The 232352-nt window shown below is 40.7% G+C and overlaps 15 protein-coding genes across 16 annotated transcripts; 6 read left to right on the top strand and 9 right to left on the bottom strand.

The window, feature by feature from the left end:
* Window positions 1-16615: 16615 nt before the first annotated feature.
* nsun3 (NOP2/Sun RNA methyltransferase 3) lies at window positions 16616-21405 on the bottom strand. Its single transcript, XM_080501192.1, has 6 exons — window positions 21220-21405; window positions 19657-19760; window positions 19057-19565; window positions 18639-18793; window positions 17844-17965; window positions 16616-17418 (listed from the first exon to the last, which is right to left on the bottom strand). The coding sequence occupies exons 1-6, from the start codon at window positions 21358-21360 to the stop codon at window positions 17085-17087; spliced, it is 1365 nt and encodes a 454-aa protein (XP_080357318.1). The 5' UTR covers window positions 21361-21405; the 3' UTR covers window positions 16616-17084.
* A 1182-nt stretch (window positions 21406-22587) lies between these two features.
* LOC308130841 (ATP synthase F(0) complex subunit C3, mitochondrial-like) lies at window positions 22588-25358 on the bottom strand. The gene is made up of 5 exons (XM_080497334.1): window positions 25293-25358; window positions 24896-24988; window positions 23733-23804; window positions 23332-23531; window positions 22588-22960 (listed from the first exon to the last, which is right to left on the bottom strand). Exons 2-5 carry the CDS (start codon window positions 24932-24934, stop codon window positions 22846-22848), a joined length of 426 nt encoding a protein of 141 aa, XP_080353460.1. The 5' UTR covers window positions 24935-24988; window positions 25293-25358; the 3' UTR covers window positions 22588-22845.
* A 1946-nt stretch (window positions 25359-27304) lies between these two features.
* Window positions 27305-30552, top strand: rrad (Ras-related associated with diabetes). The gene is made up of 5 exons (XM_080502123.1): window positions 27305-27381; window positions 27626-28016; window positions 28696-28769; window positions 28894-29098; window positions 29473-30552. The coding sequence occupies exons 2-5, from the start codon at window positions 27644-27646 to the stop codon at window positions 29748-29750; spliced, it is 930 nt and encodes a 309-aa protein (XP_080358249.1). The 5' UTR covers window positions 27305-27381; window positions 27626-27643; the 3' UTR covers window positions 29751-30552.
* Window positions 30553-31365: 813 nt separating this feature from the next.
* Window positions 31366-55545, top strand: cdh16 (cadherin 16, KSP-cadherin; the record flags this gene model as incomplete). The annotated part of the gene is made up of 17 exons (XM_080497871.1): window positions 31366-31386; window positions 31500-31598; window positions 33229-33363; window positions 33574-33703; window positions 34226-34384; window positions 36062-36258; window positions 41421-41546; window positions 43029-43179; window positions 43771-43983; window positions 44488-44564; window positions 47066-47257; window positions 50696-50937; window positions 51029-51159; window positions 51302-51541; window positions 54433-54549; window positions 55190-55306; window positions 55445-55545. The coding sequence occupies 17 exons, from the start codon at window positions 31366-31368 to the stop codon at window positions 55543-55545; spliced, it is 2448 nt and encodes an 815-aa protein (XP_080353997.1).
* Window positions 55546-71162: 15617 nt separating this feature from the next.
* Window positions 71163-76887, bottom strand: ca7 (carbonic anhydrase VII; the record flags this gene model as incomplete). The annotated part of the gene is made up of 7 exons (XM_080496392.1): window positions 71163-71282; window positions 73488-73643; window positions 73727-73789; window positions 73962-74057; window positions 74232-74350; window positions 76095-76292; window positions 76851-76887. The coding sequence occupies 7 exons, from the start codon at window positions 76885-76887 to the stop codon at window positions 71163-71165; spliced, it is 789 nt and encodes a 262-aa protein (XP_080352518.1).
* Window positions 76888-77746: 859 nt separating this feature from the next.
* Window positions 77747-84636, top strand: nae1 (nedd8 activating enzyme E1 subunit 1). Its single transcript, XM_080521181.1, has 20 exons — window positions 77747-77832; window positions 78788-78891; window positions 78974-79034; window positions 79133-79163; window positions 79765-79836; window positions 80009-80088; window positions 80544-80653; window positions 80783-80892; window positions 80980-81042; window positions 81142-81205; window positions 81324-81415; window positions 81521-81580; window positions 81687-81820; window positions 81901-81976; window positions 82455-82494; window positions 82923-83009; window positions 83142-83234; window positions 83667-83781; window positions 83858-83907; window positions 83999-84636. Exons 1-20 carry the CDS (start codon window positions 77783-77785, stop codon window positions 84106-84108), a joined length of 1602 nt encoding a protein of 533 aa, XP_080377307.1. The 5' UTR covers window positions 77747-77782; the 3' UTR covers window positions 84109-84636.
* Window positions 84637-107254: 22618 nt separating this feature from the next.
* LOC308134612 (uncharacterized protein) lies at window positions 107255-112315 on the bottom strand. Its single transcript, XM_080502384.1, has 2 exons — window positions 112179-112315; window positions 107255-109827 (listed from the first exon to the last, which is right to left on the bottom strand). Exon 2 carries the CDS (start codon window positions 109817-109819, stop codon window positions 108011-108013), a length of 1809 nt encoding a protein of 602 aa, XP_080358510.1. The 5' UTR covers window positions 109820-109827; window positions 112179-112315; the 3' UTR covers window positions 107255-108010.
* Window positions 112316-115808: 3493 nt separating this feature from the next.
* dync1li2 (dynein, cytoplasmic 1, light intermediate chain 2) lies at window positions 115809-129071 on the top strand. Of its 2 annotated transcripts, none has more exons than XM_080495066.1 (13): window positions 115809-115945; window positions 116663-116736; window positions 117062-117178; window positions 117309-117539; window positions 120505-120668; window positions 122201-122294; window positions 122440-122575; window positions 122738-122849; window positions 122952-123011; window positions 123531-123575; window positions 123667-123784; window positions 124729-124866; window positions 125699-129071. In XM_080495066.1, exons 1-13 carry the CDS (start codon window positions 115860-115862, stop codon window positions 125713-125715), a joined length of 1392 nt encoding a protein of 463 aa, XP_080351192.1. In that variant the 5' UTR covers window positions 115809-115859; the 3' UTR covers window positions 125716-129071. The 2 variants fall into 2 exon arrangements, with proteins under 2 accessions (XP_080351192.1, XP_080351191.1); XM_080495065.1 differs by having other exon boundaries at window positions 125694-129071.
* Window positions 129072-130434: 1363 nt separating this feature from the next.
* On the top strand, window positions 130435-147707 carry cmtm4 (CKLF-like MARVEL transmembrane domain containing 4). The gene is made up of 4 exons (XM_080500487.1): window positions 130435-131117; window positions 136646-136822; window positions 144571-144669; window positions 145211-147707. The coding sequence occupies exons 1-4, from the start codon at window positions 130932-130934 to the stop codon at window positions 145370-145372; spliced, it is 624 nt and encodes a 207-aa protein (XP_080356613.1). The 5' UTR covers window positions 130435-130931; the 3' UTR covers window positions 145373-147707.
* A 584-nt stretch (window positions 147708-148291) lies between these two features.
* On the bottom strand, window positions 148292-154643 carry LOC308132419 (CKLF-like MARVEL transmembrane domain-containing protein 3). The gene is made up of 5 exons (XM_080499513.1): window positions 154471-154643; window positions 151074-151229; window positions 150886-150981; window positions 150632-150749; window positions 148292-149318 (listed from the first exon to the last, which is right to left on the bottom strand). Exons 1-5 carry the CDS (start codon window positions 154591-154593, stop codon window positions 149290-149292), a joined length of 522 nt encoding a protein of 173 aa, XP_080355639.1. The 5' UTR covers window positions 154594-154643; the 3' UTR covers window positions 148292-149289.
* Window positions 154644-155390: 747 nt separating this feature from the next.
* cklf (chemokine like factor) lies at window positions 155391-157140 on the bottom strand (the record flags this gene model as incomplete). The annotated part of the gene is made up of 4 exons (XM_080497858.1): window positions 156960-157140; window positions 156324-156479; window positions 156110-156205; window positions 155391-155501 (listed from the first exon to the last, which is right to left on the bottom strand). Exons 1-4 carry the CDS (start codon window positions 157047-157049, stop codon window positions 155391-155393), a joined length of 453 nt encoding a protein of 150 aa, XP_080353984.1. The 5' UTR covers window positions 157050-157140.
* Window positions 157141-157626: 486 nt separating this feature from the next.
* galns (galactosamine (N-acetyl)-6-sulfatase) lies at window positions 157627-178105 on the bottom strand. The gene is made up of 14 exons (XM_080502112.1): window positions 177983-178105; window positions 176244-176367; window positions 175146-175220; window positions 174963-175065; window positions 174283-174426; window positions 173453-173519; window positions 172534-172661; window positions 172276-172412; window positions 172055-172158; window positions 168705-168847; window positions 166941-167043; window positions 162548-162669; window positions 158771-158888; window positions 157627-157984 (listed from the first exon to the last, which is right to left on the bottom strand). Exons 1-14 carry the CDS (start codon window positions 178088-178090, stop codon window positions 157898-157900), a joined length of 1563 nt encoding a protein of 520 aa, XP_080358238.1. The 5' UTR covers window positions 178091-178105; the 3' UTR covers window positions 157627-157897.
* Window positions 178106-178447: 342 nt separating this feature from the next.
* On the top strand, window positions 178448-180208 carry trappc2l (trafficking protein particle complex subunit 2L). Its single transcript, XM_080496417.1, has 5 exons — window positions 178448-178590; window positions 178872-179044; window positions 179307-179394; window positions 179944-180023; window positions 180099-180208. The coding sequence occupies exons 1-5, from the start codon at window positions 178558-178560 to the stop codon at window positions 180142-180144; spliced, it is 420 nt and encodes a 139-aa protein (XP_080352543.1). The 5' UTR covers window positions 178448-178557; the 3' UTR covers window positions 180145-180208.
* Window positions 180209-180319: 111 nt separating this feature from the next.
* Window positions 180320-184370, bottom strand: pabpn1l (PABPN1 like, cytoplasmic). Its single transcript, XM_080501846.1, has 6 exons — window positions 184232-184370; window positions 182221-182341; window positions 181700-181767; window positions 181517-181623; window positions 181336-181423; window positions 180320-180924 (listed from the first exon to the last, which is right to left on the bottom strand). The coding sequence occupies exons 1-6, from the start codon at window positions 184301-184303 to the stop codon at window positions 180595-180597; spliced, it is 786 nt and encodes a 261-aa protein (XP_080357972.1). The 5' UTR covers window positions 184304-184370; the 3' UTR covers window positions 180320-180594.
* A 6573-nt stretch (window positions 184371-190943) lies between these two features.
* On the bottom strand, window positions 190944-227505 carry cbfa2t3 (CBFA2/RUNX1 partner transcriptional co-repressor 3; the record flags this gene model as incomplete). The annotated part of the gene is made up of 12 exons (XM_080497155.1): window positions 227399-227505; window positions 203722-203877; window positions 201475-201716; window positions 200961-201050; window positions 200107-200288; window positions 197309-197592; window positions 196456-196541; window positions 195140-195431; window positions 194576-194644; window positions 193816-193869; window positions 191863-192053; window positions 190944-191324 (listed from the first exon to the last, which is right to left on the bottom strand). The coding sequence occupies exons 2-12, from the start codon at window positions 203849-203851 to the stop codon at window positions 190944-190946; spliced, it is 2001 nt and encodes a 666-aa protein (XP_080353281.1). The 5' UTR covers window positions 203852-203877; window positions 227399-227505.
* Window positions 227506-232352: the final 4847 nt, after the last annotated feature.

The following is a 232352-nucleotide window of genomic DNA, read 5'->3' as shown; positions in this document are numbered from 1 at the left end:
ATTTTACTTCCTGAAAGCTATTTCATCTGCACTAGATCTTACACCTTTCAGTTAACATGTTTAACCTCACGTCTTCAATTTGTCTGGAACACCTGTCAAACCTGCTGTCATGCTTGAAAGAATATGAATAAGACATTCAATTTTAGTCACTTTGTTCATTTGGCCATCACCTGTGAATGTGTATTTAATGTGTGTATATGTACATTCACTGAAATTACACAAAGAAGATACAAAACCCACTCTAACTCTCTTGTATAGAGTCTTTGACACACTCTTGTGTAGGCTAATATCTGTCATGCTTTTTCTGTAGAATGTGTAAAAAGGTTCATGTCAGACTATAATGTATGTTTCTCCATTTGATGCATTGCATTCAGCGAATCAGTGTATTTGTGAAAACAGAAAAGTAATAGATACTGATTCAACTGTATCCGTGATGAAAAGAATATATTTTGATATCAGTAATTTTCCAGTTTCTCTTTGTTCGTCTCTGTTCCTCTTTGTTTGAGCAGGTGCACGCTGGCAGTTTCTCAAATGAAGTGGTTGTAGTAGTGACACCATGTGAATTTAGCTGAAGCTATAAAAATGTGTTGGAAAGTGGGCCCTTCCACCCGATGGATTGTGGAAATGGCTCCTTCCCTGGTAGATAAGTCAAGAAGTAGGTGATTTGCACAACTGGTGTAGGGTCAGTGGTGAGCACTCAGCAAGAACATCCAGGTTTCTTTGTCCAGGGGTCTTTCTGTGTGGAGTTGGCATGTTCTCACTGTGCCTATGTCAATCTGTTATGAGGCGCTGTGGACTTCTCACACAATCGAAAGAATTTGGGTTAATTGGTAACTCTATGCTGTCTGTTGAAGTGAATAGAGGATTTTATGTCTCTGAGCTCAGCATTAGTCTGTCCACCTGTCTGACACACTGTTCTCTGTTGTGAAACCCGGTTGAACCCTCTGGGGTTGAACCCTCTGGCCCACAAGAGGATTCAATCAGCCTGCAGGATGACCTTTAAAACTGTAATAATAATTGTTTTTTTCCTCATTCAATTTTTTTTTTTTTTTAATGGATGGTACTGTTGTATCTGATTTATTTGACTGGGAACTGTATTGTTTCAAAAATAGGAGAGGACATAACACTGTGAAGCTAAATTGAGCAACAGAAAGAAGCAATACGAGGAGCTGAAAGAGCAGTAAACACTCCATCTTATTGCTAACATGATCTGATTCCAATTTATCTCTTTAGAACATTAAAAAATTCCATTAAAAGTGCAGTACATGTGAACATTTGTAGGATGCATGTATATGTTTTTGCACTGAAACAGTCAAGATTTTGGAGTTATAGTTATTTATCGTTATTTCTTAACATTATAGATCAGATTGTGTTGCGTGTGGCCCTGAAACTGAAACGAGCTTGACAGCTGACAATTGTAGCTCTATCATGATATCATATCTCCCATGTATTCATATCTGTGTTACAGCCTTCTTAATTTCACAGCAGAAGGGCTGAAAAGTGAACAAATTAAGCCAGAAAAAGAAAGTAGGTAAAGCAGTGGAAGAAGACAGAAGTTTGGTGAGATAATTTATATGGAAGCAGAACAGCTGGGAAAAGATCATTTTACAAATGGAAAGCAGATTTCTGTTTCCAGTTTGCTTCAGAGATGCAGATGACTCAATTTGTTCACAGTTTGGTAACATTTGGTTCCTGAGCTCATTTAAGCTAATTGAGATGCATCAGTTACCTTGAACAAGCATCATTTTTCTTGCTGCACAAAACGTGAAAAGGATGTCTCACATGTCTGAGTTTCTCCCTCCCTGAGAAGAGATGCTTCTCAGGGAGGTTGGTCATGTCCGCAAAGAGCAAATCAGACACACAAGTCTGGCAAAGTGATAATAAACCTGCACAATGTGTGACTAAAATCTCCAAGCACCTTTTAATAATAAATTTATTATTCATGATGATAATTGAACTACTTCTGTAGAACCATTTAGTCACCTGCATTATTCATTTAAACCAGTTGTGCATAATGAATGTGGCAGAGCAGCCACAAAACAAAAGGCTGTCAGCATCTGTTTATGTTTTCACACTTACGGTAGTCCCATGTCGTTTCCCACAAGGCTTTCCCAGTCAGATTTCTTGTTGCTTTCTGATGCATTGCTGCTTCATCGTTTACTTTATTAGGTATGAATTTGTGAGATGATCCCAGCAAGTAACAACTGACTGGTCATTGTTCGTGCATTTGATCATGGGTAATCACATATGCTCACTTTCATGTAATGTGTGTTTTCAGAGGTCTGCAGCAGTTCTTGTGTGTGGGTGTGTGCATGTGTGTGAGCTCTCCCTAACTCTAATTAACTTAATGGTTAAGGTGTTCTTTCATGGCTGGGTTATGATTAAGTTAATGTAATGATTGGGGTTAGGCTGGATCAACAGTGAGATGACACCCATAAAGATAATGAACCTGTGTGGTGTGGTGTGGTATGAGTGTGAGATGTACGAAATTACAACAGTTCAAAGAAAAGAAAAAAAAAAACCTTCTGAGATGAGAGAAAATTATACATTAATTCCAGGTCCATGGTCTGTAGTTTAGTTATTGTTCAGCAATGATTGCCTGCCCCCTCTCAAGCAGTGAAATACTCCTGGTGTTGGTTAATAATGAAAAAAACAAAACCCACAATCAGTAAATGGACAAATCAGACAGATTTGTTTTTTTTTGTTTGTTTTTTTACAATCCCTCATTATTTACAATTTTATGTACATCGAAATATCACGCAAGTCTCAAAGAAACATTTCAAGTTGCTTCATTTCAAGATATATTGAATATAACTCCCTTGTATTGACTTCCTGAAGCCATATTCCCCAAATATAGTGCTTATTGATTTTACTTGGGCTAAAAAGGCCCCATTCAGTCCAGCGTTGATATTCTGGCCAGCATCCACCTGTCACATCGATTTGATCCACCCCCAGGAAAGAAAAATATGAAGACCCAAACACCGCCAATCTGTTGTTGTCAGCAAGTACACTGCAGGCTTCATATGGGCTTCAAAAAAACAAAGATGTGCTTGAACAGGATGGAGAAAAGCAACATTTTTGAGACTGATATGTGTAAGCTTGAGAGATACTATTACCTGTGTTGAAACACGCTGATATGAGACCAGCCTCCAGTAATTCATTTATTACAGGTCAAGTCTTAAGAGTTAACAAAATATATTTTGCCATTGATTTAATGCTACTGTTCTGTCACACTTGGTTTTAGTGATGCAGAAAATCTTGCTAATGCTGTCGCTCTGACAACCAACAGCGAAAAAAGAGGTGAAAGAGATTATCTGTGGGAAACTACTACTAATTTTTATAATCACAGCCCTAGTTTAAAGGATGGGTTCAATCACATACCACATAGTCCTTTGGTCTTTTGTATGAAGTTTCTTTTACCCTTTATTTTAATTCATGAAGCACCATTATTTCTCATTAGAGCTACACTGTAATGAATGATGTGATGTACCATATAACCTTTTAATTTAATCTAGTGACCTAAACATTACCTTTTATTGAACATAACTTTTAGATTGATTTAATATTTATTAGTAACTGTTAATACTGACTTCTGAAATCTATTGCTATCAGGGTCTAAACCAGAGGCTCTCAAAGGTAGAAAGTCTCTTGCTGCACATTGTCTCACACTGTGAAATATTTTTTCAGACTAAACATGAAGCATCAACAGCTGCTTGATGGATAGGATATGGACGCTGAATTCCCCTAATGCTACTTTCAAATTGATAATCTGGTGGGACTATATATAATCTGTACCCGCTGTAGCTATTACGCTTTTGTTTTGCTCTAAATCTTGTTTTATAATTTCAATTTCTCTCCATTACACATTACTCTGTCTTGCTTTTACAAGAATTTATTGATTCTGATTATTTATGCTTCTTCTTATGATGATTATTAATATTTTTTTGTTGCTGTTTGATCATTCCTTGTGGTGCATCGGGTTAACTCTTCACGTGTGTGACACAGTGTTGAATCCCAGTTGCGACAGCAAGTACAGTGCATGCAGTGTAAAAAAAAAATGGTGTAAGTCACAATATGACTTTTGTGGAAAAGGGAGCAGTTAAATAGACATTATGTGATTTGTAGTTTCTCATTTTTTGGAGCATTTTATTGACAACTTGTATCCTGGAGCCTTTAGAACACACGTGTCGAACTCCAGTCCTCGAGGGCCGCAGCCCTGCATGATATAGACGTGTCCCTGCTTCCAGACAGCTGATTGCAATGAGCAGCTCGTTCTCTGGCTTTGTGCTGAACTTGGTGATGAAGCATCGGGACATTCAGTGGAGGGAGACGTGGAAAACGTGCAGGGCTTCAGCCCTCGAGGATCTGAGTTTGACACCCCTGCTGTAGAACAAGGAAAGTGTTACTGACATGATGTTCAAGTGACATAAAGGAAAAATCCACTTAACTGATTTCAATACTTGATACTGAGTTTTCAAGTATTGTTGATATATACTGTAAAACATGCTTCAGGCTATTGGAGGCTATTCTAAAAAGGGCCAAATACATTGTGAATACATGTATGGATAATGGTCTCTTGCGTTAGCTTTGTGACATACTGTACCTTTCACCTGCATATGCAACAGTCACACCATTGTGGAAAGAAAACCAGGTAAATGAGGGAGAAATATATACTCCCATTACTAATTACACAGTGAAAACATTGGTATTCTTGTTAATGTGCAACTTAAAAAAAAAAAAAAAATGTTATGTGTATATTCAGTGTGTACAGTGGAACAGTCGTTAGTACTCTTGCCTCACAGTGGGAGCTGGGCCTTTCTGTGTAGAGTTATGTTCTCCCTGTGTGGGCCTGGATTTTCTCCAGTTTACGCTCACAGTCCAAAAACTTGCATTTGAGATTAATTGGTGAACCTAAATTGAGCCTTGGTGTGAATGTAAATGTGTGAATGTAAATGTGTGTGGTTGTCTGTCTCTGTGTGTTTGCTAAAAGCTGTGTTTGCTAAAAGCTGTCTGGAAGATGGATGGATGTGTTCAACTTCTTCTTTTTTTGTTTTTTTTTTCAAATCTTGAATGCAAATGCTTCTGTGCTGTGAGTCAAATCACCAACTCGTCACAAATGTTGTAAAAAAAAAAAAAAAAGAAGAAGAAGAAGCAGCTTCAGTAGTAAGCTACAGTGAACAGACCGCACATATTCCAGTTTTGTTTGCTTTGACTATAAATACAAAATGATACAAGGAGCCAACAATCAATGTCGACATACAGGATGTTTTCACATATTGTCATTCATCCAGGTATAGGAAGTATCTCAAAGCAAATTATACAGCAAGTTTTTCTCTCTCTCCAATGTATATGGATTTGTGTTTATTTATCCAACAGCGCGTGTTCATAGTGTGCTGACAACGGTAATAGTAAATACTCCTTTTCCCTCCATCTCTCTTCCTCTGGGTGAATGGTCTTGAAAATGTATGTTGTAGGTCCTGAGTGCTGAGTGCACTTGTAGGTTTCACAAGAACATCAAAACACAATCAAGTCGTGCGGATCCCTGAGGCTCAGAGGCTGGGAGCTAGCACTTAGGGAAGGAGAGGATTAGGGGGGGGGGGGGGGGTGACGAGAGAAAGTGGGAGATGACGGTATGAAAGCAGTGGAAAATAGATGAATGGAAAGCTTGAGAGAAATTCCTTTGCACCATTTCTTACCGCTGAGTCCAGAAGATATTTGACGATAAGTTTTAATGCAAATGCTGGCACAGACGTCACATTGTTCCTATTAGAGTTTCATAGTGAGTCCAGTTTCTGTCTAATTGATTCCGTCATACATTCATTCAAAAGTTTTTACCCTCCTCTGTTGTACTGAGTGCTGAGTTCACTGAATTGATCTGAAGCCCAGCCTCAACTCAGTAACCGCTTAAATTCCTGGTGTCACAATTCACTTTACTGAGCTGAATGAACTCTGGACAGCCCCAGAAAGGGAGAGAGGTAAAAATTAAGTCTTTTTTTTTTTCCCCTTCTCATTTTTTGTTTCATGGTCCAAAAATTCAACTCTATTTTGTTCATATTTGAAGCCTGAGTGTGAGGAATGGTAATTGAGCCATCACTCGAGGAAAGAGAAAAAGATGAATAGACAGCAGAGGGAGAGGAGGAGGAGGAGAAGGAGGAGGAGGAGGAGGAGGAGGAGGAGGAGGAGGAGGAGGAGGAGGAGGACTGACGTAAGACTGGCTCATTTCGGATGTGATGAAAGCCAGGCAAACTTATCTCATCTGAATTTTGTTCATTTGGACAGAGGATTAAAAAAAAAAACAACCTACAGACAGTTTTTAATTGCTTTTGAATTTATTTTATCTGTATCTTGGAAACAAGATAAAAGTATGGAAAAAATAGTCACTTGGTAAAGCTTGTTGAAGAGAAAAGAAAATGGCTGTTTGGATTCAATAATATCCAAAGTGTGGGTAACTCTCTTGAGAATGTGAAATTAATGCTGGAGCTTATGTTGTAGACAAGGTTTAACAGCATATGTACTTGATGTAATATATGTGTTTATATAATTATAATTTATCATCATATTTCAAAATATGATGACAACAACAACAACAAAACTTGCACCTGCTCCTCATGTCAGAAACAAATAACCAAACATCCCGGTCGCTCTGAGTGAATCAAATTTGAATTGGAAATTGGAATATGTGACCGATAAAGAATGTATAGGAGTGCCAAATCAGTGGAGCAGTTTGCAACATGATTCAAATGGTTTATCATTATCAAACTCTGGAGGAGTTAAAAATGTTATATGCCAAAAAAACTGCCACAACTAAACATCAAATATACCTGCAATGGCACTGATTTCTACTGATATCGTCCACATTTGGTGTGATTATTCATCTCCACACTCTTACAAGTTTAATGCCTGCACAATGCAAGTGCAGCACAGTATCAAGGAAAAATTGATCAAGGACACGAACCTGAGAGGCTCCACAGTGCTGCCGTGCTCTCTTCTCAGGCTCAGTTCAGGCTTGGGGGGCTTTCTGTGTGGAGTTTCTGTGCGTGGGTTTAGAGATAAATATTCAGGCCAATTCTAATTAATATTCAAACCCTGGTTACAAGTTTTAGTCACTAGTTCAGAATCAAACCACCTTTATTGCCATTACAGAGTAGAAAAATACCACATAATTTGTCCGTCACAACCCAAGCCCCCGCAGGAAATTTACAGTCGTTTTCTATCCATCCATCTTCGATGCTGCTTTATCAGATTCAGGACCACTGGGGGCTGGAGGGAATACAGGTAACAGTGAGTGAAGCCAGGTTGCATTCAGGATGGGTCATCACTCCATAACAGGGCAAACAGAGAGACGGACAACGACACACGTATGAGCAATTTAGAAGCACCAGTTAACTTCAAGCACACACTTGAAGAACATTCAAACCCCACACAGATGGCCCCGAGCCCAATCCAGACTCCAACCAGAGACATTCTCACTATGAAGCCAGAATACACACAACTATGTTGCGTGATCGATATCTCTCTCATTAGAATTCTTCATTTCAGATCATACCTATTCATGTGAGCTGTGTACATTCTGTGGGGGGACAATACAACAACAACTGCAGGTTACAGTTGTGTAAACACTGATATGGAGAATTGCTGCTGCCACAAAGTTTATTGAGGCATAAATGAGAATCCTGACTGATTTTCTCACTAATTTGAGTGTCCCTTAACACTCACACATGCAAAGACAGGCAGGATAGAAGTAATTAAGGATGTCCAGAAACTGTCATTTGGCAGCATGGTGCTGGAAAAATGATGTCTCAGTAGACCCCCTGTACAAGGCATAGCAAGAGTTAAGACATTAATAGGCAGAGAAAAGCCATACAGCATCACTGTCTACCTGTGTGCTAGGACTCAGGAGATCAAAGGCTGACTCTGAGAGAGCGGGAGGGAGAGAAGGAGAGAGAGAGAGAGAGAGAGAGAGAGAGAGAGAGAGAGAGAGAGAGAGAGAGAGAGAGAGAGAGAGAGAGAGAGAGAGAGAGAGAGAGAGAGAGCCAGATACACAGACAGAGCGGGAGAAGAAAAAGTCATCCAGCGACAAGGAGACAGAGAGAATAGCAAGTTCTGAAAGCACAGAAGGGACAGGGAGGCAGGTGAAGAAAAAATCGACAGGGAGGATAAATAGAAGACATTTCCCTTCTGCCACCTGCCTTATTGCTGACTTCAGTTTATGTGCTGCATTGGCCTCTGTGTCACCTTCTGTATGTCTTATGGAACTCTTGAAACAAGGCAGGCATTCAACTTGTCTGGTCAGCACACTGGACACTTCAGTCATACTAACTGTGTGTGCGTGTATGTGTGTGTGCGTGCGTGCGTTGGATATGATGCAGTTTCTATGTTGCCACAATGAGTCATTGTTTAGCTCTGACATACCTCTGAGGGTGGCAGTGTCAATTTGTTCATCGCTGGTAAAACAGTACAATGTCAAAACAACTTCACAAAAGAGTCTGATTCTGTTCTAATGTCTGAATGTTGATTAGTTTAATGTCTCCACCATATCTGGTAAATAAATAAATAAAAAAAAGGAAACAATAAAATATAGCAGGGGATGTGTTGTGCTAATTATTTAGGTGTTAATTTTTTTGTAGAATTAGTGCAGTGCTAATCATCAACATCAGTAATTGCTCATTTTGCTTCCTATTCTGAGTGTGTACACCAGATTCAGGCATTTTTATTAAAATTATGAGAAAAGGGGGAAAAAAAGTACTTCAACATCAGCACTGTACACAAACAACTGCTGCAAGTGACAGCATCCGTTTTTAAAAATACACTGATAGAAATCTAGTGAGTCATATTTACTGTAGTTTTATGTAAACAACAAATTGGATTCCAGGATAGAAGTATTCAATAATTCATGGGCAATCTTTAAAGATGGCTCGAGCCCATATAGAGATTGCTTTAATTACAGATCTGCCAATATTTTGGAGTTTTGGTTAGTTTCACAGCGCTTTGCAAGAGATTTCATTGTGGAGTTTGAAAGCCATGGGGTTCATTTCTTTTGACTTTAAACTCTTCACATATATAAATATTTGTCAACACTTCAGGGTTTTTTGCTTTTTTTTTTTTATTTACACATTTTATTCAGTGCCCTATAAAGGGTTAAGGAGTCACTAGGCATAAAGCTTTTTAGGTGCCCACAGAATCCTCCGAAACGGTTTGGTGACACAGATTAAACTGTATGATCACAAGCATAAGTAATTTACATGAATTTGTAGTAATATGAATAAGGTTGACACTTTATTCCCCCAAAATGTGTCCACATCAGGGCCGCGTGTCTCCAATAAGCAAATAACACTTTGACTTACAACAGATTGCCAAAAGCGTCATTTTGCATGAAAAGTGCAGTGTCGATAAATTCGACCAGCCCAGTCAGTAGTACAATCAGTTTATCACCGCCGCACCAGGAGCTGATTGTAGTTTCATCAGCACCAGAATTTAAAAGGTCGTGTGAAAAAAACGGAAGTGTGAGAGGAGGCGAATACTGCAACACTTTATAGCCACACACATTGCACTACAACTGGCTGAGTATGAATAATAAATATATAATGTGTAAGTGCTTAAGTGCTAACATAAAATGTGATGAATAGAGTATTGAATATCCAATCTGAGCATTATAAAGGTAGGACTCCAGAGGGGCTCCGTTATTTTTGATTTACTTGCAGCCCTGTTGTGCTCCTGATTTCAGGAAGTGCCGTGTGGTTTTATCTGTTGAATAATGTCTCCCACTTCTATTTTTATCAAATTCTAAACTAAAGATGTAAGTATAAAAATCTATCAGTTATCATCAGGCACTTCATACCTCTCCCCTCTGACTTCCGTTCTCCTTTTTCCCCCCTTTGGGTGAAGAATCTATTATTCATGCTTTTCCTTCACTCAGGTTGTGTCCACTTCAGCAAGGTTTGAAGTTTGGGAGAAGTGAAGTAAAATTGAGATGAGGCAACTCAGTCTGGGGACACCATTGCAAGGCTGAACATTTTATTCTTGAGTATGTGTACCGCGGGAAGCCATGCAGAGGTCAAAAAAGTGTTACCTTTGGGCTGCCCGGCATGTGTTCACTCTGGTAAAATCAAATAATCCCAACTGAAGCCGATAAACATGAGAAGTTCAAAAAGTACAGAAAGGTTTTGGGATAACTTACTCTGATAATGAAGCTGTCTGTTGAAACAACAGCGGTGCATACACAGAAAGGGTTTACAATTACAATATAACAATATAGTAGACAAAGAAAATCAATTCAGACCAAGTCACAAAGCAAAAATTTGCACACCCACAATATAACAATTTTTTGTTTGTTTTCTTTCAATCATGGTGAACAAATAAAGCTATACACAGTTGCTATTGAAGAAGTGCAGGTAAAGTTGTCCTTACAAGGCAATGATCATCATATTAGCTATTTGTTTTTAAATACTTTATTTGTTCTGTCATGCTTGAGAGCAAGTCAATGTGACTATGTTGAAGTATTAAAACTGCATAGATGTTGATTAGTTTATTGTCTCTCAATATGCCTAACGTTACTTTAAAGTATCCTGCATAATACAGGATTTATGCAGCCTTCAACATGCATGTTTTCACAAATTCACCCTGACAACGTGGGTCTCTGCTGGCATTAAGGCTTTTACTGCTGCGTCACCAATCTCTCAGTTGAGGATCATGTTTTTTGGGCGACATTTCTACACTTTGTAAACTTTTTCTGCAGGCCAGAATCGAACCCTTTGCAGGGTTTGACAAAATGGGTTCTAATTTATCCACTGCAAATGTTAGAACAGCTTTTTTTTTTTTTTTTAGGTTAGTTGTGAGGTAGCTTATGACATAGAGGAAAGATGTACCATGCTCCCCTATAGGGTACAGTTATTTTAATTATGCATGCCTTTAAATATTTTATAAGTATAGCTATTTTTTTATTTCTTTATTTGCGGTCTCTGTTTAGTTTAGACGGACACTGTGGCCACAAGTTAAAAAGACTGGTAGACACTGTTCGAAAAGTTACCATTTAAGACGTCACTGTTGTAAATTCACAGTCTGAAATGGCATAAATTTAGGTCTGGTTTGACTGATCTGCTTTTCCAATTTGCATTTAATTTGTTGAGGAATGATGACTCAATACTCAAAACTGAAAAGACCTGGTAGTTTTCTTTCAAATCCCATTTTGCTGGAAGACTGTCCGAGGCTTTAGTTTTATATCTGCAGATCAATTCTGTCTTTTCTTCAAAGGATGAATGAATGTCTGGGCCAGAGTAATCTGTCCTGCCTTCAGTCTGTTAAGCCTGTGCTTTGTCTTCCTGTGCCGCTGTTATGGATGTCTCTTTCCTCACAGCAGCTGAGGCTCACAAAGGTCTATGGGAGGAACAACCAACAAAACACATCTTTTGTTAGTATACAGTAGTTTGTCAAGGGGCCACACTGCAGTCTGTCTTCAAGTATTCTTGATTTTCTTTTCTCCCTTTACCCTAGGATACAATAGGATATTTGGAGAAATGCTAGGCACTTTTTCTTTAAATATTTCCAAGTAGAATTTAACTCATAAGCAATTGTGATATAAGGTCTCACCCAAGTACATCGATGCATGGAGGTGATCCCAGCTGACAAGGGGAAGGCAGGTTACACCATTGCAGACACACAGGTACATTTGCTCCTCGGGGCAAGCTAGAGTGACGAAGTCTACGCAAACGTCTGTTCCTGGACTGTGGGATAAAACATTGAAACTCAACACAGAAAGGCCCCCTGGCCTCAGCCAAGACCTTCTCACTATGTGGCTAGAGTGCTTAACACTACACCACTGCACGCCCCCATCCAAGTGTACCTTTTAGTAATATGCTGCAATCCTCTAAAAAAGGAAAACCGCTGCCCACAACAATAAGAGGCTTTTACATCTCTTTTCTTCACAGTTTCTTCTGCCTTTGGAGTCCATATGTGTGACAGACAAAGAGCAGATAAAAGGGTAGAGACGTCTGCACTCCCTCCTTTTATCTTGAAGTTGTTTCAGTTACCTTTTCACTTTTACTTCTGTCCCATTAATTCCCCTCCGGCGTTGTTTGTCTCTTCTGACATTGATGGAACCCAAAGCTTCTCCAGGCCATGAAACACACGAGAGAAAATCGTCAGTCTTCAAATGAAATTTGTTTTCCTCCAATGATACCTTCTACATTTGTGTTTCATACATAAAAAAAACTTGGTGATACATGATGACTTGCATCGACTTTTTTTAATGATTGTATTGATGTACGCTTGGTAGATCCTAACTGATAATACCAATGCAGAGGACTGCTGGGGTCTTCCTTTTTAATAATACTGTATGATTATTCTAATGATAATGGCTATGTTTTTGCTTACAAATGGTCAGGACCACAGTGCAACTGACCTTAGTGATTATTCATTCTTTCATGCACTTTTCCTCAGAGGTTAGTGGTGGAACAATCAATCAAGAGCAGCAGTCCTGCTCTCCCTTCCACTGATGGAATATTGACAAATGACAACATTTCAAATGAATGATGGATGCCCCAAAAGGCACTAAATCTATAGGCCCACTTGTTAGCTATCCAGCACAGTCAGTGTCAAATGCTTTAAGTTACATATTTCTTACGGGCAGAAAAGTATCAAATAGACATTGGGTTTACTGTTACAAAAACCGTAAAGAATTTTTGTTGAAAATATGATTTTAAATAGAAAAGACAAAAAAACTTTTCTCTTTGTTGGAGTTGTTTATACATGATCTGGAGTCAAAGTAACACATTAGATAAAATTATTAGAAGTTAAGAACATTCCTGCATCATGCCTAGTTTTAATTCCAATTAAAATAAAGTTTGCTGGTTTTAGATATGTGCATTGAATACTACAATGTCTTCTATTGACTATGCAATAAATGCAGTTAAGAGGTAGCTCATAGGACTATTTTAAGAGTATCACTTTCACTGGTTGAGCACAATTGAAGCAGTGTAACAGACATTGTGTAAATTCTATATACCCTATCCAGCTCTGTACACAGTATAATTTCCCATAAACTTATCGTAATGTCTGTAATATGTACCCATTTCATTTCTGCTGGAGTATGCTGCATTTAATTTGATCTATAGTCAATACAGCTTGATGTTGCCGGAAACAGGGTGAACAGCAGCAGCTAGACTGAACCATAAAGTGCATTTACACCCTCTCAGAGTAGCTTTAAAGGCTAAACATAGTCCTGAAAAGCTTTCGGTTTGATTGGCATGTAGTTTTCTAAATTTCAAGTTGTTCTTCATCATGTTTTCCCATCATATTGTACACGGCTAAAGCCGTGGCATCCGTACTGAGTAGAATGCTAAGGAAAGCAACATCAACTTCATACCAGCATGTCCAAACACAGAGTGACAGAACTGTGAATGTTACCAGACTGAAAAAATGGCATTCAGGCTTAACAGAGCTCAGGCGAGATTAGTCTGCTTTGCTGTAGTGTCCTCTGGCATTTAGGACAATCCTATGCTTCACATCTCTCTCTCATTCTGTGTCTACTGTTCTACAATTCCTCCTCTAATTTCCTCTCCTCCTCTTCCCTTATTGTCAATGACTAGGGTTTTAATGATTACATCTGGCGGTGCCACATATTAATTCCTGCCTCTCTGGCAAAAAGCTGTTCCCCACCTGATTATGCAAATCAGGCCTACATTCTCTCCCTTTGAAGTGGAGGAAAAGCTGCTTAGAGATTCTCCCCGAGAGGAAACACTGCAATATGGGGAACATCAACAAACCAGAGTTCATGCAAAGGTCAACAATATGGTTAACCCCAATTCATCTCCACATCTCACCACTTTTACATTTGTGTTGATGTTGTGGTGGTGTAATGATGGGCTCATATCAGAGTGTGGAGCCTTTTTTTTTTTTCAAAGAAATGCAGAAGTGGGGTAAAAGTAGGACACAAAATAAAAATAGCCATAGAAATACACACAATATTGCTTGTGCCTGTAGCAGCACAGAATAGAGGGATGAAAACAGAGCAAGGCACTAGCAGCTTTCGTATTATAGCTATCATATCTTTGACCATGTCTCATAGTCTTGCAAACCCAAAAACCATATGGATCTTGGAAGAAAAAACGGTTTCCATGCATAACAGCCATTGCAGTAACACATTTTGTCTCTGTTATGTTCAAAAGCTGGAAAAATGTATCAATTTTTGTGTATTTTTGTCTACGTTTACTCTCAACGCGTCTTTTCTGTCTGATTCGAGCAATCACAGCCTGATGAAAAGCTCCAACACGGCGAGGAAACCACTTCTGGTTTTCGCTCAAGCATGACACAGGAACAGTCCTGCCAAGTAATGAGCCACCATAAGATATGATACGGTCATCTCAGTCCAATTCAACAGACGTATGATGACAGTGGAGAGAAAATTACCTCTGGTGTGTTAATTCGTGTCAGGACAAAGCGGTAAAAAAATACATCAGGAATGAGGAGAGAAGCTGCGTTAGTTATTCTTATTATCAAAGTCAGCTCTCAGAAAACTTTATTCTCCTGCTAAGTTAAAAAAAAAAAAGTGTTTCAACAGTTTGCATCCGAAGTGAATATTGGCTGAAATACAGTTTTTGATGTTATAAAATGATTTTTACTACGTACACATTATCCAATACACAGTATCATTTGTGTAAAACAGGAGCGATATGTTGACTCAATAACAGATCGAGTATCTGCAGACATTTCAAAGAGAGAAAGTACAGAAGCAGTATTTTGATATACATGCACATCAACAGTTTCTGCAGTACATGTGGACAAAATGGTTGGTGCCACTATGTTAATGAAAGAAAAACCCACAAGACACAGGAATCACTTGAATCTGTCAAAAGTAATAATAAATCAAAATTCTAAGAAAATAAAGCAAAGAAAATCAGACATTGGTTTTGAATTGTGGTTGAAAAGAATTATTTAAAAAACAACAACTCATGAAACAGGCCTGCACAAAAATGATGGTACCACCAGAAAAGATTAAAAATAATTTCACTATATGGACATGTTCAACCAAGGTGTGTCTTCAAATTAGCATTGCAGGTGTCTACAAGCTTCTTATCAGTCTGTCGGCCTATTTAAAGAGTGACAAGTAGTCACTGTGCTGTTTAGTGACATGGTGTGTACCACGCTAAACATGGACCAGAGGAAGCGAGGGAGAGAGTTGTCTCAGAGGATTAGAAAGGAAATGTGTGTTAACTTTAAAGGCTATAAGACCATCTCCAAGCAGCTTGATGTTCCTGTGACTACAGCTGCACATATTATTCAGAACTTTAAGATCCATGGGACTGTAGCCAACCTCCCTAGATGTGGCTGCAGGAGGAAAATTGATGACAAAGTGAAGAGACGGATAATACGTATGGCGACAAAAGAGCCCAGAACAACAAGGTCAAGGTGCATCAGTGTCAAATCATTGTTTGAGCCAAAGTGGACTTCATGAGAGATGACCAAGGAGGACACCACTGTTCAAAACAAATCATAAAACTGGAAGACTGGGATTTGTCAAACTGCATGTTGACAAGCCACAAAGCTTCTGGGAGAACGTCCTGTGGACAGACGAGACAAATAGTGGAACTTCGTGGCAAGACACATCTGCTCCATGTTCACAGACGCATACATGAAGCATACCAAGAAAAGAACGCTGTCCCTACTGTGAAACATGAAGGAGCCTCTGTTATGTTCTGTGGCTGAGACGTGGCTGAGACAACCTGAGACAACAGCAGTTGCTCATGAGGAGTGGGTCAAAATACCTGCTGAGAGGTGCAGGATTATACAGATACAGAAATTGTTGGATTGCAGTGATTGCCTCAAAAGGTTGTGCAACAAAATATTAGGATTAGGGAACCATCATTTTGGTCCAGGCCTGTTTCATGAGTTTGTTTTTTTTAAGTAATTATGTTGAACCACAATTCAAAAGCAATATCTGATTTTCATTGCTTAATTTTCATAAATGTTTTGTTTATTATAACCTTTGTAAGATTCAAGATCTTACTGTGACCATTGTGGGTTTGTCTTTTATTAACAGAGGGTTACCAACAATTTTGTTCATGCGTGTATATTTTCTTCTTGTCGCCGATATCTACAGTAAGAATTTTATAACATGCTGTTGAGGATTGTTTTTATTGGACAGTTGCAATGATTGATATTTTTCTTCTCAATACTGAAACAGTACAGCGCTCTCAGTTATGCAGTGCCACAGTGTCTATCTGCTGCAAGATGCTCTTCCTGGTTATTTTCAGGAAGTAAAGGCAGGAGCTAAGGTGAGATACAATTTCTGTTTGCTAATATTTAAAAAAAGACCATAAATAAGGGGAGAGTGGTTTGCAGATGCTTATCCTGACAATATCATTACTTGTTACTGCCTTTATCAATACTTAAAATGCTGCTAATTGGTTTGTGCAATGTGCTTCTTTATTAATGAAATATACCGTACCTAGTCCTTTCTTTAAATCTGTGTGGCTCTTCCATTGCATGGAGAATATCTGGTTCTGAAGCTGCTAAATGGTCCACGTTGATGTTTGTGCTGAAATCAGCTTCTCCCATCAAATCAGTTCGACGGAACTAAACCTGTGAGCTCAAATCATCACAATGAGACAAAACTCAAAATAAAGCTTTATAAAGTTGAGTGTACCTGCAGATTTGTGTGATACTCTTATAGATTCACTGCTTAACTGTAACGTCTCCTTCATTCTGTCAATATAGGTGCAGCTTTATGATAAAAATATTGATTTTATGTAACAATTAGAAGCAGGCTGGCACAGGGCTGCCTTCGGAGCAAATTGTTGAAGGTAAGTATGACTGATGTGAGCGTGTGCTATTTTTATTTACTTTTTCACACAACACACCCACATACACAAAGCAGCCAGCAGCTACGAGATACAAACACTGCAGATGCAACACTGACAGTCAATGATTGGCATTAAATCTTCGACATTGCTTTATAAACCTGTATGCAGTGGACGAAAACATGCCTCCAAAGATTATCTGTAAAATCTGCAGACTGCATGTGGTTTGCATCATTGCAAAGTTTAAGTTCAACATATTCATTTTGGTAATCTCTTCTGCATACGTTGACGCTATTTCCTCCTTCTAATCCGACACAAAAACATGGGTCCCCAGGTCTTGCCCGGCTGAGGCACCACTAGAATACCGAGTCTGCGGTGATAAGAAGACCCGGTGCTGTTTTGTGGCTGCAGGGAAGGCTCATGAGTTGTCTGCCCATGACCAGGGTGAGAACTAAATGCAAAGTACCGAGATAAACGAACAGCAACCTCATCCCACAAGTCTTCAAGCTCAGCCCCGGGAAAGTCATTCAGCACAGACTCGACCACAGCAAAGTTCTCAAAACTGGACAGCGTGCACGTTGAATACACCACGATCCCCCCTGGACGCACCGCCGACAGAGCAGACCTGGAAAAGGAGACAAATACGGCACTTTATATCAAGATGCTTTAAAATTGATTCGCACACACTTTAAACGTGTGTTTTGTTTCTAAGTGGGTAATGAAGCCACAGCTGGGAAACAAGTGCAGAAAATTATGTTTGCGACATAGACGTCACAATTCTACCTCACGAACTCTGCAAATGAATGTACTGCTTTTAACTGATCTGATGATGTTATAACCTGTCAGAGATTTGCAGCTGTGTCACATATTGAAGGCAAAAATCATCCATTTATGTCCAAACGTTCACCATCTTCTAATGCTTAATAACCCAACCTATGTTATAATAGTGTGGTAGAAATGTAAAGAGAAATTTCAAATTAGTACCTAAGGACTAACTCTAAGCCGTGTTTCTTTTTTTTTTTTTTTTATAATCTCAGCCATTATACTTACTTAAGCAGCTGAGCCTGGAGTGCAGGCAGTTTGGCTCTTTCCTTCAACCTCTGTTCCCCCTGCTGGCTGTTGTGAGAATAAAGCCAACTCCTGTCATTGGAACATGGAGCATCGACTAAAACCTGGGACATGAGGAGGGGAGAGAAATGTGAGCTGTCCAGACAACTAAACATTGTGAAAGTAATGATCTACAGAAAAAGTTAAAGAACAAAAGTTAGAGAAGAGGACAATTTATACTAATAATCACAGTAAAACGAGAGCAAATGAACGTTGGTATAATTTTCTAATTAGGAAACTTTTTATATTTGTGCCAAGGCTCCTTGAATCATCTAGAGACAAATTAAAGTAATTTGAGTTGGAATAAGAATTTCTGCCAAAATAGCGTGAATGCAGCTGCTCATACTTCAGACAGGAGGTACAAAATCTACTAACAACCCCGGTTCATCATTACAAAAGCACAAGTCCTGTACTGTTTGTTTACATGATTTATTTGCGATGCAGTCTTTGTTCACACTGTGCCTTACTCCTAAGCATTACACTCTCCTCTTTTTATATTTATTTCTATTATCAACCCCATGGAGTCCTTTGATTCCTCTGAGCCATTTGTCCTCTACTTCTGAGTTGTAATTTGAATAAAGTGTTTTCCCATTTCCTGCTGGTTTTATAAACCTCTGTTCAAAGTCTTTCTGTTCTCATTGATTTAAAACCATGTCTTTGAAAAGGCAGCGTGTCACCTCAATCTGTTGGCAGAATTCAATCGCTTGCCACCACAAACATTCCTAGGACAGTGCGCACCTTGTCATAGAAACCAGCTTCACTTTGGCCAAAAGCCCGTCCATCCCGAGCAGACACAATCACACTGCTGGGAAGTGCTTGAGGCAGAAAAGACTCCAATGTTTTGGCAAGCCAATCCCGTCTGTGAGGATCTGGTTCATTACAGCAGAGAAGTGCTGGAACAGAGCATGAAAATCCATTAAGAATATCAAGCATTCAATGCAAATAGGTCCATCATAACAGCAACTACCATTATTTGCGTGTTATTCATAAATAGCCTATAAAACAGTTTTGCATGAATTTATACCAAACACCTCTATCGCAGAGAAAGCCGTTTAATGTGATGGCAACATGAGTTTTATTACACATAGTCAGTACTTATAGTCAGTTAAAAGAAAAACTCAAGCAAAAATAATTTGTAGGGAAATGTGTGTTTTACCTGGGTTTGCACTCTGCAATATGGCTAAAGCTTTGCCTCCAGGGGCGGAGCAAAGATCCAAAACCTTCTCTCCGTCTTTGACTTGTAAAGCCAGCACTGGAAGCAGGGAGGCAGCATTCAGGAGATAGTACTGCTTCAGCTGGCCAGGCCTGTGTGCCTGAGAGGGAAACCGCAGTGGACAGGAGTGGACGAAACACCGTAATGAAGGAATGGACAAACTGGGTGTCAGCTCTGATTGAAGGTCCTGACCGAGAGCAGGAGAGCTGCTGTGAGACTGGAGAGCGGTTTCACTAAGGGCGTCACAAGATGACAAAGCAATGTCTTCTCCTTCTTGATATTTACAATTTGAGACCACGGAGGAACCACGCTGAAGTGGCACCGAGACATCTGTTTGCAGCAATAATGTGGAAAAGCCTTGGGACCGAAGGATCTGTGTGATGTCTGTCACGGCACTGAAGCGGTTGAGCATGACGCCATACTGCCAGGAGTGAGGGTCCAGAAGCACCGCTCTGCAAGAGAAATGTGACAACAGCGAAGCAGAGTTGAAGATAATGTCTGTGCGTAAATACAACAGGAGTAATTGTCCCAGACAAAATGCACCTTGCAGATGGCCATAGATCTCCAAGTTCCTCACTGTACTGCCGGTCAAATAAATCCAGCACTGCTGGACATGATGATCTTTCTTTTTTTTGTTTCCTTGTCACCTGTTACAAAGGAACAATGTGAAAATGTTGCCTTGACAAGAACATACAAGTGAATTGTTGCTACTTCAGTTACTTTCACAGACGTTTATGTAGAGTGTGTTTACAACTAAACGTCAAAGGTTTCAAACATTCCAACTTGCTTATAAGAACAACTGAGGAATTTAAATGTGACCTGCAACTTTACACCTCGGCGTATTTTCCATTGAAGAAAAGTGGGAAACTGAGTTAAAGGTTGAAAGAAATGAAGAAGAATGGTAACAAATGTGTGATATGCAATGTCCATCCACACGTTCAACAACTTGGATAGAATTCAGTTGGAATAATTTGACTATACTTTTTTTTAGAACACCAAAAATAAAAAAAATAAAAAGAGCCTTGTCCTCAGCAATGATGGAGGAAGTGTGGATTTGCAGATGTGGAGAATTCACATGTGTACAATTTCGAAAAAACTTATTATAAAACAATAATATAATAATAATATAATATAAACAATATTATAAAAACTATTTTAGGACATAAAATACATACATAAAATACATAAAAGACCTCCTTCCCTGTTGTTTACCTGGGAAAAATTAAAGACATATTCATGAGAGAAGACACAAATTTTGGCTTGCAGCAAGGTAGAAAATCATGACCAGGAATTGGCTTAATGCAAATGCCCAAAAGTTGCTGGATAATGTGAAAGATATTTATTTGATGGAGGAATCGACCTACATTTTAAGGATAAAAGATAATCCATTATATAAAAGGTTTGGATAATTGGACGACTACATGACAAACCACAGTAGTTAGATAAAGCATAATAATACTCAGAAAGCTATTTTTAAAAGTTTCCAGACAAGAATCTGTTTGGAGAAAAATCGTTTTGTGGGTGTGTAATGTATATTATGTCATGTTGAAAATCAATAAAAAAAATTAAGTGAAAAAACAAAAAACAAAATCTGCAATCTAAAGTCGATAAGGCTTGATTGATCTGGGCTAAATGAACGACGATTTTGTATATTAGACACTAGCTACCCCTGGTGGACGAGAGGTGTTAACTCAGTCTTTGAAGGAACGTCGGCAGCTTCAGATTTTAGATATTAAACTTAATTGTGTTCGACCAGTGTGAATCATTTCAGCAGAAGAGTTTCAACGGTACATAGTTTTATACAAAGTTGAAAAAACAAGGATGCTGTGTGTGCACTTTATGGAATTGGTAAAGTAAAATACTTAGGTTTAAAAAGACATGCTGTGCGGATTACTGTAGCGCTTTCTCTGTAATGAACTGACACATGATGACTGACATGAACACGATCAAGCCTATGATTTCATTCACGAGTTTGGAAAAACTATACATTTCACCTGTCTGAAGTGGAAGGAACTCTTATAGAAGGAGTGGGGCTGTCAGTGTTTTCCCAGGGACCATAAACATGCAAAGCCTTTTCTAAAGAAGCACATATCACTGCGTGTTTACCTGGGAATTCCGTCCGTCTTTTTTCTGAATGGATTGTAAAACAACTCGTGGACCCGTGTGACAACAACATTGACACAACCTCTCCGAAGGCGTTTTAGTCTTAAAGCGAATTTTCCACAAAAACTGACAGAGGTGGTACATTGGACACGTTAAAACATGAAGTCTTCTATTTTGCCCCAAAGCCGACGTGTCAAACTTTAAATAAAAAAGAAATAAACGCCAAATTGCGGTCCGAAAAACACCAGTAAGAATGAGCTACTGTTAGGTACGTTTTTCAAATATGCCCGTGTCGCAGTATGAACCGAACTTCAGTTCCGCCTGAGAAACGAAACCAATTTACGCAGAATAATTTTCAATTACTTTAACTGAGGGTTCAAAATTGATCTTAGAATTTAAGTTGTTACATTCATTTATTGAAATGTTCTTGGTAAAGTAAATATCATGCAATACTTACCTGTGCAGTACCATGGATATTATGGCTGTCTATTTGTGATAGATACATAGATAAGAGACTTTCCATTTGGAATGAAGACTGAATAACTGGTATGCAGGAAAGCAGGCAGCCTTATAGTAAATTTCATAATTACTATATAGTAATAAAGTATACTGAATGATTAATTATAAGGTTGGACTGCTATTACAGGAGACTCAACTATATAACTACCAAGTCCCAGGAGAATCTGGACTGGGAGTCATGTCACTCTGGAGGTCACCATTGTTGTTTTTGTCCATTTACTTGCACATATGTAGAAGAACTATTTACTTCGGCCATAAGGCACATGTGCCTTTCAGAAAAAACTGTTTCCCCATGTTTACATGGAGTTGGAGCATTTTCAAAACGCTACATTTTTACTTGAAAACTTTGTGTAAACAGGGCATCAAACTGTTTTTATATATACAGTATATACATACACATGGAGCAGGTTACAATAAATAAGTTCCTTCTGAAACTTAATCTATATATGTAATCTTATTTTCAAATGTACTATTGAAACTACCTTCTTGCTGCTTTACTTTAATGTTTAGTATAAACAGGCAAATTAAAACCTGGTGACAACTTGACTGTCAGGTGACTTGACTTTTTTCAACAAACCGATTCTTAACTGAGTGAAAAGAAAAACCAGGACAGCTACTCACAGTATATTTTAGTCTCCCTCATCTAAAACCAGTTCCTACAAAACTGAAAAAAAAAGTATCACAACTGTTAAAGATATCATACATTACAATCTCTATGGGAGACACATGAAAGGCTTTTTATTTCACCCACCTCTGTAAGGAAACCATTATCCAGGTTTTTGAGGTTCACTATTATGCGCGCCGTATCAACACACACACACACATTCCCATAAAAATATGCACAGACACACATTGAGGAATTAAAAGTTTTACTGATGTTAATGGTTGCCCGTTTGTTGTTAAGAAAAACTTTAGAGTAAATATACAATATTTTGACAAACCCTCATTAAAGTGATCTGGGTTCATAACAGTTTCGTACATGGTGGATTCACAATCGATGACAAACCACTAAATGGACGAGAATAAGCAACAAAGGAGGCTGAGATTAACCCCCGGGCTAATTCTCGTTAACATCGCGGTGTATTCTGTCACAGCAGGCGCTCAACCAGGTTACATGGCGAACAGGATGAGGAATGCAACCATCAGACAGAAGAGACCCATGGCTTCAGAAAGAGCAAATCCCAAAATGGCATAAGAGAAGAGCTGCTGCTTCAGGGAGGGGTTTCTGTAGAGAAAGAGAGGAGCGTATGAGCCACAGTTGAGGTCAGAAGTAAACTTAAAACACTTCAGTCCCACTGTCCTCCAAAGTTTCCTGTCAAGGGTGTAATACTTGTAACAAAGACTTAAGATGTAGATGAGTGAACTGTGTGATTCACTGTGAAATGTCTGGTTGCCTTTATGTGTAATTGCCGCTACAATGCACATGCCTCTAACAAATGGCTCTCCAAAGCATTGGATGTCGTGGCACATACACATATGAGGTGGTGCAACACCTCGACCAGGATTCAGAGCCATCGTATTGCAGTCAGGAAGCAGGGGAGGAAATAATCAATATATGTGTCCTTATAATCAGAAGTACTGTGTTTTTAAATTCACCTGGCATATCCGATAATAAGACTGCCGAACACGGTTCCAATTCCGGCTCCAGATCCAGCCACTCCCACTGTGGCTGCTCCAGCGCCGATGAACTTCGCAGCGGTGTCGATGTCACGGCTCACAGCGCTGGTTTGAAATCCTCGTACCGCCAGCTGCTGCTGAGAGGCGACGCTGCTCTGTGGTGCCAGGAGGGAAGCGGTCTGAAAAGAAAAACAACAACAAATTTTTTTTTTAACAATTACAAAGAAAGACCGTCTTAAACTGGATGCGGAACGAGTGATTCAGTGTGTTTAGAAAGCAAAGAAGACTGTTGGACATGTGATCACTTTAGAGTGCTCCTCCTCTTCGGGGAGCAATTGTAACAGCATTATGATCACGCTTTTCCATTGATGGCTACTCACGTCTGATTTCCTGCCATCTGACACTGCGGCTGCAGAGAGAGGTCTGTACAGAGCCCGAGATCCAGCACGGACCTGTATAGAACACAAAACAACAACAACATATTTGGTTGAGACAGAGATGCTTTGGTCTGAATTGAATTGGTGAAAACAGCAGTCACATTTTAACTAATTATCTGAGGGTAGAAACAGTACTAACATTTTGTACATATTCTGTTATATTGCTCGAATTGCAGTCAAAACAGTACGTTTCTCAGAAGCTACTCTGGGCCGTTGTTGCTCAGTCGGTGGAACAGGCAGGTTGAACACCAGTTTGAAGTTTTAATTCTCTTTCTCGTGTCCAGGTGTGGAAGTGTTCCTGAGCAAGGAGCTGAATTATACTGCTCCCTACGTTGTGTGTGTGCCTTGCATGGCAGCCATCACCACCATGTTTATGTATGGTAAATCAGGTGAAGATGGTGGATACCAAAAGCAGTCAAATGTGCAGCACAAGCTAATTTATTTACTGAAAGCATGAATTACTTTTTAAAACCACATTCACTTGGATCATCAGTGGCAGACATTCATTCAGTTTGTGCTCAGAAAAAACAAGAAGTATAGGAGCTTGTGTTGTGAAGAAATGTATAAAGCCAGAATTTTACATCAAGAATAAGTTTGGGGGTTTTTTTGTCCACAAAATAGCTAATAGGTCTTTGAATATTAATTCAAATTGAGAGCACACATTGTAGTAGCTTGTAAATTTATAAGTAGCAAAGTAGATTATACAGTGTAAATTATATAATACGTGTGCATAAATTGACATTGCATGGAAAAGCAAGTGGAGAGTTGTAATCGTTTATTTCCACAAATGGTAATTGTGATGCTGTAACTCGTGTGAAAGAGCATTTCATTACACCGTACAATTGGGTTTAATTTAAGTTTTTCTACTTTAGGATGGCTTATTCTTCTCAGCTGGGAACATTTTAAGCAACATGTTGCAGGGGGGCTTTAACATGGGATTGGGGTCGAGTTTTTCCCTGGTAAAACCAGGACGTCCTTGCAGGTGGGGGCACTAGCTGACTTTGACTTTAGCAGAGGGGAAAGGGAGGCTGCACAGCTCAGTATGGTCGCGGATTGCTCTGAAAACATGCCGGCTGACGAGAGATCTTTCATTCATAGTGACTCACCAGAGAGGGCGTGGAGACGAACTTAGCACAGGCGTACATTACGAGGAGACGTCTTGGTCAGGTCAACCGAAGCAGCTGGTGTTTGCCCGAAGCCTGTGGGGGGAAAATAAATAAATAAATAAATAAACGGGACGCAACAAAGTGCGGCTGATCTTCGTTGCTGCTGCAGATCGTCTGCTACAGAATAAAAGTACAGAGTGTGCAAAGTTGGACGGACGCACAAGTAAGGTCACGGCAAAAGCGCACAATGCTGCTAATAATCGACAAACCGGAAAACCGAACAGCCGAGCGACCGTGCGGTTGGTAGAAGCACAAAGACACGGAGCAAGAGAGAAGCGTCACGGTGTTATATTAACGTGAAAGACAGTTTGTGACAGAGGAGGCTAGCAGTTCTCACCGGTTTGGAGTAGAGGTCGAACACACGGGAGGAAAGAGCATGCGCAGTGACGCGTCTGAAAGGAGCGACTTCCGGCGTCCAGCAGAGGGTGCTGCAGTCCTCCGAACGAATTGAATGAGATCACCTTTTTACAAACAAACTGCTCAACACTGATCAGCACCCCTGCAGGACACTTTGATATTTCACAAGAGAGCATATTATCAGTAATATGTAGAACATATGTGACAAACGAGGACAATTGGGCATGGTGAAGGTTTAGACCGTTTATAAAATGGATGTGATAACATTTGATTAAAAAATGAAAGTGTGATTTCATTCACTTTGATATTGATAATATGTGTACCTTTTTTGGGGACAATGTGTGTTCGGACTATTTGATACTTGCATGATCAAAAGCTATAATTTATCATTTGCTACTGTCCAAAAAATGAATAGTTTTGCACACTGCCAAGACTATTTCACTGTGTGATTTCCCATCAATGTGTGTGCCTCTGGTCAAAACCGTTGTTTAAAAAAAAAATATTAAAAGTGTCCGCTTTTTGCATTACAATCGCGTATAGTAATGTGCTCTCGAGTTTGTTTGTTTTTAAACCTTAAGAACATTAAAAGTAATAGCATACATGTGTCTCCAAAGTTTAAATGCTACTTTGATTCATAATGATTCTATACATAAAGAAAAGGAGGGAGAGAGTTTTGCTCCATGAAGGACAACAAACCAATGTAGGTTTGGGTGATTCTGATTCAAATATGAGTCAAATATAAGCTGAAGAGTTAGGAAAAATGTAAATATTACTAACATCTATACATAGGCTACAGTATACATCACATAATGTAGCCCATGTGATATATACTGAACTGTAATGTCACACTAAAAGCCACAAGGGGACAGCAGCACATCATGCAACATTTATTCAAATCCGTTCATAAAATGAATTCTGACCGTGCAGCTTGTGCGATATTCAAAATTCTGAATAGTTATGTACTGTTTCACACACAGCAATACAGCAGGTGGCAACATCGTGGCAGTAAAAATCGTGCAAGTATAAATAGCACGACTGACATGTCACATTTTATAAAAGAAAATCTACACACAATGTTGGATCAAAGATTGCCACATGCAAAGATGCAATTAGAGAAATTCACTTAAACAAAAGCATTCGGTCTACGATAGATTTTTTTCCAGACCCTCTACATTTGAAAATCATTTTCTTAAATTATTAAATTAATAAAAAATAAAAAAAACTGCCATCATTACCATACAGCTTTGGGTCAGTCCTTTCAGCTGGTTGCAGGGTGGTTTTGTGGATGCAGTGTGTCTGTCAGTTGTGAGGATGGGGAGCTGGGAAAGAATGGTGATTAAATGCATCGTGTGTGATTTTTATGTCACACATAATTCGTTAAATCATGTGTATTTGATAAACGACGTGTTTTCTGTTTTAATATGAAAAAATATATATGAAACATATTCATGTAATGTAAATCAGAGAATAAGGCACACCTTTTGCACGTTTGTGAGTCGTTATTTTACGTCTATGTGACATTTTTTAAGATATACTTTATAGTATGTCAAACGCATTGCACAGGCTTATTGCTTTGACCTGCACCTTGCAGATCACATGAACCTCAAAGCTGGCCATCAGCTTCAGCAAAATGTCGAGAGTCTCTCTCTCGATGAAACACCTCAACATCTTGCATCGTGCATCGTGATGTGGATATTCCACCATGCCTAAATGTGTCTGTTGAATTATTATAAAATATTCATGCCCCAGCTTCAAGTGGGCTTCCCCTCTTCAAAGATTCATCTCTGGCCGCCCCCACACAAAGAAAGCTCCATTTGGTGAGGCGGAAGGGAGATTCCTCAGCTCTTCCAGTCATACTCCCCCTCCTGTGTGATGTTGCTATTACGCACCACTATAATAAACGGAGACGTGATTCTCCGGGGCGAATCCCTGCAGACGTCACTCCAGCCCTGTATAAATACGCTCAGCAGAGACTCTGCTCAGACTCAAGCAAAGCTGTCCTTTCGATCACAACTTTTTGAAATAAGGATTACTGGATTTCCTTCGTTGGATTTATTTGCCAGCGCCGAGTAAGTGTTTCTTTTTTTTTAACTGTCAGATTTGAAGATATAGTTTTGTTTCATGTTGAGCTTCATAGCACGTGGTAATACCATGTTCCGTAAAATTGTGTATACATTTCTTTATTGTGACACACTTAACCTTTGACTTCCAGTGATTAAAAAAAATGGTGTTAAAAGCCTCGTCGGTCCGCTGAAATGGCTATTTCACTGTGATTGGGTCGCGTATTTACGCACGGCTCTTCTCTCCTTACAGATCCTCAGTTTCAGCACAATGACTTTGAACAAAGGCGACAAATTGCGGAATATGGACAAAAGGAGAGGCAGCATGCCGTTCCCCATGAATCTGCCTAATCTGCACAGGAGGAGCATGCCCGTGGACGACCGGGACCTGCGCGCCACGATGCCACAGACGGGACAAACCGACGAGTTGTCCAACCTGCTGCGCTGCACGTCCTACTCCCCGAGCGAGCAGCACCGGGGGAGCTGCGCGTCTGACTCCTCCGACTCCGTCATCTCCACCGGCAGCGAAGCGGAATCCCAGGTGTACAAGGTGGTTCTCCTCGGGGAGCACGGAGTCGGCAAGACCAGCCTGGCGCGCGTCTTTGGAGGGGATGAAGATGCTGGTCACGACTGCGATGAAGCAGGTAAATGGTGATGCTGAAGATGAGTCATCACGCGTACCAATGTAGACACACTCAGGCAGAAGTCCATTGCCTTTAAAGATAATCTGATGACTGGGCCCGTGGAAGGTTAATTTAGTGTGCATAACACTGAACAATGCAGAGTTAATTATATGAATATATACTATTGAAATTTAAGTAAAAAAGAAAATGATGTGCTGCTCTGAGAAGGTATATCATTTCAGTTTTTTGTTGTGTTAATCATATAACACAACAACCATGTTTACCAAAAATATATATATATATTTAAACTATTTATAAACTGCTTACTGAAAAGTTGTCTGAACACAAATAATATTATAAGATTATCGATGGAGATTACAGATTTTGTTCATAGAAAAAGCAGGTCCTTATCACCGCACGCAAGAGTGTCCAGGCATTGATTATTGCTATTTCCATCTACAGTGAGGCTCCAGGCCTCTGTAGTACAGCTGACAGAGATGCATTAAATAGCATACGGTGAAAGGGAAACACAACTGTAGTGATAAAATATTATATTAGCTCTAATTTTCACCCTAAAAATGGAAAACATTGCCATTATCAGAGTATGAAAAGGCGATAACACGTCTCTACTAAAAAGGATTGCATGAGCACGAGTCTCTTCTTTCTGCTAATGTGTAACACAATTCTCTCCCCCCCTCAGGAAACACTTATGACAGATCTATTATGGTGGACGAAGAAGAAGCATCCATTTTGTTGTACGACATCTGGGAACAGGTGAGGATTGAATATTATATATGAGATGCCCGTCCATTCACATTGTTCAATAGACATTTGTGAAAAGATGAGATTGATCACATACGATACTAAATCTGGTATCTTTTTTATTTCTTTCCTGAAGGACAACAGTCAGTGGCTGAAGGATCAGTGCATGAGGATGGGAGACGCCTACATCATTGTGTATTCTGTGACAGACAAGTCGAGCTTTGAGAAGGCGTCTGAGCTCCGTATTCAGCTGCGTCGGGCCAGACAGTCAGAGAACATTCCCATAATCCTCGTGGGCAACAAGAGTGACCTGGTGCGATCCAGAGAGGTGTCTGTAGATGGTAGGTTTGCAAAAATATCCATATTACTGTGTCTAATTTGTGCAACTGTCTGGTGAAGTGGAATTTGAAATGTCAAGTAATTACCATCTAAACTTAATTCTTGTGACCTCTGATAGTCGAATCATGAGGAACTGTTAGTTGTTCTGAACTCTTAAGTCAGGACACATGGTCAGGACACATTTTATATTTATAAATTGGACTTTTCATGATGCAATTAGGCGTATTTTCAAACAGCACACTTCATTTTAAAAATTTAACAAGATTATCCACTATTGTCACTGACAGCAAAATTATATCAATGTGTCAATGTATTGTCTTAAATGTGCAAATTTCAGAGTTCTGATTTCCATTATTTCTTCTTGTTTGGATGACAGAGGGAAGTGCCTGTGCCGTGGTATTCGACTGTAAGTTCATCGAGACGTCTGCATCGCTTCACCACAACGTGCACGACTTGTTTGAGGGTATTGTCAGACAGATCCGCTTGAGGAAAGACAGCAAGGAGGAGAACGCTCGACGCATGGCCAACTGCAGGCGCAGAGAGAGCATTGGCAAGAAGGCTAAACGGTTCCTGGGCCGCATGGTTGCACGCAAGAACAAGAAAATGGCTTTCAGGCAGAAGTCAAAATCCTGCCATGACCTGACGGTTCTCTGAGGAACAGATGGGATGAAGAGACATTTTTTTCTTTGGCCTCTGAAGACCAGATGCTGTGTGTGTTTTAACACTAACCCAAAAGGACTAATAGAGCTGTACAGAAATATATTTTTGGGTTTTTTTTAGACACCAAAACTAAAGCAGACAATGGTGTGATGAATAAAAATGACATTTTTGGCATTATAAAGTCATATCATGGTAATGATAATAATCTGCATGGGGGTTTGGAAGCATTTATTTTATTTTATTTTATTTTATTTTATTTTATTTTATTTTATTTTATTTTATTTTATTTTATTTTATTTTATTTTATTTTATTTTATTTTATTTTATTTTATTTTATTTTATTTTACGGTCTGCCATAAACATATTGCTGTCATAATATGATCAGTTTGAATGAGAAATCTACAATGGCTTGTATTTTCGTTTGAGTTGCAAAAATCGCCTCGCTGCTGGGTTATCGTTGTGCTACTTTATTATAAGCGATTCATGTATATATTATACCATGAATGATGCTGACATGCAACATACATCTCATTGCTCTGTTGGGTAAGGTAAATGATCACATTGCTAAGTTGTCTGAAGTCATGTTTACTTGAAATGTGGTACGCAGGTTCGTGCCCCTGCCAAGTTACTGAGGATTGGTGGAAGCTTCGAGAAAACCTCTGCTATTCTATGTTGTTCCAAAACATTGAATTCAGGTTGTGAATGTACGAGTAAAGCAATAAGTTATATTAGTCTCGTGAACCTTGATGAGATTTGAAAACTCTTTGTTTACGTCGATTTCCTTTTTCTTTTCTAAATAAAATCTAAAATCTAATCATGGAATCTGCCCTCTCTTGAAGTTGTGTGTTCATGCACAGTGCACTAGAAAACAAGTGGCTTACACCTCATCATGAATATTCATTTGATGGATTCAGTGGAATGGAACCTCACTGGCCATTGGTTTTAAAGGAAGGAAACATGGTAGTTAAGCATGTTTTTCTGAAGGTGTTAACCATTAATCCACTGAAGGGGTACAAGTATGCAATTTTTCCATCCAATTTACACTCATCCAACTCTTCTCAGACAGAGCACATACACCACTAAGCTGGAAGGTAAGTTAGAACTGCTTTGATGAAATTAGTATTGATAGTTAGGGTCATTTCACTAATTTCACAGCATCATTTTTAACCTATATGTTTGTCAACTCTGATTGTGTCATGGATGTGATTTTCTGCAGGCTGGAATTAAAAAGTAATTCCTGTATCTTGATTTTCAGAGAGAACTAGCCAGTGATTTGATATTTCTATTGGCTTTATTTATAGAGTCTTATCTTACGGACCTCAATTGAATATAACTTGCTTTATTTATTATTTTTAGAAGACACTAACTTTACTGTAAATCACAACTTGATAGATATCTGTGCTAGTAGTTCACTGGAATATGTTTGTTTTTTTTGTATGTGGTACACGTTTCAATGTGTACTGTTTAATATGTGAAAACTTTGAGATTCTTGAGCGTGAAAGAATTTCAGGACAGTGAATCAGTAACAAGACTGTGTTTTGTGTTGATTCCAAGTTAGTTTGACATGCTGTGAATACACTATTCTTCCAGAGGCAAAGGTCCCACAGCAATGCGCTTCACGGCATTCATAGTAAGATGTTTTTTTTAGAATATTTTAACGCATTTTTATAATCTATTAAACAGAAATGACCGCATTAACATATCATCAAAACACAATAAGACACTTAATATCTTCCTTCACAGTTGGCAGTGCTTTATACAACGGCACCCTGCTCTGGGGCAAATGTTAAAATTGGTGTTCCTGAAAACTACGATGGCATTTTCCCATGGTATCTGGCCAAGGTAAGGCACTTCAGTTCATTTAAAGTCAGTATCATATTTTATTGAATATAACAACAATAATAACAAAACTGCATAGGCATCTAATTTGAAATGTTTTATGAATTTTTAGAATATATTCAGTTTGAGGGTTAATCAATTCTAAGTTTAAATCACAAACAAGTATTGAAAGATTGAAGTTTTTTTTGTTGTTACAAAACTGTTACAAAATCCAGTATCCAGTAACCAGTGTAGAAATAACTATAAAACATCTTGTTTTAGAGCAACTGTAATTTGTCCATCCACCTTCAATACCCACATCCTCTATATTCAGGACATTGAGATGGAGCCTGTATAAAATAGCCTATCCAATTTTTAATTATCCATCCATCTATCCTTCTTCTATACTGCTTCATCCAACTCAGGAGTGTGTAGCTGTTTAATCAAGTTGAATGGAATGTCTATTCAAAACTTCCCATGAATGAAGACAAACTTAAAATAAATCCATCTTACTGACATGCAGCTTTTTGAGTCTGTTGTAAATCTGGTGATCATCTGCATTTGTTTACTGATTTTTGCTTGTCTATGCGTTGACGCTTAGGTAGGAGGCAAGCCAGAATTGCATCTTTTTTTTTCTCTCCTCCCATTATTTCTGCACTCAAGGTTGAAAATGTACTGTATGAGCACGCTGCCGTCATCACTGCACTATAATTGGCTCGCTCATAATGCTTTTCAGCCGTCAGACCCAGCCTCTGCATTTGGTCCAAATGGGTAGCAGGCGGGTTGTTTTTTTCATACGTGTCACTCAGACGTTCTCTGGATTGTGCAACAGCACAAGTGTCTGGCACTTTAATTGGCCATATTGTGACGTCATCCCATCTCAAATGAGGCACAATTATATAGAAGCTATTCAAACTTCAACCGAGTTTCATTAACACTTCACTCACTCACCAATAGTGCGTTAATGGACAGAATGAGTGATAATCGCCTCACTTTGTCTTGTAAATGGAATGCACACAATTACTGCCTCAGATTTATTCAAGGTAGAACCTTTCTGCAAAGCTCTGTTCAACAAAGATGTCTCTTCTATTAATCTAATTTCTTAAATGACAAATCTTGAGAAGCTTACCAGGCACTAAAGCGCTACAGACATACTGCAGAGCCACTATTGGGACTGGGGACTGCCACTGACTCCAAATGTAGATCTTTGGGTTCTGGAATATTTTTGCCGCAATAAGACTTTCATTTTGGAGATTCAGAAGATGTAATAAATAAGGTTGCTCATTCTGGCTAAACTTTGATTAATAGTCTTGCCTATTTATATGACCATCTTGTCATCTACACAAGTCGAAAGGCAGGGTACTGACAAAAACATGAAAGTCAGGGCGAAATGGACATTTTATTGTCAAAACACTGCTTAAAAAAACAAAACTAACATGGTTTTATGATAGTTACCTTTTGGTCTTCAGCCACCGAACTCATTGATTTCTAATGGGGTGTCCTGATTGACTATAGGTTAAAGTTGAATCGGTGATGACTGTAGTAATAGTTCCTTACACATTATGCATTCGTACATGGCTTGGATACAAACAGGAATGCAAACAAATTGTTTTCTTTTTTTTTGGTTTGTTTGTTTTTGTTTCCATTTCTTCAGCTCCACAGCTTGCCAAGTAATTACAGTGACCTGGTTGTAACAGGAGATGATGAAGGAATCTTTGGAATTGATTCTCAGTTCCTGTATGCTCTAAAACCACTGGACAGAGAGAAACAGCCATCTTACTCTCTACAGGTAGCATACCATGTTGCTTCATATAATGTCACTTGTATACCTGTCTCTGATGAGTCATAGCCAGCTCAAATAAATGTCTGGATATGTATCAAATTGACATTGTAAATTTAATATGTTTAATGCACTTGGCTCAATATATGAAGAATTAAACGCTTATGGCAAACAATGTGTGTGTGCGTGTGTGTGTGTGTGTGTGTGTGTGTGGTGCAGGTGTCCTTCAGAACGTCAGTGCATCGTCAGAGCTTCACGGTTGAAGTGTGTGTCATCGACAAGAACGACAATGTGCCTGCCTTCATCGAGGAGAGCATGAGAGGCAGTGTTCAGCTCGGGCTTCTTAAAGGTATGGGAACCTTGAGCTACAATGCAACTGTGTTATATATATTTCAGTCATTTTTTTTTCATTCCGTCACTGTTGACATCTTAATATTTGAAATACCTGTAACATAATCATTAATTCCATATTATTCCATATTCTGCATTGGGATAATTAATGATAATGGTTTAGTAAACTGAATCAGTTCATTGTTGATCATACTGAAATTACCTTTTAGCTCCCGTGTGCAAGGTTCAGATATCACACCAGCCTTGACTCAATGATCAAATGTATTTTCTTTGAAATGTTTGTGATCAATTTCAATTTAACTGCCATTTTGAACATTGCAGACAGTAGGATTGCATCATAGTATGTGAAATTTGGGGATTTTCATTTGCCACAATATCTCACCTTGTGCGTTCCATATGGGAAGAATATGGATCTTATTATCTGAATTGATAACATTTTCTGGACACATTTACTATTTTGTGACTCCTTTTGTTTTCCCATTCCCATGGGGTTTTTTTCCGCATCACTCATCACTCTCAGGGATCCCATTCATGCAAGTGGAGGCGTTAGATCGTGATGACCGCAACACTGCCCATGCTGAACTGCGGTTCAGCCTGATGGAACAAACTCCCAGGATTCCCTCCAGCCAAATGTTCTTCATTAACTCCATCACTGGAGAGGTTTCTCTCACGGAGGAAGGTAAATCTGGTTCAATGGCTGCTAGGTTTTTCTTCCACAAATAATGCAGATATGGCACAGCACTCATCATGTTTTAATTTACTGTAGCTGTCTTCTCTACAACTTGAAAGGCCTGTTATTTTCATACACTCACTATTTCTGTCGTATATGCCATAGAAATAGAACCACATACCAGTGGTTTTTATGTAATTTGTTACTTTGCTATAAATTGCTTCTTATATCATGTTGCAAATATATCAGTGTCAGCAGAAACTGCATGTTGGCATGTTAAAGTTTTTTTTTTTAAATGCTCATGTTACATTTCTGAAAGTATAGAATCAGTATAGCCATTACATAATGTCTAGACCTGAAGTATTTAGACATGTCCTTCAGACTCAGCCTAAGACTGTGCCTAAGAGCATGCAGTCTGAATTAAAGTGATGGACACTGTATTAGTGCCAAGTCTCAGCTTTGATGTCAGTAGGAATATACCAGCTTTTTTAAAAAATGGGCGTGTATTTCTGCCACGCTTATGGCACATTAGGGACTCCTTTCAGAAAGTCTTGTGAGGTTATGGTGTTGAAGCCTGGTCTTGATATTTTAACAAGGATACATATTGAACATGGAGCGATAAAAGGCATTCGTCTTTACTGTAAACATTTCTCTGTCATGTTCCCCTCGCTCCATCTGTCTGTTTGCCAATTTCAGGTTTTCCATTCAAACACCTGCTGAAATATTGATTATGGCAAACCAACAACCTTTGTTATCTTTCAGATTGATTCTATCTATTTTGAGCCTCATTTAGGTGTTATCATCTTCTCTCGCTTGCACATTGCACTCTAACACTAACACCAAATGTTAACCTCAGAGGCAGCTCAGAGCTCCAGGTGTGGGTTGTTTGGCACATGAGTAAGACACAGCTGTCTAAGACACGTTTAGCAGGTAATTGTCTCATTACATGTGAACGCTTTCAATTTTGGTACTTTAGGTAAAAGACTGTAATTCACATCCACTGCCCCCAGTGAGCCTACATAAATTGAAGTCAGGATGACGCAGAGAGATACAAGAATAAAACTAATCTGAATATCCAGATAGATATGGACTGAAAGGAAGCCTAACTACCAGATAGAATGACATACTTCTTTAAATGACAAATTTTAGCAACCTATTCCTGTGCAATTATGCAAAAGTAAAGAAAGAAACAATTGAACAAAAAAAAAAAAGAACTCGTATACACACAATGTAGTGGATGTATTCTGGAGACCTTTGGTGAAGTTTAATAAGAGGTCTCTGACACTATTGCTGATTTCTACTCGGCAATTCACCACGGATATTTGCTACTTGGTTTTCAATGTCATCATTTATCTAAGGGTATGGTTATGATGTGCTGTTTATGTTTTACAGCTTACATTTAGACGAAAAAATACAAAACATTAAAAATATAAAGTAATGAAAAATATACAGAATTGTTTTGAATTGTTTTTTGTGATTCCTTAGGACAGATTAAAGGATAGGGAGTAAACTTGGTACTGCTATGAATCTCATTCATGCTGTGAGTCCCTGAAAGAGGCTCTCAAAACCCAGTTGCTCTGGTTGTATCAAGAAAGGCATCAAGTGTAAAAAAAAAAAAAATCTTGTTTCAGAAGATTCCAGAATACAGCAGGTGAAAGTCTTTCTCATTGTCTGTTGGACCACCAGGTGCCTCTACTCTGGACCCGGAGATGTGTGGACGATACAAGCTCTCAGTGATGGTGAAGGACATGGCTGGAAAGGTGAACGCCTTCTTCACGACTGGCATAGTTACTGTTGAGGTGACCGGAAATACCTGGGCGTCTCCTGACCCTGTGCGACTTCAGGAGAACCTCCCAGGCCCTTACCCCATCCCCATCTCACAGGTGAGAAGTTAAAGCTTTTGCGTATTAGTGATTTGACCCACCTGCAATAAAAAGCACTCCTTTGATTTTCACTATGGATTATGGAAACAGCTTTAGCTTAATGCAGTTGCCACTATGATATCATGTTACTATAAAACAAACATTGTCGATAGCGCAGACTGAGTGAAGCGGCATCGCGTTGCTTGTTGCTGTTTTTAGTGCCTCACTGGACCTCCTAAGTGACCAGATACTAAATTATTGATGGTGTTCAAATGCCATGGATCCTTTCAGGCTAGCTCCTGACTGAGTCACTTAGGCCCTCAGAATCAGTCATTGGTTCCCTCTCCCACCCACCACCACTCTGCGGGACATTATTCTAATGCTATCGCTTAACATCCCCACTCAATACATCCAACATATGACATCATTTTTAAATATATTGAACAGTTCTCTATAAATACATCAGTATGTTATGTCATCTTTATTGACTTGCATGTTTAAACACGTATTCGGGGAGTATTTGGCTTAATAGAGTCTCAGATTTTGTTGGAACCAGTGTGTTTAGCAATTTCACTAATTAATGCAGTGACAAAAACTAACAGTACTTAAAAAAGAAAAAAAAACCTGAGTCATTTCACTCAAAGCCCTCAGCTGAGTGTTACATTGTCTCTTTTCTGTCACTGTAAAGTGACTGTCTTTCAAACATGAGTTGTGAACTATTACAAAAAGCTATTTTCTCAATAATAATAATTCAGATTTTCAGATTTTGACATTTATAGATGTACACCTAACACACTATATTTCAGTTTCTTTTGAAAATAATCTGCCAATATCTTTTAAATGACATTTCCTGCCCATTCCCAAAATTATTAAAGTTTATGCACATTTGTGGAGGCGTTGACTCTCTTGTTCTACATTATCACTCTACTGTGATGTAAATAATCTAAAATGACCTTATCGCATATTACTAAGTTTCATTGGGTCCATGGTAATAACCTATTTTCTTTATTATATATTATCCATATCAGCTTTATGTCTATTAATAATTTAAAGGTCCTTGGTGGTTTTGAAACTTTTGAATAAGGTTAGATGTCAGTGGAATTATTCATATTTTATGCAATGTTTTATTTTTGCAGCTGCATACAGACTGTATTGTTCTTTCAGCTTCATGCTGTGCTACCGAAAGGACAGAATAGCACTTTAAAAAGTTGAATTAAATGCCCAGTGTAGCTTTTCAGAGTCACTGTGACCACAAGGTACATAGCGATACCTCCCTCCCCTCTTGTTTTCTCCCACCTCCCCCACACTCGCCCTCAGCCTCTCTTCTCTTCTGTTCTACCACCCCCTGCCTCCCACTGAAAATGTGTGGATTCACAAGCGTAGGCACATTTTTGCCTTATTTTAAAAGACTAATTCAATTTTACAATAACGTTTGTGTTGCATTTCTATAACATAACAGCGAATGATATCAACCACAGCTTACTGCATCTTAAAGAACAATTCATTTTCAGTCTTTAATGCCAACAGATCTGTGTCCCTGTATACAAATGAGACAGTCGAGAAACATTTCAATGAGCTGATTCTCGACATGTGTGTCTTAATCCATCATGAAAAATGTGTTAACAGAATGGAAAATGAAGTCTTTGTTGTTCCATTACAGAAGCATCAACTCGAAAGCCATTTAGTTACAGTATCCCATTCACGCTCACAAATCACACCAAACTGGATTAGGTTAATGTGGTCCTTATCCAGGGGAAGCCTCATCTCGCCCACATTGCTGATTGTACTGCTGTGCGAAGCGGTAGGTGGTGGGACTAACCGCTGATATGACACATACAAAACTGATCGTGTTCAGGGACTCAGTCTATGTTTCTCACCTCCTCGACTGACTCCTCACGTAAATGGAGCAGTCACGTCCACATCCAATCAACAAATATCTTTTACGTGCTGACATCATTCACGGTGTGACCAATGCTGAAGTCATACTGCTGGTTTACAGATTTCATGTATCTCTTCCTGAAAGTCTGTTACGAAAGTAAGTCACTGTCATTGTTCTGATTCTGCAGAATAAAATACGCTTTGGGTTGTCATTTTGATATATGTCATCCAAGCTTGTTTTCAACATTTTTCTGTTTTCACAGTTCTAAAAGTTCACTTCAATCTGTCATCTGTTGCTTATGTTTTTGATTGCATGAAAATCTTGATAATGTAATGCACTCTGTAGAACTACGTGAATAGTAATGCAATTTATTGAGACTTTGAAGTGGACCTGGGCCTGTGAATGAATGAGTCAGAGCTCTAAGTGGCATTGAATTGTCAGTTTCCACAGGGGGATGTAATTTGATTACTTTTTGTGGAATTAGTTTGAGCTTCACTGGACCTTCGTCACTTCCTCCTAATCAGTGTTTAGTATTGCAGATGATGGTGGATGTAACACCTCAACTTACATCATTCACCCAAAGTGATCTCATGTTGTGAATAGCTGAAACATTTAAGCATCTACGTACAATAGAGATGCTCATGTAATCAGTTCTCTCGAAGTATATTCCAGGGAAGGAGTAGCCCACAGGTACAAGTTCATGTTGTGATATCTAAGCAGACTGAAAGAACATTGGTAAACATAGACTTGTGTCAATATTGATAGGAAATAAGAAAGAGTGGTAGTGAGGCTAAGAAACAAGGTACATATGTCAGGAAAAGAAAGAAAAAAACACAGGTGGTGTATATACACATGTACAAATTTATATAGACAATTCCGACAAGTGACATTTCACGAGTGCTGATATTTGGGTCTCTATATTTGATATTGGGATCTCTCCACCGCGCAGGATTTTCAATGTTGTTAATGATCCCAACAACAGGGTTGCAAGAATAATACTGGTTATATTATATTTGCTTCTGTGATTGCCAATAAGGTAGGAATGCCAAATACACATGAAGGAATCTACTGTAATATAGAACACAGTAACAAAGAAACGTGCTGCAAAACCTTTGTGTTGTTGGCAACAATTTATTTTCCTACACTATTTGTGTTGGCATAGACCAAACCAATTAAAATAATACAGTCTTATATGGTAAATAGATATTTAATGGACATTATTTAGCACACATTTAACAGTGTCAACAAACTTGGTTTGACAGATCCACCCATTTGCTCTGACAATCTTTCAAAAAACTTGAAGGTGAAGATGCAATGGTGGTCACCAAATATTGGGGTTTGATGTCTTGCTCAAGGCACCTGAAATGCATTAAAAATACAAGGAGGTGGATCAAACCACCAACATTGGAAATGGAAGAAAAACCTGATACTGACACATACTGGGCCACAGCTGCCCCAAAGCAATATTGCACTCAAGGTCTTGCTGTGGTACTGAATCACCCTGACTGTGATTATGTTCAGCGCTCCTCTGCCTCATGCATGCAGCTACAAGTACTATGACCAAAGGAAGTGAAGTTCACAGAAACATGACAAGATGCTTGTGCTAAAAATAAGCCAGGAAACACAGGGGACTTGAGACAAGAACATCAGATGACTAGGAACAGAGAACAATGTGCGAATCAAACACTGGGAAAGCCTAAGCCAAAGGAAGACTTCAGGAGGACACAGAAAGCCTATTCACTGTTAGTTTGATTTCTTTCACCTCCTCGGTTCAACTCCAACATCTGTACTATTCTGTGGCTCACTCGTTATCACTGTGATCAATTTATGTTCAGCAACCAATATCACACAGACAGTTATCAAAGTGTAACGTCATAACTCAAGGGTTTGTGAAACGCAAACAGAGCATCAAAAGGAACACAGTTTGATAAATAATGGAGTAATGGCCAGATGGTCATCTCTACTTTATGAGGAGATAGTGGGAGTGTTGTGTTTAAAGATTGATTCCACAATGAGAATAAAAACAAGGTTTGATTTTTAAACAAGACAGCCCTCTCATATCTCCTGCTTTAATATGTGTTGCTCATCTGAATTACACGCAATAATATTTCTTTCTGTTATCTCACACTATCTTTTAAATGGTGTGTAGATAGTCTTACAAAGATATTATGGTAAATATTCAGTGTTTGTCATGTCAGTATCATGTCTAATATTCATCCATTTGTTTCTAATACCCACTAGTAGGAATATCATGCTGCATCTTATTTTACTAGAGACTGAATGAAAGGCAGGGTACACCCCAAATCAGCACAAGTATTCAGTTAAGTGATTAACTGTGATTAAAATCACAATTAACTGCTTGGATCTCAGTATGATCTGCTTGAAAATGGACTGAAATATGCACGTGGAAATCAAAATTGCTACAGTCGACTGCCTGCGAAGCATTTTAATTCATAATCAACAACCTCTTCAGCATCTTTGATGTTTTTGGCCTCGCCTGATTTTTTAATTTAATGCAGAGCATTGTATCACGCTTTGAAAGTCAGCTTTTGATTACCCTCCAGACTGCCTTGAGAACTATGTAGAAACATACACAAGCCTCTTTGACACAGCTCAAACACAAGCGTCAGAGGAGCCAGAACATGCTCTGCAAACTCAAACACCGATGGAGGCAAAACCGATTATTTCATATGAGTTTTGTATAAAAGATTTTTGTTTATTTTATTTTTTTTAAGAACAGGCACTCATAATTTATCAAATATCTTTAAAGTCCTAAGGTCCGGGAGCACACCATAACACTGGAAAGACGCCAGCTGTGTGAAGGGGCGCTCTGTATACAGACTTTCTGGGTTTGGGCAGCCATATCCAAAACAAGGGAGGAGAGTGTGACAGTGAGTTGAGGAGATACACATGCCCTGGGTGTGCATCAGCTGTGCTCTGACTGGGCTCCTGTCCTTGTTGGGTGCTGTTTGATGACTACTTGGGTTGTTTCAGCCCCTCTGCACAGCCCTCTGTCAAGGGTTGTAAAGCAGAGTGGAAAATCCCCTCCAGCCTGCATAGTTAGTTTTGGCTATGCTTTCTGTTCTCCATCTTTGTCAGAGGATTTGTTTGGCTTCTTATCGTGTAAACAAATGGAAGTTCAGCTTTGGACTTGAACAGCTCGTTCGTTTGGTCGCAAAGCTGTTTATGTTTGAGCTGCATTACTTTTACTCTACAGTTATGTTTTATTTACTTTTGCAACACTTTGATATATTTGATTTTGTATTCATACAAAACTATTCTCCGGTCATGTGTGTTAATGTAGGTCAAATGGAGTGGAAGTCAGGCCGAGTACAGTCTGGAGGGGGAGTTTCCAGAGATGCTCTTCACCATCAGCAGAGAAGGAGTCATTTATCTTAACGCCCCCCTGGACAGAGAGACACAAGACCAGGTCTGTACATTCACTGCAAAATACTGTATAAATAAACCCTCTACGTTCAAATAACTAAAACTGAGAAGCTACTTCAAGAGTGTTGCCAAATAAAGGTGTACTTGTGAAAAATGTCCTGAATATATGAGTAATAATCATGACATTTGCACTGACCACAATTTTCTGGAAAATTACAGCGACAAATTGGTCCTAGCAGGTTACCAAGTGCCTGCAGACAGCACATTTACTACCCCTGGTCTAAACAGTAGCGATGTAGGTACAGCATTGATCATTTCTCATAGACTGAATTCTTAACTTTGGGATAGTGGATTGGGGTTTGATGATAGAAACAGGTGACAGTGTAACCATTTTTCAGACTTAATATAGCGTTCAATCTGACTCCAATATCCATCCATGCATCTTCTGACCCTGCATTATCCATACGAGGGTCTTAAGGGGCTGAAGCCAGATTTTAATATCCTTTGCAATTAAATCCGCACCGTTCCATGTGGTTCGTTCAATTGAATTTTCTGCAGGTGACAACAACAAAAAACAGAAAGACTAAGTGGCAGATATGCACTGCACTCATCAGGCTTCCATGCTGTTCTCTGAAAGGGGACTTTAATTAAATCTTGTCACATTACTTCCACCTTAATAGTCTTTTGACTGAAAGAACCTTAATCCACTCCATCAAAGCAAATTACTCATTACAGTGCACTGCAACAAGGTAATCAATAAAACAACCTAAAAAACAGAAAGCTTCTCTGGTGTTCTTTAAACACATTCATATTCACTTGAAAGGCTCAAGCGCCACAAAAGACGGAGCTATAACACAGACTGCAAGCACGTTGCCGTTTCTATCCTCTACAGTGATTTATTGCAAGACAGACAATATTTCATTTAAGTTATTTCTTGTTGGTGGAGCTTTGTCTATAGTTGGAAGAATTGCCAAACCAGCTTCTAATTAGTGTTTCAACATAGGTCACGATTTTCAAATTCATTTTTTAAAGGTTTCTTCATGATATAAACATGAAATGAATCGCTGGATATGTTTAAAGACCTTCAAATCCCAGAAGTTTTCCCAGAGTCCCAGAGTTGAGTTCCCAACCTGGTGTGAACTCAACTCAACTCATTTTACACTCATACTGGCAAATCTATTGGAAAAACATTTTTTAATAAAAACTTTGGCATTTTAACCAGCTAAAAACTCAACAACAGCTTTTCAAAAATATAATTGCATATATAAAGCAACATTACAACAAAAATGACTCAGTTGTGGAAGGATGTTGATCTGCACCAGGGTGTTAACAGCGGCTCCCACACCAGTGATTTTATTTAATCCGTCCACACTTGAAAATTGTGAACTTCCACTAAATAACAGTAACACATCCCTGATGATGAAGTGACCACAATTACTTGGTACTTTGTTGCATAACCGATTCTCTTTCTTTGTGGCTTTACCTCCATTGTGACTAACATTAATGTCCTCTTTGGCTTTTTCAGTTCCAAATCAGTATTGTGGTTGAGCGCCCAGATGGTAGACAGATTGCCAAGCCTGTGGAGTTGAGGGTGATGGTGGGCGATGCCAATGATAACAGACCCACCTTTCCACAAGCACAGTACCATACTGTGGTTAAGGAGCTGGCCGCTCGAGGTAGCTAATCTTTTTATTGAAAATAAATTATGATGTTATGTCATTAATAGTGAACATGCTTGACATCATTACTTTCAAAAATGTGTTATTGCTAGTAAAGTTTGGGATTTTTCTATAGCAGTAATATCAATCATAATTGACCTGTATTATTTACACTTACGCTATGATGACAATATGGCATTACAGACAGGCAGTATTGACATTGTCTTGTATTGACGATGTGTGCTGGATATAGAAAGCAGTTTGGGAGGACAGGGAGCGCCCCATTATTCTCCCACATGATCATAAAATGATAATGTGCTGTGACACATTAGGTAGTTGCTTGCAAGCTCTATTTTGTAAATGCTTTGAGCAATTTGATCCACAGAAATGAATTAGATGTCACAATCTGTTCATCTAAATGGAATTCCTGAATGAAGACTAAATGCCATAACCTTTCTCCCCCATTCGCATTCATGTTGTTACGTGGCCATCTAATATAGTAGTCTAAGATCATTTTCATTGGCTGTAGTAAACATAACTGTGCAACTTTATTCAAGTGTAAGCTACAAATTCCACTTTCACTGTTCTTTATATGTGTATTTTTCCCAGGGACAGAAATCCTGACAGTGCAGGCAGCCGATAACGATGATCCAAAGACTGACAATGTGCGGATCTTCTATCGTCTAATTGGACAAATTCCAGAGAGTCCTCGCGCCCTCTTCAGAGTGGACCGTGACTCAGGGGTCATCTCAGTCCAGGCAGACAGTATGGAGGGCACAGCGCCACAGTACACTCTGACCATCACTGCTGAGGATGCTAAAGGTGATTCTGTACAGATGCAGAACACAGCCTTTCTCGGAAGGTTTCTCTGATATGTGATATTTAACTGACTGTGGTTGGTGTCATACTTTCTCTTGTTTGACAGGCAGAAAAACACTATGCTGCAAGAAAATGATAAAGGAACATAAATCATATGTAGTGCAAGTGAGAACATTACAACATAAAAATCATGAATGGATTTTCTTTGCTACGTTTTTGTACATTGCTAGTTATGTGTTATGGGAAATGTTTTAGGCTCCATCGTGACTCCCACATGCGAAGATGCATTAGCTATATGAGCGTGTGCGTCAGTAGCTTTGTCAATTTGTTAGCATCCAGTGTATATATGCTTGCCACTGGGGTGACAGATGATGTGTTCTGTATGACTCATGGACTCAGGGTGTGATGGAGGCAGGATGAGGTACTTGCTGTTCCTTAAGCATATTTTATTCGTGTGATGGACTGACCCTGAGTCACTAACCAAAGCCACGACGATATCCCTGGCAGGTCTGAACAGCTCCTGCACTGTGGTTGTGACCGTTCAGGATGAAAACAACAACCCACCAGTCTTCTCCCAGCATGAGGTACGAGAGCACAACATCATCCACACAGATATCAAGACACACCTCTGACGCAATGTTTGGCCTGTGGCATCACAGCATTAGCATTGCAAAAAATACAGACTACAGTATATAAAGAGGCTACTAGATTGTAGGCTGTGGATGCACCCTGCAGGACACTGATCTAATTTCCCTGATGGGGAATTAGATATGCCCCTTAATGTTAAGCTTATAGTGATGGCACATTGTTATTGGAGGAGTTTTTTTCAGTGTTTTGTACTCTAAGTGGACAGTGTTTTTAGAGTTTAATCTGATAAAGCTTTCTTTGGAGACTTGTTTCCACTCATTTATTTATAGCGAAATCAACATCGCGATTGCAGAACGCCCTCCAGTACCATTAAAATGTTACAGATTTTTCCAGATTATGTAAGGACCTGTGTTGTGTCAGCTATTACTGTGTCCCAAGAATGTTTGTATTACCCAATTCTTTATTTCAGCATCTTACATTAGCGCTCCTCATTCGTAATGTCATTTCTGACATCTTAAACTGAATTATTCTTATGTTCTTACCTGACCGTCATCTGCATCACATTTAGAATATCTGAAAATATTTAATTGTTACTTTCAACACCTGTCTTATGGTTTAGAGGTCCAGATGAGGCCACGTCATTAACGCCGCAGTTGCAGGCACAGCATGAAACAATGCAGTGGTTTCCCTCATTCTGGCGTAGGTGGTGATATGAAAGAAATGAACTAAAGATAGGCAGTTTCAGAAAATCCCCTCACTTCCACCCACAGCATGTGCTGTATAATGGGAGAGATTTAAAAAGAAAAAAGTCCTGCGGGTTGGGAACGAAGTGGGAGAATTATCCTGCTGTGATAATGAGTATACAGTCTTCTCTGTTCACTGTTTTCGTTCCCAGACCATCACAGATTTGACTGACTACACAGACATAATGATCTGTGAAGGAACGCTTTATTTGGATCAAGGAAGGAAGTCAGTCCCTGGAAACAGCAATTGGAAACAAGAGACAGAAGCATTGAATACACACTTAATAAAGTATATTTGTCATAATGGTATTGCTCAACGAGATGCTTTCCATAAAAGACGCAAAGATATAAACCACATGTTCTTCAAACAGTGAAGAATTTCAATTCAAGCTGTCATAAACAAAAGTACACTTACTCAGATAAACACTATGAGATACACACACACACACACACACACACACACACACACACACACACACACACACACACACACACACACACACACACACACACACACACACACACACACACACACACACACACACACACACACACACACACACACAGAGAGAGAGGTGGAAAATGCTCTTGAGCAGGTCACGCCTGAGCAGAGCAGCTTTTTCCATGGCAATGTGAAGGCAGCACTATGGGGGGGTTGATGTGGGAGGTGAGTGGTGACAGGAATGGGTTCAGCAGCCCTGCGGATGGGGCAGCAGGATCACAGGCATGACTGCTTCACTAGAGGACATCTGTGAGTGGCAGATTAAACGGCTGTCTAAACACACTGAGGTTTGTGAATAAAGGTCAGCTCACACCAGGAAGGCAAGAGGGGGCAAACATACACTGCCCATGCAGTCGCATTATCGTCTCGTTTGAAAATTGGATGGTCGGTCACCCGTGACTGTGATTGGAGGCCACAAACCTGCCACATCAATGCTTTTTGAGCAAGAGTAGAAAATATTTGGTATGGAACCGGATGAATTCTTGTTCTTTAAATATCATGTGTAGTGCAGTCAGATTGTAATATATTTGTTACACTAAAACCTCTACAACGTTTTTTTTTCTCTGTGTATGATTGCATGTATTCCTTAAAGCCTTTGACACCTCCACTTGCAAGATAATTTTTAGATATGAAAATTCAATAATTGTTCAATTTCCATATTATAACATCACTGTCCTGCACAGGGCTAGGGTTAGGGTTAGGGTTATGAATTTCACAATGAAGTATACACAGGGAAGTTGTGTGTTTAAATATTTAAAGCTTTTGAATGAATTTGTAAAGAAAACAAAAAAAGGGGGGGGGGGGTGTCTGATCTCAGAAACAATGATCATGTTTATGTCTATATCAGATACAGTCACAGTACTGCTGGTTAAATGAGGCAAATCCTGTATTTATTAGCAGGAGAGATTTCTACATCTTGGTCAAATCTCGAATGGATATGACCTTTTCTAGCCCTCCAACTGATAAGCTTAACGGCTCACTTAGATTTTCCAGGAGTAATGTGAATGCCTAATGACTGCTAAAAAGGAACATTAAACATTTCATTTGTTAATTTACAGAATTGATAACACTGAACACTGGTATTTCGTTCTTATTTTTCGTACTGATGGATAGTGTTTGAGAAGTTGTGAGCTGACTATTTGAGCACCACTTTGTTAAATGTATTCTTTAAAAATCCAAATTGTTAGAGTTTTATCTTTCAATAGATGCTCTCCTCTCAATCGTCATGCATTTGTCTGCCTCCTCCCCATAGTATGGACCATTTCACATACCGGAGGACGCCACGGTGGGCACCACAGTGACAGCTGTGCTGGCGGGGGATGCAGATGTTCGAGGTGGAGACAGCTGGAAGGTGGACTACCATTTAGAGTCTGGAAACGAAGAAGAGGTCTTTACATTAGTGACGGATAAGCAGACCAACGAGGTCTCACTCGTGCTTTCGAAGGTGAACAGCTAAAAAATCCTTGTGACTTTTTGCACACACACACACACACACACGCACACGCACACGCACACGCACACACACACACTAGAGCATCTTTTGGTTTGCTTACCACACAAATCAAGGTCAGACTATTTAAACGCAGTCATTGCAGTTAAGTCCAAATTATACTAACTTAATTGTTTTTTAAATCCTTTTTAGGGTAAGAGAGAGTAATAAAACCTTCTCCCAGGGTAACAAATATTCACGTCAAAGACAATTTTTGGCTCTGTGGCCTGTATTTTTCCTTGGTATGTTTGCAGTTTTAACAGATCATTCAGTGGCAGGCCAAACCAAAATACAGATGAAAATAAACTTTATTAATGTTGGCATGATTGGAATATTACAGTGTATATTTGACAGGCAAAATAAAGGTCAGAAAACAATATTCCAATACGTCAATACTACAGTTGTGCAAACCACAAACAAAAGCTGAGTTCTGATGCCAGTGGAATATTGTAGTCCAATAATCTTTCTTGTTCCCAGAGCACATCACCCTTCGCTTGCCCCCTTTAATCCAGCAGGGTGTTTCAGGGGTGCATGTGGGAACAAGTCCAATCCGATTCAATCCAACTTTATTTATAAAGCCAAAGTGCTGTACAAAGAATAGATAAGATATAAAAGTTAATATGTTTACATAAAACAAGTGTGTCTACATGTGAGTGGGTGTATACACTAATAGCCTGCTCTTTGTAAGTGGGCCAGGCAGGAGACGGTCTACGTGATGAATGTGATTGAACAGCAAGTTACTCATGCTCCTCTGAGGAAAAGCAGACCACTGGACCCTAAAAATGGTATCAGCGTATTATTTCAAATTGCTCTGTTTTCTTAGTGGTGATGTCACGCACAATGAATTGTTGCTGAGGCTTTTGTACTGACCTTGTGAGATACTCCAGTTATTAACTTTGCATTGCTGGAGGAATATTGTTGTTTATTTGGCTCATCCTTGTAAAAAGTAAACCCATCACAAGAAATTTCTCAGTGGATTTAAATTAACTTGTGTAAATACAGTAATTCATGGTGTTACAGTGTGAGCTCAGCTCCAGAACGCAGACACATTTCATTATTAGAAATTACACACTGCTCACAGCCCAAGTGAATAATTAGGTTGTGTGAGTAGACACTGATGGCGGCTTAACACATAGGCTGCTGTTTGATGTAAATGTACTATAAACTAAAGGACGTGAGTGAATTGAATTTGGTAGGTAAACTGTTGGCCTGTGGTATTACATCAAATTATATAAACTACTTTGATAAAGATGCATTAAGAGAAAGCTCTTTTTGAAGTTAATTTATGAGCGGACATTCAACAGGTAAATTTGTTTCTTGACTTTGTGAACCTTGCTAAAATTATCTTCTACACTGTAAACCCGAACAAGCTCACAGAACTCAAAACTTCTTGTGTAACAGATTATGCAAGAATATCTAAGTGATGTTGTTAAATGTTTAAAGATAATATTTAAATAATTTATTTTATATTAACTCAAAACATTTCATGACATCACTTAAATATTCTTGCGTAATCTGTTACACAAAAAGTTTTGAGTTCTGTGAGCTTGTTCGGGTTTACAGTGTATGGTTCCACAGCAGGGATTAAAATATCTAGAAATATGTAAGATTTAACACTGGGAGAGTGTTTCAAAGTGTTTCAATGTTTTGTTTTGTAACCAAACCCAAAGCATTGAAATAATTATGTCACATAATATTATATTGTATTTTAAACTGGTCGCAATCTTTAGTATACATTGAATAATATATTAGGTATTCGGATGATATGAACTTAATCAATGAATCCATCTATATTGATATTTCAGCATTCAGACAATGCAATGTAACTCAAAGTGTTTCACAAATGATTGAAAAATATTTGCAAACATACATGTGTATAAATACACATGCACAAATGCAAATGTCGAGAGTAATACAATTGAACAAAATTAAACGAGACCCTTGTGTGCCTGAAACATAGATAAAAGCTAACTCACATAAGGTACAATATCAGTGTGACTGTTTCAATCAATAGAGTTTGAGTGTTCATGATTCTCAGAAAAACCCACAATATAGCACACAGTAGGCAGTAGTGCACGGGGAGTTTTTTAAGTGGTTGAAATAACTGACGATAGCCTCTGGAGAGTCTGTGCACATGAACTGAAGCACTGATACGTGCTGACTCGCGCAATGCGTCACTTCCAGTCAGCAGCAGCAGTGCTCATCTGTCCTCCAAGGTTTGCACTTTTCCCCTAGCAACAGAGACACATTCAGCACAAGCAGCATGATGTCAGGCGATGCCGGCTTAATATGTCTGCTTTTATGGGAAGGAAGATCTCATTTAAGGGTACAAGTTGACAGGAAATAGAAGCCTCAGGGGATGAGTCAAAAGATCACGTTAGAATAGTCAAATTCATAGGAAATGGGGATAAAATAATGGGTTTCATCAATTTACCTTTGCTGGTTTCGGTCACATCTGGAATCCTTGGGATCTTTAAATGTGTGACAAGTATTTAATTCACTGACTGAACTGTAAACACTATAAAACCAAAATTAATCTTTCCAAACTCCCACTCTGAAACTGCCATTAATCCGTCATACAAAGTCAGCAGGTCACAGTGACTATTTTTAGTGTCCAGATTAAGTTAATCCTATCATATGAGTCTGCTTCTCCTAATTTTGGTGCAAATATAGAGCTAAATGTGGATCATACTGAAAATAAGTAGACATATTAAAGTCAACGCCTTAGTCTATTAATATGTGTGTGTGGGTGGGGTGTTGTTGGGGGGGGGGGGGGGGGGGATTCTATTTTACATTAAGTCTCTTGTTCATTGAATGAATACCTCAAAGTTTTAACAATAACGTATGGCAATACGTCCACATTCTGTCAAGGTATTTACTGCATAATCACACTGCATTTGCACCCATACTAAACATATAAAGGGAACTATTGAAATGGGTGCACATCAAATAATGTTTCAGTGTTTTTTTCCTGTTACAGAAATACCCAGTAGATCCTGTTTCCTTTGAAAGGGGATTTGACTATGGGAACTCTGCTGTCCTTTATTCCATGGAAAGGAACTTTTTGTGGGGATTTCTCTGTACTTAATAGATTCCAGAGAAATTTTGACTACATCACAAAAATTTCACTTCAGTTTGTATACTCTGAGATGTTGTATGGTGTTTAACAAAAAGACATTCCAAAGCCCTGTAGTTCCAAATCCTAGTAAAATGTGGCTTTTAAGCTTAGTGGTAGTGACATTTCTTGGAGACAATAATACAATGTTTTGTAACGGTTTTAATTTTATTCATTCTCACACTGCTGCAAAGCAAAAAGGAGGCTTCCAGAATTGGCGTCTAGAAAGATGTGTGTGAAATTGATCGACAACTTTCAATTATTGTATTTTCTCTCAGGTTTTGGATTTTGAGCGTGAGAGTGAGTACATCTTGGTGCTCAGTGCCCAGAATCCCGTGGCTCTGGTTCGTGGTCGATACGGACCTGCATCCACAGCTACAGTGTCTATTTACGTTGACGATGTAAACGAGGGTCCGGTCTTGTCTCAAAGCCATTATGAGGTGACGGTCAGAGAAGGGGAGGAGCCAGGGCGAGTTATTGCTACCATCCGAGGTTACGACCCCGACTCCCACCCAATAAGGTAAACAATTCAGTATGTCGAGATGCGCAAAGCAACACATTTCTTATTTATATATATATATTTTCTCTACCTGTATTTTTTTTTTATGAAGATATTCTCTTCAAGGAGACACGAAGAAATACTTTTCAATTGGGAAGTATTCTGGTGAACTAAAAACTGTACAGGCTTTGGACAGAGAGGAAAACAGCACGTACACCATGGCAGTCATTGCAGTGGATGGACGTAAGTTAGTTTTAATTAAACTATTTCATTCATAATACACTTTTATGTATGTTTATTAGTTGAGGAGAAAATCCTAATTTGCATTAAAAAGTCACTACTTGTTGGAGACACGTTTTTTTCACGATTCCTGTGTTCATCACAGGAAACTCTTCCTTATCCGCATCCACCCTGGTGACTGTCCAGATCCTGGATGTGAATGACAACAGCCCCGTGCTTGTTGGAGACTACTCCTGGAAGTACCTGTGTACTCCTCGCTGGGAGGACCAAGCCCTGGTGCTCGCTTCACGAGACAGTGATGGTCCACAGCATGGCGGAAGGCTCAATTTCTCCCTCCGCAGCGATGCCACAGTTCGCCGAAACTGGAAACTAACGCCCATAAATGGTGAGATGACGGCAGACGAGGCGAACTCAGTCACCTCAGAGTATACAATAGAAGTCCGATGACTCATTTTGAAGAGAACGGACAAATGCACTGTCACATTGGCAGATATTCTCTGCTTATCTACTACTTTTCTACACTGATTTGGTAGATTTAACAAGCTGGAAGTACAAGGTGCCAATTGCAATCAGAACAATATCTGGAATGAATATCAAATAGGATAATACGAGTTTCTGTTATTCTCCAATCAAATCAAGCATTCATTATACTAAAGTACTATGTTTGGATCATGGTTGCCAACATGGTCTCAAGGCCAGCTGGGGTGCAGCCAAGTGGATGTTATTTCATATCCAAATATCTTTTAATGAAATGACCTCTTTTCAGAGTAGACGTTTATACTTGTCATACTTTGCAGATAACAGGTGTATGAATAATAATAATTATTATTATTATCATATGCCTCTGCAAACATGCATGTGCAAAAGCAGAACTTCTCCATGGAGAAATGTTTTTTGCTGCTTTGACATGTCAAATGTCCACTGTGTTAAGCCGCACCTGCTAAAATGCACATCACGACACATCATCCCACCATTTTGGAACATTTAGGATGAAGACGTGAACATTGTGCACATGTGCACGTTCCAAGCAAACTGCGACATACGCTCGGATTAATGCAGACTGATTTAATGTAGGAAGTTAATTTATTGAGGAGGACAAGTTGTCCCCAGCCAGCTGCAAGGTCAAACCATGCTACATCTCTGATTGATGCATTTTTAAATACAACCAGTGGACATTCAGTTTGCCAGAGGGTGACAAATGTTCTGAGTTGCTTCGACTTACATAAATGTAAGTATGCAAACTGCATTCCAACGATCAAAGAAAGTGGTGATTTGGTCCTGAAGATTTGCAAATTACCATGTTCTGGCTTCAGCCCGCATCATTTCACCAGCACTGTCTGCAATGGGAGGTATAACGCAATTATGCTTTTTTTGTAGTTATGCACAGCTCGTGTTGGGCTTATTTAATGCCAACTATTTGCGGCTATGACGTCTGTCATTAAGTCATTCAAACAGTTGAACCACTTCCCTCTCAGCGTTTTTTTTATCTTTTTCTTTCACTCCCCTGTTCCTGCTGGTATTGATTGAGCCCAGCTGTAATTATATCTTCTATGTAATTTCTTTGGCGTCACTACTGGTTTCCTGCCAGCTAATGGAGGCTAAAAGAGGAATCTCCCAGAATGCTTTGCACCTGGTCACAGGCAGTAATGGCTGTACCAATAAATGTGTAGTTGTGTCAGTATAATTTTGTAGCAGAATTGCACAGTTTGAGTGGCACAAGCCCAACGTTTATTGAAAAGGAGATTGCACCTCTGTGATAAATCCATTCATCTAAAAATCTTTCACAGACTTGACGGTTCTTTTCAATGTAGAACTTAAGTTATTGAGCCAGCATGCTCTTATTCCACCTAGATCTTCAAATTACTGTTCATAGTCAAAAGGAAAGGGAAACGTTGCAACCGATCTCCTTGTGTCGCATTTAATAGCACATCAGTATAAAATACATTTCAGTGTCACTGATGCTGGACGACGTAGGTAGTCACACGTCCATCCGATAAACTGTTACATCAGAGGTGACAGAGTGCAGATAGAGGATAACTGCATTATATACGTACATTAACGGGCTCTATATATAAGGGCTGCGCAGCTTGTGTTTTCCCGAACTGACAAATGGAACATGAAGGGGAATGACGGTAAGGTGCAAGCTTAGAGTTTAAGACCCCCTGATAAGACTTCAAACAGCCTGATAAAAGCCTTCTCTTTGCAGAGCAGAGTTTCTACGTCATGCAGCCAGGCTTATATTTTAGACTGATGTGGAGAGATAAGATAAAGAGGTACAAGCTCCAGATCACTGCATACAGAGCTCCGTCTGTCTCTTACAGTCTTTGTGTGTTGTGCAGATATGTGGCTGTATGGATGTGCTTTTGATTGATATTTGCCTCATTGGTGGTTCAAGTTAATTAAGTATGATTAGTTTGAATTTAGTTAGTTTGTCTCGTTTAAACAGGGCAAAGGTTTTTATCTTGAGGGTAGAAGATGTTTGTTTGTTTTTTTTTCTTGTTTTTTATGTCTATTCTTCAAGGTCGGCAGGGAGTGACATCCAGGGTCCATGGGTTTCTTAAAAATACAGTGTCGCAGTGGGTCAGGAGGCTTCCCTGTTTCTGGTAGAATGATGCAATGATTTCAAGTCACATGAACCCATATTGTATCCTCATCAAAACACTGACAACATGTTAAGCCGAGATGTATCGCCACTATCAAACTCATGACTGGTTTATATTTTTTATGAAACATTAACCAGTTCAGGATATATGGTCCATGTTGTATTATAATATAATATTCATTTATAAGAATTTTTAATCATTGCATCCTGTTCAAACACTGAGCTAGACATAAGAATCTTAATAGGACAAGTAACTACATATGGTTACCTTAAGCTAATGACTTTTCTTCCAGAAAGGTAACTGTTAGATGTTAAAACAATTCCAGAGCACATCATTTGTTTCAAAAAGATCCGGACATTAGTACCATATGATGTGAAATGTTTTTGAAGACAACCAGGGTGCGTTTTAGTCTATTCATCTGTGAAACTATTCATTTTATTCAGTTTTACACTTGCCAACACATCTTTAATAGATATTACTATCATTTATTGTGTTTTCAAGGAACGTCATAAATGCCAAAGAGTAAATATTAAAATATTCTTTTGCAACACTTGAGTGCTGAAACTCTAGACATTGTAATGAGAGATTGATAGAGGGTTAAAGTCCTAAACAGCTTGTGTCATTTAGGAACGTGTCATTTTCGGAACCAACAAGCAAATATTGTGCGTTTCAGATACTCACACCAACCTGTCTTTAAACATCCCACACCTGGCCCCGGAGGTCTACACCGTGCCCTTCACCATCTCTGACAGCAGCTCTCCTCCCAGGAGCACCTTCATAAACCTGCCAGGTAACGCTGACACCTATGAGTTGCACTGAGTGCATGCAGGTCATGGCACAAAGTGCTGGGAGAAAAAAGCAAAGCGTGCTATCTTGATCCTACCGCTGCTCCAGTGTATTCCTGATGTATTTCAGCTTTACAAATGATTTTTCCACATTTGTGATTACTTCGCTCTCCAGAAACTGTGATCTGTCCAGTATAGCCCGCTGACAGTGTATATACATAACACAAGATAAAACATCAGCTAAAATGAACAGGTTTGTATAAACTATATGGCTAAGAGAATAAAAAGTGCTTAGGGTTTTGTTTTGTTTTTTTGCTTGTTTCTAAGGAAAATACTAAAACAACAAAAAAAAATCACACGGAGCAAGTAAAAGTGTAATGTTGTGTTTTTTGTATGTTATTTTGGATTATGTCTATAATACGAAACATATTTACATTCATCATCAAGTGTAATTATGATTTCATGTCCATTTAACATATGCTGTGGTCATAATTTGCCTAGAATTTCTGTCGAAACTGAGCATCGTTGTAAACAAGCCAATGATTCCTTGTGGACGTGCGTTTCCTGTTCAGTCAGAACTCCTCTGGGGTTAGGAATCATTTATATGTGACTTGTTTTTGTTGTCCTGGTTTCCCTTTCTGACAGTCACAGTGTGTCCCTGCAACGTCAGAGGAAACTGCAAAATGCCTGTGAAACAGTTGGAGGGCATGCCGACCATTCAGTCGACAGTGGGCATCCTGCTCGGCACCTTCGCAGTCATAGGTACGCACAGAGGTTGAAAAAACAAAGACGCTGCCTATACTTTGTCCTATTTTCTTCAAGAAAACTTGCATGATGTCATGTTTTTCAAGGCTTTGTGTTGTTTTGTATGTCTGCATAACTTTTATCCATCTTTTCCAGGAACTATCCTCATTGTGATCTTTGTGAGACTCTCATACCAGAATCCTAAAGAACAAAGTAAAACTAACCAGGAGAGAGTTCCTCTGAAGATTTCCATCTAAGTAGGATAGTCCTGTGCACTTCGACCTGGTTACTGAAGCAGGACAACACTGTTTTTAGAGCACTAAAATTTGTTTATTGACCATCACTGTTCACAATGTGTTTAGTTTAGTTCATGCATCCTAATTGCTTTGGCCTGTGCCTCGGACCAAATGTCGGCTTATGCTGAAGGGTTGTATTTAGTATTTTCATCATTGCTGTGGAGCCACTGTTTTCAACTACTGAGATGAATACTGTCATAAGCATGTGTTGATAAAATAACGCTATAAACAAAATCTGTGATTTTCATGGAGAATAAAAAATGGTAATAACATGACAAATATATTTATGGCTCATACATTTTGGATTTTCTGTATCAAATACAGGTATAGTGCCTTACACTTTTTTGCACTGTATTTATCTATTATCTCTCATATAAAGCACAACTGAATAATTGAGGATGATGTTGTTTAGCTGGAATCAACTCCTCTGGAAATGATGGAAAAGAATAACTAGTTGCACAGCCAACAATTACAACAAACATGTCTGTAAGCTAATTTGTCCTAGCCCATTTAGCTTCAAATCCCCCCTTTCACCTATCTTGACACAAGTTCATTATTCATTATCTGTAGATACCTGCTGCCTTCCAGAATATAAATCAAAACACAATAAATCTAATGAGACAGCCTGATGTTACCCCGTGTTTATAATTGCATTAGCAGCGTGTTCCAGTTTCTGAGATTACCGCTTCGCAAATGCTGACCCCACGCCACATAGCAGGCAAGCAAAGCTATATTCAGACCAAAGTGTTGCTATGAATAGCTCAACAATTGAAGGACTGAATGACACTTGCCCTGCACTGTCCAGTAATCACTTCTTATACACAAAAAGACAACGCATTGGAAATAGAATAGATTCTATATACTAATCTATCACATTGTTGTGACAACAGTGTGATTAAGTTTGGATAATTGTTCATACTCAGCTGTTAGGCTAAAAACAGAATAGCCACATAGTCAGTGATGCAACATGCTGTGGACCAGTGAAATTCTCAGGTTGAATTCGAATACAAACAGGTTCAGCTTTTCAAAAAACAAAAAAACAAAAAAATATATATATACTATCATAAGACCTTTATAGGAACCCAATCATTACTATGATGCAGTTTACAATCCAAAATACTGCAATAGATATTATCATTATCATTGCAATGTAAATTTTTCTGAAAAGGTAACAGATAATCATCAATTTATTCCCATGAAGTATGTCAATTTGACAGTAGAATGGAATAAACTATAAAAGGATTTGTTGTGGGTTCAAATCTGGGTCAGAAATTTTTGTGTAAAGCTTTTATATTCTTTCTCTCAAAATGTCGCTGGTCCCACAGCGTCAATCAGGGTTGATATCTCAGCTGATATCAGTGATGTGATTTAGGTTTTGCATTGTTTCATATTCTGTTTGTAAAGGAGATGTAAATCGCCTCAGTCAAGAGATTCTGTTTTTGTTGCATCAAGAGGCATTTCCTTAGCAGGCTTCTCACAACTTTAATTCTTTTTTTTTTCATTTTCTGTCTTTGATAACTTCTCTGGTCTCGAAATCCTTTTGAAATATATATTTCTTCTTTTTCCCCTCAGCTCTGACATTTTGGCAGATCACTTCTCCAACTTCCTTGTTTTCCTTTAATTATTTTCTTTTTTTTTTTTCCAAATTCTGATTTATTTTCTGTCTCACTCCAATATGTTTGATACTTTCTTCCACCAACATGTAAAAATTCTTGGTATCACATTTAATGCTGAGCTTGTGGGGAGTCATCACTCTTTCCAATCATTTCATGGCAAAAATCAAGCAAGTGAGCACTGCTGTTTGCACGTGATGTCCATCAGGGTATAATGATCATCGCTGAAATGGAAATGCATGCAAGCTGTTTGGATGAACATGCACATTTTCAGCGCCTTTTTTAGAAGACTAAATCAAGCCTAAAGTGGGACATTTTCTATTAAAAAATATGCTACAACATGGATTTAAGGAGACCCAGAACCACTGATGTAAAATGATGGCAGAGTACCCAATTACACAAAACGAGATTTATCTGCATGACGGTTGTCAGCTGTATTTTTAATCTCCTCTGTGAAAGTTAGTCTTTTAAATAGAAAATAATTACATTTGCACCTGCTTATCAGCCGTACTGTTCCAGCAGGCGTGAAATCAGTGGAAAAATACAGCAATAAGATGGGGGAAATGAGATGGTAAATCTAAAAGGAACAACATTTACATATTCCCAATCACAGACTCATGTTTGTAAAGGTTGGAGGCTTTGTTAACTGGACATTTTCAATGTGCTCTGAGTCACCAAATATACAGACAATACTGCTGATAGCCTACGCACACCCTACCCATTTATATTGGGCTATTTATAGCTCCAGCTAACCGCGCCAATCAAAGCAAGCTCCAAATAAAAGAAAAGTAAATGCACCCTGAGGGAGATGGCAGGAGTGGGGACGAGATTTGCTCGTGACATGGGGTCAAGCGTTACATTTGGGATGTAATGAGATACCGACTTCAGCCTTGATGTGTTTCCACAGATCTTCTAAAACATCAACGTCTCAGCCGGCCAACTCGGGGTAGAAGGCCGCTGAGAGAACAGGGGGGGGGGTGAAATTTCCAATCACTTCACGGACCTTGGGAAATGAGAGATATTTCACCACATACGGATGGACACTTAGGGACAGTAACAGCAAAGCACTGCCGGCTGGTTTTCCCCAAGCGGCCCGGCTGGTTTTCCATTGCTCAGTTACCGACACAGACGAGTGTTTTTCCTAGTCCCTCCTCCCCCTGGTCTAAGTTTCCCCACAGCTTTGGCTATTTAAAGGTTGTTTTAGGATCATGTAGTTACTTTGACTCCAAACTTGAGAGTTTCCCCATCCGAAGCTGTTGCAGTCGTGTCGCTGAAAGTCTTTTTCTCAGATCTCCGTTATAAATATGATGCTTGTTTTTTTTCCCAGCTTCACCAAAGCAATTTCTCCAACTGAATTTAACTGAACCACTGAAGCATCTCCTATGAATGTTTTATATTTGCAAGAGGTTGCTTATGGTCAACCTTAAATCAGCCAAGCAAATGTCACGATTCTGCTGGTTGCTACAGCATCTTTAAGCAAAATGTTGCAGCTTCTTCAAACAAAACATTAATTGTATAATATACTGTTTTCTACTTCAATCATTTTGAGAGTCAGATATTTTCACCAGGAATTGGACCAAACATATAAAATTACAATATAACACTATACATTTAATGGACTTTTCCACGAAACTAAGATAAACTGAAAATATCTTCAGGAAAAAAATGAATCTGAAAGTGTCTCTGAAGCATCTCTGCATTTTTACTAGAGCTTGTTTTGAGGTTTTTTTTAAGCAACCTTTGGATGTTCACCCTTTTTAAGTAACTTTGCCAAAGTATTGCCAAGACTCTCTCAGCTCATGCATTGTTGCCCTCTGCTGTTAAGTTTTGGTGTCAGTCTTGTTTTATGAACTTTGATCATCCAGTTATTTTTCTTTGGAAATTGCATTCATGTTAATTTTGTGTTTTTTACACGTTGCAAGGTCATCTCAGGGGCAGAATTTAACCCTCTCACAGGCCAGCTTTGGCCTGAGGGCCAGAGTGGTCAGAGAAAAACAGAGCGAAGTGTGAAAACTGTCATCATATATAAGAGGTGAAGACAAACAAGTTTTACCATTGCACCAATAGACAAAAGCATATGCTTGATAGTTAATCATTTGATGTTATTCCCTTTTCATTGCAGCTGCAACAATTTAACTGTATAAATTTTTTTAATGTTCATTAAGAATTGATTGACTGAAGATAGTAGTACAATGCCTCCTGTTTATCATCATACAGGACTTTAAATATCCTGCTCTGTGGAATATCTTATCAGTAGTGTCATCTATTCTTGGTTTGAGAGAGTTACAATGAAATCTAATTTGTTTTTGTAGCGATACAGATCAAACCAAAGATTGAGAAAGTGGTCTCAGAAACATGATTTAGTTGTTTATTTGAGTGATTTATTGTTGGCTTCAATTATGATGCACTGAAGACCCATCTCATATCATTTGCCCTTTGCTTGCAATTTGTATCATTGTATTTAATTTGGGGATATGCATTTGGTTAAAATCCTCCTTAGTAACATTAAGATTATACTTTCTTTGAAATACATGTTCAGTATAACCTGGAAGAAAGAATGTAAACAAGAATATGATGCATCTACATCTTGCCACTATGGTTTCTAATAGAAACTTAAGCTTGAAAAGGGCAAAAACATCAGCGTTCCTTAAATTACCCATTAAAATGCTGCAATAAATGGTCAGCAAAGTGTGGGAATAAACTTGCAGTTGGTTGTTTCGGCATCTCCCGCTCTTTCGGTAAATTATGTTTGACTAATATAAATTGCCTGCAATTAAGGGGCAGTTGAACAAGGTCAGAAGCTGTGGGGGTTTTCCATTTGCACGATAAATTGATTCGCTGACAGGAATGCTACAGCACGGCCGTGACACAACTCACTGGTGTGTTATGTTGCATCATAATAACTGATGTGCTCCAGCTGTCCCCATTTGCGGTAACCCCACTTCCAAAGATGATTTGGCACACTCTTCAGAATTGCTGTTGGTCTTTGACAAACAGTGCTCATCTTGCGAGGGATGGCGTGTCCTTTCACCTTTAAGACTTGGTTGGCTGACCTAAGATTGTTAGGGGCAGTGAGGCTGCCTTCTTTCACATAACACTGTCACGGGCAGCATGAGACGCCGTTAATCCTCTTTGCACCAGCCACAGCTGCTCTACCGCAATGGTGGAATGTAAATAAACACATTTCCTCAAGTTCTGTGAGCACTTGCAATAATCAAGCACTTCCCAACGTGCCAAATGTTTTGTACATTTTTTGTACCATAATCTACCCACAAAATTCTTCTTGCTTAATTAATATATGTATGTCGTTTGTGCAATTACTCTCTTTGTGAGTTTTTTGTGTTTACATTATTACATTTGGGAACAACAGTGAGATATACATTTATTTGTTAACATTAACATAAAAACATTACATTATTTCATACATTTTTCATTTTAGTCTTTATTGATTTTTCTCTTTTTTTTCAACACAGAACAGAACCGTATATCATCAACAAGTGTAATTGAAGTTGACATAACCGGGACAGAAATAGGATATATAACAGAAAAAAGTGTGAAAAAGAAAAAAAGAAAAGTAAAAGCAAAAAAAAAAAGGGGGGAGGGGGATATCCAGTTGGGATATTTCATGAGCAGTTTCATATCTTTCTGAACTCATTGCTATTGTTGTGAGGTCAGTTGATCCCCTGAGATTAGATACAAAGAATATTATATTGGTGTTTACAGCTCCTAACTTTGACCGCTTAATAGTTAACCAAAGAAAATCCTCAAAAGGAAATTTTTATAGTTTGGCTGTCTGTTCTCTTCAACAAGATAATTTGATGTTCTGAACAAGAAAACAATTTAAACTGCTTGTCACATTAAGTGGACATTTGACAGAGCATGTGCGTCACTCCTGCTATTTATGGCTTTTCAAAGGCTGTAATCACTTTTACATTTTAGAGCATCAAGACCGGAAGATGAAAATCGACAATCTGAGTCAAGAAGCTGCAGGAATATGTCAAATGAAAGCGCACCACCCATCACATTGCACAGTGTGAGTGTTTGCACTCACTTCTACCTGTGGATTGTAATTGAAAACCATTACCAGGTAACACAGTGCTGTATTCAGTTATTATCATCTGCACAACGACTAATGATGCAGTGGTTGAATGGCTCCTTCTGAATGGAGCCAATTTAATTTGTTCCTATTGATTTTTAGTATAGTGTCAATGTACTTGTACATGTCCATCAAAATGTCAGTTATTTAAAGGCAAGCTGTTGCTATAGGCACAATTCAGTGACAGTGGTGGGAGAGCAAACACTCACACTGTCAGCCCTGACTTAATTTTGCCCTTAGGTGATTTAATTAGCACCAATTATCAGCACAAATCTTGCAATTGAGTCTAACAGGCATATTCATAATGCTGATGTGCGATTATTACTTCAGCTATGCATGGTGGTGTGTGGAAAATTAACATACAGATCTTAAAGATATATTGAAAGATCATTTTAAATATACCTGTTGTACACAAAGACTGTTGAAACAACAAATCACTGTCTCAGCCTATATTTTCTGATTACTTTGTCCTGCTGTGGTTCTCAGCCTGGAATCCAGAATCCAAATATAGACATTCGTTCAAATAAGCTCAAGAATTTACAGAAACAGCTGGACACTGAGCTTTTAGAAAATGGTACACAAGTGCTTTTTGAGGTTTGTGCTTAGCCTGGGATGACCATGTGGCGATAGCAGCATGCTTATATACGAGGGATAATTTGGTAATCTAATGAAAAAATGCAATGCATAGAGAGTGAAATAAACTCATTTTGGATATAAAATAACTCTTTAATGGTTTTGCAATTGTATTCATAAAGTGCAACAGAATTATTCAAAATGTACAATAAGAATAAACCACTTATGGGTTAAGTATATTCTGTGAATGTCTCAGTGAAATGCCACGTGAGCTTGGAATAAAGACACATAGTAAGTATGAGGGATCAGAACATCTGGTGCTCAATATGTGGAAGATGATGATGAAAGCACCAGTATAAAAGAAAAAAATGCTCTGTAACAATGAATACACAGTGTATGCTATTCCAGACCATGTGTTGTGAATGGCAAAAGCACTATTGACTCCGAGGCTCGGAAAAGAAAGCAAAACAAAGAAGATTAAACCCGCTGCTAGTCTTCTTCTTTTTTAATCATAGTTCTCTGTTTTATCAGCAAGCAGCCAGTTTCTATGGTTACATAAAGGCTTTTGTGTTTCTTTTCAATTCTGGAGAACAGAGTAGCAATCCATTTTTTTACCTGCAGCCGAATAATCAGAACCATTCACAAGGAAAATATGTGTATAGTACATGTACTGAAGCTACAGTTTGTGCCAACTCCCTTATACTCCATAATCATGTATTTGTCACCTATTTATTTGTAAGCAAAGGATCTAAATTTAATCCAACTTTGAAAGGTTTAAACATAACAGTGCTGCAGTCTCAAAGAAGATGACACAAACCTCCAGACACAGTCACTGATGCACACACACACACACACACACACACACACACACACACACACACACACACACACACACACACACACACACACACACACACACACACACACACACACACACACACACACACACACACACACACACACACACACACACACACACACACACAGCCCACTTTCACCCTCTTTGCTCACTGTGAATATGGCCTCTGCCATCAGTCATGAACTGAAGCCTGAGTGGGATGAGACCCACCGTCCTTGTGTGGGCTGAACTCGCTCTGAACTATTCTCGACACACAAACACATGAGCGAGGATTCAGAAGGAGAGTGGAAGAAGAGAAAAGGTTGAGGAGGAGTAGAGGCACACTCACTTTTTCCACTGTAAGTCATAAACTCAGTTCAACTTTCTCTTCTCAGTCTCTTTTATAGTGAAGTGCACATCCCCCAAAGGAGTGAGATTTATAGCAGTTTTGATCTCAGCTGTAAAAGAAAATATCAATTTAACACGTTTTTGAGATAGTTTCTTATTTGGTCAATCTGTGTCAGGTGGGTCAAACTGACCCAAGGTCTATTCTGGTGCAAGGCATGACTGTTACAAGTGTAAACATCACAAAGAACCTTTTAACTTGCTTTAAGGTACTCCATCAATCTTCTCCCCCACTTTATTTGAATTGCGGTTGCAAGGCAAGGCACTCCAGAAGGTTCCCCAGCCCAAACCAGACTCCAGCACAATTCTTCTATGAGCTGAGAGTACTAGCCATTTCACCTTATATATGTACTGTATGTATTTTTTACACACCCTTTCGCCTATGTAGGGTGGTATCTGGATCAACCTCAAGCTCGGGTCCTCTACCAGAAGATTGGAAGTTTGAGGGTTCCTCACAATATTTTAGCTGCTCCAATGACTGCACTCTTCAGGACTGAGACTTCAGATGTTCCTGGGATTGGATGCAGCCATTTCTCCTAGTTTGGGGGTCAGCGCTCCTACTACTGCGACTCTATTTGTCCCCAGAAGGGTTTACCCTCCTTTTTCCTCAGAGAGCTTGGACTGGCTCCAGCACACCAGCCCCTGAAATGGATATGATGCTATAAAAGAAGAATAGTATTTATAAGTTATTGTGCCAGGAGTTGAATCCCGAACTTTGATTGTAATGTTTCTTAAGACTAAAGAATGATTGTTTTATTCATGATAAAAAAAAATATAAAGTAAAATAACATAAAAAATTGCCCTACAGTGTGAATAAAACCCTGAACTATAACATGTGACATGTGCAATATGTTTTTTTAGTGGTAGTTTAGTTTAGGTTTTTATTCATTCATCTGATCCATAACAAACTTGCAGTTCTCTGCATGTATGGTTTGGTATAATGAAAGAAAGAAAGAAAGAAAGAAAGAAAGAAAGAAAGAAAGAAAGAAAGAAAGAAAGAAAGAAAGAAATGAATGAATGAATGAATGAATGAATGAATGAATGAATGAATGAATGAATGAATGAATGAATGAATGAATGAATGAATGAATGAATGAATAAACTTTAATGGTGGAGTTTGAGGCTTTGGGGAACTTTTTGAAACACTTTGTTCTAATAGGGAATTCTAGTTTTGCATGAGGTGCTGGGATCTCCTTGAGGAAACCATTGATCGTTATTTATGTTGCATTATTTATTTATTTTTGAACTGTGATTATACATAATTAAACAAAGCCCCAGTTATAAACTTTTCCCATTCTTATGCCTGTCGTATAACAATATTGTCATGTGATATTTGTAAAGTGTCATTCAGCATTTCACAATAGTTGACATACTTATCTGTCATCAGCAGAGAGCCCCATAAACACTAAGTAGATGGAAAGAATCTGAGGGAAAGATTCATCAAGCCGTTAACTCAGCAGCTGTTAGGCGACTTGTTTCTCTTCAGGACGCAGGCTGGCCCGCTCTGCAGGATCACTGATTACCGTTTTCACTCCGCGGTGCTTTCCAACACTGGGCCGAAGGGCTGGGCACACATGTGACTTATTGAACGGTGACTGGAAAGCTTTGCAAGTGGTGCTGTCAACACCAGGACATAAATAAAGCTAAAGATAGGGTGATGTGGCTTCAGTCCGAGGTTTCTGGTCCGCCAAATGCTTTTTATAGGAACACTCTGATTTATAAAAGGCTAACAGGAACTATTTTTGGCCCTGTGGACTTGGGGGACAGAGGTCTTGGAAACTTGTGACGCTTCTGGGTGCATGACTGACCCCTCTGACTTGAATGTGTCTGTGGTGGTTGGTTATGGGAGTTGCAGCAGATAGCAGATGTGGTTGGGATCAAACTGGCCAGGGGCCTGTGATGTTTTTGGAGACAATCCAGGGAGGCAGACAGAGGGATGATCACATGGGTCTATCCCAGGCAGATATGTTGAGTTATTAGGGTGCTGTTTAATGAGGCTGTCTGGAGGGGAAACTGAACACCAGGATTTAATCTGGTTCACTTTAATTATAATGAATCCCACTCATACCACACATGTCGTCATACCTGGAAAGCAGCATGGCTGTTTGTTGAATTTTGATGTTGACATATAGTGTCAAATTGACTCTATAAATTTATTTTCATGAATTTGCTTGATCATTTTCACCTCTAACATCATTGATCATCGCCTATTAACAGTTTTAATTGGCTTGAACTTTTTTTTCCCCCAAAGGTTGAGACCAGCTAAATTTTCAACTTTTTTTTTCTTTCTGTGCTGACAGGAGCTTGTCAGCAACTTCACTGCAGATATTCAAGTGACATCCCTGGACCTTTGACACTGATGGAAGATTTCTTTCTTTCTCTAATCATTGATGATGAAAGATTTCTGATCTATTTGCACATGCAATATTGTAGGTTTCATTTACAGGATGACTGCGAAACTATCAAGCACAAAGCATTCAAGCTAAAGTGCCTACGTGCTATCTCTTAAGCCTGCTTAGATCTTCTTGTACCCAGAAATGTCAGAGTTGGGTCATGATGAATAAACCATTTTGTTTACTGATCAATTGTTACATTTGAATTCTGACACCTTTATCTAAATTTAGATGACAGCATTATAAAGTAAGCCACTTAAATAGATGACATGCATGCGCCAAGGCCAAATGTATGCCTCTCAAATCAATTACGCCAATTTCCGACAGAGGAAAATGGTTTGATTCAGATTGTTGGTCCAAAAACATGTAGATCCAATCTAATATATTAATGGGCTTCTGTGATCGTTGGTTTATATTAATACTTATCTCTGTTGACTGAAATAGCTCCGGATGTGAATCTGATTCTCAGGTCAACTGGATTTGGTTAGTCAGCCAAATGTCTCTGACGTTGATATTAAGCAGAAGTGAATGAAATAAATCTGGGTTGACTGAGCTCTGAAGCAGCTCAAACTTTATGTGTTGCTATAGACACCCTGTGCAAACAATGAGTGTTGCAACGACTCAATGTGCCGTGGGGGTCAGTGTGTAAAGTCAGCTGAGTTCTCTGAGGACCATGTATGTTTCAGATGCCCCCGCACAGTCCGTCATGGCTCGATTCTGGGTAATCCTACACTGTCAGGATCAGATGTCAGGTGGCCAGGGTTTGACTGCCATGCCTCATATACTAAGTATAGGATCTCAATCAACCTTCAATGCTGGTGTGCCATGTAAGTGAGATATATGAACAATTCACATGCCAAGGCCAAAAGAACTGGATGGACATTTTCTGAAAAAAGATTCATAGATGATATATGATCTCATGTATTGCATTACAGATCATGACCTCTCTAGCATGACAGCAGCAGTCTGTTTGCTTTAATTATTGTAACAGACCACCAAGAGTGTGCCCAAGAGAGAGAACCTCATCTGATTGTCTTGTGCTGTGATTTACCATGCCCTCTTTGAACCAAGGCCACTGCCCCGCAACCTTTCTGGTTTATATACACAAGCCATAAAAGGTAGATATTGTATGGAGAGTTGTTATGCTTAAATCTCAGATCTCACCCTGAACATGGGTGAATTGCCAAACATCAGCACCCTGGACAGACAGGAGGTGTGTGTGTGTGTGTGTGTGTGTGTGTGGGTGTGTGTGTGTGTGCGTGTGTGTGTGCGTGTGCGTGTGCGTGTGCGTGTGCGTGTGCGTGTGTGTGTGCGTGGATGGATGGAATACGTTGAGGATCACCAAGGTCTACATAAAAACCACTGATATAACACACAGCTAAATAAAGCTACATAATGAATACAGAGACACACACGTGTCACCTGTGCGGGAAAGAAGCAGTAGATATTTTGGTAGTATGGTTTTATTTTCTGACAGGGTGACGGTGATGGATTTCTGGCTCAGGGACAAGTGGGGGAGATATAAGCGGGCTAAGCGTTTGTGTTCTATTGCATGTGCTGTTTGTATCCATGGCAACTACACCATGCGCTGTGTCCTCCGATTGCCAGATAGAGTCGCTGTCCTTGACGATGCTGACAAACTTAAAATGATGTAGGAGTGATGCACCCAGATTTAATAAAAATCTGGGTTTAATAAATACAGGATAAGATGATTAGATATTGATCTACTTTAACAAAATAATGACAGGGCTTTATTCTGGCAATTAGTTTTAGAGAATATGGTTTTATGATTCTTTTGTTTTAAAATGAATAACGTTGAATCGTACTTCAGTATTTGAGTAAAACAACTTTCATTGCTTACAATACACTTTACTGGGGGTTATAGGCAGCTGTAAAAAATTTGGAGGTCACAAAATTGTAAACTTGCATTATAGGTTCTTTTAGTTGTTTTTTTTTTGAGAGGGTAGAAATTATGAGTTGCACAGCTTGCTGTGCAACAAAATGCTTTTAACACAACATTATCTGACAATTTATTGGTGTCTGACACTCGTATAAGTGTACTTTCCACTCGCTTAATCTTTTTTTGTTATGTTTTTTTAAGTTGTAGAACATCCTTGATGCTGAGGCCACTCAGTCATGGTTAGAATTGTCACCTTATGACAAGAAAGCCTCTGCTTGATGTCTGGTTTGGGCTTGGAGGCCTGTCTCTGTGGTGTCTGCATGTTTTCCTTGAGCGGATGTTTTCATGTTTTAAATTGATCAAACCAGTGATGATGTAGATGTGATAGCAGTGACTTCACAGCGCGGTAAGGCATTGCATTGTAAATTAAAAACAAGCAGATCAACCTGAGTTTTTTAAGAAGTAATTTTGCTTTAATTGAGAGCAAGTTTTTCTGCTGCTCGTTGTTGGCCCATCGGGTTTTGTATTTCACAAAGTTGCTGGGTCTGGGAAAAATCACTGCAACAAGCAAGTAGATATCCTGATGCTAAAAATACACGTGACTGGCTCTATTTCTGAGGTCTGACTGTAATATCTTATTACATGGCACATCGATTTTGGCTGAAGATGATGTGCATGCTCAGGTATTCTCGGTCTCAATAAAGCTCACTGATGCTATTTTGGAAAGATTATTTGACAATATGTGTTGAATATAGTTCACATGCACATTTTCATTTCTTATTCATTAATCTGAAGGTTTCCTACAGGATAGAAATGACACCAGATGGTGTAATGCAACCTCTAGGTTCAAACAGCACCTGCAGGGAGGGCCAGGAGGACAAACAAAGGCAAGGTCAAGTGTTACTGATACAGACAAAAAAAATCGAAAGTGTCTCATTGGATGTGTTTCTGCCGCAGTCAGCAATCATCTACTTATCATTTACTTCCCACATTTCCATGTTTCTGTCTGGTATAGATGCCATATATAGACAAAGACATTTTTTTTAAATACATTTTGTCCTTCTCGCTTGCGCTGGGGCACATGAAGATAAAAGACAGTAAATGCTGCCATCTGCAGGACAATCAACAGTGTGGAGCTCACACAAAAGCACTATCACGAGTGAAAATGACATGATAGTAAATAAAGTTCTGCCAAGTGTGGAATCGATGTGGAAGGATGCTCTGTACTAGGAAAAACTAATTAGAATACCCTCAATGTATTGTGCATGGACAATATACAGTATATGGACAAATGAATACAAAAAAAATCCAAGTAAATGCAAAATTTTGTAAAAGCACCTTATTTGCAATTCGCCCTATTTACACAAAGCCTTATTAAATCAGGTTATTGTTATGAGTGAGACCCGTGTTAAAATATATCCATTCTTTATGTGTATTCTCTTAAAGCAGTTCTCAACACATCATTAACAATAATACAATACTTTTTATCTTGACTTTTCTTTTCAACCTGAAATGGTTCTGGTTCATGTGTCAGCCTTCAAACAAACGTCATAAAAAAAACATGAACTATCCAGTCCGCACAAAAGACTCAATCTCGCCATCTGGTGGAAAAACATTGTTGCCTAAACGCCCGTCCAGTACCAAAGTCACTCACCATAACAACTTTAAGAATATAAATGATCCCCGAGGCCAGTGTATCTACATATATTACAAAAATGATCAGATACAGCATGTATGTCCTGCTGGGAATAAAATGCTCTCACAAATTTAACCTAATAGCATGTGTGTCATTTCTGTGAATTTAGGCTATTCAAGAGACTAAAAAATTAATCAAATACAGAATATTTAATATTTAGAAATAGCATTGTCTTGTGATTTGGGTTTGATAAAACATCTAAAGTCACACTTTTGATATATGCTGTGATACTATGTGTGAAAAAAAAATATCACTTCAAATGAGGATGCATATTTCACCACATGTAATCAGCCTCATCAAAAGATGTCTTGGGCAAAAACAATCATTCTTATCAAATAATGACTTTGGAAATGTTTTGAAATAGATTTTGTTTGGGGGGGGTGTCTGCTTTTTGTAGCATGGACTGAATGATTATCTCTGGTGGCTATAGGTAGTGTGCTCAATAGACACAGTTGGGTAATCATTGATTGGTCACAGTACATAGTTCCTCTTTTTCTCTCATTGCCTGCAGGTACAACCTGGCTACTAATTTCTTCTTAAGGCAGACTGGCTCCTACTGGCATGCTGATCTGTGAGCGTGTTTAAACATTTGCCGGGATGACATCTGCTGGTACAAGGGTCAATGACTGTAATGTCTGTTTCTGTGGACAGAACAGCATTTTTTTTATTGCACTTACAAAACATTATTTGTTGTCTTATATAAAGACAATATTCACAAGACCATAATCAGGAATTCAAAAACATTGCATTATGTTTTTGAACAAAAGTTAATCAGACACAAAAGCGACATATCCTACAAATGCTGATCCACTCCATTTATTAAGAAACTGTAAACATTGTTATGAATGTTATTTATTTCAGAAAACATGACAGATTGTTGAATGCAATACAAAAATATTCTAACTGGCAATTAATTACATTTGTAACGTTGTTTCAGCAACAATGTAAAACCATGATGGCTGAAGTGACATTCTTTACATGTGCGTTTTCTTCATCCCTGCTGTACCACTGCATTAGTAAAAATCCTTGTCCATCCAAGTTAAAGGCCAGCATTACAGAAAGCTATCATAACTCAACAAAATGCAGAGCCAAGGCCTCTGTCAGGCAATTAAACAGGACTCATCATTTGTTCATTTCTTCACAAAGGCGGGAATAAGAAATGATGGTAAGGATTACATCAGTAGATTATGCACTTCAGAAATGCCACAGCAACAAATATAACACTTCAAGAAGAATGCGGTCTAATCTCTGACAAGACAGTTTGGTTGAAAAATGAAGCTTGTTGTAGTTTTGTTTGGGCTTGAAGGAGTTTTGATAAAGCCCAAATAATCTCCCTGTGGGGGGTCCAGAATCTCAGCCTCTTGAGCGCTGAAGGCCCTGGCGTTTTGATGGCCCCAGTCATGGACAACTGAGCAATTTAACCTCGGTGCAGCCCTAATCTGAGAAAAAGGGATCAATGACCACAAGGACTGGGAATCCCCCAGAAGCAGAGTGGATCAAAAAGGATCAGTCGGGATCAGCAAGGAGGCCCAGGCTTTGGATCTGCAGATGGCAGAGTGGTATGAAACCAGTTTACGAGCAGTCTGTGCCACTATGAAGTTGCATTAACATACCAACACACTGAACAGGGCCAGGTTGTTGTTTCAGCTGGTTGCCTAGTATAACTTCACCTTTCCTTTAATAGTCCAAACAGTACAGACCCAGCTTTTAATATTAAATAATCCCCATTGCATATTCACATTACTCTAAAAATATACACCTCTGTTGAATGTTTGGCTATTTTTTACTAAAGTGCTAGTATCATTATATAACTTCATGAATCCATTTTCTTGATTAATTGTTAAAAATATAGGTGGTTCCTCCTCCCATTATTTCTGATTAGCAGAGGAGGAAAGACTCCATGTTAATGTTCTGGGAGCAATGGCAGTTAATCAAACCTTTCTAACTCATACAAACAAAGAAAAACTAATCTGAAACACTCAGGACAATCGACCATGAGGTGAAAGGTAAACTGAATTCACTCATGTCATTTGTGAATGAGGCTTCGGACATCTTGAGCTCACACTAATTGGAGGAACGCACTGTCCTGTCTTTGAGAGGCTGTGGAGGTCTGAAGTTGTTTTCCATGCGTATCCTCTCATCCTCCTCTTCTCCAGTGAATAGAAGAGTTCTGAACTTCCCCATCTGAAAAAAACCCAATACAAACTACATTTGCAAAGACAATATTTTTCTTTCAATACTTCAAAACACCACAAGACGTGGCAAGCATGACAAAAAGATTGGAATACTGATATTCACAGTTACTCATGGTATTTGATGAATGGTTTTCACTTATATAGTGCTTTTCCACCGCTTGAGCAGTCCCCAAAGCACTTTACACGCACACCTGCCATGCAAGGCACTCAATCTATCCATTGGGAGCAATTTGGGATTTTGGTAAAAGACTGAAAATATGGTACACCCATGAGTAAGATGTCGATTTATGGACTTTATGTCTCCACTAGTCAGTGTAACCTTCTCTGACCTGTTTTGAACAAGAACTATGCTAGATATCACACATAAAATTGTTTTTTTCCCCCCATTCTTACCACTAATATCCCATTCAGGGTAGCAAACCAACATAAGCTGACAGACAGAATGAACTCAAAGTACAAAGACGTACATCAGAAAATCCCGTGGAGTGATGTTTTCAATATGCAAAGGTCTTGTTGTTGCTCCTGATTGTTTCAGACATTCTCTGGATATTTTTCTGTGTCACATTGAAATCATCCAGGGTAATCAGATCGCACAGTTTGGTTGTTAGTAGGTTGTGACCTTTCTGTCTAAATAACATGTCGATGAGAAATATGGTAATCAGACTCCAGGAATTGTTGCATAGATTAAATTGCACCAATGTAAATGTATGTCTATTGGTAGTGACAGTCAATTAACCAAGAAACCAACACTAACTTCTGACAACATAGACAACAGTTTCATATTTAATAAGCCAAATATTCATTATTAGACTCATTGTGATTTACTGTGGAGGACAAACATTCTGTAATTAAAGCAAGCATAAAACGTCTCCTAATGCACAACATATTGGTGTTTCTGCTGTTTTTATGTCTACCATTATGTGGAGAAATGAAGAAAACAACATAATTCTCTGTTATGTAAGGGCTTATCCCTGCTGGGTCTCCATGCAAGCATTTCTCAATTAAAAACCCTGCAGTCATCCAGTCACTCATCCATCAGGATAATCAGCTAAAGGAGATCAAAGGCTTGAGCACCGGAGTCAAAGTTTGTGGGGCCAGTTGCCCAGCTTACATTTCACCCTCAGCCCTGCTTCAGACATGGGTTTACAGACAGATCATCCATGACCACACCACTCAAGGTGCCACTGTCAATAGTACACCCAATACCTCATGTACAGTCCCTAAGTTAAAAAGGGGCAACCAGGCTGAAGAAAATAAACAAAGTGTGAGTGTATAATCCAGAGGACGGCAGCAGTTGCCACAGGGCCGGCTCACTTGGGGTCCTGGAAGGCATGTGCTGCAGACATCAAGTTAGTCAGCTTAGCATGTCAACAACCTGGACTTATCAGACCGAAACTTTCTGATTAAATTCTGCGCTAAGAGGGGTGGATAAAAACAAGTTCATCCGGATAGAATATTCCCCATGAGTGATGGTCACTCTTGCTCTGGATACGGCATCATCCACTTGCCCAACGTTAGATTTCTGCAGAACAAAGGTAAACTCTAGTATCACTCACTGGATGAGTGTGTAAAAAAACCCAACTCAGCACACTGATCCAGTAATAGTGAATTTTTAATGAATTTTTTTTAAAGTCTTTGATTTATCTTATTTGTAATTTGAAACTCGACATTTTTAGGAATAATGACAATTAACAACAAAAAAGCATGGATGCAAGTCATTGCTTTGGACAAACGTTCAATAGCACTGACACAATAGGCAACAATTGGTAATGTAGCTCCTCATTCGTATTATGATCGTAAGACTGGTATTTCTAATGCAAAAATAGCATCGTTATCAGGAGGTACATATATTTTGTGGGTTGAAAGTAATAAGTTGAGGTATCAAGCATTATATACCATAAAAGAAAGTCAAACATGTGAAAATAATATAAAAGTTACGTGTTTTGTCAGTTCTTCACTTTTCATTGAAGTACTGTATGAGCAAAAAACACTTTTGAGAATCATTTGGAAATTTGAGTTTTATATAAACACCTACTCTTATCTAATCTCATTTGATAAATAAAAGGCTTGAAATCTTTCAATTTATCATAATATGACTGAAGGATAAATTCACACTCTGAATAAAATTGGAATGTGAAAAAAAATGCCCATTGTTTTCTCAACGACTTGAGATGCACCTGTACTGTGGTCTCACCTGTTTGTCAGACACGACGATCGGATCCTTCAGCACGACCCAAATGACGCTCTCATGAAGAGGCGGCGTGGTTAGCGATCCCAGGTAGGTCCAGTAATGCAGGCTGCTGGGGAGGAGGCACTTTGGGTTGAAACCTTTGAAATCTGCGAGACTTCCCTGCATTAGAAACACAAAGCCAAAAGCTTTTATGGCACTGCAATTACGTTGAGTGCAGGTCGTAAACAGCAGTCAGCACTCACCTTATATTTCACCATGTATAAAGCATCCGTTATTGTGTGGAGCCACCTGTGGTCATCACCTGTCTTGCATGAGAAATTGTTCTTTAATATGAAATGCACACCCACACACAAACACACACTGCTGGGGTATTACAGAGGTGTTTTTTGCCACATAGGAACCAATGCCAAACATATTAATACAAAATGGAAAAGAAAGTGACACTGACAGAACGGACTGCACTTAAGAGCCCCTTACTTCTAAAAAGATGCCAAGGACAGCGAGACCGTCGGGAGCTGTCGCTGCCTCCGCAAACGTCTTGTACTTGACAGCATTCCAGTGAACTAAATGAAGCTAAGAGGGTGAGAATAAAAATGATAATAAAACAAAATGTGAAGTGGGTTATGAATCTTGAATTGATCAAATAATAGTAGCATTTTATTATAGATCAGAATATGTTATGACGTATACTAAATAATCTCTGTGTTTATCGAGTACACACTGAAAGGGTAGGGATTTCGTGCCGACCTCAGATGCATAGTTATATCCTGCAACAGTGTGCTCAGAGCCATCGCATCCCTTCCCACCCCAGTGGAAGTGAAACTGTTTCAGCCTGTAAGGATTGTCAAGCGGGCCTCCCTGGATCACTGTAGATCAGAAATGTAAAAAAAAAAAAAAATTTAAAGTTTGGTATTGGCACATATGCATCCACAACCTCTCCTGCTCTCTGTGGGTGTCACACAGACTGCTTTCCAGCAGAGCATCCTGTGTGTTGCATCATCCAAGCAGCTTGGTACAGCCTCAGCACCACAGGCTGAATCAGTCTGGTAACATTAAATAGATTGCATCATAGTTCTCAGTCAAAGCTGAAGGAAAAAGCAGAGAAAGGCTTGCTTAATTATCATACCCATCAGGGATATTGTCAGGTGCTGATGGTTACGTGCTTCAAAAAAGATTACTATATTCCATTTTTAATCACTATCTATTGGTTAAAAAGGTCCCCAACTATATCTTTATCTTTAGTACAAATGAGATTTACCAAATTAACTTCATCTGACAGACCATTTTCTTAGGTCTGTTTGGCTGCATTGCAGGATATGGACTTCTTCACCAGTGCCGGCTGATTGTTATTCATTGTGACGCTGCTGACATCATTTTGAGAAACGGGTCACAACAGTCAAAGTCAGACTTGCTATGCAGGACTAGCACAAAGGAATGACTTGTCTTGGCAATGATTTTAAAAACAAGTCAATATATAGCCAAAATATTTAGACAAATTAATTTTGCTGTGTGTGAATACTATGAATAATTTCTTTATTCGGGACTCTTTCTACAGTTGGGTTTACAATATAGCCACTTTTAAAATCATCTGATCATAGAATACAACCCTGACAAAAGGTACAGCGGGTAACTTCCCCAGGAAACTAGTACAACGTGTCATTTCATTTGACCCAGCAGTCTGCATCCATAAAAACAAAACAAAAAATCATTGTTATACACACCATTATTAATTTACTAGTTTTCAGCAGTATTACCATACTTCATATCGTAGAAATGAGTGTTACTATATGCAGCACACACGCACTTTTTTTTTTTTTTTTTTTAATCAAATTTGTGCATAATGGTGGAAACAGGTTCGGAAGATGCTTGATTATTTTTCCTCTGTCTTTCTTTCGATCGTTTTACTTTTTTTCCCAGTAATAGGTATTTGTTTGCTGTCTGTCTCTCCTAAATAGCCACCATTTCTGAGCTTATCATTTGTGCTAATGACAGGGTGGTGAACGTGGTTCCACCCAGTGATAAAGCCAAATATTGTCATAATAACCACTGAGATCACCTGAAGTTTTTGTATCTCTTGTCCAGCAGACAGACACTCATACTGTTAAGTGCCATCTACAGTCTGCACTTCCCTGCAACATAATCAAAGGTTCATTTGCAACCGTTGATTTTGGCCAGTAATGCACACGGTTTGTACTTTCTAAAAATCCAGGTAATCGCATCTTTTGAAATGCATGTTTACTGAAAGGGAAATTTTCAGAGCTGATTTCCAGTACATGCAGGTGGCAACAGGAATCAAAGTGAAGAACAAGATTATCTCTGAACTGTGAGCAGTGTTAAAGATGCAAAGCCGACTGCCTGTTAAAGCATTCAAAGGACATATCAGGGTAAGGCCAATTTTCCCTGCCGAGGCAGACTTCTTATTTTATTTTCGGTAAAACTACAGTCAAGTTTGTTTCTAGACTGATTTAAAAATGAGTGCACATTTAAATGATTGCTTGGCTTGTTTAAGTATGTGTTACCTTTTTGGAAAGACTAAAGACTATAAAGACTAGACTGGATACTGAGGTTGCTGTAGAGAACAGGACATAATTCAAAACACGGTTGTCTCACCTGAGCGATTATCTGAGTCAACAAACTCCACAACAACGGAGTGTCCATTATTAGAAATGTTGATGGATGTACAGTGATCATAGTTTACAATAATCAGACCCAGACTGTTGTCATGGAAAGCCTGTTGAGGGATGATGTCAATAGGAGACTGCCTGTTCCCCTTGGCAACTGGAAAACTTCTATGCCATGCAGAAGGACCTTAAAATAAGAAAAGAAATGCAAGCAGGAATTTTAATGTCTCATGGAAGAAGAATAAATCTTTATATATGTACAGTCAACAAAATGTCTACATTGTGTGAATAAAATTAATCTTTCCAAAGTATCAAACTAAAAGACGCATCAACAGTTCTTCTCCAGAAGCAACAAGAAGGACAATCAACTCAAAGTTTACATATAATATCCAAAAGGTAATGGTGAAAAATCACTTTATGCTATTTCCTCAGCATTAAAACAATGCCTGTGCTGCAACTTTATCCACAACACAAATTAAATCCCATGTTTGTTTGTTTTTTGTTAGATTTTTTTTAAACTCGGGAGCATAGAGGAGAAAACCTGGATAAGGTGACAGCAGTCAACCCTTTAAGCACAGGGCTAATCTCGCATTAACAGCCATCTTAATGTTAACGGTGCTCCTGTTCAGCCCCCAGCCATGAGAAGAAGAAAAAAAAATAAAGAAATAATTGCTGCAACATAAATTGGCTTGATGAGAGGAACAATAAAGACCGTGCCTGGTGCTTGGATGCTGTGCTATCTTACCGTCCTCCTTCCCATATCCCCAGTGATTCCCTGTCATTGTCCCTGTTGGAGGATTCAGGTCAGACCGAGCTGTCGGTGCTGCGCTCCGGTCCGCACGCGAAGGACGACCACGAACATCAGCCGGTGCGTCTATTGATGAAGTTATATGTAGCGTCCAAAGGGGAAGGGCAATTATCAATGTGTGACACGCCCCTCCCCTTCCCTGTATCTCTCTCCCTCTCTCTCTCTCTCTCTCTCTCTCTCAAACACACACACACACACACACACACACACGTATATCCATACCCATACATGTTGTATGTATTCAACCCTTTGTTGATAATAATCTATATACATAATTAATTTGAATTTTCTGATAAATTGATTTTACACAAAACAACTAATCAATCTCCACGTGTAATGTTGTCTATCTTACAGCTTGTTCGATTTCAATCATTTTAGTGGTTTGATTGTCCCTCGTGGTGGTATTTGTCTTCAATCAATATGATTTATAACCTGTGTTTCAATCTGCTAAGTCGCTACTAAATTAATTTATATGACATTTTAAATAACCTGTATAAATATTAGATCAGTGAAGCCTACTGATCTCAGTGTCTTTGTTGGGGTTTTGTGTTTGTTCGCCGTCATTCTGCATGTCTCTGTGGCTATTCTTTACGATTGTAATCATTACATTTGTGCAGTCTGCTGTATTAGTCAATTTAGGTATAAAGCCAAATGCATTGAATATATGGTAAGAAATAATTTGGCTCGTCCTATTTTGTCATCTCAAGATGATAATGATTTTAATACCAGTGGAAAATGTTTTCCCTTTCCCTTTCGCGACGTGATCATTTGTGTCGAAAGTACTGCTGTTCAATGTATTTCTCGCGACTTGTTTGTGTCGAATCTGCCGAGGCGGAAGTGAAGACGTCTTCAGTCATTGGAGCAGGACCATGGCTGCCACCAAAGCCTCCAAAGAACAAAAATACGACAGACAGCTGAGGTAGGTTCAAACAGCAGCTTCACAGAGGAACAGTTTTCCTCCACGTGACTGATGTAAGTGTTTTCTGTGAGCGTTTTCAGCAGGAGCAGTAAGACCAGCGCGAGCGTTAGCCACGTTTAGCTCTGTGCTAACACGATAGCTATCTGTGAAGGATGTTATGTTTGGAGGCTGTTCATCCATCACTTCTTTGAGTAGGAGATATTATCTCGTTAAAAGTGTATTTTTACTTTTGTCTGATGTTGTCAGCCATTGGCTTGGATACCAGGCAAAGGACATTTGCATTCATCACCAAGCGATTCAGATTGCTTGGTATTGGCAAGCCTGAGGAAATTATAATGTTTTGAGGCTTCATTTAAAAGAAGTGAGTGTGTCTGTAGTCCTCAGATGTTCAGGAAGTTTGTTTTACAGGTGAAGAGCATAGGAACTAAAAGCTGCTTCGCCCTGTTTACCTCTTCCTGAGGACCTATGGGGTATGCAGGTTTCATATTCTAATAGTAAATCTGAGATGTCTTAAGGCCCGAGATTTTTGAACGCTTTATAGACAATAAGCAAGAAGTTGAAGTTCATCCTTTAACTCCCAGGCACCCGGAGCCAGAGATTGATGGCCAGGTGTAATGTGCTGTAACCCTGTTGGTTGAGGACTCTGCATGAGCAGCAGCTGAAAATAATTGCAGGAACAAGTTTCTCAGAGTATTGTTTAATCAGTAATCTTTTTAAATAAGATACATGCTGACCTTTAACCATCCTTATTTGGGTCCGAAAACACTTACCTCGGTTATTTCTTGGTTCAGTTGTAAAAACTTCTGACACATCCACCCGTATAGAGCTGTGTGTTCGAGGGTTGTTCATGCTCGCGGTCATATAATCAACTTGTCTGGGTTTGCAAACTGTTTGATTATACGATGAGGATCAGCTGCGTCACTTCATGGAAACACATTGTGTTGGGTGCTTTCAGACTTTGGGGTGACCACGGCCAAGAAGCGCTGGAGAACGCAAACGTCTGCCTCATTAATGCCACAGCAACTGGTACAGAGATCCTGAAGAACCTCGTGCTTCCAGGTAAACAAATGCTTCTTTATTTGTGACATCCCTGTAGCTGCAGATAACAACGTCTGACTGAATGAAATTATCTCTTTCTCAGGTATTGGAGCGTTTACCATAGTTGATGGACATGCAGTCACAGGGGAAGATGTTGGAAACAAGTAAAGAGAGAATATTTTAAACTCATAAGTATGATTTCAAATATATTGCGTGATTTAAAGTTTACGTTCATTGTTGACCTTTTTACCTTGTTTCGCAGCTTCTTCCTGAGCTGTGAGAGCATTGGAAAGGTATGCAAAATAAGTAGAATATAGGCGTAAATGTTCAGTGCTTTGATGCGCACACCTTTTACAAAGTGGAGTGGCGAGTTTTTCAAACTTTGTAGGATTTATCTATCTATCTAACTAGTTTTATATCTATATATCTATCTATAATCATATGGAACAATTAAAACTAAAAAAAGCACTTTTTTAAAACAGTTCTGTATATGATTTGTCATTGTTATTATTGCTTGACTAGTGTTGGCATTGAGGTTTGACTTGAAATTGGATGTCTGAACGTTAAAATACCACAGCTGATAGGTTGGTCCCTAATCAAGGCCCCTGAATGCTAGGTATTTGTGATTAAATGTATCATAATTCATAAGCATGAATAGTACATGTTAAATACAAAGAAGTAATTTCCCCAAGAAGGATAAACATAGTATATTTAATCATAAATAGCTATTTCATAGTATCTGGTAAAACTACAATTCCAAAAGCCACAATTTTGATATCTGTATCTACCCGTGGACTGTCCATAACTAGGCAGTACATCAGTTGTTTTTTCTTAGGACAAATGCCCCTACCTGCATGTTTGTATGTGATCTGATCGTAGTTTTTTATTTTACAGAACAGAGCACAGGCTGCCACTGAACTGCTGCAGGAGCTGAACAGTGATGTCTCTGGAAACTTCGTCGAGGAGGTTTGTATTGTTTGAAGAAGAACACAGACCCACAAATGTTTTATCAACTCGCACACTGTTTCAGTGGGAACTCAATATGCGCAAGTCGTCCAATTGCCTAACAATGCCAGTGTTATGATGTACTAAAGCACCCCACCTTTTAAGAAATAAAAACTGTCTGTCACTCCTGCAGAGTCCTGACAAGCTTCTGGACGACAACCCCGAGTTTTTCAACAGGTTTACCATAGTCATTGGTGTCCAGATACCAGAAAGGTATGTAATGTGTGTTCGTGTGAATATATTGCGACACAAATTCATGAGAATTTATATATATGATGACAACACTTTTTACATATAATTGTAAATAAGTATTAAATAAAATATTCTAAAGTTGTTTAAAAAAAGCAAACTTGGCACAGCGCAAGATCAGTTTCAGATAATATCGCCATGATATTACCATTTATGCACACCTGCTGCCAGATTCTTACGTCAAAGTTGTCAATTGGGTGAACTGATTTTAAAATATTTACTTCTGTTAAATGTTTCGCGGCTGCAGCAGGGTGGATATCCAGTGTAACAATTAGCTCAGCTTATGGTGAGAGCTACGATGACATAATGTGGTAACTCCTGTGCAGGTGAATAGACAAGACTACTGGATCTTTTAGGAATCATCTATTGTTTGTTTTCCTGTGCTAATAATTTGTTGGATTTTTTTTTGTATTCAACAGCACATGTCTGAGGCTGGGCTCTGTTCTTTGGAGTGCCTCTGTACCATTCCTCATCTGTAAAACGTACGGCCTCATCGGCTACATGAGGCTGGTGGTGCAGGAGCATACAGGTCAGTCATGTTATTCCTCCTGAAAGTGACTCCACAGTTCAATGTTTGAAGTCAAAATCTTTCTGTAAAATGTTCCAGAATTTCTAACTAATCTATAAGGTCACTGTATTTCTCCACATCTATCTGCAGTGATTGAATCTCACCCAGACAATGCCTTGGAGGACCTGAGGTTAGACCAACCTTTCCCTGAATTTAAGAACCACATTGAGTCCTTTGACCTTGACCTCATGGACAAGAAGGTCGGTCTTTGTCGCCACAGCGTGTTTAAACTCCGGTCGCTTTACGCAATTAATAGCCTTTATGTTAATTCTCTTTTTAATCTGTAGGATCACAGTCACACGCCGTGGATTATCATTGTTGCAAAATACCTGGAGAGGTGGCTCAGTGAGGTACAACACTTTAATCTGGGGCCTTTCCTGCATCAGGCAGTCAAACGAATACTGTTTGTTTTGTTTTGGTGATTTAAAGTGTTGTCATTTGTTTTGTAGCACAACTGTCAGCCACCAAAAACCTACAAGGAGAAAGAAGCCTTCAGAAAACTTATTCGAGAAGGTATCTGTAGTCCTATTCAGTGTAGTATCCCCGTGAGCCAATTTCTCGATTGAAATTTCTCAAACTAATTTTTCCAATAATCAAATATCTGATCCCCTTTTTGTTTTTGTTCCTTTAGGGATCAGGAAGAATGATAACGGTGTGCCAGAAGATGAGGAAAACTTTGAAGAAGCTATTAAGAATGTCAATACCGCTTTAAATCCAACCAAGGTGCCAGATCTTTACTGATTTAGAAACCGAAACCTCTCAGTCGAACGTCAGAGTTTAACGTTCAATGCAGTGACACTGGTCTGGTACTGCATCTTGTTACTGCAGGTTCCCAATGCTGTTGAAGATCTCTTCAATCACGAGCAGTGCAACAACATCACATCACAGGTTTGGGCTTTAATTTGTTTTTCTTTCCATCTATTAAAAAAAAAAAAAGAAAAGATTTTTGCACTTTTAAACTCTACAATAGGTTTTAATCGATGCTGTTTTCTAGACATCCACCTTCTGGGTGATGCTGCGAGCCGTTAAGGAGTTTGTTCATAACGAAGGCCGTGGAAGTTTACCAGTGCGGGGAACCATCCCCGACATGATCGCTGATTCTCAGAAGTTCATCAACCTACAAAATGTGTACGGGGATCAACATGCTGATGTAGATACAGAAATACATAATCCACGAGTCTGCCTCTGTAAGATGTTTTGTTTTATAGCTTCAGGGAAAGGGCCATGCGGGACGCTACAGTAGTTTCCAAACATGTCGAAAATCTACTACAGTCTGTTGGCAAGGTATGCTGCACATCTATGAGATCTTCACAAGGGATTTTTTATTTCAGCTCTGTGCCTATGAAATTTAAACTGTCTTAATATTAAAGTGAATAATTTTTTTTTTAAGCGATGATGAAACAACTTGAATATCTTCACATTTAATGATACATATTCATAAGATAGGAATTATAGATACCATCATTCAAAACTGCTGAATCATATGTAAATTAGTTTTGAGAAATACGTGCTACAGCAGCTGCAAACAGCATATTTTCATTAACCTATTCGGTTCTGTTTGTACTCTTAAATCTGATTTTTTTTTCTGGCTTTTGAGTTTTGCATTTTAATATTTTAACAGGCACATAATTGAAAATATATGATTTTGCTCTCAACTGCTAAATGTATGGCAAACAAAAATATGTTCTTTAAAATACAATTTAAAAAAATATACACTGAAGAAATAATTAGCTTCCACTTTGTGATCGTTTCTTTTCACCAGCCACCAGAAAGCATCTCGGAGAAAGACATCAGACTCTTTTGTAAGCACTTCTTTGATTTTGTACATTTATATTTGATTATATTGAGAATATGTACATCTATTTGCATTATACCTACTTTTTCAAGTACATTTTCAATGAAGTGACACAATGACTGAAAAAGGCACTATAATTTCCCCCACCAGTATCATCTATACTAATTAGAGCATTGTGCATGTTAATATACCTGCTGAGTTAAGTTTTTTTTTTAAGTCACATTATTTACACTCCTTGGCGTTACTCCTAATGCAAAGCTGCATATTTGACAAGATGCACCTTTGTCTTTTCTTCATCTGACACTGCTGCATTTCCTGCCTTTCCTTAGAGCTTTGCTCCTGGTGTGTCTCTCACTGTGCTCAGCCTGATCTGTTCTTTTTCTGCACCTGCAGTAGTTTAACTCCTCACTGATCGGTGTTTGTGTCTCCATGTAGGTAAGAATGCATCGTTTCTGCGGGTGGTGTGTTCTCGGTCTCTTGCTGAAGAATACGGCGTGGATACAGTAAATAAAGACGAAATCAGTAAGTTGCAGATGTGTTATCCGTTTGATTAAATAGTTCGGTTGTTTTAGGCAGCACCTGTGTTTGATCAGTACTGTTACGAGAAGTTGAAAGGATCTATGTTTTACATTAACAAGACTGTTGTCTTTTCAGCTTCATACATGGACAATTCAGACAGCGAGATGGTCTTCTACCTCATCCTGCGAGCAGTTGAGCGGTTCTATCAACAGCACTCCCGCTATCCAGGTTCGCTGAATTCATGTGAATTGGAACTTAAGTGGGAAGTTTGTGATCCCTATCCATAAAGCTGACTTTTTTTTTTTTTTTTGTGGATTCCTGTTTCTAAAGCTGCAGGTTGTTCCACAAGGTGGTGTTCTTGCTTTTTGACAGATTATATCAACTTGTGACGACAGCAGAAAGAAAAGTTCTAGTCTTTTGTATCAAATTAGTATTGATATACATCCGTGTTGCTATACAGTTGTATACAAATGTCTTTTGAAGTGTGTATCCAAATACACACTTTGTCTCAATTTCTCTGTCTAAAGCTGATCATTTAAAACCCCAACTGATATTTCACTCTTTACTCCTTTTGTGATCTTTGTGTACATAAGCTGGAGTCCATAATAGATATCATTTCTTTTAAACGTCGGTTTTCTTTTCTCTATTTTGGGATATCAGGAGTTTATAACTACCAAGTGGAGGATGACATCAGCAAACTGAAGCTTTGTGTGAACAGCCTGCTGCAGGAGTACGGGCTGAATGTCAACATCAAAGACGACTACATCCACGAGTTGTAAGTCTTACCGCATGGATTCCCAAGAACTGGTACAGCAGGGATTAACTATTAAAATGTTTAACCCCTCTTGCAGTTGTCGATATGGTGCATCAGAGCCACATACTGTTGCAGCATTTTTGGGAGGTAAATACTCTTTTATGGGAAGGTTTTCAACTGAAAATCATTGATCTCGAATCAAATCCGTCCGTTAACATTTGCTGACTCGTTTGTTTAGGATCCGCTGCTCAAGAAGCCATCAAGATCATCAGCCACCAGTTTGTGCCCTTCAACAACACCTTCATCTACAACGCCATGTCACAGACTTCCGCCACGCTGCAGCTGTGATTCCAGTAAGCCTGAATAAATATCAGGAGAGAACTGGATTCAAAATTCATTGCACCTCAGATTTCCACAAAGATCACATTCTCGTTTTGTTCAAATTCAGTTATGCAACTACAGGTGTTTGTTATATAGACTTCTTGAACCTCTCAAGGTGGAAGACGTCAATATTGCACTGGTGGAGAACTTCTTTGAACATTTTTTGTGTTTTGGGCAGACATTAAATGAAACTGACAACGTCATTTTCATCTGGAATTATGGATGACATATTTCATCATAGAAGTGTTTTGTATACTTATCCCTCCGATAGTGGCACAAGCTGTATAATTTGTATAACTGGGAACCGTGTTCTTTCTATAAAACACCCTTCATTTGATGCACTTATCGTGTGCCGAAAGGATTTTCTCCTCGTCTCTGCTGACTCGAAGGCTTTGACAGTTTCACTTCTGTTCACTTACAGTCTGATAAACAGTTTGAGTTAAACCACTCTGATTTGTTGACTTAATAGTTGTAACATGGATTTCACACTTATTTAACCTGAATAATAAATATCTGATGACAACCATGTGAGATTTTTCGTGGTCTTCTAATGTGACTTTACCTCACAAGTCATCCAGTGTTGGACTTCTGACATTATTTTAGTCATCACCAGGGGGCACTCTTCCATCTTTTACCACTGTGGATCAGCAAGCTGCTTCAGGTTTGTGTCACATTCTTATACAGTGACCTATTTGTGACTGCTGACCGCTGAATACATACGTTAAAACCAAGGAACTTGCAGCGTTACCTATTAACCGGTGTATTGTTTCACAACAGTCTTCTCTGAGAAGCCACAAAACCTACACTGGGACTCAGTTATGAGCATAATCTGATCTGCAGCAGGGATCTGATGGAGATTGAAGTTATGAGGGTTATTGTGATGTAACTGTTGGACAGACTGAAATCCCTCATTTATTGTTGTTGTTGTTTACCCCCATAGTCTGGCTGAATGGAAAATTGCCTTGACCAGATATTTTCCCGCCAGCTCTGCGACCCACACACCCTGCATCTCCGTCTGAGAAGGATATAGCAGGTTGCCAAAGAGTACTGGCCATTTTCTCAAGCAAGATTTTGTCGTCTGCCTCATAAGATTAGCATCTGTGTATCTATCCAATGCCTCTTAAGATTATCGCGTTCAGCAGGGCTAGGTTTACTGGGGCAAAACGGTCTTTTCCTTTTTTTTCTGCTCTTCAGAGACATCCCCAAAGTGAGCATAAGTTCATCGGAGGTTTAAAATTTGTGTTTTCCATTTCTTTACTTCTGTACCCACCTCTTAGGCAAAGATAAGGTGCAGGGAGTAAGGTTTCCATAAAAACAAGTGAAGCATATCCACTATTTGAACAATGTATGTAATCAGTCGAGTTTCCCCATTTAGGAGTGCAGACACCTGTCCTGCAGCCAGTTTTCAACACTAGACTTTAACTTCAAGACACTGAAAGATGGGATACGTGATCACATTTGGCCACAAATCTTAATGCGTCCTTCAGGTCTGTTTACAGCTGTGTCAACATCCTAATATGTAACATCCACTGCTGACTGTAAACACGCCAAGCAACTGAATACCCTTACTATCAGAGTCCCAACAGCAACTCGTGTTTCCTTGTAACCTAACGCAACCACTCTTGTGAGGATGGTTGCTGATAAGAGATAACATAGAAACTAACAGGCTGAGTAGACATGCCTTTAACTTTCAAAACATGAGGGTTCAATGGTTTTTTTGAAAGAAGTGAGAGAATGTAATAGAGGATGTCAATAAATTGCTTTTAAGATTGGAAAATATTGGTAGCATCCAGTTTTGTGCATCTTGAGCTCATAATGCACATTTTTTTAGAAACCTGGTAATCTAATCCTTATGGCCTGCAGTTTAATGAGAGACATTGACCATACAGCTCACGGGATAATCTTGCAAAATACGACACAAATAAAATATTTTGGCATGTTTCACTGTAGTAAATATTAGGTAACACAATTTAAAATAGTCTCATTCTAAAGTTGCACTTGTGCTTTTGTTATTTTAGGATTTTTATGGCTTGTTATTAGGTATTTATGTAGTTCTATGATCTCTGCACTGAACAAATAGCAAAATATTTACTGTTGCTGTTAGTCGGATTGTTGGATGAACCTGGGCTGCATGTGACTCCTGAAGTAAAAACTCACCTGTGTTGCAGGTGAAAAACATCCAAACATCTCTCAAGGGAACAGTCTGCTGGACATGACCCCTTGTCAGTGGGATAGAAACAAATTTTTTGGACATGATATAAAGAAGTATCATGAGAAATCGCTCATGTTTGAATGAGCAGAAGGCTTGTGGTTTGCAAGCATGTGGTTGTCATTTCCCACTTAGAACCAGAGGTTGCAAATTAAATACTCAATCACACGTGAACTTAAAAAGATGGCAAACAATCTTTTGCTGAGTTCGCCTCATGGCAATCACATGACAGCAGGTCATGACTTGGCCATCCCGGGGCTTTACCAAGCAACTTTCTAAAAACCTGTCCTAAAAGAGCACCTTTCTAAAAATAGCTCGATATAACTTGCAAATACGTGCATGCAATGTTTGCAGCAAATCAGGTGATGGATTTAGTCGACAACATTATAGAGAGTCACCAAAGTGACATAATAGTTACATAATTCTTTTGTTAAACTTTTGGTGTATTTGTTTTTCTGAGTAGCTTTTTCTCAAAAACATGACATCACCCTATATATTGGTTTTTTCTCTTTTGCTGGAGGAGCAAATTGTGAAGACGATAACATAATATTGCCGTCTAGATAGTTGAAGAGCTTTTAACATACACCCATCTTCTCCACCACGTTATACAACAGTGCACTGAAGCTGATTGCAGCTATTGGAAAAGGCACTGTGAACAGTGGACGTGTCACCAGTCATGGAGCACCGGTGGCCTCGAGATTGGAGACGCTGAGGTCAAAATCTCACAACTGACAGGTCACCACTGTAGCTCCCCGAGCTCGGAGGAATCAATAAAAGCCTCGCCCATAGTTACCTGGGATAGACTCCAGAACCCTGCAACCCTGAACAACATAAATCGCTATAGAAGATGAATGGATGCATGGGATTAATAAAGTATACAAAATTCCAAGAGGTCACAGGTCATAACACAGGGAGATGAACACAAGCATAGCAGCAAAGAGTAATTGTGTCAGATCGTCCTTCGACATGTGTGTCTACTCTGTGGGAGGAAGTGATCTGCCCAAAGAAAACAGGTATTCCAGGACCGAACAGGAAAAACATGCAAACCACACAGAGTAGCCCCTAGGCCTGGATTCCAATGTGAGGCAAGAGTAACTAACCACTACACCCGATGTCGTCATTCTCGCTAAATTGAATTCCCAGCAAATCACACTGAACTGTCATGAAATCAGTAATGATGTGTCAGCATACCAACAATCATATAAATTAACCTGAAGAATGCGAGCAATATCTTTTTTTTTTTTTTTATCTATCTGGAGTTCTATTCTTGAGTTAGGATTTAAGATTTTATTTTCATATCGACCAACGACTGAGGTAATGTCGCCCCAACAGCATTTAATGCCCCATTGTGTTTCCCAACTACCGAGGAGCCGATAAAACAGTAATTTGAAATAATTTGTGTATAAAGGGATAAACGGTGAACAAAAACTCATATTTTACTTTCTTAAGACAAAGAAGAGCTGAGAATTCAGGTGTTTACCGTCTGGAGGTAGAGCCTCACAACAAGCAACTCTTTTTTGTTTCATCCCATTGTCAGAGAGTTTTAGGTATAAAAGACTCGACAGATTCTGGCCTCATCTGTCTCTCTACATTCAGACGTTATCAAGGCCTCAGCTTTCCTCTTTATCTTCAAGCCACAGCAGAGGCTCGACAATGGATATGTGTGTGCATGTACAAGGGGCAGTTGGAAGGAGGGGGAGGTGGTCGTTAATGCAAAAATCAATCAGTAAATCAGGCAGAGCCTGCAGAGGAGCCACACTGCCAGCGATGCTTCTTGCTGGAAGCTTCTAGCAATAAATGGAGAGGGGGGGGGGGGTGTGAATGAGTCAGCGTGGGGAAATGAAGGAAAGTGCACACTAAATGTGGCAGATTGATGGTAATATCCCCTGCAAGGACGCGTTTTTTGTTTGCCTCAGTCACATCCTGTCGTTGGATAAAAAGGTTGAATTTAACAAACTCGTCATTAACCGTGAGGACCGGAGGCGGTAGGGGAGAGGATGGATCTTCTGATGGCTCATGGCTGCTTTTTTGGAACAATTTACCTGGCTGGGATCCAAGTGGTTCACCTCCTCATGAGGCCCAGGCTGAATTAAAACCGGGCTGCCAGCACGGAGCGGAGTATCCAGCGTGTTTGCTGGGAGACTGCGGGAGGCCGGCATGCTTTAAACCTCTCAGGGGTCTGCGGAGGGCCTCTCCAGTCTTCATATAAACAGATGGAGCTGTGACTGCACTCTAAAATATAACACCTGTGCTTTCTTAAGTTTTAATAGGATGTTTTCTTTTGTTTTTCATTGTACTTTTTTAAATCAATGTCACGACCGTAACGTTCTTGGTTTTTACTGAATACTTAAGCTGAGTTTGAATAATTCTAGTTTATAACATGCATTATCACATTTAATAATGCATCTGGTTTTCAAGCTTACATAACTTCATATCGAAATGAACACCTAATATATCTGATTTAAAGTAAACCAATCATTTGGCAACAGGAAACACAAAATTACATGATATAAAAATTGGCTGTCCACTCCTGGTTGGCTAAAGTGCCCCTTCTCATAGTGGCACTTACTGTATGTTGCTTTGGCTTTTTTTTTATTTTTTTTTTTATGATTCTTTAATGACTGTGCCTAGCACAGAACTCTGTTTGTTCATTGGTTTTCTATTCTTGTTGATCTCCAGTGAAAATCCAGGAAGGTAAGCTCCTCCTGACTTAAACAAGCAAGAAGGATCTCTGTGGGCTTTTACGAGTCTGTCGAATGTGGCTACAAACAGACATTTGCATGCATTACATGTTCTTCCTTTAAAATGTTGTCCCACTCTCTGTTTTTGTGCACTTCCCCATTGTTTTTCTCTCAGACGAGAGAAGACAATGGAGTTGGTGTTTAACCACGCATTCAGGAACAGCAAATGCTCTTCTGTCAGTTGGTTTTCCTCCTCCTTTACATCCATGAAATATTGACATGTCAGTCAATATAACTCCACTTATTCACTTTACACTGTATTAGCCTCAAATATTTGAATAAATCCAGCCTTTCTCATAAATAAAAGAAAATGGAAGTGCTTACTAAATAAATATACAGATACGTCCTTGTTTTGAGACCATAAAAAAGCAAAAACCTTCCTCACTTTTCCTCAAGTTTTTCAAATAAATTCAACATGTCAGGTTTTACAGTGCAAGAGCAACGCTTGCAGGTCCTTGTACAAATACAGTGAACACCAAGAGCAACAGTGTGGTCACAAAGACAGAGCTTGTGACTGTGAAACTGACTGATACAACTAACCTGCGGACTAAAATTTCTTTTATTAGTCAAGATTCGACTTTTTATCGTTAAATCAGTTGTAAAAACAAATGTTGCATCATTCTGCATTGTACATGTAGGATCTATGATTTGGTCGTTTTTTTTTTTTCTTTACTGTACACTGAACTGCAGGGTTGTTTTCTCCGTTCAGAGTCAGTGTAGGTGGAGCAGTTGGGAAAGCCAGGCTTTAATATCTATATTCTTTCCAGATGTATTGTTAATGAATTTATGCAGCACACTGAGATATGTGAGACAGCTCATGTCATATCCGCCGACAGAGTAGAAGTTATAATCATGGCCTTTCCCTAAAAGAAAACATTTACTTGAAGCTCAATCTACCACTGTACTTGTTTTATATAGTGCACATACATAAGCAAGCAGGAGGTGAGATCAGGAGGTGCGTCTGCTGCTTTCTCTACTCAGAAGTACAAACAGCCTGCAGCGGGATTGGATCATTTGAGCTGGAATCATAGACAAAAACCTCCTTGTAGAGATGTCAGTAATGAAGAAAGCTGTAAATCTGTAAAAATCAAGTCCAGGTTTCACAAATTATTCCATTCTCAATATCCAGATTTTCCCATATTTTGTATACATTGTGAAACTCACACTTTATGAGCAGTATTATGGTATAAAACAGAGCTGCTATTTAACAAACCGCCATTGTTTGATAGAATAGGTGTTTGTGAAAGTTGATGTAAAACAACATAATAATTGATGCATTCTGCCAACAGAGCTTTCACAAAACTACCCCAAACACGTGTGGCTGTGAGTGATGTGCATCTGTGCGTTGGAAGAGCAACAGCACAACATATCTCAGGCCAGAGATGTGTCTGCATGATCTTGATAGACTCGTCTGGTGTTTTTCAATGAGTCAGGAGGACAGAAAATAATGTTTTTGAGTTTGGTTGCTGTCAACATTTTCTCTCTGATACAAAAACGAAGCACATTTTCACACCTCGCAGACTGAAAATTGCAGGTGTTAAATAGTGCAATTTAGTGGCTTAATTTTCTGAGTTCTTGTACACATACAGTTTATCAGGGGAGCATTTAGGAAAATTGTATACTCCAATAGTAGCTCCAAAAATATATAAATACATATATAATGGCTATGTTGTTAAGATTTTATGGATTCACTGCTGTTCTGTTTGTTCGAACACACAATTAGCCGTCAAAACCGTGTATACACTGAGGGCTGTTGGGTACTGGAGCCAATCCCACCTAACGGTGGGTGAAGGAGGGTTCGTCTTGGAGAGGCTACCCATCCATCACACAGGAAACACAGAGAATCACACTCACATATTCAGATTTAAAATCACTTATCACATTGCATGTTTTTTGGACTGTGATTGTAAACAGAAGTCCTCAGAGGAAAACCTTTACACAAGACGAACATGCATGAAACTAACTAATTAAACAAACGTGAAAGTAGGTATGGTAAGACTTCAAACCACTATTGCTGAGTACCGCCCACCACCCCCCACCCCTACAAACAAAAAAATACATGACCGTTTACATCACATGTATGTGCTACTAATATAAGGATATAAGTTAGATCACAGGAGGAACAGTGAGGAACCTATTTTTTGTTTTTTGTTTTGTACCCTGGGCTGTTTTTCCATGTTGTATTTGCAGACTTGGACAGCTTCAACTGACAAATGTATGAGCAATTATTACCATATGATACAAGACTGGAGTAGATTTCAGCTGTCTGTTGTAATCTGAAACAAATCCTCAGGTTTATGACACAGCAAATATGAAAAAACAGATTAGCAAAACATTTTTTAATAAAATTTGACACTATTAACTAATTAGAATAGCCATGACTAGACAACTGTGTAAAAAAAATAAAGAGAGAGGATACGGTATTGCATTAAGTGAAATAAGCACAGTTTATTGCAAAGTATCTGATATCAACATCTACGTATCCCAAACAAACAGAATTTCCAAATTAGGTTTCCATGCACTTCACAAAGCATGTTTTGGGCATTTGGGCAAAATGAAAGAACAACTTACCATTTAAAATCTTTCAAAACTACACTACACTATTTTGAATACAATCTGTTTTCATGGACAGATAATAATTTACAATCACTTTACAAAGTACATATTAATTGACCAGAGTTAAACATTTTTGTTGTTATGTTTTGGGTATTTATTCACTTTCACATTGTGGAGGCTCTCTGAGCCATCACCACTTTTTTTTTTCTTTACAGTCTGTACACATCTACCATCTATTCAGCTGGATTTATGTTCCATTAACAGCTTGGTCTTTAGAGAGTCTGGAAAAAGGCGTATCCAGATGGGGTCATAGATTCAGTCCTCCCTGGAAGACCTGAGGGTCACATTACACACACACACACACACGCACACACACACACACACACACACACACACACACACACACACACACACACACACACACACACACACACACACACACACACACACACACACACACACACACACAACACACAAAATGTTGATTTGCTTTATGGGGCAATACATCAACTTTCATTTATTTCCTGCTCCAAACTCAACCATATCCATTAGCTGGCCAAGTCTAACCTGAACCCTAAACATAACCCCATAACCCAGAAGAATGTGTTGTTATCCCTCAAGGAGACCAAGGAGCTCATGTTTAAGTCCCCAGTGGAACAGAAGAACAATTCAGATGTTGCACTGACTTGCATTAATTTCCGGACGATTTACACTTAATTGATCCATGAATATTACTTACAAAGCTGTAATCTTTACCCTAACTTTAACTTCAACTTAATCCTAACTTTAATAAAAGCTTAAGGCATGTCTTCACCCATGTAAATGTAGGTTTTCCTATTGTAAAATAGAATCATAGTAAACACAGAAACACACACAAACAATTGCCATGCCATTTATATTATGTGGGAGCTTCCAATTGACATTTTGCATTCCCTTGCCCCCTAAAGGTTTCCCTAACTCTAGTGTCAACATCTTTATCTGATTGAAATATCACGCCTAATTCCACATTTCAGTCGTCCTGTACCTGTAAAGTTGTGCAGAGACTTAAACTGTGGATCCCACAAGACAGGTCAGACGCCACACGTGTGGTGTCCTCCCACATTTCTGGCCCAACATTGTCAGAAAGCCATTCCAACAGACATGCAGCCATGTAAGGGATGAACAAGATGCAAAGAAAGGCAGAGAAGCCATATAGTTGGTATACATTATGAGAGCTATCTATGTGATTAATCATCGGGCTCCACAGCTTCCTGTTCTTTGTTAAATAAGACAACACTTTACATTTTAACGCTGACATGCGTACTTAGCTTTCTACTTGTCTATTCTTTACTGGGCTTTTCTGAAAAGTCATTATATGTGAGTGTATACTTATTGATTTTTAGCATATATTATTTTCTATTATTATACTTATAGAGGATAGCAAAACGTGCTCGAGAAGACATTCTCCAGGTGCCGTTCCTATCTCTGTTGTCGGACTGACATTCTCGTCATTGTTGAGATCAGACGGAAACAAGGCAGCTGGAATTCCATTCTGGAGAAAAACAGTACGACCATATCTGTGTCGGATAAAGATCTGTCTGAGTGAGGGAGACACAAAGCATTTTCGTACCTCAACGGACCATTGTCAGTTTCCAAGAATCCTCAAAGTAGGAGATATATGTCACAGTTTGTAATGACTTTGTAACTAATCTGAAAGGACTTTTATTCTTTGCAGATCTGATCTTGAATTAAAAGAAAACTTCCCCTGCATGAACTATGCACGCGCAGTATGGTGCTCACTACTCATTTTTCCAACGCTAATGAACACCACCTGTTTGGTCAAGCCACATATTGAAAACACAAAGACTCTCAACTATTTTGGCGATGTTGAGAAGCTTATGGAAGTTCCAGGTGCCGTTTGGGAACACTGTACAGTTCGCACTGTTTTAGTTTTACATCTTACTGTATGGGTTCTTGTTTCAGCTCTAACTAAAACCATGTACAATCCAGCGGTGGGGTGTGTGAGCAGGAGAGAGGGATGTGCTCCACAGGGGAGTGTTTATGAAGAGAAGATGTTCGGAGTGAATTCCTCAGATAAGTGACATGGCCCCTCGCTGTCCTGAATGAAGCAGAGAACAGCACACCCTGGGCTGTATATGGTTAAACTCACAGACACATGCATACACAACCTGGAGCCCCTCGGCAAAGTGTGTGCAGTAAGAAAGTATCCTTGTAACAATACAGTCTCCAATAATCAGTCTTATGACAAGCAACTTCACTGTTATACTGTCTTTTTAACACTGCAGGATGCCGAGACGCCTGTGGAAAATGTGTCATTTATTGTAACGAATGGCACGAGTAACACGAAGGGCAAAATCCCCCGCATACAAGCTCTCTCTCTCTCTCTCTCTCTCTCTCTCTCTCTCTCTCTCTCTCTCTCTCTCTCTCTCTCTCTCTCTCTCTCTCTCTCTCTCTCTCTCTCTCTCTCTCTCTGGGTAAATCAGCTTCATGGGGCCCTATAGCTACATGGTGTCAGGCTCAGTTCAGATCACAGCATTGCTCAGATTCCTGCCCGTAATTATACTGGCAGGTCTGATTCAGCTTTATATCTTTTATCCACTAACCGGGAGCACGGTGCTGGTCATCCTCAACCACTTCTCAGTTCACCACACGACCACGCGACAGACTGCAGAGAACAATTAGCCGGCGAGAGGAAAATGGAGGCACCTCCAGATGCTGCACTGTGGTTGTTTAAAAGCAAAACACTTAGGACATAAATTTTCACTGCCGTACTTGAGGTCGTGTGTATACATGTGTTTATGAGCTGGGTGGATGTAGGTGCATAGAGCTTGTATTTGCGCACACATGAATCTTTCCACCTTGTATGTGTCAGCAGAGCAGGAGATAGTCCAACCACAGAGAAACTACAGAGACCCATAAACGCAGCAGTCCACCCGGGCAACATGAAGCAGGAGTAGACAGAAAGAGGGAGAGGAAGGGGTAACCTCAACAGGGGATTGTAACAAATATGTAGAGTCTAATCCTCTCATTAGACAGCAGGGGGTGCGTGGCGCAATCAGATTCAAGCGGGCAGTTGCACTGCCATGTTGGGAATCTGAGGCCTGGCAGAGCTCGAGGGGAGATGTCTGTGGCTGTAAGATTATTACCTAATGCTGGCACATACAAGCACACACTGATAAGTTTTACTCAGCCGTGACATTGCTAATACACAGAAAAGTAAGTACGGAGGGTCCACAAGCACTATAAAAATCACACAATGAATAATTTAACATGTTCAATGATGTTTCAAAAGCTTCTGCTTCAGCATGACTGTGTGTACCGAGATACAGGAATGAGTTATCAGATCAGTGTTTTATACGTTGGTTCCATTACCTGAACATCACAAGGCTGAAGTGTATTTGTAGATGTTCTCCCGTGATCTTGCAGGAAAATTTACTTCAGGGTATAAATACAGTCACCGTGACCCTTGACCTTTGCTTGGCCGTTTTATTGTCTCATTATCTTCTAAAGAAGTACGTCTGTCATTCTCTGTGTTGTTTGAAGCAAAAGAAAACGTCAGCTTCAGAACTCTCTGTCCACCTCAGCTTTCGACGACAAGCCTCCAGCTCTACTCCCCGTCATACAGGCACACTGAAGGAAAACTCAGGACGTCTCATCTCAAAGCAATGTTTTACATTCCATGTCTTTACAAAAGTCAGCATCCACCTATGAACAGCAGAACATTGTGTATAGAGTTTTCTACTATTAGATCTTATTACCAGTTAAGACCTTTAATTAGTGGTAATCTCATCTTAGTGTGAATTCACACAATGCTTGTATAATGCTGCACGCCAACATCTTTGGCACATGCATGCATGTAATCTTATCACTCGCCTTAAGCCTCCATGTTCAATAAGCAAAGCTGCGAGGGTCAGAAGGAAGTCAGCAGCTTGCACATGTGGCCACATTGCAAGTATATAAAGGATAAGTCTTTGTTGTTTTTTTGGGGGGGAAGAAAGTTAGTGGGAACCTTTCCGGGAGGTTACCTCTGTAGCGTTGCAAGTACGATAGACACACATCCAAACCAATGCAGTGGAGCCCCTCCTGTTTTCCCTCAAGCATCAGCTGATTTGACTCACTGGTTATATTGTGCGAAGGAAGCTGTTCCTTCCCTTTCTCTGCACGTCAGTAAGAGTTTGGAGTGATGGCAAGTACTAACCGGCTTTGCATGACACTTCTGCATCAGAAATCCGCTGCGATGGAGGATCTGGGTCACATCTCAGTAACCATTGCTGAGTCACTCTGCTGGTTCTACCTGCTATAAGCATTCGCATGGACTGCTTTGCCTGTGTACAGTAAAAGGCCTATGTCAATCATCTCTCTCGGTTTATGTCCATCATTTCTACTATGAAACTCACCTTTACTCGTTCTAGTTTAGCGAGTAGGTATTTCACTTATTTCATAAATTACAGTAGTGAAATAGTTTCATTGTCTGTATGGAGCCAGCAGTTAAAGCTTCATGATGTGCTTGTCTCTATTTGACAGGACCATGAAGACTGAAAATCCACATAGCTTGTCAGTGCAAGTCTCAATGAAAATTTTTTTTTTTTTTAAACCCTCAAAGTCCTTTTTTTCACAGTTCTTTGTTCCTGTCATCACTTACTTTATTTTTTAAATCCCATCAGATATTTCTTCTCAGATCTGATTACATCATTTCCAACTTGGGATCTTTGGTTTGCATGAGATGTATGTGCTCTTTGGAGGAACTTTGAAGACAAATCTATAAAATAATACTTTCTCTAAAGTAGACCAGACTTGGGGAATCTGATCAAACTATTTAATTTAAGTTGTCCTTTTTGTTTTTTTTATTTAGAAGTTAATTGTTGGGGCTACAGGGTAGGAATGTGAACTACTAAATTAATGGCTGAATTAAGACCAAATCACATATCTATGTAACACTGAGATAACATGCCAGTTACACTTGTTTTTTTTCTCTCTTTTAAAATGTTTGGTGATACACAAACCTCAAATTATTTCTGTTGTTATCCATCAAAAATGCTGTTCTGGGAAATCTGCACTTAGGCTGCAAAACATCTATTGCTTTATTACTGATGTTTTGTCCCATTTATTTGCACACTATGAGACAGCAAAAACTAAATGCCTGTGAATTATTAATGTGCCACAATTGTATTTGCAATTTGAAATGTTGATGTTGCTATACATTTTGAAATGGATGTTTGGTATTGCCAGACAAGATTTAACAAATCTTTCATGGGCACAATCCATTAACTCAGCTCTGCTTCTCATCCCACAAATAAATCGTCTTTACAAATGTGGCAGCATTGAAAAGAAAAACAAAAAGGCTTTTCAAATTTTTGTTGCCAAAAAATAATTCTTACAGAAAAGAAGTATCTTCCGCACAGAAATCTCCCAAGTTGTTCGCAAAGAAACACACAGTATTAATCCTTAATTGGTCACAGGGTTTAAGAGAGACTTAAATCACTCTCAGAAAAAAAAAGTAATTTCATCCAACTTCAAAGCAAAAAGATAAATGACTGGAAAACGCATTATTTGTCAAGATTTGTATAATCAACCATATCGCTATCAATTGTTTACCTGGTTTTCCATTATGTATATTTTCTGACAAAGTTGAGAGAGGAAACTCTGAATGTGGATATGTTTTTCTTAACTTTCAAACTTTCTTCTTCAATTCAGCTCAAATGTTTAGGTCATAAGACTTGAAATTTAGTTGGACTTCCAACATGACTTATGTGATATATGACCGTGTGCACTGTGAGACTGCAATAGATCATTGAGTGAAACTCCAACATGGGGTTAGAGGGCAGAAGAAGTGGCTCAGTGAGGGGCACTAGGTTACGCGTTGCAGCAACACCAAAGCCCAGTCAAGTATTTAAAAACCTTATATGGTAGTTTATCGCATTGCTACATGGTGAGAGGCATCATCACTCATTTGTACATTTCAACATTTCTATATATTATAAATACTTTTCACAACAAGAACAGAAAAAAAAGGACAATGCCATGGTGGAAAAAAGCAAAACTATCCGATCAATCTTGTCATGTTTAACTTTTCTTACACAGTTTAAACAGTTTAATGAGGAAAAAGAAACACTCGAAGGAAAACAACAGTGGAAATCGTCCAACCCAAAAGGGAATGTATAATCCATTAACTCAAGTTGTCAAACTGTTATGACGCATTCAGGTTTTCAGTAGTGTTCCGTTAGCTTGTGCAAAGTTACTGTATGTCTAAATCCTAAACCAAATGTTGTTACTGTATATGAGGAAACAGTTGGATCGCCATCTTTCACAAAGGCCTGGGGTGAAATTGTTGAGTAGTTGCCTTCCAATCATTCTGCAGGGTCTTTTCTCACATGCTGCAGTGTATTTAAATGTGTGTCTTGAATACAAAGCAGTACAGAGCTGCCAGTGCCTGTGCGGAGGACATATGGCAATGCCATAAGCCCAAGGCATCATGGGGGGTGGACACGCAGGGGGCACTGTGTGTATTGTATATTTGTGTGTGTGTTTGTGCACAAATGGATTTTTGCAAATGTGTGTGTTGGGATGGATCAATGACAAAGTTAAAGGATTTAATGAGGCATGCAAGAGGTCAGTGACAAAAGGAGGGCCCAGTGCGTTCTTGCAAAGGAGGGGCAGTTTGAAGTACTTGTTACACAAATACAATAAGACCCCACCCAGCTCACACGTTCCATCTCAGTTCTTTTGTACTTCACTTCAGTTTAATTTTCATGGACACATGAGCACAAATGCAGGCATCAAAAATGCTTTTATAGGCAAGTAAATACACACTTTATTACCAAAGCATCAAGTTATATCTGCTCTCAGCAAAGTGAGGCTCGAAAAAGTGAATCTTGCTCTTTGTTTGTGGGGTGGGCTTTATTTATAATTTATCAAGCCTGAAGGGGTTTTCTTCATGAGAATATCAGCTGGAAATTGTTTTGTATTAAAAAAAAATGTGCAGACAAAGAAATTCCATCCTCTGCTCCCAAAAAAAAGTGAAAGAATGGTATACATCGTCATTTATAGGGAAATTGCATTAACGTGGTGTATGCCATATGGAGCCTGGCCGGATAGCAGAGCCAGAGCTTTTACAAATGAGCAGTGTTTTCCACGAGACAAATATGACCTCAGTGTTCTTGTTTATAGTTATGGGGTTTGTGGTTTTAATTCGTCGAAGTGCCTAAATAGTCGTTGTTTTAATAGGTTGTAAATTCCACAAGCTTGAATAGAAAAGAATGATTATCAGTCTCTGTCTCCATTTCTCCCTCTCCTTTTTTGCTGACTATGAACAGCTGGGATGATGATCTGTCACAAGGGTTTAGAACCCTCCACAGTGAAACTGATGCTGACAGGCCAAAACAAAAGGCACACAAAGAGCAGCCAATAGCTGACGTAAAACAATAATCAGGTTCATTAAGATATGTATGTATTCAGTTTACAAGATATTGAATCACACTTTTTTTTTTTTTTTTTGCCATTTCAGCAGTAACTTTCCTGGAATGCATTTGCAGACTCTTTCTGTAGAAGCCTTTATGCAGTGCGGACACTTCTTAACCAGCTTGGCTAAACATTGTTGCGTAACAACATGATATCTGTTGTGCCCTCGAGAGATTCTGCTAAAACTGTCGAGAAACTCCTGAAAGTAAACGGTAAGAATTGTGTTAAAAAGGTGAACGATGTAATCATCCTTTGAGGCCTCCTGGCATGTTCATACGTACCTGTGACTGCAGCCTATGTGCTTGCAGCAGCTGGACTGTAGGTGACAGATGCTTTAAGCTGCTATTTGCAGTTGGCTCCTAAGAAAAGCAGTTTTAACATCTACCTGCTAGAGAACAATTGCTCTGTGCCTAAAATGAGTCCCAGCTGGTTTATGTGGGAGGTGTATGCCCTAAAAACAAACAGGGTAATACAGTTGCAACCACATAATAAATAGTTTGCATTTAATTTGTAGTTTCTAAAGCTTTGTAATCATATTTGAAGCCCACTAATCATGTGTGTAAGTTCAGAGTTGGGCTTGCAGAGGAATGTAGCATTTCAAGCTGCCTGCCATACCTTGTCAACAGTTTTATAATAGTGTTCTCCTATACTGCAGCATTACATCTGCCTCTCTTTCTGGCTTCCTGTTATGTTCAGCTTTTTTTGTCTTCTACGTCATTTGATCCGTCAAATACTGCATTTGCTTGTGCATTTCCCACAATAGCTTAATCAACAACAGAAGCATCAGATTTGATGACATAGTAAAGTTACACATTCCTGTCTCAGATTTAGCTTGAATATAGCTCTATCACCAGCTACACATTCATGAACAGCCAGGTTAATCAAACATATTGAACCAGAAGCTCCAACATACTGTCAATCATTCATGAGGTTTACAGGAGGTGCCTGGCGAGTGACGCTGCCCTTATCATCTTAAAATCTGCACAATAGTTGTCATTAGTGGCTTTTGCCTATTTTACAAGGAAGCTCTTTGAAAGGAAAGAAATGTGATGCAAATCATGCAATAAAAGCCCCAAGCCTGTCTGTGATCTGTGCCTCCCATTTATTCTTTAAACTTTCATGAAATACAAGCTGTCCAAAAGCGAAAGCCTCAAGATTACGGTCAGAGTCATACTGGGGTCAAATGGATACAATGAAAATGTCAATATTTACTTAGTATACGAAATAAAAATGCCGGAATCTGGAGCCAAAGGCAACCACCTACACACTGCTCTGACCTGTCCCCCCACTTCCACCGAGTTGCATTAACATCCAAACTCTGGCATTCTGAGGGAATCTCTAATGAATAATTGCATATGAATGGCATGTGCAGAAGGCAGGCGGAACTGCTCTCTCTCTCTCTCTCTCTCTCTCTCTCTCTCTCTCTCTCTCTCTCTCTCTCTCTCTCTCTCTCTCTCTCTCTCTCTCTCTCTCTCTCTCTCTCTCTCTCTCTCTCTCTCTCTCTCTCTCTCTCTCCTCCCGCTGTTTCATAACAGAACCTCCAGCTTGAATAGCTTTCAGATGGATGTTATCAGAGTTGACTGCTCTCCTGTCAAGTAGGCTGCAGCCTCTTCCAGCCAGACACACAGCCTTCTATACCTGTGGGGACCTTCACTGACACAACTTCAGCCTCATACCTTTTAACTGAAACAAATTTTCTCAAAAATCTAATTTACAAAAAAACAACACTCCATATTCAAATAATCCTTAGGAATTGTGAAAATATCACCAGTTCACAGGGGGAAAATTAATATCGATCCTCACAAAAATGGCTATCCAAAGTCACAGAGGGTCAAAGAAAAAGCAGCTGCTCCGGCAGGTTGGGAAATGCCAGATATGAAGCCCTGCAGGCTCCTCCAGTGAGCTGAGCTTTTAGTTTGTCTCTCTTCATTTACTTCTCTCTTCACTTCGTGCTGTAACTCTGATGTGTGTAACACGCATACAGTGAAACACAATCCTTGTCTCTTAATCCTTCGTTGTGCCAGCCCCCTACCTTTTTCCTCCACCTTGTTTCGTCCTTGCCCTACCAAGCATGTCTTAAAACTGCCAGGGGTCATTTCATTTTATGTATAAATAATTCACCAAGGGCTCATGTACAATAGCTGTCTTAAACAAGCAACAGCTTTGATTTAGCTCTGTCGGTCACCAGAGGCAGAGTGTAGGTCATCTCTCCCCAACGGACACTCCTCTGCAGCCACGATGGCTGGCAGTGAAGCAATTTACAACTGAAATTTTATTACAAACAGTATGGAGGTACATTTTCCTTTCAAAAATAGAACAGCCAGAGCTGCTTTCTGTATCAATATTTCATACCTTGCTTAAAATAAAGTGACATGGATTAATATTAATGTTTTAAAAAAAAGGAAAAGGAAAAACATAATTTCCTGGTTTCTCACAAGAGGGCAGAGCCACAGAAGTCAAATGGAGTAATACATTTTTCACTTGCTTCATGAAGTCTACAGGGTCATATATATATATATATATATATATATAAATAATATTGAAGTCATGTTTGGAGAATTTTATCCCTTCCAAACCAAAATGCTCCAACAGTTTTCTGTGGCAGGTAAATAATTTACTGTAAAAAAAGGCCCATTTATCTGAATTCAGAGAATGATGGGCGGGGCAGTTGCTGGTGCCATCTCAACTTTCTTTTCAGTGCTGCCCAACAAACACTGCGACACCGAATAGTTGCTTACACAACAGCTCTTTCCTTTAAAATCCCAGCGGAGATTGAGCTGAAATGAAAACTGAGATGTTTTTGTGCACACAATGATACCTGCTTCATTTTGTAATGTAAGCCCGAAATAGCTTTCTGAAAAAAGTGTTGCGGTTTAACTTCTTTTACTTATCACCAAATTAGGTGTAGTACTTCAAAAGCTTCCCCATGTACATGCGTGTGTGTGTCTGTGCCCATAAATCTTCTCGTTGTTGATATTATTTCAGGTTGGGATGCTTGATAAAGTGAAAAATATATAGGCACAGCTATAGAACTAAAGGCGCTCATGTGTTTACGTAGAGGTTCAGATAGAATAAAATGTTCACATTTACCTCTCACTGACACTCACACACAAACAAATGCATAAAATTGGCAGCTGTAAAGTGCTCACTCAGTGTAGCAGCTGCATCAGCAGAGTGAGTTAGGGTAGGAAGCTGTGTGTGTGTGTGTGTGTGTGTGTGTGTGTGTGTGTGTGTGTGTGTGTGTGTGTGTGTGTGTGTGTGTGTGTGTGTGTGTGTGTGGTGTGTGTGTGTGTGTGTGTGTGTGTGTGTGTGTGTGTGTGTGTGTGTGTGTGTGTGTGTGTGTGTGTGTGTGTGTGTGTGTGTGTGTCATCCAGAACGAGGAGAGAGAAAGTGCGCATGTGTGAGGAATTAAGGCTGATGGGGTCTGTGAGCAGACAAAGGAGAATCACTGGTACTCTCAGCATCCATTAGGCTAATGCTGTGGATCAATATTGATCTTTACGACCACCAAGCACTGTCTAATAGGTTTCAGGCCGTCATGATGCAATGATAACACTGGTGTACATGTCCAGATAGATGAGATCGGGGTTGAGAGGAGGGATCACGGCCAGAACAAGGGGGAGACAAGCATTGTTGATAATGTGGACGAGGAAAAGTGACCGTCGTGAGACGGGTTAGTTTTACCCTACTGATGATGTGTTGTTGAAATAGTCCATGTAGTGTTCCAACAACAACCTGCTGTTGAACACCACAAAAACAAAAGAGGTCATCATAGACTTCCGCAGGACCAGGGTGGACCACGCCCCACTTCACATCAATGGGGACATGGTGGAGACTGTGCTCTCCTTCCGATTCCTGGGAGTCCACGTCTCAGAGGAGCTGACCTGGTCTGTAAACAGGGATGGCGAAGGCCCAGCTGAGGTTATACTTCCCGAGAGCACAAGCCTGGAGCAGAAGAGGCTGGTGGCCTTCCCACGTACTGTATTTACAGCTTGGTACGCTGGAAGCTCGGCTGTGGACAAGAAGGCTCTGCAGAGGGTCATAAAAACTGCAAAAAAAAATCATTGGCTGCCCTCTGCCCTCCCTGGAGGAGATCGCCAGCTCCAGATGCCTGAAAAGGACCAATGCCATCGTGAAAGACCCCTCCCATCCAGCACACCACATCTTTGAACTTCTGCCTTCTAGTAAGCGCTACAGATCAATGAAGGCCCGCACAACAAGACTTCTGAACAGTTTTTATCCTTGGGCCATCACAGCCTTTAATAACAGCTAACCTAGACTCTAGTATTTTAGTGTTGTTTTTATCAATACCTTTTTCAAATTTTTAGATTATAACTTATGTACGTATATATATATTTTAAATGTATTTTCATATTGAGGCCAATGGGAGCAGCACCTGCAATTTCATTATATCAACTATATAATGACAAACAACGCATTCTATTCTATCCTATTCTATTCTATTCTATTGATGGAGAGATGACAGAATAATAGGGAGATCTTCGTTTGCACATGTCAGCACAGTTTGAAACGATGAATCCATTTGTACTCTCTGCTGCTTCTTGAGCCTGCCAGTTACTCAGCGCATCGACTCCCGATGATTTTAAAGAACATGTCGGGACGGAGAGGAAGTATAATCTGTGCAGCCATAATAATAAAACCATCAGACGTTGCCATTATCAGTGTGTGCGTTAATGTGTTTGCCTGAAAAAGTGTAAAGGGAAGAGTGAATGGTTTAATCCTGAATGTATTTTCCTGTCTGTTCTTCTGCTCCGACACCCCCTTGCTGGAATAATAAATAGTGATCAGCTGTTGCTGTAATTTGGCCACCTGACTCTTATTATCTACTGGAGCAGCTGAGGGGACCGGAAAGAGGATCTCTGAGATTACAAAGCATTTCTGAACGACATGCAGCCTTCATTCTCACTCTGCTATCTTTGGTATCTCAATATTTTAATAAGACAAAAGTAAATGACTGTCAAAGAAACATGCAGCATCATATGCTGGAGTTATAGTTGTGTTAAACATTGTCTGATGCAGGTTTATGCTGAGCTGAGCTGCACTCATTACAATAATGACTGAATGATTTGAGTTGCTTTAATAGGTAACAATTACAAAAACAAATAATTTCTTTACATATGAATATCAGGGTTGTTTCCCCAAAAAATGCTTAGATTTTTCCTTTCTTTCCCATTTTACTCTCAGAATACAGAAATTCATATCCAATAACAGACAAAGTAGATCAATAACGTAAAGTAACATTACATTTATTGTGGTGCTAGTTGAACTGTTGTACTTAGAGAGCAACTGAAGGTTTCAATGCACTGCAGCTTTGATTACCACTTAGGCCACTTTCCTGTTTTTACATAAACAAACATAAACTACTGTACACTCAACAACATCAAGCTTCTTGTTTGAATGTAAAGAAGCACCTCATGAGAGTTTCACTCTGACCGTATGGATGGTAGTATGTTTAATCCATCTGTAAAGTATATTTCGTATTCAAATATCTTTAATATTTTATTGTAGATCTTTGTACGGAAGTAAAAATGATAAATTACATTCCATCTCTGTGTTTTAACCTGTAACTTTGGTGATTTCATGTGCTGCAGTAGAGAGAAACATCACATCTGATTGCAAATTTTGATCAATTATAGAAAGAAATTAACTGTGTTTGAGTCCATTAGGGTTGTTTTTAAATGCACAATTTATTCCTATTTCAAAATGTAACCACATGTCACTGAAGCTACGTTGCATGTTTGTTCAGATGGATTGCTTTAATGAAAATGATACTTAACTATGTTCAGACAAGAATTCGTTTGGAGTTTGTTTTTCTCTAATTATTGGATGCTACAGCTAATCTCCCTCCAGCACTGCACTAACACTGCAGTAATGATGAACCCCTCATTATATACAAGCAGGCTCATAAAATAGACATTAACCAGCTCATTTGACATATCACTCAAAATGGACTGAAAGTTGAAAACTCGACCTGGTAGTTCCGTTTCACAAATGTACCCATGATGTATAATTTGAATTTAGATCACACTCTCTATTTGTCACTTTTTGCTTCTCATAGGCATCAGTTGGGCAGAGCTAAAGCCTGCAGGCTAGTCTTTACACAAGGAAAAAAGAAGCTGAAACACAGTCTGGGCTTTGTGCAAGAGCCTGCATATAGAGCACATAGTGTCAGGGTAACCAGGCAGTGCAGCTGGCCTTTCACAAGCATGCAACTTTAAAGCAGTGTTTAAATCAAGGTCCAAAGGACAAGGACTCTGTTCTCCCACATGAACACACACATGCAAGGGAGAGAAATAGAAGAGAAGTAAACCAGGAAAATGTGAAAATGATGAACCTTCTTTATCAGATCGAAATGACTGATACCTGTGTTGATTCTGGCGAAACTAAACAACAGTAGATGATTTATTAACATAAACTGTTTTCTAAAATTATCAACATAACTGTTATCAACATAAAAGAGCCTACACCAACTGCATTTACTCATTTGAAAGTCCTAATGCACTTTTTTGTTTTATAATTGACAGCGCCATTCATATTGCTATCAAACAGAATTTATACATTAACGCCTGTCAACAAAGACTTACTGGTATAAGTCATGACTAACAAATAACAAACTATTGATAGCTCCGTTGTGTAATGTGAAATATTAAGTTTTCTCAGGAACTGACACTTTGTTTTTAAAAGATCGATGTATTATTTACGTATGAAAGAATAAACCCTTCCCGCTTCGCTATCCTGTGATAGCAAACGACACGCAGAAAATATTCTGATGAAACTGTTTCTCAAAAAACAAGAAAAACTTGCCAGGAAGTTCACCCTCTCTTCCCCCAAACCCTCTCCACAGCATTCCTCTCATAAGTGGAGTTTTTTTTTTTTTTTTTTTTTAAGAAACTAGAGTGTGCTGGTATGCAGTTGGACCCATAATGGAGCTGCTTCTATGGGAGGATCCTGTTATCGCCATCAGATCTCTTCTCATACTCTGACCCATGGTCCAGTAGTTATTTCAAGGTTGGATGACGATACTTTGCTAATGCTTTCCCAGACTGCACACACACACACACACACACACACACACACACGCACATGCTTCCACATACAACATGTGTAGACCCCCCCCCCCTTCACTGTACACATGCACTCATAGATGCACAGGAGGACCACAAATATCGTTTTACTCCCGGTTGTCAATGTATGTGCGTTAGCACCTGCATGACAAACCCTTTAGTTTGACAGTAGTGAGAGAAGCAGGCGGGGCAGCATTCAACAAGAAGCCCTCAAATTAGTGCGAAAACATGTTTATTGCAGCTAATTCAGACTAAACACCCACCTCTTGTCTAATTTCAATCTGTGAACTAGCACAGAAATGCACGTTGCCAAAAGAGAATATCTTGTTTTCGGTTCCGTCTTTGTGGCATCATAGCACTTGCTTTCATCCCACAACACCCCTCCCCTGCCCCCCTCTTCCTTTCTCTGCCTCCTGCAAGCATTCCTGCCCTTCCCCCCTTTTAGTTCCCCTTGACAGTATGGATCTGTGAAATGTTTGCAGGGTGTGCTGCTATGGCATCGAGCCTCGGTGACAGGCATGGCAAAGAGGAACAGACAGAGGTGAGCATTGCCACAGAAATTAGTTTTCTCTGGCAAAACCTTTGTTTGTCCAATTTTGACAGGGAGCCAACTCACAATAGCCAACAACACCAAACCACAACCCCCTCCCCTAACCTGTGGCCTAAAGGACATTGCTCTTTGTGGTCAAATAAGCAAACTAAACCCTAACTAACACAAGCTGAGAGGAGCAGATTTCAACATGTGGTTTGACATTAACAGAGTCTGTATATAATGCAACTCTGCTTGTCTTACAAATAAAGAAGCACAATTCCAGATTAGGGATATTCATGGTCTTTGTATGTATTAATTCACCACTGGTCAATTTAAACTACTCAATACATCTAAAGTTTCAAATCGAATGAACACATTTTTAAATGAAATCTCAGTATCCTGAAGTGTGTAAAGACAATAGTGATCAGGCTAAAAAACAGTGTGGACAGAAGAGCAAAAGTACAATTCAGTTGTCAAGATGTGACCATTACAAATGACACGAGTTTCATTTTTTGTCATAGTTAAATCATTGTATAGATTTAATGCAGAGATAGAACAAGCTGATTGTACCTGGCAGTCAAGATCAAGGGGATTTGTTTAATCAACCTTACACGTACTTATTAAAAAGAGAAAACTGTAAATTGATGGGTTAAGATTATGAAACTATTTCATGAAGTAGCCCTCATAAATGAAATGAAATCATAGATGATGAAAGAAAGCATGAAAGTGGGGAAAAAAAGATCAGTCTAGACTATAACAATCTCTTTTTATTCTCTATTCTGAACAATCATTTTGAAATTAACAGTCCTCACAGGTACCATTGTTATAAAAGGCCAAAACATTTATGTCATGTCACTGCATATAGTAATAGAAAGGATATATGAAAGTCTAAATCAAATAATATACTACCATTAAACCACTTTGTAATATTAAAGAGCCTCACACGCAGACAGGTTTGTTTATTTCATTCATTAATATCATATTTACTGTCCAGAATTTTTCGCCATGCTGCCCAGTTTCACGGTCTGTCGGCACTCAATTACCAGAATTTAAAACATCTCCTCACTGCTCTCTCTTCTCACTCTCAGTGTCTTTCTTTCCTCAAGTGATTGCAATTTATTTTTGGTTACTCAAGAGAGAACATCCTTTTTGCCTGAGTCACCGCCATAAACATTGCAATGGTTACAGCTCTTAAGAAAGCCTATCTGTGTTTGTGATATCTTAATGGCTTTCTTGCACCATCTGGGGATTAAACTGAATTCATAATGATTTGACAGCCAGCCTCTTTTCAGACAGCTTGGGTGACCTCAGTGCTGAGAGCCTCCACCATGTCTGACACTGCATCGGGAACTTCCTGGACATCTCCGCTCAGGTTCACGTCCTTTTTCAGTTCAAAGTCAATTTGTTCCTTGACAGGAATCTCCTCCTCTGGCTTTTCACTCCCATTAACACATCCCTCTGTCTGTGTGACATCAGTAGGGTCTCCACACTCCCCATTCACAGCTAGAGGAGCTTTTACGATGGCCTCATCATCTTCCTCAGTGACAGAGGGGCTCTTTAAATCTCCATTTTCCATTTTGACTTCCACCTGGGCTTCTGGGCAAGATTCTTCTGCAGATTCTTCAGCTGTATTCTCAGATTCATCAGTAATTTCAGTGGCAGAGACGGACTCTGAGATGACAATGTCAGGAACAGGCTCGGCAGCTTCTGGCTCGGCTGCTGCTTGTGTAATGGAGGTTTCAGTTACATCCTCTGCTGCAGCGCCCAAGGCCTCAGATGCTTCTGCTTCCAATGTCTCAAGCTCAGGAACATCAGCTGTGGGGGCAGCTGGTTCTGGTTCAGATTCTTTCAATTTCTCCTCTTTTGCAGGTTCTACTGGTTCAACCTCTGGCTCGGGATCTGGCTCTGGTACTTGTTCTGGCTCAGGTTCTGGTTCAGGTATCGCCACTGACTCTGGTTCCTGGTTTATTTCTGGCTCCACAACTTGCTCTGGCTCTGGTTCATGCTGAGGTTCTGCTTCCTGTATTTGCTCTGGTTCAATGACCGACTCTTTCACTGGCACAGGCTCAATAGTGGCAGCAAACGCCACTGTCTCATCTTCAGTGACTTCCGGCTCAGTAACAGTCTCTGGGATGGGCTCTGGCTCCTGCTCTTCAGGTACTTTCTCTGGTTCAGGCACAGATTCAACAGCTCTAGCAGATTCTTCTACAAGAGGCTCTTCAGGTACAGCAGACTCAGGTTCAGCCTCTTTTGGGGCCGGCTCATCTGAAGCTGAAGCAGAGGATTCCTCTGCTGATGTCGTAGCCACTGGGAGCTCTACAGGAACCTGTACTTGTACTGCTTCTACTGCTGAGACAGATTCCTCTGCTAATACAACTGGTTCTTCTATTTCTGGAATTGGTTCCTCGACTGCTGTCACAGGTTCCTCTGCAACTGGAGCTGCTTCCACTGCTGCTGCTACTGGTTCTTCTGCTATTGGAGCTGCTTTCTCTACTGGTGCAGGTTTATCCTCAACAACTGGAGCTGCTTCCTCTACTGGTGCAGGTTTATCCTCAACAACTGGAGCTGCTTCCTCTACTGGTGCAGGTTTATCCTCAACAACTGGAGCTGCTTTCTCTACTGGTGCAGGTTTATCCTCAACAACTGGAGCTGCTTCCTCTACTGGTGCAGGTTTATCCTCAACAACTGGAGCAGCTTCCTCTACTGGTGCAGGTTTATCATCAACAACTGGAGCTCCTTCCTGTACTGCTGCAGGTGCCTCTTGTTCTACTGGAGCTGCTTCGACCACTGTAGACTTCTGTTCTGGAACAACCTCCTCTGTAGCTGCAGAAGCGGATTCCTCTGGAGGTGCCGATTTGGGCTCTTCTGGAGCTTGTTCAGCGTGCACAGCTTCGGTTACTGCTGCGACTGCTGACGCAGCAGCCTCTTTTACCACTTTGTCCGCCTCAGCTAGCAAGTCAGCTCCTGTGGGTGGAGCGCCGTCTTCCACTTTAGCAGACTCCTCTGCAACAGTAGCTGTTGCTGCAGTCTCATCCTTCTTTTCTGTTGGGTCGCTCACATCATAGCCCTTCTTTCTCTTGCTCAGTTTTCCTCCCATGGTGTCTCCTAAGGACAAATAAGACATTATTTAATTGGACTTTTCTCTTTAATCATGAATGATGCAGCAGTATTAAGGAAAAGTATGATGATGTACTCTGTTTCCAGTTTGCTGGATCAGCACGTCTGGCGACTGTTATAAAACTTATCCAAACACAAAAAAGTATGAATGCACGTCAGTATAAGCCAAACAGGCTCAGCTTTTCAGTTTAGATGGTTAAAATATAATCATAGGTATGTGTTTGGTTTGTCAGCAATGTTGCTTCTCCTTGGTGGTTTCTATCATTCATCAAATATAGACAGAAAGTCCAAACCAAACACAAAAATGCCCAATATCTGCAAATACTTGAGTATGTCCAAACTCTCAACTCTGAAAATGTCTATTCCTACACTCTCCACAAGTCTGCCAAAAACATATGCAGCTACCTCCAAATTAGTCATAACAATGCCATTGATTACATGTCTGTATAAAACACAGCCTAGCTTTGGAATAGTTCCTTCAAATGTAAAAGAGCTTTCACTTCTATAGAGGGATCTTTTGTCTGTAAATGAATTAGAAGTTCAATTAGAAAACTGCACTCTGCCAAACCACAGTTGGCAAGAAAATAAATGTTAGTGCATGGGAACTTTACAGAGATCAGAAAACTCTTCAGAGGCTCTACTCTTTCAGGAATGTCTATGGGGGCTTGATGCCAAATGAACCCAACAGTCTTAGTTTAATATCTATGGTGTTGATGTACAGCTCACTTTCTCTTGGTATGACGATATTAAAAAAATGCACATGTAGTTACATAGACAATAAAACATCTGTGACAGTTAAAATCAGTGCAAAACCACAGTCACAGTCAATGAATGGCAAGAGACTGTGCAATGGACACGCAGTTCTTCATTGTAATGTCACAACATGTTGTGGCTGGAGAGGAAGTTTAAGGCAATGATTGCCACAGAATGCAACTTCCCCAACAGATAAAGAACTCGAAGTTCAACTTTAACTCGGATCTTGTATTTCAGCGAACCCTGAAAGAAATCAGGCTGTTGGAATACAAACTTTTAAAGAAAAAAGTATTGAAACGTTCTGCTATAACATGAAGGACATATGCTGCAGCACTTTTAAATGCGACATCGACTCTTTCTCTTCCGATTAGCTGAGACTGATATGCAAGATGGATATGGGTTTTCTGTTTTGTCGAAATATGGCACAAGCGGAGCAGCATGAGGGCACTCAGTGCGGGAACTGTCCATAGTGCTGCAATGGAGCAATCAAGACAGGATGCACCACTAACCAGGCTCAGATAGGCTGCGTATCCATTACGCCAAGAGTCTTATAACCTGCAGTTTCACAAAAAATACTAAAAAGCAGATATTTCATCTTTTCGTGTCGCGCAACGTCACGTAGTGACCCCTTTTCCATTGAATATAGCTTCGTTGTGTTCATGTGATTGGTTTTTGTCTCGCCTATTTTTTCCACCAGACCCCCATGGATGACGGCCTCCCAATCGGACAAAGCAAAGACGTAGAACCTTATAAGAAAATCAATTTTTTGAGGAATCAAAACGTTCTTTGCTTGACTGAGATGAGTTTAGATTTTTTTAGGTGGGAAAAACATTCAAACATTTAACACAAATGGAGTGATGGTGGAGAAGAGGCATGAATAGAGCAGCATGTGCCGGCCGGTAACAAAGGATGGGGATCCCTCAGCAGCAGCTACACTCTGAATAAAGTAATGGGCTGGGCTAAGTTGGCAGCACACACTGACATGAAGCTGTAGGGTATTATAGTATAGACCGCAGACGACAATACAGCAGAATTACAGCAGCCCTGTGCACTGGCCACAACCACTTGAGTGATAAAAGCAGAAGAGGGGTCTCCATCCCCCATTTCATCCCACCCACTGCTGCTCCTCTCCTCTGCTCTGCCCTTTTTTGTTCATGGGGATCTGGAAATGTCTGATACTCACAAAAGGCACGCAGAAATGAGCAAAAGTCGCAACTACAACCTGTTAATCTATCACATTTGTTTTTCCATCTCAGGCGTTTTTTTTGTTTTTTGTTTTTTTTTTCTTGTCCGACTTAAAGAAAATGTCCAAGAGCGCATCTTCAGTCGGGGACATGGAGAGAATGAAAAGATGATACTACTTTTAGACAAAAAGACGTTACTTTGTCAGCAATCACAAGTGAGAAAATGCTGTAGTCTGATAAGAGGACGATAAGGAGAGAGAACAATGCTTTAACTCAGACATCTTTCTTTCTTTCTTTCTTTTTTTTCTTTCTTTCTTTCTTTCTTTTCATCATTACAAACACACTTTTACAAAGGTAGTACAATTTTTTTTTTTTTTAAGAGTCAAATAATGTTCGACTGACCTGTATTTCAAAAGAGTTGAGCTTCTTTTTTTTCCCCCAATCTCCAAGCCTGGACGTGATAATAGAGGTTTGAAAAAAAAAGAGAGAGAGAGAGCCTTGTGGAGTGACAGCTGCAGATTCCGCCCCTGCTCTCCAAGCTGCAGCCTGGGACTGGGCTGTAACCGAGGAGTGCCCCTCACAGTTTTCTAGACATCTGTCGCTATCACAATCCAGCCAACCCCACCAGAGCTCCGTCTGCAACCTCCACCCTCCCCTCTGAAACCCCTCCCCTCCGCACACACCCACTGCACGTTTCACCCTCCTGGAGGAAGAAAAAAAAAAAGGCATCTCAAGGTGATTATGAACAAACAGGCGCTTATTAAACTTGATAAAATTGCATTCAGCTCATATTCTTGCTGAGCCGAGAAACACTTCCGTGGGAAAGCCATGTCAGTGGTCCCCACCGCAGGAGCATTGCTGGAACATAAATAATGTATAGCATTATGTCAGTGAAACCACTTGAGTACCCCTTCTCCCAACACACATTTCTCCCCATAGGAGATGGCTGTGATTCATTTATGTGGTCTGTGTGAGATAACGTGCATGGTCATCCTATTTTAACAGTGGATACAGTATAATCAGAAATAGCTTAAGTCTGACACTGCTAAATGTTTCTCATCCTTTATTTAAGAAATTAACTGATTAGACCTGAGTATGTCATTGTTGGTTTTGGTGTGTCCTCTCCAAATATTACAAAACATCAAGATGCACCGAGCATCTTACTTGCCCTCCAAGTGTTAATGAGACAAGAAGTGTTTCAGTCAGTGAGACTTGAAAGTTAACAACTGGACCTTCCAGATAAACACGTTGACGACTTTTAAAAATGTAGATCCTGGCTGAGTTCCAGTGGGTTTCAGTCAGGTGTGGGGAAACCACTCAGTATCGTCACAGTTACTCTGCAACACAATGAATACATTTGATGAAAGCTATTAAGTTGGTTTTATTCAAGATAACCCCTATGGTTCTTCAAGACGCATGCCAGTATATCCTGTATGAAGAATGGTTTGACCTGTTTGTATTCACACAATATATTTTTCTTTGGGGCCTACAAAACGATTGTTTACACAAGTCAGAACAGCCAAACCTGCAATTTAATCACAAATGGCTTGAAATGCAGCCAAACAGGTTCGTTTGTCCAGGGCCAGGTTCGTTGGGTTGTCGTTGCCTTTCCTGCCAGAAACTTTGAAAACACTATATTAAAGCACGGATTACAAACACAACCCGTATGTCTCTATGCATGTAAAGTTTATGCTATAGCACATGGCACATTTTTGTAGTCTTCTTTTTTGTTATTAAATAATAATAAAATATCTAACTGGGCGTTTAGTATAGGCTCTACAGTATGCTTAAATATATGCTCTGGTGATTGTCATATGTCCTAATCCTTTTGGATGCGTAGAGAAACTCTTCTTCCTTTTCATGAATTTCATTAATGTTTGTATTTATGGATCTTTCGACGTATAGATTCTTCATTTATGTTTTACTGAAATGAAATTTGACTGAGTATAATTGAGGCAACAGCGCCCTCTTCTGTTAGATAAGAATGAATACAGCACGTCACTTGTGGAACTCAAGACGTATTGGACACGTATTAACCCTTTTTAACGACAAGGTAAGTTTTTTTTTTTTTTTTTTTGCGTTATATTGTTCGATATTTATATTTTCTAGATTTGTCTGGAACTTTCTCTGTCACAGTAAATAGCCAATTGATGTTCTGTGCGTCAATGATTACTCTAACCAATAGATTAAAAAATAAAGGACAAATATAGTTTCAAACTGCAAATAAGGTCTGTGCATGTTTCTCAGATTTTATGAAATGTTTTGCTTCCTACAGTTCCTCCAACACAAAATGTAGCTTTCTCGCTGTAATAGAAAAGCAGAAAATAAGAGTGCTTTTGTTTGTTTTCCCTGCTGGCAGCAGAACTAAACAGTGACAAAGGGGCAGCAGAGGCTGACTTTCACATGATGCAAAAGCTCAGGAATGCACTCCCAGGAGTGTAACCACCAGCTCAGCCAGCCACTCTGCTGCAGACAGGACTCAAAAGACACACACAGAGGCCTTGGACTCACTCAGCTAACTCATCTGTCTTCAACTCCTGTTGGCCCACAGGATTACCAAAAAAACTAAAGGAAGAAAGTAACAGGTGTTGGGTGCTGCAAAAAAAACAAAAAAAAAAACTATTACCAAATAGCTCATCACACCAGTAAGGTTGTGCTGGAAAGGAGGCAGTCCCCAGAAAACTGATATGGGTACTCAAGATAAAGGAAATTGTTATCGATATTTTCTTAATGTGAAATATCTTAACCTTAACATCTCTAAAACCGATTTGTTCACAAACTTGCACATGTACTGTATGTGGGCCAGTAATATCCTAGTGAGTTATTCACCCAACAGGATAAATTTGTAACTATGCATGATATAAGATAATGATTATGACTCTCGCCATACAATGATAATATTATCAGCTCGACCTCCAACTGTCCAAAACCGTGCATTTTGGGCTAATTGGTTACCATTTGGATTGAGTGCAAGTGAAAGTATATCGTTCTTTGACTTGCAATGGATTGATGACCTCTCCTTCTCCATTATCACCCACTGTCAGCTAGAATGACCTCCAGTGCCATATCATTGACCCTGAAATGGGTAAAGCAGTAAATATGGAAGTATGAATTTGACATGCATCATAGATAAGGTAGTTTAGTCCCCTCTGCACAAGTTCCCCTCTAAGGTATTGCAATAATCATTGTGTACAATCCCAGGTGTCACAGAAGTCCTATATGCTGATTTAAAATCCTGATTTACCCTAATTCATTCCTTTCTGGGTAATATGCCCTCATTATTTGACTCCATTCATAATTAAGAATGGGTTACCTCAAATCTGTCAGTGTTCTTCTTGATAGATATATGGTCAGAAGTAACTACAGTGAAGAAACAAATGAATGTTTTCAATAGATGGGGACAGATGAGGCAGAAAATCTGCACAGATTTTCAGCACAACACAAAAGAGTACCCTCTTGCGGAACATGATAATTCTGCAACGTCAGTGATCTAGGTATCGAAATGCAAAACCACAACATTAAACAAACATTAAAGAAACATTTATTTCAAACAGAAATAACAATGTGGTTAATTTTTATTTATTTGCATTTTCAAATTGGCAAGGCGTGATTTACAAAGCTGAAAATTCTACCAAGAATAAAACATTTGACAAACAAAGAATTACGTTGCAGGGTCGTTAACTCTATATATGACGCACTGAGATTAGATCTATAAAATCACAGTGTGGTCCATCAGCTGATAGGAAAAGAAAGAAAAAAAGAAATTACATCACTTATTGGAACGCAGCCAAATGAGCTGCTCGATAGTTTGTCCCACGTGTTTCAACGATTTATATTATTGTAATTTCTCTACCTATACCGTGGTATTGTTTTACTTAATAAGGCACTATATGAAAAAATGATTCGTTAATAATAATGATAATGCGATATTGAACGACAACATAGAGCAGAGGCGCACCGTGGGATTCCGGCGCGACGTCGCGGTCATCGAATGCAACGTACCCGCGTCCTGTCGGATGGAGGCGGTGCTAGTGGCGCCGGAGCAGCAGCAGGGCCTCGCCTTTGTGGTCGTAGAGAGAGAAGATGGCTCCCGTTCTGGAGAAACAGCACCCGGGCGCTGCCGGGGCAGACGACAATAACAGCGAGGAGGAAGAAGGACAAAACCTCTGGCAAGTCCCGCTGTTCTTTTTACCGACTCCACTGCCGCCGAGGCTCCTCCCGGTGGAGCAGCGGGGTGTTCTGCATTGTCACTGCCGGTGTCTGGCTCCCAGACGCCGGCCCGGCTCGAGCTGGCTGAGCGGTCAGTGTGCTAACGTCAGCTAACTGCTGCTCGGCTAACGCTACGGAATGCTGCTAAAACCTGTCAAGGACCGGCCACTGTGATGGTTTTACCAACACAGTGGGTGGTGCATGACATTATATTCTCTGGAGAACTGATTAAATAACGTAGAGGGCTGACAGTTGGATCCAAACAGCCTCGTAAGATGATTTTATGAGGCATACTTCGGCTAACAGCTAGCAAATACCGAAACCGGTAACTCAAAACTATACAGAAAAAAAGGTATACTTCCTCTTTAGGTCGTATTTCTTCAGAGGTGGTGTGTTCAAGAGACTTCAGTTTATCGGCTTGCACAACCGTGAACAGCATATCTATAACAGACCGGCCAGTGGAGGTGATTTGTCATTTCCTGTTTTCGGTGTTTGTACCGAACTCCTCACCAGGACAGCTTGGACACATACAATAATCACAATCCACCGTGTCACAAGTGGCGCTAACCTGTCCTAAATCAGCGGTAAATGCGTTGTTTTGTTTACAATCGGGACTGGAGTAAGTGTTCAACTTATACAGACGATCTAAACTGTATTCACCCTTTTCTCATATGCAGGACTTCAATATTGAGTGAAGTTTCTACACGGTCGAGTTCTAAGTTGCCGTCAGGGAAGAACATCCTGGTATTTGGTGAGTATAATTTCAATAAACGTGTTTTCACAACGTGTTTGTTATTGTCATGTACAGTGAAATCACCCTCAACAGTAAAAACATGTTTTGCAAGTAGTAGTTTAATGTTCCACAATATGGATGCAAATGCATAATAACACAATTGGCAGGTATATTTATATGGGTTTTCTACTAATATTTGTATGGGAGATGAGTAGCTTTTGTTTGTACAAGAGGGAACAACCAAGAAATGTAGAAAAGGTTCACCAGAAATTTGTTAGATATCAGTGCATGCCGGGATTTGTGCATTTAGCTTAGAAAGCTGACAAATACAATGTCTTTGCAGGTGAGGATGGATCTGGAAAAACAGCGCTCATGGCCAAACTTCAAGGAGCTGATCACAACAAGAAAGGGAGGGGGCTGGAGTATCTCTACTTAAATGTCCAAGATGACGACAGGGATGGTGTGTTTACCTGCAGCAGCTTTCCTGCTGTTGTTTAACAGCAGTTGATCTAAGTAATACAATGGTGTATTCATTCAGATATCATGATGCTTGCTTAGTGTTTTGTTATTTTTTGTTTTTTCCTTTGCAGACCTTACTCGATGTAACGTGTGGATCCTTGATGGGGACCTATACCACAAAGGCCTTCTTAGGTTTGCTGTCACAGCTCAGTCATTACCTGACTGTCTAGCTGTGTTTGTCGCGGACATGTCCCGGCCCTGGACCATTATGGAGTCCCTGCAGAAATGGGCCAGTGTGCTACGTGACCATGTGGACAAACTCAAGATTCCTCCAGAGGTCTTGCGGGAAATGGAGCAGAATAGTAAGTATTTGCTGAGTAATTAATTATTGATTGAGTGCATCTTTATTTTTTAAATGTAGCTGTAACTCCAGCATTGTTATTTGTTCGACGTGACTGGCCATTCAAGTTTTCAGCAAAATATTTTGACATGTTAGTGCATTACTTGAAATAAAGAGTCGAGGGGGGGGTAGATAGCTTGGCTGCATAGTAGCTGAAAACTGGATAACATTATTCGGTTGGTTCTGGGTCATCATCACAGAGGCCCATGATCCTCAGCTGGCTGCTCTGGCCAGAGGCAAACTCTGCAGATCAATGACTCATGCGTTGTTCTGCTGTTAATTTTAGATATGATCATTTCTCGCTCATGAAAAGTTCTTTTGTGTTGCTTTTCAGTCAAGTCAGTTGAGCCTGCAGGGTTTTGCAGAGGGTTTTCGCGTGTCTCAAGTTTTCTTCTTGCTGTTGCTTTTGAAAGCCTGAAATTCCTTTTCATGAAGAAGTTGATTTTTTTTTAATGGATAGTGTATTAGACAGGTGTAGAAGCACTCAGTCTGTAACATGCCAATGCACTGACAAGCAGTCTTGTCTGCAGGCGTGAGACAAAAAGTGGAAACCATTCAAGTATAATGAAGCATAGTTAATTACAACAGCTGTTTACATGGCAATAATGACCTTTAAGTATTTCATGTTTATAAAATGTTTTACTGAACTTATTTTTTACCTTCATTAGTAAAGAATGGTTAATATTGACCTATGAACTAGAGTCAGTGATGCATCTGTTATGTCTTGTCTTCAGTAAATATTCACTGAACTTTCATGATTATTAAAGTTTCCAAGTTGTATCTTTTCCTGCATAAGAATATTTTAGTCTTCAGTCTTATTAGGGAGTGTAAACTTTAAGTGTGTAGGATTTCTTGTGATTTCCTCTCGTGTGGTCCTCCTGGCCGAGACTCTTTGTCCCCACCCATTGATATGGTCAGATTTCCAGTTTCGCTGAGGCAAGTCACCCACATGAAGCATCAGCCAGTTCATCCACTGTGATGTCAGTAGCAGACTGGTGAGACCCGGTGGGATAATGTTTGCAGGCACAAGTGTGTGAGTGAGAGGCTGACAAACTGGAAATGTGTGCGTGTGTGTGTGTGTGTTTGTGTAAGTGAATGGCTTTTGTCCAGGGAGTCTTGCATGTGTCTTGCATCATAGCCCCCTCCCTTCCAACAGGGAACGGAAAGGACGTAAACTCTGTAGCTGTGAATTCTGTCAGTGGGCCGGACCACTGCCGTGCTGTAACTGAAGTGGGACGGCTCCTGGAGTCGTCCTGAGTGAAATTATAGGATTGTACAACCACATATCTTGAAGAAAAATATACCCAGACTTGAGTGTTAGTGAAAAGATACTTTTTTTTTTTTCTTTTTCTGGTGTGGAGTTTCAGAATAGTTTGGAGGCAACCATCTGGATTGTTTAGTTTTGGGTGAGTTTAGGTCTTGTGTAAAACTTTGGTTAGTCTGGGAATAACTCATGACATGAAGAATTCTTACAGGATAGTTAGTTTACCAGGGGGGAACATTTTTTTACTCACCACTAAGTGTTGGTTCAAATCTTTCTGTTCTTCTGTTATCATACGGTACATATACTTTGAGTCGAAGTTTGTCTATATTTCATTTTAAGAAGGTTGCAAAGTCGTCAATTGGAAGAGCAGGTTGAATTCGACCCCACCTTTGTTTGTAGAACAGATAAGCTGGTCTTCGTGGGGCAAAGTCTGTCAAATTTTTTATTTTTTATCTCAAAGTAATACAGGGCTCAGTGTTTCTCACTGTAGCATCACAAAATCATTCATTGAAATCCAAAATGGCTACAAACAAGTTGAAGCATCAGTGAGACATCATCATGCTCCATAATATTCTCAGTAATGTGAACATTAAGTACAGTTTAGTACAGCTTCATGTCTGTGCACAGAGAATGCTGAATGTCTGACTGCTGTTGTGATTTATTTAGTTGTGTCAGTTAAAAAAAAAAAAAAAACAGTTATAAGTAAATGCTCATGTAGGCATAGTTGAGACCTAATAAATGCTTTAGACTGTTTGTGCATATGCTTTGGATTTGTGTAATCCTGATTCCAAGAGGTTTCTCATTTGGCACTGCTGAAAACACAGCTCGGGCCCTATGTACAACTAAATCCCGTGTCTGAACGTAAAGGGGTCAAGGCAAGACGGCGAGTCAATCTGGCTTCGGGGGCTGACTTCAACTTCATTCTCAAAGCTCCTGAGGAAGTAGGCCAAAGCTTCCTGCACAAATCCGTCCACCCACCACCGCTGCGCAGTGCAGCTGCTTAGAGGTAGCTGGGGAAGAATAACAAGAAAGTGAAGGATGACTATTATTTGTTCTTCTTCACTGTATGTACACTTACTTTTGGAAAGGTGTTGACCCAATGATCTAACCCACCTGATAAGAGTTAAGGGAATGCCCAAACAGTCATAGCAGCTGCAGACAGTCGTGTTACAGACCAGGGTTACAGTTTTGCAACAGGGTGTTCCTCCCAGGTTTGTTTTTGACCTTGACAGTGCAGGACCCCGGTTTGAATCCCAGCTGCAATAGGATAAGACGGTCAGCGTAAAACTAAGTTTACAGTGTGGTGAAAATGACTTGCTGTGGCTATCCTTTTAGAAGGTTTGTGAAGCCTTGCTATTATCACCTAAAGCAGGTTGATATCAGTTGACAAAAGAAGGCCGTGTATATTTTATCGGACAAAAAGAGACAGGCAGAAGTGAGGGATTCTTAGTGCATATGAGTAAATCAAATGAGATCTTGTTTATTATGTATGGAGGAGTTTTCTAGGATTAAATTCTGATTGAGATTACTTGATAAATTGTTGGTCTGAGGATTTGGTGGAAGACGCTTTTTCCCATGGTGACATTTGTCTTTATCCAGGGAAGACACCTGTTGCCGAGAGATTATTGTTCACTTAACTTTTCCTCTTTTGCCTTTCTCCTAGTGGTGAAAGCCTTCCAGGAATACTCAGAACCTGAAGATGGCTCCCCATCCTCCCCACAGCGACGGGCGCCACCAGCGGGGGAGGACGAGGCTATCGTGCTACCACTTGGGGACGACACACTAACGCACAACCTCGGCATACCAGTGCTAATAGTTTGCACAAAGGTGAGCCACACCTACAGCTTCCTTTTTAAAGGATGATTTTTATGATGCCATCTGTTTTTGTTAAGGTTTGTCTTTTGGATTCGGGAGCTCATCACCAACACAGTAGAAATACATGTTCTTTGATAAAGTTTCTTCATAAAGTCATGTTAGATATCACATTTCTCCCTGAATAGATTTACAAAACCTCTCTGTGGTGGTAGGTTTTAGATTTTTTTTTTTTTTAATGAACAAATGCAATCACATATTTTGTTTTACACCCCAGGTCTTGAAATAGTTCTTAAAGGAACAAAAGAAAGAAGAATAGAAATGCCTTAAATAACTGTTCAACAGATTGTCAAATTGCCACAAAAAAGCCTATTTGACATGTAAATCTTCTCACAGTCTCACCATTCACTCATCAGCACACCAAGAGTACTTTAATGTATGCTTAAATGCCCATTTTGTGATTTTCAAGGCGTCATCCACGACTATAAAGCTACTTTTGTACTGATTTGTGAACCCTGCAGGCAACACTAGTACTGAACAGTGCGTTATAATCATCCGCAAAGCTTCACATGCTGGGTGTGACTTGGGAAATTTGAGAATGCGGCCTTTATTTATCAACTTAACAGGGGGAAAATCAGTTTGGCTTGGAAGCTTTTAATAAAGCTACTTTGTCTCTTTCATTTCATCTTAGTAACTGAAAAGTTTGAAATTGGTGAACATGACAGGGTGGTGTTGACCAATGTGCAGGATCAGTAGCAGAAGAGGCAGGTTGTCTCACTCCGATGTCAGACTTCTGCTACACTCCAGTCCCAGGTCTTTGTTTGTCAGGGCTTTATTTTTTGTTATCATATGGCAGACTGTGTCCATGAGCAGTGATTTATGTGTCCTGGGCTCCTGCTTTTGTGTCAATCCTGTATAACCTGAGGCATAAAGGTGTTGAGCATCCAACATTAGCCTTTGACCTGGTCCATTGTACCACTGTATTGCATTTCTCCATATTGCGTGGTAAGACAATAAAATGACCTATTTATACCCACAATTGTCCCCAAACAACATCTTAAACTGCACTCTCACCTCATAGTAAGAAGGCTAAGGTTTTGAGCCTGGGTTTAGCTTGACAGCCTCACTTCGTGGATTTCACTCCTTTTTCCTTTGCGTACATGTCTTTGCCCAACTCTCTTTTCCTTTCGTAGTTCAAAAGCATGCATTTGTGATTCTAAATTGTTCATGAATCTAAATGTGTGTGTGTGTGATTCCCTCCCTGTAATGAAAGCCACCGTCTATTATCTGCTGAAATCTGCTCCAGCCTTCCAGCTGTGATAAAAGAATATGGATACGTGTATTTTGGCATCACTTGCCTCAGTACCAGACTTGCAGTGATAAACCAAAGCAACATCACAAAGAGAGTAGTTGTATTTTGTCTTTTCGGGAATTGTTGTGATATTTATACCGAAGCTCATAAGCATGGTTTTCTTGATGTGTATTGCACCTGTGTCACTCAATCATGTTTGTCTGTCTCCTTTTGTTTTGTTTTTTTTCTCCTTCAGTGTGATGCTGTCAGCGTATTAGAGAAGGAGCACGACTATAGAGAGGAGCACTTTGATTTCATCCAGTCCTGCATCAGGCGATTTTGCTTACAATGTATCCTTTAATACACAATGTTCTGTAAGGTCACAATGTATTGACTGGTATTGTAGAAACTGCCACTGCTTCATATTGTCTGACCCATTTGTTAGCAGCCTGTGTTCTATGAAGTCAACAGTTTCTTCCTTAACCTGGTGAGCAGATGGCGCCGGCCTCATCTATACATCAGTCAAAGAGGAGAAGAACCTGGATCTACTTTACAAATATATAGTTCATAAGCTGTATGACTTCCAATTCGTCACACCTGCCTTAGTGGTGGAGAAAGATGCAGTGTTCATGTAAGTCAAACCAGAGAAGTGAGTGGTTGTACAACTACCGCAGCCTTCTTTCAGATGAGATGACATGTCAAGAAACCAATTCTCACACAAAGTATTCTCAAAGCTACATCAGTGGAGTACCATTGCACCCCCTGCAACTTCTCTCTCGTTCTCCCTTTTCAGTCCATCTGGATGGGACAATGAGAAGAAAATTGGGATTTTGCATGAAAACCTGTCAACGGTCAGACCAGAGGATCCGTTTGGAGATTTTGTCATAAAGCCTCCAGTACGAAAGGTATATAGTAGTTCAAATAGAGACAAAATGCTGACTTAAAAACTGCTTTTTCAGCGTCTGTGTTTCTCTTGCCTATTTAATTTGTTTTCCTGCTCTTCACAGCTGGTTCATGACAAAGAAATAAATGCAGAGGATGAGCAAGTATTCCTGATGAAGCAGCAGGTATGCGTCAATATTAAACATTTTAAGGAATTTTATACAAGACTTTTGTTCGTTATGCAAGACATTCCCTTGGTTTTGAATACATTTTGGATTGTAGTGCTTTTTTGTTTCTTTAAATTAAGAAACCATGCCCTTATATTTAATAGCATGAAAAATATCTGGTTTTGGAAAAAGGAAAAAAAATTCTCTACAGATATTTAAAAAATTTCCCAAAAAACCTACAAGTCAAGGTCTATTCTTGGAATGTACACTTTTCAGGATTACATTAACCTATGCACTACTCGTAATACATGTGAAACAGCCACATGATGCATAGCACTGCTCTTACTTTGATGTGATCAAGTGAATCAGGAAGCCTTTGTTTCTAAGAAAGAAAATAAAACTACATGTTTCCTTCTTTCTTTTGTCCACAGTCAAATGTTTTTTTCCCCCCAGTGTTCTGTAATGTAGTTTGATACTATATTGTTTTTCTATAGTGGAAATGTAAAATGATTCTAACTTTAAAATGTTTTTCCACAGTCTTTGTTAGCAAAGCAGCCCGCCACACCAACAAGAGGAGCAACAGTAAGTTTACAAATATTTTCATACTAAATATATATATTTTTGTATCATTGCTTCTGATCTGAAAACTGTCAACTTGTCTACTTTGTGTCAGGAGTCTCCAGGACGGACGGCCTCAGGCTCTCCCAGACCTGCAGGTCGCACTGGCCAGCCAACTGGGACCAGCAGCTCGCCCATGGCTGCGGTCAAAAAGCCCGATCCGAACATGAAAGGTCAGGGACTTAGTTTTCATACCTGAATAATGACACTCATACTTTGTTGTGTAGTGCTCAATAGTTTACAAGCTGTGACAGACAAGGTCGCCAAGAAAAACTAATTAAAGTCAGGGTTCTCTTTAATTATCCCCATTAATTGGAGATCTATGCTTGGATTCCTCTAAGACCCATTCGGCTTGGTCGATTTTACCGAGGGCAGATCTTTTTGGCTTTTGCCTGGTCTCAGTTGTCTTTAAGTGTTGCAGTACTGCCTCCAAGAGGTGACACTTCACATAACTGCACATCTCTCATCCTGATACTCGGACTACCTGCAACGTAGTTATTATACACAGCTGTGGACCAATTCAGTTTACCCTCGAGAAATACACTGGATTATATTTTATCTAGTAATCCTTAGTTTCAATGTGTTGTTGTTTTGGGAATTAACATGTTGCGCTCGGGCACGCCCACTCTCACAAACATAAAACTGCACAATATGGGTTTTTTTCATACGCAGTCTTTCAGGTCTGCTCTAGATTCTAGAAAAAGTCTTATTTAGGTTTTTTTGATGTGAAAATCTAATTTGGACAAAGCTGAGGTCCAAAATCGTCGCCCTCAGGGTGGGAACCGCTGATCTATAGATGAAGAGTGTCAAATCGTTGGTCAACATCACTACGATAAAGAGTTAAAGAGCTTTTGTCAGCAGTTTATTGAAGACATTATGTCATGATGGAAAAAATAATTAGAAGTGGTGTGAACACAATATTCATAGATTTGATAACAGTTACAAGTTTAAGATAATTGATTTTTCATCACCCTAAATCTCATTTTAACTGGTAACACAGTATAAGTGTAGTTTAATGAAGGCTGTAATTAACAATTTGTGCCTCTTGTTAAAACGCACTCTCTTGTAATCGAGTTGATGACTATCATGATACTCATACAAATAATTTCTCCTGCAGCGGGGGCCGCCAACGAGGGAGTGCTGGCTAACTTCTTCAACAGTCTGTTGAGTAAAAAGACTGGAGCCCCGGGGAGCCCAGGAAGCCCAGGAAGTGGAGCAGTAGGAGCAGGAGTTCAAGGGTCAGCCAAGAAAACAGGTACAATGTCTTATTCCTCTGTTCCCACCTCTATCTGTCAAAGCCCCCCTTTTTTTTTTTTTTTTTTTCGCACAATACAGGCTTGCGGTTATCTTTTCACCAAAACACCTTGAAGGAAACAATTTGGAATTATTGTTGACTGTAACTTGAGTGTGTGTCATTGGGTCTTGGAGCATGAGGTGGCGCTCTTAAAACATCAAAATAGAATCAGGGACTTCTGTTGTTCGAGGCTGTGGCTTATTTTGCTGTGTGGAGTTTTATCTCTGCAGCCTGAGAGAGAAGGTTAAGCAGGAGAAAAAAGACAAATTTGTCCTTTGTGAGTGAACTTCTGACAGCTGAGGTAACTTGCGACAGGCCTGTATGCACCAACCCCCCCCCCATCACTGCAGCCCCACCAAACTAATGCCACTCACACTAAGCTAACTAATTTACCTGTTGTGTTACCAGTGTAACCTCGCTGTTTTGCACATCAGCAGCTCTTCCTTTCAGCTTTTATGTTTCTTTAAGGCAGGCAGATATAACCATCGAATCCTCCCACTGAAATCATTGCATAACTCGTGTCTGCCCGAGACTAATGACAGGCACTTTGTTTGTTCCAGCACTGTGCAGTTGTAACGTCCCTCAGACCCGGCTGAGATGATAATGCATGATTAGTTTTGCATGTGTGTTAATCGTGGCGATGAACTGCCAATCAACAGCATGGGAAAGCATCACCATCCAGCCCCCATCCACATGCTTGCTGGCCGTAGCAAACTGTTTTCCACTGAAAGGCACACAGACGCTACAGGAGATTACTTTTGGGTTTTTGTCTCCCGTTTCTTTCCAAGGGCAGAAGCCGGGTTTGACTGACGTCCAGGCCGAGTTGGACAGGATGACTCGCAAACAAGACTCCGTGGTTTCAGCTAACAACATCCCACCGCCGACAGAGAACGAAGCGTGAAGGCAACAAAAGCGGCTGCATCGTCCACTTGCGTTTATACTCTGGAAACATAAATATACATGTGAGCATTTAAAAAAACAAAAAAAACAAAAAAAAAAACATTGACCAAATTCCCAACGCCTATATCAGTCCGCACACCCAATGGGTTCCCCGAATGAGTTTCAGACGCTATCAGTTGTTTTGGTGAGACAGAAAAGAGAGAGGAAGTAGAGATGGAGGTGCTGATGAGATGAGTGCTGAAGGCTTGGCTTTTTACTTCTGTCCTCTCTCCCACTGCTCAGTGTTATTTCGTGAGGGATGTCAGTTCATGGAAATGTGTGCACCTCCCACCCCATCACCACCCACACCTCTGTTTCGGAGCTCTCCTCATGATGTTGTAGAGCAGAAATAGACAAGTTTTGTGGCCTCTGGTTCAAGTTCATCTTGTGGAAGGAATTAAGTTGCAATTGGAACAATATTAAAACATGGAATAGATATCTGAAAATTTAAATTCTGGCAAAAGAAACTGGTTTGTAAGATAGGATGCTAATGTATTTATACAAATTGCCTTCTTTTTATTTTATTTTTGTGCACCATTTCTTGGTTTAAGGAAATATTCAACCGCATCACATAACATGTTAAAAAAACCCAACAAAAGCCACTGACATCATGACACTAATAATGACATGTCCTGATAGCTGATTGCATATCATTCTACTTCCCTTGTCATCTCAAAGGATTTTGTAAATATAAATACAAAAATATTCAGGTTACCTTGATTTTTGTATAAAACGCATTTCTGTCCACACTCTGAGAATAGCTTCCTTGACTAAATGAGACTTGTTGGGAGTCGACGGGCTTAAAAAGGTTTTGCAGGAGAATCGCTTCTTTAGCTACAGCCGTGTATATTTGGGAAGGGGGTTGGGCAGCATCTTTCCTACTATAACTCCTAAGTGCCTCGCACAGTTAGCTGTTTGTGTCATAGTAAAGGTGCTTGTCTACGCAAGAGGAAATGCACTGTAGCACCATCGGTTAAATGGTTTTTGTGTCCATTTCTTGTCATCCAAATAATTTATTTCGTTTTACATTTTTGTTAATGCACAACAAGCCTGTGGTCTCTTGTTTTTTTTTTCCTCCCTTATTTCTGAAATATGATTTCTGTGGCCTAGCTTAGTGTTATATAGAGATAATGCCTTCCTACAAACTGTAAAGGCTGCTGATATTGGGAAGAAACCACATGTCGAAATCGTTTGAGTCCCCCAGACTTACTGTGGTTGAAACCACTCATTTGCAGCCAAACACATGCACACAATTATTTGCTGTGGTTTGAACAAAATGAGATATTGTGTCCTCCTCCAGGTTCAGATGTTTTATTCATGCTGCACTTCATATGTCAGTTATAACATTCCCAGTTTCTACATGAAGTAGGTGTAGAAACACCCACCTGTTTGAAACCTGTTCGTCCAGTCCTTTTTGATTGGTCCTTGTTAGTGCCCACGCAACTCAAACGACAAGTTTTGCCTTCATTGTACAGCTAACAGTTTGTCACACTTGGCACCCTGCCTTCACAGGAATGCTCCTAATTAATCTGTGTGTCCTTAAGGGGTTGCTTAATTGTCTTATGTCATTGTCTTTTGTTTTCATTATTAAAACAATTACACTGTACCATATCAGATCTGTTAGGCTATTTATGGTTTTATGGCACCATGATCAAAAATGAAGTGTACATTGTCATTCTGAAGTATGTATGCAAGGCTCTACTTAATCTTATGGATAGTTTACAGGAGTAGTTTTTGCAGCATTAAAGGCAGGGGTGAAGAGAGCAGCTATTTGCTATTCAGATAATAGCAAAACTGAAAACTGGAGTGAATTGGAACGTGGTACCAAAGACGCATCATAGTCACTATTTTCTACTTTTGTAGTTCGCAGTCATCCATAAGATTAACCAGTGGCCGTTTTGTCCTACTTTTGCACCAAGCCTTCATGATCCCAAGATCCAACCAGCCTATAAACTTTTGTTTTGAACGACTCTGTACGTCGATAGGAATGGTTTACTCTCCCTGACCATGACTGGAGATTTAGCAGTTTGAGGCAAAAAATTTTTTTTTTACCATATTTCGTTGGCAGTTATCAGGTGATGTTAAAATCTAAAAACTGTTCTCCAACTCAACAGGAAGTTACTTTATGTTTAATATCTGCTAAGGGAATAAGGACAAGACCATAGCTGTGTACGGTCTGCTTTATGCATTACCAGAATGATGCTCTACAGCCGTTCTGGATTTATACTGATCAACATGAAAGACTTTTCTAATTGGGTGAAATGTGCATCGCTGGTGATGTAGATGAAGCACAATTAAACAGTTGGCAACAAGAACCACGCATGTCGTAATACGCACTTTTCTTTGGATGTTGATAACATTTTTGCTAGAGTTAAGATACACAATGCAATTTCTGGCCTTTTTAGAGAGTTTCTCCACAAACGAAGGAGCTAATGCAAATTCACAAGCAATGCCACCTTTCTGCTACTGGTATTGATTGTGTATTGATTATAGATCCTCTGGTAATTATTGTCATTACACTTCTGCAATGGATGTATTTGGCAAATCTTGAATGAGATGAACCAAATAAATGTCCAGTCCTTATCAGGTTTGTCCGATTTGCAATTTGCTCATGATATGTCCCCTTTTGTTGTGTTTACGTCCCACTGTTTGTCGTTTTTTGTCAAATGTGGCTTTGCCCTGACAACCTTTGTGTTTGAAATAATTTTTCAGTGTCACTCTAACCTGACTGACCACCCTGATTTTTGTTGTTGATACTTGGCCACACTAGTTGAAATTTGGCATTTTAGCTGAGTGGATTGAAGTGCTTCATGCTGCTTGGTTTCAAAGTTGCACTTAGTCTTTGTAAAAGATAAGAAGTTGCTCCCAAAATTGAGTAATGAATATAAGTTCTAAGTTTTATACTCAAATGTCAGTTTTAAGCAACTGCCTCTACTCTTCCTAACTGAATTGCCTTCAACCACTATCTACAGTCTTCACCTGTATGAGACTTTGAGCTTCTGCTTCCAGTCCTTTTTTGTATTCAGGATATCAAGACATTGTAAACACATGGCTGGCTGCATTTTTGTGTCTTGGATTAATTCTGATGGTTGATTGTATGTCTTTAACACAACTCTGTAGCCTTTAAGCTGCCATGTGGATTATCGCTTCCTATGCCGACAAAGATGAGGAAAATGTTTATCAGACCCCCCCCCCTGGCTTCAATAAAACCAAGAATCCAAACATTGTTTGGCCTCTGCATGTTTATGTTCTTACAATATGTAATGCGTCTTGTTCTGGGTAAAAGGTAGAGAGAATATAACATGTTCAGCTTTGAATTACAAGTAATATCAGTGGAGTAAATGCTTCTATTTTCTATACCACGTTATCCGATATAGGGTTAAACATGGTGGACTACAAACAATTATAGTCACAAACTCTCTTCAACTGCATGTTTTTGGACTGAGGGAACAAAATACTCCTAAAACATTCAGAAACCTGAACTCAAGCTGGGGATATTTTCTCTGGGAGGCAAGAGTGTGACACCATCCAGCCCTAAATGAGGCCTTTGTCAATACACTATATGATTTACTTCATTCACAAGCCAATTCAATGTCACCTCTCAGTCTGAAATGCAGGAAGCCGGAGTACCTGGGAAAACCAACTCACAGGGGGAACATGCAAACTCAGACAACCAAGGACTTTCTTCTAACGAGCATTAACCATTACAATACTGTTTTTTCTTGGGGAATCTTAGTCTTATTGAATATAAACTGTAAAGTCTTTATATACTCCTTGAATTGCATGAATCATATCAATCAATATTTATTGCAGACTCTTAGTCCATATAAAAACATGTATCATCATCATGTAACTATCATCTCCAAACAAGTCGACATCCTCTATCTACCCAACATTGAGACTTATTTGAGGTGCAGCGTTTTTTCTGCGTCTATCACCATGGTAACCTTTGATGCCTTTGCACACCATAAGAGGGCAGTATGGTACTTTCGGAAGTCTAGTTTCTTTCACTGGAACGCTCAAGCGTTCTTGGGAATTCAGTTGACATAACCACTGTGACGAATGCAACATGTGTTTCATCCTTTTCTTGCTTTCGCAGTTAAATCTTCCTCCCAACAAGTCGGGGGAAGCATCCATTCAAAGCAAACTATTCATTTGGGTTTTCACATTTTGAAGTTTCACATAAATATTGTGCAAATCACATAGTACATGCCAAGAACTTACTAAGCATGTTGGGAGGATAAAATAAATGAAACTTCTTAGACAAAGAGAAACTGTGGGAAATAAATTGATGTTACTGGTGGTAAAAATGCTGCAGAAGCACACTGACTTTGGAAAACAAAGTCGTGGAAGAGACAGAGGAGGAGGAGGAGGAGAAATGCAGCGGATGCAGATCCTGTCGGCGTGGTTCCGGCTGGGTCCGTTTTGCGGGCTCTTTGGGACGCTGGAAGCGGGCGCAGAGCCCATTGAAGAATGTGCAGTTTTCAGAGGGGCGGAGACAAGCTCGCTTTCCCATCCAGGGCGAGTGAAGGGGCGTCTAAACTAAAGGCAGCGCGGACTGTCCGCTGCTGTACAGCCCGTCTGAGTAAGTTAACAATAGGACACAACGGGGATCGTTCCGGGCTCTCCTGGCTCGTGGCGGTTGGATGTTTGTTTTGTCAGCGGAGAGAGCAGAGCGGAGTCACAGCCCCGGTCGGTTGTTTTCCCTCTCCCGGTGCCGCCGAACTGAGCGGGATCGTCCACACGACTACGAACAAGTGACCCGCCTCACGGAGTTAGAAGTGCGGTTGCTCGGGGAGAGCCAGGAGGAGACGCCGCGGGGGTTACGTACGTCGGACGCGCACGAGCCCCGGTCAGCCCTCCTCACTTCCCTCCCCTGGCTGCGCGCGTGATGTCGCAGAGCTCCTCCAGCGCGGCAGTGTGACCCCGGCGCGGCTGCGAGAAGAAGAAGAAGAAGTGGACCGTCTGGCTCGTTTTCTCCATCCATGGAACAGAGTGTGCTCGCTGTCACACGCCGAGCGCCGTGAGGACTCGCACGGTTCGTTACTTCGCCAACACCAGCGTCCCGGCCGGCTCGCGCAGCAGCCATGAGGACCACCGAGGAGAGCGAGGGCTTTGACGGCGAGGCCTCCAACACCTCCATGATCTCCGGGGCCAGCAGTCCCTACCAGCCCACCACCGAGCCCGTCCACTCCCGCAACGTCCTGGGGGGGATACGGTGCGACATGGACTACCTCAAGTCCTACTTTGGGATTTTGAAGGTGGTGGAAGTGGTGAGTTAAAAAAAAATAAAAAAATAAACACGACGACACAAACTGTTACACCCTCTGGCAGGACAACATCCACCCAGCAGGCACTAACATATGGCCAAACTGCCCCATTGCATTCAGTCACATTCACAGCAGCACATTGGGCTTTGTTCTGGCTTGAGAACTAATACCACTTTTATTACAAACACTTTAAAAGAAGTACATAGAGGAAGATGTGGTAACACGGGTCCCAGTTTAACCTGTTGGGTGACATTGTGAACAAGCAGTGTGGACGTCTCACAGAGGGGACTTTGTTTAGGACACACTACTCCTGCCAAACATCATGCTTCCACCCAAAAAAAAAAAAAAAACCAACAGTGTCCCTATCGTTTCCCTGTTCCTCCAGTCTCGCTTGAGCATTTTCCACATTCTGTCGTTATTGCGGGCGTCTGGGTATGGAAAGTGTTTTACAACTTGATGTGGAATTGTTGAAGAGACATGATAACCTTTTTTATTGTGCTTGAATTTGCAGCATGTGGTTAGACTTTACATTGCACTTGGCAAGTCCTGTGCTCCTTGATAAGAGTTAAAAAAAAAAAAGAAAAAGAAAAAAGTTGTATTATCGCCATATTTCTTGTAGTAGCCACCGAAGAGCACATTTTTGGTTTTATTTTAAATCAGTATACCAAAACCAGATGTCTGAACCGGGATAAGAGGCAAAAGCGATGCAAAGTGACTGGTCCCAAAGATCTGATAATTCACCAGAGGAGGAAATATCTATCAAGCTGGAGCTATTTCGCTTCTTCTGTTGCCAAAAAACTCTCACAGTGTGGCCCTGCACACTGAAAACACAGAGCAGTGTATCCACCAGAGGAACAAAAATGTGAAGCACAGATTACCACTAATGATGTTTGTGGAAGGAGCAAACAATCAAAAAGGAAAATACAACAGACAGTATTTTTATAGTCTTGACTCATCTGCTTCATTTTCCAAAGTTCTGCTAATCTCTAAACCCTGTTGGTCCATAAGATGTGAGATTAGATCTGTCAGCCTGCCCACTTGCACACACACCTGCGATGTTTACCTCTGTGTATGTGGGAAGTCGGGATAGGAAGCCATCTGTCATCAACGTGGGAGAAGTTTGGAACGGGGCTGAAATTCATACAGGCAGTCTTCATCCATTTCGCATTGTATTAGTCTGGCAACTCCGAGGGATGAATTATGTAGTTTTTAAACATAAACCTGCAGAAGTAGGACAGGGTATCATTTAAATGTTGAATGATGTGCCTGGAGATTCCAGAATCTTCTCAGGTATGTGCAGTAGAATATAGCAGGCCCTAAGGTAAACACAACTGAATTGACTTTATCGTATACTGTTTCCTGTGTTTATTTACTTATATTAATGAAAAGTTCAACTTTGATACCCATTTTCACTATAAAGAGCTATACAGTATGTCAAAAAAGGAGAGGACAAGTGAAAGTCATCCAAGTTTACGGTCAATATCTTGGAGGAGGTCTATGAGGCTCCCTGCCAAGATTTAATAGCTTCCCTGGCTTTAATTTTTACTTCTTTGTCCAGTAATTGTTTCACTCTGTGCCAGCTGAGGCTACGTGGTGATGTTTTTAGACGTAATAAATGACAATGCACAAGCAGCTGGACGGGATGTACTGTAAAAGTACTTAATGTAGCACAGCTTTGGCTTAATCTGTAACCATCGTTGTGCCAGAAAAGTGCTGTGCCTTATTTATATCCAAGTGACAAATGAAAGTCAATCTTTGGTTAAATTGGCAGCAGTCATCGGATTTTGCACAGGCGTTTAGGACAAACCAGGCGACTTGGCCCTGTAGGCACAAACTCCTGCTGACCCTGTCCAGATCACAGGCGACTCCACCACTGTGTAACCTGACCAGGGTGTGTCGACGCAGGTTTGTCTTTGTGTCGTTGCGGCGACCGGGTGCACAAAGTCCAACTGATATTCACCTCGTTTCCCTCTACACGCCAACGTGAATTCGATACCTCGCGGAGCCGTACAGTCCACTACCCACCTCACTTTGTTTCCTACCAATGGCTTGGCAAGAAATAACGGATCACTCGGGATGTTGCACAAAACCAGGTTTCACATTTTCACATTCGTCTTACAAGTGGTAGTTAAATATTATTATAAGGTGTTTTATTTGGGTTTTTTTTCTTTCTGTTGTGTAATGAAGTTAGCAGATGCTCCCCGATGTCGGCGCACTCTTCCTCCACTAAGGCAGATGCCACAAATCTGACTCTCCGTTGGGTGAAACATGACTTATTTTTTAGGAAAACGTGAAGACAACTTGAATATTGTAGGTGAGGAGATGTGCACTCGCTTGCTTTTGCATCGGACCACATTTACTTGAGCTTTCAGGGTTTATTATGGGTGATTTTAAGTTAGTTTTATTCTCATTGTTTTCTTTTTGCATGGGGCCCATAGTTGATCAAGTCCAGCATGTAATGTTGAATAGTCAACAGCGAAGTGCCTTCTCTTCTTTAACTGTCTGTCCAGAACAGATGGCGTATAAGAAGGTTATCTGAGTCCAAGGTGGTGCTTTAAGGCAACATTAATGTGCGTAATCCCAAAGATAAGGGTGTACTTGGATGTGAGAGGAGAGACAAAGAGAGTTGTCGATGTACGGGGAACAGTTTGCTCAGGAGGGAGGGCCAACATGAAATCATTACTTACAGGATTAAGCAGTGTGGTGCTTGTGATACCCCACCTCCTCCCTTGTGACTGCCTGACACCTGATGCACGGGGACTTTGGGGGGGGGGGGGAAGCAATATTCTTTCTTCAGTAGACATGACGTCATGGTTCAGCTTGAGTAGCCCCCCCACTCCTGTTTGGGTGTAATCTGTTCAGCTCCGTTGCTGTCACCGTTAGACTGATATGGCTGCACAAAATGAAGCTTGTGTCCTGATTGCAAGTCTGTGGCCGATGAGGCATATTGCTTCTTAAATCATTAACTGTGGATTCCCAATCAAATTTTATCATTTGACTTGCGTATGTCACACTATAGTTGTCTATCCTGTTTACTAAACTGAATAAATGAGGGTGTCTGGAGTTGCTCAAAGCATTAAACAAGATGATAGGAGGGGGAAGGGTCTTCAGTGAGATGGTTTGGAGTTGCTTAGTAGTGTTGTTGAGCAAAGAGAAGAAAGAAGCAAGGCTCAACTTAAATCGGATTCTCATGGGAAGAAAACCCTTGTTGGGGCTTGCTTGAATTCCAGTGTTGACATATGTTTTCTGAATTTAGAACTTCGTTACACAGATAAAGTCTGACTCTTGTAGTTTTGGGGCCAGGCGCGGTCGGGACATTGGGAAAACAACGTTGTAACCGGGAATTTGCTGATTTGGTGTCTCACTGCCAGTCTGTCACCTGAGGAAGTTCCCGAACACCAAACTGCTCCGGCCACGTCGAGAACAGCATCCAGCATTAAACCTGTGCCAATTCATACATGCAGATCACATGATCTGCTGTGGTGACCTTTGCAGCCAAAAGCCACACTCCTTTGAAAAAAGGAAAGTCATTGTTCTGGTCTAGGAAATGTTTCACTGAAAACTTTGAGTGTCTAGTTACAACCAAACTTCATTCAATCTCGACTGAGTTTCAATCACTTTTAGATATAATTTTTCACAGTCAAAGCTGCAGTTTTGACTACTCTGGCCTGTACATAACAAAAATAGATTATGCTTGCCTTGTTTTTGTCTGCAAAGTGAGTCAAAGGCTCCCACTGCCCGTTTATATCTTTAGGAGTTGATTCATATCTCCAGAGAGCGTATAAAGCACTTTTATGGTTCGCCATGTTTATGCTTCTTTCCCTTCATTAAGCTGTTCTTCCTCTTATCCTTCTACCGGTACTTAACTTAATGTCTTGAGCTCCTTCAATGCAAGCCTGCAGCTGAAAGATTGGTCTTTTCCATCCTTGGATTTAGTGTGTTTTTTGTAACATAATGAAAGTATACATAGAAATGATAGCATAAGAAGTAGAACAACATTTATGGAATAATGTGTTCCCATTGTATGTGCTCTGAACAGCTGGAATGCAGCTTTGGTATATAGCTTTGAATTTTCTCAGTTATAATTTTCCCTCCTCTCTTTTCTCTTTTTCATCCATTTTGCTTTTAACCTTGTTCAGTTTTTCTTCTCAGTTTTCCTGTCATTTATCCCGATGCGGGCGCCGCAGCAGCCATGTGACCATGTCTCTAATGCTCTTCCAGACACTGCCCACCTCAATGAGAATTGAGATAATCTGACCACATCCCTGAATGCACCTCCCTAGACATTGTTTGCACAATGACAAACAAGAAACTGAATCAAAACAGGTTAGGTTGGTGTTTTAATGTTGATACGAGACTCTTGGGTATCAAACATTAGTGTAAATTGTGCAGCACCAAGCTTGAAGTTGTTGCGTTACCTGGAAGTAATAGATTAGAGGATAGAGACCGTCGTCCTTTCCAGATGCAGGCCTGGCAAAGCGACTCTAAATCACTTAACTTCTTGCACCGTATCTAACCTCTGATAGGATGTTTCTATGTGAACGTCATTCATAGTGCTTTCATTTTCCGACAAACCATATGTTGTTTCATTTTTAGGTCGACAAAATGTTTCCCCATCAACACTGAGTTGAGATCTTCACAATTCAGATTATAGTGATGTATTTCTGGTGGATGCCATGCGAAACCAGCCCTTAGAGTTTGCATATACACCAGTAAATCTCATGATTTCAATCCACGTCATTATATTTTTATCTTTGTTTTGCTAAACTGTGTGGAGAAGCACAGAGAGGCACAGAGCTGCTTCATTTGAAAAATGAATTGGTTATCAGGCACACAAAATGATACATTTTTCCACAGCGGAAAAAAAAAAATCCTGGTGCACATGCTTTCAAAACGAAAAAGGACAAAAAAGACAAAATATTAGATGGGCATATCTGGTCTGAGTTCAGTTGAGTTTTGCTGCTTCAGGTTTTTAGTAAGGTCAGAGTGATATTCAGGTGACTGTGTTTGTTATGTGTTGGAGACGAGCACCTCAACAGCAGTATTATTCACATTCATCAGTTTGTAGAGATGATTGTTGGCTGTAAATGGATTTTTCTCACAGTCCTGCCTGATAGGTATTTTTTTTAAAGACGTTTAATGTTAATTTATGGCTTCATAAATGATGCCTTTTTGTTCACCTGGTCCAAAAACGTGGAGCAAATTTAATTTAATTACTATTGTCTGTAAAGCTGCGTGTCTGGTTTTCTCCTCCAGTTCAGCTCAACAGTACAAGTTTTTGATTTGCAGAATTTCAAGTCAGTAAATATAACTGCTGGCGGGGCTTGCTGGTGTGCAACTCGTTTAAAAGAAGGGAGATTTGAATAATGAGCTCCATTACTGGGTATTGTATGCAGACGATTCACGGTGACCTAATTTTATAAACAGCAGAGATGATTGATTCATTAGATGGAAGAATGATGTAACTTTGCTTCCGATTGTGACAGACACTGTAATCTCTCGCCCTCCCACCGTGTCCTCTCTGTCTGCAGCTCCTGTCATTCATTGGATTCATCTGCATAGAGACAATCATGTTGTGTTCTCCCTGTGGAGGGGTCTACTTCTTCGAGTTTGTCAGCTGCAGTGCCTCCGTGGTGACGGGAGTCCTCCTCCTCATTTTCTGCCTCAACCTCCACACGAAGGTGCCCCACGTCAACTGGAGCCTCACGGTACGTACTCGGAGGAACCGCTGTGTGTACAACGTGTGTTTAGAAAAAAAACAGAACAGAGGAGGAATGTCACAGTAATATGTTAAATGAGCTGCAGCTGAACCAAGATTCAGTTGTAGTTTTGTGCAATACAGGTTACACGGCTTGACAGTCTTATAGCACATGTCAATAAAGCCCTACAAGCCTTACTGTTTGTAATTTAGTTGCGCACTGAAACTTTATTGACTGGCAACAAATGATAAGAAGTTTCTTTTTTCATGTTTTTGTCCTGCTTTGTTATAAACCAACCTCCAGAACATGCTTTGTTGCAAAAAGTTAAAATTACAAGATGTCCTTTAAGGACAAATCGATTTTTTCATCCTAATTCTAACAACATAAACTGCCAAATGGGATCTAAAAACAATAGGTGTGGTTGTTTTTCTCTGTGATGGACTGGCGATCTGTCCAGGGTTTCTACCCTGTCTTTAAACACTGTCAGATGGGAGTGACACAAAGTTGAGTAAGGAGGAATAGGCAATGGCTGGACTAACAAGAGCTTAAAAAGCAATTGATACTGAACCTACGGCAAATGTTTACTCTCGGAAACACCTAGAAGTTTATGCCCAAACAAGCATTAATAAGCACATCATCCACTTCATGGGAAACTTGGTTCGTGGTCATCACTACGATCGTGTTGCAGCCTTGTGTCTGTTCAAATAAGAAATGCTTTGAGCGACGCCCAGCATCCTCCCACTACGTTTCCTTTCACAGAAGTACCTGGACGAGCTCTACAGGCAGTGTTAAAGCCTTGTATTCAGTATTAGCCTAAAAGTACTCAAAAACTCCTCCACTCAGTAAGAGAGCAGATAGTTCCAGGTACTACCAGGAAATGCATTGTCAGCTGAAAACAAATGAGCTGGTGGGTGTTCTCCAGTAAATACTGGCAGCCTTACAGTGTTTGCCTACATGCGCACAGTGATGTGTTCCGAGCTGCAGCCGGGTATCTTTTACAGACAAATGGAAAGAAAAATGTCTCTAACTATATTTCCAGGGGGCCACACAGCTTACAGTAAACGTAGTAGAGCAGTGGCTCATAAGCCAGATGTCCACATCCAACTACAGCTATCGAATTGCTATCCTCCGTACATTATTCCACCTCAAACATGAAGGGCATGTCTTTGGCTTCTGCTGCTGGCAGAATGGCAGCAAGCGAAAGCTTTTTACAGTGTTGGAGAGGCCAGAACTAATTTGGGAATGCTGATTTAGGAGCCCTTACAAGATACCTGTGACTATTATAATCTGTATTTCTCCTGTGCGCTTTTTTCTTCAATTTCTTCAATTCATTTTTCTTGTCAGCTCTGGCTAGTTGATGTTTTTTTTTTCTTTTCCATTTATATGATTGATAGTCTAGAATTATGTAATCGAGACGTGTCATGTGTATGTGTGTGAGTACGCTAAAGTATGTTTGGCTGCAGATTGACTTCAGGGAGGAAGACATTAAATGACTGTGGTTTGGCCCGTTGATATTGTTGCAAATCAAACGGTTCTCAACAAAATATTACATTTTTTATGTGAAAGTTGCCAATAAGTTGGATCGACAAATTTCTTTCTTAGTGACTTGAAACTCTTTTGTGTCCCTTCAAAACTATTTGTTTGTTTGTTTGTTTGTTTCTGCAAAGAGAACCTCACAATAGTAGTTGCTGTTACAAATTCACAATTTCTTGTTTGCACTTCATACTGTGGGATTAACTACGTGCTGGTCATGTTTGCCGAGTCCCTCTGGGATTTTCACCATTTAAATGTGATAATCAACCATTACCACTAATGCTAATTGTCTCTGTTTCCCCAACTACAAACTATGGACCAGCATCTCAGTAGAGCGACATGTGCGATTCCTGCAGAGTCTCTGAAGAAGAGTTTTAATAGCACAATTACATGCTACATGATCCCATCCCCTTCGATTCACCCTCTGTGATGACTTTGGCAGCACCGAGGGGGAAACGCAGGCCTCGACCCCATTCCCTCGTCTTCCACAAAGAAATGAATGCAGCCCTGGGACCTTGTTGTAAAGCCGTTGGATAACTTCATTCGATTTAGTTGAAATGGATGGTTCGGCTTTTGAAAGGAGACTACTCGGTGCATTGTTTTCCTAGTTCAAAGCCAAATAACTGTTGGCAGCAGTCAGGGATTGTGGGACAGAAATGGGCCAATGCTAAAGACACAGCATAAAATTCAAAGCCCAAAGCACAGGGAGAGAAAAAAAGAATGCGATATAATGCTGTTATTCTCCTTTTAGAAGTAGAGCAGCAGCCCTCTGCCAGTGTCTCCAATACAGATCTATTGTTTTGATCAAAACAGGCACCACGTCATTACAGTAAATGTTCCGACAGCAGGAGTAGCTATGTTGGTATTGAAACAGTTGTCAGAATAGTGGCAGTCGGTTGGTTTATAATGGTTCAGCTAATAACGTCCACACAAACGCCAACGTAGCACCAACTGCAACATGATCAACACAACTGAACATAGCATGGTGATTGTGGTTATTTCTGGGGCAGGTGCAGTGTATTTCACTTGTATAAGCATGTAGTACCAATATATTGCAAATGTGGCAGGTATACTCATGCATGGTTTATACTCGTAAACCAACTCTTCTGTCACACAACCTTTATTCTGCTTTTGGACTCCTATTCAAAGCACAATTTACAACACAGTCGTCTCACTTAACGAGATGGCAAACTTAATCTGCCAGGTGAGGTGAGTGGGAAGTGAACAGATGAATAAGCTGGAGAGAGAAGAAGAAGCAACAACAAAATAACGATGGGACAAGAAACATTTAGCTTATTGCCAGAGATTATTCCACATTACAGAGAGGGGGACAGCGAGGAGAGAACATAGACGTAAGCGGTATAAATCTATGCCAGCCTAACAGAAAAAAAAAAAGGTTTGAGTTGACCTGAGCCAGATCGAACAGGAAAGTTCGAAGCCGGATTTTTAAAGTAGAGAGTGGTTTAGTCACATGACCTCATCATCCAAATGCCTCTTATCTGAACGATTCATCTCCGACTAAAACTGCCCTCAGCACAGTCCAGTGTACACCCTTAGAGCTAGAGAGCTACTAGAATAAGGAAAACTTGTGTCTGGCTTTTACACATCCATGAAGAGTTGTCAAACAAGAAGAATGTATTATTGATATGAAAGGACCTCAAAGGCACAAACACAACAGAGTCCTTGAACTCGGAGAAGCTTCCTGACAAAATACTTGGGACAGGAATTGTAAAACTAACATGACATTGTTTTTAATTCTGTCTTCTTTGCTATATTATGACCGCAAGGTCATTTTGAAAGCGTCAATTATTGGACCTTGAAGCAATCTGAAAGGCCTTTGTCTGCGGACTCCCTCATGACCCTCAACTTTAAAAACTGTTCATTGTGGTTTGCCTTGGAGACTGATATCTTACATCTGTGTCGGGTATTATCAATTTCTGAAGGTCATTTCACTGATTTCAATTAGGTTTTAGCTGCTGATAAAGAGCTCTTTAGATAACCCTCTGTGAAGAGTACATCTCTAAAAGATTACAATGAAATTATATGTTCATTATCTCCCGGTAAAGATGGCTCCACAACAATGCCGCAAATAATAGATAAATAAATCTTTCCTTGACTTTTTTTGCCCATGCTCAACTCAAAGTTCTCCGATGAACAAAATTCTGAGGTTGTACACTTTACATGGGTATGCAAACTAAATCTTCAAGTAGCATATTGTAGTGAAAAAGCTGTGAAGCTGTCGGCAGCTGTTTGTCATATTTTCTATGATTAAATGCAGTTTTTTTTCCTTCATGACCATGAGATGGCCTCAAATAAAGGCTGTGGATCCCCCTCCCCCATTTCTGAATTGACAAAACATTACAGTGAAGCCAAACACCCATGGACACATGGTACTACATTTTACGGGGCGTTTCCCAGGTCTGCTCTGGATGTTGGACGGTGCTAAGACCTCAGGGAAATTAGAAAACTGTCATGAGACAGAGACTCGTCTCTTAATGCACCAGACACTGAGTGGACCGCGGTTGGCTGATTGTTCACGTCGTACTCTTCTCTGCATGTTGTAGCTTTAGAAAAATACATCGCGACACTCATGGCCCGGTAAACAAAAGTGTAAACGCAACAGTTACTCACAAGTTATTCGTGTAAATAGGTCTTTCTTTATAATCAATGCTTCATTCCTGAGAGCTATGTAACATATAAATCATGAATTAGTTAGCCTGAAACTGAATCACCTGCAAGAGTAGTATCGTATAGTCAGACTATTCGTTTCTTATTGTTATACCGCCAGGCATTCTGTATCATAAGCTTTTCGTTTTTTTCTGCTAATTCCCCTTTGTCTTTCTGTTTTTTTCTGCTGGTAATGATCGACATCTCCCCGCAGAAACGGCACACAGCTGAGGGTTGCGGTTATTATTAGCTTCAGTCATGAATCTATCATCAGTTTAAAACAGAGCCCACTTTACTCATGTTGTATTTACTTGATCCACCAGTACAATCCAATAAAAGCTTTCTTCGTTTTGACAGCTGAAGTTTGTCACCCAAGCCGACGAAGAACTGAAATACTCGCCCACTGTCTTTATTTATCTTTGAAAGGGAATCGGGCACATAAATTAAAGCCAGAGAGAGGTTTTATTCTTGCATGAAGCTTCCTGGCCCTGTGCGCCGTGCTGTCAGGAGAATAGATTTCATAATCAGTGTTCAGCTACACCCTGGAGGGTTTCCATAGTTGCACTTGAATGAGTGTTTCTAGTTTCTGACACGAGATCAACAGAAACCCAGAACCAAATGCAGCAACAGGGAAACTACTAACTATTGCAGTTTAAATAACATCCTCCCATTTATGTATACGAGGCACAAACTGTGTTCATCAACAGTTGTTGTTTACTGACTATGTAAAATAGAGCAAGATCATTAGAAATTGTGGGAAAATTAGGATCCAGCCGACAAACCTCACTTGTCCCGACACTGAAGAAAACTTTGGCCTCTTTAACGATTCTTATTTGAAGGAATCCAGCAGGAATGAACATGACATTTGGGAACAATTTTCAGTTCTATGACTGTTTTATTCCCTGGTTGTTCCTCACTAATAATAATTTTCCCATCTATATTGGCTTTAAAAGATGGCAGGTTTTATTTTTTGACATGTTTGATCTGACTAATATATCTACACATTCTCGATTAATTGCATGTTTTGTTTTTTTACCAATAAGAAATATCAGTTGAACTAAACAGCCGTTATTAAACTGTTCTTCTTCCAGTTCGGATTCACAGTTTGAATCTATTTCACCTTCACCTTGCATTAGTCTTTCTCGCAGAAAACAATATTTCACTATATTGCCGATTGCCATTAGTCATTTTGCAGCACGTTGCATTACAGAACCCAACAATCCCACATCAACTAGCACAAGCGACATTGGATGTAAAAATTATTTTACAAAAGAACTTCACTTATTGTAGCTCATCTCATGATCTTCCGCATTCCGCCTACTTTTTCTTCCGCAATCTTTCACACAGTAATGGTGACGGCAGCCATGCAAGGCATTCACTGGCTCTTACTATGTTGCAATAATAATTAGATAATGATTTTGGATAAGCATAATTTTCCACTCTTGGAGTTTATCGCAGACTCCAGGTCGTGTTGAAATACTTTTTTTTTCTTTCCAACTGTGTAGCTTGTTGTTATTGACAGATGATGGAAGTTTGATGTTGCCCCAAACGAGAAAGTCTTGGGTTCAAATACAGCTCTGTGTGGAGTTTGCAAGTTCTCCCCATGTGTACGTGGGTTTCTCCCGGGTACTCCAGTTTCTCACACAGTCCAAAAAAAACATGCACCAGTGGTCCCTGAGCAAGACCCTCAGTCCCCCAAGCCCCAGCTCCCCTGAAGCGCTGCTATGTAATCTTCCCCTCTGGGGATTAATACAGTGCTATAAATGAAAAGAATAAATAATAAACCGAAAAAAAAAAAGCCTCACTAATGTAACATGCATGTGTTTTAACTCTGACCTACTTCATGCTTTGAAGCTCAGCAGATAGAGAGAAGAAGAGGGATTGAATATAATGACCGAGCGAGCGGTTTGGTCCACTGCTTTGACGTTTGTGGTATTTGAGGTTTGCACGGGTCTGGTGAGAGGAGGAGTTGAAGGGGAGAGCGAAGCAGAGAGGCGGAGGGTCAACTGTATTGACTCTGGGACTGAGCCGAATTAATGCGGAGGGAATGTGGAGTCCCATATGCACAAAGTCTTTCTGCACATGAGAACAGGACATGGGACAGTTAGCCATTTCCTGTTTAACTGGTTAGGCGAGATAGATGGGAAGTGTGTATGTGTGTGTGTGTGCAGTGAGTAATGTTCGCAGTGTGTTTGTGTGTGGACTGAGTGTGAGGAGAAGATGGTATGATCGTAACTCTGCTGCTCATTGACTGCAAGTTGGCGTGTGGTGTAATGGTTCCACATTAATGTGTTAGTAATTAACTGCAGGATCAGTTGCACTTTATCAAACACTCCCTGCCCCACTGAGCTGTGTGTGTGTGTGTGTGTGTGTGTGTGTGTGTGTGTGTGTGTGTGTGTGTGTGTGTGTGTGTGTGTGTGTGTGTGTGTGTGTGTGTGTGTGTGTGTGTGTGTGTGTGTGTGTGTGTGTGTGTGTGTGTGTGTGTGTGTGTGTGTGTGTGTGTGTGTGTGTGTGTGTGTCACTGGTCAGCGTTTGTGATAAAACCATAGTGCGTCATATGAGCTCATTACATTCATGCTTCTGATCAGGAGGGCCGTTGTGCCCCAGTCATGCAGAGCGCGCCATCATTAACCCTGTCCTCCCCATCGGGACTGCTGCAGAACACGAGAGTAAAACATGAAAGAGAAGTATCTCTTTTCATGTCAAACGGGCTGGGGGATGGTGAGGGGAATGTGTGTGTTTGTGTGTGCATTATGAGGTCCAAGGTGGCTGTTAAATGTGTGCCATTGGCCCCTGATGCTTTCGCCTCACAGCAAAACTCCCGTGTGCCGTCTGGCAGGCTCGAGGGATGTGAGGAAATGTATTGTACCTTTGTTTCAACCTGAGGTGGTAGAGCTGATCTCAGCTGACTGCGGTTTAAAGCACAGATCACCAGACGACTACACACGAACACATTCACCAATTGGTTGTTTACGGTCAAGAATCAATCTCAAATGCATGTGTTTGGACTGTGTAAGGGAACCAGAGTATCTGGAGAAAACCCAAGCTTGCAGAGGGTAGAGTGACCATGTTGCAATTCTGTGATTCATTCATAGGAAGAGGCCATAAAGCCTGTGTGATTTGAAATAATACAAAATGTATACGGAACTTCAAATTCTAAATAATTTGACATTCAGATTCAAAACTTCATTCCTGAGAAACATACCTTGCCGACATTTTCACATTTTATCTCAAATCTTAATATGACATGTGATTAATGCTACCAGATTGTTCCTGGTTTAAATCACATGCCACCAGGTTTCCACCGAAATGTATATTTCTTTTCTTACCCGAATGCTTAAAACTCCACGAAATGCCGGTATTGCGAGTAAATGGGTACATTTAAAATCATTAATTCAATTTATGTATGTCGTGCCACTTATTTTTCTCTTTGATAAGTTTATTTATTTATTTTACCTTTATTTTACCAGGCATGTTATTTGAAAGTGTTTCTCATGAGTAATTATGACCTCAAGTAAATGTATAAAGAAAATATGTGCTTGTGTGTTTCCCTTAAGGACTTGGTGAACACTGCTGCCAGCACCTTGTTCTTCTTCCTGTCGTCTCTCGTGCTCGCCTGCATCAACCAGAGAACGGGAGCTGAAATAGCTGCAGTGGTGAGTAACCATTACAAATAAAGAACAAAGAAAAACATATGCAGAACAGTTTGTGTTAAAACTGGATCCAAGGAGAGGGAGAGAGCCTTGTCGTGTGACGGTGTACTTTATGAATGTTGTACTGTATAGACTCGCCGTTATTCTAATTATACAATGTACAATGAAATTGAAGAGCTGCTCTTTTCACAGCACTTAAGAACAAAATGTGACAAACAAAATAGTGCAATATATCAGGAAATGGAGTAATATGGCAATAGGGTCACAGTTGTTTCACAGTATAGCGTTCATATATAACAAGTCATGGTGATCACAATATTATTGCAGATCTAACGAATGCCATGCCGCCCTATTGCTGCAAAAATGTCTATAGGTCTACTGATCCTTTGTGTCGTCCTGCACATCAAAACAAGACAGGAAGTCTGCCATCATGTCCGTATGATGGTTCTTTTCGCAGTGTTGTGGTTCTATCTGCAACGCTGCTCACAAACATTTTTTTTTTAGAGATACTGTGATTCTGCTAATTCCTTCCACTTGTACGCAGATCTTCGGCTTCCTGGTCACAGGTGTTTATGGGATAAACACCTTCCTGGCGGTACGGCGGTGGCGCCGTGGCAATGGGTGTCAGGCGGCTCAGACCAGCGAGTACACTCGAGCACGTACAGCATCTCGCGGAGAAATGGAGGCACGACCTGAGCTCGCATGAGCGCCACGTTTGACGGTCTAACAGACTTGAGAGAAACTATCAGCAGCTGGCTGAGGGGGGGGGGACGCGACTTCTGCCTTCAGGACGGCATTTCATTAACTGTGTATGTGTGTGTGTGGGGGGGGGACAGCCGCCACATGCTTTTGTCTTCTCGTCGCAACACTTCAGTCGTGCTTCGTGGCCATCGGGCACTGAATCGCTCTTTATTTACAGCCACGGAGCAGCTCTGGGTTCTGCGTCATCGTGATACCGGCTGCCCCCTGTGACATTTAGGTGGAAAGGCAGTTTCACAATTGGAGGCGTGCTCTTTAAAAACATTTTTGTCCTGGTCTTATTAAAGCAGTGTGAAGGATGACCTCCGCACCAAGCTGTGCTATAAGGCTGACGGGACCCAACTGTGCATCGGCTTTCAAGTACAGGCTTACATTTTTTTTTTTCTTTTTTTCACTGTGAATGAAATTGAAGAAAGACAGCTTTTTGTACAGTTTCAACTTTTACTGCCGTCTGTGGTAATAAACGTGACCGTGGATGCAAGAAGCCGCTGCATCAGCAGCATCTCCGAACCTGCAGTGCAACAGAAGCACCGTGACTTTAATGTTCTTTCTTATGAGCTTTGGAATGCTACCTGCGAGCAAGGCTGCACATGCTGACGCTTGAGTTTATTTCGACTTTGTCTGGGCTGATTAAGAAATGCCTTCAGCATGCAACCTTTTGCCACCTGTCAGCAATTAGAGTCACAGTACAGGGTCGTTTTCAACAGCAATAATGACGGGCAACACAAGGTCCAACCCTTCAAATGAGTACAAAGACTTTTCCACAATTACGGGCACAAAATAAAAATTTACAATGTTTCATTCCATTGGTTTTATGGACATAATTTCTCCTAAAACAACCCCCCCAAAAAAAATCTAAATTGCTGTTCTAATTCTGCCAGCCACTAGTTGCTTGTTCTTTGTTTCCCTTTGATTTGACTTTTGCACACGTCCATGGCTTCAGGTAACGCCTCCATTAACTGTACATCCAGAGAGTTTTCCCGAGAACAACGAGGCGCTAACACAGTAAAGCCCCAATGCCTTTAGCCGACACATTGAATCTCAGGTATTGACACTCCTTCCATATTTACTTCTTAAAAACCAACAGTAGAGATCACGGGGTGCCTCGACCTGAACGCTGTATTTCTCGATGCCTTCCCAATCATCAGGCGTGACCAGACTGTCGTACAGAACAGAATCACCCAGTGGGATGGAAATAAGGTACATTAAGTTGAAATGTGTGACTGTGCGTGTATATATCATAGTATATATTAACACAACCTTCGTGTATTATATCGCTGTCATTCCACATCGCGGTTGTTGTGAAAGTCATTCCTGCAGAGTACAAAGTGACTTTATCATTCCTGTAACTGTAAACGATGAGCATCATGCAGAGCAGCATCACATTTGCTTTTAAAGTGACGAGAGAGAAATATTGAAATACACCTTATACCTCTGCAAGACGTTGGGGCGCAGGGACGAAAGCAACTCAATGGCGCCATCATCTGGTCTCCGTGTGATGATCAGCGCATTGTCTTGAGTGTGTGTTGCCCACAGTGGCTGAGCTCCTGAGCGAGCCTGAGTTGGATAAAGCAGTACGGAGGATGATTGGATGGTGGATAGAGCAGTGAGGGACCCCACATGTTGTTTAGCTGCAGAGATCATATCAACACCTTCCTAAACCTTTAAGCAAAAATGATTGTTTTAGTCTAGATTTTATGTTTTGATTTTAAGACTTTAGCTGTCAGTTTAAGAGGGTGATGATTTATACGTGCTCGATTAATCAAGCATTTTTCTCACATTTTAAATAACTTATCCCGATTTAGATTTTTTTTTTCTCCCCATCTCTTGGTTTTGTGACTGTAGTTGTATAAAAGGACAATCACATTTATATTTATGTCTATAATTTACATTGATGGATTTAATTGACACTATAATAATGCTCACATAAAGATTTGTACAGCAACAAAAATCTTCCGAGTGAATTATGTCGTTTGATATAAACAGAACACACTCATTTTCAAGCTGCAGCTCTCTTTGTGTATAACCATGTATTATGGAAAAATCTATTTATGAGAAAGGAATTGAAGTCTTTTTACCAGACTGTTATATACACAGCGAAGACGATTTAGTGTGAAGGGAAAATCTGACGTGTGATGCTCTCCCGTTTCATTTTAATCCTGTGTGCTTTTATTGACGATTAAAACAAGGTCTGTCTCGTGCTGCATGGAGCCGCACTGTATTTTTGTATTTAAAACATTTTCAAAAGGCTTCACATCAGTTTATAGTGACAAATGAAATAAAATGGCATTACTGCAAACTGAGTGAAGTTTTGAGTTTTTGTTCACACAAGGCAAACACTTTTTTTCACAAAAAATTCAACCAAATCTCATTGATTTAAATGCTTTTGATTTAGTGTACAGAAAAGGTATTGAGATTTGATTTTCATTGATAACCAGTCAAAACCACCTGTCGCAAACTACAACATCTCATTTTTAAGGTACATAAATCATGTTAAAGTGACTTGCATTGTTAAGAAATACAACTAAACTATTTACCTTTTTTTAATGTACCGTATGTATATTTGTGCATCATACAAATCTTTATTTCCAAATACTTTCATATGTTTCGCTCTGCCGATTACTCACCTTTTAACTTATTCTATCCAAAGGATTTTTTTTGCTTTTGTGTAAATTTCAAAACAATACTCGGATGAAAACGAACCATAGTTTTCCCATAGGTTCTTAAACATCAACAATGGTTGAAGTTCCGCATCATTTTTGATTGTCGCTGACAATGAACCAACAGGAGACTCAAAAATTAAGACACAAATTGGCGAGAAAAGGCTCAAGCGCAAGAAAACGAGATTGATTTACCAAAACATGATTCACATACATATTTAATTCAGGAAAAAAAGAAAACAAGAACACACCTATTGATCTACAAAGTTACACACAAGCACACACATTTGTGAAAACACATACAGTAGACGAGCATTAAAACAAGAGTTTCTCATATTTTGAGTTACTTCAATTAGGTGCTTGAATTCACAATAAATCTCCAACATAAAAATATGAGGATGTAAAAGACACACTGAAGAAAAGCTGTGTACACCATGGCAGAGGAACTGAACGGTCAAATTTAAAACTAATCCCATATGTTGGAAATGCATTATTGTCGGGATAAGACATGTAGACAATGGTTGTAACCAGCCAACCAGTTTTTTGTATCCCCTCTATGAAACGGTTGAATAAAACTATAAATTGACCAATGATAAATAAGATTTGACCATATTTGTGACACAATCGTATTATTAGTAAGTTAGTAAACATTGATCGACTAAGTTCATCCTCAGAGGGTCACAATAAATTCCCAAAGGGTAACATTCGGTATTATTTCAAAATTAAACACACCATCCCACATTTCAGTCATACAATCAGTATAATCAGACTAAACATTGTCACAGCTTTGTTAACAGATCAGACTGATAGTGGCATTTACATTAAACCAAATGCTCCTTCTGATGAGCTTTTTCATAGTAAAATACATGTACTGAATACTAAAAAAAAAATCTGAATAAAATAGTTTTTGTTGTCTGGGCATGATTTGTGTGGTAAATGCACCTGACGAATTCCTTAAAAGAACAATTCAACAACAACAACAAAAAACTAGATTTTTCTTGTCTTTCTGCAACCGTGATAAGCTTCTAAAACTACAGATGAACACATGAAACAAACCACCATGTGATTTTTCTACAATACTGGGTATAAATGTATAAATGTGATGCCGCCGCACAGTGAACACGTGCAGGTGGTAGTGGCCGATGGCTCAGCGGTCGTCGTTTCTCCTGCACAGATGTCGTCTTGCCTGCCGGCGCTTCAGGATTCAATCTGAGTCCGAGTCTGAGAAATCTTCTACAAAACACAAGTGGAAAAACAACCAGGTTCAACATGACACCCCTCTGAATCAGTTTCATGATATATAATGCTTTAACCAGAGTTCATAAACGTTCCTCTGGGAGGGTGAAATATTATAAACACGTATTTAAAAATGTTTTTTGATGTCTTTTACGGTGTGCCTTTAGTCACTCAATGACCCTGATAACCTTTGAGTTTATTTATTTATTTTACTCTGTAGCACTTTGAGATTGTTAAAATTTAAAGTTCATTACAAATAAAATCTATCATCACCGTCATCATTATTTTTATTATTATTTTGAGAAACTATCATAGTGCTGAGTCAGACACTCAAAATGATTTCCTAAATTAAATAAAACAGGTAATATCCTGGAAGGGCTTTTATAAAACACTCTAAATACTATTAAAAATACATTTCAAAAGGAAGTCTTGACTTTGAGTTGTCCTCACACTGTAATTCATCAACTTCTGCTTCTTCCGTATCAAGAATATAATCAGCTGTTTGGGTAATTTTGTTGTCACTCTGAAACAGTAGACTTATGTGGGCTCCAATGTAGGGAGTAAAAGTAAAAAGTATTTTAAATATGTTATGCAAAGATACTTAAGTACAGTGGAACATGACAAACAGGGCAGGGGTTCATCTATTTGTACAGTTTTACGCTTTGTAATTTAAAATGTCGCCAGGAAGAAGGAGATGAAACTTCTCAGAGTTGAGTCGAGTCAAACTTAATTATAGAGCCGGTTTAAAAACAACAGCCCCCGACCAAAGCCCCTGAAGTTAAACAGAGTGCAGAAGTGACTGCAGAGGCTTCAAGGAAGAACTGAAACAACTCCAACACGCCGAGAGAAAAATGTAAACGGAGACGGTTTAACGCGCACAACTTATCGCAGGGTTTAGAAGAAGCCGGTGAAACAAACACTAGAGGCTGTTCGTCAGCAGATCTAAACCATGGGGATGGGAAATTAGGACATCTGGACAGTTTATAGATAAACATAAAATCTTACAAAAAAAAAATCAAACAGACTGAAGGGAAGTCATGACGAGCAGCTGGGATGTTTTATTTCTGTGGAAGAGGCCAATATGTTATAATCTGGATGTCTCGTATAAAATAATTAGGATCCAACTGTCATACATTCGATAACACATATTCTATATTCCTTTACAAGTGATGGGTTCTAATCTACAGTTAGAAGTTAGCCAATTTTCCACCAGTGGAAGATGTTGGCTGGTTACCTATAAAACCTTTAGAATGTGTATTTCCTCAAATAGCCTGACAGGAGAGCAGACTGTGGCTGAGTCATTCCGTTACCTTGCTGCCTGGACGGCTCCTCATGGGACTCCCCTCCCTGTTTCAGGAAACCGGCCAGCTCGTTAAAAATTAGATAAAAATCTAAAGCGAAAGCGATGGTGGCGATAAACCCAAATATCTGCGACAAAAAAGAGAGAGCATGTGAAATGACTCCAGGAAGACAAACGCGTTGTAATATGACTGGGAGTTGCTAGATTTTGGTGTATTATTTGCAGTGAGCAACACGTTGACGATGGTGTCTGTTTAAACTTTACCCCGGCTGCCTTGGAGGAGCCGTCGGCGTATTTAGACACGGCCATGATGGAAATAATGAAGAAGATTATCGAGGCAGTCACACATCTCATGAAGTCCTTGGAGGGGGGGGGGGGGGGGGGGGGGGGGGAGAAAAACAATCAGTCACAGGCTAAACTCTATGCTGCTGCCGTGACGCTGGAAGACTCACCATAAGCGGCCAGCGGAAACCCTTAAACTTTTCATTGAATTTGGTGGAATAGGCGAATAACAAGAAGACAGCTGCCAGGAACTCCAGCGCCGGGACGGTCACGAAGGCTGCGGCCGTGGACGCCGCGAAGCACACAAACGATATGAAGGAGAGAACCTGCGAAGGCAAATTTTGAACCCGTGGAAAACGTTGAGTTACTTTTGTGTCGTTTAATAGGTGAACACTTTAAAGTTAGAGAGATTCGTCAAGCCAGCGGCAAATGTAAAGTTCTTTTTAATCCAAACAAGCTCCTCGGATCTCCATGACAACACTCCTGTGCCCTGAAGCGGCGAGTCTTCAGGCCCACTTCCTGTGAGGAGATACAGCTGTAATAAAGTCAATGTTTATTCACACGAGCCCGTACACTGTCACACCCAATCCTTCTCTGTGGCTCCCGCACATGAAACACACAAAAAAAGCTCTAATTCTAAAAGGTGTTCAAACAACCGCTTTACAGGCTCTTAATCGCAGAGTCAGGAGACTTGAGCCTAACGGGACTTTGAAGCTTTCCATGAGACGAGCTGGACGCGTCGTATCAGCACGAGTGAGAGCAAGTCCAGACGCCGTAATCTGGAACAGCCCCGGCCATCTTGTCTTTGTCTCAGTCAGTTATCCTGCACCGGCCCTGAGGGCAGGAACTCCCTCTGTCTGAACCCCCAGTGCTGCAGCTGCTCCTCTAATAAAATGCTGTCGCTGCTGCTGCTGAGCAGCATCCTGTCGGGGAAATAGAAGATTTCCCTGGAAGACGACGCTTACAGGTAAACGACAGATGGCTTACTCGAGCTGCACCCTCCAACATGTTCACAAGTATATGTGGGATGCTGGGATCATTATTGTGTCTTGATGGTTTTCTTTAAAATGTACTCTTCACTTTAGTGACAAGATTAATGCTATATCTAATTATCTCATCTCAAAAACAGGAAAAAAACCAAAATCCAAATAAATTATATTCGGCAAAAACAGAAAACGATCATATAAAAGGGTTTCTAATCAACTCCTTTTGCAGTGTCTAATAAATTTATGCTTTTCTTGTTTTATGAGACAAGTCAAATTAATTTTCAGCTTTTAAAACTCGCGAAACATTTAAACCCCATGTCAAAACAAAACAAAAACAAAACACGTCACACTGTACTGAGCTCTTTGTGGTCTAAATCCCCTCAATAGGAGGCAGCAACACTTTACACACATTCACCACTCTTGCACACTCCTTATTAACCGGCTCGTTTGTGTTTTGAAAATGTTTCAAACACTGTAAAACTTTCAGATTCCTTATATGGCCTATTGTTATCTGAGATTGAGAGTGATAATGAGAAAGACACACTGGGTAGAATAATGCACGCTCAGCAGGATACCAGTGACTAATACTCCAAAACATGGCCAAGATATGATGTTTTTCTTCTGGAGTCTCGCACTTCAGTGACTAAGAGCTGATAGAAACGTTGTAATTCTTCAGTTGTATCAAACAGATTAAACTGGTAATGATCATTTATATTTGACAATAGAGTCTAACACTCAGACTTTTACCCACACGCAGTTCGACACGAGTTGTTGCAACTGTTTCATACGTTTGACCTCCAAGTGAAAGTTTCAGATCACTTCACTTATCAAACCACAGTGAAAACCAATTGAGGTTTGGTTTTTTTGGTATGTATGTCACAAAAAGTCTTAGAATAGGAAAAGGGATGTGGTATTTATTTTGTGAACACCCAAAAATAAACTTTCATTGCCCTTCTTTGTCCTGAAAACTAGATGTTTTGGCATCGTAAAGTGAGAAACGCAAGTTCAATACTTTGAAACTAAACCTAGTTTTTGGTCTTTTTCTCCATAGTGACAGACATTTTAAGATTCTTTCCAAGACTTTTTAAAGTCATAAAAGTGAACCGTGTGCTATTTTTAATCTTGAAGAAAAATGTATATGTGATGTGCTATTTTCAAGAAAACTTGATAAACATGTTCATCATATGTCTATTTTCACTTGTTTAATGACTACTTTGATTAAATAAAGTCTCTAATTTATACCTTCAGTCAGGTGACCCTGTGGGGAGTAAGTTAGTAAGAAGTAAACAATGGATTTAGGTAAGGCTGTGGTGTGCTTTTCCAAGGCAAATAAGAAAATTAATCAGTGCATAAGTATCATGCTGTGTCATTATTTACACCAATTTAAAATTCTCTGTCGAGCAGAACTCATGTTAATGTGCTTCTGTGTCATAAACACATCATTTTTAGTGAAAATCAAAAACAAATATGGAAGCTGTCAATGCTAAATGAGTGCCTTTTAAAGAGTTAAATAAATAATCAACACATGAAGTTACAATGAGTCATGTGCTGACTTCATGCTCTTAACTCACATAGGCTGTTGCATTTACAGATTTCAACTCATGATCATTCAACCGCAACAGAAAGTGGCCACACTCATTTCAACGAAAAGCCCCCTGAAACATCATGTTCGACAAGAACCTTGCTCATTTATGTTGCTCTTCCATCACCGGATTAAGTAAGGGGGTTCATTCTTAAAAAAAAAAAAAAAAAAGCCTATCTATGGCATAATAAAGTTTGAGAGTGTCACTGCTGTACACTCTCTTGTGCTCCCTACATGCACATCGCAGGACAAACTGACAAAGTTTAGCCAGAGGATGAAGGCCACTGTCACACTGCTTAACAGCAGTAAAGAGGCTGTATTGTGCATGTGAGTGCAGGGTTGGAGGGCAAGCTCAATGCTCACACACACGCTCACACACACACACACACACACACACACATACACACACACAGGGGACTGCTGCAGGCTGCAGAGAGAAGGATGTGACTGAGAGGAAGGAGAGGACATCTTTTCTCTGTCTAAACATGAGCTGACTGTCACATGACAATGATGTGAGTGAAGCAAAAAAAAAAAAAAAAACTTTGCAAGTATAGACCCTTCCTGCAAACAACTCATGATGCCCCGGGCTGATCGCACTATAGTCTTTCAACTACTCCCAAAATGCATTGGAAGTGACTTTCCAAACCTTTTGCGTGCGCGCTTTTAAATGCTTAACTCGCATGGGCATTTTCTTTTTAATTATACGCGTAATTTGCGCCGATCACAGACATGACGCACACGTTGACAATGACTTTGCAGTGCGTTTATAAATGTTTAAAGTTTAAGAAATGCCTCTCACGGTTCTTATGAACCCATCCCACGCCCCCATTCACTAATCAAAAACACTGAATGACCTAAAAAAGAAATATGACTCAGAGAGTGTGTACACGTTTGCGCACTGAAACAAAACTATTGAAGACGCACTAAAGTATCTTACTAGAGGAAACAATCGTTTTTTTTTCTTTCTAGCTGGTTTCAGTTGTAGGTGTGATTTCTTACCACTTCAGCAATCAGCAGCATTCCCTTCCTCGAGGTGGAGAACTCTCTGCTCGGCAGAATGGAGAGCAGCACAGTCTGGCTCTGGCGCGGCCGCGTTCCGGCGGGAGCCTCCATGTCCCCCATAGTGTGGACAAAACAAGGATCAAGTCTTCTGGAAGTTCCGATCGCTGTGTTACAGCTTCAAGGGGGGGGGGGGGGGGGGGAGAAAAGAAAAGAAAAAGATAGCCCCCTTATGGAGGCGTGAGGCTTCTTCTCGGAGGTGGAAACGGAAACAGTGACAGCGCGGAAACGCTCCCAAAAAGCGCAACATCTGCTTTCTCCAGATGTGAAATGTGATGCCCTCAGCTGCCTGCAACACGATCTCAAACACTCACTGAGAAAACGAGTTCAGAGTGAAATGATTAATTATTTTTTATACAAACAAAACAAAGACAATAGTTGCACACTTTATATAAAGCCCTAGCAAATTTCATTTTAATTCAGTTCCATTTCAGCATTTTAGCAAGTGTTAGACATTAATATTGTCAATAGATTTTAATACTTAACGGATCAATGATATCTTATGTTGCAAAGAGAGAGAGAGAGGGAGAGAGAGAGAGAGAGAGAGAGAGAGAGAGAGAGAGAGAGAGAGAGAGAGAGAGAGAGAGAAGGAAGTCTGATTTCCATGAAGAACTATCTCTTTTTGTCCAGTTCCTTAAAGAAAGTTTTAAAAGTCCAGCAGCACCATATATAGAATTGGACAGAAATAGCCTCCACCATCTGCAACAAGTTAAGTTTTGAGTAAGGACTGACAATAGATATAAATACAATACAGAATATTCCAAACCTAAGCCATAAAATATGGGTCTGATGTAAAGCATATACACATTTCCTGCTGTATAGCCCAACAAATCCTCTGTAATTCACTCTTCATTGATTCCTCAGCGATTTGCTTGATTCTGTCCTTCGTTTCTTCGTTTGTTGAATGTGAGGTTCTTGAATAGTGTGTAGCTCTCCACACCATGCAGTGTAGCAGATATTAAACACAGTACCTGAAAACAGAAAGCAGATCTTAGAATAAACACATTTCACTGCATTACGTCAATACATCTGAGCTCCAGTTTGAAGCTGTGGGCGACTGGAGTCATGGCGATAACAATCTGGGTTCAGCCGCAGTGGGAGGACACCCATAGCTTTGGGCCACAGAAAGCGAGTCTCCAGCACTCAGGTTTGATTAAGTTGAGATTGTGTTATCCAGAGCTGAAGGGCCACTCGCCTCAATAAAAGAGTGGGGTTTTCATAGTATGGGGTAGGTTTCCTTTAGGGCGTCCTCAAACTCCATAGAGAGATTTTTCAGGATCAGGAAGATGATGCCCAACTTAATTTCCATCCCCTTGAATTTTGAACAGAAATTTCAAATACAAAGGAAAAACTGAATGGTAAAACTGGAACCTATTTGAATGAAATACATCATTTTAGAGCAGACTTTATTGTAAGTGTAATGGAGACAGATTAAAATGCTCCAAGCTTCACAGCAAAATCACAGTTGCTGAAAGAACAGCATTAAAAAGTTGGTATGATCTGCGAAAAAAACATTATATATCTGTTCCCTATACTTGATGTGTGACATTATGTTTAAAGTGAAAGAAACACTTCTCACCCCTCCGATCAGTACGCCCGCCACAGTATGTGTCGTCAAAACAATCAGGCTCACGACAATGAGGTAGACCGCAGCAAAGGTTGAATTGAAAAAGTCCTGAGGAGAAAACAAAAGTGAAGCTCTTGAGAAAGAGAAACAAAAAACAACTGAAAACTGTAACGCTTTCTTATATCACAAGTCCTGTACGACCTCATGCAGTTGAAATGTCACTCACAACAAGTGGCCAGAAGAAGAGTGTCAGCTTCTTGTTGAACTTGAGCAGGTGAAGCAGCAGCAGAAATAAAGTGATGAGGAACTCAAATACAGTGACGACAATGTACTCTGGCACGGAGGTGACAGCAAAGCACACAAACGCCACGAACAGAGTCACCTGCAGGAGAAAGGAGGGAGACACATGTTGTTGAATCACATTGCCAGTTCACAATGGCGGCAGTGGAGGTCTAGGGGTTAAGGAAATAAAGCAAGCTGTTATTGTGATGACAATCTGTTTTAGCCTTTATTTCTCAATGTTTGACATCAGCATCCTTCACCCCTGAATTGTTCAGGTTGTGTTAAAAAAAAAAAGGCCTCCACCATAAAAAACTGTGCAATGACCGACTGTGATTGACCCAGGTCACAACACATCATCTAACTTTAACTAACAAACTTTATTAACTTGTGGTAATCGTCACCTTTAGGTGAACTGAGTCGCTGCTTTAGCTTGTAAGCTCTATAAGAAAGTGTGTGACATTACTCAGCTGCCCTTTTTCTCTTCCTCTTTCGGAGTTGTGCAGTTCTGGTTAACACACTGAAGCAGTTTCAGTATATGTCTGCGTCTAAAAGTCAAATGTTTCAAGTTACATTTACTCACCATCTCGGCCACTTTCACAATTCCTCTCCTGGATCTGAGAAAAGTGATATTCAGGTCCATGGTCTGGGTTTCATCTTGATTGTCTGACATTGTGCTGCGATTTCATATGCAAAAGACGACTCACGGTCCATTTCCTGAAACATGCAATTTCCTTTAAAGCGTCGTAGGAAACCATTAGGGTGGACATGTGCAATACTTTTATAACAGCAGCTGAACGGAAATACAAAAATATATGTGCACTTAAACCTGTAAAGAACTCACTGTCAGACTATCATCTATTCTAGTATCTGAGAAGCTGCATGGAGAAGTTGGTTATTTTTCTCACTTTAAAAAAAAAAATTAATGTATTAATATATATTATATATCAAAGGAACAATTGTTTTTTTTAACAAAGTCAGAAGATTGTACTTGAAGAAAGTTTTCAAACATCACAGTTTATATAAAAATAATCTGATGGAAGTAATGTGTTTGGTTTTAGGCATTTAAATGCATTTATCTCATACGCACATGTATTAATATGGCCTCGACACACGCACACACACACAAATTATTTTTCTTGAAGTAATTCCCTCCAGTCTGCATTCATAGTTAAATAGGTTTTATTAAAATAAACTTTCATTGGTTAAAAGATACAGAATGAATCCAGCAATACAACTTTAAGTTATTTTGGCCCAGTCAGCATAGAAGCAACACCCCTTCCTCATCAACAGCATTAACACGAGTCTGAACACAGACTCTTATGACTGCAAGCTGAACCTGTGAGGACGTATTACAGCAGCCAGCCATCAAAAAGAACAAGGAAACAACTTTTCCCCTTAATCCCACACCCTTCCCTCCAATAAAAACAATTTGCTGAAGTTTAATAAAAAAAACAAAAACACATTCGACACAAGATCTGTTGAATAAGGCACGTCTTTGGGTTTCTTCCTCTTCTGGTCTCAGTGTGGCCAGCTACACTTCCACGGTTTAGATTTTGGTGCTTTCAGACATTTTCCCAACTTCTCACAGCCAGCTGGCGCCCAGTTCTGTAAAACCAGGTCATGACAACATATTAACAATGTGAAATGACTAAAGACATTATTTATAAGCAGTGCAATGCATTCATGTATTGGAAGAATTCACTTATGAACTTTTTGTTATGCATTATGTTTGTTTCTTGTATTTTGACAATGCTTTTCAATAAAATACACAATTCCAAATACTCAATACAGATTAACAGGATACAAGATGCACATGAAGTTGCTCATGCACAATCATGAAAAGTTGTGGTGGCTTTGGCAAGTCGCCTTTCGATTGGAATGTTACAAGTTCGATTCCCCATCTCTCCATGTCCATATCTTGAAGTGACCTTGAGCAAGACACCGCACCCCAACCTGCTCCCATTGCATGGACTGAACGCCTTGCATGGCAGCCACCGCCATTGGTATAAAGATTTTCCTCAGGGATCAAGTATTTCAACTCAATTAAATTAAATTAAATTAAATTCGGTGTTAATGTACGGCGCCACAGGGGGGCAGTACTACATCACAAATAAATATGAAGCAGCGCTCACTGAAAGACCAGAGGAGACAAAGCCACAGCTCAGTTTTAACATTTTTAACTTATCCCAAAATCTAATTCAAGAAAAGAGCAAGAGAATGTTTTATTCATATTTATGTAGACATATGTACTTTGACCCTGGCCCCCCAAAAAACAATGCAAGTGTCTGAATGTAGTCTTTGTACATGCTGACAGTAGCGGTTATGTGCAACACCAAGAGTGACATTCTTGCAAGTTGAAGACACATTTTCTTTAGTTTATGTGGATCTTACCATCACTGACAGGTCACACATGTTCAACTGTGGAACGCCAGCCACCAGAGTCTTTTTGTGATCCTCCACAACTGGAGAAATGCTTCTCAGCGCATCCTGGTACTCCTTCGTCAAAACACTGCACACACATGCACACAGAGAGTCAAATTGATTTGTACTAAATTACGAGTGATTGATGCATATTCTAGCCTCGAGTCCATTGCATCCATCTAGAGGTTGATATTACAGCTCAAAAACATCCTGCAATATCTTCATCTCAAATCCTCATCTTTGAAAATCTTATTTACTTTTTAATACATCTTATGTATCCTTTTCGTCCATTTCTTTGTCTTCCTCAGTTACAACTCCTCAGGATTAACATGCAAACAATTTGAACACTGTAATTAATAATTATCTTCCTTCAAGTGAAAGGAAAGTTTCCATTTATCCACTTTTGCACTCCAAACGTCATTATATCAGTGTGGGGAAATGGTGTTAACCTTCAGTAACAAATCGGGATCATAAACACACACAAGCTGTCCACTCGGCATCCTTTTGAAAAAGCACACTCAGCAGGGTGAACTACGTAACCCCCATCACATCCCCTGTCTCTCAATTACTGCTGTTGGACACCGGCGAGTGCGAGCACCTCTGTGCATTATTATATTCACAGTGTAAAACACAAGGGCCCTGAAGGCTTTCAAAGGAACGCTGCTCTCAATAGGACCTGTAGGGTTAATGGGTTATGTGTGTGCGTGTGTGTGTTGGGGGAGTGGGCGTCTGGTGGCGTGACACAGGGATAGACAAATATCAGCAGTGCAATTACACCCCTGATACACTCGCCGGCAGCACCTGTGCCAGCCTTCCATCCTCCCTCCACTGCAAACCCAACCCTCTGATTGGCCCCTGGGGAACATGTGCATGTGTGTGAGGTGAAGTGTCAATTAGAGTAATAACCCCGGGCCCTGTCCAGCTCACACCTACCCTCCCTCTTAGATCTCCCACAGGGCAGCAAGGCTTCCTCCATCAGCCAGCACCTGCTCCTTTTGCTTGATACTCAGTCTTTACTTTCCCTTACAATTACTTGACTGGTAGTGTGCTGACTGCAATTAGTCTCTCTCCCTCGTGTGCCACAGTCGTCATAAGCCTGCTGTCGATGCGTTGTGACCCTAACTCATAGGGAGAAGAACCAGATTACTCCCCTTGGTTACAAATCAGACATTCACATTAAATTGCTTTAGTTATCTAAAATCGCAAATGCTGCTTTTGGCCGATCTTGATCAGCAGGAAGGATATTTCATTCCCCTCCTATCTATGCCCGCTACTGATTGTAGTGATTCATTTTGTGATAAGTGATGAAGCGGCTTAATAGAAGTAAATGTATGAGATATTTATCACTGCTGTAAGTATTCAATTTCTCCATGCAAGTGTGCAAACAAAGAATGCCATGTACTGAAAAAGTTGCATGAGACACAAAAAGTTTGCCATCGTTTTGTCTATGCACTGAAAATCTTACAGTGCACACCTCTAAATCAAATACTAATAATACCATTTGTTTATGCCCCCTCTGCAAACAAATAATGAAAAGCCCACAGTCAGCACAGCTCATTATCATGATTATAACCCTTAGCTTACTAGTGTAGAGGCAAAATCTGGAATAATAAGCAGCCTGTATGCAAATTGACTCTTTTGATTTATAATGTATGGCACCCAAGGGGGATGGGGGCATTGCTCAGGTGTGTCACCACTCTGATTACTGATTCATAACACTATTGCAGGAACACACACACACACACACACACACACACACACACACACACACACACACACACACACACACACACACACACACACACACACACACACACACACACACACACACACACACACACACACACACACACAGAGCAGCAGAAGGTGGGGGAATTGAGGAGACAATCAAATACATCTGTCCTGCCTACCCCTCCCCTCCGCCTTTTTCTCCACCCCGGTGGAAATTGAGCACTTCAGTGAGGACTATTGATTGGGGATACAAGAGCTTGGTGGCAGACAGCAGATGAGGCCAGACTGTGCAGGGCTGCCTGCAGTGTTAAGGCTGGGACTACACTACAGATGACCATGGGCTCCGGGGAGACGAGCGGAGGTGGGTGGTGAGAAAGTGGGATGTGTTAATCTTGTGGCATTAGGCCACCGACAGGAAGTAAAAGGCCTTAGATGAGCCCAGTGTTGCTTCAACCTCATGGAGTTCACACACTTGCTTTGGTCTGTGTTTCATCCGGCGCAGATGGACCACCAACACAAGCTTTCTCATCCTTTAACTCCACTATATAAATACATCCACCTGACAGTCAAAGCCAGGCCTCGAGTCAGAGATCAGTTCTCAAAAGAAACCTCACTACAAACCTGACAGTCCCAAAAAAAAAAAAACCTTTTAGATTGCTTCATAATATTATCCACTTTCTTCTTTTGTATCTGAGCTAGCCTGGGGATTGTGTATGTGTGTGTGCTCTTTGCTATATCACAGCCTGCGACAGTAGTGAAGGTATGTGTGCAGACAGGCCCTACATCATCTTAAGTGGCTCTTTAGGTGCCGACAGAGATTAATGATGGCCAGGCAGCCAGTCCAGCTGGGGGACCTAAGAGCACACGGACAAAACACACACGCACACACACAGACACGTATGTGTACACACGCACGCAGACACACAAACACGTTTAACTAGGATGGAGGAGAATAGTCCCAGTGGATGCGGAGGGACAAGAGCTGAGTGGCGAGAAGTGAGCTGGGATGCAAAATGGTAAGTGGAGAGAGAAAAGGTAAAGGTGGGGGGGGGAAGTAAGTCTGAAAGTTTGGAAAATAAAAAGAGATAAGGGTAAAGATGGGTACAAATTGAAGAATAATGCTGCAGGACCACAGTCGGGGGGGTCAAAGAGTCGTGCATAAAGGTGACCTTGGAGACAAACTCACTGACCTCTTTCTGTAGTGCGTGTGTGTGTGTGTGTGTGTGTGTGTGTGTGTGTGTGTGTGTGTGTGTGTGTGTGTGTGTGTGTGTGTGTGTGTGTGTGCGCGTTTGTGTGTGTGTGCGTTTGTGTGTGTGTAGCACTCAGCAGAACACATGGCTGCATATTGATTGGTTTTTGCTTCTTTTTTTATTCTTCCAAGTGAATAGCAAGGCTAAAAGGTGGGCAAATGAAAAACAACATTAATGTTTCATCATCCAATCTCACTCCAGAACTGAAAGGAGTTGGAGAAGGAAGCAAAGCAGGAGATGAGGCCAGAGTGACATAAGATAAGCAAGAGCTGCAGACAACAGAAAGGAAAGGTCAGTGCAGCAGGTTTGAGGACAATGCCCCAAAATAATATCGTCTCATTTTCTCTGAAAAAGCCTATTAAAGCTGTGCATTAAAAGTAATTAATAGCAGCGTTCATCTGTGCTTGCAGCATTTTTCAGTTCAATCTTGGCCGCTTGTGTCCTGAACTCCAAGTGATTCTTAACTCTCCTTAAACAGCACTCACTCTCAATATAGACCTGAACAATTTATCTTGCAATTTTAACCTGCAGCAGTGCACTGGAGGGCTGAGGGCCAGATAGTGATCTTTAAGGAGCTGTTTGCAATCACAATGAAAAGGGTGTAATCAGGCGCACTCCAGCCGAGTGGATCAATCCATCGCCTTCGTTTTCATGCCACTGAATCCACATTGATCTGAGACACATTCTATACCTAAGCCAAGCCAAACCTGTCGGTGGACACCTCCTTTCTACACCTTCGCTCTTCTCCTCTTGTCCGTGAACTGACCTGAGAGGGAACTTTTCTCCAGGATCGCGTCCCAGGTGGAAAATGAGCGGCTGCATTGTGTGTTCAGTCTGATTATGTGTCGTCACACCTGGCACATCCTGACCGGTACAGAAGTTTATACCCTGTAGAAGACACACAAGAAGGTTGTTGTAAACAAAATTAATGACAAAAGTGCACATTAATGCCAGTGAACAGTCAAGGGACTCACTATAAGTGAAGACTTCACTTCAATGTCATTATACAGAGGAAAACACATTTGATTCTTTTCAACTGCTCCATTTTTATAGGTGTCAACAAAAGAACATAAATTAGTTATAAAGGTCAGTCTTTCTCTAAAAAACAATCCAACAAACAAAAAAGAAAAAAATCAGAGGTCAGTCCCACAGTTTTGTTGTTATGTAACTTGCAAATTAAAATATACAGAGCAATGAAAAATGAATCATATTAGTACTTATTCCACACATTTTCAACCACTTTATTCAATTAAAGGTCACGGGTCGCAAGGCACTGGATGGTTTTGGGCAAAGGCAGGTTATGCCCTCAACAGTTTGTGAGTTCAACACAGGGCAAACACAGAGAGACAGACAATCAAATAGAATGTGCAATTCAGAATCACCAATGACACTCAAATACACATATATATACATATATATATATATATATATTTTTATTTTTTTTTATGTGGGAGGACACTGGAGTACCCATAGAAACCCCATGGACACACAGGAACAACATGTAATGAACATTATTGCTGTGAGTAACAACTACAACACCAGGGGGCTCATGTCACCATTTTGTTCTTTATGTCCTTTGGAAATAGTGCATGAAGTATTGTACTATTATCACTGGTCTATATTTGATGATTTTATAGATTGTAATTGAAACACCTGTAAACACCATACTGTATGTGTCGGTGCTTTGTGTGTGTGTGTGTGTGTGTGTGTGTGTGTGTGTGTGTGTGTGTGTGTGTGTGTGTGTGTGTGTGTGTGTGTGTGTGTGTGTGTGTGTGTGTGTGTGTGTGTGTGTGTGTGTGTGTGTGTGTGTGTGTGTGCGTGTGTGTGCGTGTGTGCAGAATTAAAAAAAACTGCAGAAAGGATCCAAGTGTTTAGATTTAGGATTCCAGCCACCTGTTTCATTGAACTGAATGTCTAATCCCAATGTGGTATGCTCTATATGCATATTGTTTTCCAATCTGTTGTGCTAGTTATGCAGCTACTATTGGCACGTGTTGAAGGGAAGCCACTTGTATAAAACAGAGGACTTTTGCAGCCTCCTTCTCATCTCTCCATGCCTTCGCTCCTGCTCTCTCGCTCCATTCTCGGGAGCCTGGCAGTGATCGCAGCCTGATTGAGTCACACTCAGTCCTCCAGAACCCCCTGGGGATCTGCCCCTCCTTCAGCACACATGCACATACACACTGTAACGCTCACGCATTTTGATGAGCACAACTAATATTGAAAAGGCATTCGTCTGTAAGGCAGTGTTGTTGCCCCCCTCTGAGGTCGCTCAACAGAGCACCTCGAAATACATACAGAGGAGAAAAAAGAAGAGTCAGGATAGATACCCCCGACCCTGCGGAGCTTCCACTGATCCAGACATGCCTTCCAATCTTTTGAAGCCAGCAGCTTAGAAATTCAGAAAAGATTGGGGGGGAAAAAACTCTTCCCAGAGGAGCAGAGAGAAAGGCCTGCTGCTCTGGATATCACAAGACGCCACCACTGTGGTCATTAACACATCAACAGGTGGCAGGAGAGTCTTACAAAAAGGCAATATTTAGTGTGTTCCAGGAACTTGTCATTGCATTGGCTCCCTATCTCATCTAGAATTTGTTCTCATCTTGCCCTCTTTGCTCCGCATCCCTGGAAAAGCCGAAATCTACCACAAGGAACTTCTCACACAAAAAAACCCCATCAACCCACAGCCTCAAATCACAAAACACAAACCTCCTCCAACACAGATCCCGAGCTTCTGACTGTGCAAGAAGGGACTTTCAGCTCAGCTGAAGCTCCGTCACTGACCACCTGATGGCTCCGCCGTCTGTACACGTTTTTGTTTTTTTTTAAAGGACTAAAGATCAACATTGTCTTGATTATTTGATCTCTTTAACAAAATGATGTTTGTTTTCATTTACTTGTAAGATCTTTAGTGAGATTCACTAATATTATTATTATTATTATTATTATTATTATGTGACCAATGCAGCTGAGAACCACTAAAATTAAATATGCAGTTTATATAAATGAGCTGACATTTATGACCCATGGCTAAAAATCAATGCTTAAAATTGGTCAAATATATATATGCCATACAGGGTACAGCTGACACGTCTCCAAATGGCACCTGAGAAAGACTGTTGATCCTCCTCATAGGTACATCAGTTCAACTCAACCAAACTATTCACATTGTTGTTCTTGAACCTCTTCCTGAAAGCTTATACTGCCGACTAAAGAGAGTTGCTCCGTGGTCAGAAAAGAAGAACTGACCTTATCCCTGAAAAAAGGAAGGATTTTTTTTTTTTTTTTAATCAAAAATGGCATAATTTTTTTTTTTATGAAATGGTGAAATATGTCCAACATAACCTCACTTTCGTGGACACAAAGAAGCATGATAGAAAGAAGACAAATAAACTTCCATTACATATAATGATTTAAGTCAAGATACCTGTTCTAAAATATGAATGTTTAAATGATTTGGCACATTTTTATTGCTGAACCACTTCATTCATACACCAACAATACCTGCTTAGTTCCCCAATTCAGAACTTATTATTGGATCATGAGCTTGGCCAGTGATGAGAGTTCATTTCATGTCCTATCCCTTCAAAATTCTTTGCCCACTACACCATTGTTTAATGACTAGCTATGAGTCAGTTTTGATTTATAGCTTTACGAAGTGTTCCACAAATTTAAAAAAGCTACTGCTGATGTCACCAAGTTCATTTCCGTCGTCTAGGTTACTCAGTACTCCACGTACAAAGCCACTGTCACGGCAAACTATATTTTTTAATATTAACATCACTACACTGCCTCAATGGCGTTTGATAAGAGCCATTTAAGCCTGTGAAATTTCTCATTTTCCTCATGGCTGAGCTGCACGGACGGAGCCAGGACAGAGCGATACGTCGCCGAGCTATTAACCTGTAATTTCATTCTTGTTCACAGACACACATCTTCCCTTGTTTATTTTTCATCGAAGGCCAAAAAACACCAAATTATGTTTCAGTGTATTATCAAAAACCCAGGAGGAACCAGGAAAACATATGCATCTTCCAATGAGGAAATAGTTTCACTGTGAATTTCTGCTTGGAGTGGTTAATGTCTTATCTATAAATGGGAGGACAAAGACAAGATTAATCCATTGTTGCGCTCACTAAAAACAAACAAACAAAAAAAAATTGAAACACATGTTCTTTCAGAAGCTGACTTCCAAAACACAAGATTCAAAATCTGACTGCTAGTACACAAGCCATTTGTTTACAGCGTTTATGTTTATGAAATGCATCATGGGCTGCACAAGAAAAACATTGGAGCGATTCAACCATAATGTGTCCTCCATGTGTCGATGCAACCATAATGACAAAATAGAGATTTAACTTTGCCTTGCAGGAACTCGACAGTCGCTCAATGACACGCCTGCACACACACAGAGACGCACACGTACAGACAGACACATCTGTGCAGGGAATCAAACATATATGTGCATGTTTTTCTCTCGTCTTTTCACTCTCTCCTCCGTGTACGCACGCACACACCAATCGATGGGCAACTCACAGGCAATCAGATGCCATTATTTGTGAAGTTCCACTTCAGTTCACATGAGTTGATAAAGGAGGCTGCTATTGATTCAGCGGCCCTGAAGGAGAGAGCAATTTAAGCGACCGATGGGGCATAAAACAAACTGGATCACAGGAAAAGCATAGCCACCGAGGGCGGACAGGTGGACGTGTTTGTATGGACAGAGGAGAGAAAGAGAGACCAAAAAAAAACAAACACTCTCATGCATCTTAGGTGTCAGACCTCTTATTTCTCCAGATATATTTGATCTGTGCTGAGCTGATGTAATTATGGCCGAGCCGTATGATGCCACAAGAAGAAGCAGGGAACGATATGCAAATGGAGGGGAAAATTTCCACTGGAGTTTGAACAAACAAGTCAACTGAGTGATGAATGATGTAAGTTCGCTGATGTGGGGGCTCTTCATTAATATTCATTACACCCTGATGTACACAGCAGTCAACTGATGAGCCATTTTCAAGATAACACCAACAACAGCCAAAGTGTTTGTGTGTTTGAGTCAGATTAGGAAAGACAAAGAAGGAGGAAGTGGCACTGCAAATCAAGGAGTGAGAAAACGGAGACGGGACCGAGCCGAAGTGTTAAAAAATGATTCTTACCTCTTTAAACTCCTGTATTGAGTTGGTCCAGGTCCAGTAGTGTGCCTTGTATTGTCCAATTCTCACAGCCATCATCTCATTGCCGCGGTAATAATATATTGGCCTGTCAAACATGGAAAGAGACAATGCTCTTTTTTTACAAGTTAAATTCTTTGACATGCTTACATTTAAAAGAAAATCCCAGCTCGTGTCAAAAAGCACATTTGTTTTTGTCTATAATAAGTGGTGCAATGCATGTCTCTGAATTTCTGTTCCAGAAATTTGGAAAAAATAGTGTTGCATTGAAGCATCAGCACAAAGAGCTCTGATGCTTTCCAAACAAAGCTCACCGATACAATAACCTATCTCACAGTTTGTTCTCCAGTTTGACTAAAGTCTGGCAAAAAAAACTTTTTACTCTACTGTTGACCAACAGAAAGAAATATCAATTAATGACAGAAATCAGCCATGGAGCTCCAACTATCGAATGCTTGAGACCTTATCTGAACCCTAATAAACTGGGAGACCAAGATCACAGGACTGACCTTAACTGCCTTAATGTCGCTGCTAATAGCTCGTCTCCACTGTAATGTTCTGTGAGCATTTGTGTGTTAGTATTTAATGATCGGTACAACTGGCATGAATACCTTATTGTTGGAGGTATGTGGTTTGCAGTAGACATATGGTTGGATTCTTGTTAGCACGCTTGCCTCAAAGTGAGAATATTCCCGGTTTCCCGGGGCTTCACAGGCATTCTATGTGAAGCATTTCCCCCCTCTGTGTGCATAGGTTTTCTGCAGGGACTGGTTTCCATCCATATGCTTCAAACCAGCATCTGAGGTTAAGATGCATGTTTTTACATTCGCCCTTGAAGGCATGTGAGTATGTGTCACTCTCTCCGTTTGCCCTGCGATGCCATGGTGACCGGTCTGGAGTCTACCACGTCTTTGCTGACAGTCAGCTGAAATGGGCTCCAGTAATTGTGTAAATCAGTACAAATGATGGGTGGGAGAATGGATGACATGTAACATAAAACAAGACCATGCGGCGGCATAAGAGAGGAAGAAGGGGATCATCAAAGCTCATGCAGATGGACATGCCTATGTTTTTTGTTTTGTTTTTTTTAAACCAATATTAAGTGGAATCATTGCAACCACCATCCTGGATTGTGGCCTTGTCGAGACATAAAGACTTACATGGTGTTATGATTTCAGGAGTAATGTGATTCTGGTAGGCCACTCAAGGCTGACAGATCTGGAGTGAAGGACAGCTGGTGTGGGAGGCTGAGAGGCAGTGACTCCACACACAACATTGGCTCTGCAACCAAACTCCTCGGGTCGGAATGGGTTCTTTCCATAGTGTTGCACAAAGTGAGAGGCGCCGGGCAGGTGTGGTGATACTCAGTCACAAGATCCTGGCTGGGCTTAATGTGTTGCAGGTAGGAAAACTCTGTTGTGCTTGTGTACCCAACAGCAGCTCATAGTATTTGGCATTCTGGGACCAAGTGGGTCAGGTCCTGGGGGGGCTGGAAGGAATTTTGGTCATCCTCAGAGAAATTGCGAGGCACCATCTGGTGGCTCGGTCGGGGATGAAGGGGTCTTGCTCAAGCTGTCTTGGTTGACAAGCCTCCATAGTAAAGCACAGACTTTGGTTACTGTACATTTGGACTGGCAAACTGAGGTGGTGGTCCCAGTTTATGATTCATTCGGCATGAAACCAACACCCCAATTTGTTATCACGACTAAAATAAAGACCACAAGCAACTCTGTGACTAAGTGGTCTCACCGGTCCTCCATTGAGTGAGAGACATTGAGAAGAACTGGTGTCAGGTCAAGTCCGTCCAGTGTTCGGTCATCAGGGGCCTCGATACCAGCCAGAGACAGGCTGGTGGTGAACAGGTCCATGACATTGGCCAGCTGGTGACTCACCTGCATGAGGGAGGAGACAACAAGAAACACACCTGTCAGTTAAACATGCAACATTACCAGTAAGCTTTGAGTGCCAGAATGAAGTTTGCGTTCCCAGTTTCAACATACAGCATTGTGTGTGAACTGATCTTTGAGACCATCGATTAACTCTACCACTGCTTCTCATATCATCACACAATGACTTCAGTCCTTAAATGAAATCAAACTGTGGAAACATGTTAATGCAGTCATGACATGCACCTGTAGTGTTCACGTGTGGCAGACGCATGTCGTCAGTCTCCTCTCTAATCTCTGCATGCAGGGTTTTTAATAAAAGCTGTTTTTTTAAATGAGGTTTTTAGGAGGGAAAGGGGGGAGGAAGGGGAAGGATAGCGAAAACAGAGGAAATAAAGTAGGGAGAGGACGAGGCCCGGGCAAACAGGCGGCTGGAGCCGGAGCGAGCTGCTGTTTTATCTCCTTCTCCCAGTCCCAGTGAAAAGCTTTATTTTATTTATAAACTTTGAACTATTTTCAGATAAAATGCCATTTTTTCGCTGTCATCCTTGATCTTCCGTTCCATTCTCTCCTGAGCGAGCCTTAGAGGGAGACGGCACGCTCACAATCAGATAGTGCTATCAGCCCTCTGCAGCTGCACCGCCATGTGCCGCTGTGCTCCTATCGGCAGCCAGCACACACACAGAAACACAGACACTCTCACACAAACACACACACAGACGGGCTCCTAAGCACTGAAATGAATTCCCTTTTCTTCTGTATCCACAGAACTCGCCACAGAAAAGGCTCCGCAATGCCTTCCATGATCTATCTGCACATCCACACACTTTCTCTCTCACAAACACTAACAGATTTACTCCTTCATTTCTTCAATTCTCTACTTTTTTTTAAGGCCCCCCCCCCCCCCCCCCAGTCTCACACACACATAAACCATTAGAGCAGACAGGACAAAAGGACACGAGGAGATGTCACAGTGACATTTAGATGGTAATAACTTGCAAACCCCCCCAAAAAAACAGAACTTTAAAACTCAAACAGGTCTGACAGAAAAAAACTTATCTTACAACTTGCCAACCTTTAAATCCTTCTTTTATTAGCTCTATCGCCCTTTGCAGTCTATACAAAACTTTTTCTAATCACCCTTTATTCTCTCCTTTTTTTGTCTGACTCATCACTCTCTATTAATGTCACATTTTCTTTCGCACTCTTTACGAGCAGTGATGTCGGTTATCTGAGCAGGCAGTGTAGCTGTCCCCGTCTCTGCCACTCTGCCAGTGTGTCTGCAGCCCGATAACCCAACAAAAGGGATTGTGGTGCTCAACAATGTTGTGGGCCTGACAGCCCACCCACCCCTCCATCTTTGTTCCTACAGTCCTCATCATCGCGGCTCCTCACACCGCCTCAGGCACTGAGAGAATGCTGAATCTGCATCTGCTTCCCACCGGCCATGCGGTCTCATTCCAGTAAACCTTCGCCACCAGATATCAGGATTTAAGTTGACAGGTCAGTTAAATTGATACATTCCACCACTCTAATGAACTCACTGAGAAACGGATTTAGACCCAAGCAGTACTTGCACATACGTACATATGTACATACATACATTCGACATTAAGACCAGCGATCTAAAAAGCACAGTCAAATTCATTGAAGCAGTAGAACAAAAATCTAAAAATAAAAGGTCAGAGTGACGAATTGTCCTTTTTGCACTCCTTGAACAAAGCTTCGAATTTCTTAAAAGTAATCTGATTTTTCAGTCTCAAGTCCAGATGACTATCATTCCACCCGTGTTTGTGATAATGCTTTCAACCTGTTGAAATCAACTTTTACCAATGACTTAGGTAATTATTATTGTTCTCCAGCCCGTTTGGAGCAAAGATCAAATTATTAGTTTTCAATGCACATAGATTTCAGAAGACTACAAAATGAATAGGAGAAGTTCCCATGGTTTGGTCCCTGTCAAAACAAATTTGTAAACCTGGAGAAAAGCAGTACAAAACTGTCCTAATTTAACAGAGAGTAAAGATCAAAATTATCAAAACACACACAGAGGTGTTGTGTGGAGCAAAGCATCAATAGTATTCCCATCGACGTCTAAAACAGTTATCTGCCATTCAAACATCTGATATATGGATGTAAAATCAAGCATATGTCTGCACACACAGAGAAAGTGGTCAATTTCAACACCGTACAGGTGCTGCAAGGCTTTAGCGCTCCTTTTCTCTTTTCCACACCAGCCACCTCTTTTACTTTTTTCTTGCCTTGCTTCCTTCTTTGCACCCCCCCCCTCCCCAAAAACCACCGCCGCCACCACCACCACCCCCACCCCACCCCTCCCCATTCCTTTATCCTGAGCGCCTGGCATATTCAGATACTGAAGTCCTCATTACGGCTCAATCCAACCTCAGCAAACACACAAACAGATTAGCCGCTTAAGACGCTCCCAATCCCCCTCTCCCTCGCTACTCTGCTGTGCTATCAGGCCCCAGCACAACCCTGTGAGATGAGCCAGGGGCAAGGCTTACTGCAGACTGCTGCCTCCGCTTGCTCCTCCACAAAATCCCTCTGCGTCACAGCCCCGTGTCACAGCTGCCCCTAATACAATTAAAAGTCATTTGCAGAACGCACGGGCTTAGGGGATCACAGTATGGGTGGGGGGTGGGTGGGAGGTGGGGGTAAAATTGGGGAATGGGGAGGGTAGAAAGAGAGAGTTGGGACATTAATTCCAGCCAAAAATATTTGAGAAAAGAAAAAAAAAAAAAAAAAAAAACTGTGAAAAAGCACCCACATGCTTTGTGTCCAAAATGACACACAGTTTTCTTTCAGGAGTTCAGTCGCGTGATGGAAGTTGAACACAGTCATAAATAATTGGCAGCTGTGCTAATGGATCAGAATGCATGCATGTAAAGTGGTAAATGATACACAAATTAAACAAAAACAAACAATCGTCTGAAAGAAAGGATTAGTAAAATAATTATTCCTCTACTCTCAACCTGATTCACAATAGTTTACTTTGCCTGCAGCTTTCCAGAGACCGTTTCAGCAGCTGGTTTGATTTAATGGGCAGAACATCAGGAAGCAACAATGGGAATTAAAAAAAAAAAAAACAGTCCCTGGATCCTTCAGTCTTTTCTCTAGAGAACATCCCAGGGATTTAGTGTGTGATCAACGGAGTTTATTTAGGAAGGCAATAAATGACTGAGGCTTTCTTACCGTGCCTTCTTTGATGTTTCCAGGCCACCAGGCAATGGCGGGCTCCCTCATGCCCCCCTCGAAGGTGGTCTCCTTCCCACAGAGGAATGGCCCATTGCTGCCACCTGAGGAATTACGTATGCAAATAAACATACGGCCATGAGTCTCACGCACCATGCATACAAAACAGAAAATACCCAGACAAAAATGAACGTGTGCGTTTGTGTGTATGCATTTCATGCCATTTATCCTGGAGCTTAAAGCTGCTCCGTTGTCTGAGGTGAAGAAGACAAAGGTGTTTTTTTCGACGCCCAGGCTTCGCAGTGATGACAAGATCTGACCCACGCTGTCGTCCAGCTCCATTACTGCATCACCGTAACTGCAACACATTGCAGTTCACCTTCAGGCCTGTATTCATACCCAACGTCCACACGCTGGATATTCATGTCCAATGTCTATACGGTGCTTAAAAGGAGCCAGTGGTTTGGGATTAAACATACCGGCCTCGTTGGCTCTTCCCTAAGAAGCTCTTGGAGGCATAAACCCGGGTATGAGTGGCATCAGGTGCCCAGTAGAGAAAGAAAGGCTGCTGGGCTTTTGTCTGACGATGGATGAATTCAAGTCCTTCCTACAGAGGTGTGAGAAACTTAGGATGTTATTATATATGTTATAAGTTACTTGTTCATGTGCACCCGGTTGAAAAACAAACATTCAATACAGAAGAAATACAAACAGCAATTATTGTTCAATAGTAACACGCAGTGATTAGTAGGTAGTTGATGTTTGTGAGTGAGTATGCACGTTATTGTTATCGAGTTTATTTTTCTTTGTCTTCTATTTCATTCATTTCACAATACAGAGGAATACACCTGACACCGTTGTAATGCTCACAATGAGAGGGTTATTTTACTGTAATCTGTTCTTTTCCAGTCTAATGTTTAAAGTTGAACTTGTCCAGGTGCCTCTGCATTAAATCCCAAATTCAAAAAGGTTATGTTCCGTTTTTGTTTAACATCTCTCTAGAAGTTAGTGATTCAACTGACTATCATTTTACATCAGAGCTCATGATATATATATATATATATATATATATATATATATATATATATATATATATATATATATATATATATATATATATATATATATATGTTATATATGTTGATGTGGTGTTGTTGTTTTAGTGAGCCAAAAATGAATTTTCCTTCTTGTGCAGAGTAATATAATACTTCATTCTTCATATATACTTTATGAAACCAAATGGGTTTAAACTTTAAATATGAAAGGATCCAAATGTTCCCTGCAGTCACTGTCACACCGAGTGTGTCTGGCATGTCGCGTCGTATGCTTCTAACAAATGAAACCAACTCTGCATCACCAGATCTGCTACAGGGAAACGTGAGGGGAGCACTGGCTTACCCTCAAGAAGATCTGAGTGAGGTTTGACTCGCCGGTGATTACGTTGATCTGAAACTCTTCATAGTACCTGGAAAACAAAAGCATTGACACGAATCGTCAGCAACATCTTTACTACTGCAAAGTTAGCCGTTTGAATATCGGCTAAGACCACAAAAATAAATAAATAAATAGATTGTGTCAATAAGCTGATTGTATCTCTATATTTCCATGTACAATGGCTAAAAGTGCAGTAGACGCCATCACTGAGACAAGAGAAGAAAACTTCCTTGTTTGTTGACAGCGTTTGCAGGAGATCTTTGCTGAAAGACGTATTTGGGAAGTCTCTGCGAAGCTGAGCAGAGGGAACTGTTATGAGGTGTTGCTGAAGCGTGGCGCGGCGAGCGCAGAAGCAGTGGCAGGCGTCTCTTCCTTACGCCTCACTTCCTCCAGGTGTCCTCGCACACAGCCAACGCAACCTGCCGTCTCTTGAGGGCGTTGTGTGTCTTTGTGTATACGTGCACGGCTGTGTGTGTGTGTACGCCTGTCCAGGGCCCAGGTATGCAGCGTTGATTAAACCCACGGCTAAGCGAAAAACACGCCCGGCTGCCAGTTCCAATGACCCTGAATACACATATGGCTGTTTTGGGGAAAACAAATGGGCGGAAAATGGAATACACAAGCACAGCTGGTACAGAGAAAGAAGGGGGGAGGGAAAGAGACACTCAACTCATCCAGAGAAGCAGACAGCCGAACTATTCCACTGAGTCATAGGGAAAGATGTTTTTTATAGATTTTCAGCTTCTGTTTGTGTGTGCTGTTATGTATATCTGAGTGCTCCTGAGTGATACTACCTGCCAAGCATCTCGGAGTTGTTGTAGACAGGGATGTTGGGTGTGACGCTGCTGTTATAAGGGCCAAAATGGCAGTTTGGTGCACCAAACCATTCATCAAAACCATTCTCCAAAGGAAGGTACTCCGGTCTGTGGCCGAGATGCCTGTTGTGACAAGTAAAGTGGATTCATACACTGAAATCAACATGACTGAAGGCTCAACTCCCATGATTTTGCATCTTTGAAATCAGACCATCCGTGAAAATTGCACATACGAGCTCATACACACAATTTTTGAGAGCCCCATGTACTTATTTTGCTTTTTAGCTAAAAGGACTTTCTATTTACCGCAGTCCAGTATGTAAAAGAAAACCTGCAGATGTTTGAAGATTGATATAGAGAGGTAACATGTCACTGTGCTCATTCCGTCTGCTTTGGAACTGACAAAGTTTAGTCGCAATTTCTGGAATTGCATTTCTTCACCTCTTCTGGTTGCACAACTGCACAGAAAAACAGGCAGCAGTTGAATTTATTGTGAAAGTGTCAAACTGGGTCAAATTGGGTCTGGGATTTCTTCAGAAAATCCGGGTTCAGTGACTGTAGGTATATTTGTGTTTATGTCTACTTTTATCTATTTGACGATACAATCTGAATACACCTTCTGATCTGTGAAACTTGAACATGGAGTTGGAAGGACTCACCACTTGCCCACTATCTTGCTGACGTAGCCTTTCTTCTTCAGCATCTGTGGTAACAAAATCTCATCTTTGGAGATTCCTCCCACTATATTCTGAGGCGTGTATGCTACAAGACAAGTCCACATATTTATATGTATATAATTCTTTTTTTGTTTTTTGTTGAATGAACATTTAATACAAATGTACCATTTCTGGCGTGGGCGTTTGTAGTGTAGAAACCATTCCTGACAGGCAATCTCCCAGTTAGAAGTGCAGCTCTGGCTGGAGACAAAAAAAAAGATGACAATGACATACTGTTACCCTCAACTCCTAACAGACAAAAAGAATGAAGTATGCATTCCATTATCCTGTATAAATTATCATATGTATATATACTGTAGATATCATCATACTATGCAATTGGTGAAAGGCTTTGATCAAATTGCAATCTGAAAATTGAACGAATTCATGATGGAACTTTGTCCTAATTCTGTTCACGTATATGAGTCAGAATAAGAAAATACAATCAAACCTCAAAGAAAATCCCTGAATTCTGTGAATTGAATTTTTCACAACTAACTTTTTTCATTTTTTTCACTTCATTTATTTATTTCATTCAAAATGAATAATTGAAAACACTCCCTGCAACAAAACATCCAATCTGACACAGTCTGAATGAAAAGGAGCAGAAGTGAAGCTCAGTCTTATGATATCTGTTACCTTACAATCACTTAACATCAGTCTATTATTTTTGTTGATATCCAACTTTCTAAATGATGACAGTTTCACATATATTTTTGTGCATACCTGTACAGTATGTACAATATACAAATACAAAAGCATCATTTTTATGTCTGTTCATATCAAATATCTCACATTATTTATGTCCAAATCTAATTTTCATACTTTTTTTTTAACATCGCAGCTTTTAAGTGTTTCTTGAATGCCAGGAAAGTTCCTGACTTTTTTATTTCTTTCTGAAGTGCATTCCATGAACTAATTCCTGTCACTGTGACATCGTCCCATTGATTTGGAATTGAACCTGGGTTTTTTTTTTTAAGATGTCTGTTCCTTTCAAATTATAGTTCCTTTCTCTTTTTTCAAACCTTTCTTGAATGTTCTTTGGCCATACTTAATTAACTTTGGTTAGATTACTTAGAAACATTACATATCCTGAGCTGAACTTACAGTAAAAATATACATTTTTTAAAAGATTACATACATGTTATTATATTGTTTCATCAGATAGTAAAATGTTCTCACAGAAGAAGAAATACTAGTTTACATCAGGTGCTACTGACTCACATGGGGAGCAGAGGGGGTTGCCAGTGTAGAAGTTTGGGAGGAGCATGCCCTGAGCTGCCATGGCATCCAGGTTAGGGGTTTCTTTGGCGGGGTGTCCAAACACTCCCAAGTCCCCCCAACCCATCTAAAGAACAGAGGAAAGGTTATTACCAAGGGTATATTACAAACCATGATGATCAACCATATTGTGTTTACAAGAAACATCAGCTTTGTGAAGTGATATTCTGTTGTTTTTTTAGATCCGTTTCTACCATCAGAACCCAAATCATTTATCATGAACATACAAATAGTAACACTTTCAATAGCCAATGTTTAATTTGATCACAAATAGATTGATAATAATGTATAAGAAAATTGCATAGGAGTTGCATCTTAATCATATAGCATTTGTATGACTTCAGCTGATGAATGTAGAGTAAACTAGTATTGAGACCATGACCCCAAACAACACACCTGAACACTGTTCGCTTTTGGTTTGCGCTCACTGGGCCACATCATCTCGATGAGGAATAATTTACCGCAGGAAAATCAGTGTAGTTATTGCATGCTTTGCTTTTATATTAAGGATACCTTGGATTCTTTCCTTTTACATTAGTGAGAAAATTTTTCTTTTAATATGTCATAAAACTAACATTCATATAGCAGCATGCAACATAATTGCTAACATACGTAAATAAAGACATATTGATACGGAATATAAAGGGTTGTTTAGTTTAGTTTTAGTTTTGTACAAAATGTATAGTACTTTTTACTGAAGTGGAGAAGAACTCACTGTGTTTAAGAACTACAGTCTTTTGTTGTTGTTGTGTTACTTTAAATATTGCAGAAGCATATAAAAACTTGCCCAATATAGAAGAGGAAACAATCATCAAAACCAATCTAACATACATACATATTAAACATATAAAATATACCATTTAATTAGAATTAGTTAACATAAAGCATAATTCAGTGATCAAGTTGAATTTGTGTCTTGGCCTTTTGTTTTGCATCAAGTTTCTCATGTGGCCGTTTCAAAAAATAGCATTACCCGATCCTGTCCCACAACAACTCTAGTACACATTACTAGTAAAAACAACATGCAGCTGCCAGTGCATACAGTTTTATATTCCAATTAAAGCCACGCGAAGCTGCCTATGTGTTAATCTTGAAGTAGTACATGCAGGTTGTACAAGTTGGACGAGATGTTTTCAGAGTCAATTTCCTGTTAGCCATACATGCAGTGGTTTGCGTCCTCGCCTCACAGAAAGTCATGAGTCGAGAAAGTCATGAGTTCAAATACCAGCCGGGCCTTTCTGTGCTGAGTTTGCATGTTCTCCCAATGTGTTCATAGGTTTTTTTCTGGGTAATCTGGTTTCCTCCCACAGTCCAAAATGATTTATGACATAAAGTAATAATATCGTTGTTCCTATAAGCCATTTAGCATCAGTTCTCATCTTACTCTAAATACCCTGCACAAGTGGGTGAGCTGTCATCACTAACTGATCATCATCTGCACTGCTTTAAGTATTTACCTCCATAATGATTGATCAGATTTGAGTTGGCCAAGAAGATTTTAGAATAAAAGACACGTCAATAAAAATGCCGGCCAGGTCCTGAGCACCCAGGAAGAGAAAACACAAAAACCATAAGAGATGTATGTAGTTTCTACACTCTATGTAGCTGTGATGAAGTGCATTTCCTGTTCAGCATACGAACTAAAGAGCTGAAAATGATAACGATTACAAAGCATAACTTACGTCATCCATGAGCATGATGATGATGTTTGGAGATGATCCATTTGGCAGCTTTTCTGCGACTGAGCAACATATTATAGCAGAGAAGAGAGTGAGAGTTAGTGCAGCCATCAGTACTCAGAATCAGGCTGCAGTGTGATCACGTGACTATCCAGGAAGTGGTTTGTTTATCTTCCTGCGCCAATTCAGCGCAGCGTCTGTGACACATGCGTCTAAGCCCACATTGTGTAGGTTTCTGCTTGAATTTTAATTATTATTTTTTTTCTCCGAAATTACAGTCTTGGTTTGTGTTTGGTGGAGACGTTTGTCGATTTGTGGAAAAATCGTAAAATTGTCTTTAAACTTGCATTATGTTCAGAGACGAATGGTAAAGGTCCCCTAACGGTCAAACATCCGTATAGAACGAAGGTTGAAATTGTTGTGAAGGGAACCAAATGAGATTGTCATTTCAGTAATACTTTGAAAAGCGAACACATTAAGTGTGAAAACGTCGCACAGCCACCTCAGCTCCGGATTTTCCGACAGCCTTGAAAGCACCTCGTCACGTGACAGCAGCTGACAGGAGAAGGAAGAGCAACATGGCGGTGTGCATAGCAGTGATCGCTAAAGAGGTATCAACACCCTGGATTATCATCATTTATGACGATCTAATGTATTTATATATGCTTGTTATGGTCGCGATAGTAGTGCCGAGTGTTTACACGTGCCATACGATGGATTAACACTTGTGAAACTCCCGCTACGAGCTAACATTATCTTGGAGCGACAGATTGTGACATATTTGTTGGGCTTTTTTCCAGGCTAGTTTCATGGTCTACTCTGATTTAGTTTGTACTGTGTGTGCGAGGGTTTTTTTATTCATTGATTTTTTTAACTATTATTATTTCACCAGAACTACCCTCTGTATATCCGGAGTGTGCCCACCCAGAATGAGCTGAAGTTTCACTACACGGTGCACACGTCGCTGGATGTGGTGGAGGAGAAGATCTCCGCTGTGGGGAAATCTTTAGGAGACCAGAGGGAGCTGTACCTGGGTCTGCTCTACCCAACCGAGGACTATAAAGTGTATCCTTTACCCCTCGGTGTGATTGCAGTTCCTCCAAGCCGTTGATTTCTATCAAAAACTCGTCAAATCACTGGAGTTAAATCTGATGTCCAGGTACCTTCTACTGAAGGAAGACGACAATCAACGTGTACCACAACTGTTTTGGTAAAGGTGTTGACATACTTTTAAGTAATTGCAGCTTTCTATCCAGTCAAACATTATTTGGTAGCCCTCATCTAATTTGTGAACGTCAATCCAAATACCCTTGACCTGGCATAATAGATATGGGTACGTAACCAACTCCAAGGTGAAGTTTGTGATTGTGGTGGACTCGTCCAATACATCATTAAGGGACAATGAAATAAGAAGTGTAAGTTTTGCGTTTTTGTATCAATATTGCTATTTTTCCTTATCAGCAGTGGTTCCCAGCCTGGGAGGGTTTTGTATTTGTTTTGAAAATTTTATGAAAACCCTGGCACAATCAGAACACTTGGTAGAATCGAAAGTAGACATCTGAAACGATTGTTTTTCAATATAATGTGCCTACCAGCATTTGACTTCACACTTGTTTGAGATCAGAAATTGGCTCAGTAGTTTTTAATATAAGCAGTCTGTGGAGGCTCAGAGCAGGCAGGAAAAGGTTTGGGAACAACTGGCTCATAGTATAAACTTTGTCTTGTTGCGTTTATCAGCAGCATAAACACGTCGTCTTCTACATTCAGTAAATCAATATGAACACAAACTTTATCCAAACTGGATAGTGATAGCTTTTTGTAAGGAGTTTTCTCGACATTTTCTTAAGCCTTGTGGTTATGCACTGAACATACTGTACACAACATTTCAGCTGTACCGAATATGCATAACCAAGTCTCATCTTATTTACCAGTAATCCAATGTTAATTCAAATTTATCCTTGCAGATGTTCAGAAAGTTGCACAATTCCTTCACTGATGTAATGTGCAATCCATTCCATAATCCTGGGGATCCCATTCAGTCCAAGTGAGTTAATTCTCCCTAAACACCAGTTACATTTGATTAAGTTTGAATCATGTGTAACTTTCATTCCTTGTTCAGGGCCTTTGATGGGATCGTTTCTGGAATGATGGTACAAAGCGGCTGAAGCCCTCTGCCTCCTCACTGCACCTTCATTGTACATATGTTTTGTTTACAAGTTGTTGATTTTGAATGGAATAAATTTAATTGACATCACCAGATACGTCATTTTACTACAAGTGAAGCACTGGGTCATTATTTTATTTATTCACTTATAGCAAAGAACTTATACATTGGGGCCAGGGGTTATACATAACATTGCAGGCAGTGACACAAAACAGTCATCTCAATCCGTAAAAACAAAGATGCAGCTGCATAACAATTTGAGGATTGTCCCATGCATTCACAGCAACGCAAGCTTGTAACACCTCGACTCCGGTTTCATTCACATCTCACAGATGAAAGACCGACGCTGGCAGTCAACTCAGTACTCACATTATGGTTAACAGTAATGCCTGAACACATTGGTCTAAAATAACTTCTATTCACCCACATGGCATGTATGCTGTAGGTAGTGCTAACGTTGTTGAGGGTAATGCTGTCCACTGGACTCTGCCCCTGATTCCTCAGACGGTGGTGTGATGAGAAGGAGACATGGGTAACGTTTAGGCATCTGTTCATGGTAGCCCATGTGTCCGTACTGTCTCTTTGCCACCGAGGGTCCTCCGTAGTAAGGGTGGGGTGTCTGATGCTGCGGCCTTGTCGACTGGTACCGGAATCTGCCCCGAGAGCTGTTGTGGTATCGAGGTGGACCGTAACCACGACCTCTGCCTCTGGAATGACCACCTCGGAGTCCGCCCCTGTCGGTGGTGCTGATACCAGGCATGTTGGTCCTCTTGGGAAACACCTGCGATCCAAAAGATATCCTCATTAATGTGCCATTTAAGATGGATGCAGTCATACAAAGATTAGCATTAACTTAATGTGTTATTTCCATTTAAAGTGAGAGACATGAACTAGACGGGTACAGCTTAAAACACTTAATTGCACTCTTAACAGTGATCACTTTAGCTGTACCAATCATTTAACACTTCCTCACCTACTAATAAATGTTTCCCTATTAGCAAAAGGAAATTTCCTCAAGGTTTAAATTTGTATGGGGTTTGAATGTATTTTCAGACATTTAATTCCATAAACAAAAAAAAAAGCTAAAAATATTAGGATATTTTGCAACTTGTCTACAAATACTGTAAGCCGCAGCAAGTACTGATATGTCATGCATATTCAATTATTGTGGTATCAAAACAGTGCCTCTCACCTTAAGGACTCTCCCTCTGAACAAGGTCTCATGCAAACCAATGGCGCTCTGCACCGAGTCTCGATCCGAGAACTCAATGTAAGCAAAGCTGTAAGGGGAGAAAAGGTTCAAACACAGCATTAGGAGGGCAAGACGGTGTCACCTCGCAAGCAGTAAAAATGAGGCAGCGAGTTGCACCCACCCTTTGGGATGACCAGAGAATCTGTCACAAAGAATGGTGACTCTGTTGACAGGACCACAGCCATTGAAATGGATCTCGAGCTCATCAGCTGTAGCTCCATAGTCTACCTAGGATCCGGTCAACATTGTGTCAGATCAGAGAGAACAGACACCATGAAGAAACAAGGTGTGCGAGAAGTCTTACATTTCCCACGTAGACCGATCTGTTGTCTGCGTCTATCCTCTCCTCGGGAGTCATATTGTAGAAAGGTCCTGTAGAGAACACGGCGACATGGCTTTTGTGCATCCAATGCAAACATTTATTTCTTGCATTGTCTTATTAAAAGTACACATTTCAGAGTGTTTTCCCAATGATTACATCTCTGGTCTGAGGAAGAACCGAAGGGGAGGGCATAAAGGATGCACAGAGGCAGAAAATAGCCACAGGCAGCAAGAAGGGCACTTCTGGTTCTCTGGGGCTCGCTGCTTCGTCTCATTGGGCAGTGACGAGGCACACGTGAACACTGTTGTGACCACAGAGATGCGTCCCAGGTGTTGGCCAGATGGTGACGGATGCGGTTACCTCACCTGCCTCGAGGCTGCGACGCTGCACACCTGGCTACAAATATGCTGCCTAGGCTTCCCGTATGCATAGTTGGTATTTAGCTGTACACCAACGTGGCACAAGGAGGAACCACTTGGCATAAGACACGCGAGCCATCTCACCGGGCTGAGGACTGCTGGCCAGGAGCTGCATATCCACCGCATCACACCGCTCGTCTTCCAGCCTCTCGGACTCTTCTTCCATCTCCAGCTCTTGAACTCTGGCCTTGATGGCCATCAGCTCCTGAAATACAAGCACCTCAACCATCAGGTGACGCGACAGTTCTCACCATATAAATAATCTGGTCGTCCATTGTAAAGAACTCTGCCAGTGGTTACTGTAAGCCAACCAATCTGACTTACTGTTATATGTTACTTTGAAAGACACAAACAAAATTAAGTGTGGTCTATTGATCATGAGATAACTACTGTGGGCATATATATATTTTATACTCCAATTATTTATATAAAAAAGTACATCCATCCATCCATCCATCTGTTCTCCCGCTTCATCCATCCCATGGTCATGGCTGGCTGCAGCCAAGCACACGTCTCTAGACTGTGGGATCATATTTATGACGTAAATTATGATATTAAGCATGATGCGTCACATTGGAAAGTACATTTCCTTGAGGTTCCCCAGCATCATTGCAAAGGCTTGTTTGCCAAGAGTAGTCCCATGTCTTATATGATGCTCATTCTACTGTAGAGAAGTAGAATGAGCAACAAGTCAATTTACAACAATTAGTTTTTAAACCTATGTTAATCTGAGAAAAAAAAGGGAACACTTTTAAGAGGGTATTGAAGTAACAATGGTACCATAAACCTGCCTGTAGTAGCAGTTTAGAGAAAACGTTTGAGTCTCAAGCAAGTTTACTCACTGAAATACAATTTACACAATTGAATCTAGTTTGTTGCTTTTAAAAACAACTTGTTACGAAACACTGACAATTTGAAGTAGTATTAACTTTTGATGAGCTTTCTTTTTTTGGAGACAATAAGTTAATTCAGTCTTTGTGAGTTAAATGGCACCAACATTGACACAAATGTAATATATAACAAAGTATTTTTTCTAAACATTCCTTCAATGTAATCAAGTACAATATCATGTTCTGCTCCTCATTCACATAGTTAAAATATTAAAGACGAAGAAATAATGATCCTAACTGAGGTAAAACACTCAATAGCTCCAGTTGTGCACCAGAAGCATAAGGGAAAGCTAAATTATTCAAATGCCATTTCAGGCCTTGTTGGCATTCATTAGAATCCCATTAGCATAAGAAACATTTATTGTGGAACTCTTAAGTTGGAACAAAGGACATTAAAGCTACTTTGGATTGTTATGAAGATCTTAATCATAACTTGAGGAATGGCTTGTGTGATATATGGATGCTGAATAAAGGCTTGTGGTTTGCATTAGAGCTGCATAATAAGTGAAGATGCAATGGGATAAAATATCATATGCTTGTCATATCGACAAACATTTAATAATGATTTTGCATTTGTGCTTCTGTTATCCCAAATCACATCTCTTCCCTCTAATTTACACAAGCTTGGGCCCTTTCCCCCCCTGATTCTTATCTGTGACCAAGAGGCATGAAACCAGTAGAGCTGCCAATCTATTTTCTTTAATCAGTGAAAGCAAAATATTTGTGAATGAAATCCACATGTTATGAATGCACCGTGCATGGGCACAGTCATTGCAGTGAGATCAGCCTCTTGTCATTTTTATTGCACACAGACACAGATGTGCGATGCATCGTGGAGCTGTAGGTTGCATTCCAGCCACACAATGCTAGGTGCAGGATGCTACATGAATGAATGGAGGACGGCCTTCCTGGATAGCACGAGCTATATTTTTAGCTGCACCGACGTGAGCATGCTCGAGCAGCTCAAACCGAGCGATCCTGACAAATTTGCGGAGGCCTGCCTCATAAAAAAACATGTAACCGCTTCAATTCACCGGGTTACGGATGCGGACAGTACCGAGATGTCCTTACCGGACAACCTTTCGTCAAACCACGTCGTCGCACGCGCACGACCGGCGTTCACGTGCGTCAATACACGAATACAATATTAGAAAAAAGAAGAAAGGGAACGTGACAGCTCGCGTTTTCTTCACCGTCCTACTCACCGGGTCCTCGGCGAAATGCTCCCGGATGGACTCGCCCTCCAGGTAGCCGTACTCGGTACAATTTTCCGCCATGCTCACTGCTCAAACATCGCATCTGCAAAGCCCTCCGCAGCTCACCAGAAAAGCGCCACAAAAACCGTCCAGCAGGAAAGGGGGGTGGGGGGGTGGGGGGGTGGGGGGCTGGGGTTGAGGGCGGTGGAGGTGGAGGAGGAGGGGGTTGATGGTCCGCAGACACCTGACCGCGTGCGAGGCGAGATAATGGATATCACCTGTGGACGAGGACCGTGACGCGCTGAACTGATTGACAGTGCGGTGCGCACGTGAGAGGGCTGCAGGAGGAGGAGGGGGGGCGTATCCAACGCACATCCGGGTCCTAGCTGCCCCTGTTGCCCCCCAAATCTAACCTGGTTAAATAAAAAACATGCAACACCAATATTAACATTATTAAACAGTATGACTAACGTTCACTTGAAATAATTAAAAACCCGCATTATTACAAATGACTTGAGATTGAATAAGTTTGTTTTTGTATTTTTTTTTTATTCAGACAGTGTCTGTGTGTGATGAGTCTTAATCTTACAGATGTATTTTGTCTGTTTTGAGTCTAAAGGGATAGAATTTAGGAATAGCTTAAGTTTGTTTTTGCTTTATTGATTCCCTTGGGGGAGATTATATATCTGTTTTTGACCCATCCTGCGTATTCATAGGCTTAGCTTGGTTGGCCTAATCCTCATGCTTGTCACTCTATCACGTTTTATTGGAAAAAAAAAAAAAAACAGGCAGTCTTCCTCCCTGGGGCCTGAGCTGAACCCATAGGCTACAGAGTAAAGACAATATTCCATCCATCCATCCATCCATCCATCCATCTTCTATACCACTTTTCCTCTTCAGGGTCGCAGGAGTCACTCACTGTTGAAGAAAGGGCAGGATACACCCTGGACAAGTCACCAATCCATCACAGGGCATTTTTAACCATTTTAATTAAAATTTAAATGTTTCTCTTTTCCTTTACTTCTTTTTCTTTACATTTTTACGTATGTTCAAAACACAGAGACAGACACTCACACCTCACGGCAAACGTGCTCAAACGAAGGTTTGAGCACGTTTAGGCTGTCAAAAATGCAGCAGTTTGTGCAGTAGATTAAAGTAAAATAATAAAAATTAAAGCAGGAAGCAACATTGAACAGGTCCTCATAATGAGAAGGTCACCAATTTGAATCTGACTTGTGGGGCTTCCTGTGTAAAATTGACTTGTTCTCTATCTTCACAGGTTTTCTTCAAGTACTCTTGGTGTTCGGTCCCTGTGCAGGATGCTTCCTGCCTTCACCCATTGTCAGATTACATCAGCTCATGGCCACAACCCTGTATTGGATAAAGTATAGAAGATGAATGGATGATGTCCTTTGGTGTGTTTACCTCCAGTGATATCCTTTCTTAGCACAAATGAGATGTTTGTAATCTACACGATAACTTTGTGTTTGTGATGAACCAATAGTAGAGGTTTGTTTGTCTCTATTGTGGATCTTAGAATATGCTTAGACTTAAAGAAAAAAGCAAGAAGTGTGAGGAATATGTTATTTCATTTTTTAATTACACAGTTACATTGTTCAACACAGACAATAACCTGAATTAGAATGTTTTACAGCTTCACACATCCAACAGAGCGAACAGTTAAAGAGCGGTATTAGCAACAGGGAGGAAAGCATGCAAGAAATAAATACAAATTCGAATTTAATTCTTCTGGCACAGTTTACTTCATCTAAAAATGGCAACAGGACTGGTTGAAGAGGAAAACGAAAAAAAAGGAGAAAGCTCTTCTCGCGCCAACCTTTCCTACAGAAACATGTTTTTTCTGTAATAATGTATTGCACAAATACAGTACACATGAAAAAAAACATAAACCTTTTTTTTCAGTTTATGTAAAGGTAAAAACAAGGCCATCCTGAGCCATGGCTTTTGGGAGACAAGTGGCTAGATCCACTGTTTGCAACCTTCGCTTTCTACTGTAAGTATTCACCGGAGCCTGTTTCACAGGAAGGACGTGTCACCATCGCATCAGATGAGCTTCTGAAACGTAATTGACAGAGTGATCGGCCAATGCCAACCGAATATGTCTGGTATCTTAGCATGTGTTTTGCCCGTTTAATGTACAAAGTCAAGCGAAAATAGTTAATGCAAAGTGTTTGGAGACCCTTGGATGGTATTCACAACAGCAGAGCCCTTATGCGTTTGCCTACAGGGAAAAGTAAATGACACCACAGTACAAATCGCATTTGTTTCGTGACATAACGTTTGTTTGTTTTTTTTCTTTTTTACACCTATCTGAAAAAAAAACAGATGTATCCTGCTGTCCAACAAAATCAGAAGGGAGAATCTTAGTAAAGGACAGTTTGCTCTTTCCTCTCCAGCCCCAGACAGCAGCTTTATGTCTCTACTGCTGGGAAACAACACAAAAAACCTTAACCAAAGTCAAATCTACAGAAGAAAGTAGGAATCTTGGTCATTTATTAGTGGTCTATTGGGTTTGGTTTTATTTAGTTTATCTGAGGGCTTACTTGTAGACATGAAGGCACACACACAGCACTCAGAGTTGAATGGAACTGTCACCACAATGTTATTTTGATGTGGATAGTGTACACATACACAGTACTTTACTGCACAACGCTGCTGCTACATACTATGAATCAATGCACCTCTATAGTTTGTCTTGGATGTTTCATTAAAGCTCTGAAGGTTTCAAGTAGTTTTTACAGAGACATAAAGAAAAATAAGTTTTTAGGGGTTTTTTTTGTTAAATTTTTCTTTTTTTTTTTTTACAAAAACACTCACTGTCATTTACACACAAACACTCACGCAGCATTTGCTCATTTTATCTCTGCAAGGCTTTGTAACTGTCAAAACACGCAACAAGCAGGCTTTTTCAAAGGAGATGCTTCTATTGTTTTTAAGAGAAGCTCTATTGAACGTGTAGACAACAAGCGCTTTGATTGCTTGAATAGGAGTTCTACACATCTGAAACTCAGCCGGGTCATTGAGCGTGCTCTTCACTCCTGGGCTCCGAATGTGCATTTCAGACACTTTGGTTAACTGGTGCAGTTGAGCTCTGACTTAACAGGCCAACTTCAGGTCTGTTAATGCAGCACCATGTCAGAGCCTATTATGGCAAAGCAGGAGTACTTTGGTCTGTGCTTTTATTGGTTTTGGACAACAGATGGCATGTAATGATTCTATGTTAAGTTTGGTTAAAAAAAAAAAAAAATTCTGTGTGTGTGCTGTATCAGTTTTTATATGTGATCAAACAGGTGAGACTACATATTAAACCACATCATGTGTAATGACAGTTCCTTTCAACTCTTTTGACAAATCTTTATTCATATGATAATTTTTTTTTTTTTTTTTTTTTGTGTGTGTGTGTGTGTGTGTGTGAGTCCAAGTCTGCTCTCAGCCCAGCTTTTCAGAGTCCAGGTCATCCTCTCCTGGTGGTTAGCTGTATGGTCACAGGAGGTAGCTAGTGTGAAGGGGAGGGTTGTCGTCAGTGGTCTGTGGTAGCAGGGGACTTTGAGATCAGAGAAAGAGGAGCAAGTTTCACAGAAAGGCTAGGGTCAACATTATAACATGGGAATCATAACACACATACATAAATGCAATACATGGATACATGGGCACCTTGCAGCTTATCTCATGTGAGTGACATGTTTGAAATAGTCCAAAATATTAGCTTTTTGCTGATTAATAAGGAAATACGTTTACTTTTCCCATGCTCCAACTGCAGAAACAAAGCTACCGTTTTACCAAGTTTGGTCCATGTATCAATGAGGCCAACCATGCTGGGGTTACAATGATGAATATAAAAATGAGACTATTGAACATACATGTGTTTACACTGGGTTATTGCCGGAGCACGAGGGAAAAACGAAATAAACAAGCCGAATCAATGAAAAGTTATGCAACTACCTTGGCTTGAAAATAAAGACATGGCCCAGCTTATGATCGCATTGCACCTTCACACTGTTTAAATAAAAGAACATTTTGAAAATTGGGTAGCTTTGACTGTAGCTTAACACTGGCATATCCTTTCAGCCTACATTAACGGCTTGTCCAGCACCATGGGGGAAAGAAACACTCTTATCCACACATGCACACGGATTGATGAGGAGCAAGAGGGAGGATCACTACAGCGGTGCTTGAGCTAAGAGGATATTAAGTAAGAGAACTTCAAGATCCCTAAATTTAGTGTGAACAAACTAACTTCCAACGGAGCCACCACTTTTGAACTTCTGAATTGTTGCAGTCAATGACAGACAAATACAGTGAAACAAAAAAAATAAAACAAACAAACAAACTGGTGAGTCCCCTCCAAATAAATTGAGCTACGTCTTCTCTGTTTCCTTCATTCAGGGCCACGTGACAATTTGAAAACTTGTATGAGAGAAAAAAAATTAGTTGATCAATTTGAGAAACAAATGTACTGTGAGAAAAATCATATTCTGGACATTAAACTTTAAAGGTTTCTGTTATTTGGCAAACACATTTTTGGACCTTTTTAAATACTATGTACATTCACATTAAGTTACTGATGTTACTTTAAATATATTTATATGTATCTATATTATATGACACCCTATGGGCTGTTGCTGAGGTTCCATTCAGTAGCTGAATTGTCTTCATATTGCACCTCTGTCCTCTCACTGTCTTACAATGCGAGCGATACAAAATATTCTACAAGAGGGGTTTCATCTCATTAATATAGATACAACGGATCAAACAATAAGTACAATGTGGGGCTTCCTCTCATAAATAAGCGCCATTGCTCTGTTTTCACTGCTCAGCCCGAACTCAAAGGGAAAAAAAATTGAAAGGCAACAAAACCAAAACAAAGTCCATTTTTCTGGATATACACAAGGGCAGCACATGTGGACATCAGCAACAAGAGACATTATTGAAAAATGAAAAGAGGAACAATATCTACAAGCAGGTTCCACCCCACCCACGTGACTGCTCTGTGGCTCTGTCCAAAGCAGGCTGGGTTCAGGGGCAGACTTGAGTCAGGTAGTTGGGGAAGAGCATAGAAGGGAGGCGTGGGGTGAGGGGAGGTAGAAAGAGAGAGGAGAATAAAGTCTACACCGCCCTTCGCTTGGCTCTTTCATTTGTCTTTCATGCTTTGGAAAAGGAGGGAGTGAATGTAAAGGTAGGAGCAATTCCTTGAAATATTTCCTCTTTGTGGAGTTTAAAAAAAAAACAAACTTACAAACTCCCCATATGTCCCCTCAGTATACATCACCTTCAAGCTTTGAGGTTTTTTTGGCAGCTCTGTTGCCGTGTAACGTATCTTCATCTCCTTTGAGGCTATGTAGCTTTTCCTTTTCTTTTTTCTGCATGTCCTCTCTACCATTCACAAAAAAAAAACGACAACAAAAAAACAAAAACACACTGTGGCGGGGTTTCCATCCGGTTCATTAAGTCTTTCTTGTGGGCAAGTTCACAGCACTGTCCATGTTCACGAGTCTGGGCCATCACTGCAGTGTTGTCCGGACTGCAGGAGGCAGCTGCAGATCGCAGAGTTCTTCTGTTTGTTTGTTTGTTTGTTTGTTTTTTTTAAACATGTGACTCCGTTCTGCAGCTCCTCCGCAGCCTGGTCCTCTCAGGGCTGGCTTATCTGCTGAGGAGGTGATGTTGCTTTGCGTTTGGTTATAAGATGAGTGCTTCTCTTTATCGCTTACTTACTCACTTTGGCAGTGTAATACAAAGGTTTGGATCATGTTATTTTTCATCTTTGAATTCATTTGGGTTCATAATGGTGCAGAGAGGTGTGTCCGGTGTAGATTTTCTTGGCTCGCTAGCAAGGTAGTTAGCAGTTTAAAATTAATTTCTTTTCATATCATTACTGTTATCATCATCAACATCATCGTCATCATTATCATCATCATCATCATCATCTTCATCACTATTATTCTTTATTTAGAATATTTGGACTTTTCTTTATTTTGCCTTAAAGCCAGAAAGAAATATTTAATAAATACTAAGCTGTTTTTTTTCTGAGGAATGAATCGCATCACAGGTCACACTACTTCCCTCATAAGTGTGTAAAAAAAAAAAAAAAAAGAGAGAGAGATATTAGGTTTCCTGCTTGTCTCCATCACACTTTGGAAAAAGTGCCACATCAGTGAACTGTTTGGACTGTTAGTGCACATCTCAGGGCTGGGTACGGTCCTGTCATTGGTGCTAAATTAAAGGGAAATCCTATCCAAGTGCTAATCGGCCTCGTCATCCCCTCATCATTGCTGACTTACCACAGCCCTTATCTTGTGTCCTTCCGAGGACAGTATTTATCGTGCTTACATTACTGAGGGCACAGTTTCAAGTCAAAGCTCTTGTTCTCAGCAAACACATCTGATATGTTTCTGTTACAGAGATAGGAGACACTGCTCTATGCATGCTTTACACTACTCTGAACCTCAGGCTGGAATCTTTGTATCTGTGGCTGTAGCTGTGAAAGAGACAGAGAACGTGTTTTGGTAGCGGTGGGGGAGTAAGAAAGTCAGTCTGTTGTCAGGTAGTGAACAGATTTTCAGCTCAGGATATGAGGGAATTCAGTTCTGAAGTTTGGGAGGAGGAAAGGGACAGTGTGCGATGGAGATTCCTCAGTTTGGTTTTGTGTGGCATGTGGGCACTGTCAGTTCAGTTTACAAGAAAGGAGAAAGGGGTCCGGACGTCAGCGAGAGGTGGCATCCAGGAGGGCAGGGGTGGCTGGAGTTGTGGAGCGAGAGGCACTGCTGGAACTGCTCTCTTTAGGGCTGGCCGAGACACTTCCACTGCCGCTCCCAGCCCCGCCCGCAATACTGCTTTGGCCCACCAGGGACAAGGGTCCTGGCGGAGTGCTCTCGGAGTGGGTGGGGGGAGCACCGGACGACGCTGAGGAGGAAGACGGGGTTCCGAGAGGGACACTGCTGCCCCCTGGCAGCCCCTGTAGGCCTTGACCACAGACGTGGTGGTGCTTCTCCCAGTCTTTGTGTTGACAGAAGGAACCACAGTAGCGAGCCGTGTTGCAGCCACTGCACGTCTCGCTGGCTTTCCTCCCACAGTTCCAGCAGCTCTGTTGAGACAGTAGGGGGAGAGCGGGTTGATAAAAATAAATCTCTTTGTATCCCAAGATAGCAGTGCAATCAATTTTGTCACATGAATATATGATGAGGCTTAAAATAACATATTACTTTATTGTGGTTTCTGCATCTGATATTCACTTTTCTGTTCTGTGTTTGTGCAGGGCTTTAATTTTATGGATGGATTACATCCCAGTCCAAGGCCTCTGGTTGGTGTTACCAGCAGGTGGTGGTCAACTGCCCTGTAATAGTTTCAGCCTGGCACTCTGCTCCAACCATCTGGGTCTGTCTGCTTTTATTTACTCAGACAACTGGACTGCTTCTGCAATAATGATGACAGCATGGTGCAGCACGAACCCAAGAGCAGCCAGCTGTATGCATTACGCAACACCAGATAAGAGGAACAAAGTGAAGAGTAAAAGATGGCTCAAGAGAGCCTTCAAAAGGACTGAGTGAGTGACTGAGTAAAGAGCTGCAGATCAAGAGAGAGGGGAAGCAGCCAAAATGTGGGTGGGGGTCTGTGGTACTCACTTCACTGGAGTCTTCCTGCTGGTTGATGACTGTTAGTGCATCCTCTGAGGCTTGCCTCTTGGCCTCAGCCAGTGCCCTCTCCATTTTAGAGCGTTCTGCGGAAATCATCTCATGAGCTTTCCTCTCAGCATCCGACACTGCCTTCTGCAGCTCTGACATCGCCTGTCGCTTCACCTCATTCACTGCCTCCTCTTTGAGAGAGAGGGAGAGAGAGAGAGAGAGAGAGAGAGAGAGAGAGAGAGAGAGAGAGAGAGAGAGAGAGAGAGAGAGAGAGAGGGAGAGGGAGAGAGGTGTCAGTGCTTATGGCCATTGGCCCATCTTGACTGCTCTGTCATCCTTTATTGAGGCTCTTTAAGCTGCCATCTTGTTGTATCTCAGCAAACAGATGTACATCATCCAAGATTTAAAACTTTCTGCCAGAAAAGTGAAACAGCCAGACTTCCATAATTAATTCAAACACGTCTGGTCACAATAATTTTCTGTGCTGACAACAGCAGATGTCACCAACTTGTCTGGCTATCCAACGCCCTGAGATACGCTGTTTGTGTGACTGTCATCTCACCGTAAGGATGATTTTAACAGAATTTGTTTGGCACAGTTTACAATGAATAGTGAAGAATTCTCCCAGCAGCAGGCATGCATATTTCCACAGGGGGACTTCCTGTAATGTAGATTTCAGCACAGGCCCTCTTGTTTTTTCAGCACGAGCGCACTATATGAATGCAGAGGCTTCGTATTTACAGGCAGGTGTGTAGATGCTTTTCCAGATGGCATTCTAAAATAGAAACTTCCTGCTGTCCCATCTCAGTAAGAGGCGGAAATTATTACATTATGTTGTGTTTCTTTATTGGCCTCACAGGGCACAGCAACGGCAACAAATGACTTCTCTTATTCATCCGAATATATTTGACTAATCCATCACTAAAGTGGTTTGTTGTGATCTCAAGATAAGGGTTTCTTTGAAAATGCCTGTCTTTGTGGCAGCAACACTTTTAAGGATTAAATTATATTTCGCTCATTGCTTCACCTCTTCCAGATGTGCCTATCAGAGACGTGTGCACACAGGGAAAAAAAAACACAAACAAAATGAAGTGGCGCATACAAGCAGGCTGCCAAGTGTATTAGACCAACCAAGTAGGAGGTGAGGCTGGTACTGCTCTTCACTGCTCCCCATTTCCTCCCGTCAGTGTTTGTTTGAGTGGGAACTCATAAATAACTGTCACTTTTCTTCACTGCCACACTCCAGTTGTTGCAAACTACTGTGCAAAAAGATAGGCGGTGGGGGTAGTAGCCTTATTCATGCTGGGCTTTTTATGCACGTCTGTCTGTGCGAACTGGTGTGCATGTCTGAGCTTGATTTCTATGTTCTTATACTAAAAACAACCGTCGTCTATCAACCCGAGAGACACGAAGTCACACTTAGACACACATCTTAGTGCTTTTCCCGATCCTATCATACCATCTCTACCTTTATCCTTCATTTCAATTCCACTTTTTCTTACACTCCTTCTCCTCCTCCCCTTTCTTCTCTCCCTCGCAAACACTATCTGCATTATTCCAAGCTTCTCAATTATCTGGCCTAATGCATGCACCACTAAGATTAGTTTGCAAATTTAATTAATTCTTATCAAGGAGACTGCATAGCAGATGCTGGGGCAATTAGCACTTAATGGAAAACACGGGGGCAGCAATATTAACGTTTTAATTCCACAGGGATTTGGCAAGTCCCTGAGACGTGTTATTTCTGTCTGTTTTTCACACTTCAGATCTTATTTTTCAAAAGCACTGCAGTCTCTCAACCTGAACCAGGCCGGAGAATACGTGTCTGGTTTTAATTAAAAGGAAGAGCTGCTGCAGCTTCCTGACTGCTGCGATAGAGGTAACACACACACACATACACACACACACAGAAACATTAGAGGTGAGATGTTGGGAGTGAGATATGTTACTCACCCTGCTTGTTTTGGAGGTGCTTTAGTGCTGGGGAGAGCGGGATGCTTGTAGTACCTGTTTGAAAAACAACTGCAATTAAAAAAGCTTTTTCTGCTGGTGAAAATGCAGCGCAGTGTTTTGCCGACAGCAGCAGCATCTTTGTTCCGCAGGGTATTGGAGTATGAGCGCAATATAATAGTGCTGGGACTGAGGTGGAACAAAGGCTGAACCAGATGACTCCTGGGATGGGCTCTATCTAACGTGCAAAATATGAGAAGGCCCATGCAACGAAACACTCCAACCTGCTTCTCTTTGACTCCCATGTGAGAACAATTTAAATATACCAATGTTTTATTATCTGCATAGATTAGATGTATATAATTGAGACACTTTAGTCAGAGGTTTGTGTATGAAACGTGAATGAAAAAAATTGGAATATGTGTTTCTCAGGACAATGGAGACCAGTTAAGCTCCATCCCATGCTGCGCTGCGCTGCTGCGGCCTACTGTAGGCCCAGTGACTGCATTTTCACTGCAGTTTTAACTGCAGCGGCCTTTCATAGTTGTGACAGATGGAGGGCATTTAGCCCTAATGACACTGCGGGCCCCCAATCCTCTGGCCTTATGGACCTACGGTTGTGAGGCCTCTGCTCCGACTGTCGTGGTAGCCAGGCTGAGCGCCATGAAGACTGATGATGGTCGTTCTTGTGTGCATGTGTGTGTTTTGTCAGTCCTTGTGAGGTGAGTCAGACAATAGAGAGAACTGGATGCCTGACTCTTACCAGCTTTCCTCCAAATTTCTTCAGGCAGGTATCCTGAGGGAGGCCTGTGTAAGAAGTCTCGATGGATTTCTGAAACACAAACACACGAACACACATTTAGTGTTGGTTATACACACACACACACACACACACACACACACACACACACTGAGAAACTCTTGATCTGCAAGAATACACATTCATACCATTCTGTGCTACAGTTTCCATTTCTATTTTTGTAACTGTTACAAACTATGCATGTAGCAGCATCAGTAAATGAGCTGTCATCAACTTTTTTTTCTGGGAAGGAATTAGAATATGAGATTTAGACATGAATAGGAATCTTAATTATGAATGAGCATGCTGACACCATAAGGGTGCAATCAGTTTCAGGATGTTGCAAAAAGATTTGTATTGCTTCACAACATGAGGTAGAATTTGGAAACCTGTTGAAAAATATGATTTTCTCTCTGATGTTTTGTGTCTAAATTGATGGATTAAGCCTCGATTTTCAGATTCCGAATCAGCCCTACCTTGCCGTGAGTGTTTTGTTTTGCCAAACATACCCTGTGTGTGTTTGTCTACCTGTCTGTCTGCCTGTCTGCCTTTCAGCAGCCGAGGAAGTTCCTATGGGCAGTGACTCGCTGCTGCTAGCTGTGTTGGAAGAGGAGTTGTGATGAGGAGGAGGAGGAGGAGGAAGAGGAGAAGGAGGAGGGAGGCAGTGCTGTCCGTTGCTCCCACCTTTTTTCATCTCCTCAACGTCACTGTAGCGACGTATCCAGTGATTCATCTCCTCCCGGTCTGCCTCCTGGCAGCGACGAAGCACTGTCAGAGAGCGACGCGTCTTCTCCACCATGTCCATGATGCAGTTTAGAAGCTGTAAGGGATGAACAGGCGTTCAGAAATTTATGTTTTTGTGACGACAATATCAGAAATGTTTGAGAAATATTCCAAATATTAGTCAAGTTAAAACCTGACAATGCTCTCACCTGAACCTCTATACATTGTTCACCTATCAGAACAGTGTGTGCCTGTACATTTTCATCTCTGTCTATATAGTCATGGAGTGTGTGCGTGTGCCGATGCATTTCAGCATTTAAGAGCATAACAACGATAGTGTAACAGCTGGGTTGCCGATGAAAAAAGTTGAGCCAATTCCTTCCACCCTTCTGCTTTACTCCCTGCCAACTCAACAGATTTCCTCTTTTTCTTCCCCAGTTGTAAACAGTGTCACTTTTTTTTTCCCCACAGTGCACTGTCTTTCCAGATTCAGCAAGGTCTCACTAAATATGTTGAGCATGGTTGACATTCAATCCATATCGCTATTCCTTCTCATTCATCTCTCTCCCTCTCGCTCTCTCTCTCTCTCTTTCTCTCTGTTCTTCCCCCGTCCTTTCACCACCTCCCTCCCGTCTGAGTTAGCTATATTTATTTCAGTGAAGTGTTTCTAATTTGGCAGGGGTCCAGGCCTGGCCGGTTCTCTCCATGACTGCAGCTCTTGTCTCAGCTGCTCTCCCCAGCTGGAGCTGCACTCTGCTGGGTCCCAAGCTCCATCTGGGGCCCTGTTTTCTCTGCGTATGTATGTGTGTGTCTCGCGAACAACATTTTCTCCTCACGGAGCTGGGTGTGCGGGATCCATATAGGTGTCTGTCTGTTGTTAATTCACCACACTGACACAGACCTCCTAAGGTCAGCTGTCTGTCAGCTACAAACTCAGCTGGGATAGTGGCTGTTCTGTCTGTCAACAGCTCTCTGTTCCTGTCGTCAGCATGCCATCTTTCGCACTAAAACTAGCTTTAATCCCCTGCTGACCTCTTAGCTCTTTGTTGTTTACACTACTTTAATATGAATGAATCAAAGAGGTACTTGGCACTCGACGATGATCCCATGCTGATTCTTACATTATCAAGGTGCTTCCACTCCTCTGCCCACTCTCGATCTGTAAGGCGATGATCGATCACCTCCTCCTGACGCGCTCCATGTAATGCTGCAATAAAAACACACACAACATATTAATTACATATTTATACAATATGTATGAATGTATAACAATTACCATTTTGTAACTGGACAGAAATAAAAAAAAAATCCTCTTGAAGTCGGCATAATTAATTTATATTATCTGTATTTTGCCAGACTCTGTGTCATGATTTGGACACATTATATGGATAGATACATATTTCCATATTTAGGACATTCTATTATTTACTGAGATTACATGAGGCTGAATAAACATTTATGTAAATTACACAGAAGTTACTCAATAAGAAAATACTAGAAAATTGTTTCGGATTCTCGACAAACAAACCAGCACATACAATATATGAAGACAAATAGTCTTTTTCAATATCTTGCATTAAAGTAATTGTACATCTTTTTAGTGTTTCATCCTTTTCAGTCAAATGAAAATGATACATGGACTCAGATAACTTCTTCATGCAGCATGAGAGCCTCAGGTTCATGCCTCCATTGAGGCTGTGAACATAAAACAATTTGACAAAGAATGTGTCTCTTTTGTTTCGGGAAAGCAGAAGGAAGGCATATATGGTTGCCACTGTTGACCACATGGGCATGTATGGCTATAGGCTTTATATAGACACACTGCCACAAGGATTATCACAGTGGACTGACAACTGGTCTTTGTTCTCTACATCCTACACAAGCTCATTCAGTCTTGACCATATCATTGTGTGTTTAATGTGACTGCAGAGCTTTATAATGTTCAAACAAATTAATGAGTTGCAGTTTATCTACCTGTCTGTCGGTGTCTGTCTCGGGCGTCACGGTGTTCATTATGTCTGTAAGCATCTCTATATTGGTGTGCCAGAGCCATGTCTTCTAAGCGATAGTGTTGGGGTCCCATTTGAGGGTTGGGTGGGTGTGGTAGGCCATTGGGAGGATGTGTCGGGAGGCCGTTGGGGGGCGGGTGAGCAGGTAGACCCGTGCTGGGGCTGAAGCGTTGGCTGGGACTGATGGTGCAGGGCCTCTTAGCCAGGTGCTCTGTGTGCAAGCCTTCTCTCTCCGAGCTGTCTTTGGTCCTGTGGCAGAAGACAGCAGAATGGGTTAAAACACGACTCAATGGTAAAATGCTCATCTGCTTTTCAGTGATGCAGGGCAGGGGTAATGAAAGAACGCTATGGCTTACTTCAGCTCTACCTAATGTGGCAACTATTTTGTGGTCACAGGAAATTCTTCAGCTACTAGATAATGTTGGTTCTTCACAGTTTTCAGTATACAGTACGCAAAAGTAGCTCTTGAGCAGACTGATGTGAAATGGAAAAGTCAACTTTTAATAAGTTGGCTGGATGCAAAAGTAGATCTTCAATCTTTTGCTGAAGGCATTGAGAAAGGAAGAATGTGTGATGCATTTAGAGATGGTCACAATGATAGATTAACATATTTTAAAACTTCTGGTGGGTATTTGTAGATAATGCATGATAAAGTTTGTTTTTCTCATTGGGAACTTTCCGTTTGACCTTCCTGCTGTGAGCTACCAGAAGTGAGTTTGACATCACTCAACATGGCAGCAATTTTGGTGAAAGTTAAGAAATATACACAAATACATTATTTACATCTAAGTTTTGCATATACTCATGGGCATAAGTGAATACACCTCCTTTGTAAGAACATGTGCTTAAACCAGAATAAACCAGAGAGTGAGAATGAAGTATAACTGCATATTTGATCTATGTGATGATGGTCCTGTCTTTCTTCTGGACTCTAACAGCAGCAAGCAAAGCTGAACTACAGGAAGCGGCCATGTTGCTTGATTGTTGTGGTCATATGGAAGCTATTAACTCGGAAATGGGATCTTCCAAATTGTAAGTAATTCCAGTTTATCTTTCCTATTGTAGTCCACCAAAGAGTTTGCTTGATCACAAAATTTAAAATTAAAACTGTGAGATGGTTTTGACATGCTTGATATACCATGTCAATGTAGGACTACAAATAACAGAAACAAATCTTGAAACTGTGAAATTGTCATGTAATTTCTATAATTAAAAAAGTATATATAGAAAATATACAGTTAATCAATTGCACTAAATTCTGAAAAATTATTATAACATTTTGGAATTAATCAGGATTTATTAGTCACATATTACAGCATCTAAGTTTAATAAACTATACCTGTTTGGAGATGCTTTTGTAGCAACACCTTTTTTTTTAAAGCCCAACAACTCCCATATGGTGTGTGGCAATACACACATGTGTCTCTGTCTTCCTGCTGAGAGCTGCTCGTTGTTCAGCTACAGTGAGGCAGAACCTTGCCAAAGCTTTTGCACAGCTGTACGCCATATGTATCAAACAAAACCAAGTCCAACTGTACACCCTTCGTCTCAGGCTCTTAATCTGAATATCCTTCAGCTGAGCTTAAATTGCAAGTCTTTCTCTCCCCCTCTCCCCCTCCCTCCCACCCTGCTCTCGGGCTTAAGGGGCAATATGGGCTGAATGCTGTGTATTTGGCAGATGTTTAGAGACACTCATTTGTGTCTGTGTACTTTTAGTGTGTATCTACGCGTGTGTGAGAGGTTGTGTTTTCAAGCCATCTGGACAGTTTAAATGGGAGTGTTGATATTAATCTGTTTAGTGGGATGGCAATAGCCAAGCATTCAGATGGAAATCACTCTTTATCATCCTCGGGATCAAAGGTGAATAAATGCATTGCCTCCGCATATATGCGTGCGTGTGTGTGTGCATGTGTGTGTGCGCTCACTTTCAGTTAAGCATGTGTGTATTTCTGCATGTCGCCTATACTCTTTTATATCTCTGGCTGCACGATCTAACAGGAACAGCTGGCCTGGCGAAAACCCCGACCCCATACACACCCCCACCACTGAGTCCTGCCCGATGTGCATAAGCCAGAGGTCGGAAGGCGGAGGTGTGCAGATTACAGCGGGATTGCACGTTCAGATCCAACTCCTCCTCCCCTCCAAACCACCACCACGCACCACCCTGCGCAACAGTCAGGATGTGCTCAGTGTTGTGGTCAGCACATTGCCATCTGGACACATCCCTGACATATGGACAGCTGCTGGGAGCCCACAGGTCAGGCCGTCAGCAGGAGTGAGTGAGAGCAAGTGAGGGGGTGTGCAAGTGATCCGAAAAGAAAGAGAAAAAAATAGAAGAAAGGGAAATGCTAGGTAATTGTCACTTCATTGTGTCAGCTGTGAGAATAAAGCTAAGTGCTGGGCTGAAAAATTGGCAATACAAGCTTAGAAGGTTCTTCAGTGTGTCTTTGAGTCGTGTTGAGGATATCTACTGTACTTCACACCCTGCTCTCTTCTCTGTCTTTTGCGTCTTAGCGTCTCCTTTTCTTTTCATGCTCTGCATTTATCTCACTCCTCTCTCCCAGACAGCTGGCAGAGCCAGTCTGGCATCAGGGCTGTCCAGACTTCCACCTCCCGCACAGAGGATTTATAGCCTCCCCTTGATGCTTGGCATTCTGAAATACCCTAAAATAATTCATTTTTAACAGTTTGTGTGTGAATGTCTGCCAATGCATGTGCACTTGCGAAGTCTATATTTTCTTCTGTTTAATGGAGAGACACTACCTGTCAGGGGTCCTTCTCTTGCCGTGCTCATTCATCTCCAGCATGATCTCAGAGGAATCGAGGGGCGAGCTGGCATTGGCATCCAGGAGTAGCTGCTCATGTTGAGCCAGATACTGAGCTGGAGTCTGTTTGGCCAACCTGGCACAGTGGAGTAATTCTCTCTGCAGGAGGGGCAGGTTTGCCTTCAGTGATAAAAAAAAGAAGAAAAAAAATGGAAAGCAGACATTACTGATTAAGAATAAAATAAGTTGTTTTTTAGGAAAGCTATAGATTGACTGAGCCATGCAAATCCAGGGAAGAGTTAGGTTAAGTTAGACAGGAGGAGCAGTGTGAACCCATGAAACAATGGATAGATGGAGTGAGAATAAAACAATGCCACATCGAGGTGAGAAAAAAAAGAAAGTGACAGATGAAGCGACAGGATGAGATAAGACTTGACACATTCCTCCAAAATGTGTCTCACTCTCTTTTTATGGGGTGTGCTGCTGTCTGTATTGTATCTGTGTGTACGTGCATGTGAATGTGTGTGTAGCTGTGCTGCGAAATAGCACTCTTGGACCTGTCTGGTTGATATAGCACAGCCATTGCTGCAATGTCCCAGATGTAAAGGATCATCACACCCCAGGAGGTCTGACACACTCACACACACTCTTTTTTTTTTTACCAGATGTTGTCGTGCACATGCTACTTTCATAAATTTGGCTTCACAATGTACATATTCAGGTTTCTACTTCCACCTCTCTGTACAATCTTTCTCAACAGATAACACATTCAGATCCACACATAGAATTGAATCACCATATAAAACAATAAACATGAACAATAAGTTGAAGACGCTGCACAGTTGTTTTTACCTTTAGGAAAGGAATGACAAAAGGCCTCAGAGGGAAGTTGGTAGCCTCATGAAGTTTGGAGTGAAACTCTTCAATGGTAAGAGTTGAGTTCTGTTTAAAAAAAAAAAAGAAGAAGAAGAAGAAGAAAGAAAATGAAAAAAAAAAGGAAACTTAACAGCTGCATAGAATCCACATTTTTTTCCAGAGGAGCCACAAAAGTTATACAAGATAATAATTTGTCATTTTATAGTTATGACAGTTTATGAGCGTGTTCACAGCAGTAGCTTTCATTTATAGCAGGAATAGTAAAGTGAATCAAAAAAACATTTCCAAATCTGAAAGTTGTACAAAAAGAATGTAAATTACATAAAATATTTTGCAGACAAGAATTTAATTATGTGTTGCCCATAACAATGAGAGAACGATATGAGGGAAATGGAGAGTCACAAGCAAGTCTACTGCGAAATTTAGCCAGGATGTATCATTAAAATTCTACATAAACACAATAACAACAACAACAACAACAACAACGTACCACCAGTCCCAACACGAGGCTGCGCACTCTCTCTCCAATCTCAGGTGATATGTCGTTGCCAAACTGCTGCAGCGTGGTCAGGAAACGTTTCAGCTTGCAGAGCTGGCGGGCACCGCAGGCTGGCGGGAGCTGCTGGTTAGAGAGCGAAGCAGTTGAGGACATGGCTGGCCCGTTGCTGAAGCCGTTGGGAGTAGACGGAGCACCGTTTAGCGATGTAGGAGAGTGACTGCTCCCATTCAGCACTGCAGATGAACAAGCATAAGGATGAGACAGTGTGAATTGGGTCAGTAGTTTTGAAGGAGCCTGAGGGGCATCGCACTGATCTGGGGGCATGATGAGGACAGAAGCTCCTATATCCTGCTGATGGAAGAGCATGTGGTGAAGGAGAAATACATATCAGACGCATATGATGCTCAACTGTATTGTCGAGGGAAGAAATCATGTAGTAGTTTCTCTGAATGCTGTCGAGAGTGTTTGTGTGCGTGTGTTTGCAGTATCTTCAGCTGTCTCACAAGTGGTTCAATTTGATGCCCCACACACAGCCCCCCCCCCCCCCCACCCCACCCCATCATCAGTCTTCTCCACCCAGCTCCTCACTCGCTCACTAGGACACAACTATAAGAGGAACTTGTTAAAGAGGAGCCAAAAATAGCCCTGTGGCCTGTGTTACTTTTATTCCAGTAGCAGGTGTGTAGCTAAATCGAGACTTGCACATGTCCACCAGCTGAAAGTAGATTTGCAGCTTTAAGGTTCAGAATAGACACAGCAGTCATACACATATATAATCACTTGCATATTCTTCATATAATGCATGCACAAACAAACACATAAATACAAAGGAGCTCTCACAGATGAATGTTTGACCTTTCCCCTCAAATAACTCTTCTTCAAGCTGTCCTGACTTTTGGCACCGATATATAAAAATAAGTGCATACATGTGTTTAGAAGCATAATATATGGGCTGGAGCACCTGATGATAGGAAAATCAAACCCAGATTCTCTTTTTGTTTTATTATGCCATTAATGTAATTACATTTCCCGACATATTTTATTATAGCAGTTTAGGAAATCCCTTATGCATCAAGATACAAGCATCAAAAGAATATAATAATTACCTATCAAGGAAATTAATCTCATTAAAATGTATTTACAAGCTTCCTCATTGAGCCACTGTTGACTGTAACACGACACCTCGATCTTGAAGAAAGGAAAAGACTATATGCAGTTCAGTTGTTCACTAGTCCAGCTCCTGTGGTTCCTCTCAGGCATTCTTGTTGCTCTAATCCATGGGTCGAGGGCCTGAACGCATATGGACTAACCCATGTGATCCCAACAGGCAGCACTTGTGTTCTGGTTTTAGAGAGAGCGAGAGGTGCAAGGAGAGAGCTACACCGCTGACCGCCTGCCACAACAGGTGAAACAACATGGCCCGTCATTGCTATATAGGGAAGAAAGTAGTCCACCCACTGCAACGCCATGGTGGCTGATGTCCCCTGTACCAACCGCCGCCTGACCAGCTGGTAAACAACACAGAGACACACTGCATGCATGCAGCGCCACAGCCACACTCAGACATGCGCTGCAAGACACTTGTCCCACAGGCAAGGGCAATGTATGCACACAACACACACAGATGCCTGTAGGGACACACCTGACACACAAGTGATTTCAACACTTGTTCACCAGAAGAGGGTACAAACACATATTTGGAATTTCCCTCCCTCTTCGAAGTCATATATAGTGACAGTTGAACAAATGGCTGTGTAGTTTTCATAGATGGTGATTGTGATATTGCAGAAATACATCTGGGTTTTAATGAACTGACAAGTCCGCTGAAATTCAGTGTTTACTAGTGGTTAACTTTCAAATCAGTTTTGGTGCAAAAAAAAAAAAAAAAAAAGCTTTTGCCTGGTTGCAGGCTAATGGATGCTGAAAGATGATCAAGTTTTACTCAGTCAAAATTGTATTGTAACATGAAATTACTATATACATACTTAAATGTGCATGACAGTTCTGATAAGAATTAACCAGGTCATTCTGCTTGGGTTATTTTGTTCGTTATCAGACATACGTCATGGTGCAGGCTCACTGGTCCTACTCATGTCCTGCTAGACTAACTGTTGGTTGACATGACATTTTAGGACAACAAAATGACACACCACAAATAGATATTAAAATACTATGTGAATAATTTTATGTTTTTAGCTTGACTGTGCTATTATTCCTGGAAATAGATAGGATCCTTACTTGATTTACTTGTGGTAGGTGTGAATGAAGCATTGCGATTGGTTGCTTGGCTGACAGCCGGGGGTGGTGGAGGCATAGTGGGTGGGGTGGACCTGGGCTGGGTTTTCACATCCGCAGGTGAATCTGGCATTGTTCCAACCTTCTGCACTCTGCTACCTGTGGTATCATAGAAGAAAAAGAAAGAAAACAGAAACTGTTATCAAAATATAGCTCCCAAAAAAGAAAAATGCATCATACTTGAAAAGACTGTTGGTTTAAAAGGAGCGGACTGACATTTTCACCTGGGAGGAATTGATTGTGTCCTTAAACCAAAAGCCACACATAAAGAACCAAAACAAATCAATACAGGGAGTGGAAATGAATCCAAACTTGTATTGTCTCTCTGGTTGGAGATTCATGGGCCTGAGAGACATGCAGTAACACCTGCTCACTTGCTCAGCTGCTGCTGACTGAGATCCCCCCCCCCCTCCTTCTCTTCTCACTCGGTCTGCCTCCTTCACACATACACAATCCATGCAGCTATGACATCCCAATCAGTGCCCCCTCTCCCAACTGTAACCTCCAAACCCCCAACTCATACAGGCAACACACACACACACATATATTAGGACACACGCACACTCACATGCACACACTATTGCCCGCCTGTCCCTTCTTGTTCCCAACTTCAGACAGCCTGCTTGACAGCCAGTGACAAGTGCAGCTGGATCTGCTGCTGTCTATCACCTTGGACAGGCTTTCAGCAGAGCTCTGTCCCGCTACCAGAAGCTTCACTATCCTCTGCCAGACAACCTGCCACGACCAAACAAGGCAAGGCCAAGCTGTGTATGGATGGTAAAGCAAAGGACATGAGATGAAGAAGAAGAAGAAAAAAAACACGAGGTGGATGTACCACAGCCACAACCATGTGTGAGAACTGATGCTTTACATTAAGTATGAGAGGCAGAAGGTCCCATGCACACTACACAACACTGGCTTGCATAATATTGTAAACATGAAATCAGACTGTATTTTCCTATAGTCTATCTGGGGACTGTATTTATGTTTATGTATCTCTCTATTGGTGCAGCTGCTGGAACCAGATCTTTCAGTAATGTAAACCTGAGCTGAGGGCGTGATGACTTTTTCAGCCTGTGAGTAGATCGCTTTTAGGGATGTGTGCAACTGGCAGAAAGTGCATTAAATGCGCACTAGGCAATGAGGAGCAGTGGAATCGATAAACCACCCAGTTTATATAGCACAGCTGAAATGAGTGCCTTTGTGTTTGAGTACCATGCACTCACAATATATAAAGTAAACATGTACATTCATAATGAAAGACTAAGGAGGGAGGTCCCTCTTCTATACTCCAGCAAAGCAGATGTAAACCACACTGTAGACTTTATGTGGGCATTCATTGATTCTTAATAACTCTCACCGCATCACCTCTGTCTTATCTCCTCAGATGTGTCTTAATGTATCACAGAGAAAAATAAAATGGAAAAACAGACCTTTGTTTTTCATACCTTCACAATAAAATCAAAATGAAGTAGAATTTTTACCCATTTAAAAAGAAAAATCTCATTTTATTTTACATCCTTGTACAAAGTGTAATGACACTGTACTCCGTGCTAATTTATTGTAAATGGTTAGAAACACAACTAACACTGATCTTACATGTAAATATCAATTTCCTGGTTACCATGCATCTGTATCTGGTTTGAATTCATGTCAGCATCTGTGTTGTAAAAGCATTGTTGTCCTCAGCAAATTAAATCACCGTAACATTATGTGTCTTTCAATTCCCTCCTGTGAAATGCTTCCTTCTATAAAACCCTTACATCAGTTGGCTTCAGCCTGTGGTGTTAGCCTATTTCCAAGAGCTTGTGTAGAAGCGTTCAACAGCTGGTGTCTGTATTTAAAGAGTGTCATGCTGGAGTGCGCTGTACGAGGGCCATTGACACAGTGATCCTCAGGAACACGAGGGGCACTCTGCTGTTTGTCCCATGCTAGACACTCAGAACATAAACACACAAGGTTGTAGATAGAGGCAGACGGGACTGGTTGGTATAAATAGCTGCAGCCATTCTCTTCTATAGATCGCTAAACACGTAAACAAGCTCTCTGAGTTGCTCAATTGGTCTGCTAATTTGAATATGGAGGCAGCCATATGTTTCAGTAAACTCTTCTCTTTGATAAAATTCACTGTGCCACTCAAAAGACTGAAAGAAAGGTATAACGCAGGACGTAGAAGTAGAAAATATTCTGACATGCACAACAGTGGCCAATCATATCAAACCAAACATTACATGAGTCAGTTTGTCTGTATACTGAAATGTTCACAGCCACAGCTTAACACTGAATTAACAAGAGTTGAACCAGCTTTTCCCACATGGAGTCAAAAGGAAAGGAAGTTGACATTTTCTCAAAATGCATGAATGGCAACAGTTCTCTCTGACAGAGAGGAGAGGAAGGGAAAGTAGAGGAGACGAGGGGGTAGAGGAGGAGGATAAGGGGACCATACAGTCTGTCTGCTCCCACCGTGGGATTACAGACAGCTGTTTAATCTGACCAGCTACAGGGATGGGGCACACACATAACGCACCATGCTTTGGATTTTACTTTAATACATTAGGAAGTCTGCTAGGTCTGCAACCCCATCTGTGGCCATCTGTGCTTCTATTGTGCTTTGCATTTGTGAAGGACAAAACATTTAGACCACAAGGAGTATAAAAACAGCTCTGCTGAGGGTCTTGGGACCATGCACCTTGTCTGCAGACTGCTATTTGCCTACACATCTTCACATCTGAAAATAAGCCAGTTTGAGACGAGGACAGAATGATTTGCTCAGTTAGGATATTGTTTGTCCCAAATATGGCTTAATATTATTCTTAAAATAAAACAGTATGATACAATCATTACGTACCTTTCCACTGCCCGTGTGTCTCTGTTTCTGAGCAGTATGTTGGTTGGTTTGACGTAATCAGGGTTAAAAGATTACTCACTAAAGAAGCAATCTGTAGTCTGAGTTCTAAAAATGTTCTGCCTTCTACATTCCCCTTGTGCCATGATGAAACAAGATGAAAAACAACTGACTACGAGACACACAAAATCACAGATGCCATAAGGTATAACTGCACACACAGTGCAGCGGTTTGTCTCAACTTTATAAAGTGGGGTGGCGGTGGGGGTCTCATTATAGACTTAAGTATACAGTATATGCTTCCATTGAAGCCCTTTAAAACAAATACACAAATTCCACTCTGTGATGTCAAGCTGTTCGAGAGAACCTCAGATATTGGTAGTGCATTTCGGTTTCATGTTACATTGCATATGTCTATATGCGTTCGCTGTATTCCTGTCTGTGTGTGTGTCTGTATGTGCAACTACAGCTGTATCTTATTAGCTTTAGCTAACCACTGCCGAACAGTCCCCTTAAATCCCCCCTGTCTATTCAATCTTTCGTACTCCGCAGAGACTCTCGTCAGTGACCACATAGCCTTAAAACTCTCCCTCTGTCTCTTGCTCACTCCCTCCCTCCCACTGTAATTCCCCCAGTCTCCAGGAATGCTGTTGTTTTTAATTTCTCCCAGCTGCTCTGGCTGGCTGCCCAGCCGCCTGCCTTTCCACATCTGTTCCCTATCATGCCGCTCTGGAGTCCACACAAACAGAGCCTGAGCCCCTGGCCCCCAGCCCCCCACCAGGCCTTTATATCAAAACATTGGGGATTGTAGCTCTGCATCCTGGACGTAAGACAGAAGGATACAATACCTACAGCACCTTTCGTTTTTCATAATAGCAGCTCAAACAGCCACACATAGGAAAACAAACACAAATCCATCATGCAGTATAGAGCAAAACAAAAAACAAATATGTTTTGTGCTTGCCTGTTCACCAATTCTTGTTATTGCTGAGATGTGTGAACTATGTCACAGGTAAAACGGCAATGCGGACGTGAATGTATGTGTGCATGCCTCGATGTGTGTCAGCACAGAGGCTGCTCCTGCAGACAGATCCCAGACTCCACTTCATCTTGAGCTGATTTAGAGTTCAGAGGCTTTAAAGCCCTCTCTAATGACAGGGTGGGAGACAGGCTGCTACAGTGCTTGCATGTGCGCGCACACACACACACGCAAACACACACGCAAACACACACACACACACACACACACACACAAGGAGAAACACATATAAAGACATACTCACAGGTTTGCTGAATGCATATGCTCTCACAGCAGACACAGACATCTTTTTTTTTTTTCTATGTTACTTGAGAATCTCTGTGATAGTACACATGCAGTGCCGGCTGAACAAACATGTTGAACAAAAACAAACGAGGGGGAGGTGGGTTCACTGTGTTTTTTTCCTTAATAAGCACTGACAAAAGCCATTCTGTTGTTTGATCAGATTACCAAGAGCAAATCATTCATAACCCCAGCTTATCCAAAGCAAAAGCATCAACGCTTTCTTTTAAATGGTTAAACTGGCAAGGAAAGGACAAAAAACTTGAGGACAGGCGGAGAGTGAAGATGGATCAAAGACAATTTATGCAATGCCAGAGGTGTTAAGGTTAGCGGAGTTGTATTTCTGTCTCTCTGAGCTGCAGGGATGCTGTCATACAGCGCTTATATCTGTGAAAGCTGTTCATGTAATTGTATTGAAGTTCTAGCGACCATCTGTTCTCCTTTGGGAGGGCCCGGCTCCTCTCGTCGGCAGTGAAGTGGTTATGTGCTGCATATCCCCGCTGCCGACGTGCTCGCAGAGAAAAAACTTCCTTTTCAGATTTTCCCAACGGCTGCTAATAAAATCCAGATGCTCGATCGGAGCTGTTTCTGTTTCACTCCCGCCTCTTTCTCTCCTCCCTCTGCATCTTCTGTCCGTCCACATCTCTTCTCTCAGTCACCCCTCCTCCTCCTCGTCTGCCCTGTCCTTCTATGTTGCTAATCTTTTATTTTGCTTGTTTCATCTACCTCCCTGTGCTCTCTCCCTTGTACCCCCACCTTCCATCCATCCATCCATCCTCGCCTCCCCTTTCTGTTCAGCCACTAACCCAGAGCCATTCCTAAATAAAGGAAAGTATTTGTGACATTCGGCTGAGGCAGGCTGTGCCAAGAACAACTCCCTGCCTCGCCAGACACATCTGGAGTGCGTTAGGGCCGCAGTGGGTCCTGGTACCAACACGGCTATCCCAGCACACAGAGAACAGCCCCACATACTGACCATCCGGAATATGCACGCTGAACTGCATACACTTTCACAAAGCGTGTGGTTTTCATCTCACACTGAAAACAAGTCATTTGTGTTGCTTGCCAGATAGCCCAGCAGCTGTGTGCACAAATTCTCGGCTGCATTTGTTGGTTTGTTGTTTACAATTCCTCAGAAACAATAGAGTAGCACTCGGTTTATACGCATAATTGTGCCACTACATGACGACAAGCATGTGTTCTCTGTACGCACTTGAACCACACTGGAGCCGCGTTGTGCCTCCACATGCATCACTGTATACATCTCCGTATTCTCAGTGTGTGTGTCAGTGTGTGTTTGTGTGTGCGTGTGTGGCTCCAGGGTCCCTGTGTGAGAGAAGCTGAACACCTGAACATCAATAACTGTCATGTGGGCCACCTGGGACCCCACAGCCAGCTTGCACCACGGGCACACAGCCATCACCAGAACAGCTGCCACCGAGAGGGGGATGGAGGGGGGCAGAGGGGGTTGTGGGGTATAGAACAAGAGACAGCAACAGAGATATGGGGGAGGAAGCAAGAGATGAGAAAGAGGCACACATACACACTTGAGGAAGTGACTGTGCATGTACTGTACATCTGGGAATGGGCCAGACAGACACGAGTAGAGAGAAAAATGTACATGTAGCTTCTGCTCTGGATGAAAACTGTCTTTTGTTACCACTTAGCTACGTCAGCCATGTGTCTGAATTTGCCAGCTGAAAACTCAGCCTCAGGCTGCAACAAGCCAACATCAGATCTGACTTTCTTTTTTCTGTTGTCTATTTGATGTGTCGAGCAACTGAACTACATCAGCCCTGGGATAATTCATGTTAATTTCTCATTTACTGCTGATCATCAACATTGAATACAGATATATTGCAGATGCCTTCAACTCTGCATCAGACATCCATAGTCTTTGATGAATAGCACAGATAGAAAGTTAAAGGACATTGTATTTTGGTGGCAGAGTTTGATGCATTTATTAAATTTAGACACTACAAATGAAGAACTTAGATCTTTAAGGGGTGTTTTGTTTGGATCCTAGTTTGTTTAATCATTGAAAATGTGTCACATTGATTGCAATAATGAATTCCTATCAACGAATGTGATTCTAAAGTAATAAAACAAAACGAAAGATTATTAGAAGATGTTCTGACAGAGCACTCTCACATTAATAAGCTCCCTGATCCAAACACCTGCAGCCTCACCCTGCCCCAATTAGCTCATCAGGCTTTTAATTACTCTGTTAATTGCATACAGGCAGCATGAAGGGCAGCCTGGGAATCGGGCAAAGGGGGCCTCCTGAGGACCCATCCTGACAAGCCTGACAAACAAAAAGGAGGTTTTCTTCCAGCAGCAGCCACAACAGAACCGCTCTGGAGACAGAGAGGAGACAAAAGCTCCAAGTGTCTCATCAGCAACACCATAGCACTGAGTGATATCACTTCCCGCTCTGATCGGTTAGGCACGGGGGATGAGACTGCGAGTTGAGTGATGACGAGAGCAGCCGGGGGGGGGGGGTACAGACATGGAAGAGGAGGAGAAGTTGAGCAGGTCCATGCATAGAAAGTTACACGTACATCTGTGAGCGGCTCCACTACATCTGGATTAGTTCATGTTGGTCACAGGAGAGAAAGAGAGAGCGGGGCCGGGGTGGGCTGGGGTTGGAGGGGCGGCTGAGAGGAGCTAGCGTGGGAATGTCCCACTGTTAAGTTAAGGGCAAATGGGCTTATTGTATTTGTGGGAGAGTGAGGCGGGAGTCTCCACAGAGTGACCTGTCTGTCATAGAGCTCTGCGATAACACAAACATCCTCTTAGCTGTGCAAACTGAAACACACACACACACACACACACACACACACACACACACACACACACACGGACAGAAATGCTAAATGATCCCTAAAGCAACTGACATGACTAAGGCAACACAGGCATGAGAAATTCTGTTACTTATTCCCCCTCCTGTTATATCGGCATTAATTCCTCATCCTTCGCAAATGACTATTGATCTTTAGGTGTATGAGTGTAGCTGCCTGTCTCTCCTTCACAGCAGATGTCCTCCCTCCATTTCTTCCAGGAGCAGTGTTTGAGGAGGTGTATCCAGGAAACAGTGGCCGGCGCTCGCTTCCTGTGTGACAGGTGTGCGATGGAGGCCTGACAGCTGCTGTCCTGTTCTCTCTTCCCCTCCATGTATTCCTCTCTCCTGTTTCTCCCTCATTCTAGCCAGCTGCAGCAGAGAGCGGCCCTGTTTGTTCTTACGTCAGTGCTGCTGCTTTGCTGATTTATGGCGCACAAAAGACTTAAATTTGACCCTGGCAACACACACACACACACACACACACACACACACACACACACACACACACACACACACACACACACACACACACACACACACACACAAAGAATATACAGCATCTCTCACTTTCCTTGTCATAGTCCCAGACTCTTTGCATGTGCGTGCACTAAACGGAGTGTCTGTCTATTTTTCTTCCCGTGTCTCTCGCTCTTATGCTTTGAGCATCGTTAAAAAAAACCTGACACTGAGCTGTCACTTACAGCTAAGATAGGAAAACAAACAGCAGATTAGTCATTCTCCTGCTTGATGTCTTGTATTTCATTTCATTCAGTGTTAAATGTCTGCTCTGTCACCGTGAAGCTGTCAGCGCTGACAAAACTGTCTATAGCCTGAACTGTTCCCCAGCCTGCCAGCACTTTCATACCTTTTCATTTGCCCCGCAGGCACAGTAACAAAAGCTCCTGACATGAGCCAAGCATGGGTAGGGTGTGTTGTATTATCATGCGGGACCCCATAGGTTTCGCACATACACAGACAAACCACTGTGAAAAAGAGTGAAGGGGGTTGGTGGTGATGGTGTGGTGGTGGCGGGGGGGGGGGGGGGGGGGGTATTCATGTGACAGGTTAGAGAGAAGCTTTGACAGTTTCTCCATTTAGCCTACAGCCAGCTCATGCTGGAAGCTGCCGAAATAAATACCAGCTACTCCTCTGGGACACAGGCCGACTGCAGGACGCCGCCACAAAAACAGGGCGCATGGTCGAAGAAAGGGAGCAACTGCTGTGCCAATAACATGCTGATTATGTGAGCTAATTGGCAAATTAAGATGACCTGCCGTCAGGTCATGGTCAGAGAAAGCAGAGAGCAAACACTGGCACTACACAGAAACTGTACGGTGGTGAAGTATCCCGCAGCCTAAAATGAAATTATACAATACCCTCTGACATAATTATAGAAGGAAGAAATAGTCAAACTTTTAAAAAAATAAATAAAAAAAAGCATTTTAAAATTCTTTCGTGTGTGTGTGATGTCATTTAAAATGTCACAATAATTAGCTGTGCTTTGTTTTCATTTATTAAAAATACACAGTGAGCTGCATAAGTTGATTAAAGTTATGTCTATACAAATAATACTTAATGGAGTGATGATTTGAACCTTGCAAACAATAACTATATAACAGCCTCAAGTCAGAGCGCACCAAACAAATTAGCAATCACAAAATACATGGTTTTATACCAACTTTGTTTATGAAGTACCTTCCAAAAGAGTTTAAAAAGGCATTGGACAGGCAAAGCAATATAACATATATGATAAAAAAAGCAGATTGCATGACAGAAAGTTGATGTTACACTACATGACCAGGTTTATAGAAGGATAATAACAGTCACTTTGCACAAAGGTACAGCTTGTTCTGTGATTCTGCGATCAACCTCCAATTCCTTAACAAATGATAACAAGAAATCTCTTGGCCTTGTTCTGAAATCTGTAGCTCCAAAGGTATCGTAAATATCAAAAGGTGGCAATGTGAAGTGTATTTACACAGGTCAGGTTCAAGGTATGAAGCATAATGTCAAACATGTCTCCCTGTGAATCTGAACGCTTCTAGACACAAGTGTCGGGTTGTCTTCCTCATCATAACTCCTAGTGGTCCCAGCATATTACTAATGGGGTGATCTCTGAAGTAATACTTCTAACACAGCTTGAACAAGCCACTGAGGCCACCGATAAGTCGCTCCAGTCCTCAAAGTGACCGCTGCTCTATGACACATCAAGAAAATCTCTGACCTTCTCTGCGACACACTTCAAATATCCCCGAATAGCTAAAATATCCATCTCCTGGTGAAATTAGTACTTTACATTTATTCTAGGGGTCAGGTTGACTCTCTCTCTCTCTCTCTGTGTGTGTGTGTGTGTGTGTGTGTGTGTGTGTGTGTGTGTGTGTGTGTGTGTGTGTGTGTGTGTGTGTGTGTGTGTGTGTGTGTGTGTGTGTGTGTGGACAGAGAGAGAAACAGGCAGAGGAAGGAAGGCTGGAGCCGAGATTAAGGTCTGTACAACACACTAGTAACACAACGGCACTCTGTGGCTCAACCTCCCATTTGAAGGAAGACGGAACCATCTGTGTGGCATGGGATCTGTTTCCAGAAGATAACGGCATTTTTAATTTCACAAATACTGCAAGAAGAGAGGGAGAGGGAGCAAATATGAGGGACATGCCTTCCTTTCCAATCTCTGCTTGTATGTTCCTGAGCTGAAGCTGTTTCCCCAGGCGTCCAGAGAGGCACACTTTGGAGTGGAGATCTTAATAATTTCAGTCTGTGTTCCTTTGTGTTTGTTTACTCCCTGCCTGTGATAAAGGCCTCGGTGTGGGGCAGAAGGAAAGGGAGGGATTCATTATATCTGGTAGCAGTAGCGATATGAACTTCCCATTTTCTCTGCTGGCCTGTCCACTTGGTTTGATTAAAACAGAGCACAGTGCTACTGTAGATTAGCCCAGCTGTTTCCTGTGTCTGCCCTTGATCTGAGCACACTTCCTAGAGTGTGAACGAAGAGGTTAGAGGGGAGAAGGTGCAGCAGAGAGAGTGGGACCAAGAGGAGGAGAGGGTCAAAAAGGAGTTCAGAGGTCAGTGGGCAAGCGGGGAAGCAAGAGGTGAAGAGGCAAAGCGGGAGGTGAAACAGGCACAAGACACGAAAGGGAGGAGGTGGAAGTGTTGTCAGCGGTTCAGCGGCGTACCGCACATGTGAATTAATCAATGTTTTTCCACGTTTGTTTGCAAATGCATTCATGACTGAGCGTGCGCTGAAAATGTGTCTCCCTTTAGAAAGCTGTAATTGAAGCTGCAGATTATCAATGCTGTATATGTTGATGAAATTAAATGAAATGAAGAGCCAATTCAACAAATAATTTTCTGAAATGCTCAGCAAGAAATGGCGAGCTTTTACCCTTGAATGTCACAGATACGGTAATTTGAGTATTTTGCTTGCTCTACCATGGAAACATGAAGAAAAGACACCTGATATTTCCACTGACTGAGAGTGGTGTTTAATTCAGCTGTAAACAAATGCTGTGTATGTGTTCTATTAGGGAGGCTATGTGTGCACATGGGGGGAAGTGCATAAGGGCAAGAAAGGGAGAAACTTTCAAAGACACGTTTGAATTTTCTTTCTTTTCTTTTCTTTTTTTTTTTTATACATGGCCTCCACCCTCTGCTCTGCTCCCACGCTGTGGCGTCAGCAGGCCAGCCATCCAGCGAGTGTGTTTCTCATTCCATCAGATGTTGGGAAGCTGTTCGCTCCTTGACTCTAGTCTCTGACATTCTCCAGCTCCCCAGAGAGGCTGGCCAGCCTTGTCACAGTAATGTTAAACACATGTGGAACAGACCAACACGCACAGACGATGAAGCAAGGAGGCAGCCAGAACCATGCTGGCCTTTCCCAGTACGTATCGGCATGAAGAGCAAGTTCAATCATCGAGACTTTGGACTGAGACAGTCACTTCATCATTCGCCTCTATTTTTACAGAAGACGCACAATTTACACGTCGGTGTCACTGAAGTCACTTCGGCTGCACGGAAAATACATCAGGTTTCTGCTGCAAGCTTCAGTTCGACAAAAGGCTGCTGGAAAATCATTTTCTCAGAGAAATACCAAAGAACAACTAACACAAGTCGAATAATATGTGAAATTCTCTCCGTCACTCCTGCCTCCCATTTAAAAGTGACACGTTCGTGTGTTTCCATCTGCATTTGTTACTTTATTTCTACGCACACACCTACACACACAAAAGGTAGTCTTTTTCACCTTGAAAGGCATGTGTGACACATCAATGAGCTGAGAAAAAAAATGAAACAGTTTGTTCTCAAAGGAAATTGTAACATTAATGTGTCAATATTCCATTTGAGCCACATGAACATAAACAAGACTTTTTTGTGTGTGTTTGTGCTTGACACAAAAATTTGTTAAAACAAAATTGAGCTGTACAAGCAACTGAATCACCTTGTTTCAGGTCCATTTCTTTAATGTTTAGTTTAGACTACTGTGCTGTCAAAGTGAAACACGAGGCTTTCTGGTCTCGTTAAGTGTGTTACACATACAAAGATGGAGAATAACTATACAACACACATAATTCATAACTATATGTTCCCAAAAGAACACATGAAAGGTTTTAACCTGATGAAGTTGCCAAAAAGTCCTAAAAGTACAAAAAATAAATAAGGAAGCTATAACAAACTTTGCTTGACTAAACTGTATATGTTACTACATGTACAGCATAGGAAGACAGTTTGAAGGTAATGATCACAATTTCAGCTTTAATGACCTATTATATATCCGACTGTTGACTTACGGGAAAGCCGTGGCGACATAGAAAAATCTATGTAAACACAATATCTTTGTCTCGTGTCAGCAGCTTGACTTGTCTTGTTTGTGATGGCCCAGGTGCCTGTGTTGTGCTGACCACCTGACCGGCTCGCTGTGTTCTCGCTGCTCCCGCCCACCCGGGGCCATCTGCTCCTCTCATTAATTAGGAGACAGCCAGTTTCACCTGCACTGCCTGCATTTAGATCACAATAATTACCACACACATAAAGCACAAGCCCGCACACTCACACAGTAAACATGAAAGCTGCGACCAGACCCCGCAACATCAAGTCACAGTATAGACTGGTAACATCTTCTTCATCATTTGTGCTTGTCATACAGCTGATCTACAGCACACTGAAGAACAAAGATTACTTGATATGTTGTTGGGTAAGCATGTGTCACGAACTCGACCAAGCCACAGTAAAACACAGATAATAAACATCAAAGTAATGAAGTAAAAGGAGCCTTTCTATTCATCCTTAGGCTGCTGGCTCATGTCAATGCTTGGTGCTTTAAAGAGAAAACACTTGTTCACGAGTATGTTTCCTTCTGCATGTGACGTCCCCTCAATGCACCTGTGGTAGATGGGAACTGAATAAACACACCGCAAGCAGGGGTCACAATGAATGGCCTGCCTTTTAAGAGAGCTACTTAATGATGAAGTGGGGACATCTGCCCGTGCAGGCGGCAGACCCTGGATGATCTGAGCAATGGGACGGCCAGCGGTGGAGGGCGAGAGAGGAAGAGATGCTCGCTTGGTGGTGATGGGGGTATAATGTGTGGTGAGGCAGGGTGTCTGCACTGCGGTTTCACCTCTGCAACCTCCCATCCATTGTTCAAGACTATTATCAGCTGTTCAATTATTCAGTTGATATTTACCAGGGCCAATTATACAGGGCTCTGTCCTGCAGAGAAAATGGCCAAAGTGTTTTACTGTTGCACTCACATGCGGAAAGTGCGGCGCTGAAGGCTGTTCAAGTAGGGGTAGAAACCTTTGGCTGGACTTGTTTCTTCTTGGGGAGTATCTCCACTCACACACAAGTTGCTATAAATCACACGAGATGAATTCAGCTTTTGATGTTGTGTTTATTTTCTCCGCTTTCCCTTTTGATAACTTTCCCAACAAAACGGTGTCACCACAGTGGTACCTGCAGCTTCCCCTCTGCAGAAATGATTGGTCCTGAAGCTTCTCAGCTCCCTTCACTGTAAAGCAGACACCAATAATTCTTATAAAGCACCATACAGAAAGCTGCAGAGGTTATTTGAAGACACCTTACAGCTCAGATCAGGGTCAATGTTCAAATGTAACCCTTCACATAGATAACCTTCATCCAGTCCATCAGCATCACTTTGATGTGCAGCATAAACACTGTATGACTCCTCCATATCTACCTCACTCTCGCCTTCACAGTTCTCAAATTGTGTTCATAACAGCAACAAGGATACATAATAATAATAGTAATAATAGCAACAACAACAACAACAACAATAACAATAATAATAATAATAATAATAATAATAATAATAATAATAATACCATTAATACTAACACCAGTACTACTACCACTAACATAATAATAACAATAATAAACCATTGTTTTCGTGTTGGTGTGCCATTATATCCCAATTACTTCCCATTGTCCTTAAATATGCACCAAAGATAAACAACAGGATCATTTAACGTGTCAGTTTTCCTTTTATCTTGTATCTTTAACCATGTAGACACTGGAGAAAGTATCATCCTCACTTCTTTTTTTTTTTTTTACTTCAAACCAAAGCTGCAGCGAATATGAAAGTCTATCAACTTGACATGTTTCTGCAGCCTCAGTCTTTAAATATAAAACAAGTCTCCCGTTGTTCACGCAGCCCTCCCGTGTAATTAAAAGCCCACGTCAGCAGCAAGTGAAACATATTGGAGGTATTTGCTTGAATGCAGACGAATGTACGCAGGTTTTACTTACTTTGTGAAGGTCGAGGTCAAACTGAGGTAACTGTGGCGGCGATAATCCACACCAGATAGTTTGAAAGACAGACTCTTATACCGTCTCGATCCTCATCATTTGTGGAGGGGGGGAAAGAATAAAGCTTCTGCTGTGTGTCATTCCCTTTTTCTGTTTCTGTGAAATATTGAGAGGAAAGATCGACAGTCTCGCACATATGAAAATGTTTAACTTTCCTTTGGGAGTTCAAATGGGGTCTTGACTTTCCCGGTTTGATAAATTATGAGGTATTTGTCTTCTGTTATATCAAAAAAAAAAGAAAAAGAAAAAAAGAAGACCAAAATAGGAAATTAGGAAAACACAGAAATCAACGCCAGGTCTGTCGGATCCTCAAGCAAATCGATGTCTTTGGTGTTGGAGTCTGAGTTTTGTTTCCCCCCTCCTTTAAAGCAAACAGCTTATTTTGACGGTGAGGAACGGGGGAAATCAGAACTTGTCATAGTCGTGTAAATCCGCCTTCTCGCTTATTTTACGCATCCCAGACAGAAACCATTCAGCACAGTTGCTGGTGTTAAATATCAAATAAAAAAAGAGCAACAAAACATAAAACACGTCCTTTTCGCTTTTCTTCTAAATAAACAACTAATAACCGGCTGCTATATTATCAGTGCAAGTCCAGGGATCCTTGCACATAAAATGAGAAGCGATGATGATGCGAATCCTCCGGTTTTGCAGGGTGAAGTCTCCCGATTCCTCCCGTGGTGGCAACTTTAAAGCCTCTTCTTGACTTCACAGTTCAGCGACACGCCGGGAGTCAGTCCTTGTACATCCGATGAAATGAATGCAGCTTGGGTTTTTTTTTTTTCCTTTTTCTTTTTCTTCTTGTGTGTCAAAAGCAGAGTTTTGCGGGGAGAGACTCCTCCGGTCCAGCACCAGGTTGAGCGTGCGCGGCGCAGACGGACTTCTCCTCCGCCTCCTGCGACGCGCTTCTTGATCCTCCGTTGCTCCAAGCGGGCTTCAGGTGGTGCACGACAAGCTTCACTTCACCACCCCCCAATCCACCACAAGAAAAAAAAAAAGGAAAATAAAAAAAAAAAAAAGGAAAATAAATCTGATCTGTTAGAAATATTTCCTCGAGTGTTCACCAAATTTTTTCCCCTTCTTTTTCTGGGGTTTGGTTTGCAGACTTGTTTTGTCTTCAGTGATGAGCGGAGCTGAGCGTGCGGGCCCACTGTAACCACCGCGGCTCTCTCCTCCTCCTCCTCTGTCTCTGTCCTCGCTGTAGCCTTCTGTCTGTGTTTAAACACCATCTGGAGCTCCTAACCCCGCTCTCTCTCTCTCTCTCCCTCTCTCTCTCTCTCTCTCTCTCGCTCTCTCCCTCTCTCTCTATTGTACAGGAATCCTTTTCTGAATTGAAAAGGATCCAAATTGACGCACTGCACATTGGTGCAGATTATTAAAATCACGCAAAAATTAATGTTCTGCACACCGAAGGTTATTTTGCACGAAACGTGTGAGGAAATAAATCAGTGCAACTTGGCTTTTGTGGAAACACACGCACAAAAACAAAAGCATCCAAATTCACATAAAACAAATAAAAGGTGTGGAATAAATAGCGTGTTTCGCTTGCAATACGCAGAATGAATCCAATTAATTGTTTCCGATACCAAACAGCTTTAATTAAAAAAGAAAAAAAAAAAAGAAAAACTGCGAGGTGAGTGAAATACAACTGGGATGCAGTCCCGCTGTCTGCCCGTGGGGGCCGCTGTTTCCTCATATCAGGACAACGTGGACCTCACAAATCTGTAGACTCTGTTTACTTTAACAAGAATCAAATACTACAACAGCATTTTGACAGCTGAGTAAATGCAAAAATGGATACATGTGCGTTGGTATGTGAACATGCACCAGCAAATACTGCATATCCTGAATCTAGAGCTTGACATATTGTGGTTGGCTGGTTGAATGGCATGTTAAGATGTGTCTGGAAGTGTTATCACCACCTTCAATGTCCCATTTAAATGGCACAATTATTGTAATGTACTCCTTGTTGGTTTAATGTGATTTTGAAGAGGGACGGCATCGAAACCATTGTATAATATGTCCCTGTTTTATCTACACCCTTGGAAAATATTCCGATTTTCTTAATACTAGATGCGTAATTTGTTGTGTCAATTTGTTTTGTTAAATACTGCATGTCACATTTATTGAAAGGCTTCAGAATATGAAGACAATTATTTTAATAATTTGTCATTTTCCCATTTCTGGTGATCGATCAATGTTCAATAAAATGTCACAAAAAGCTAAAACTGTCAAAAGTTTTGAGAGACAAAAGGGAATCTAGTGATTGCTCAGATTTCCACTCAGTCCACAACACAAAGTCATTTCAGTTTTCTTTAAGAGAGAGAGAAAAAAAAGATAATTTCTACTTTTAAATGGTTACAGGCAGTGACAGATTTGACATTTTTTTCCCCTCATGTAATTTTCTGTTAATCATCTAATTTGATGACAGCTTATCACTTTTGCTCTGGTGCAGATAAAAATAAACTGCTGTTTTTTTGTACATAAAGAGATGACTTTCATTGTGCACCAGAACTAAAGTGATAAACAAATATTTTTCGACAGACACACATACACACACACACATACACAGAATGTGAGGCACAGAGAAAACTTCAGGTACAGAACATCTGGTGTGTGTGAGAGTCCTCCACCTGGTCACACTGGTCTGTTAGTCCCTTTGCCCCGCCCACCTGTCCTCTCTCATTCTGTCTCTCTCTCTAACACACGTATTGTCGTGTGTGTGGTGATGGTGGTGGTGGTGCTGTGTGTGTGTGTGTGTGTGTGTGTGTGTGTGTGTGTGTGTGTGTGTGTGTGTGTATGTGGGGGGGGGGGTTACAGGGCAGAAGACAAAGCTGACACCCTCCTGACCCCTCCTGTGTCTGCAGAACAAACAGAACCAGCTTGTAAAGTACACACAGACAGCTGCTGTGCCCCGACTTCAGTCTCACCATCCTCACCGGTGCAGAGCACAAATGCTGCCTTCATACGGAGATGAGAGGACTTCTGAAAAATGTTCAAGTACTGACTGAATAATGCGAGCGAGCATGCATTGAAAACCTTCACTGATCTTTGATTGAGATGTAATAGTTGTCTGCATGACCGATGAGAGGGGGGGAAAAAACCCTAGACAAGGTGCAGTGAAACATATTTTTATATGTTCAAAGTACAATATCTGAGTACGCCTGATGCGGTGAATGTGGTCAGAGTAAACTTACACATCAATGGTGAGATACTGAAGTTTCACAACTAAAGAAATCGCAAGCTCAAACTTCATCTTGCAGAGTGTTCACAGGTCACGGACACAGAACTTCTCTTTCGGGATCATGATCCTATGTTGCGCGTGAGCATGAACATTGTGAGTCTGTCCTCATTAGTATGTTACTGTAGGTGGTTCATATGCTCCCTGCACAGAATGCTGAAAACAGAAGATGTGTGTGTGTGTGTGTGTGTGTGTGTGTGTGTGTGTGTGTGTGTGTGTGTGTGTGTGTGTATGCCTGTGTGGCCATGAATGACAGAAAGGTTGGCTATGGGGGTTGCATTCAAAGAAAGGATTCCTGTCAAGGTGACAGCTCCAAGATTGACAGGATGCTATTCTCCTAGGGAACAGCGTCAGTCACCCTGTCAGGCTCCCTGTACGACAGCCTCTCACTCCTCTTAATTTGGCCTTTTGTTGAGCGGTCACCGGGTTAGCGCCGACACTCCATGTGGCCAGCCTGATAAACTGCACAATGAGACACACACAAGGTGGGAACTCGCTTCGATGAACTCCCTGTACAATAATGGTGCAACTGGAAGTCCCTTTGATGGCATTAATGACGAAAACAGCTTTGTCTTCCCTTCCTTTCACTGGTATATCTCTCTGACACCTCACAAACACCACAGACCCCACTCCACGCACGCATGCACGAAGTCACTCACACGCACACACACAGACACACACATAATAGACTATTATGTTGACAGCATCTCCGTTCTCACTGATATACGAGAGCTCGGTTTGGTCATTGTGCTGTTATGGTAATGACAATTTTGTTCTATTTCTTCTTCACTCTCTCTGTGCTGTGCTCTCTCTCTCTCTCTGTGTGTGTGTGTGTGTGTGTGTGTGTGTGTGTGTGTGTGTGTGTGTGTGTGTGTGTGTGTGTGTGTGTGTGTGTGTGTGTGTGTGTGTGTGTGTGTGTGTGTGTGTGTGTGTGTGTGTGTGTGTGTGTGTGTGTGTGTGTGTGTGTGTGTGTGTGTGCGTGTGTTTGTGTCGTAGTAAAAGCAGGAGAGAAGTTTGCAGCATTTCCTCCACTCACACATTGTAAATCCTTTCCTACAGTGGCAGTCACAGGCTAGTGTGTTGAAAGGAGATAAGGCCCTGAGCCGACTGAAAGGAACGCGAGAGCCATTGTGTTCCCGCGCTCTTCTCTCTTCTACTATCCTTTCCATTCAGCGGGCCCTACTCTTATGAAGCTGCTATTAATGTTACCGTTGTCAGTTCCAGGCAGTCATGAAGGCAAAAAGAGTACATCTGATCTAAAGGAGTGAGGGAGAAAACAAGTTGCGTTATGCCGATTGAAAAGCTGATAGACTATGACTGAGTTTGTGTTGAGGCATTTCCTTTTCAGTCACATGCATCCTTCTAAATATGACTTTTGTAATTTAAACTCTGTTTTTCTCTGATAGTGCGCTAAAAGGGATGTTGATCTCTCACTTTGTATGTTAACATCTTTAACGCCTGCATGTCCTCAAGCTGTTCTATTATATTATGAAAGAGGATGAGACAGAAAGAGAGAGTCTTGCTGTAATATGGCGTGGTGTAACGGATCATTGACCCACCCACTCAAGCACACACGCTGGAATGCTGCTTTTACAAATTGCACCCATAGACCCCCTGACATTTTGTTTGCAATCGAGCAGCAAAGTGTCGGCTGTTTGAATCATCCAGACATGACGGGAATTCAAAATTCAAGACATGCTCATAGATAGAATAATGTCCTTTGAAATATCTGGCATTCAGTTTTCCCATAGAAATATTTTCTGCAAGAGAACAATATACTATTGCATTACATCAGATATTTCAGTATATGTCCAGAGGCTTTTTCTGTTTAAAAAAACAAAACAAAAAAAAACTGAGATGTATCGCCTTTTGCAATGTGTGAATCACATCCTTATTTTAGGGTTCACACTTGTCAGGTTTGGCCCAGTCCAAACAGACCCTGGTATGGTTGCTGTGTGAATGTTTCCATCCGCACACTTACACACGACAAACAGGCAAACTGAGTCTGTTTAAATATTAGGTATCGATACACTGTGAAAACACTTCGGTGCAGTTTGATTAAAGTCTGTGAGCAGACCAAAACACATGAAGCGGAGGAGCCTAGAAGTACCACGTCTAGGCAGTTTATTGAAATTGAAGTGCACAACATAGGAATCTGCGCCACTGTTCTACCCCTTTATGCTGTCAGTGAGTTATAAGCTGTTCAAGATCCCACAAGTGAGCTCCATTTAGCTCAGTACACAAATGTCAGTCTGCATTCTTATAGCTTCATCAATCCCCTCATAAACAGAGCCTGTACTTCTTTTTAGTTTTCTGCTGTGGCTGACTGGAGCCATCAGCCACAGACTTCAAATCTTAACTCATTGATTCCATGTTTCTATCACATCAATACATCCATGCACTTGCTTTTAGTCATTTGCTTCTTTATATATCACCCAGAATCGTGGCCAATACTCACTTTTAGGATTGGTACAACATGCTGCAAAGACGTTGGTTTTGTGTACTTACTGTTAACCATTGGTCACTGTACATGCTGTTCTACTGACACGACATGCCGATTCTGAGATGTTTGATTGTATGGTCTGTTTTCATATTTCTCTTTGCATCCTTTTGCTGCTGTATTATTGCTGTACATGCTTCCTTTCATATACTTTGGCCTGGAGCAGGGAACGGTCCCACACCCAGGTTCTAGGGAGTCTATCAGATGTTTCAGGCTCTTAATTTTTCAGCGAAGCAAAATAGGGTTGCTCTTCTCTTGTTTTCTGGCAGATAAAGCACAACATAGATAATGAGGGTTAACTGCCATGTAGTTATCGTGTTTCTCTCTGCATCTACAGTACGGCTACCAGACTTCGGATTGTATGAGTGAGTTGAAAGTGAGAAATCTGTTTGCAAAATAATTTGCTCTTTATTGTGCAGGCAACTATTTTTAGCAAGCTATTAAAGGAAAAACTAAAATACAGGAAAAAAAGCACTTTTTTTTAACCGAAACAAATTAGTGTTTGAACGTATAACAAAGTCTCTCCTATTCCCAGCTAATTCAAAAAGTATGCTAAAAATAGGAAACGGTGTCAATGTATTGGTTGTAAAGGTGTATTCTCACACCACCGTTAAAGTATTGAAGTGCAAAACAACACCTTAGAGTTACAAATTCCCATGTACACATGGTTTAGTGAGTAGAAGGTCAAGGGTAAAAGGCATACATAAAGCTTCCGTAAGTGCTTGTGGCTGAGTGAGAGCGGTGAGCAGCACATGGTCACATCTGACCAACAGAAGTGCAAACTGTCAAAGAGGAAGTGACACCTGATTAAATCATGTGTTGACTCAAGAACAGGATACGTAGCCTGTGCACAGAGAGAAGCGGACATATGAAAAAAAAGAAATCGTAGATGCTCAGGTGAATACGCCCCATATTCACACGAGAAAGTCACTGCTGTGTGTGTGTGTGTGTGTGTGTCTGTCTGTCTGTGAGTGTGTGTGTGTATTTGTGTGTGTGTGTGTGTGTGTGTGTGTGTGTGTGTGTGTGTGTGTGTGTGTGTGTGTGTGTGTGTGTGTGTGTGTGTGTGTGTGTGTGTAGACAGTTGGTGGTACTGGCACTGGAGATAGTGTGTTGAGGGGGATGAAGCACTGTATCAAGTTGTGAACATCTGTTCCTCATAGAAACCACAAAGCTGGTGCTGAGGAAATAAAGAGGATAACCCCCCCCCCCCCCCTCTCTGAGAGACATACAAGCATAACGATCTGCATCACCACCTTTCCTTTTCCTCCCACATTTATCCCCACTTCTTATTAAGTGTGTATTTTACCTCTTCTTGCATCATTATCAACATGTATCTGATGATCTCTGTTGTATTTGTTTGCTCATCTCTGCACAACAGATACAGATATAGTGATGTAATCAGGAAGCAATGGATTAGTGAAGACATTTATATTTTTTGTATATTTTGTTTTATTACACACAAATATTAACAAAAAATGCCATTGTTACGCTGGTTGTAAAAATATCAAGCATTGGATTAAACTATTGATTCAACTGGATGACGCAAACTGCGAGATTCCGCATTTGACTAAAGGGAAACAAAAAAAGATTAAATGTTAAATGAAAATGTTCACACAGTTTTGGTTTACTAACAGGTTTGGTATGGGTGGTCTAGAGATTAGGGAAGCAAGTTTGTCACCGGACGTTTGCTGGTTTGACTCCCACTGTGGGACTCTGAGCAAGGCCCTTAACCCTTCCCAACTCTTTCACTTGCACGATGAAGGCTATCCAACACAGAAGTTGTGCCAAATCAAACATGCAGATCACATTCAGCTCGTGACCTCAGCAGGAAGCAGCTGAAAAGTATAACGTATATAAAGTGCATAAAGAGATGAACATTTGACTAAAAGCTGTGAGAAAAGTAAATCCTCGGTAATCTGAAAGTTACTTTTCAATGACTTTGAACTATGTAAGCAGGTCTTTGGAGACCTTGATAACAATGCTGATTATGCAACACATTGTAAAAAAAAAAATATAATAAGAACGACGATTGTTATGCTCTTAGAGGCACATAAAGTTATTACTGGTCACATGCTTCTTTTTGTCTGAGAAAACAGTCAAGAATAGCCTATTCTTAGCTTGAGGGGATTGAGACTGGCACAAAATTATGAAGTCTATGATACAGCAGACATGAGCCAAGGCTTTGTTAGGGATTCTCTGCACCTTTTCCATCAAAGTCCCTTGATTTAGTCCTTGCTCCCTTTCTTTCTCTCTCCATCTCTCTCACTGCCTTTCTGGCTCTTTCTGGGCCTGCTGTGAATATGTGCTAGTGCTGGGTGGCAGTTCCTTATTGTTGAGTGTCTATATATGTGTGTGTGTGTGTGTGTGTGTGTGTGTGTGTGTGTGTGTGTGTGTGTGTGTGTGTGTGTGTGTGTGTGTGTGTGTGTGTGTGTGTGTGTGTGTGTGTGTGTGTGTGTGTGTGTGTGTGAGTCTGGATGCTGTGTGCGGCTGATAAGACCCAGGGAGAAGAGCCAGCGTGCCGACATATTCTTGCCACCGTGGTTATCGCCCGTCGCAGCTGTGCTTGAGCTCTGCGACATCTGCTCCCTCACAGGAAGCCTATGCTGCAACTCACAACACCTCTCTCTCTCTCTCTCTCTCTCTCTCTCTCTTTTGCACACACACGAACTGGCATGCATTCAGATGCAGAAACTCAGACTTGAATGCTGTTTCTCCATACAATACAAACATATTGCTGGACTCTGCACCCTCCACACACACATGCACGCATGCACACAAATACACTATAAACAGTGTTACATCGGGTAAACCACTTGTGACAAAGCGCTGTGTTTACAGGTCCACAGTTCTCAGTGGCACATGCATTTTTATGCATATTGGTGTGTGTGTGTGTGTGTGTGTGTGTGTGTGTGTGTGTGTGTGTGTGTGTGTGTGTGCGTGTGTGTGTGTGTGTGGTGTGTGTGTGTGTGTGTGTGTGTGAGAGAGAGAGAGAGAGAGAGAGAGAGAGAGATGAATGAGTAGGAGCACCAACGCCAGAGTTAAACTGGATTTTTATCACAGAATTACAGGGGGGGATGCTTATGACTAAGCCTAATTATAGAGGCCTTATCACTGCAACGTTCACAAAGCTTATTACTGCCAAGAGACGATATGCGCTGCAGGTAATTCACTACTTTGGGTATTAGTCCTCACACTGGCTTACCATTTCCAAATATTTAGAGTCTTTAAAATTATCCTTTTAATGTCTGATTCTTAATGCATCTCTCTTCTGAAAAGCCTTTGGTGATCTAAATGAAGGTTTTCATTTTTACTTAAAGGCACTGTTCAATTACTTTTTTTCTCCCCAGTGCTTGTTTATTAGATGTCTTCCAAGGTGTCCCCTCAATTGCTGGATACGAACAGAGGAAGTTGAACAGTGAAACTCCAGGATCTAGTACGGTTCCCTGCAGTTGCATGGGGAAGCCCGGAGGAAGACCCCCCACCCACACAATGCTCTAAAAACCTCTTTCCTTTTCCTTTCCATTGCCATGGGACAAAATGTGCTCCACTGGGCTTGTTATCAATAATGACAGATTTATTGGTTCTTGGCAAGGCTCATAAAGACAAGGGAGTAAGTGCACGTTGAGAAAGATTAACTTGGAGGGAAGATTAATCCAGATGCTGTGATTTATTTTAAACTCTGAAATTTTTTTTTTTTTATACAACCAAGAATATTGAATCAACGCCCTGCTAAAAAAAACAAACCTAAAGATCAAACTGCAGGCTGCACATTCAATATAATAAAGACATGTAATATAGATGGTATTGTTAGATGTCATTCTAACCTTGAAACCTTTGCTTCAATCTTCAAATAACAGGTCTACTAGTTAAATGAGGAAACCTCACGTTGCCCTTATAGCATGCAGCACAAAGTCAACACAAACTGATTATCTGTCAATCACCTCGGCTTAATGAGCGGACATGGCAGCTGTGGGACCCTCGATCACTCATCACGGTTAACACACTGCCAAAAGATTTCATAAAACAGGTCATGTAACTTGACAAGCTCCTACCTTCACTACATCTGTAATGGCCGCTGGCTGCCAGGTTGTGATCGAGGTTTCTGGGCTGAAGTCTGTGGGCAGCAAGTTTTCCCCTCAGCGTTCGGTGGCTGATCAGTGTGACCGTCGGGACACATGCAGCAAATGTCGAAGCGGAGGCGGACCCGGCCATCAGGTCAGCCGTCTTCTGGTGCTCTAGATGGACCTCAGCAGACATGCTTGGACCTCCGATTTCTTTGTGAGCTGTGTAGTTTGAAGTTTATGTGACACACTTTGTAGGACACTCAGGTGCCCACTACCAGCCAGTTGGTCCAAGTGGGGCAGAAGAAGAAGCAGCAGCAGTAACAGTGAGGTAGCTGACTCTAAAATCCACATTTAGCTCCAAATGATTATGCAGTTGATGCTTTCTCTCATTGAGAGTGCTTGAAGCTTTCCGTGGACCTCTTTCATACATTCATAATTGTTGACTAGTTTGTTCTTGAGGCCACAGTAGGTCATTATGTGACTCACTGAGTTGCATTGAAATGGTCAAGAACTTATCAGCACTGGACGCTCCACATGGTCAAGCAATATAGCACACAGGTATTTCCCTTTTCTTTCATGTCCTCAGTGAAAACATTTGATCCTTGTTTGTATTATTCCTGGGATGATCAGGCAAGTTTTTTGTTTTTTTTGCTTCCTTTTGGAAAACAACTTTGCATAAAAAAAAAAAAAAAAAGACAGTTGCATGCCAATACCCACGGATAATAGTCCTTGTTGCTGAATGCAACTCTCCCTTGCCTTCTTCTCGTCCGTTGGCCTGGTTCCCTCAGTCGGCCTCGCTCCTCTCCAGCAGAGTGTGAGTGGAGCGGTGGAGATAGAGCGCGTGTGAGCGAGTGTCAGTGGCAGGTCAGCTTGTCTTGTGGCTCTGGCTGAGGGGTTGTGCTCTCATCTGAACCCTCCTCCTGCCCTCCCAGCCACTGCAGCGCAAAGAAGAAGTGGGTGCGTTGGATGAAGTCGTTTCTGCGTGCTTCTGTGTGTGTTTTTCTGCATTTGCAGGGCCGCAGCCTCTGGGGAGGCCAGGCAGCCGTGTTGCTTGCGGTGCTCGCAGGAGACAGCGGTAGGCTGCAGGACTCGAGCCTCCGTCTGGACTTCCTCTGTCAGGAACCAGCTGTGTTGGCCAACAGAAACTCCCTTCCTTCTTGCATCCTACAATTTTAAGACGTCTGTTCTTTGCTTTTTCTGCATCTTGTTTGCGGGACTTGACACACATGTTCCTTCATCCCTCACCTCATCCTTTAGATTCATGTATGTGTAACATTTCTTCTGCACCGTCTGACTCAGTGCACTGAAACAGATTTGTTTTCTCATTCCAATTGAAAACTATTGTTAAATATCTTGTTGGGGTTTTTTGTGTGTGTGCGTGATTCATTGAAAGAAATCAACAAAATGCTGTTTGAGCACGGCTGATCATAAATTTTGGTGTATGTCAAAGTTTGCTGAACTCTATGCAGAACTCAACAAGCTGATTTTGCTGTGACATTTGGCTGTCATCGATACTGATGTGACTGACAGACTGCCGTCTATTCCTTATAAATGTGTAACTTAACGATCCCCTGCTATCATATCCCATTGCTTCATTTAATTTTATTATTTCTATTTTATTTATCAGTCTGGCTCTGTGTGCTCCAGATTGTAGTGTAGTGGTTAGCACTTTAGCATCACAGCAAGAAGATTCCCTGTGTGGAGTTTGCATGTTTTGCCTGTCTGTGTTTCCTCCTAAAGTCTAAAGACGTATAGTTTCATATATATAACTTAGGTCTGCAATTTATCACTATAGTGATTTCCTCAATAACAGAAATCTTTTACACTTTTGTTTCAGTCATCACAGTTTTGTTTTATTCGCCAGAAGTTGATGTGGGTAGTGCTTCTCATCAATGTATTCACTTCTCTAGCGCACTCATTTCCAAACAAATAGATGGTTCTCCATTTGAAAGCTGTCCCACAGATAATAGAGCAAGGTTGTCATTTCAAAGGAAAGGCACAGATGTGACTTCATGAAGGGATTTTTAACATTCACCAAACAAAATCGGTGTCAACTTCAGCATTTTTAGACAAGCCCGCCTTACAGATGGTGACCTTTCAGTGAGTTTAATCAAAGACTGAGTCACGACAGCTTAGACTTAATAATCTCCGACTACAGCAAGGTGACATCAGGCGGTCACCTGTATGTGGAGAAAAAGCTGCTTTGATGAAGTCTGTTTTGTGGAAAAGACATATGTTGAAACTTTGCAGTCACACATTTGGAATCAAAGATACCAAAGTAAACTTCACTAAGCTGGAACAGATGAAGGTGTCTCTGATGTGAAACTCAAGCAACAGTATAGCCGTCACCTTCTTGACCTCTGACCACTCAGGACTCATTAAACTTTAACCTGAACCGCGTGGCCTGTGCTCACGTGATAACAGCACACACACACACGTATGCGTGTGCACACACACACATTATATTTTTGCTGGTGTGCAGATGAGAGAAGTGAGAGGGGATGTGAGTACACAGATGTGCTAAGTGCCTGGCTGAAACCAACACACAGATGGTCATCTGCAGAGAGGAAGTGAGACAAACTCATGTTGCTTTCGCTGTCTTTGGGTGTGGAAGGACAAATGGAGAGCGAGAGGGAGAAGTGATTTCTCTATAAACCCGCAGTGTTTGCAGCTCATGAATTTTAGGTGGTTTTTTTTATTATTATTTTCATCGGTTACACCATTGGGATTTTCCCACATTTACAACTGTTCATACAGAGGATGTTCACATTTTATGCCCAAGTCAATAAAAAATTGAATAATGGCAAAATCAAAGTGCAAATTACATTTTATTTGGGAGCAGATTTCCCGGAGCAACTGATTAAAATTTGGCATGGATTTCGTTGGAGGGTTAAGTGGAGGAGCCCTTTAACTACAGTCGTCAGCGCAATGATAATGAAAACATATGCTTATTACTGGATATGAAGTGCTATGAGTACACATGAAGTGGGAAGGCAGGTAGAGAGTGGATGTTCATCAAAGATTTGGCACGATACAAAAGCAGTTAATGGGCGTAAGTCAGACACGCAGCAGAAATTAGGGGCACATTGATTCCTGTATGAGGGGCGACAGAAAGTTGTAGACTCCGTTGATTGGATGACGCGAGCTGAGAGGAATTTGCCTACATGTTTAAAATGATTAGATAATCATGGGAAAGAGGAAAGAGGAAAGATTATACGAAAAGAGAGCAAAGAAGACTCGCTAAACTGATCAAAGGTTGCAAATAAGGGCAATAGTAGGAACAGATTCAGGAAAGAGGGTGAACTCATTAAAAATGGCCAATTAAAATACCAGATGCAACATGTGGAATGCAGTGACACAGAATTTACTTCAAGTTTAATTATATACACATAATTTAAACTTCGTAATTGACTGAAATCTGTATCTAATCATCAGTTGTTAAACACAATTCTTATCTTGTCATATTTAGGATACATTTTAAAGTTAGGTGTTAAACTGCATGTGGTTTTGCTCTTTTGCTCAGAAACTCTGTGATATGCATGTGCGAGCGCGCGCGCACACACACACACACACCGTTTTGCTCTGTGTTACCTGTTATAGAAGCCTTTGCTCCTTTGGCCTCCTCCCCTCAGATGTTGGCAGGTATAAAATGAGTTTTTGGGGAGAGAGAGATAATGACTCCCCCATAATCACCAGAGGCCAGCTCTGGTTCTGGCAGGTGCTATCACAGCAGCGGCCCAGTGGTGCCTTCTCCCCTGAGATAAGGTCAGGAGGATGATGGGAGCGAGGAGCGAGGAGCGAGGATGGTTGAAGGGAGGAGCTGAGGAGGAGGAGGAAGAGAGGAGGAAGAGAGGAGAACAGGGCAAAGGGGTGCAAAACGTGAGTTACAGGCTAACAGCTAGCTTCGCCTTATCTCCCCCCAGCGGCTGCCGCTACTGGCTTCCAGATGCGGCGGGCCAGAGCAGCCGTGTCAGAGAGATCCCTCTATCAGCGACACACAGGCGCCCCTCACCAAATGCAAACCCAGCAGGAGGACACATCAGGACTTCATTACCTCTTTAAAACTCCAATCAGCATGCAGGAGAGAAGTGAAATAATCTGCAACTTTGTTGCTGTATCAGAAGAATCCAGAGGAAATGCGTACAAATCTGTCACACTTGTTTTTGAGGAAGGTTATTAATTGTGCTCTGCTTTACAAATGAAACACAAACAGTGGTCTTATCATGTTGGTCAGAGCTCAGACAAAATGTGACTTTTCACCTTGTAAGGCAGTGTGAAAGTCAGTGGCTGGGACGTCTGGCGGCTGGTGGCGGGGAAACAACCATATGGTGAAGCGCCTTGACTGCCTGTGAAACACCTGGCCACCACTAACTTGCTGAACTTTTCAACTCTTTGCCCGTCCCCAAAGTGTTCTCAGGTAACTCATACGATTGTGATTTATTGCACATAAAAGCCTGCATGCTGCATGAAAACAAACCACCGGAAAAGCTTATGCTCTAAAATCACAACTGCCGCTCTTACCTTCCCACTTCCTTCCCCCAAAAAGCTGTAAGCAGACCAAACACGGGACATGATTATTGTGATACTATAATTGATTGGGAATAATGTAATGATTCCTGTTAACATTGATTCCTTGTCAGATCTCCTGTGTCTTTTAGTCTCTGTGTCTTACCTGCAAGCACTGCACCTACTCTCGAGAGCTCCGCCATCTTCTGGATACCTTTGCCTGCTACTGAAAACACGACTCTAATCATAAAACACTCATTTAACTTTACTTGTCACAACTTTGCATCTGATGTTGAAAATACCAGTGCAGCCATGAAGTGAACTGGACTTTTTGTTGTTCAATTTTGTTCCTGACACGTAATAAGGTCCTCTCTCGTTCATCTTCTCAAGCGTACCAGCCATCCACCTTGAGCCCAATGGATGTTTGGTTTTGATT

The sequence above is a fragment of the Blennius ocellaris genome (genome assembly GCF_963422515.1).
Source record: "Blennius ocellaris genome assembly, chromosome: 1".
Classification (NCBI taxonomy): domain Eukaryota; kingdom Metazoa; phylum Chordata; class Actinopteri; order Blenniiformes; family Blenniidae; genus Blennius; species Blennius ocellaris.
Note: the sequence above shows the minus strand (reverse complement) of the source record. Positions and strands in the feature narration are given on the sequence as shown.

Excerpts from the sequence above, each read along its gene's own strand:
- pabpn1l (XM_080501846.1), bottom strand. The coding sequence starts at position 184,303 with ATGGCGGAAAATTGTACCGAGTACGGCTACCTGGAGGGCGAGTCCATC. Across the intron at positions 182,342-184,231 it reads AGCATTTCGCCGAGGACCCG|GAGCTGATGGCCATCAAGGC; the intron begins GTGAGTAGGACG and ends CTTGTATTTCAG. Across the intron at positions 180,925-181,335 it reads TCAGAGGGAGAGTCCTTAAG|GTGTTTCCCAAGAGGACCAA; the intron begins GTGAGAGGCACT and ends TTTGGATCGCAG.
- nae1 (XM_080521181.1), top strand. The coding sequence starts at position 77,783 with ATGGCTGCCACCAAAGCCTCCAAAGAACAAAAATACGACAGACAGCTG. Across the intron at positions 80,089-80,543 it reads GGTGTCCAGATACCAGAAAG|CACATGTCTGAGGCTGGGCT; the intron begins GTATGTAATGTG and ends TGTATTCAACAG. Across the intron at positions 80,893-80,979 it reads TTGACCTCATGGACAAGAAG|GATCACAGTCACACGCCGTG; the intron begins GTCGGTCTTTGT and ends TTTAATCTGTAG.
- rrad (XM_080502123.1), top strand. The coding sequence starts at position 27,644 with ATGACTTTGAACAAAGGCGACAAATTGCGGAATATGGACAAAAGGAGA. Across the intron at positions 28,017-28,695 it reads TCACGACTGCGATGAAGCAG|GAAACACTTATGACAGATCT; the intron begins GTAAATGGTGAT and ends TCCCCCCCTCAG. Across the intron at positions 28,770-28,893 it reads TGTACGACATCTGGGAACAG|GACAACAGTCAGTGGCTGAA; the intron begins GTGAGGATTGAA and ends TCTTTCCTGAAG.
- trappc2l (XM_080496417.1), top strand. The coding sequence starts at position 178,558 with ATGGCGGTGTGCATAGCAGTGATCGCTAAAGAG. Across the intron at positions 179,395-179,943 it reads GGGACAATGAAATAAGAAGT|ATGTTCAGAAAGTTGCACAA; the intron begins GTAAGTTTTGCG and ends TTATCCTTGCAG. Across the intron at positions 180,024-180,098 it reads GGGGATCCCATTCAGTCCAA|GGCCTTTGATGGGATCGTTT; the intron begins GTGAGTTAATTC and ends TTCCTTGTTCAG.
- nsun3 (XM_080501192.1), bottom strand. The coding sequence starts at position 21,360 with ATGTACCACCTCTGTCAGTTTTTGTGGAAAATTCGCTTTAAGACTAAA. Across the intron at positions 17,966-18,638 it reads AAGCTGGTTTCTATGACAAG|GTTTTAGTCGATGCTCCATG; the intron begins GTGCGCACTGTC and ends CTCATGTCCCAG. Across the intron at positions 17,419-17,843 it reads CTCCAGGCTCAGCTGCTTAA|GTCTGCTCTGTCGGCGGTGC; the intron begins GTAAGTATAATG and ends CTCCTTTTCCAG.
- LOC308134612 (XM_080502384.1), bottom strand. The coding sequence starts at position 109,819 with ATGGGAGGAAAACTGAGCAAGAGAAAGAAGGGCTATGATGTGAGCGAC.
- galns (XM_080502112.1), bottom strand. The coding sequence starts at position 178,090 with ATGGCTGCACTAACTCTCACTCTCTTCTCTGCTATAATATGTTGCTCA. Across the intron at positions 174,427-174,962 it reads AGCAAGATAGTGGGCAAGTG|GCATCTCGGCCACAGACCGG; the intron begins GTGAGTCCTTCC and ends TTGTCACAACAG. Across the intron at positions 173,520-174,282 it reads AACTCCGAGATGCTTGGCAG|GTACTATGAAGAGTTTCAGA; the intron begins GTAGTATCACTC and ends TTTGTTTTCCAG.
- LOC308132419 (XM_080499513.1), bottom strand. The coding sequence starts at position 154,593 with ATGGGGGACATGGAGGCTCCCGCCGGAACGCGGCCGCGCCAGAGCCAG. Across the intron at positions 150,750-150,885 it reads GCTCCTCCAAGGCAGCCGGG|ATATTTGGGTTTATCGCCAC; the intron begins GTAAAGTTTAAA and ends TTTTTGTCGCAG. Across the intron at positions 149,319-150,631 it reads GGAGCCGTCCAGGCAGCAAG|AAGATTTCTCAGACTCGGAC; the intron begins GTAACGGAATGA and ends TGTGTTTTGTAG.
- LOC308130841 (XM_080497334.1), bottom strand. The coding sequence starts at position 24,934 with ATGTACGCCTGTGCTAAGTTCGTCTCCACGCCCTCTCTG. Across the intron at positions 23,805-24,895 it reads TCGTCTCCACGCCCTCTCTG|GTCCGTGCTGGATCTCGGGC; the intron begins GTGAGTCACTAT and ends TGTTCTATACAG. Across the intron at positions 23,532-23,732 it reads CAGATGGCAGGAAATCAGAC|ACCGCTTCCCTCCTGGCACC; the intron begins GTGAGTAGCCAT and ends TTTTCTTTTCAG.
- cmtm4 (XM_080500487.1), top strand. The coding sequence starts at position 130,932 with ATGAGGACCACCGAGGAGAGCGAGGGCTTTGACGGCGAGGCCTCCAAC. Across the intron at positions 131,118-136,645 it reads TTTTGAAGGTGGTGGAAGTG|CTCCTGTCATTCATTGGATT; the intron begins GTGAGTTAAAAA and ends CTCTGTCTGCAG. Across the intron at positions 136,823-144,570 it reads ACGTCAACTGGAGCCTCACG|GACTTGGTGAACACTGCTGC; the intron begins GTACGTACTCGG and ends GTTTCCCTTAAG.
- dync1li2 (XM_080495065.1), top strand. The coding sequence starts at position 115,860 with ATGGCTCCCGTTCTGGAGAAACAGCACCCGGGCGCTGCCGGGGCAGAC. Across the intron at positions 115,946-116,662 it reads GAAGAAGGACAAAACCTCTG|GACTTCAATATTGAGTGAAG; the intron begins GCAAGTCCCGCT and ends TCTCATATGCAG. Across the intron at positions 124,867-125,693 it reads AGGGTCAGCCAAGAAAACAG|GGCAGAAGCCGGGTTTGACT; the intron begins GTACAATGTCTT and ends TTTCTTTCCAAG.